The sequence below is a fragment of the Camelus bactrianus genome, chromosome 19, assembly GCF_048773025.1.
Source record: "Camelus bactrianus isolate YW-2024 breed Bactrian camel chromosome 19, ASM4877302v1, whole genome shotgun sequence".
Taxonomy (NCBI): domain Eukaryota; kingdom Metazoa; phylum Chordata; class Mammalia; order Artiodactyla; family Camelidae; genus Camelus; species Camelus bactrianus.
Genome location: NC_133557.1, coordinates 11,346,559 through 11,589,387, shown reverse-complemented (window position 1 = coordinate 11,589,387; position 242,829 = coordinate 11,346,559). Strand labels below are relative to the sequence as shown.

At 39.8% G+C, this 242,829-nt stretch overlaps 3 protein-coding genes and 2 non-coding genes across 12 annotated transcripts; 4 read left to right on the top strand and 1 right to left on the bottom strand.

Moving 5' to 3' along the window:
* Window positions 1-296: 296 nt before the first annotated feature.
* CBFA2T2 (CBFA2/RUNX1 partner transcriptional co-repressor 2) lies at window positions 297-131,007 on the bottom strand. Of its 3 annotated transcripts, XM_074347145.1 has the most exons (12): window positions 130,802-131,001; window positions 44,131-44,247; window positions 38,611-38,754; window positions 36,844-37,085; window positions 28,822-28,911; window positions 26,040-26,221; window positions 24,879-25,132; window positions 22,200-22,285; window positions 20,806-21,001; window positions 11,124-11,192; window positions 8,590-8,780; window positions 297-5,056 (listed from the first exon to the last, which is right to left on the bottom strand). In XM_074347145.1, exons 3-12 carry the CDS (start codon window positions 38,726-38,728, stop codon window positions 4,757-4,759), a joined length of 1,728 nt encoding a protein of 575 aa, XP_074203246.1. In that variant the 5' UTR covers window positions 38,729-38,754; window positions 44,131-44,247; window positions 130,802-131,001; the 3' UTR covers window positions 297-4,756. The 3 variants fall into 3 exon arrangements, with proteins under 3 accessions (XP_074203246.1, XP_074203245.1, XP_074203244.1); XM_074347144.1 differs by lacking the exon at window positions 44,131-44,247 and having other exon boundaries at window positions 8,590-8,777; window positions 130,802-131,007; XM_074347143.1 differs by lacking the exon at window positions 44,131-44,247 and having other exon boundaries at window positions 130,802-131,006.
* LOC123618537 (U6 spliceosomal RNA) lies at window positions 42,692-42,798 on the top strand. The gene has a single exon (XR_006726969.1). It is a non-coding gene; the product is annotated as a U6 spliceosomal RNA (small nuclear RNA).
* Window positions 131,008-131,844: 837 nt separating the features above from the next.
* Window positions 131,845-131,947, top strand: LOC123618538 (U6 spliceosomal RNA). Its single transcript, XR_006726970.2, has one exon. It is a non-coding gene; the product is annotated as a U6 spliceosomal RNA (small nuclear RNA).
* A 29,221-nt stretch (window positions 131,948-161,168) lies between these two features.
* On the top strand, window positions 161,169-183,923 carry SNTA1 (syntrophin alpha 1). The gene is made up of 8 exons (XM_010960856.3): window positions 161,169-161,618; window positions 164,428-164,613; window positions 176,515-176,719; window positions 179,620-179,827; window positions 179,976-180,106; window positions 182,107-182,303; window positions 183,019-183,206; window positions 183,291-183,923. Exons 1-8 carry the CDS (start codon window positions 161,309-161,311, stop codon window positions 183,381-183,383), a joined length of 1,518 nt encoding a protein of 505 aa, XP_010959158.2. The 5' UTR covers window positions 161,169-161,308; the 3' UTR covers window positions 183,384-183,923.
* A 4,481-nt stretch (window positions 183,924-188,404) lies between these two features.
* Window positions 188,405-235,722, top strand: CDK5RAP1 (CDK5RAP1 mitochondrial tRNA methylthiotransferase). Of its 6 annotated transcripts, none has more exons than XR_012500602.1 (15): window positions 188,406-188,528; window positions 191,070-191,397; window positions 193,255-193,358; window positions 193,857-193,891; window positions 194,929-195,029; window positions 196,264-196,474; window positions 197,914-198,034; window positions 201,470-201,700; window positions 202,720-202,817; window positions 203,531-203,586; window positions 204,705-204,835; window positions 207,114-207,263; window positions 212,262-212,402; window positions 216,811-216,956; window positions 234,806-235,722. XR_012500602.1 is itself a non-coding variant. In XM_074347141.1 (14 exons), exons 2-14 carry the CDS (start codon window positions 191,118-191,120, stop codon window positions 216,889-216,891), a joined length of 1,740 nt encoding a protein of 579 aa, XP_074203242.1. In that variant the 5' UTR covers window positions 188,405-188,528; window positions 191,106-191,117; the 3' UTR covers window positions 216,892-235,722. The 6 variants fall into 6 exon arrangements, 4 of the variants coding, with proteins under 4 accessions (XP_074203242.1, XP_045376999.2, XP_045377000.2 ...); XR_012500601.1 differs by having other exon boundaries at window positions 233,896-235,722; XM_074347141.1 differs by having other exon boundaries at window positions 188,405-188,528; window positions 191,106-191,397; window positions 216,811-235,722.
* Window positions 235,723-242,829: the final 7,107 nt, after the last annotated feature.

The window sequence follows — 242,829 nt, the reverse complement described above, 5'->3', positions numbered from 1 at the left end:
GGTGAAGAGCTAACAAGGAGTTGGGAGTGTCCTTAAGCTGTTGATGGCACTTGACCGCAGGCCCCTCCCTGGAGGCTGGCTTCCCAGAGGTCCAGCAGCTGGAAACCACCTCCTTAGCAGCACCTCCTGCTTTCACTCCCCTGGGTGCCCTTACATCATAGCAAGAACCACGGGAGCCCCCTCTCACCGAAGATCGAGGAACAAGGCAAGGGGACGCAGAAGCCTGTTGGCAGGACGTGTTACACAAGCCTGTGTATGACCTTCCCTCCCAGTCTCATTCCAGCTTGAGTCAGAAAAGGAATATAGCCTTTTTATTGACTACTTTAAGTAGAACAAACTAAATACATATTTAACAGTTTTGGTTCCTTTATACAGTACATTAAATAAGTTATGCAGAGTTAAGTAACAAAAGTTCCTATCAGAGTAAAATGACAAAGCACAGAGGAACTGACTCTACTGCATCCTGTGGGTGGTTTCACATTCATCATTCCCGTTCAAAAACCAAAAACCACACTTGGAGGCTTAGTTTTGATTTATTTACATTATTGGCTTTTTTTTTTTTTAAACGAACGGAGCTTTTGTAGCCTCATCAGGAACTTGGAAAGCTGTGAAAGTAGACAGAAGGCCTCACAGCCAAACAGCACTTTCAACCATTCACCTAATGCTCACTGCCGCTCCTCTCTGCCAACTGTCCCTGCCGGCCACCAGCTGCATATGCCCTATTTGGTATAAGCATCAATGAGTGTACACTGGGCAGTTGCGGGCCTGACCAGATAGGGTAGCAGGGGAAGCTCCATCTCTGGGGCTGTGGGGGCCAAGTGGGGATGCAAGGTCCCCCCTCAGGCCTCCTACCCTTCTCCTGGCTCATGATGGAAAAGGTCGCCTGCACCATCATCTTTGGAATTGAGCACATCAATGCACGTGGGCAAAGAGGCAGGTAGTCAATGTTTTGGTTTCACAAGAACTACAGACACTCAAGAGTTGGAAGGGCCTCATTCAGTAGCTCACCTGGTACCCTGCCCCACTTCGGGCAGGACTCCTCCCGGACAGCTGGCAGCCTGGCCTATGCTGGAACAGTCCAGGTCCCTTGGCTTTTCTTACATTTGGTTCAAACATGCCACCACCCAGTTCTCTGTAAATGATTAAAAAAGAAAAATCTAAGAAAGTTGGCTTGGTCTACTGACCCAGGAGCCTGGAGAAAGCCTCCAAGCTGAGTTCTATTTTAAATGATTTATTCAATCAATAATGCCATCTGCAGTTTCCAGGACAAATGGCTACCTGGTCATCACTGATGCTTTCATCCTGAAGAACTCATGATCATACAATTCCAACTGTGCTGCTGAACCTTCAAACCCACTTGCTGAGATATCGTCTGGAACTACCCAGGACAAGGTCTACGCTTTGCAAGTAGGTGACAGCACTGGGGATCAATTCAACTTTGGGACAAGGCTGTACAAAGTAAAGTGTAGATTTTCTGTCTAGAAGGTGAAGATGCTCACGTTGACACCAAGAAGTGAGGAGCTCCTAGTGGACCAACTGGCCCAGATGTGCAAAGGTCATCCACACTGCAACCAATGCCAGGCATGGACCCATCCTGGGGAGATGTGTCCTGTCTCCCCAAGTTAGACTTAGATCCGTTGAGAGGCATACATGACTCAGTACTGTTCAAGAGAAGATCCACTCACTCTGTGAGCCCAGGGTCACATGACTGTCTGAGCAGATCTGCTCGAGTTCCATCCTGGGAGCTGCAAGGACACTCCCAAGTGGAGTGCTCACAGCTCATGAGGAGGGCTGCCTACTCCCGAGAAGGTGGAATTAACCTGAGTATTTTCACTGTTGGGTGGAGTCAGGCTTGGTGCAGGCAGTGGGGCCCCAAAGGACAATTGAAGACACAAGGATCCAGCCCTCAAGCTTCCCTCAGAACATTTAAAGACAGCTCCCATGTGGGCCACTTCTGGTCTTCTCTGATTCCTGCAACCATTCCTCACTGGGCAGAGGACAATGATGGCCCATCACTCGTCTGTGTCCCTCAGTGGGTGGTGCTGAGCACTGGCCTCACCCTCCAGATGGTCTCTGACAGGTGGACAGGTACAGGTCACATTTGCTTTTGGTTTCTAGGATAACACCAAAGAGCCTGTAACTGCCCTGACAATACCTTTAGTACCAGCACTAGGTCCTTTTTGTCCCCTCAGACTATAAAGGTTGGTCCTCTAAGCAGTCTGATTATATTATCTAAATTTAACTAGATGAGAGGGGGAAGCTTGTATTTGCACCCTCAACCTGGTAGCTACAGCAGTATCAGCCGACTCAGGAAACCAAGTGGAGAACCTAGACTCACCCCTGCCCCTTCAGCCTCCCCACCCTACAACAGTATCCCTTCCCCCAATCAGAGAGCTGGTGAATTTTAGAAAAGAGGGAGCTGGAGAAAGGGATTCTTTAGATTTAAACAGGAAGTCTTGGACAGATGCCCTAGCAACCTATGTGTGAAACTGACCAAGTTAATACAGCAGAAGTTTAGAGAAATGAACTACAGTGTGTAACACTGCCTAGATTTTCAGCTTGGCTTCTGGGTAGCTCATGAGCAAAGCGGTTTAGAATAGCATTACAGAAACTCTAAAAATCAAGCTGTCACTGGAACCACAGCCCACAACAGCCAGCTAGGACCTGCACACTAAACCTAAACCTTAACGGCAGAAGTTGATATTGAGCCTTGATGAATAGCAATTGGTTGGTTTTAGCTTTTTATTCCAACCAGAAAAAAACCTGAGCCACTCTGGCTAGTCCTGTGGCCACTGAAGACCTAGAGAACATGCCTAGGTGTTCCTCCAACTTGCCAGTGAAAAAGGGAGCTGAGGATAGAGCCAGTGGATACCACGAGACACCCTCTTGCTGCAACAGATTTATAGGCTCTGTGACCTCTCACGGCACATCCCACATGTCAGGGAAATGTAGGCAACTCCTGCCTGGGGTACTGATTTCATTCCTGTTAGGACACCCCAACTGCTGCAGCTTGAGTTTCACAATAAAGTAACTATTCTGTTATCCTTTCTCTTGGGGATACCTTACTTTATGCAATGGAAATCCAGGTATTTTAAAGTGTCTTGTTTCTTTTAAGAGAGAAAATCCTTGGGTAAGGTAAATTAGGAACTTAAAGTTCTTAAAGTAAGATACACCTATATTTAAGGACAATGCTACCTAAGCTGATACCTTACTGACAGCTTTCAATTCACTCTGGTCAATGCATATTAAATGGCCATCTAAAGCTGAGCTCTCAAGGGCCTGAAGGAGCAGGGCCAACCAACTTATACCAACCAATTCCTTGGAGCAAAAGGGGTGCTGGAGGCTTGGAGATAGAGATGGGGAGAGTCAGGGACCCTGGGCTCCCAACAAAACCGGACTAGCAGGGAAGAATATGTACTGCACTTCCTAACATTTTGAGCGGTGTATAGGTGATGTCCATCTTCATGGAGAGCCAAGTAAGCAGTTGGAAACTCCCTGAAGACAGGAAGAAAACTTGGTCAGGCTCTCAAGTGGTTGTCACGTTTCACAGAACTTTTCTTAGCTCAGAGAAGGTAGGTATCAATAAAACAGGAGAAGGGAAACTGAGACTGTATGCCCAATAATAAACTGACAGAGGACATATAACGACAAGTCTGAAGAATTCTTTCAGGTCCAGGAAGGCTGTTCAGAAGTGACCAGGCATTGACTGTAGAGGCAAGTCGCAGCCACACCACACCACACCCTATGGCCAACTGTGGCTTCAGAGGTGCCAGAGACCACGGGAAGAAGATCCACACAGTGATCTGGACATGTGTGGTCTGAAATAAAGGACACAGAAAAAGACGACTGTGCAAAGAGCCAAGCGGTGACAAAAGGTTCTGCATTTCCAAAAGATGATCCATTCGATAATTTGACGATACTAGTTTGGCCAACATGCTCAGAGAGAACAGACTATCCACAACTGAATTGCATTCTCCCTCAGACCAATCCATGCGCCGAAAACTATTTTCTGCATAAGCAAAATAAAGTAAGAGAGAAAAAAAATGGGTCCCAAATTAAAATAGCCAGCCAGGTTGGGAAATCTTATCCAAAATGATCTGTGATGCTTGGCAGAAGTTTTATTTTTTATTATGGGTGCTTTTACTGAAATGTTGACTTCTTTCCTGTGGTTTCTGAGAATCCTAAGTCTGAACAGCAGGGTTGAGGAAGGAGTCCTGAGTGCTGCGTTTTGCCTGCCCAAGTCCCCTTGGGACCAATCAGTGGCACCTGCTGAGGGTGGAAATGGGACTCAACGAGCTGTTCAGGGGCAAGAGGAGCCACTCTCTGTGAGAGGGAGGCCTCCACCATCGGAGGATGGGGAGTAGGAGACAGTGCATGAGGCGAGCTGCCTCCAGCCTGGCTGGGCACATTCCACAGTCTGTCGCCTCATGAGGCAGGAAGGGGAGCTGGTGGTCTATACTCAAAAGTGGCTGGCCATGCCAACTTCAGTTGGGAGAGGAACAAACCAAGAAGCCACGGAGGAGGCAGCTCCAGCCAGCTGTCTGTATGCACATGAATTCTCCCAAGGACACAGACGGGAAGCTGGGGCAAGCACACAGGAGAAGCTGGGGAGCAGTGTTTGCTGGGCTTGAAGTCTTCCTGCCTCTACTTCACTCCTTGGTGATGACCCAACAGCTACTTGCACTGGTTTAAACAGCCAGCCTCCATGCAGTGTTCTGTTGTGCTGTGAGGTCATCAGGGGAAGTGAGGCTGGGACTCAGAGTCCGTTTGTGTCGATGGCTGTCACAGAGGCAGGTGTTGAGGAGCGCGAGGTGGTTGCCGAGGTCTTGTCCAGGGCTGGGCTTGGTACGCTGCAGTCGGCGGACCGGGCTGAGGAGCCCCTCCCTCCCGGAAGCAGGGGCCGGCTCTGGCCGTGGGGGCTCTGGCCCTGCAGGTTCTGGCCACAGAGTCGGTGGTGCCGCTCCCAGTCCTTATGCTGGCAGAAGGAGCCGCAGTATCGTGCAATATTGCAGCCACTGCAGGTCTCGCTGGCTTTGCGGCCACAGTTCCAGCAGTTCTGCAAGACACAAGCAATGGTCAGGTGCTTGGATCTTGAGGGGCAGGCCTGTCACCACCTGTCAGTGAGGGGAGAGTGTGGGCTTTGGAGCTACCCAGACCCATGTTTTTCCGGCCTCTACTGCTATCCGCTTTCTGAGTTTCCCTCACCTGTACTACAGGAAAACTACCCAGGCTGACGGGATGGCGAGATGAGGGGTTTGTGAAGACGTGGGCACAGCATCACTGCAGGGCAGGCGTAAGTCCCACTTCCCGCAGAAGGAACCAAACTCATGTTGTGACTCCTATTTTAATCCTCAGTGACCAAACCAAATTCTGTCCCAGAGCTGCCTCATCATAGCTATCTATTCCAAGACACACAGGTGTTCAGATGTTGTCTTTCTTGCCCTTCCCAGTGGAGAAATTATCTTGATTGTGTTCACTGACAACACCTCATCTTTAAAAAAGTTACCTGCCAGGGAACTGGGGTGGGTGAACAGGAGTGTGGGAAGCTGTGCTACTTCCTCAATGCTCATTCTCCTTTCAGCGATGGGTCTCCCTGGAGGTGGGCTGGGGACCATGAGAATACTTCTGGCTTGCTTACAGGAGCCCCCTGCAACACCTCAGAACCCAGGGCCTCTCCCAGAGGGAAGCTGCCAGCTCCTCCTCGTGGCACTCTCCTCCCTGTAGGCTCCTGCGAGGCCTTCACTAGTGATGCCTGTGTTCTGCCTGAGGTCTCCACGACCCACTTACGGCAGTGGTGAAGTGAAGCTATCAGGAAAACAAGGGTTTCTTCTTAGGTGTCAGGAAGGACCTAATCAGCCAGCTACCCCTTCCCCCCAAGTTCTGCAGAATGACGAAGCCAGTCACGAGGTCATGGCCTGACCCTCAGGGAAGAAAGACCCCGTTCCCCAGTGAAATCAGGATACTTGCTCAAGTGTAAAACAACAGACAACAAGCTCTGAAAAGGACCCTGGGGTCACCTAACCCACTCTTGCATTGTATGGATGGGACAGAGGACCAGCAGGCAGGGGCTTGCCTGAGGTTATAAAATGATCATGCGGCTATGCAAAGCCTGGAACCGGGACCTCCTGCCTCTCCCATACCCAGTGTACAAGTTAGTTTCAAAGAGCATTAGAAAGGCCTGCAGATTCCCTTCTAACACAACAGATTTCTCAGGAAATACACTCTAGGGACTGCCCCAACCCTGCCAACACCAACTCTGGAGGACCAAAATAGCAGGCTGAAGTAATTCTTAGGATCTTTATAGATCCTCAAGTAAACTGCATTCCAGAGAATTTCATACTCTGGAGTCTGATAGGCTGACTGCAAACAATGCTTTGGCAGAACATTATTGCTTGTGGATAAGAACTCAGTTGCCTTCATGGGGCTGGTGTGGAAACATAGGCAGCTGAACGGGAGAACCTCTCCTCCCCTGCAAGAACATCTCAAACCAAGGCAGAGTATTAAACCACTGGTATTTTCACCCTGGCTACGGTTACATTTAAAATACTTATTTCATGATTAATGAGATACAATAAAACAAGATAAACAGCCTCCCACAGAGGCAAGATCATAGAAATGCAGGAACAATGTGGCTAGGGCCAGAGAAACCAGGGTGAAAAGGACACTTTACATTTCCTGGGAACTATCGCAACCCCCCCTGACCTTACTGTAAACCTGGCCCCAAGGAGAAATGATTACCATCTTATAATCAACTGGGAGCCCATTACATTTGCCAAGAAGTCCAGGCTGGGGAGAGAAGGTGCCCTGTGGCAGAGCTGAGACCTCTCACTTCATCCCTCCGCCTGAGGCATTCCAGAGGAGATGGCTGTTCTGCAAGAGCAGGAGCTGCCACAGCTTACAGAGGTATGTTGTTAATGTAACAACATCTTTTCCGTCTGCACGGCACACTGAGCTTCTACAACCGTTATCTAACCACATGGTCCTAAAAAGTGAGATGCCAGCAGGACAGAGGCTGCTACACACCCACTGTACAGAGACAGGAGACTGACTCACGAAGGGTGCCAGCATGAGGGGCAGCTGGCACTAGCACTCAGGATCTCCAACCTCCACTCCTGGGCTCCTTCTGCTATACAAACCACCTCTCACAGGATGAATGAAAAACTCTAGGGATACCTCTAGATGTCAAACAGAACTTTCTGGATGAAATGGAGGGAAACTAGCCCTCTTGGTTCAAAACAAACTTACCCAGAGCTTAGGCCCTGCTATCCCTCCCCTGTTGTGGAAGGAAAGTTTGCCGGAATGGATGCTGGTGTGTGCCTCACTTGCAGGCCACATTGTGCACTGTTTAAAATTCCAGCTCCTTTCAAGCACAGTGCAATAAATGGAGAGCTGGGATTTAAACCAGTCCAGATCCAGAACTCATGCTCTTAGTCAAAATGTTACATTCTTTCTTTGGAGAAAGGCATAAAGATAAACATAGACAAAAGGTAGGTGAATATGGACAAACGTAGATATTGATACGGATGGCTACAGATAAATAAATACACATAACACAAAAAATAGGAGGAGAGAAGGAAAGGGGAGAGTTAAAGGAACTATTTTCTCACAATTCAGCGTGGGAGTGCTACAGTAAGGAATTTTTCTACATCCTCTGTGATGTGGAAAAATTATATGATACTTAGGCATTTTCATCTTCACATTACTATGCTTAACACTACTATATTGAAAGACATCATTTAAAGAGGATGAGAAAACAAAATTTCTGTCATTTAAAAAACCAACAAAAAAAAACCCCTTAGTTCTTTATAACTTCAAAAGAATATCCCAAACAGTAGATGGGATCTACCTACTTATAGAAACAAGCTTGTTTCCAGGCTTAAAGTTTGTCTTAAAGCTGAAAAATAACCAAAATGAAAGTTAAAGGAAAAATTTCATTACATTCAAAAGGACTGTTATGTTTTTGTCATGTGCCTTTTCTTTTCAGTTCATTCATTTTTGTCCTTATCATGGTACAAGAGTGTCCTGTACAGAAGCATCACCGAGTCCGGGGCCCTAGTCAGTCTGGCAGGACTGCCCAGGCAGTCACTTCAGCCCCTAAAAGAACTATCCTGTTTATAAACAGATCAGATGCTGGAGGACCCTGCATCTCTTTTCTCCTGCACTCTGGCTTCAGTGATGTGGGATTATGTCAGTTAAATTCCCTGAGCCACAGTTTCCTCATTTGTAACGCTGGAATCCAATAATACCTACCTCATAGGGTCACTGTGAGGATCACAAAGACAATACACACACCTAGCTCTGTATCTGGCATACAGTAAGCCCACTCAGGCAATGGTCATCATTATCCTGCCAATCCACAAACTGTCTTTAGGGTGAGTTTTCAAAACTTAAACCAATATAATGAGTCAATATATACATAAGAATATAACATAATAATCGAGAAACAAACCTCTATGGTACCAAAAAAAAATTACAATCATCTAGTTCGAGAGCAGACTGTTGGGTCTTCTTGCCTAGCACTTAAGAAAGCACTGGGCTTGGTCACTCCAGCTGCCCCAGCCCCAGCCCCCAGGCTAACAGTGCTCTGACCTCTGTCGACTCTTCCTGCTCGTTTATGACGAGGAAGGCATCCTCTGCGGCCTGCCGTTTAACGTCCGCTATGGTCTGCTCCATCCGAGCTCTCTCTGTTGCGATCACTTCAAAGGCTTTTTGCTCTGCCTCAGCAACAGCTTTCTGTACTTCTGACATGGCCTGAATTTTCACCTTATTCACAGCTTCTTCTAGAAGAAAGTGACAGTAAAATCAACTGGCCGAGAAATTTTTTCCCTCCCACTCCACATCATTTCAAAGGGACAGAGGTGAAACAAGATGACTTTTCTAAAAATACACAGGGATGAACTTCTGATATAAGCATTCACTTTCATTCTTATCCTCACTTTTCATTCATGCAACCACCTGCTGGGTATGTAGATGGAGGTAGGCACTGTGCTAGGGGCTGAGGAGGCCTCAGTGACTAAGATGTAGTCCATAACTATGATCAAATACAAAGGTTGCTTAGGTGCCATGATACATGGTACAAATGACCAGGAGGCAGTTAGGTAGGTAGGACTGAACTCAGTAGAAAAACATGGGCTGAAGATATAAATTTGGGCAGGCTGATAGGAGCCCTAGGATTCCAGTGCCCTGTCCAGTCATCATTACCCCACTTAGTTCCTGATCAGTTCCTCCCATCACCACCATCCTGCTTGGTGTCCACAGGATATACACTCCAAATGACACATGCTATGCATCTGAGCCTCAGTCCTAAGTCCCAGTGTGAATGACCTCCCCTCCTGAGTCCACAAGACTGGACAACCCAGAAGCTCAAGGAAACTCCCTTATTGCTTGGCTCTTGCACACAGCCTAGGCTCAAAGGAGGTCTAAATACAGTGTTCTAGGCTGCAAACCTAGAACTTTCCATTCTATCATTCCAGCCTCACCCCAAAGGCCAAAGATGATGCCAAGCTGACTGGACACTGAACTCCAGACTTCCCTTACTCTTGGTGTCCACACAGGCCTACTGTGGCCCACCACCGCTACCCTTCATAGACTTCTTTTTAGTCACCAAGTAGGTGTTGAGTGTCTCTTATTGAGCCAACATAAAAATGCTCCAAAGTACATTTTATCCTTTCAGTTTAAGGATGAATCAATTAAGAATCACAATTTGGAAAACTACATTGCTGAATGTCATCTAAGGTCACAGACGGCAATGCAGCAGAGCAACGACTCAAATTTAGCTGGCCCACGCCGAAATCTGGCTCTTAATCATAATTAACCAAAGGCTCTCTCTCAAGTAGAAAGTCACCAGTTATCAAGGAGACCTTGCGCATGGTAATTTTTCACTCCACTTTTACAATTACTATCTTCATCTCTCACAGTTCTACTCTACTTCTTGGTAATATAATATACATTTCCCCATTTCCAATTGTAAAGATTTTTCCAAGCTCTATGTAGTTTTCCAAGTTATTTTTAATGGTAAGATAATATTCTGCTGTGGTGTCACGCTAAATTCATATCACCATTCATGGATATCTGAGCACTTCCCAGGTTGCCTCTCCCTTGCCCCAAGAAGACACTAAAACAGTGTCTTTTTACATATTGTTGCTTCTTTATAATTTGTGTTCCTAAATCTGGATCATTTCCTTTTAAAAGGAAAAATTCAAAAGCATGCAAGTGAGAAATGATTTCAAGAATTTCCACGCATTCACTGTTGGTAACATTTAATAATATAAATCTGATGAATTAGTGTCATTATTAACAGGGTGCTGTAAAATTGTGTCAATAATTATGTGTTAAAGACTTTGGGGGCTAATTGGTCAGGATTTCATTGCCTCAGTGAGAATAAACATTCTGCAGTATGGTTATTTGTATTTCTCATAATTTGTTCATATCTTTTGTCCATTTGATTGTATTATGGTCTTGATGCTCTTGAAAGACTCTTTATGAATGACAGGTCTTAACTTTTTTGTAGAAGAAAATTTTATCTTAGGAATAAGAAAACGAAAAACTGTATTCGACTACAAAAACTTCACTGAGAAAGGGAGGCAAGAAGGAAAAGAAGGTTAGTATTTGGATAAGGGTAATGCTGGGGATATGAGGTTAGTTTAATCCCTTATCTTACCATGACAGGCAGTTCCTACCCTCCCTTATTCTTGTAGAAGATGAGACCCACTAAGTAGAGTCCTGATGAAGGCAGAGACAGCAAAGGTGAAGGGAAGAGCAGAGGGACCCAAGAGCAGAATGAACCACATGTGGTAGTGTGAGAACACACAGAAGGCAGAAATGAATTAAGCTATATGCCCAGAAACAGGGCATATAAACAAGGAAGGAAGAGCCAGTTACTTAATGCCTCCCATTAGGAAGGGGATGAAAAGGACTAGATTATAGGGAGTCATTCCAAATTCTTGATCTGCAAAGTAACATGACTGGCAGACCAGAAGTTGGGACAAGCTGGAGGGGGAGAGGCAGGAGCTAGAGCTCTTTAAGGAGGAAATTAAGAAAAAAACCACCTCTCCCCCAAATATGTGCTCTATGCTCACATAAATCAGTGAGCACATGTGACCTATAAGCAGACAGACACATACCAGTTTTTTTCCAAAACTCCACAGGTACATATCCCGTTCCTGGCCGACTGTTGAATTCTCGCTGAGAATCTACAGAAGAGAGAGAAATAGCATAGGGTCAGAAGCTGTCTATAATTAGCATGTTTTAGTTTTAAGAAAAATTCATCACATATTTAATTCACCATTTAGAAAGGTTCAACCATATACATTCATTAAGTGCAAAAAAAAATTCTGACAAGGGATAAAATCAGATTATAAAATAGTATACTTAATTTTTAGATGCTCAGCATTGCTAATCATCAGAGAAATGTGAATCAAAACCACAATGAGATATCACTTCACACCTGTGAGAATGTTTCTCATCAAAAAGACCACAAATAACAAAGGTCAGTGAGGATTAGAGAAAAGGGAACCCTTGTACACTGCTGGTGGGAATGTAAATTGGTGCAGCCACTGTGGAAAACAGTATGGAGGTTCCTCAAAAGACTAAAACTTGAACTACCATGATCCAGCAGTTCCACATCTGGATATAATATCCAAAGAAAATGAATACATTAATTCAAAAAGATACATGTACTCTATTATGGCTTTTTTTGTACTCCATTGTTAACAGTAGCATTATTATAATACAATCCTCATTACAATACAGTTGCCAAGATAGGGAAGCAACCTAAATGTCTGTTAATAGATGAATGGATAAAGATGTGGTGCGCACGCGCACACACACGGGTATTACTCAGCCATAAACAATGAAATTTTGCTGTTTGCAACATGGATGGACTTGGAGGATATTAATGCTTAGTGAAATAAATCAGACAGAGAAAGACAAATAACCTGTGTTATCATTTATATATGGAATATAAAAAATACAACAAAGGAGTGACTATAACCAAAAAGAAACAGAGTCACAGATACAGATAACAAACTAGTGGTTTGTACCAATGGGGAGAGGATGGCAGGGGGGCAGGGGGATGGGGCAAGATGGGGGCAGAGGATTAAGAGGTATAAACTACTATGTATAAAATAATCTACAAGAATATCTTGTACAGCACAGGGAATATAGCCAGTATTTTTTAATGACTAAATAGAGTATGACTTTTCTTTTTACTTATCCCTCTGTGTCCTTTCTCCCCTCTATGAACATGAATATATTTTTAAAGTGCTTCCTAAAATATAAATATATAAATGTAACAATAGATATTTCTGTGTATATATGTGTATGTGATGTGTCTGTATCCAATTTAACTGTATCCATCATGCACATGTCTCTGGCACCTGCTCTGTAGATAGGCCATAGAATATGGCTTTTGCTTCTTGGCAACTCTGAATCCTTATAGGTGATTTAAGGGAGTTTCCTTTAAAATGTTTATAAACTTGAAATAAAAAAAAAGCAGCTAGAAAATAGTCTGATCTGGAACAGTGTACCCCAAATAGGTATCCCTGGGTGTTGCTGGTATAAGCATGGGATGGAGGGTGACTTATATATGTCTATTGTGATTGTAAGATACAATATTTTATAAGAGACATTTTCATTGCTTTAAAAAGTATGAAAACTAATTAAGGTAATTTGAGTTTGGTTTTTTTAACTTTTGTATTTTTTTTATAAGTCAGTTCCAGCAGACTTACTTATTTCCTTGTGCTTTGTTGAGGATAATCTGAAAAGTAGATTTTATGCTCTGAACACTCATCAACCCAAAGTGCAAAGAGGAACCAGAGGAACAGCCAGTGTGGCAAGGGAGGCCAGCCTGGCATGAAATGTTTGTCAGAGGAACTTTAAATGAGGAAAACCTGTAAGAAAGAGTTTGAATGTGCAGATAAGCTGTCATTAGTGTTAAATGACAGAAGAAACACTTGTTTACTTATGGACGTGGGGAAGCCATGACCAACAAGGAAAAGCCACTTTACTTCAGTTATCAAATTTGTACCTGCCCAGTCCTCAGTATTTTATTTCTCTGACAGATGTAAGAGGGGTGCGGTGGGGGATGCAAATGACCCTAAAGGAGCTTCTCAGCTTACTCAGGACATGCTTGGAAACTAGAGACATTTTCATGGTATTTCCAGAAGTCAATTTTTTTTCAGCTCGTTTACTAAGGAAATATAGTTTCAGAGGCTACTGTAACCAAAGGTCAGACAGAGAATGCAAACAAATGGATCAGAAATGGGGAACCAATGGTATTATGGTTCTGTAGGAGAGTGCTTTAGCTTTTAGAAGAAATAGAATGAAGCATTTAAAGATGAGTATCATGATGGTTTAGGGGGACTGTACCTATCTACCCACCTATAAAGAGATAGAGCAAATGTGGTAAAATGTGAATAACTGGTGAATCTAGCTACAGGGCGCACGAGTGTTCACTGCGCTATTCTTTTAGTATTTCTGTGTTTCAAAAACTTCAAAGCAAAACATTGGGAAAAATTATCTTTAAGTACTGGTATAGAAAACTCCTTAAGAACATACTAATTTGCTAATAAAGTGAGTCTAGGAAAGTAGGAGATAAAAAATGAAGTGCGGACAAGATTTTCACAATTTACATGTTTCTGTGCTGCTTGACATTTTTACAATGCAGTTTTTTAATTTAAAATTCCATTTAAAGAATAAAGAAATTAAAATAGCCAGCATAATGAAGTAGATCTAACATTACCAATACTAAAAAACATTGTAAAGCTATAATAGAGGGGAGGGTATAGCTCAAGTGGTAGAGTGCATGCTTAGCATGCACGAGGCCCTGGGTTCAATCCCCAGTACCTTCTCTAAAAAAATAAATAAATAAACCTAATTACTTCCCCTCCAAAAAATAAAATTAAATAAATTTAAAAAATAAAGCTATAATAATTAAAAGTTTGATATTATATTGGGAAGTAGTATGACATAATAGCTAAGAGTGCTGGTTCTGGAACAGAATACCCTACTTGCAATCTTGACTTAATAGCTGTAGGATCACTTTGGCCAAGTTTTAACTTATTTAAGCCTCTGTTTGCCATCTGTAAATGAATCTAATGTTAGTTCCTATATCTCAACAGGCAGTTTTGAAAACACATGTAGAAGGCTTCAGTTAGCACTGGCTGGAACATAGTTAAGAGCCCATATAAACTATAACTAAAAGTGGTAACTAATATTGTCAGAAGAAAATAGACTAAAGCAATTAACAAAATGTAACATCTGATAATTATTTCATTTTAATAGATAAAGAATGGGTATCAACTGATGGTAGGAAGAAAACCATTTGGAGAATTTTAAGTTAGATAGCTAACATGCAAACAGACAAAACTTGAATAGAATATAGATGAAATTTATTGTACCTGAGGTGGGAATCAAGGTCACGGAAAAACCATAAAGAAAATGATAGATTTGACCCCATTAAGTATTAGCTATCCCATCCATCAAAATAAACCAAGATAAAGTGAACAAAGATGCCTGTATCCACAACTGATTAATTTTACAGCTAAGGCTATATCCTAAAGGAAAAATCCTTACATACAAAGATTTAAAACACTGCATTATTCACTGGAAAACAAAAAACAAGCAAAAAATCTTAATGTTCAAGAACAGAAATGGCTTAAGGAAATTACAGCATATTTGTATGGTGGAATTACTGTAGAGTCATTAAAATTATGTTTATAAAATCTTTAATGATGTGAGAAACATGCTTAATATGAAGTTATGTTTTCAAAGAAATCCATACAAAGTTTTAATAAAGAATTCTCAGACATATTTCAAAACTCTTCAGTGTGGGATGAACCAGTAAATATGTTTCTGTATTTTCTACAAGGAGCCATACAGTTTGACTGTTTTCCAAAAAAGAAAAAACAAAAAGATACCTACCTCATGAAGTTGCTCTGAGGATTAAATGATAATGTACAAAGGAATAGTTCTCAACTCTGGGAGGCGAGGGCCCACCTCAGACAAATTAAATCATTACGTCTGAAGGTGGGGCCCGGGCATCAGGAGTTTTCCAAAGATTCTTAGATGGGTTCTAACGGCCATCCAGGGCTAATCACTGAAGAAAAGCATCTGGCTTAGAACCCAGTGTTCATGGCTAAGTTCTCCTAAACCACATTAGGAGCATCACCTCTCTGTAGGGCATATATATTTTCTGTTGTAACAATAGTAAAGTGTCCTTTTAAGCTGATTCTTTCGGTATTTGTACATCTTGATTTTTCAGTCGCAGGCATTACAGATTAGCCATTTCAGTAGAAATAATTTCCTTCTCTTTTAACCTTCTCCCACCTCACTACAGACACATTCACAGTTCCTTCCCCTAAACAGAGATATACTCAAATTCTGTCATATCAGTAGTACAATACTCAATGTAAATGCTAATCACAGCTGAGTCATGTGGTTCATATTCTAAGAATCTTTTTACCTTCCTGAACAAGTTTTTGTTTTTCTTTGAGCTAATAATTGCCTTGTTTATTCATGTGCTAAGTTTCTTACGTAATTATTTCTAATTCAGTCTCAAACTCTCCTCCTGTTGTGTAAGTATTTTATAAATTTCCTTTTCTTGAAGAAATCTCCAGCAAGCTTCTGGGCTATTCCAGCCTGAACTGTCCCACTACTGTTTGGGACCCTCCCAAACACCCCAGGGATTCCTGTCTTCTGTTTCTCAGTTGGATCCTGTTTTATTAATTCCAGGTCTCTCCACTTAATTATTTACTTCTCTGTGCTGGGGAATAGCCTACCCAATTGTGGCAGACATCATGATAAAGGGTAAGTGGAAGCTGTTTTTTTTTTTTTTTTTTTTTTTTTTTTTAATTGTGGGCTATTACTCTAACATTGTTTTAGTTGCATACAGAATTCTGGGTTAAAATAACTTTCCTTTAGTTGTCTTCTAACTTTCAACGATGCTAACTGGCAGTCTGTTTCTTCCATTGTGCCGTTTACTTGAGAGACTGGTTTAAGCTGGAATACTGTCTTTCAGTTCTGGATTAATTTAAAAAATTATTTCAATAACTATTTAATTTTCTCCTTCTGGTCACTGTTTCTGAAACTCATGATTTGGATACATGAGTTTGATGGATCCTCTAGTTTTCTTATCATTTTCTCCCTATGGATATTAACAACATATTTTTGAGGTTTTCTTTTCTCTGAGAAGCTGCTGTTAACCCCCATTTCTGTATATTTATTGTGGTCTCCACCTTTATTAGAGGTGGAGTCTAGTTTGGTCATACTAATGCAGGCCACTAAAAAGCTCCATGAAAGCCCTTGATTATGAGCTTAATTATACGCAGTTTTCCCAAACCTGCCTGATTATTGGACTCATAAAACATACATATTCAGATTCCTGGGTCCCTGAATTATAACCTCTAGGGAAAGGTGTGGAATGTGTATATCTAATAAATACTCAGGTGACTCCCATTCTCAGGAAAAACTGGGAAAAACTGATAGCTGAGTGAATTTCTTCCCTTAAAAAAAAAACTTTAATTGCAAAATATTAGATGCCAACAAGTTTATAAATAATATTAATGTACATTATAACGAAAATTATAAAGTGAACACCCATAAACCGCCAGATTAAGAAAGAGAACACTTCTCCACACAAAAACTACTAGAGCTGATTGAAGAATTCAGCAAGGTAGCAGGTTACAAAATTAACGTTCAAAAATCAGTTGCATTTCTTTACACAAATGATGAATCAACAGAAAAAGAAAGTAAAGAAACAATCCCCTTTAAAATAGCACCCAAAGTAATAAAATATCTGGGAATAAATCTAACCAAGGAGGTGAAAGAATTATACACAGAAAACTATAAACCACTGATGAAGGAAATTAAAGAAGACTTTAAAAAATGGAAAGATATTCCATGCTCTTGGATTGGAAGAATCAATATTGTTAAAATGGTCACACTGCCCAAAGCAATCTACAGATTTAATGCAATCCCTATCAAATTACCCAGGACATATTTCACAGAACTAGAACAAATCATAATAAAATTTATATGCAACCATCAAAGACCCAGAATTGCCAAAGCATTACTGAAGAGAAAGAAAGAGGCTGGAGAAATAACTCTCCCAGACTTCAGACAATACTATAGAGCTACAGTCATCAAGACAGCATGGTATTGGTACAAAAACAGACATATAGACCAATGGAACAGAATAGAGAGCCCAGAAATGAACCCACAAATTTTTGGTCAACTAATCTTCGACAACGGAGGCAAGAATATACAATGGAATAAAGACAGTCTCTTCAGCAAATGGTGTTGGGAAAACTGGACAGCAGCATGTAAAACAATGAAGCTAGAACACTCCCTTACCCCATATACAAAAATCAACTCAAAATGGATCAAAGACTTAAACATAAGACAAGATACAATAAACCTCCTAGAGGAAAACATAGGCAAAACATTATCTGACATACATTTCAAAAATTTTCTCCTAGAAGAAATAAAAGCAAGAATAAACAAATGGGACCTAATGAAACTTACAAGCTTCTGCACAGCAAAGGAAACCAGAAATAAAACAAGAAGACAACCTAAAGAATGGGAGAAAATTTTTGCAAATGAAACTGACAAAGGCTTGATCTCCACAATATACAAGCAGCTCATACGACTTAATAAGAAAAAAACAAACAACCCAATCCAAAAATGGGCAAAAGACCTAAACAAGCAATTCTCCAAGGAAGACATATAAATGATCAATAGGCACATGAAAAAATGCTCAATATCACTAATTATCAGAGAAATGCAAATCAAAACTACAATGAGGTATCACCTCACACCAGTCAGAATGGCCATCATTCAAAAATCCACAAATGACAAATGCTGGAGAGGCTGTGGAGAAAGGGGAACCCTCCTACACTGCTGGTGGGAATGCAGTTTGGTGCAGCCACTATGGAAAACAGTGTGGAGATTCCTCAAAAGACTAGGAATAGACTTACCGTATGACCCAGGAATCCCACTCCTGGGCTTGCATCCAGAAGGAACCCTACTTCAGGATGACACCTGCACCCCAATGTTCATAGCAGCACTATTTACAATAGCCAAAACATGGAAACAGCCTAAATGTCCATCAACAGGTGACTGGATAAAGAAGATGTGGTATATTTATACAATGGAATACTACTCAGCCATAAAAACCGACAACATAATGCCATTTGCAGCAACATGGATGCTCCTGGAGAATGTCATTCTAAGTGAAGTAAGCCAGAAAGAGAAAGAAAAATACCATATGAGATAGCTCATATGTGGAATCTAAAAAACAAAAACAAACAAACAAAAACAAAGCATAAATACAGGACAGAAATAGACTCATAGACAGAGAATACAGACTTGTGGTTGCCAGGGGGGTGGAGGGTGGGAAGGGATAGACTGGGATTTCAAAATTGTAGAATAGATAAACAAGATTACACTGTATAGCACAGGGAAATATACACAAAATGTTATGATAACTCACAGAGAAAAAAATGTGACAATGAGTGTGTATATGTCCATGAATGACTGAAAAATTGTGCTGAACACTGGATTTTGACACAACATTGTAAAATGATTATAAATCAATAAAAAATGTTAAAAAAAAAAAAAAAAAGAAAGAGAACACTTTTAGCAAGCTGAAATCCCCAAGAGGTAAGTAGTGGTAAGCCACACTAATGTTTACATGATGCCAGCCAGACTGTCCCAAGAGCCAATAAAGATTAGAGCTCAGTCTGCACTCTACTTCATCTACATCTTCCGTGCCACACCTCCAGAGAAACCATTCCCCTGGATTCTAATGATAATCATCTCCTTGTTTTTCCTTATGATTTTCACACTTATTTATGCATCCTCATTTAAAATACCAAAATACATCCCTCTTAGGCAGCCCTGAACAAAACTGGTTCCTGAAAATATTGTGAATCACACATTTTCAGAGGGAACCTATATCCCATTATTTTAAATGGGAAAAGTAATAATGTCATCCAAAGTCTATTCAATTTCTTGCCAAATCACCAAAATACATAAATACTAAATACTTAAATAACAATCCACCAGGGGTTTCTACATAATCTCAAACATTTAAAACACTAATTATCTAACTATTTAAAAGTCACTGGTGAGTATGTTTCTGTGCCATGCCCCAAAACACTGCCCAGTATAGGACAGCACTACTCAAAGTGCTGGTCTGCAAACTCTTACTAGCCCATGAAGCGATAAAGAGCTTATGCAGAATGCATGCAAAACAATTATGTCTCTCAATACACTGCTTAGTGTAGCAGACTCTTCCCACAGCAATGCAAACGGTGCCCAATACATCCCGGTGCAAGCTCCTCATATCATCACAGACCAGTAACAAGTAGTTTTTGGAGTAGTTTTGGTCCACAGTTTTGAGTAGCACACTTGTTTAGGATATTAATTATGATTTCCTTCTACACTGCATGTAAAAAACATATTATAAAAGAAACAGTGACATAAAAATACTAAATATGTATAATATGCATAAATAAAGATACTGAAAGATACTACCTGAGTCAGACAGACTGAGTGCCCTAAGAAACCTCAGAGAAGGAAACTGGGATCCATGAAGAGGCACACCTAGAGTGATGATGTAATTTACCATCCCAACTGTCCTCATTTTTGAGAGTGAGAGAGGTGCTGGTAATAGTTATGACAGGATAATAGGCTAGTCATCCTAGCTAAACCCTCAATGCAAAGCAACGTTTAAACAACACCAGCAAGACCTGTAGTCCTGGTTGGAGAAGAGCCAACTCATAGCCACAGCTTGCTCTGCACTCCACACCACCTCACCAGCATGCTAGCAAAGCTTTGATGGAAGGTATGTGATTTGGGTGGTGAACTTTGGGTAAGTTTCTGTGAGTCATAAGAGCGAGTATTTGTGAAGGTGAGGGATACCTGTGAATTAGCCTTAAGGTTCTTATGAAAGGAATTAAACTACAACTATAAGTAGTCCCTAATGTCCTGCTGTGCTAGGCATCCCACACAATGTTGCTAATCTATGGCTGCCTCAAGAGTCACTTCTCTGGGTGGGGTGCGGGAGTGGGACCCCTTGGTTACCAATGTCTTTGCCTCAAATTTTTGGGTAGTCTTTTTGAGACTAATGGCTGTCTTCTGTGGAACATACTAGGTCTGTCATAAGAAGAGATTCATTCTGCATGGTGAAAACTGGGAGCTTAAAGTGGGTGGGTGGGGAAAGAGTCTGATCACAGGTGGCCCCTCATTCAGCTGTGCCTTTGGATAGGGCACCTTTTCAGTTACTAGGTGAATGTCACGGAACATTTTTGGAGGATTAGCTGTGGTGTTCTGGATGTTTCCTGGCTTGAGAGAACAGTTGTTCATCTCTCTGCTGCTTTAGGGTGGGAAAACCCAGGTACAGGTAAAACTTTTTGTAGAAGGCCTCCAGGCAGAGTTTAATAAATGATATTTTTTCTGGATGGGGAGTGGGGAAAAGAGGAGAGAAGCTGAGGTAAACATTTGCAGGGCTACTGTGAGGAATGAATGCAGTGTACATGAGACTACCCGGTACATTCAGTCAGGCTGAATTTAACAACCAAACACTCTCTGATTACACAGTTGAAAAACAGAATGACAAGAGCTCTCATTCTACATAAGGAAGACACTTTCTTGAACATGTCAGATACAATGTTCTTGACATGTTTCATCATTTAGTCTTCATAATTCCCTGGGTCTTTCTAACTCCACAATCTAGCACCATCTTCCTTTGAAGTAAAATAGAAAAAGTCTCCCTTGACATCTTAAGTGAGACTTCCCCCTTACCATTGCTGAGAGAATCTGCGCTTCCAGGACTGTGCTGCCTGGACACCAGCTCACTCCCTGTTTTCCTCATCTCTGTGTTTTCATTATATCGTCGTTTCCAGTAGTTGAGTTCTTCACGATCTGATTCCTGACAGCGCCGTAGGACTGCCATGGAGCGCCTTGTTTTCTCTACCATTTCCATAATGCAGTTCAGGGCCTGGACCAGGTAGGAAGTCAGGCAGAGACATGGGATGAGGATATTCACACAATCAACATTGAAAATCAAGGACAGGTAAACAAAATATAAATAATAAAGGTTTATGAATCTGACAGATTTAGCAATACTAAGTTCATACTTGAAAGCCTTTCACACTGCTTCTCTTTAAATATATACACATAATTTTTTAAGTTTCAAAATAATACCCTTTGGATTCTTCATGGTTGAGGCAGCCAGCCTCATTATAATATAGCTCTTTAAAGACTATGTGAAACCACATTATATCTCTGCCTAAACATCTGATAAAGCTGAAGATTTATAAAAGAATGCAATCAGAGAAATTATGTTCAGAACAACATTACTCAGAAATGAAAAGTTACTGTATGCATATTTCAAGCAGGTACTCTATCTTCTCTTCCCTTTTTAGTGAGAGGGGAGATTCTCTCTTCCAATGGGGCAGAGAACTTGGGTTTACATTCTGTACCAGTGTACTAATTCTCACTGGCATTTGGAGAAGCTCCATCTATTTAACACTTCCTATATACTAGGCCGTGTGATAAGCATTACAGCCCTCCTGTGAATTCAAATAATATAGCATTTTTTTGAAAAGGTAAAAATAGCTTAAAACATTTAATTTCTAAATAAATCAAACTGTTAATAGTAGTAGTCACAAAATATGGTTAATACAGAAACCTACATTTATGTCTTTAAAAAAATATAAATTGTATTTTACCTCAAAACACAAATTAACTCATTTAAAGAATCTGCAGCGGTCAAAATCATGAATTTTAAACAACTTCAGAATAAAATAACCTTAAATACTTTATACTGCCTTATATCTAAAAATTGCATTTTTTAAGATATAAAAATTAAGACTAAAAATGATAAAGCAACTTGCCCATTGCACAGAGGTAGTAAGTGGCAAAGCTGGGACCTAAAATTCATAAACCTGTATTTTTAATTATTGTACTACATGGCTTCACTTGGTTATGACCTGAAGTGATTATCCCACCACAAAGATTTGGGATTTATTACTCTTAGCTCCCTAGCTGTGGGAGTAGTAGATAAGTCAGCTTTTATTGCAAAGACATGTAGCTCTGGTTAAGTTCACTTCAAGCATACAGATTCTTACAATCAGTAATACTAAGAACTATAAGTAATCAATAGTTAGGAAAATTATACACTATAAGATTCTTACATGATCAAGATGTTTCCATTCATCAGCCCATTCCCTTTCTGTCAAACGGTGGTCCACCAACTCATCCTGATAGCCTCCATTTAGACCTATTAGAAATTAGATTAAATTTGAAGACAGAGGGAATACAGTAAACAGAATTCTACCAAGTAAACACACATTCATACCAGCTATGCGCACACTACTAAGGCAATGATTCAAAATGACATAAAACCACAAAATGACATACATCAACAAGAAATCACTACTCAAAATATATTAAAAACTCCTACAAATCAATTATGAAAGACACACAACCCAAAAGAAAAACAGGTAAGAGAAATAAACAGGTAAGTCACAGACAAAAAAGTATATATGATCCACAAACATGAATACTCAAACTTATAAACAGTTATACAGTATAAGTGAAATCTTCACTAAGATAGCATTTCACATCTATATATTGGAAAAAATTTAATTGTAAATCACACAAAAGGTTGGCAAGGCTGTGGCACAATGCAAATGCTTAACCACTGCAAATAGAGCAGGTACTGTCCGAGACATGGAAACAACTCAGTATTACCAAAATACTATTTGTGCACGGTTTTGATATACATTATTGGAATCTGCATAAATACAACGACTGTATGAATCAAGGGTATGCTGAATTATCCACTATTTTGAAAAATTATGTCACATATGGCAACACTATCCATAGTAACACATCATTAATGTAACACATCTGTTATCAGTCTGAATTCATTCAGGTATTGTATTCATAGTGACTATATTTGTGCAGGAATCTACTTATTTCACCATATCTTCTTGTGTAGTCATGCCTGAGCACTAATATATTATAAAATATTTTCTTATATATTATACATTAGAATATTTATCCTAAAATTATGGGACTAAGGTAGGCTATAGTACCCATAAATTTCATTTTAGGAGAGTAAAGATGGGGGAGAATGTTATAATTTATTTGTTGAAAAGTGGTAGGGTGGGAAATGATTTGGTAAGAACCACTGTATTAGGGCATATGTTATCAAAAGAGGACTGGGGAAAATTAAGTAATCTAGAATGAGCCTGGAAGACAAATGGTTGACTGTAAAATAAACCACCAAAGTAGACAATTAAAGGTCTTTCAAGCAGAACACTTCAAGATGAAAAAACTTTCTAAAATTGTTGAGGGGGGCAGGGTGTAGCTCAGTGAGAGAGCACATGCTTAGCATGCACGAGGTCCCAGGTTCAACCCCCAGTACCTTCCTTTAAAAAAAAAAAAAAGAAAGAAAAAGAAAAGAAAATTGTTAGAAATACAAGAAAATCTGGCCAAAATGCAGTTATAGCTAGTTTTTAGCATACTTCTCTCTCAGAAAATGACAGATCCAAATCAGCAAAAAAAATGTGTGTTAAGAATAGAAGAAGTCAATAGCAAGTCTAGTTTTTAACATAAAAAGAGAGACAAAGAAAAGTGAGCCATACAGAACAGCTGCTAAGGGAGACATCACAGCATACTAGGAATGTACCCAACTTCCAGGCATCAGACAACTGGGGTCACAATCTCATCTCTGCCACTTTCTAGCTATGTGATTCTGGCCACAGTTCTGTCTCTCATGTGTAAAGAGGGGTAACAGCTCCATGTGAGGATTAAATGAGATAATGTACGTACACCACAGTCTAAGTACTGAAGTACTTCAAATTCAGTAAATGTTGGCAGCTGAGAACACTGTTGCTGTCACGGCCCTCACCATACAGCTACCACTGCATAAAGCCAGGGCCATAATGTGGTCCAAGCTGCTGAAAGATGCTAGTGAGATGTTTTGTAATTTTTTACTCCATAGGGAATCTAATAATAGAAATTGTAGGGGCAACCCTGGAAACTAGCAGCCCTTTGGTTCTCTGCTCTGACACATCTCAGCACCCAAACTCCAAAGAACCTTCTGCAGTAAACTTTTATGAGTACATGACAGAGCTCTGTTCAAAACTCATCTTGGGTGAAGTTTGTTAGGGGCCTTTTTGTTTCTTTCCAAATTTAATGGTGGCTGAGGACGCATGTGCCAGGCATTCCAAATGTGACAATGACCAAAGCACAGGAGGTGGTGGTCTCTCCATTTCAGAAATGAATAACTGGGGGCACAGAGAGCCTTACTTGTGTAAGATCACATAGCTAGTTAGGGTGCAGAGCCAAGATTTAAATTTAGATATGCCTCACCCCTGACCTAAACATCTCACTTTCACCTCCAAGACCATGTTTCACATCTCTCTTGCTTAATTTTAAAAACGTTTTATTCTGGAGTTAAACTCAGATTTATAGAAACATTTCAGGAATAGTACAAAGAATTCTCATTTACTCTTTACCCAAACTTCCTAAATGTGAATATTTTTTATCTCATTTCCTTTTAATTCTCTACTTTATTTCTGAACCATATCAGAATAAGTGATATCCCTTTATTCTTAAATACTTCATTGTGTATTTCCTAAAATTTGCTTTACCACTTTTGATCATATAATGATAATAGCAATAAGGTATGAAGCGAGATCAATTTCAAACAAGAACACTTAGAATTCTAATATTCTTAATATTGTTTTATTTTATCAGTAGGAAAAAGCAATGCTGACACTACTTTGTTTTATCGCTGAGTGGAAAAGAAATGCATGGATTCAATCTGAATTTGTCATTACCATGCTGCTTATGCCACTTACTAAGATTGTGGTGTCTATCACGAACTTCTCGATGTTCTAGCATCTTGTTGGGTTCACGATACAGGTGAGAAGTTGCAATATCTTCTAAGGTGTAGTGCTGAAGAGGCGGAGGAGTAGGATGGAATTGGCCCCCAGGATTCATGAGGGGCACATTGAGGGCAGGACTGTGCCGGGGAGCTGGGCTAATGGTACACACTCTCTTGGCAGGAGGCTCAGGAGGAATTGTATCTCTTTCAAAGCTGCTCTCTTCCCTCCTGTAGAAGAATTGGAAATACATATCTGAGCCCATCAACAAGTGCTCATGTAAACATTTCCTGAGCACCTACTTGGTGCTAAGTCTTGTGCGATGCACTTTCACAAAAAGGAAGATAAGAAAAGGTATAACATGAGGCCTGAACTAAATGTCTTCAGGGGCCAGGCAGATAATGGAAATTGCTGATTTATCCCAGCATGAAAAGAGAGGTCAAATTCATCCATAACCAAGCAGAAACATCTCAACCTCATGAAGCAAAGGAGAAACTTAAGGAGATGACAGCATTTTCTTATGTGATAGGAATATGGAGGATTATGGGTTCAAATACATTTAGGAATGTTTCAAGGTCAAATCTGCTACTGTGGAGGTCAGTGATTGGAAACAAACAATTCTCCACATGGAAGAAAAAGGCTTACATAATTAACACACTTGTGAATTTGTAGGATTTTTTACATTTGCTTCAACTGTAAGAAATTTTCCGCTGTTGTTAAAATGTTGTTTCCTTGACAAACCATAGTAAATAGTCGTAGACACTTGTAGATAAATTTCCAGAATAAATTAAATTAATTTCAATCTTCAAAGTAAAGCTGATTCATTAACTGTTATACTTTTAAAGACTTCACATATCAGGAAAAAAAATGCCTTGAGCAGATTGTATTTCTTATGGTTCTGGAGCAGGGGACCCATAGAATGTTCTAGAGCAGAATTTATCAGCAGGGGTATTCAGTCATCTGAAGAGTTGAGAAGCATTCTGCTGCCTGATGGGACAATGCAAAACTAATCTTGGAAATTCTGAATCCATACTTCAATATAACCACAGTAATCAAGTTCTCTTTCTTTCACAAGCAAAGGGGAAAGCTCAGAGCAGTTCCAGAAAAGCAAGGACAATAAAGCTCTTCTCTGCTCACCTCTCCGGACTGGGCCTCTTTCCATTTCCATGCACCTCCATGAGCAGCTCAGAAGAGTCAGCAGGGGATGCAATACTCGTGTTGAGCAGAAGGTGTTCGTGCTGAGCCAGGTACTGGGATGGGGTTTGCTTGGCGGCCCGAGCGCAGTGCAGCAGTTCTCGCTGCAGAAGAGGCAGGTTGGCCTTGAAAAGAAAAGGCAGGGGCTGGAAGGCAGCTGCCCCAGTGTTGGGCCCAACACAACCAGGCTCAGCACCTCAAAAGGCATTCACAAACAAGATGACACAGAAGTCCTTCTCTCTCTGTCAATCTAATTTTCATATGCATCTCTGAATAAAGTGAGATCTATTATACTGAACTTCAATTACTGTTAACTTGTCTCTTACCCCCACAAGATGTAAATCCTCTTAAGGAAGAGACTTTTTTATTCACCTCTGTGGCCTAGTACAGCTCAATAAAGGTTTGTTGTGCATAATAATTTAAAAACTTAGGCATTTTTGAAGACTTTGGTCAAAGAAAATTAGTACTGCCTACATGGGAGTAGGAGGACTTTACTCTTTATCATTGTAAGTCCTGGTTTCTCTCTTCTGAATCCTAACCCATTTCTGATAGCACTACTCAACCTTGCCTTCATGTGCTCTACGAGAGTTGCCATGAATTCTGGAAACAGTGATTATTCTGGGTTGGTTGGAACATGGGGTTTTTAAAAAAGCAGTGGGAGTGATGGAAATTAAGACATCAAGCCTAAGACTAGACGAGGATTTGAGGATACACTGAGAAACCATGGACAGAATGTATTTCTTATCATGGTACTCTAGTTGAGAACATTTCCTTATTTTGTAAAAAGATAATTATGTACTGATTATTTTTCCTTCTCTTCAAACTCAGAAAATCTTTAATAGGACAAATAATACAAAAAACCTTGACACCTTTAAACTTAACTATAAGTCCTTCATATTTAAAACATACCTTTTCATATTAATTTTATTAAAAAAAGAATATTCCCCCAAATTTAAAAATAATTTAGACTGAGTCCATTAGTAAGTCCTCATCCCAAGGGAAACAGATGAGCAAGTGAAAGGAGAGTTTAATACATGCAAGTAGTCATCCTTTCACCAACAGTTAATTTAGCAGGCACCATAATTAGTGACTGTTTTAAAGCAGAAATAAATTGACAAAAACCCAAATGTTAGCCAAAAAGCTGCCATAACAACCTACCTCATGCTGTTTTCTAAAATAACAAGAGTTAAGAATAGGGAATTTGATGATATAAAACACTTTTAAAGTCTGTTCTATAACCTCAATCTTGCAGCAACTGTAAAAACTTAAAAAAAATAGCATGTCAGATCTATACATTCGTGACATACGTACGCCCTTTGGTGAATTTTTAAAATGCTAATCATTTCTTATTAACAGAAATTTCCCAACTCTCTCTTTAATCTGGAATCCTGGGGGAAATAATTATCTATTGGATCTGACATACAGAAAAGAGACCAAGATAGAACACACAGTTGTTTCAAGGCTGGAAAAGGTTATCTCAGACTGCTCTGAAAGGCTGAGCATGAATGCCATCAGAACAGTGCCACAACACAGGCCAAACACCCAAGATCTATGCACTTTCCTGCATGTCTGCAATATTCTAACTTTAAAAGTTTTTAAAAACCAGAATCAGTACTTCAATAAGATGACCATCTTTTGTTTTGAACACCACACAAACTTTATTTGCATATCCATGTCAGCTATTTCTGAACATGTACCAATGAAGACAAGGCCTTTTCTCTCAGGCCTGTTACTGAAGTATCAATTAACACAAATTCAAGTCAAACTTACATACTGTTCACAAGTAATTCTTAGCTCCTATTTTAGTATGATCATCACAGGGGAAAAAAAAACCCTTTTCCTGAGAAGAATGACCCATTTTTTGATGCTATTCCATTTTCTTAGGAAATGAAAGTAAAGTAAAAGAAGGTAAAAGGGGCATATTTATTTGATCAGATATTTTAGGCTTGTAAATCAAGAGACAAAGTTGCAGATATTATGTGATACTCATAAAAAAAGAGAGAAAGTTTTTTTTTTTTTAAACAAGTCTACTACTAGTGAAAGAATGGAATTCATATGTCCGGGGTGGATTGAGGATAACATTTAGCTTAACTGGGATTCAAAGTTAGTGTTCCTTATTACTAAGTCAATCACAGGTGTTCATCTGTAAAAATGATTCTTCTCTCCAGGGCCTTTGCAAAACTATGTGGTAGGCTGGATTTGGGTCATAGGTTTCCAAACTATGCCTGGTCTAGAATATACTGTGTCTGACTCTAGTCTTTCATTAGCTTTGAGCTATTACAACTCTGCAAGTTATGGATAACCAATAGCAATGCAAAAAAACAAAACAAAACAAAAAAAACTTGTTATCTTTGGACAAGCACAAAATTACATACAGATTCTTTACTCCCTGGCCACAATCAAAAGATTATGTCCAGTCACTTCCTCTGCTAAAAGCCCAACTTCCATGACATGCACACACCTCCACCCCACTCTGTTGCCTCCTTACTGCTCCTTCTGTGTGTCACCAGCAGTCTCTGCATACAGACCACAACTCAAGGCTTTTGCAATTGTCATCTCATCAAGCATAAGGCTTATCCACAAACTGCACTCGTATTTCAAATAAAATAAAGATATGGAAATGTGGCAAGCTGCCCTGATTTAGATCACAGAACATGGGTCAGTAACAGATCTTGGAGAAATGTTGAAAATAAATTACATTTAGTAGTTATCTCATAAATATTACCTTGAGGAATGGAATAACAAAAGGACGAAGAGGAAAGTTTGTAGCCTCTTGGAGCTTGCAGTGAAATTCTTCAATCGTTACTGTTGAATTCTGAAAAGATAAATAACATCGTTCAACTTCTAAAACTGGATACTATCCTCCTAACATAAATCTGATAGTGCTGAACCCTTTGAAATTAAAAGGAAAAGGATAATTCCAAGAGTGCTACTGTGAACTCAGATCCCTCTCAAAGGTTAACCAAATTGTTTCCTTTATGAAAGAAATTCAGCCTCCTTGATTTTCTTCTCTATTACCCCAAATCTAATAAATTCCCCTCCATGCTCAGCAGTCTGGGCTGCAGAATGCGGCACTGCTTTCCTTTCATGAAGAGAGGCACTCAGGTTCCTTGTAATGAGGGGTTCATCAGAAGTCAGCTCCAGTAGAGGTAACCAAGCTTGCAATGTTTCCAGTTGAAGAGATCCCAAATCAGTACAGGATATTAACTGAAAGACTCAACAACTCAGAGCCTCATTTCTTCAGAAGTTCATTTCTTCTACTGCCTACCTCCTAGAATCAGTTCCTCATATCTTCTAAGTTGGAAGTGAAAAAAAAATAAAAGGTCTCTTCTACCCTCAAATGGTTTGTTTGCAAATCAAGCACCTCCAAATGGGCAGACTTCTACTGGTAAGATTTTGTTATTACCAGGAAAAGCATTAGCACTTCCTCTGTATTTTTTCAAGTCGTCCTTTAAACTAGGTTTCTCCACTCCTCTGCTAAGGAGAATACCAATACAAGTATTTTCTTCAAAGTTCACAAAATATTTTTATTTCAATTCCCTAAAACATAGTATAATAATAAGTTAAAAACAAAACTGAGCATAAATCTGAATTCCTGCTTACCTGAAAGAATGGCCAGTTCTAGAATTTTTTTAATAAAATCATCAAGTGTTCAAAGATGTAACATGTACCACACAAATTATTCATCAGCACAATATTGCTTCTTAACAAAAGAAATGTTTGAAAACATGTAAGTCCAACAGGAAACTGCATTAAAAATTTTAATACATCATACGTCAGAACACTTAAGGGAAGGGGGGACAGATTTGTATGCATTAGTGAGGAAAGGTGTCTGTAATATACTAAGTGAAAAACCAGAAACAGCAGTGTATTTTTCAATAATCCATTCATGAAAATAACACACATTTATATAGTATTTTAAGTGTCTGGAAGGACAATTACAATAGCAGTTACTTCTGGATGTGAAATAATGTTGGGTGGTTCCAAATATTTCATGTTAATATTCAGTAAAAACTAAAATATTTCCCTTTAGGAAAAAAGGGTTTATTGAATTTAACCGTGTTAAATGAAAATTTTTGAACAGTTTACTTCATTTCATAACAAAGAAAATTCTTTTAAACCTTGAGTGCTTGTTTTAAGTACACGACATGTATACAGTGCAACCAAATCTACTGACAATCAGGAATAAAAATTAAGTATAAGAGAATGATATTCCTTCCCTATTACAGTGAATGCACTTACGCCTCAAACAGTAAATACAAATAGATTAGATCTATAAGAAGACTATGAATGACTAAGTTTCTTCTGGATGGACAAAGAAGAGAAAAGATGACCTGTGTGGCACAGAGAAATAATGATTTAAGCCAGAGAAACCGACTCAGGGCTATATATACTACAGATGCACGGCAATCCTCTCTCTAAGAGGGAAGATAAACCACTGTTCTGTTATCCTTCCCTCTCGTTCAATTATTTAATAAAAAAGAGTATAGTTGTTTGTTTCCTAACTCACAGTCTAGTGGGAAAACTGACAAGTAAGCTACTCATTACAGTATGATCACAGTACATGTGTGCTGGACACCACTGGCATGCAGAGAAGACATGTCTGAATCAGACTTAGGGGGAAAAGGAAGGCTTAACAGAAGTGTCATCTGAAGAACTCAAAGGCAGCCTTGAGAAAGATGCTTCTGAGGAAAAGAGAATGTGAGAATGCAAAATATTAAAGGAATCTGTTCTCTGGATCCCAGGGGCAACACCTATAGTGGTTTTAGAAGACAGTGTGTATAGACAGGCCACCAAACTCAAAGTTTATTTTTTAAAATTTTGAGATAATCATAGGAAGTTGCAAAAATAGCACAGATAGGTTCCTCTGTATCCTGCACCAAGGTTCCCCCAATGTTTACATTTTGTATAACTATAGTGCAATATCAAAACTAGGAAACCTACATTGGTAAAATGTGTGTATAGTTCTATGCCTATTTTATGGCATGTGTACATCCATGTAATCATAATTGCAATCAAGATACAGAAATGTAGAAACCTTATCTGCCTTTATCTTTCCCAGTTTATAATTGTCTTAAATATATACTGACAACCATTACAATGTTGTAATTTTTGCTTCAACTACCAAATATAATTTAGAAAACTCAAGAAGCAAAGTCTATTGTATTTACCTATATTTTTACTCTTTCTATTTTTCTTCCATCTATCTTATTATTTCATGATTCTTTCTTTTATCATTCCTTTCTGTTTCAAGAACTCCCTTTAGACATTCTTTCAGAGTATGTCTGCTGGAGATAAATTCTCTTAGTTTTACTTCATCTGAGAATATTTTGATCCTTCTACCCTTTATTCCAGAAGGGTATTTTTGATAGATATAAAATTCTGGGTTGACAATCTTTTCTCCCAGCAGTTGAAAAATATGCCACTTCCTTCTGGCCTCCATGGATACTGATGAGAAATCTACTGTCACCAGAATTAACCCCTTAGGAGTAAGATGTTTCTTTCGCTGCTTTCAATATTTTTTGTCCTTTTGTGAGGGAGTGGGTCTTATTTGAGGTCTGCTCAGCTTTTATGAATCTGTAGGTTTGGGTCTTTTGCCAAATTCTGGAAATTTTCAGCCATCATTTTAGCCCCATACTCTTCTACTGTGACTTCGGTCTTCTCCTATAATCTTTCAAATCCCTGATGTTCCATTCATGTTTTTCTCTCATTTTCTCTATGTTGTTAAGATTGGGTAGTTTTTTCTATCATTCTGCCTTCAAGTTCACGGATCCGTCCTCTGTCCTCTCCAGTCTATTGCTGATTCCGTCACTGAGTTTTTAACTTCATTACTGTATTTCTTCATCTGTGTTGATAATTGCTCACTGAAGCAGTTTTATGATGGCTCCTTCAAAAGCCCTGTCACATAATTCAAACATCTGGGTCAGTTCAGTGATGTCTGTTAGTTACCTTTCTCATTCCACTCAACATGATCAGGGCTTGGTATGATAAGTGATGTTCCATCATATCCTGGACATTTTGGGTTCTGTGTTAAGACTCCAGATCTTATCTATGTCTTCTGTTACTGAAGCATTCTCCACATGGTGCCATTGGGAAGAGAAGAACTTTGATTCTCAGATAGGGTATGATACTAGGCTCCCCACTCAACCTCTGCTGATATAAAGAGGGAAGGAGGGGTTCATTACTGCTGGGGAGGGGTGAGAGCTCAGGCTTCCTCTGATGGGAGGAGGAAGGGTGCCCATTATCTCATTTTTTTTCTGAGGTATTTGGTTGCAGGGTGGTCTGTGTCTAAAAGTTTTCTGTTTTGCTTGATTGCTCCTTTCCTAGTCCTTCAGCTAAAAAGAGGCCTTTTTTTGGGGGGGGGGGTGCTTATTAGTATTTCCAGGTTACTAATTTCTCTAGACCACAGTACAAGATATATGATGAAAGCACAAAACCAAGGGAACTCACTGCTATGTACTTCCTTGTGTCTCAAGGTCACTAATCAACCTGCCCTTTTCTCTCCATTTTTGAGTCTTCTTATTTTTGTTTTATATATAACATCCATTGTTTTTTCCTATATTTGTCAGGAAGAAAAGGAAGACGTATACCTTGCTGTTACACCTCTGAACCAGACTTGATATTTAATGACTATATCATATTCCATTAAACCAATGTACTGTCATTTACTCAAGCTTTAAAAAACATTTAGCTGATTCAGGTTTTTTTTGGCATTATAAATAATGTTGAACTGATAGTCTTGGTGCACACTTATTATTTTCATAGTATGAAATTTCAAGGAGAGATACTGGTAGGTCAAAGGTACTGTCCAGCTTAAGGTACCAAACTATCTGCCAGAATGTGTATTCTCCAAATAAGTAGGTGGAGTACAAAACATTTAGCTTTATCGTGCAGTGGAAATTGCCATGCTTGCTCCCTGGACTACCAATACCTTACCTCTTATACACCAAAAACATGAAATGCACACAGGTGAACTGAACTCCAGCTACCTAACAGTGTGGCCTTTTCTTTGCTAATGAAGCCTCTTCCACATGGAATGACTGTTTTAACTATTCCTTTCATAAATATAAGACCAAATAAGGTTATCATAAATAGGAAAATAAAACAATCTAAACAATCAACAAGATGAAAGGAGGGAGGGAGGGAGGAAGAGGAAGGAAGGGAAGGAAGGAGGAAAGAAGGAAGAGAAAGAGAACAGAGTGCTAAGATCAAATCTAATACATATAAGACAATCATTTTATCTATGAATAATGGCAGTTTTACTGATCCTTCTCCAATCCTTGTATCTCAGTTACTAGGCTATTATGTTCAGGATCAAACTGAAAAGACATCCTTACCTGGTTCCTAATATAGAGGGTAAGCTTTTGAAATTTCACTATTAAGCATGAGGCTTGCTATAGATTTTGCATTTATAAATACAACTGTCATCAGATTAAGGTAGTTTCTGCTATAATTGGTTTGCTAAGTGTTCACTTTTTTCCTGCACTGCTCCAAATATATTTATAGTTTCAATATCAATTGCTATAGACTGTATGTTTTTGTTACTCCTCAAAATTCATATGTAAAAACCTCATTTCCAATATATTGATATTTGGAAGTAAGGCCTTTAGTAGGTACTAGGTCATGAGAGCAGAGAGCTTCCTTGCCTCTTCTGCCTTGTGAGGACACGCTGAGATGGCCATCTATGAACCAGGAAGTGAGTTCTCAACAGGCACTGAATCTGCTGGCATCTTGATCCTGGACTTATCAGCCTTCAGAACTGTGAGAGCTGAATATTTGTTGTTTATAAGCCACCCTGTTGGTATTCTGTTATATGAGTCTGAAAAGACTAAGATGCTGATCTTAATGAAAATCCCAGTATGTGGGAGTATACATTGGTATAACACTTGGGAAAACCATTTGACCTTATGTACTAAATACACACACAGACACACACACACACCAAAGAAATCACAGTTCCACTGTTCAGTGCAATGCTTGCACACATGTACTATGTATAAAAGTGCTCAGAGCAACATTATTTGCAATGGCCCCAGTATAGAAAAGCATTCACAGCTAGTCTAGAAAAGCCTGCATACATGGTTGGGCCATTGACTGGTGTCTAAGTCAACTGACAATTTTCTGCTCTGATTTAAACTTTCCCTAACTGGAAAGGTAAATGCACCAAGAGTCCATTAACAGATGAATAGATAAGCAAAATGGTGTGTGTGTGTGTAATGAAACAGTATTCATCCTTAAAATGGCAGAAGTGTTGGAGGGAGGGGAAAAAAAGGTAGAAAATTGTGACACATGCTACGACATGGATGAGCCTTGAGGACCTTATGCTAAGTGAAATAAATCAGACATAAAAAGACACATGCTGTGTGATTCCACTAACATGAAGTACCTAGATTATTCAAGTAGAATGGTGGTTGACAGAAGCTGGGGAAAGGTAGCAATGGGGAATCATTGTTCAATGCAGAGTTTCAGTTTTGCAACATGAAGAGTTCTAGAGATGGATGGTAGTGATAGTTGCACAATAATGAATACACTTAATACCACTGAATTGTACATTTAAAAATGGTTAAGATGGTAAGTTTTATGCTATATGTATTTTACCACCTCCTCATGATCTCACAATTTTAAAAATTTGGGGGAAAAAAAGAAAGAAATGTTAACATAAGCACAGCCATTTAAAAGGGACAACTGGCTAACATCTATATATACTTTCACAGCTAGAAAAAGACTTTTTTTTGAAATGTGTTTCTGCCACTTTTTTTTTTTTAACTCTTGAGATGAAGCAGATTCTACTTAAAGTAATTTGCTGCTGGAACTGGCATAACATTCTGATGTCTACTTTGTTTCCAATTATGTTCCAACTCATTGTGACATTTAAAGCCAATTTTATTAGTCTAGATCCAGTAAAAGTTTTCCACAGTAGTCTAAAATTTGACCAGTAAACAGTTCCCCACCCCTTCCCAAAATAAAAACAAAAAACTTTCCCTAACAGATGAAGGTGCTGTTTTTGCAAACTCATTTATGCTAAACACTGATTTTCCTTCTAGGAGTTGGGAATTTCAGGAGGTACTAGGCAGAGTGTTTATGTGACCAGACCCCAGTAAAAATCTTGGGCACTGAGTCTCCAACATGGTTCCCTGGGCAGAAACATCACACATATGTTGCTATATTTTCACTGCGGGGGGAAGAGTGCACTCTGCGTGATCATTCATAGAGAGGAAAGAGCATAAGAAAGCCTACATGTGGATTCTTCCAGACCCTAACTTTGTCTCTCTCCTTTCCGATCTAGCTGTGTATCTTTATTACACCTCTCTATTAAATCTTAGCTGTGAGCACAACTATAGTGCCAAGTCCTGAGAATTGTAGCAATCTCAAAAAATGGCGGTGGTGTTGGGGTTCCCTGATTCTGCCTCAAAATGCAAACAACTCAAATGACCATCAAAAAGTATAAATTGTGGTATATTCCTATAATAAAATATTACAGAGCAATTAAAATAAACCACCTATAGCTATATAAAACAACAGGGACAGAATCTTAAATGATGAAGAAGTCATTTATTGCATCTTGTCTTGTATGAAAGTGGCTTCTTCCACACAATACTGAGTAATCTTTTAAAACAGCAGTTAGTAAACTTTTTAGTCTCAGGATCCCTCTAATTTATGTAGGTTACATCTGGTGATAATCACTAGCTCAGAAATTAAAGCTGAGAATTTAAAAAATATTTATTACTAGTCCATTTCAAAACAACTATATTTTCCCCTAAAATATAGTAAGGAGAATGGCACTGTTTGTACAGTTTTGCAAATCTCTTTGATATCTAGCTAAATAAAAAGCAGCTGGGTTCTCCTATCTGCTTCTGCATTGCAACATCCTATGTTATGTAGCCTCTAGAAAATTCCACTGTATACTCACGAGAAAATAAGACTGAAAGGGCAAGTAACATCTTAGTATTATTATGAAAAGAATTCTGACCTCCTGGACTTCCTGAAAGGGCCTTGGGGAACCCCAGGGGTCCCTCATTATACTTTGAGAACTGCAAGGTGAAAGTTTAGTGCTGTGATTCATCTTTATCACATACGCTAGGAGCACAGTATGCTTTTAGTTTAGGTAGTGTTTCAGGAATTCAATTTACAAACATTAAAAACTGGTAGCTCACATACACTGAGAGTCAAACCCTACCCAGGTGTCAATGTCAGAAAATCACTCTCATACTATGGGTTTACCACAATTAATATAGAAAGAAAAATTATGTGTACCTTGAAAATCCTAAAGAAATATATTTGCATGAGAAGCTAAAGAATGTAATCCCTTTGATACTATTTATTCAGATGACAAAACTTGTAATTTTATAAATTATTATTTTGAAAATTAAGCCATTTCTCTTTTCTCTCTGGTTTGGAAACAATGCACCAGGCACTGAATATATTAAGTAACAAAACCTTGCATTAACTTACTTGAACCTCTGCGGGCTTTTTGAAACTCAGTTTTAAGACAAGGCTGCTTACTGGAATTAAATCAATACCATGAGAATCAATAAGGTAAACATTATAGATTTTGTTTCTTTGATAAACATTATTCACAACTGAAATCCATGATTCTACAGTAGTATGCAAATTAAGCTAATCTAGACTGTAGAATTTGCCACATTTATACAAGTTTGGGAATGAGAAGGAGTATGTACAACTTCTTTGCTGGCTTCAGTTCTGAGCCACATACTCAAGCAGCTTTCAATAGTGATACTGTACTTACCACCAGTGCTAGAACAAGAGTCCGCACCTTCTCCCCAATCTCAGGTGAGATGTCATTGCCAAACTGCTGCAGAGTGGTGAGGAAGCGTTTCAACTTGCTGAGCTGCCGAGCACCACAAGTGGCTGGCAATTGTTGATTTGTCAGTGCAGATGATGTGGAAGAGGCAGGACCATTGCTGAATCTCTGTGGTGGTGATGGGGCACCGTTCAGGGTAGGAGGAGAATGGTTGATGCCATTGCTTACTGAAAGAAAGACTCGGTTTAAGTGCAAAACATAAGGATCTTTGTTAATTTTTTCTTGTCTGCACTCTCCTTCATTTATTCATTTAAATTTTGTAAAGCACATGTTAAAGGAGTATATGACACTGTTTCAATTCTCAACAAGACTGCTACATAGTGAGACAGACTGACAGGTAAAAAATGGTAACAGAATAACACAGAAGTGTTAAAAAAAGAAGAGTATGAGTGCTAGAAGAGCACAGAGAAGGGACAACTAACTCTACAGATGCCAAGGGCAGGGATAAGTAGTTTTAAGACTTCCTGCAATGAGTACTGCATGAGTTAAGTCTGGGAGAGTAAGTATTTCCATGCCCATCTTTTATGTAACAGCTCCTTCTCAACCTCAGGTTACCAAAGAAGCTAAGTGTTAATTAGAATATAGCATGTGAACAAGATAATCTGAAAGCAGAGAGTTATATTAATGTGAGAAATGCTTTTTAGGCTATAGGTTTAATAATCTATTCCTGCTATGAGATATATATTCATGTCCATCAAAATCAGTTTCTCCCTGCCTTGACAGTGCCAAATTCTTGGTCATTCAATAAAGCATTTTCTAGGTATTATATGGGACATTTCCATCCTATATTTCTCCTCAAATTACAATACATATGATTAATTACAGTTTTCCTATTTTCCCATTGTTCTAAACACTCATTTCTTGTAGTTTTAATTTGGAACACAACTCTAGAGCTATGTTCTTATAGGTATTAAGTAAAAATCCCTTTCTTCACTGAACAATGAAATAAAATTACCTAGTGCCTAAGTGTTAATAGATTTTTGCTTAATCATACTCAGGCTTAAAAATTTAAGTAAAACTGGGTCTAAAAACATATCACCTGTACTAAGAAGCATTCTTTGACAGACTCTGCTTCTCCTAGTAGATTTAATAACTTTTCTCTGTGCTGCCTATGTACATGCTCCCATTATTTCACTTACCAAATTATACTTACTTCTTTCTGTATTTGCACTGCCTTGAAAGACTGTCTATTTCTTGATAAACACTTACACATCTGTGTATGCCATAAATTAAGCTTTTATGAACTCTGCCACAAACAAAAATTTTAAAAACTTAGCTGGCAAAGTTTTAAAAACTATTAAAAACTTTTTTTTCAAACTTTTAAAGATTTTTTCAAATTCAGTAGTAGTTCAATAATTTTATGAAACTTACTTTTTGACTCCTATAAATCAATATAATAATTTAAAATTATTTTGGAGCCAAAGAAATTAAAATAGCTGCTTGCAAGCCAAAGCATATGAAAGCAAAATATTTAGACTAAATTTCCAAATATCTAAATTAGCTAAGTACTACTCTCAGAGGGAAAAAGCAACTTATAAAAGGAAAGAACTAGATATGTGTGTGTATGTATATAAATATCTATCTTAATAGCCATTTTGAAAATGTTGAGTAGTATATGTAGAAGGCTTAATGGCATTCACTTAGATCCAAAGTCACTCTGAACCACAAGCCCAAGTAATTAAGAGGACTTACATGCTGTAGGAGTGAATGACACTGGCCTGGGTCCTCCAGGATTTATTGGTGGGAGAGGTGGCATGGTGGGAGGTGAGGATCTTGACTGTATCTTCACTTCCACAGGCGACCCAGGCATTGCTGGAACCCTTTTCTCAGGACCAACTGTAAAGAATGGAAGGAATGGGAATCAGAATTTTCTATAAGATGATAAAAAGTGACAACAATTTGAAATACCAATATATTTTCCTAGAGGATTGAGAAGTTAAAAAGATGCTTACTTAGTATAATAGGCTAAATGGTAGCCCCCAAAATATGTTCACCTCTTAATACCTTAAACTGTGAATATTTCTTTATTTGGAAAATGGGTCCTTGAAGATGTAATTAAGTTAAAGAACTTGAGAGGATGAGATCATCCTGGATTATCTAGGTGGTTTCTAAATCTAATATAAATGATGTTCTTATAAGAAGAGGAGAAAAGACAGAGACATATACCCAGAGGAAGACTACGTGAAGACATACACAGCCTCACCCAGTGAACACCATGTAACAACAGAGGCAAAGACTGGAGTGGTGCCATCTATAAGCCAAGGAATATCAAGGATTGTCAGCAACCACCTAAAACTAGGAGACAGGTATAGAACAGATTGCTCCACTGAGGCCCCAAGAAGTAATCAACCCTGATGATACCTTGAACTGTGAGAGAATAGTATTGTCTGAAGCCACCCAGTCTAGGGCACTTTGTTAAGGCAATCCTAGGAAACTAACAAGGCAGCAAGTTCAGGAGTCAATAGTGAGGACAGTGGTTGAGAAAGGAAGAAATCATGTTATAAATCCAGCTTACCTCAACTGCGTTCTTTCTTTACTTCCTATAAATTAACTAAAGTAGTGGGGGAGTGGGGAGAAGGCTAATGTGGTACTGTCCAGATTACTGAGCATCAAGTGCACGGCATGGAAAATCAGCTGTATATAAATTACTATAAATGATGAAATAACAAATGTGTATATAAATCAATAATTCTAAGTAATAAAAAAGAAGTGAAGTCAGTATCTCTGATAGCAGGAACGTCACTTATGATGTATAGTGTCCAAAAAAAAGAAAAGTACACTGACCAATTTTCATTAAATTTTATCTTGTTAAAAAAAACAAAACCAAAAACAGAAAGAAATGAGAGCTTATTCTAAACTAAAGCACAGGGTACTTCATCCTTCATCTATGGGGACAATTCATAACAAGCAGTGTTTTAACACCAGATAGCAACAAATTCCAGAGAGATTAGATAGATTAAATTTAATGACATTAAAATTAGGTCTGAGCTAATATGGGTAAGACATGAAAATGAAGAATAATACTCCAATATCTTCAAAAACTTATTTTTTCCCAATAAAGGGAACTTATTACCTTCTTGGTTAATCATAGGGCCAAGGCTACCATAATCACATTTAAATTGAGCTATATTCGTCTATATTCCAAACTTTTCACTTAAGTACCATGTATTTACTCTCCAATAGCTGCTGATTTCGATTTAAAGTACAAGACATGGAGCCCAAAGGTTCAAATGAGAATGTTAAAGCAAAGTTTTCTTTCACTGAGATCACAGCGATAAACAGAATACATATAAAAGCATTCCTGACGCTGGCAACAAGGCACATCTTTGCACATTCAAGGGCACCTTCTAATGAGGAAAATATCCCCAAATATTATTTGTATGCTTCATTCAGTTTGCAGTGGTCATATTTGGGGAAGAGATATAATGAATATAGAAAGTCAGTCAAGGAAGCAGTGCCCCCAAGTTACAAATCCCCTGACAAAAACATGCAGCTCTCTGAGAGTCATGGGGGCAACACTCTGCTAGCCCTTCCCATCTCTCTGGTCCAGGACATTTTCTTTGTAAAATTGATGGCCGTCCTGTCTGATTAGTGGACTAATTAGCTATTGCGTTTGCCTTTTTTTTCTTGACAGTGCTTTCTCAATGCCCTTCAAAGAACAGTTGACTTGTTTCCAGCTCTTCCATCTGGGGCCCAGCTTTCTGCAGGGTGAGGGGAGAAAGGAAGGAAGGAACTGACAGTTGTCTCACACTGTTATGTGTTGTATACAGTGTGCAACAACCTGGAGGGAGCCTTTCTTCAGACCACCTGCCTTTACAGCAAGGGCGCCAAAGGCCTGAGGAGGGCTTAACAGTGAGATGTGTTTTAACACTCAGCACTTGGCAGAGTGAAAAACTCAGAGCAGCCCAACTGCAGAATGAACACTGAATTACATTCCAACTGAAAGCTTGGATATTGGGCAAAATCCAGACTCCAGAGCACTGTTTACAGATAAAAACTACTCATCTCTTATTCACGTCACTACTCACAAACCTGCAACACTAGTGTTATTCCTCATGTTTCAAGCAACAACACTGTCTAGTAGGAAAAGCACGCGTACAGAGACTGAGAGGTTTGGTGTGAATCCTCATTCTATTACTAACAACCCACGTGACTTTTACCAAATCACTTCACCTTTCTGGGCCTCATTTTCAACATATATAAAATGAGAGATAGTAAGACCTACCTGGCAGGAAAGATGTGAGGATTATAGATAATACCTAATACCTTAAAAAAGGTACTCAAGAAACAACAACGATGATTAGAAAACTATGAAGACTAGTGTCAAGTCCTGATTTCATAACTAGCCTCATGCCTATGTCCAAGTGAATATTAGCATTTGCTCCTCATGGAAAATGGGTATACTATCAACAATCCATGTGACTTCAGAGACATTGCACAGAATGATCCAAGAATTAAGAGTTGCAAAAATACCAAGTACAATATAAGGTGGTATATTTGTTGGAAGCTGAGTGGCAGGAATGCACATCATGGTGTGAAAGCTCTAGCCTGCTTTATAACCTGACAAATTCAGCAGCTGCTCAGATGGTGGATAAGAAGTACACTCCATAACAAGCATTTTAACCCTGCTTGGTGGCCAATGCATGCCTTAATGTCATCATATTTACAGTGACTTCATTTCTGAATTTTTATAAAACTGATGTTTTATAAAACATTTAGTTGAATCCCTTGAAAGAACCATATTTTAAGCTCTTTTCAATTCCAGAGAACCTTAGATAAAGTTCAAGGAGAAGAAATTTCTTTTTCTTAAGAGTGACTTGTGCCCATAAACACCACAGCTCCAACCATCAAAGAGATGAATACAGTCCTAGAAAATTAAAATAACTCTTAGTTTTATCCAAAAGGTTCAACTTGATTCAAAATATAGACTCTAAGGTACAAAGTAACTGATAATTTACTCTAAGAGTCTGTGCTTTCGTTATTTTCAATATTTGGAAAATAGGGAAATATGGCCACATGCATTTTCAAAATCGCTGATGCTTCAAAGCCTGACTACATAAAGATAAAGCCAAACAACTTGAGCTAAAAAAGAGGAGGAAACATGGAAAACAATGTCAGGATGATGATTTTACCTCTTCATTGTATATAATTTGCTAAGGATGTCATGCAAATAGAAAACCAAAGAAAGAGAACAAAATAATAAAAAGTTCTCCATGTGAGAGGAGTGCTATTTTTTCCTACATAGGAATTTGAAGAATCAAACATGAAACTAAAGAGTAGAATTATTCTGTAGCACTAAAAGAAGTAATACTAAAGACAAACATAAACATCCCAGACAAGCGCTACCTGAGAAGAATCCTGCATAATAAATTGCTCACAAATGAGGGTATTTACAAATTATAAACCGCTTTTTCTTTACAGTTTTTAAAAAATTACTTTGAGGTTGACAAAGGAACAATAAATAGAAGAAGTATAAATATGAGAAGAAAAATGCAGTTATGTGAGGGGAAGGGCACCCACAAGCAACTGGAAAGAAAGGAAACTCTCAGGGCTGCAAGGGGGAAGAATGTTTAGGTGAAAGAAGGAGAACTTGATGTGAAGGATGCTCTATCACTTATTTGTTGTGTGACTATGGTTTTCTTCATCTGTCCCTGGGGGTAACACTTGTAATACAGGGTTACTGTGAGGGGAACCATAACCTATGTAATAATAGCTGGTAAACACAGCAGACACTCTTACACATTTACTTCAATCAGATTAAAAATCTACTAGAGTGCTCATTTCAGCAGCACATATACTAAAATTGGAATGATACAGAGAAGATTAGCATAGCCTCTGTGTAAGGATGACATGCAAATTCAGGAAGCATTCCATATTAAAAAAAAAAAAAACTACCAGAATTAATAATTTTATTTGGCCACTGAGATGTTTATCTATGCTGAGCTCTAGGTATAAGAAGGTAGAAAGTCAAGCACTCCTGATTATCATCCCTGAGGAAAATTAGCTGAATATATAAATCTGTCAGATGCATAGTACAGGAACACTGATCATTCCAAACAGGTTGACCAAGGAAGCCATTACCATCTGTTTCTTTAAAACAAATCAAACTAAGAAACAATTGTGACAGTTTAAAGAATTATTTTGTGGGACAGAAGCAAAGGTAGATAGTTCTCTTCTGTATATATATAAACATACATTTATATCATTCAAAAGTCAATGCTATAAAAAGAAATACTCCCTGCTCTTGTCCCTACATACCCCATCTCATAGGCAACCATTTTAATCTGTTTCTTGTGTATCTATCCATTTTTCCTCTGGGAACAAATGAGCAAATATATTACCCCACCCCTATTTATACAGAGGCAGCATAGTTACATTGAACTGAGTATCCCCAATAATGGCATTTCTGTAGCCCTGCCTTTTGCAATGCATCAGGAAATGGGTCTATCTCCCTATCCCCTGAATCTGGCCAGGCCCTCTGATTTGCTTTGGACAATATAATGTGATAGAAATGACAGAGTACCAGTTCTACACCTGTCTTGGAACCTTTAACCTGCCATGAAAGCAAATCCAGACTAGTTTCCTGGAGGATGAGGCCACATGGAGCAGAAATGAGCTGTATCAGCATACAAGGCCAGCTGATCCCCAAACATGTGAAAGCCTAACCTAATGAGTCTGATCTGCAGTTAGCTGATTGCAGACATATGAATGAGTGAGCACAACTAAGAGCAAGAGAATTTCCTGACTCACAGACTCATAAGCAAAAATAAATAAATAAAAAGCTTATTGTTTTAGGCCACTAAGTTTTAACATGGTTTGTTATATAGCAGTAGACCAATAGGTAACTGATCTATACCACATACAAACTGTACTGCTCCTTGGTTTTTTGTTTCATTTTATAATTTCACAGTATATCCTGAAATTTTTAATTCCACAACCCTGTTTTTTTTTTTTTTGATAGATGCATGATATTCCATCATGGGGGTGTACCACAGTTTCATTTAAACAATCCTCTATTGATAAATAATTGCATTGTTTCCAATCATTTGTAGCTGAATTTTGAGGCTCTCTAGATCCCATGCTACTGATTGCCCTGTATTTGCCAGGCTTTGGGAAAGAGATAAAAGAAGACAGGGTCCTGAGTTATGGGAAAGACAGATAAATTTAAATGTGTACAAAATACTAAGAAAGTAAAATAGAAGCATTACTTACTTATGAAAGCCAGGGAAGTCTTTATAAACCATTAAGTAGTTTACGGGGAAGGCTACATGGGCTTTCCAGGCAGCACATAAGGACAAAAGCATGAAGGATATAGTTTGAACAGTGCCCCTAAAGTTGGGATGAGAACCAAGAAAAAAATCAGGAAAAAGGTTTTCTTGACCATTTTCTCTTTAACCATTGCCAAGCATAGGTAAATGTTCTAAATGTGTAACTATAAGATGAGAAGCATTTCCAAAACTAACTATTTTAATCTGCTAAAGATAGAGGAAAGAACATCAAAATTACTGTTGCACTTATAGCCTTATAAGGCTGGCTAAACGGATGATGGGCATAGTATATGCTTAAGCATGAGCATTTCCCATCCTTGTAGCTCTGCCACAAACCTGACAACTCATGCAACTTTCTAATAACATGCAGGCTTCATATGCAGAAATAGCCAGCAATAAGTTTATAATGACAGATAAGTTATTATTCAACAAAAACTGAGGCATAAGAACTCATGTAAAGAAATTGCAAGAAAATATTTTACAAGGGACCCTGAAGACAGAACTCAAAACAACATGAATGCTTTACCATATACTAACAACAGGGATTGAAAAAACAAATTTTTCCATTCCACATTCATAAATACACTGGAAAATTAATTTATCTAACACATTTCTACAGCTCACGGATCAGCAGCAAGCTTTTTCTACAAAGGGCAAGATAGTTAAGTATTTTGGCATTTTGGACCATATGGTCTCTGTCACAACTATTCAACTCTGCTGTGGTGGCACATTAGACAATACAAAAAGGAATGGGCTGTGTTCCAACAAAACTTTATTTGCAGACAAGCAATGGGTGCCATAGTTCGCCAATCTCTGCTATGGTTGATTTAAAAACTGGAAACATTCAGATGTCTAATTCTTACTTTTTTATTTCTATGCCTATAAAATCTTTTTCACAGCATCCACTGAAGTGGTTCATCTGAGTAACATTTTTATTTTCTTAAGATTAGGTATAAAGAGACCTTTACTTATTGATCTCCAAGGAAAATAACATAGAAAAATTATTTTAAAAACAGAAAAAAATTACATAAAGAGCACATTAAACACAGAACACTAACAACATGAAGTCAGAGCTGAGGAGTTGTAAAAATGAGGCTATTTATCTGATGTTCTTCCAAAAATCAGAGAAACTTAAGAACTTCAAAGATGACCAGCATACCTTTGAAGGACCATTTGTTTCATGATTATGCTAATTTCCTCCTTAGTCATTCCTCTTTTCTCTATCTTCTACCAGTGCAATCTGACACCAGATATAGAGATACCCAAAACATATAAATAACTCTAAAAACTTGATAGTAACAAACAACACAATTTAAAGAATGTGCAAAAAAGATTTAAAGAGACAATTCCCAAAAGAAGATATACAAACTGCCAATAAAGACATAAAAAGATGCATGACATACTAGCCATCAAAGAAGCACAAATTGTAACACATCTACAAGAAGGAACACACTACTGATATATGATGCATCCAACACCATGGATGATTACCAGAAGTACTAGACCAAGTGAAAAATGCCAGACACAACAAAACTACATACTGTATTATCCTATTTATATGAAATTTTAGACAAGACAAAATTAGTGACAAAAAGCAGATCGGTGCCTGGGACTGATGTGAAGAAACTGAATACAAAGGAGGACATTAGGTGGCATGATAAATCTTTTTATGGTGATGGAAGTATTTCATATCTGATTGTAATGGCACTAACACACTATATATACATTGCTAAAACTCAAATTGTATATATTAAATGGGTGAACTTTATTATACATAAATTATACCACAACAAGGCTGAGAAAATTAGCAAACCAAATCCAATAATGTATTTTTTTAAAATCACAATCATGTAAAGTTTATCCAAGAATGTAAGTATAACTTAGTGTTAGAAAATTCAGTAATTCGCCATATTAACAGATTTTTTTAAAAGACCTTAAAATTACCTCTATAATTACAGAAAAGCATTTGATAAAACCCAACTTCCACTCATGAATATGAATAAAACTAGAAATAGAAGATCAATTCCTTAACTTGATAAAGGGTCGCCTCTAAATACCCATATACTTATTGGTGAAATATTATAAGCAATGCCCTTCCACTCTGAAAGATAAAGATGTCCAGTATTAATGCTTGTATTCAACTTCTACTCAAGAGACAAGCCATAGCAGCATGATAGTTAATCAACCCTAATGGATAGAAGGATTGGAAAGAAAAAACTATCATTTTGTACACAGTGGATGACTTTCTATATAGTATCAAGAGACTCTACCACCCATTATTAGAATTAACATGCAGGTTCAGCAACGTTACTAGATAAAAGTCCTACATTTTAAAAATTAATTTCATTCCTATACACCAGAAAATAAACAATAATTTCAAAAGGATATGACTATACAACAAAAATTAAACCACCTAGGAATAAATCTAACACAAGATACATAAAGCCTTTATAAAGCATATAAGTAGACTGAAAGTCATAAAAGGAGACTTACATAATTGGAAAGATCTATCATGCTGATGGATGGGAAGACTTACTACCACTAACTATTTTCTCTTTATTTTAATGATAAATTCAAAGCAATTCTTATCACATGCCAGCAAGACTTTTGGTGTAACTTGAAGAGCAATTACTACAATTTATGTGTAAGAGAAACAGGTTAAATGTACAGCAACAGAGAACACACAACTAAACTGTGGCATATTCTTAAGTGAAACAGTCAATACTATTAAAATAATTTAATGAAACTAGAGCTATATGTATCAAAAGGATAAACAATGTAGCAATATTGGGTAAAAAGGGTATGTTGCAGGAAAAATATGGGTAGTACAATACTTTCATAAAGTCTAAAACCATTAAAAAATTTACATATGATAAAGAATTTATTTACATATGATATATTTACACATGTAAATGTAGTAAAATATTTTTTCAAAGCAAGAAAATAATAAACATCAAATTCAGGATAATGACTACTGCAAAGGGAAGAAAAGGAACGGATCAGGCACAGTTAAATTGTAGTTCAAATGTTTCACTTCAAAAGATCTGAAGTAAATTTTAAGATAAAACATTAAAATTTGACAAAGCTAAGAGTGACAAAGCACATGAGTGTTTGTTATACTGTGCTTTTTTCTTATTTTGTCTACTTGAAATACTTCTTAAGAAATGGGGAAAATGGTCATAACGCAGGAAGAAACTACTTACAAGGCTGTTATAGTGGGAGATGATTGTGGACTGGGAGAGGAGTAGCAATGGGAATTGAAAAAGGGGGTAGATTTCAAAAATATTTAGAGTTAGAATAAATAGGATTTGTTGATTGATTACATACAGTAAATAAGTTAGGGAACAACTGGAATTATTGGCCAAGGTAGAGGCCACCAGAGGGAGGATGAATATGTCAGAGGGGAGAAATGATGAGTTCAGTATTGGCCATACTGCTTTCATGATGCCTCTGAGATAGCCAATTGGAGGTTCCTAAGTGATAAATTAAAAAGTTTAGAGTTGAATAGTCTGGTCTAGAATTGGGAGTTACCAGTATAAAAATGAGGAAATTATGGCTATGAGAAGTTGAAAAAAAAAAAGATGTGATGTTTGAAAATAAAACTAAATTAAATTATGCCTGCTGATTTTTATTCTATTAACTTTCACTTCATTTTCAGTATTGATTAAGAATAGCTAGTGACTGGAGATGCTGCTTCAGGGAAGATCCCCAGTGTTCAGTATTACGTGCTGCAAATAATAAACCCTTCCTTCTTGGGTGGGAGGGTATAGTTAGTGACTATTATACACTACATGTATGTTTGCACATTAGTAGTTTATTCAGATCTTCTTCAAGCTGTTAATCAGTTTCTTTGGATTAGTGATATAGTAATAGATTTACAACATGTTTACAAGCTCCTCACGTTCACCATTTCCCACATTCTGCAAATAATCCATATTGTTTCACATAACATTCTCTTTGCATTTCTCTTTTCTTTTCAGTTCCCAGTTCTGGACAGCCAGGCTGAGTCACCCATGTCCATCTCCTGTCTAGCAAAGCCCTTTCAGAACAATACCATTCACAGGAAAAACACAAACAGGACAACAAAGGAGGACAGAAAAAAGAACATGGTAAGAAAGGTGTTACTTTGGGGTCGGGAGGGGGGTGAGGGGAAAGAGTGAATAGCTTAGTGGTATAGTGCAAGCTTGGTGTGCACCAGGTCCTGGGGTCAATTCCCAGTGCCTCTGTGGGGAGGAGGTGGGGAGAAAGGTGTTACTTTCCTAGAATGGAATATGAAAAAGGGTACAGTTGCTTTTTATGGAACTGTTTTTTTTGTTGTTGTTGTTATGTTAGTTTGGCTGCTGGAAGAAAGTATCACAGACTGTGTAGGTTAAATAACAGAAATTAATTTTCTCACAATTCTGGAAGCTAGAAGTCTGAGAGGTGTTGTCAGGGTTGGTTTCTTCTGAAACATCTTTCTTTGGCTTGTAAGTAGTTGTCTTCTCCCCATGTCTTCACACAGTCCTCCCTCTGAAGATATCTGTGTCTGGGTTCTCTTATAAGGAGACCAGTCGTACTGGATTAGGACCAACCCTAACGACCTCATTTTAACTTAATTACCTCCTTAAAGACCCTACCTCAGAATTCAGTCACATTCTGGGGTATTGAGTGGTTAGAGGACTTTAACATATGAATTTTCAGGGGACACAAATCAGCCCTATAATAGTGGATGTAGGGAGAGATGAAGGAAACAATTAAGTTAAGGAGGTTGAGCAGGTTTTCCTGAATTGAATTTTAGTAGTCTCTCATTCACTCACTTGAAAATAACTGAATGCCAATAAGGTATCCTACTGCTAAGGATAGAGCAATACATAAAAGAAGACAGAGATCAAGGAACAATTCGGAGTTTTTTAGCCTGAGCAAGTGGAAGGACAGAGATGCTATTTACCCGGAAAAGGGAAAATGTGACAGGAGGTGTAGTTTGAGACCAAGACTAAGTTTGAAATGCCCAGGAGATATTCAAATTGGGATGCTCAATAGGCAGCTGGATATAAAAGTCTGGAGATGAGGCCTGTGGTGGGAAAGTCTGAGCTCGTGACTAAATGTTGTCAAATGATGATATATAGACGCTATTTTTTTTATTAAAATTTTTTTTTGTTTTTTTGGGGGGAGAGGTAATTAGGTCTGTTTGTTTGTTTGATGGCAGTACTGGGGATTGAACCCAGGCCCTTGTGCATACTAGGCACACACTCTACCACTGAACTGTACCCTCCCCACTGTAGATGCTATTTAAAGCTCGATATATCAGAGGAAGTGAGCATAGAGTAGAGGTTCAAGGACTGATCCTTAGGTACTCCAATTTTGAGGGATCATGGAATATGAGAAGAAACTAAAAAAGGAGACTGAAAACGAGCAGCACTATGTCAAGTTATTATGCGGTACACCTTAAACAGAGCTGTATGTCAATTATATCTCAATAAAACTGAAAAGAAAATTAAGTAAAAAAGAAAGAAAATGAGCAGCCAGGGAAATGGGGAAAAAACAGAAGTCAAGTAAAGAGCATATCTGCCAAGCTATAGGCAATGTGATTTTCAAAATTAGATATACAAATATTCATATAGGAATACATTCTAGCTGTCTAGGTTATTATAGGGATTAGACCTATGATTAAGAAAATACCTTTAAAACCAATTATTTTAAAACTTTGGCTTTTGTCAAAGCATCAACAAACAAGAACACAATTATAAAGAAGGTTAGAACAAATATTATTTGTAGCAAAGGATACAGAAGCATTTAAGAGACTACGCATAGACTTCACTCTAGAACTTAAATTGGAACAAGTCGGGCACAAAGGCTAAAGAGCTTTAGGCCAGATAAAAAAGTTAATACATAATTTTCCTTCTCCCAATTTAAGACTGTATCTTAGCTGAAACAGAATATATAATAAATATGAAAAAGATAGTTTGCAGCAAAAGGTAAGAAAAGGACTGTCTGACAAAAGGAATAAATTCCAAACCAGCTGGAGATTTAAGTCCTTGAAGAGTCAAAGGCAGGCTATTACAGAATAAAGAAGACTGGCATGAAACAAGATGTGACTGAATCCTGATTGTTCTGCTAATTTATCAGCTGTGGTACCTTGGACAAGTCACTCCAGAGCCCTGCTTTCCTCATCTGTAACATGGAAGGAAGGGAGGTGTTTGAAAGGCCAATAAAATAACAATTAAAGTGCTCTGTCACACTATTCTATTGTAAGATATTATTAGACAGCTATCCATCAGGAATGTATTAACAATCATTACATCACTTTATGTCGAAAGTAACTAAAGGGTCTCTTCAAATGCTAATGATTTTGATATTTAAAGATACGTTGTAATTGCCTGCCAATATCAAAACCCTGTTGATAACCTTAATGTAAGTTAAAAGCAGCAGCAACACAGCTGACTTCATAATGTAAATAGGGAAAAGTAAAATACGGATTGCTGCTTCCCAGCTCCAACAAGTGTTTATTTGGAATAATACAGTTATCTATTCCAACTGTACACCATCTGTTTCAAGTCTCCATCAAGTTAATATTTCTCACATGAACAGAATGACTTAAAATTATATTTGATTAGCATGTTGCCTTGCCATGGGGGGTACCCCTATCACAATCGAAACCTCAACCTCAACACTGTGCAACAATTACTGTTCTGGCCAAACACATGCAAAGTCAGGTAACTCAGAGGGTTGAGACTATCAGAGAATAAGCTAACTCCAAACTTCTTGGTCAAATAAAATCCTTCCTACATTTTTTTTTTTCCTGTAGACAGGGAGAAATGATAATTTTCTCACACAGCTAGTTAATGGCTTTCCTAAAATTCAAACCCAGTGGCGTCTCTTGTTCCACTTACTGATGCATCTGTGCTACAATTTCTTTGGGACACAGATCCTTCTAGAATACAGCAGTAAATCCCGACAGCTCAACTCTAAAACATATCAAAATATATTACTTTTCCCATCTCCACAGTTATACTTTAGCTGAAGCTACTGCCAACTGTCACCTGTACTACTATAACTGCCTAACTAATATTTCTGCTTCTGCTTTTGTCCCTTCCAATCCATTCTCCATATAACAGCCAAAGTGCTGATTTTTCAGATCTTGTCACAGAGCTATTTAAATTCCTCTAATGGCTGCCCAGTGCTCTTACAATAAAATACAAACTCTTCACCTTGGCTTAAATGCAATGATCTACTCAAATGTTTTCTCACTGTGGTCTGGGAACCCTTCAGGGTTCTGGAGGGTCAAAGCAATTTTAATTAAAAAAAAAATAGGTTATCTGCCTTCTTTAATCTTACTCCTTTATGAGTGTACAGTGGCTTTTACCAGTGACTACATGGTAAGTGATACCATAAGAGACTCAATGCAGAGCAGACATGAGAATCCAGTTATCTTCCACTCCAGTCATTAGAGAGATTTTCAAAACTGCTAACAGAGCCACTCTTGTATTACTTTAAAAATATTTTCAAACGACAGCAGCATGTAAATCAATGAAGCTAGAATACTCCCTTACACCATACACAAAAATAAACTCAAAATGGATCAAAGACTTAAACATAAGACAAGATACAATAAATCTCCTAGAAGAAAATACAGGCAAAACATTATCTGACATACATCTCAAAAATGTTCTCCTAGGGCAATCTACCCAAGCAATAGAAATAAAAGCAAGAATAAACAAATGGGACCTAATTAAACTTACAAGCTTCTGCACAGCAAAGGAAACTGTAAGTAAAACAAAAAGACAACCTACAGAATGGGAGAAAATTTTTGCAAATGAAACCGACAAAGGCTTGATCTCCACAATATATAAGCAGCTCATACAACTTAATAAGAAAAAAACAAACAACCCAATCCAAAAATGGGCAAAAGACCTAAACAAGCAATTCTCCAAGGAAGAAATACAAATGATCAATAGGCACATGAAAAAATGCTCAATATCACTAATTATCAGAGAAATGCAAATCAAAACTACAATGAGGTATCACCTCACATCAGTCAGAGTGGCCATCATTTAAAAGTCCACAAATGACAAATGCTGGAGGAGCTGTGGAGAAAAGGGAACCCTCCTTCACTGCTGGTGGGAATGCAGTTTGGTGCAGCCACTGTGGAAAACAGTATGGAGACTCCTCAAAAGACTAGGAATAGACTTACCGTATGACCCAGGAATCCCGCTCCTGAGCATATATCCAGAAGGAACCCTACTTCAAAAAGACACCTGCACCCCAATGTTTATAGCAGCAATATTTACAATAGCCAAGACATGGAAACAGACTAAATGTCCATCAACAGATGACCGGATGAAGAAGAGGTGGTATATCTATACAATGGAATACTATTCAGCCATAAAAACCGACAACATAACACCATTTGTAGCAACCTGGATATTGCCATTCTAAGTGAAGCCAGAAAGAGAAAGAAAAATACCATATGAGATCGCTTATATGTCGAATCTTAAAAACAAAACAAAACAAAACATAAATACAAAACAGAAACAGATTCATAGACACAGAATACAAACTTGTGGTTGCCAAGGGGGCGGAGGGTGGGAAGGGACAGACTGGGATTTCAAAATGTAGAATAGATAAACAAGATTATACTGTATAGTACAGGGAAATATATACAAGATCCTGTGGTAGCTCACAGCGAAAAAAAATGTGACAATGAATATATGTATGTTCATGTATAACTGAAAAATTGTGCTCTACACTGGAATTTGACACAACATTGTAAAATGAGTATAACTCAATAAAAAAATGTTAAAACAAAAAACACCGCAAAGCTTTCCTAATTCTGTATTTGGTAACATAACATGTCTGGGTTAAAAGAGATAATGTAAAACATGAAAGTCATGTTTCAGATGCTTGTTTTTGCTAACAAAAACTTCACTTTAAGTTAAACATACATTCTGACAATTCAGATCATACATAATAACTTTTTGGGTACAAGGAAGAAGAAATTATTTGACATCACAAATCTGATAAATTTGTCTATTCATTTCCTTACAGATAATAGGTCTCCAAGCTTAGATTTTCTGCCATTGCACTTTTTAGAGTACACTTTTATTGAAATCCAAAATACACACAGAAAAGACTGTAAACTATTATGCGCAGAAATAGATTAATTTTAATAAAATAACCCTATCAATTTAATCAGCATTCAGATCAAGAAATAGAATAGCAGGACCCAGGAGGACTCATACTTCTTCCCACCATCACTACCGCCCCCACCCCCAGGCATTACTCATTCTGCCTTTGAAACCATGTACCTCTTCTACACTCTTTGCACATAATATAAATGGACTCATACAATATGTACTATTTTTACCTGATTTGCTCAACATTGTGATTTTGAGACTCATGTATTTTGTTAGTATAGTGTGCATTTTTACTGCTGAATAATATTCTCTTGTATGATATACCACTATTTATCCATTTGTGGTTGATTTTGAGTTGTTTCTAATTTTAACCATTTTGAACACTATTTTCATGAATATTCTTGCATATATCTTTCAGAAAGTTTATGTACATCCCATTCAGATATTGCCACAATAACATTGTATAATGAACTGACACAAATCACTTTTTTATGTGATAAAAAACATTGACTTTACTCTCAAAAATTTTTTTTTCATAAAAATGTTATTTATATTAAGACATAATGGGAATTAATGTTTTAAAAATCTTATTTTAAATTCTGATGGGAACGTGTGTGTGCGCAAGCACATGCGTGTTATCTCCCATAAAAAAAAAAATGTTCTTTGGGGTTCTTAGCAATTTTTAAAGTGCAAAGAGATCCTGAAACCAAGAGTTTGAGAACTGCTGACATAGCCCAAGCATATCTCTCTATCTCATCCCCTACCTGTCCTGTCCTCATTATGCATTAGCTTTGCTGACCCTGTTTCTACTTCCCAAATACAAGAACTTTCACTTTAGTGACTTCGCTCAGGCTATTCCCTTGGCCCTTGTTTATTCTGCTTGACTGATACCCACCTTTGGGGAAATAAAGGCTTTGTCTATTTCTCTACCATACTCTGAATGCCTAAAGTAGGCAACACCAAATCACAATGTGTCCAAAATGACACAACCTTCAAGCTTTGCTGGACTTAAATTACCTTCTCTTTCACACCTCCCCACTTTCAATGAGCCAACACGACCTTTTCACTTCTACCTCTTCATACTCATCTTCAACCCTCTCTCTACTGTCAAGAGCCTTAGATTAGTCCCTCATTTGTCTAACTGGATCTTCTCTGGGATTCAACCTATTCTGCACTTTCCTACCAGGTACACATTTTAACAAGAATTCCCATTCTATGTTGTTATTTTTTCCCTCAAACTGACCTTCATGGTTCACAGTCCCTAAACTCTGATACTCACTAGCATCCATTCTCATGAACAGTTCTATATCCCAATTAGGAGGTTCTCCTCTAAGTCATGGTCATTCTGTCTCCATTTTCTAGAACTCCTTCCCCCTTCCCTAGATGCATTAAAATCTTTCACAATGTTTCTGTTCCAAATTGTTGGTCCTGTTTTCACTATCTGTCACCATGTTAGGACACCACCAAGCAAGAGTTAACAACTGTTAGTTGATGAAAAGGGAGAAAAAGACATAAAAGGTAATTATGCCCATTCAGTCTGTTGAAGCATGATGTTAACACAGCACAAGTATAAGCAAGTTATGCTTATTCTAACTCTAGGCCACAGACTGTCCTATCAATCTTAAAAATTCACACTTTATTTGACACTAGGGAGATAAAGTAAGTATGAAGATAGAGCTATATAAATCTATTAATACCACCTTAAAAAAATTACTCCTCAAAAATATGTGTACATCACACATATAATGAAGATAGTATACTGTTATATAAGTCATGAATCTATTAATTGTGTTAACTATAAAGAAGCTGAATATCCATGTTTTTAGATTGATGGGGAATATCACAGACTAGTGCAGACAACAGATTTTTTGTTCATATAACTCTCTCCTCCAAAAGCCCTTCCATCCCAAAGATGCTGTATTTATCTAGGTCCATCCTCCCCCAAATATACACAGCTGTTACTCTTACAGATTGAAAAGTATTAAATTTTAAAACGCTGTCAACTTTTGCTATTTTAATTATATTCTATTAAGTAAAAATGCTTGCCCAATACAAAGGCATATGTGCCCAGTTTCATCTTTCAAATAGTAAGGTAACTACCAAGTTAACTGGGACTTAAATTTTTTTTTCTAAATTACATTACCATGCTCAATTAACTTAGATATACAAATATTTTTCTTTTCTGTACATATTTATTCTTCAAACATTAAAAAGAGCTTTCCAATGTTAGGACTCCACTTGGTTCCATGCCCCTCAATATCTGAAAAATTGATTCCCATATTCCCCTAGTCTGAAGAATAGCCAGCCAGTCTATTAGTTTCTGCCTTGGGGTAGATTACCACAAAAAACAGAACCGCAGACCTGGGAATACCAGAGACCAAAGATCAAGCTTTCTTCCAAGATGGAAAGCCCCTGGACAACCTTCCTGACTGGCTGACATCCAGCTTCTTTTAGGGAACTTTGAGCATTTTATAAACAAGGAAACTGAGACTGCAGGAAGAACTATTCCTACCAAGAGCTAGAAAAGTAGCAGAGCCTCAATTTGAATCCTGATCTGTCTAAAAAATCCAGAGACCTTGTTTTTTCTATCACTGTTTATCACATCCCTAACATTAGCAAGCATAGCACCTGCCATTGCTGGATAACTAAGAAGTGGTTCTTGGCAATGGTCACTAACTGATAATGGTCTGTCTTCTGGAGTTTTACTAATGTGAAATATTTGAAGAAAACTATCTCATCACAACTAATCAAAAGACAAGTGCTTATGCAAACCCACCACACCTCATATTCCTGCTGCACATAGAGAAGCCAAGAGAAAAGTGAAGCTACATGTGTTTGAGTCAATCTGGTTTCTAGTAGTTTATTTATTAAATTTTCTTTCTGGAGAAGTAAATACTTTAAAACAATCACAAAAACAAACTAGCTGAGAGTTTGATGGTTCCTTTAACTATTTTCTGGAAGTTCTTTGTGGGCAGGACAATGGGATTACAGACAATTTTGAGTTTATGAGCAGAAGTCCCCCTAAGTCATGTCAAAATATGCACTGAATTTTGGTTATTAGAGAAAGCTTCTGGTGAATCCACGTGTAAGGCAATGATTCTTTCTATAACATTATAAAACTTAACACAAATTCACATATTTTCTAAGTGTAGGTGTTTGCATAGGATTTCATAACACAGGGCTGTGTTGCCCAATTATGGTAGCCATTTAGCCACATATGGCTAATGAGCACTTGACTAATGTGGCTAATGATGTAGACTGAGATGTGCTGTAAATAAAACCATGCCAAGGTTAAAAGTTTTAGTACTAAAAAAAAGAATGTAAAATATCTCAACTGTTTTTATAATGAGTATAGGTTAAAATGATCTTTTAGACATATTACATATATCATTATAAGTAATTTCAAGTTTTCTTTTTTTAATAAAGCTACTGGAAAATTTTACATATTTGGCCCCCCATTTGTACATTATATTTCGATTGGACAGCTCTGATGTAGGAATATAACAGTGATAGGAAAAACAAGGTCTCTGGATTCAGAAAGATTAGGGTTCAAACTGAGGCCTGCTACTTTTCCAGCTCTTTGATAGTAGAAATTGTTCCTCCTGAAAAGTCTCATTTTTCTTGTTTATAAAATGCAATCCATACTGTCCAGCTACCAGGGCTGCTGTTGACAATCAAATGAAGTAAAAATAGAAAAATCTAGTACAAAATCCATGCCACAGAAACAAATATATATATATATATATTATATATATATATTTTGTTTCAAGAGAAATCTGGACAATGATGACCTCACACTGTTTGAGCTGAGCAATTAAGGTAGGATAGTTTGGTTTATACTTTTTCAGAATGCAAGCTCAAAATAAAGAGAATTCACATAACCAACCATCTTACGGGCCAAAATTGTTGCAAATGTAATAAGATACATATGTAAACAAGATGCTTTATTACAATGTATCTGGGGGAAGTGGTATCAGATTAATATTCCCACAATGGATAAAGACTACAGGAAGTGTTTCCTCAGCCTCCTTGTGCTCTTTGTGCCTAGGCGTTTGACCCCCAACCCTGAAGTTCTATGTCAAGATTCATTCACTTGTGCATTCCCACAGTCTCAAACTGTTCTCTGGCGTTCTGTGCCATCTTTAAGTTTCAGCTCTAATTTAAGTCATATGTTTTTGCATTTACACCCTTAAAGTTTCCATCAACCACAAACTTGCTTTCTACTTGTTTTTATTAGAAATAGGTCATCAATTTAATCAAAAGCTTTTTTATGAGGGGAAGGGATCTATTTACAGAAATAGTTATTTTCCCCCATTTAAGCTCCTTAATGTTGAACCATCCCTGCATTATGGAATCACCTTGTTTTCATTAGGGTGCATTACTTAAAATTTTTTTTTTATTTTTGGGGGGGAATTAGTTATGTATGTATGTATGCATGTATTTATTTAACAGAGACACTGGGGAATGAACCCAGGACCTTGTGCATGCTAGGCACGTGCTCTACCACGGAGCTATACCCTCCCCTCGGGTGCATTACTCTTAAATACAGTGTTGTTCTTTGTAATAACCCAAGGAATAATGAAAAAGATAATGCAATTTAAGTCTTTCAAATAAATAAGCTAGAAATGAAGGAGCAAGAAAGAAATGAGCTGAATGGTAATGGTAATTTTAAATATATATATATATTTGTTATTTACAACTAGATTTCTATTCTAATTACAGACAATACTTCAAAATGTCCACTTTCTTCTATAAATTAATCATTTAAATTAACATAAGCAAAGCCAAAACAGAGACTAACAATGCATATTTTAAATTAAAATATCAACAAAAACTAGGGTAGGGGTATAGCTCAGTGGTAAAGTGCTTGCTTAGCATGCTTGAGGTCCTGGGTTCAATTCCCAGTACTTCCATTAGAAAAAAGTACATAAATAAAAATAAAAATTAAATTAAAAATGTATCAACAAAAAAATAATAGTTGAGTCTATATATCTACATTGAATTATTAATTTCAATCTTCCCCTCTCAATGGGAAGACTCACTAATTCACTCTAAATTCATAACTTCATCACTATCAAAATTTCTAATGTAATTTAAACAATGTGAATGAAACAACATTTGGAACAAATGGTCCAGATGTGAGCATCTGCCTCTCATTTGGCTTGGAACAGAAATGTGAGTTAAGATTAATGGCTTTAAATGCCAACACAGCCCAGACATAACAAGTTAAAATGAAATACATGTAAAATGATTCAACTTTTGGTCTTGGAAATATCCAAGATGTTTTCCATACAGTTCCACTTCAGAGAATGTAATTAAAACTAATTTCAATCAACAAAGGCAAAGAGTGTTACATTTTAGTAGTGAAGTTGAGATTTAGGCAGAGACAATTCCAGGAGACTCTCCTATATCCTACTTTTAGAAAGCTAGTAATCAAGTACATAGCTTCCAAACTAGGACAATCCTCAATTTCTGTGCCCTAATTATGCATCTTCTAAGGGAAAAAAAAAATTAAGAGTCATAATACATACCTCCATGGGGACAGGACCTTTTCCTGATTCAGAGCTGCCTTTCTATTTTTCCTTCCCTATATGAGTCCCTTTGGCAAAGTACTTTCGGTTTTAGAAACTATTGAGTATGAATGATCTTAAGATTTTATCTATTTTGAATTCATGCCCATTGCAAGAATCTGCTATAGAATACAAATGACTTTCATGAATCCAGTCCCTGCTTAAAACTTTCAGAGAAAGATATAAGCAGGTTCCATTGCTTTGGACAAAGAACCAACGTCAATAGGAACCTCAGCTTACTCATTTCTAAAATAAGGGATAAAAATAATAATTAATTGCAATGTTGATAGGACTACATAAGCATACACTAACAGTCCTTCTGCACACTGTAAAGTATTATATCCATTAATTAGCTACCTTTTTAGGGTAGTGGGGCAAATGAACAAATAGAGACTGATATGCAAAGAAGGACAAAAGGACTAAACCTATATTTCAATAATTGACCATGAAAAGTAATCATGCTTTTCTATCTTTAAGCTTTTCTTCTAAAGTAACTTCCAATTTGCCATGGCCAAGATTTTAATATCAGTTTCTCCACATTTTTCAGCCAGTCCTCTATCACTCTGCCAAAGCATAGCAAAACAGGATAGTGAATTTTGGGAAGAAATATTGATGTATTTCCAGTTCAAACTGTAAGGCTCTCTGGATTATCATATATGCTTGTAAACTTCCATTAGTTCCAGTATCCTATTACTAATGTACTAGGAAGAAGCAGCACAGAAATAAACATATTTCAAAGTACCACTATTCAGTTACTGGGGTTAAAAAATGCTTTCTCTGCCAGAAAAATGTTCATACCATTTGACTATGTGACCTCACTCCTGGAAATTTGTTCTGAAGAAAATAATTCAAGGGGAAAAGCAATTTATACCACAGAGGAATGGTTAATTAAATGGTGGAACTGCATGTCAATGTGAACTGTGAAGGCATTAAAAATTATAATTATGAAGATTATTCAACACTTGGGAAAACACATATAATACAAAACTATGTTGAGGGAAAGCCTCCTATAAAAATTATATACGCAGTATGATTACAATTATTTATTAAAAAGTAGTTACATATGGTCACAGTATGGAAAGGAACATGAAAATGAAATAGAGGATATGGTGGTGATAACAGGTAAATACCAATTTACTTGAATCCTTTGGGAACACTGCTTTTAAAATATTTTCATTTGCCCTCTCACTAGATTTTCTTTTCGAGAGAAGAATTATAAGACACCCACTGGGCTGCCAAGCATTCCCCACATGTTAAGTCTTCCTTTTCACAAAAGCAGTATGATCTAGTTACAGTGACCTCATTTTTGAAACCAAAATTTGGGAAGTAGTTAAGGTCAGGGAACAATGTGACAGATTATTTGAAATAGGAAGCATGACAGAAAAACCAAGATTCAAAGTCAGAAGCCCTAGATCCCAGTCCTTCTCCAACTGAGCCTCAAAGATGGGTAAAAACATGCTCTTGATTTAGACCAACCACCTGAGGTTATAACCCCAGTCTCTTTGTTGCATGACCAAAGACATGTCAGTTAACCTGTCAAAACCTCACTGTGAGTTTACAAGATACCATTTTTTTTGTGTAAACAGTAAACGTTTAAACAAATAAGCACCCCTAAAACAGTGGTTTAATATCTGTGTAAAATAAGCAATTAAGTCTGCCTCTCTCTCTTAACCTGTTTTGTCATCAAGGAACAAAGTTAATTCTGTTCTAAACTACAATATCATTTTATAAAACATACCACCATCATCATCATCCACTATTATTGTTGTTACTAGTCCTACTTACTGCTCCTACCTTTCTTGGAACCAGCTGAAGAGGCTGGCTAGAGTTTATCTAATGGGCTGAGGAGAAATCTAATCCAAAAACGCTACTTAAACCCAATGACAAGGATTAACAGTATGCAACCAAGAAAGGAAAATAGTGAGTTCACAACTAAATACATGGTATGACTGGTCAGAGAGGGGGTGCAGGAAAGTGCTTCCAGCATTCTGAGACAGTTGCCCTGTGGAGGTCAAAGTACTGGAAATGAATGCATACTATAGCAGAGCTCCCTGCAGAAAGAATACATCTGATGAAACAGTTTCAAAATGTTTTGCTGATAGAGACTTGGTCACCACCTAAATCCAAACAAGGTGACTTAGAGCTTAAATAAAACCAACCAACATCCCTCTATGATTTATTACTTAAATTCAACAAATAATTCATTCTCAATTGTATATAATTTTATCCTTTTTAGAAACAAGGTAATTATAAAATAGTTACTATTATTTACTTAATATAAAATACTAATACTTCATATAAACATACTGAACTCAAAAAGAAACATCCTAAAATGTCATCAAATATTATATTCAAATTATTGGTTCATAAAAATAGTTACATCTCCCCAAATAAGGTTTACAAAATTAGCTGAAGAACTTTAAACTAGAAACCCATAAAGACAGTCTGTCCAGACAAAGAAAATGAGACCTAGACAAGATTATGGGGCTTGGGCTCTGGCCCTGGGAAAAGGCCCACTACCATGTGGCTAGAACAACTTCACAGTAATGACTAAACCTGAAACAAGCTATTTCTCAAATTGGTACAACAGTGTTCTTGTATAAAGGATTGGAAAATGGCAACACAATCTAATGGAAATAATAGTATATGATGAAAACAATGAAGATTCTAGGTCTACTTCTCCACTGAAATAATGACAACACAGAAAGGCCCTGATGTAATATAAAGAGAAAGAGCGGGTTATATAATATATTCATGGAAACAACATTTTAAAAGTATACACATTCATAGGCAAAAGTGGAAGAAAATATAGAAAAAGAAGTTGTTTTTTAATAAAAAGTAGTGCTGCCATTTCTAAAGCAAGAAGTTGCCATGATGATTCATCTTACCGATTATCACTAAAAGGCTAACATGACCCAAGCACAGTACTAATTGCTCAAATGCAAAAGTGAAGCTGCAATTCCAACCCTCAAGGAGTCCCTGGTGTATCTGGGTGAAAAGAGTTAAAGGAGGGAACCTCAAGTAGAATGGGAGTGGGGACACACACAAAATGGAAGATTTAGCTGAATCTTATAAAAACAATCAAATCATATTGTATTATCATCTAAGATCTTGTTTTGACTCATGGTAACCATTGAGGATAAGCTAAAAATGAAGACTCTTGTCCACCAAATAAAGAGTATATCCATATATATTAATGTTTCTGCAACCAAATCCAGGGGTGTCTACATACAGGTCACAAATTACAAGTGTCCCCTCTAGAGACTTCACTCAGCCTACCTTCCTAACATACATCTTAGTTCAATTTGAAAATTTTAAGACTAACTTTTCATTCTGTGTTTGAGAACAGGGAACAGATGGCCCACACAACATAAACTCTCCCAAGAACTAATTTTTACCAATCACATGTGGTTAAAACCCAGATTTATACCTACAGATTAGTGCAAAAGAAACCCTCATAATGACTTGACAATTATTCAGTGTGACAGCTGTTTGTACCACTACCAAATGTGAGTTTTAAAACATAGGCTAACACCCCTGGTTCCTCTAGATTAAAACAAAACGAAAACCAAAATTAAAGCAAAACAAACAACAACAACAAAAAAACCCAAAAACAAAGAACCTAAGCTACAATACCAATCACAAGTATAGAGCAAGTCTTTGTTAAAAAAAAAAAATTTTAGAAGGTGAATAATACTTAGAAACTACAAGCTGACAAAGAAAATCACAGACATATATCTATGCTGTATACTATAGCTTCAGGATATATTTTCATTAAAAAACAAAACCAAAAAAACAGTAATGTTATCTGTATGCTAGAGATAAGTCCTACCCAAATGGCAAGAAATAATCACCTCCTTGGGTAATTTTTATTTTATTTTATTTTTTTCTTGGGGGCGGTGGTAATTAGGTTTATTTATTCATGTTTTTTAGAGGAGGTGCTGGGGATTGAACCCAAGACCTCATGCATGCTAGGCACGTGCTCTACCATTTGAGCTATACCCTCTGCCTCTTGGGTGATATTTTTGATGCTTCTATCAGCTTTTGAATAATAAAGAAAGAACATCAAAAAAACTTCTGTTCACATCACAAGGCCCCAAATGCATAACTGTTTATTTTTGTTTCAGAAGAGGCCAGTCTCTCCTTCTTGGGTGGGAAGCCCCTTGAGTGTTGGGGCCATGTCTGTCTTTATCACTGCTGTATTCCCAGTGCCAAGTCCAGTGGCCAGAACACAGTACACACTTGCTTCTTATTTAAATTTTTGTTGTTGTTAAGTCAACTCAGGCATTTCTTAGTAGGTTATACAGAATAATTGCATTTTCCTAATAATGAGACTTTCAGATTAAAACAATCAGCATGGGAAGTTAGGACCAGAACTTCAACTTTGATTTAAATCCAAATAAAAACAAAGTAAATGTCAGCTTTGCTTATAATGGGAGATAACCCAAAGTACTCTTTTATTTTAAAGTAATTTGTTCCATGCTTTTATATTTTAAACACAGAAGAGCTTATACTCTGTGACAGTATTACTCTGCAACTTTTTGCATTTTTATATTCTCAATTTTGTAAAAGTTTTAGAAATTCAAGAATATCTCTGCATTAAAAAACAAATGGATAGACACCACAAAGTTAGTTACATGATAATGTTAAGGATATAGAATAGTGAAAGCAATCTCAAAATAGAAGAACAAGGTTAGAAGATAAACTAATCAACGGCGAGTGGTTTTTAGTGAAGATGCCAAATCAATTCAATGGGGAAAAAGCCTTTTTAACAAATATTGCTGGAACTTGATAGCCAAGCAGAAAAAAATTAATCTCAATCTGATGTTACTCCATTCACAAACATGAATTCAAAATGGATTGTAGACTAATACCCAGGATCACAAAGTTTCAAGAAAAAGAATAGGAAAATATTTTCATGACCTTGTGGTAAGCAAAGAATCCTTGGGCAGGTCACAAAAAGGGCACAAACTATAATTTTTTAAAATTGATATATTAGCTTTTATGAAAATTAAGGGTATTTGTTTATCAAAAGATGCCATTAAAATAATGGATAGATGGGCCATAGACAAGAAAAATTATTCAAAACTCATATATCTAACAAGGGACTCATATCTAGAATGTATATAGAACTCTGACAAATAAACATTGAAAACACAAATAACTTTTGACACTGAGATTTGAACAGACATTGTTCAAATGGAAAAGATTAATATATTTTCACAAGGGGAGATACAGCAATGTCCATTGCATACATGTGGTCAACATCATTAATCATCAAGGAAATGCACATTAAAATCACAATGAACTACCAACACAAACTCGCTAAAATTGTTAAAATAAAAAAAACAAAACGTTAAGGAGGATGTGGAGCATATGGAACTCGTAAATTGCCGGTAGGAGTGTAAAATGGTACAAATCACTTTGGACTGCTAAAGAGCTATTTAGCAGTTTCCTATAAAGTTAAACATACATCTACCCAATGATTGAATAATTCCACCCTAAGAGGAATTAAAATGTATGTTCACAAAAATTACATGAATATTTATAGCAGCCCAAGATTGGAAACAACCCAAATGTCCATCAACAGGTGAACAGATAAACTGAGGTATATCCAAACAATGGATTACTGCAACATTAAAACAAATGATCCAAGTGCGGAGGGTATAACTCAGTGGTTGAGTGCACACCTACATGCACAAGGTCCTGGGTTCAATCCCAGTACAGCCATTAAAAAATAAATAAATAAATAAACCTAATTACCGCCCCCAAATTTAAAAAAAAAAACAAAACATTGATTCATGAAATTACACGTATGAAGCTCAAAATCAGAAAAGCCAGACACTGTATGATTCCATTACATGAAATGGAAATACAAGAGGAGAAATGAGATATTGGTTACAGTAGGTAAGTAGAAAAATTTCTGGTAAATTAAACTGTTCTAAATTTTGTTAAAGACAAATTTATTAAAGACACATTCTAAATTTTGTTAAAGACTATGGTTACACAAGAGTAGACAATTACTAAAAACGCAATGGTTTGAAAACACTATCTCCACATTTTATTTTAATTCTGTATTTTAAAAAAATCCAGTGTGGAAGGAGGGTATAGATCAAGTGGTAGAGTGCATGCTTAGCATGCACAAAGTCCTGGGTTCAATCCCCAGTACTGCCTCTAAAAATAAATAAATAAATAAATAAAATTACCTCTCCCAACAACAACAACAACAACTAAAAAAAAAAAAAAAAAAATCCAGTGCAAAAGGATTTCACCACCTCTTCCACCGCCCCCCTCTAAGGGCAGTTTCTGCAACAGATGTTATGATTTCTTCTTGGTGTGTGGAAATCACTCAGGCTATCACTGTGCATCAGGTCTCTGTACAATAGCTATGAAGGAGTCTTCTTTCAGATCTTCTATACATAGCCAGTTTGCGCCATCCTAGAGATTTCCTGCAGCATTTCATCCTGAAGAGTGAGCTTGATAATCAGATCAGCACTCTTGCATCCTGACTAACCAGCATTCACTTCTAATCAATAACAGATGTGGGAATGGTGCCAAGGTGGGCCTTATGCCAAAGTAACATTTTTTCTCCTATTCAAGAGCAAATATCCTTCTTTAAGCTCCAAGTTATCCAAACAGAGTGAATGACATCTGGAAATACACTAAAACGCCATGTGTTTGGCCCCTCTGGATGATAGCTGTAGGCACTGCAAGCAGAGAGTTGCTGTGCCAGCCTCATGCTACACTGCAGAGTATAGCAACTCCATGACCTTGCAATGAGAAAGTGCTAAAAGCTCAAAGAAAAAGTAACAAATAGGTGCAAGGAGAAGTTCATTTAATAAAATTTCCCTCATTATGGTTTTCACAAATAAATAGAAATTGTTTATCTTATTACCATATTCAGCTGAGGCCCCAATTCTCTATTTTTTCATAGACTGGACTCCTAAATTCTTTACCACATTTCTGGGATCTATTTTAAAAAAACTAACATCCCCCAAGGAAACGAATACTTTAAGTAAATTCAATCATATAAATTGCCTTAGAAAATACTACAAAATTTTTGACATGGCAAACACCAAAGAATTCAGCTATAAAGGAAAAAAGTGAATGGAATGGGGGAGACACCATTTATTTTTGGTCTTAGGTTGTTGTTTCTGCAACTGTTTGTATTATTCTTATATTAACTTGTGATATTTTGATGTTATTTATATTATGCAACCATCTATTTTATTCTAACAATGACTAAAAAGGAACCAGTTGATAACTAAGGAAAACTGATTTAAAAGCCTTCCTTTAGATGCCTATGAACACCATATACCTTTTCTTAATTAATACTAGTAAGGAATCATCTTTCCATTTACTCAATATTTGAGTTGGGTAAGACTTTCATGCTGGGAAAGGTAAGTCAGAAAGCAACTGTAATAATAATAGCTACCATTACTCTCTCTTTCCATCTATTCATTTGTAAATAATAACATTATATTTATTTATCATGTGCAAAGAATGGTACTAAGCATTCTATAAATATTTCATTTACACAGCCACACCAAAACAATGGGAAATACCATCATCATTACCACTTTACTCAACCAGAAACTAAGACTCAGGGAAATTAAATTATGCTCAGTGTCATATAGTTAAGAAATGACAGCTCTGCTGAACTCCAGAGCCCATAATTATAGCAAAAGAAATATAAATTGAACAACGCTGAAAGAATGAATTATTAAAGACTCAACGAGGTTTGTACACTGCAACAAAGAATTTAATAAAAGAAAAGAAATGACCATGGATCATAGCAGAGACTTCATATTCCTCTACAGTTGCTTTCTTCACAAATATATGAAGGTATATATGTATAGCATCTATAGCAAAAGTGGGACCTGGCAAAGTTAGAAGATTGCAAAGTAAAAGCTATTATGTAGGAATCCATTTATGTCCTCAACCCATTTATGTCCTCAGAGAGTCTTCCAACAAAGCAGGCCCACTCTGTCAAATGAAAGGGCTTAGGAAGAAAAAAATAAATGTTTCTTCATAATTTTGAAAATGTTGGCTTCACACCAAGATCATCATTTTCTTCTCAACACAGCTTCTCAAAATTAACAATCCAGTAAGTTCTTTCTTTGACTATTTCCCAAAATCCTCGTACCTTTAGAAAATTGGTAAATATTACATATAGGCATAAATATAAAGGGTCAACAGCCATCACTGCTTGTTGAAATGACTATTTGAATAACGACACTCTAAAACATAACCAGGTATTCTACTGCATTTTTCAAGAGAGGCTGAAGGATAGAACAGATCAAAACCAACTAGAAAATAAAATCTCTTTGGCAAACGTTTCAGTGACGCAATTAGCACCTAACTCAATTCATCTGTTAAGATAGCTCAATCTTATTTTGGCATTAAACTAAAATTGGTATAAGGAAGATGGAATAAACATGGCAATAAATGAATTGGGAGAACTACCAACTATGGAATCTAATGGACAATTCCATTCAATACAGAATATTAAGTCCTAGAGACATTCTTATAAGTCTTATGTATCACTATATAACCAAACTGTAAGTTTGGAATAGTTTAACTTGCATCTTCCTCCAAACACTCTAATTCTTCACCAAGTGTAAGCAGAAATATGAATATGCTGTAGCATAAGGCTACAGATGCAGCTTGCAGATGTCAGGCTGTTAGCTCTGTGATCAGCAACCATGTTGTCTGCCTTGCTGGCTCCCTCCTGGTCAGTGCCTTATCAGTCAGCACTATGGCTGTGCCCACAGGACTAAGAGAGGTTCTTCCTGTTGGACAGCACCCTTTGTAATCAAGCAAAGAAAAAAACATCTGGGAACTGACAGTCATTATAGAAATTTCCCTTCACGATTCTACATTCTTGCCTCTTAATGACCACCCCTGGAAAACAAAATGCTTATGTGATGATGATGATGTTTCAGTTTTCTTCTCCATAAAAATAAAATACCACCACCTGTTTTAAATTTCCTACCCCTGGGGGGCTGTTATGAGGATGAAAAGCTCTGAAAATTAACAACGCAAATATAAGGCTGTATAATAGTGAGGACTGAATCCAAATAACATAAATGGAAGGTAGATGGGCATTTTGGCAGGGCAAATAACCATGTCTACCATCAGAAGAAACTTCTAAGTTCCAAAATCCACTTCTTATACATTAAGAGTAGGGCGATCTCTGCAGAAATTAAACAAGCATAAACTCTATAAAACAGGCTGTCCCCTCTCCCTAAATTGCCCTGTCTTCCCTGTCTCAGGTACTTTGGAAATTCCTACTTTAAGGTCCACTTCAAACCTCACCTCTTCATTAGCCCTCCTAGATATCCTCAATTGCACCTTGCCAGAATTAAACTCTCCCATACCTGCATTCTCACAGCCCCTTATAAACATGTACCAGGTCATTTGTCATACTGTACCATAATGTAATTTGTTTCTTCTGTGCCTGTCTCTCTCCACTAGCCCACGTGAGTTCCCTGAGCTCTTCTTTTTCATAACCACAGCACCTACCTAGCATATCTGACATATAGTTCAGACTGTAACTCTTTCCTAATTCCAGTTAACTAACCAAAATGCAGTACAGAACAGTTCCTATACCCTTTCTATTAAGGCAGAACTTCCCAAGCTGTGTGTCAAGGAACACTGGAAAGGTGTGAATGATTATGAGTATACTGAGATATTGGTTTACTCAGCCTGGGATGGACAATCAGAATTTGTAAATTTCTCCGTGGGCCATGATGTGAAAAGGTTAGAAAGCACTACATAAACCCGTATTAAGGATTTAATTTTTTTAAAATACTAAATAATCCTACAAGTAGGGTTAAACACTACACAAAATGGTGGCATCAACTGAGGTACCAAGAAAAAAATACAATGACTAGAATAATTGCTTCACATACTGTTCACTAGAAAATAAATGTTTCAGAACATTGGCATCAGGTAAAGCATTATATCCTGAAAGGGAAAAACAACACAGCCACCTCGGATAGCAGTCAGTCTGTGCAAACACCATATGGCCTGCTAATTTAATCAAAAAGAACCCTAGAATTTACTTTTTCATCCTGCAGATAAAAATGAAAATAAAGTTGCTAGAAATATTTTAGAAATTATTTTGCCACCCCCAAATGTCTAACAAAATACATACAGTACCCGAGCTTATTCAACTTTTTAAACCTCCCTTTGAAAGCACAAAACCCTTTATAGGCCACATTAAAAACAACTGATTCGCTCAGTCTTTTCATTTTCATTTGAATTTTAAAACCAGTCATTACTGTGCGTCATCTTCCCACTCCCTGCCAAGTTCAAATCCTCTGGCCCTGTCTACTCCACCTACAACAGACAAAATTCAGACTTTTCACCAGCTCTTGCCTAGATTACAGTTAATTATCTCAAAATGGTGTTCTTGTCTTTAAGATTGCCCCTTTGAAATTCACCTTTTGCCCAGAAGCCTCCATCAAAAATGCCAAACAAGTCACACTTTCCTGCTTTAAAAAAAAAATTCAAGAGTCTTAATCCTACATTCTCTAAGGACAGTCTATGCTCCTAATCATAGCATAGGATATATTGTATAACCTAGACAATAACTACCTCTCCAATCTTAATATTCTCCACTTTTGACCTCGTAGTTTATGAGGACTCTTCTCTCCACCTTCTCCAGGTTAACTTTTATTCATACATGAAGGAATGACCTGGGTATCACTTCTCATGGCACACCTTTCCCATTCACTATGCACTATGCTAGGATAAAAGGTTCTCCTACGTGTGTGTTCTTTAACCAGATGATGAGAACAAGGTAAAAACCCAGGGGTTTTCCTTTTTGTTTTAGCTAAAAATTTAGTGCAGGACCTGACAATTTAATTCCACTTAGGATCCTTCTCCAAATTCCTTGGCTCTCAATCCTCCTTCTTTTTAATCTTATTGTGTGCCACCTCAAAACCCATTTGGATATAGATGAATGTCAAAGCAAAAAGACCTTGCAAATTGTTTTTAGAGAAGAGTGTATTTTTGTTATTAAATTACTCCCCTACTATTTATGAATGTTTCACATACACCAAGACGTATACTTCTATAAGCCTTGCTCCAAATACTTTAGCCTCTCATTTGGTGATTCTGTCTATGCTCAAAAAGATGAATGTAACATCACAGGTAGAGCCAAGACTGTACCCCATTAACAGATACACATTGCTATGTAAACAACAAGGTTCTACTGTATAGCACAGACATATTCATTATTTTGTAATAACCCCATAATGGAAAAGAATCTGAAATATATATATATATAAATATTTATATATATATAAAACTGACTAACTTTGCTGCAGAAACTAACATAACATTGTAAATCAACTATACTCCAATAAAAAAATAGAAAAGATTGTACCCCATAAGGAACTGTCACCGTCAAGCTTCATAAGAATATGAACTTAAATGGTGAGAGGCATAATGTGCCACATAAAAGTGCTGGACCTTTTATATTGATTATCTCTTTGCATTCTCAAAATCACTTGTTCAGTGGAGACCCCTCCTTAACTATCCTTTATATATCCTCCTCAACTTAACCTGGATCTTCTTAAATCCTTTCCCTTTTTCCTTAGCACTTCTCATTTTGTAACATATATACAAACATTTTAAATATAAATGAAACACTTTTAGACTATAAATATATTACTTATTAAACATCTTTACTATTTGTCTCTCCCAGTAGAATTTAATCTCTACGAGGGCAGAGTCTTTGCTTTACTCACTGATAGAACTCCAATGCCTAGAACAGTGCCTGACACACAATGGATACTTAATATTTAAATGAATGGATGAATAACAATGAGGGAAATGTGACAATTATTTAAAAGCACTCTTCTCCCTCCCTATTCCATCAATAAGTTTGGAAAACTCAACTTAACACCAAAACATATCAAAATCATCTCCTTTCTGTCACCTACAGCCATGAACATACTCCAAACATCATCTTTTACTTTTGATCTTGCTGCTTTCAGCCATGACCCCATATAACTGCTCTTTATTATAGGAAGAGTGATCTTTAGAAAATATAAATAGATCACATTACTACCCCATTGATAACCCTTCACACTTAAGAATAAATTCCAAATTCCTCACCTTGGCTTATGAAGCTCTACAGGCGCTGTCTGTCTTCTTTCACCTTATCATCATTTACTCTATTCTCTTATATCATCTACTACACTACAACTATACTGACTATTTTTTTCTTTCTTTGAATATATCAAGCTCATTCCCACCATAAGACCTCTGGCATAAGGCTTTTTACTCTGTCTGAAACATTCTTTGATCTGGTATCTTCAAGGCTACTTGTTATCGTCATTCAGACAACAGCTCAGGTTGCCTCTTAAGACAGCCCTAAACTGACCATTCACTATCATACCCTCTTTTCTTGTTAATGGTATCTATTGCCCAGTACTCTTGCATTAAATGTTTAAAAACATTTCTTAAAAAATGATCTCAAACTTGTAAGAACAGTACAAAGAATTCCCTTGATAGCATTCACCCAAATTCACTAATTCACTGATCTACTTCTCTTTTATCATTATCTACCTACCCGTCCACTCACTCTACCTACTGACTTACATTTTTGCCTAAACCACTTGAGAGTAAGATCTCATACCCTCTTACCCTTAAGTATTTCAGTGTGCAATTGCCAAGAGCTAGGATATTCGCTTATATAACCCAGTACAATTACCAAAACAATTAACATTAATACTATACCACTAATCTACAGACCTTATTCTAAAATTTACCCAGAAAAGCAAAACTGAGGCATCTCCTAGGACCATGACTAACTGGAAAAGGTGGTCACTTTAATGTATAATGGAATACTATTCAGCCATAAAAACTATTGATACATGCAACAACATGGATGAGTCTCAAATGTATTATGCTAAGTGAAAAAAGCCAGACGAAAAAGGCTACATACTGTATGATTCCATTATATGACACTATGGAAAAGGCAAAACTATAGGGACAGAGAACAGATAATTGTTTGCCAGGAGCTGGGATGAGGGGGTAGGGTAGGATGGACTGGCACAAGGGATCTTTTGAGGGGTGATGGAAATGTTCTATATCTTGACTGTGGTGGTGGCTACATGATTGTGTTTGTCAGAATTCATAAAACTGTACATCTAAAGGGGTGAATTTTACTGTATATAAATTATACCTCAATTAATTTAACTTTTAGAGATCACAAGATCCAGTTTTTTTTCTTAAAGCATATTTGTAAAAGAATTAAATAAAATTTCTAGAAAGGAAGTGCCCAGTATATATTTTGAAGAGCATATCAGACAGAATTAAAAAATGAAGGAGTACTAGAAGATAGAGCTAAGAAAATCACCTAGAATGCAGTACAAATACAAAGTAAAAAATACAAAAGAAAGGTTAGGAAATATGGAGAATAGTGTAAGAGGGTCCAACCTACATCTAAGACAAATCTAGAAAGAGAAAAAAGAGCAAATGAGAGGGGTGAAAGGAGACACTATTCAAAGAGATCACAGACAAGAATTTTCCAGAACTGAAGATCTGTATCCTCAGATTAAAGGAACACACTAAGTCCTGGGCACCAAATACATCCATAATTTACCTTGTCACAGTATAACTTCAGAACACCAAAGCCAAAGAAGAAAATCTTGAGAGCAAACAGAGAGGAAAAATAGAACCAACAAAGAACAAAAACCAACTTGACCAGAAGCAGATTTTGCATCTCTGGAAAAACGTAAATCACCATTCCCAAGTGCCGATGGAAAATAACTACTAGCCTTTATCATCTAACTCAATCGGCCATCATTCAAGTGAAAGTGAAATAAAGATATTTTCAGACTAACAAAAAGTTTACCACTCACAGACTGTTTCTTTACAAACTATTAACAGAGGTACTTTGGCAGGAAGAAAAATTAACCTAGAAGGAAAAATTGTAATGATGAAATATGAGCAGATAATTGACATATATGTTGGTAAACCTAAATTAATATTAGCTATAAAAATAATAACAGTAATTTTCTTACGACTAGGGCTGAGTGTAAAACACAAAATGAAAATAAAATCCTAGACAACAGTAATGTATTGAGAACAGCAGATGTCGCTGAATTTGAAGAGTTCTAAGATCTGCTTTAAAAAAAAAAAAAAGATGGATATGTGGATTAATGTTTTAGATTTTAAGTATACATATTAAAATTTTAAAAATAACCATCACAATAATGGAAATGTAACATCCAAACAAAAATACAGAAAACATTTTTCAGTCTCCAAGGGAAAAAGGAAAGAACGGAACTAAAAGGAAGATTAAAAAACCCTAAAATTATACTAGTAAGTTCAAATATGGTAGTAACCCATTCAATATAAATAGACTAAGTTACCACATAAAAGAATAGATTGAATTCAAACAAACAAAATCCATGTATTTGACATTCACAAGACTCATGTCTATAATGATATTGAAAGGTTAAGAAAAAATGAGGCCAATCCTATTGTTTGAGAGGTTCCCCGGGCCTAGCAAAAGGACCAAGTTTTCAGAGCCCTGAAAACAAGGGATAACACCCCAAAATTTGAACTCATTTTCCACTCTACCTTCACTGGCCAAGCAGCTACCAAGATCAAAGGCCACATGTCCCGATACTGGCAAACAAATGCAGCATTGCCTCACAAACTGCTTCTCTGAGGACCCACCAGTGTATTTGGGGAGAAGCTTTGAGAACAAGTCAAAGAGTGCTGTTCTGTGAGACTGGAGAGATTCCATGAAAGAATCTGGATGTTATGAAGGAGGCAATGGTTCAGTAACAGGAAATGGCTTCTGAGATGAATAGGAAGCTGGAGAAACAGGCGAAGAAACGCTTAGAAAAGGAAGAGAAATGGCTGGCTGCAATTGCCTTGGCATCTTCAGAAAACAGCAGTAGTACGCAGTAAAAGTATGAGGAGACAAATAAAAGACCCAAAAAGGCCCCAGGAGGTTCCTCAGGAGAATGGAACGGAACGGAAGACCCATCTGCCTCTTTCTCCAAACCCAAGAAAAAGAAATCTTTTTCAAGGAGGAGCTGGTTAGGACTGATCTTGAAGAGACAGCTGACAGTGGAAGTCTTCCCAAGAGGAAGAAATCTTTCCCCAGTTTTCAAAATTCATTAGGAAAACATAATAATCCTGAAGAAAATATGTATCCAACAGTAAGGGTTCAAAAACAAAATTTTGACAGAATTGCAAGAGTAATGGAAAAGAAAAATCACAGTGGAAAGTACTAACATATTTTTCTTAAATTGACAAAATTGGAAAATTACTATAGCTATAGATTATTTGAAGAATACAATCAGTAAGTCTGACATATTTGGAAGTGTTCATTAGGTAAAATGAGATGATTCTGGAGCTCAATTAGCATGTACCATTTAAAGATATAATTTGGGAGTCAACAGCATATAATATGGGTAAAGGCCCAGGAAGATGAGACTGCAGAATGCAGTTAAAGGGTATTAAGTAATCACCCCCAAAAGAGCAGAAAATATGGAGTATGGAATATCCTCTAATGTCTATCCTCACATTCACCCACTATTTTCATTTGTCCAGTTAAGTGTATTTGTGTATGCAAAATGTAAGAAAATAGAATAACGTGGCACATTAAAAAGAAACAAACCAAAAAAGTTAAAGGAACTTCAAAAATTTATACTAAAGTGTTTAAAATTGACTCTCAAAACCAAAATTCCCAAGACAAATCACAGGTTCTCCTGTCTCTCTTCCAGACATAGTTCTAAAAGATTAGGTGTTAGAGATTCCCTTGGCTGGAAAGACAGGGAAACACCTTAACTTTATTCAGTTTTCAAAATAAAGAGATCAATTACACCAAGTCTGATATCCTCTTCCTATTTTAGACATTACTGAAGAGTAAGGCCAGGAAAGAAGTGAGGCAAGTGAGGTGTCTTTAGGGCCCAAAATTTAAGTGTGGGGCCAACCCTGGGAATGAGTGCCTCAAATTTTTTGCCTAGGTATCTCATTTGCCTCAACCCCAATCCCAGTCCTACTGAAGAATCTCTACCATAAATATGATCTGGGCAATCAAAGTACACGTGACCATTTGCCATGCTTCTCTACTTGGGGCAACAGAAGATTACTGCTTTTGAAAACACAGTTCCCATTCAAAAACAAATAAAGCTATTATCAGCTTCATCATGCCGTTAGCCCTGGGAATGGTATAGGATAACTTATCTCATTAAAATGGATGAACAGGAAATTTGTCTCACACTAGAATGCAAATTCCTTTTCCTATGACAAGAACCTTCTTTCTCTTCAGACAGGCTACTGAAGGAAAACCTTGGTTCTTCATGAGTACCAAAAAGAAAAACTAAGACTTTAAGACCATAATAACCATAGCAGTATCACGCTTATAATCAGTCCCAACTTTTACTAGTGCCAAACTTCAAATGAGAGCACACTTAGTTTGGAGTCAGAAGACTCAGTTTCAAATCTCAACTCTCCCCTTTTAATCTCTCTAATCTTCCATTTCTTCACTGCTTAAACGAGGGACTAATTTAAAAGATCTCTAAAGACTTCAAAAATGAGAAAGCCTAACCCATTCTAAATGTAATCACATAGCTTTACTTGGAGGCTAGCTTGCCTTCAAAGGAGCTGTCAGGTAAAATGTTGGCTGCCAGGGGCTCTTCAAATTCTAGGACCTTTAAAACTCCAAATCCCAGAAGAGAAAGGAAAAGGAAAAGGAAAAAGGAAGAAACACAAAAGGACATTTTCCTAACAGAAATGGCCTCAAGTTCCATAATTATTTAAAAGCACCACGTAGCTAAATTTGAAATATTAAAACCATTACTTTATATATCAGAATTATTAAATAACTTAATTTGAAATATTGTAAACTCAAGATTTTTACTTTAAGACTAGGCTGGCATAGCTAAATATTCAGCAGTCAAACTACTTTAGTCAATTACCTTCCTTTGATTTTTCCAAGCTATTTACTTGTACAAGCTACCAGGACCAGATTTTGTTCACAGATAAGGATAGGGACTTTGTCAAGATAACAATCAGGAGTCACTAACAATTTTGATTTCAGGTTTTAAGCCTGGGATTACAATCTTGATTTAGACCAATAAGCAAAACAGGACACCTGAATTTGTTTACTGATGAAGAAAGAAAAGTCTAGGACACCAACTTCCTCACTCTGGTATGTACTGTAATAAATAAACTGGAACAACCATTTGTGCAAACATAGAAAGCAAATAACAAAATAATGCAAAATTAGAGAACTTAACTAATTCTAATCGCATGCAGTTTTCCCAGAAAACCTATTATCATCTTTGACTAGGCCTCTTTACTAACATACTGACCACACCAGTTAAATTTAATAAACCAAAAAGCAAATGACCAAAATTTTTGTGTCCCCCACCTCCACCCTAGGGGCCTACTAAGGCCATGGTTTGCTTGAATGTTATGGGTGTGGTGTGAAATATTTAAAGCAATGACTAAAATTTTCCATAAAAGCCCATCCAAAGTCTAAAAGCTTTACTACTCAGGAATAGATTCATTTAAAAGATTTACTATTCCACTATGACACTCTGGTTTTTTTATATTTAATATTTAGGTAGGAGGTGGTAAAGGGGGAGAAAGAGGGTATAATTAGTTTTGCTTGTAAAACGTTCATCACAGTTGTAGTGCCAACTGAGCTATACAGCCTATTGGGGGTCTAATAGATTTCAGGGTATTACACTTTGAGTAATAGAGGTGGGGGTTGTGGTGGAAATCAATAAATGGCTACTACTTCTTTGCACAGACCCATATGGAAGTAATCAAGCGCAAGGGTGGCAGCTGGGGCCAATAACAGTCACCTGCAGTTGAGGGACATGGGGGTTTCAGATGGGTTTTTAATGCTAATTTCCTAAAGAAACAATGAGCTAGAAAGAGCAGAGTAACAGACGAGGCCGGATGAAGAGAGACCAGCCAGAACAATGGCTGCACCTGGTGCTGGGAGCGGAGGGACAGAGCCGGCACGCGCCCGCCGGCAGCAGAGGGCACATCTGTCACCCTCAAAGCAGCCCATCCCCCAGCTCTTCCAGCAGGGTAAGTAATGCAAGGTCCCTAAACATTAACAGCTTGCCACACAGCAACAGGTTTGAGTTTTAAGGCTGCTTCATTCTCTACACGCACCCTTCTTCCATGACTAAGAATTAGTTAAGGAAGCAGGGTTGGTTCGCTGCCAGTTTGAGGAGAGGCTTATTGAAAATATACAAGAAATTGTGTTTGGAATGTTAGGGGAGAATAAGAAAAATCACATGGAAAGATAAATCTTATAGAGTATCTATGCAGTGAGTACCATGCTTGTTACTTTCTAACTTAATTCTTAGAATCCACAACAACAGCTATTTTCACTCCCATTTTACAGGTGACAAAACTGGGGATTAGAAGTAAAGGTTAAATTAGCTCATGGTTACACAACCTAATGCCAAATCCTACATACAATCTTTTCACTGCCTTTCCTCCACCTGTCCTAACTACCATAACCAAATGAAAATACATGTTCTATTTATTTCAGAACTCCAGCTATGAGAAGCAACTGCAGATATATTCTATACAGAACTGCACCCCATCTTGCCAGACATCTCTAACAAGCTGCTCAGGATTGAATGATAACAGGATTTCCACTAGCTGTTACTTTAAACAAAGCACAAAGAGTTGCTTTTGCAGGTTTTGGCATACATTAGAAAAGTAAATCCATATGCATTTTAAGTTTTCCAGCATAAATATGACGCCACATAGGTCTTAAAAGTTTAACACTGTTTGGAAAGCCCATCAACCAGTGAGAATATAAAAACCAGTTACAGTGGGTTGTTCTTCTGCAAGACATAGCCACCACTAATGCCTGTATATACTGACCTGAACTTGGAGGGAAAATTAAATAACCCACATAGTCCATCACAGTAGAAACCTTTTAGAGTTCCCAGTATAAATCACAAGTTTAAAAGGGGGGTAGGGGAGTATATCTGCATATAATTATCTCAGAAGCAAACAAGTACTCTTGGATTTGAAAAGGTAGCAAGAACAGCTAGGCATAATTGAAAACATAGTAGAAATTAACACTGTGTAGCTATGTATCTAACAAGGGCTGATTTAAGGCACTGGGATCTAATGGAAAATAAAATTTTCCATCTACCCACTATGCTTCTTCCAAAACCGAGGAGTCCAAATCCTTCCTGTCCTTCTAAGATCTAATAAAATGCCATCTCTTCCTGAAGGTTCTCTGGGTGCCTAAACTGGCAGTAATTTCCAGGACTCAGTCAATCTGTGCGTTCATGTGCTTTTTATCTCTCCAAGACTTTTTATCCCTTACCATATTATCACACACAATGGGCAATGAAAACCTGTTTGTAAAAATCAATGTGCTGGAAATTCAATACAATTTCAGTCAAAGCTCAGCCACCAATCAGGGTATTAAATTTTGGGCCAGGCAGACTTTTAACCACTCTACTACCCTTCCCTCAACTTTCCTTATCTGTAAAATAGCACAATTGACTTGATTATCCTTAAGATCCTTTTCAATCCTAACATTTTCTACAGGTTATTACTGGGGTCTTATGAGCACTTCTAGCCCTGAGTGGCCTTTAAAAAAATTGGTCAATAAATTGATCCAACTAATCTTTCAGATCCACTTGAATTCTTCCAGTTTTATTTAAAATATGTTCATTTAAACTTAAAGCACTCTTTCTTGATGTTCCAAAAATGCAATTTAAATGTCATTATCTTCACCTCTGGTTTATTGACATTATTGTATTATATACCTTCAGTCCAACATGGCCCCTTGCTGTGAAAAATACTTGGTTGGGTCATTCCTGGAAGCCACATTATGAGGTATCCTCTTTTCATGGTAGGAAAGCTTCTCAAAAGCTCTGAGTCTTCAGAAAGTACTATGATTTTCTCCAGTATTCAAATCAAAGATATATTGGTATTGCCTCAATAATTAGCAACTATTCTCCTGAACTGTGTGGTCCCAGGAGGATTCAACCACCTATATTTGCAGTCAGGGGATCTCCACACACTAAAGAGCATGCTATCATTTTTTATGCTTCTTGAAACTCTAGCATCAAAAGTATTTCTGGTATGGACATACAGCAGTATACAAAGCCCTTTTTTAGGCCCTTCACAGTAGATCCCAACCTACACTACACTTCAGCGTTAAGTCTTTTTCTCCCCACTCAACCTAGGAACAGTGTCTCCTAGGGTACAATGAAGAGTGCTTGCTCACTGAAAGAGTACCATGTAAATTCAATATAAACACTGTACCTCTCAAATATTCAGACAAGTCCCCAAAGATTCTGAATACTGCACCTATCAAAACAGAAACTTGAAAATTCTTACTAAATCATTTAGTGAGTTGGATTTAAGAGAATACTCATATAAAATGTTTATTTAAAAAGTCTCCCCCCACTTCAAGAAATCTGACTACAAAACTGAAGAAAATGAATAGTATTGTACCGTCCTCTTAAAACAATTACCCAACTGACATAATGAAGGATGAAGAATTTTAAAGAACACAAGTGTTTTTAAAAGTTTCCATTTGAGAACTAGAAGAATTTAAGGAAAAAACTACAATTTAAACAATGTTGTCACAAGGTAGTATTAATTCAGTACCTCACTCCCTATTTGTTGACTTTTTCAAAGTTCTGTCCTGATATAATAAAACAGGCTTATTTGCAATTACAATACTTAGAATACTTTCCAAATCATCTGTAATCATAGTGAGGCTTAACAAAGATAGCATATAACATTTATAACAGATACAAATGATATGGGAGGTAGGTACAGTGAGAGGAAGGTATCCTGAAAACTAGAGTAATAGATAAGAGCTATTCTTAGCCCAAAAGTTTGAAGTTAATGCAGAGGGTTTAGGAACCTATTGCAGCCAAACTGATGAACATCTAGAAAGTTCTGAAACTAACTTGTAAGCCTTCTGTGTATCAGACAAATTTTGCCACTAATGACATAAGGCAGGAACTGCACAAAACAGAGACTCAGATAAGTAGCTTGCTTGAGATTAGAGAACTAGTGAATAATGGCTGTACAGTATGTGTAATTCTGAACCCATGCTCTTCTCATAGCTGTCTGGATTTGGGGGCCTGGAAAACACAAACACAATGTACAGAAATAGCAAAAACCTAAATTATGCATCACAAACTAACAAGGACTGCAGAACACAGCTATGTGCACGTGAATTTACTGCATCACAAAACTACTCCAAACTCATAATTCGAGTCAGTTTTCTTCATGTTACTTATTTTGCATGTAGGAAGTAAACAGAAGAAAACAGCATAGGAGTTAGATGTAATAAAGAAAAAAAGAGCTAAATACATTAAAATTAAAATATCTTTTAGTTGTAATTCACCCAAATATATTGAAAAAAAAGTGACAATAAGAAAGAGTATTTTATGAGCCATCTTTTTAACACTGCCTATTTGTAACATGAATACTAAAGGAGAAAAAAATTCCCTTAAAACATTGAAAGACTCAGTGCAGAAAACCTTAAAGAAATATTTGAGATTACCTTCCTAGCCATAGAATTCATACGTTACATCTGATTAAAGTTTCCATTCAATTAAAAGCATGGCATTCAAATATAAAGGTGGTAACTGAAAACTGATACAGAAATATTAACAAAATGAAGCATCAAAACAACACTGAGTAGCTAATGGCTTAACTCATATCAAACATCAAAAAACATTCATCTCATCATAATCTGAAATAAATAAAAAGCTTTGAAAGCCAGATAACTGCCCACTTTATCCCCTAAAACTAAATTAAAATGTACTTACCCCAAATGCCCAGATTATAATAATCCAGATTCTTAAAATATACCAAATTTATTTGAAATAGATATATAAAAGCTCCTCTTTTTCTCTCCCCAATCTTCAAAGCCCAATCTGAGACCAGCCTTCCTCCTTCTTTCATTAGCTGGACATGTGTCAGCTCTCTCACATCTGCGATTTCTCACTGACTAGAGCTGCCTGTCCCATTCCAGGGAAACACAGATGGATCCCAGATGGGAAGGTCCTGCCAAACAGACCAGCTCTTCACCTTGCCAGAATCCCCAGATACAGTCAGTCTCTCTGTCTCTCTCTTTTTCTTCCTCCCTCCTGCTCCTTTCTCCCTCCACTACCCTTCCAACCCTCCCTGTTACCAGGGCTCTTTGCCAGCTGATGTCACTAAGTACACACCTCCCAGTGGCTCCTGGCCAATCTGACATTAACTTGTTAAATACGTGTAATTTGTTTATGGCTGACAATAACAGCAAGGATATTGTGCAAAACCTATCTGTGCAAGTCCCTAGTGGAATAACATGTAGAGACACACACAGACACAGACTCATATCTTTGGGAACATTCAAATGTTAACATTTACTATTTAAAGTCCTATATACTGTCTGGTTTCTGCTATTGTTTAATAGCTTCTGCTCTTTAAGCCAGTTTAAAAATCCTGTATATGACAAATTCCTTTTTAAAATGAATTATTAAAAATGAACATTAATTGGATGAAAAATTTAAAGCTGCAAATTAATCTGGGTAATATTAACAGAAATATATGTAAATGATTCACACAAGCTGCCTCTCAGATCCAGACTTGGTAGCACTGCAAAACTAGCACGTGATTAAAATAAGACAATGCAGGCAACATGGTTCTGATGCTGTAAAGATTCTAAATGAAAGACAGGGACATAATGCAAAAAAACTGTTTTAAAACAAGGCAAATATGAATGTGAGAAATAACAGAATGTTTAACATCAAAAGAGCTGCTAACGCAAGTTTCAACAATGAAGAGCCAAAATAAAAAACCTATTTAGAAATATAACAATGAGAACCCAGAAAGGAGGACTGAACTGTTCAAGATCAGGGTTTAATCACTTATACCTCCAAATACTTAGCATATAATAGCTGCTCAGTTTACTTCTTCTTGCTGAATGAAAACTGATCATTGAAAACTGATACTGTACTATAGTTACACAAGACATTACCACTGGAGTAAACTGGGCTAAAGGTCCACTCACTGGACCTCCTTTATATTTTTGCAACTTCCTGCGAATCTATATTTTAAAATAAAAAGTTAAAAGTGGGAGATGAGTGTTTGGCCGCTTCCTAGGTCACATTACATGGACACATATCCTGCATTAAAATCTGCGTGAACACAGATTAGGAATGAAAGATCATTCATACACATAATCAAACAGGTGTGGCTGTAATTCACTAAACTCTTAACCTTCTATCATACTTGGGATATTTGGAATCTGTAAGCAATTTTTCTGTCGTGGCAATTTTTGGCAAATAAGAAGGACTATTTCTGTCAAGACAAATTACTGACTAGGTTTCAGGTTTTTCTTTCAACCCAGTGGTGGTGGTAATAGTAACAGCAGCAGGCTGAGTGCTTACTATGGGTGCTCACTAAGTGTCAGAGATTGTTCTGTCTGAATCCCTCACAAAGACCCTATATTACAGGGCCTCTAAGTATTATCATTATCTCAATGTTATAGCTAAGGAAAGTAAGGCACAAAGAGTTACATAACATGCGTTATTTAACCCACAGGGCTAGTTAATGTCAACACCAAGTAGTCGGGATTCACAGCCAGAGCACTATACTCTATTGTCTAGTAGGAAAATGAATCAAAAGATGCTACTAGCTGTCCTGGATCACAGACTCTGGGAGAAGCCAGCCACCAGGTCATAAAGACTCAAGCAGCTTTAAGAAGACGTCCATATGATGAAGGACTGAAGTTTTTTTTGTCAATGCCAGCATCAACTTGTTCACATACCTAACCACTACCATCCTTCTAAACTGCCTTGGAATTCTGACCGACCAAAGTACATGAGAGAATAAATATTTATTCTTATTTTAAAAAGGAAAAAAAAAGGGTCACTTGAAGCACCCTGATTGTGGGTCCTAAATACCACTCCCCCCTAAAAGGAAACAGGGTACTTTAGAAAAATAGTTGACTCCAGGTATGGGGCAGGAAATGTACAAAACTTGTTATATCAGAAAGCAATTAAGCTATCGAAGACTTCTGGAGTTGTGTCCAAGGGACTTAGGAGCCAACCTGAAGAGGTTTCTGCTAACTAAAATGGGATAATTTGGGCATCAATTAAAAAAAAAAAAAACTGCAATGGACTGAAACACAGCAAAATATTTAAATTCATGACTTGATAATGGTTATTTTGTTCACCTTTTGGAGAATACTGGGGAACCAATTCATTATTCTGAAACTAGTGAATCAAGCATTTTACGTTCCTATATGAACTGTACCTATAGGTAAACAAATAGTTGGCGAAAACCGATCCCTACTGAAATAACCTAACTAAAATGAAAAAATTATATATAGGCATATTTCATTTTATTGCACTTTGTAGGTATTACTTTTTTGTATAAATTGAATGATTGTGGCAATCCTGCATTGTCAGGTGATAATTAACATTTTTAGCAATTAACTATTTTTAATGAAGATATATACATTGTCTTTTAGACACACTGCTATTATACACTTTAACAGACTACCATGTAATATAAACATATGCACTGAAAAACCAAAAAATTTGTGTGACTTGCTTTATTGCAATAATCACTTCATTGCAATGGTCTGGAACTGAACCCACAACATCTCTAATGTATGCCAGTACTTACAATTATTTTGCAAATCCCTACTGAAAAAAATTAATCTAGGTAATGTATCAATTGCCACTAGTACAAGATGAGAGACGTGGACATTAATGTGCCTCTCTAATGGAAGGATACCACCACCTATGAAGCATTCTTGACAAACAAAGTAAATCTGAATCTGATTGAACCTCTAGGACTTTGAGAGAATACAGGAACACATTAATGACAGCATGGGAGTGCAATTAGCAAAGTCCAGAGTGTGAGAAAATCTACAGGGAAAACAACCCAGATTTGTAGGAAAAAAGGTGAGACAGAGGAAGGGAGTAGAAGGAGAACCTACAAACTAAAAGAGAAATAAAAGACTTAAATGCAATATGTGGACTTTATCTGGATTCTGATTTGAACAAACCAACTGTAAAAAAATAACTTTTGAGACAACTGTGAAATTTTTAAGACTCAGTACATATTTCATTATACTAAGGAATTATTCTAAACGTAAAAAAAAAAAACTTTAAAGTATAATATTTGTAATTACATTTTAAAGAAAAGTCCTTATCTTTTACGAGATACAAACAGAAATGTTTATATAAGTTTATATGCTTCAAGAGGAGCTGAGGTGCTGATTATTGCAGGAGGGTGTTTATGTACCTAAGGGTCCATTTTTAGGTGTGTTTGATATTTTCCATAATACAAAGTAAAAAAACAAAACAAAACAGTGATTTATTTAAACAGTGTGCCTAACAAATTATGGGTAAAGTTGGCTGATTGGCTGGGACAGTTTTATAAGTAACTACAACAAAATGAATTAAATTCTGACATGAGGTTTAATATGGTACCAACATATTCATTTATCTCACTGATCACATCATGAGCTGATGCACCGTCAACTTTTAAAAACAAAGGATGACAGTGCAATCTATCAGAAATCGTGAACACAACTGTGAAGCTGGTTGCTTTATAATAGTCTCTGTAAAGGGGTTGATTTAAAAAAAAATTTAATGTCCTCCTATAGGAAAATTAGAATATACCCCTGGATGATACATTTGAATTGTAGGTATCAATATGAACTCACGGTTTTTATATTATATATTTTTACAGTAAAAATACATAGACATTGAAATACACACACAAACATTCATACACATACTTCCTAGCTGTTTGCTGAGAGGATCTAGAAGCAATGACACTTTGTAGCAATGAACACATCTTATACCCAGATCCTGATTTCTAAACCACATTTTCTACTAAAACCAGGGCTCTTTGGAGAAATGGCTGATTCACAGTGGATACAAAATAAGCACACGACATCCTGTACAAGAAAGTAAAAGACTACTCAGAAATGATGGCAACAGGTCAAAAAGGTACTATGCCAGCTAGAAGGTGCTGCCATAGTCAACTGTGGAACAATTTAAGAATCAAATTAAATGCCAATAATGGATTAAAGCATATGTGAAATAAAGATTAGATTTTAAAATCAATCAATCAATAAGGAAGAAAAGAAAGCTACTCCTCCTAGAAGATGCCAACTTGAAAATACAGAAAGAATGATGGAAGTAGAAAAACGCACAACAGTAGACTAGTGAATAGAAAGTTGATGAAAGACAAGATATTTACTTATTGTCTCAAAATATATCCTACAAGCTACTTATTGATCACAAAGAGGAAAACAGTAACTTTGTAGTGGAGTAACGTGGCAGACACCCACTTAAACAAAATGAAAAATGTTAATATTGGGACAAACGGATGACATGCGCCTCCCTATGAAACATTACTTTTAGAGCATTCCAGCCCAAAATCCATAATCCAAATCTAATCATAAGGAAACATCAGACAATTGGGGGACATTCTGTACTCTTCAAAACTGCAAGGTCAAGGAAGACTGAAAAGATGGAAAAGAAAGAAGAAAGAAGAAAGAGGGATGAACAAAGGGAAGGAGGGAAGAAGGGAAAAAGTTGAAAAAAAAAAAAAGAGAGACAGCAGCAGGCTTAAAGAACTGTTTCAGAATAAAAAAAGATTAAAGAGATATGACAATTAACTACAGTGTGTGATCCTGAATTGGACTAGATGGGACTGGGGTACAGGAGCTATAAAGGGCATTATTGGGATAACTGATAAAATCCGAATAGAATCTATGAATTAATAGTATCAATATTAAATTTCCTGATTTTGATAATGTGGCTACGTAAAAGACGCATTTGTTTTTAGGAAATACACATTTAAGTATTTAGGGGCAAAAAAGGCATACTTCCACTTAAGTCTCAGAGTAGTTAAAAAAAATTATATAGACATAACACACACAATGATAAAGCAAATGGTGCAAAATGTAAACAACTGGTGAACAAAAGTTCCTTCTATGATTCTTGCAACTTACTGTAAGTTTTCTATTATATCAAATAAGCACATATCAAAAAGAAAAAAGTCCCCATTCACAACAAAACAGTTTGAAAACTCCCTTGTGGATATTAACTAAATATGTGCAGCAGCCCATGGACTTCTAATGAAGATGCTCATGACAGTCTCTCCTTTGGTTTCTTGCTCTAATGATCACTACTGCCATGATGGTGCTGAACATTAAGTTATTTTAAATTGTTGTTTTTGGTCATATAATGTTCATGAATTCATACCTATAATGGACCACTGCTAAAAGACAAAGTATGAGAAACTTATACATAAAGTAAATAACATAAAATTAAATACAAATTAATGACAAGCATAAAGATGATTCTACAAATATGGTTGATATCCAGACCTCTTGAGTTGGATCCATCACATCAAATCTCTCACTCGGCACATAAAGATGACTCTAGACATTTAAACAATGTCAAAAAATAACAAATTAATAAACACTGATGCTTATAGTCAACATGCTTCTCATTGTAGACAATCCTTCCTTGTATATTTGGAATCTTCCTTAATTTGTCATTTAAAAACAAAAACAATATTATTTCATTTCAAGCATGAGGTTATAAAAAGATTTTTAAATTTAACACATTATAAAATTTTAATCTACACTTTACCCCAAAACCTTTTTATTTTAAAATTAATATAAAGAATCATGTTTCCCTTAAACAGAAATGTAAAGTTAAAAAGTACAAGTGTACCTGTCAAATTGGCAAAAACAAAAACATATAATACTATTAAATAATAAGGAAATATAATAATCTTAAAGATTATATTTTGAGTGAAAAGTTATTTTAACATCAGTCTACAAAAAAAATCACCTCTTTAAAATCTACTATACAAAAATGAAATCATCATCAAAAAAAAAAAAAAAAAACCCTTACGGAAAGTTTGCAAGATTGCACAATGAGAGAAATTTCAAGTCCAACAAAATGATTATTTACGGCATTAGGACATGATTATTTACAGCAGGGCTCCACAAACTATGGCCTGATTGCAGTTTTGCTAAATAAAATTACACTAAAACAGTATGATGCCCATTCCTTTACATATTGTTAAACTATAGTTGCTTTCCCATGACAACAGCAGACAGAATTCAGACAGAGCTCTTCTAGCCCACAAAGCCAAAAATGTTTAGTGTAATCTGGCCCTTCACAAAAAACTACATTGAATGCTGATTTATAGCAATCGAGTAGCTCTAGGAAGACTCAAACACACCTACTGTGGGTCAGGCATTATGCTAAGTATTGGAGAGCTAACAGCAAACAAAAATATAGTCTCTGTCAACAAAGAGCTTTCAGTCTGTTGGAGAGAAAAGTAATCTAATTATCATACAAATAAAATATAATAAATAATAAATGTTACACAGGAAAAAAACACAAGAAAAAGATTAAAAGAACTATGGGTCTCCCATCAGGGTGGAGTGAGGATTCTCTGATGAAGTGAGTACTTAAAAGATAAGAAGTGAACTGGGCTTCTTTTAAAAAAGATGAAGAGTATTTCAAGTATTTCAGGTAAAGGGAGAGAATGTATGAGAAGAGGCATGCATGGCTAGTTTGAAGAAGTGGAAGGAGGCCGGGGTAACTAGACAGCATTAAACACGTAAAAGGAAGATGAAGTTGAGTGACAAGTAAGGGGACAGATCACACAGAGCTTTGTTGGATGTAGTAGGAAGACAACATAGGCCAATTTGTCTCTGCTTCTACATGTCAGATAATCTTGTAAACTCTCCAAAGACAAAGGCTGTCTCACTCACCTTCAGTTCCTTGGGGCTTGACAATAAATGTTTACAGTTTAAAATACATGGCTGATCAGAATATGGAGTGTCTTCCTTTGTAGGACATTTACAGCAGATATTTTAAGAGACACAATTTTCTCTAATTCAATAGAAAGAGCCTCAAGTAACTTCCAATTCAGCTACTAAGTGTATTATCTAAATCATTAACCTTCTCCATCTGTCCAATCAGAGGACAGGACTAGGTGTTACGGGAGGTCCCCTACAACTCGTTTCCTGTTTGAACTTCTTTGTTTCTTTGTCTTGTTTAAACTGATCTTTCGATTAGTCTAGTAACAACATCATTAAGTTAAATAACCTGAAAATAAGAGAGGTGTGGGGCTCTCCAGAAACAAGATATTCTAACTTTCCTATTTATGTGACTATGCATAGATAGATTCCTGTTGTATTAGTTATTAAAGACTTCATAATTTGCTGATTATTTGCTTTATATACTTAACATTACAAAGCTTGGAAGAATTTTGTGTCAACTTGAGAAAAACAGAAGCAATCAAATTCACAAGTGATCTTGAAAACAAAACTGAAAAACAATTCTCTTGATGTTTGAGTCATCAACCCTTATGGGACACAAGTCAGACTGCAGCAGCTGTGTGTGTGGATCATCACTTTAAATCAAGAATTCAATTTAATTCTGATAGTAGATTTTTAAAAGTTGATGGATCAGAAGAACAGAAAATAAATGAAGTAGGAATTTTCATCTCCTGGAATAAACCAACACATAACCCTGTATTTTAAGGCATGAGGAACATATCCAGTTATTCTACTCAAATCAGACTACCAACTGATTTTCTTCACTATCAACACTTCAAACAAGCTCTTCTCTACACATTTTAAAGACTTATCTCACACACACACACACACACACACACAAATCTCAAGAGCTTTCCCTTTAGGAGAGATGATTCTCAAACCAAGCAGAGTTGAAAATGGGCCCCTCCTAGAGTGCTGATCATGTAGATCAGCACATAATACAACAACAGTACTTAAGATCTTCAGTTATTTGTTGACTTGAGTCTCTTACTATTCTCTGAGGGTAAGGGGATGTCTTGATCAACATACTCAATGTTTATTTGTTAGATAAATAAATTGAAATATCCTGTTTGCTTCAAAAATAATTTAACAGGATTGAACCACAGAACACTAACTTTAGAGAGAATTTAATCCAATTCATTTAAGAAAAATATCTGGAGCAAGCTCTAACTGGAGAAGATACATGTATCCCAATGTTCACAGTAGCACTATTTACAATAGCCAAGACATGAAAGCAACCTAAATGCCCATCAACAGATGACTGGATAAATAAGTTGTGGTGTATACACACACAGACACAGACACAGACACAGACACAGACACAGACACAGACACACACACACACACACACACTCTCTCTGGAATACTACTCAGCCATAAAAAAGAATAAAATAATGCCATTTGCAGCAGCATGGATGGACCTAGACACTGTCATTCTAAGTGAAGCCAGAAAGAGAAAGAAAAATACCATATGACATCACTTATATGTGGAATCTAAAAAAAAAAAAAGACGAACTTACTTACAAAACAGAAAGACTCACAGACATAGTAAACAAACTTATTGTTACCAGTGTGGGGGGATGGGATGGGAAGGGATACACTGGAGCTCAACATTTGCAGATACTAACTGCAAGTCTCATACTGTACAGCACAGGGAACTGTATTCAGTATCTTGTAGTAACTTATGGTGATAAAGCATATGAAAATGAATATATGTATGTTCATGTATGACTGAAGCATTATGCTGTAAACCAGAAATTGACATAACACTGTAAACTGACTATACCTCAATTATATATATATATATATATAAAATTATAAACTGATCATACTTCAATAAAAAATTTTAAATTTAAAAAATAGGGGAGGGGAGGAGAAGTCTGAAAAGTTGGATTAAATTCCTATAAAATATGATGTATTCAAATCAAATTGTGTTCTCTTCAAGAATTTTTATAGGAAAGCTACTGGTTTCTGAAATGTTAAAAACTTTTAATAATTTCAAGACTACTTGCTATAACTTTTAAAAATTACTAGCCTAAACCTGGTTTTGCCAAACACTGTGACCAGTTTTGCTACCCCTGTCCTGACCCAAATAAGAAGGTAGAGCATTACACTTACCAAGTTATTAGGACCTACAGCTCTATCTTTCAGAAGGCTTTACATGAATAACAAAATTGAATATACAAATTCTTGTCAGGTTTTAAGTCAGGTATTTATTGAATTCTATTTTATAAATTTAAAAACAAACAAGTTTGGTGTCTTTGATATGCCTAAAATCATAATATGAATCTTAACTAACAAAGCCAGTCTCCTGCTGGCCTCAAGCTCTCAGAACACCTGAATTAAATAAGCTGAAAGCAACCATCTAAGTAAATGCCATCTGCAGAGATGTGCTATACTTGGGCTACTCCTTTCAAATGGTGGGAAGAATCCCAACATTTAAAAATGTTTACATACCACAAAATTTATCTATTTTAAACATAACGATTCAACGATTTTTTAGTAAATGTATAGAGCTGTACAACCATCACCACAACTCCATTTTAGAACACTTCAACTGCCCCTGAAGATCACTTACGTCCCTTTACAGAAATTCCCATTTACACTCACAGTCCCAGGCAACCACTAATCTGTTCACTTTGCCCCAATAAATTAACCATTCCTGGATGTTTCACATAAATGGAATCATAATATGTTGTCTTTTGTATCTGACTTCTGTAACTTAGTACAATGCTTCTGAGGTTCATCTATGTATCAGTATTCATTCCTTTTTACTGCTGAGGTAGTATTCTACTCAGCATCTGATGGATGTATCACAATGTTTATTCATCAGCTGATGGACATTTGGATTGTTTCCAATTTTTGGCTGCTGGGAACAATCAAGTACAAGTTTAAAATGGTTGTGGTTTGTTTTTTTTTCTTAACAATTTTGCCAAGTTTTATGTGCAAAAATATGGGAAGAAGGGATCTGCCAAGCTCCTTACTCCATCATTCAGGAAGTTTCATCCTAAACTAGGTTTTATTTTTTTTTAATGGTAATTTCTCTTGATTATTTTAAGAAGATTATGCTCTTACCAGAAGTTGGCCTGATTTTGATGTCATGTTTAAAAAATATTTTTTTAATGTATGCTCTTCAAGTATTCTCACAGTTTCATTTTTAGTCCATTTTAAGACCAAATAGAATTTGGTATTTACAGAAAATGAAGTTAAAAAGCCTAAAATATGAATTTTAGTAAGATAAACATACCTACTGCTAAACCCTGTCTATTACTATCTAGAGGAAACTAAAGTCTAAAGACCACACAAGTAGTTAAGGAGACCAAAACTCCCAGTTCTTAAGGTAAAAGTGAACATACAGGTAAAGATTAAAACTCACAACAGGCCTAGCACTTACACAACAACCAGAATCATCCAGAGTTGCTACTATCCTTGTAAATTTCCCACTTTATATACGGGGATTATTTCTTATTTTTTATTCTTCGGGAAAGTGTTTCTGGTTTTATATCAAACGTTAGTGGGAAAATAGTCACTTAGAGAAGTTTTTTACATCTAGTTTTGAAATTCCTTCATTCAAATGTGGGAGTGACTATACAAATTTTTATATTCATCTAAGTTAACTTTCTGCCAAGTAGTCTTTTTATTTCCTGTCTTTTGACAGCTTAGGAAACATGAGACATAAGAAAAATTAAATCATTCAATATTTCAAGCACATAATCAACATCTCTGTTGGAGACACAAAAACTAAGGTTAATAACAGTTTCCTACTTTTATAAAATAACTATAGAATCTAGAAATAAATATATAATTCAAACATCCTTCTGGAAAACCCGACAAATTCTTCAATTCATTCTATTTATTCATCTGCATTTTCACAGAAAATTTTACTTTAGCCACATTCCCTGAAAATTCACTTAACAAAGCCTGGTATTTCATACTTTTAACAAATTCTGGTTTTGAAATCAAACAAAACAGAGAGGCAATGTAAACTTATTTTTCTGTCCTATTACAAGTGGTAAACTTTTAATAGCAAAGAAAATATACTGAAAACAGGCCATGGTGAGCTAAAGTAATTTTTCAGAGTAAACAAATAGAAATTCAAAGTTCACATCAACTGAAAATTCCTTTTCCTTTAGTTTTTAGGGTATGGCTGCTAAGGCCAGGTTTTATAACCTTCACTATTTCTCCTGATTTTTAAAGTATAAAAACCATTAAAATAGAAATGTTTGTTCTATTATGAAATCAATACAAGTATTCAGGAAAAAGAAAAAGTGTCTAAGTTACTAACAGACAAGATATATTAGTAGTCCCATTGAAGTTTTATGTACAAGTAAATACCTCCTCTTCCAGATAAACAATTTAAGAGAGAGAAAATTCAGTCTTACTATTCCCAATTATTATTAAGTGTCTACCACATGATAGGCTTACACAGAAGACATAGGCCTTTGTAGGACATTTAACAAAATCGCTTCCTACGTTATGCTTTCATTATTTAAATTGGCACATAGATTACGTTAACAGATTTATTTATTGACTAAGTCTAATCACATTTCCTCAGTTGGCATCAATATGATATCTACTATTTATGTTTGCTTCAACACTGGATATTTGTTCAAAAGTCTTCCATATTTGATTTCTACCACAGAATTTTGTATTTAAATGAAACAGGGTTTTTTATGGTTGACTACAAAAAGATAAAGAAATAACCCTAATGAGAGTTAAAATCATTTGGTTTGTGAATCCTCTTTATAAGCCAAAGAATTTGCTTTTTATTGTAAGGAAATGGAACATTATGTAATTAAGTGTTCCACAGCAATGATTTAAGATCCAAAGTGACCTAATAGTATTTTTCAAAAACTGGTCATGTGGCTTTTCTGGCATATGGCTTTTCTATTTTGTTTTGTAGTTTGCATTTGATTCAAAACGCAACTCAAGATAGCATTCTTTTAAACAAATACTGCTTACCACAGTTTTAATGCCTGTAATTTCACAAAGATTTTGAATTGCACATAGTTGAGCCAAACCAAAAGAAAAGAAGAAAAACATGGGTAACTTCATTTGGAGAAAGCAAACCACAAACTGTAAACTGCATGAGAGTAGGGACCACATATATACCTTGCTTCCTATTCTGTTCATTTATTTATTCATTCAGCAAGTTTTCATTGAACATCTACCATGTGCCTGACAATGTTCTAGACAATGGAAATACATCAATAAACAAAACAGACAAAAATCCCTGTGCCCTTTGGAACTTAAATTCTAGGAAGGGGAAACAGACAATAAACAGAGTAAGTAACTAAAACATATATGTTATTTAAAATATATATATATATTAAAAGGTGATAAGCTGGTAAAGGGGTGCAATTTAAAATAGGGAAGCCTGGTTGGCCTCATTAAGAAGAGAAGTGAAGAAATTAACTACAGGATAGGTGGACAAAAAGCAGTCTAGGTAAAGGTCCTTACACAAGACAGGGACTAGAGTATTTAAAAGGAACTGCAAGAAGATCTGCATGGCTAGAGCTGGGACGTTAATAGGGTATGATTTTAGAGGTCAAGGAGGTTGAGGTAGGAGGCCAGATCATAGAAAATCATTTTTAAAACTTGGTATTATTTTGAGTAAAATGGGAGTCATTAACATGGTTGTAAGCAGAGAATTCACAAGATCCGACTAAACTGGAACACTCTGCCTACTATGTTCAAAACAGATGAAGGGGCAAGAATGCAAGCAGGGAAAACAACTAGCATGCCAACTCCAATAAGCCAGGTCAGAGATGTTGGTGGTTGGACCAGAATGGGAGAAGTGAAGTTAAGATACTATTCAGATTCTGTATATATTCTCGAGGTGAAGCAAACATGATCTCCTGAGTTGATGTGTTAATGAATTAAAAAAAAGTCAAGGACAACTCCAAGGTTTTTGGTTAAAGGCTAGGTAACTAAAGAAAAAACAGACAAATTGGACTTCATAAAAAATTTAAAATTCTGTACATCAAAAGACTATCCCAGAGTAAAAAGACAACCCACAGCATGAGAAAAAATATTTGCAAATCATATATGTGGTAAGGGATTAATATCCAGAGTACATATGTAGAACTCGTAGCACTCAACAACAACAAAATGACACAATTCAAAATTGGACCTGAATAAAATTTCTCCACAGATATACAAAATTCTTGTGCACTGTTGGTGGGAACATAAAATGGTACTATGTAGAACAGTAAAGTTTCCTTAAAAAGTTTAAGTAATTAATCCATGGTAAGAGAATCACCAAATGACCCAGCAATTAATTCCACTTTGGGATGTATACCCCCCAAAAATTGAAAGCAGGGTCTTAAAGAGATTATGTATATCCCATGTTCACAGTAGCATTATTCACAATAGCCAAAAAACCTGGAAGCAACCCAAGTATCCACTGACAGATAAATGGCTAAACAAAATGTGGTGTATACATACAATGGAATACTACTCAGCCTTAAAAAGGAAATTCTGAGATATGATATAAGATGGGTGAACCTTGAGGACATTATGCTAAGAGAAATAAGCCAGTCACAAAAAGACAAATACTGTATGATTCCACTTATATGAAGTACTTAGAGTAGTCAAAAATCATAGAGACAGAAAGCATAATTGTGGTTGCCAGTGGCTGGGGGTGGGGGGCAGAGAGAATGGAGAGTTATTGTTTAAAAGGTATAGAGTTTCAGTTTACAAGATGCGGATGGATGGTGGTGATGGCTGTATGATAATGTGTATATATTTAATACCACTGAACTTAAAAATGATTAAGATGGTAAATTTAATGTTATATGTATATTAAATATGAGACAGGAAGGAAGGGGGCAGGACAGCCATTAAAGGAGTGACACAGCATTTAGTAGCACCAAGATGGTGGAAAAGTCAACTCCAATAAACCTGGAGGCAGGAGATCTGACCTCCAGTGGACCTTGAGATTCATTATACACACTGTAAAGTACTAGCATGGTGAATGACATACCCACAGGTGCCATGACAGTTCTGAAACTAACCATGAAAGTTCAAAGACAGGGCAGTGGCCCAATTCCTAGGAATCCCGGGCCCTTCCCCAAAATAGTTGGAATAATCCTCTCACTTGTTAGCATATAAAAACTAGCAACAAAGCTCCTTGCTCTCTCTTGCCTTCTGAGACAGCCCACACTCTGTCTATGGAGTGTACATCTCTCTAAATCTACCTTTACTTAACTATGGCTCACTCTCGAATTGTTTCCTGTGTGAGGCCAAGTGCCCTCACTCGGCGGGGCACATCCCAGGGACTCAACTGAGACAGGCACACAGCCATTCTCTTGTGCCCCATTTTCCTGTATCAAATACACACGCAAAAACAGTCTAGGGTAACTCCAAGGTTTTTGGTTAAAGGGTGGGGAAGACTGAAGGAAGACATGGTTTGAGGAGGAAGATTAGAAGTTTGGATTTCAACATTTTTCAGTTTGAGATATTTATTAGATATTCAAGGGGACAAAGCAATCAAGAGTTCTGGGAAGGGATCTGGGCTAGAGATATAAATCTGGGATTTGTCAGCAGAGTATTTAAAGCCATGAGATTTCATGATTTCATGAAGGGAATAAGTATAAAGACAAGGGATTCAAGTACCAAACCCTGGGTATTGGGGAGCCCATAAAGAGATTAAAAAAAAAAGGAACCATCAAAAGAAACAGAAGATACAGCCACCCAGTGAGACAGGAGGACAAACAACAGAGTGTGGTGGTGCTCTAGAAACCAAATGAATAGTGTTTCAAGAAGAGTGATCAACTGGGTCAGTTGCTCTAGTAAGATGAGAACTAAGAACTGATTACTGGATATCCTCACCTCCTAGGAAAGTCAGACAGGCACTCATCACAATAAATATGAATATACAAAGCAAAATATTATATTTAACCATTTCAAATTCTAATACTTATCCTGAAAATGCACTGTTGAAAATGCATCAAACTAAATATGTACTAATGAAAGATCAACTTTGTCAAATTCGTAATTCTTTTACAAAGAAAAATTTGGGTTCTAAATTTTCAGATTATCACAATTAAAATTGGGAATTATCAATGCTTTAACATTTGGCTACCATAACACTAGAGCTATCATCTACTTGATAACAATGGAAACCTTTCAATGATGAACAAAGAGAAAGAGCAGTGGTCAGGGAATCAGTACCTCATCTGACACTCACTTACCTTTCTGGACCTCCATTTTTTCCATCTGAAAAATGTATCTTCCTATACTCTCTCTTAAAATGTCCTGTTCCTCTGATCAAATTCCAAAACATCTTCGGGTTTAGTTCCGGTAACCTTCTCCTTGGAGACTTCTCAGGTTCTCCAGTCCCTCCCCAGGTTCCCCTGCTTCACTGAACTCCAAATCATTTACTTTTACTATATTTATACAGACTATTTATTTGGTCCCACATAACATATTGCCATATGTGTTCTCTTAGCTATTTTGTGTGTTTGTCTTAAGCACCTGCACTACACTAGAAAATCTTAAGTATATACTTGTTTTGTTTTCCAGGAACTACAATATTTAATACAGCAATGTATCAATAGAAATTAATAATTTAATGGGGCAAATTAAGAATTTTAGTAAGAGCAGGGAGGGTATAGCTGAGGGGTAGAGTGCATGCGTGAGATCCTGGGTTCAATTCCCAGTACCTCCATTAAAATAAATTAATAAATAAACCTAATTACCTCCTCCTCAAACAACAACAAGTAAGAATCAGTATGAAAGATTTCTTCTGTTAGTTCCTACAAAGACTGAAAGTATTGCTTTCTGTAAGACAGCCATGCTACAGTTTATTTTTAAAAGACATACAGGATTAAAGACAAAATTTTAATGTACATACGTCTACAATTAACTTTTTGCATAGGATAACTGAGAGACTAATCAGAAATTTAAAAAATAAGATCAATGGGCACCTTACACTGAGGGCACAAAGAGTTCATATAATTCACAAAAATCTACAGAATATTAGGGAGCCAGGAACAAAATAAATCTAATACTTGACAGGTTTTAAGATCACCTCTCCTAGCAGACATATCAAGGAGTATTGGATTTGACTGACCATGGATTTAGTTACTCATCCACAGATGATACTATGCTCTCTGAAGAGCAAGATAAGGTACTGGGCTAGATGTTGTAAACCATATGGACCCCTAGTCTACCCACCTAAACTATCCTGAAGAGCTAGTTAATATACATGTTCCCATATCATACCCAATGAATAAGAATGGGGAAGAGGGATCCAGAAATCCAAACTGTAACAAGTTCTCAAGATGATTCTTCTATACACTAACATTTGAGAAAATATGTTGCTAAGAGATGCAAAGATAATTAAGGTCAAGTCCTAGCCTTCAAAATGACTATAATATAGTAGAGGATAAATACACACATAATATTAGAATAATCTGAGATATAAAGTAAACAGTATCAAATATGACAAGAAAAGTCTTTCCCCAATAAGCAAAGAACAAGAAATGCTTCACAAAGATGGAAGGTTTCTGAGTTCAGATGAATGGGGAAAAGTGCACCTATAACCTAGGGAAATGGAAAGAACTAAGACAAGGGAGGAAAAAAAGAGTTGCATACAGAGAGCATATCAAATCAAAGTGGTTGGGCAAAAGCATACACTGGATTGTATAGGCCATACTGTCTACTATAGTCAAGCCACTGCTTGAGCAGTGAGCAGGAACTTCAGGAACTCATCTTCAGTCTTAGGAAGCCCTAGACCTAAGGTTAACTGAGCCCTGCTTCTCTTCCTTGCTCAGCTATCAATTATGTCCTTTCACATACCTGCTGTATAATCTAAGAATGATGACCAATCTCTAGCCAATAGAGATGGGACAGGTGTATGGATTTCCATTCACATTCCACACCAAAATCATGAGTCTAACTTTGGCCTAAACTGCTTCTAACCACTTGACCTCTCAACAACCACATGACTCTGCCACCTTTAACATCCTCAGTGCTGGGCCTCATTCCTGACTTCAACCCATCACCAAAATTTAAGATACTTGTCATTAAAGAGATACCTAATCAAGTTCTTTGTGGTACCATGGGGAAGGCTAGGTGTCAACTGGTGACCAGTTCCAGAACTCAAGATCTCCTTGCTGCCAGTAAATCACTTTCCAGTGTCCCGCAATGCATCTTAAACTCTAGCTCATAGCAATGCTCAAATTGCTCTATTCACTTTATTAGAGCCAAAGACATTAAGCTAGTACCTTTTACTTGCACAACTCTAGGTGTTACTCTTCACATTACAGTCTATGTGAAAAGCACCCTAGAGCACAACTCCAGAATATAATGTAAATGGTGATCACTAGTTACTGGCTAGCCAGTGAGGTGTTTCAAGAAGTATTTTGGATATCAAGATTTTATTAAAATACTGTTTACACAAGGCAATAAGGAAAGGTCTAGCAGCTTAAAATGATTATTGTGGATATTTAGCATGACAAAAGTATCATTTCTGGTTTTGAAGCCTCTTATTTTTATTGTAATTTAACAATATTAAATAGCCCAATAAATCTTTTTCTGATTAGCATGATCTTACAAGTTCTTCATGGAACCTGTAAAGTCTTAAGCTGTTTTTCCAATAGCATGTGTTAAATGGGCTGTTCCTCCATGCATACTAATAAGAGTATCATTTTTAATCAATCTATCTATCTATTCACACACATTCATACATATACACAACCCTTGAAGAAGTACTGAACAGTCTACTTCAGCTCAATGTGATTTTTTTTAATGTTTATAAAGTGGTATAGAGAGAAAAATTGGTTTAGCTACCCAAACTTCCATTCTGTTGCATGAATGACCCTTTTGGTGGACAAAATCAAAATTAAAAAAGAAAAAAGTTAATTACTACTCTTTTAAAGCTACATTTAATCAGAATAAAATATTTCTTCTACCACTCCCATTAAGCATTCACTCACTCATAGCTCAAGTTAGCGCCAGGCTAAATATTTACTGACTACCCACATTGTGTTCCAGGCACAGAGTTAGGATTACTATGCTCTTTCTTTTAATCCTCACAACATATTGTGAGGACCTTCTTGTGATAATTCTCTTCCTACAGATGAGCACACAGTACCCAGAGGTTAAGGACCTTGCTCAAGATTACATAGATATTAAATGGCAAAGCAGGGATTCAAACCAAATCTCTCAATCGCAACTCTGATTCTCACCCCTCCCTACCTCTCCATCTATTATTTTGGGTAGGAAATGGACTAGGATAAGTCAGACCAGTGAGTATAGATGTCAATTATTAGCAGGAAGGAAAAGATCCCAACGTGGAAGGATAAATAAGTTAGAACTTAATTTAAGTGATACCTAGGAATCTCAATATGGCCTTGAACAGAATGAAACCAGTGTTTTCTGAAGACAGGTGTTCATAGTCACAAGCAAGACAGATGTTGAGAGAAGAATGTCTGGTATTAGAGCAACTTGCCATTAAGTGATACAAAAAATAAAATTAAAAAAAATATATATGATAATGGCTAGGACCAAAAAGATAGCAAGAGGGAATGAGGGAATGGAAAAGGACAGACTCTCTGAGATAGTGACAACATAGAAAATTCTGGTAATAAGTTAATAAGTAAAATAAGTGATAACTGGAAAGAAGTAAAACTGTCTTTAGTTGCAGATGGTGGAGATAATCCAATGGAATCTACAAAAAAGGCTATTAAAATAAGTTAATTTATTTAGCAAAGTTGCAAGATCAATATACAAAAACCAATTATTTATGCAGTGTAGCAATAGGTAATCAAAAGTTGAACTTTAAAAAAACAATTACAATGGCATCAAAATTTTTGAAATACTTAAGAGAAAGATTTGACAAAGATGTACAAGACCTATACTTTAAAACTTCAAAACATTGCTAAGAAAAAATAATTAGGACCTAAATAAATGAAGAGATAGACTATGTTCACAAATGGGAAGATTCAATATTGTTAACTTGTCAATTCTCCCCAACCCTGCATTCAAAAATTCAATGTGGTCCCATGCTTTTTTTGTACAAATTGACACACTGATTCTAAAAATGATTTGGAAATACTAAGGACCTAGAACAGCCAAACAACTTTGAAAAAGAAGAGTACATTTGGAGGACTAATATTACCTGATTTTAAGTTATGGTAAATCTAATCATGCGGAAGAGGCACAAAGACAAGCATATCAATAGAACAGAGTCCAGAAATAGACCCACACGGATATGTACAACTGATTTTTGACAAAAGTATAAAGGCAATCCAATGGAGAAAAAATAGTCTTTCCAAAAACTGCTACTAGAACAGACTACCTATTGATTACAAAAAATTGAACTTTGATGTATACTGCGCACCATAGGAAAAATGAGCTAAAAATGGATAATAGACCTAAATGTAAAACCAAAAACTATACAACTCCTAGAAGAAAAGTATAAAAGAAAATCTTTGTGACCTGGGTTAATCAAATATTTCTTAGATATAAGAAAAGCACAGCCCAGCCCATAAAAGAAAAAAATTGATAAATTATACCTCAAAGAAAATTTTAAGCTTCTATTAAAACACTAAGAGAATAAAAATAGAAGTCGCACACTGGGAGAATATACCTGCAAATCATATATCTGATAAAGGACTTATACCCAGAATATACAAAGAACTCTCAAAAGTCAGTAATAAGAATATAAACAACTCAATTTGTTTAAATGGGTAAAAGATTTAAACAGACAATTCACCACAGAAGATATACAGATGGCAAATGAGCACTTTAAATTATTCTGGAAAAATAGTTTGGCAGTTTCTTAAATAGTTATACATCTACGATATGATCTAGCCACGCCACTCCTATGTATTTTCAAAGGTAGCCTTATTTGTAATAACCAAAAACTGGAAACAACTCAAGCATATTAAGCGGTGAATAAATAAACAAATATGACATATCCAGACAAAGAAACACTACAACAATAAAAAGGAATGAACTACTGATACATACAACAATATCTTAAAATAGTTACGCTGAATGAAAGAAGCTAAACAAAGGGAGAAAGAAGGAGGGGAGGAACAGATTCAGTATGATTTCATTTATATAGAGTATATGTAAAATTCTAGAAAATGCAAACTAACCTATAGTGACTAAAAGCAGATGAGTGTTTGTTTGGAGATGGAGCAGGGGAGTGTGAAAGGGAGGTATTACAAAGGCGCACAAAGTAGCTTCTGGGAGTGATTGATATGTTCACTATCTTGATAGTTCCAGCTGTATATCCATGATAAAACTTACCAAACTGTACACTTTAAATATGTATAGTTTACTGTGTGTCCATTATACCTCAATTTCTTAAAAAGTAAAAGAGCAAAACAAGGTATATGTAAGGAAAACAAGTGATAAAACTTTAAGAAGAGTCGGGAAGAAGCACTGTTTGTTCAGAAGGGAGTGAGCAGACCCCTAAGGATTCCATGCAGTTTGAAATAGCTCGGTATGAGAAGACAGTGAAACAAGCCAAACATATCTGAAGGCAGTGAGAAACATAAATCTGAAACACAAAGAAGAATCATTCCTTGAGAAACACCAGAAAACAGCACAAGGCAGAAGAAGGTGCCGGGTTAGCTCAATACCTCATTAATCTATAACACATTATTTATGGTGCATTCCTCTTGACCTGTCAGCTTTTCAAAATCAAAAGTCAGCCTGCTCTCCTGGCTTACCTCACTGATAAATACAACTGAAAACAAGAGATCCAGACAAAGCCCACATCCTTTTACAGGTCCTGTCCAGACAATCAAACTTGGCTTGGCTTGCTTTGAATGGTATTTCTCAAAAGAATCTAACACACCTTGTATAATTCATCTTAGTAAGCATTCAAGGAGACACACAGTTTAGCAAAAACAAAAACAAAAACAAAAAAACCTGAAATTGACTTATATTTCTAAATTGCTTAAAGCAGGAAGGAAAAGCTCATCCAAAATATATCTTGTATTAGAAATGTAACAAAAATGTCATATTCTAAATAGCCCTATTAGAAAAGAGCTAATAGATTGCTTACATTGCTATCTGGATCAGAGATCTAGTCCCCACGCCATGCCTCACCCTTCTGCAGTGAACACAAAAGCCGCCTTCTCAATAAAGCCTTCCAAAGTCATCTCTTCACTGTGCTCCCTTGTTAGAATTAATTGCACTCATAACTATATTTGAACAACAGCACTTAGTTCCTTAAGCTACCAGAGGTCAAATACTGTCCTACTCATCCGTGTTCCACATACAGGAGGTGCTGAAACAGGGAAAAGAGGAGTTTGATGGCATAAGACCAAAGGTGATTAAGACCTAAAGAGGCCTGGAGACCAAACCCAAGGCTCACCAGAGTTCTTTCTGATATCCCTTCATTAAATGTGGTAACTGCAGCTTACTAGGGTTGAGGGGATAGATACGTGGGGATCCACTACATTCTTCTGTCTACTTTGTATATGTTCAAAAGTCTGTCCAATAAATTGTTAAAATAATAATAAAGGGTATGTAAAGATATGATCAAACCCTTTTTGCTCTTACTTTCCTACCTTTGAACTTTTCTTTCCTTTTTCCTTTAAACTTGATCTTTGCCAGCCTCCCCCACTTTGTTGTCAACAGGTCCACTGGGTCATTAGCCATTTAACAAATGGTGGTTTGGAGGATAAAAGACAGACCCTTTGCACAGGCAGTGGAATTCCAAATGCTAGACTCTTGGCTCCACAATGTCTGATTTAGAAGAACTGCTGGGAACTATTAGTTTAGCTCGCCCACCCAGGCGCATATGAAGACTCCTAGAGTTCCTTTTACACAACTCCCATATGCCTCTCATTTATGCCTACACAATTTTGTGACTGTGTGCTTTCACTTAGCACAGAAACAGATCAGACCCACTGTGACCACAGAAATTATTAGAAAGGTCCAAGGATGAAGAATCCAGAATGAAGCAGTTTCAAATGTGGAATTGAAGGAGATTGGAATTTTTTTTTAGTGGGGGAATAATCCAATAAAAATGTATTTTCAAAATCCCCAAACACAAAATCAGAAGGATATGCAGTATCAGTATGTGAGATACATTCTAGCCTAAATTAGAGCACTTGCCATTTTGTGTGCCCTTGCTAATATTCTCCCCTATACCGGGAACTGTGGCCTAGGTCATATCTGAATCTCTATTATCATTAAAAACAACTTTTAAAAAATATTACTGCTTTCTTCTTTCTTGATGTAAAGATGTTGGGAGTAATCTTATGTCTGGCTTTTGTTGTTGTTTTTCTTAACTCACAAAGAGAAAACAGTAAAGGGGAGAGAGATGGGAAGATGTCCTACAGAAATTTAACTATAGCTTAAAGAGGAATGGACTGTTACTAAAAGAATATGTATGTGAGAGAAATACCTTAGTGTGAAAATAACTAGGCCATGGGGCAATGCACCAGCCAACTGGTGGCACCATGAGCCCAGGTATGGATATACCTTGGTATTGGATGGAACAGACCGATTAAGTTGATTCTTGGATATATTTGCCCAAGAGAGTGGACACATTAAGGAAGATTGAACATAGATGTATACACAACTCTGCAAAAAGGTGTAGAGAAGTTTAAGAGGACACTTAAAAGTTACACCCTAATTCCACACACAAGAATTGGGGGCAGAAATATAACTTACACTTAAGTCAAAGGTTGATAATAAAGGCCTCATCTGGGATCCTGACTCAAAAATGGAAAAGCAACCAACTGAACAAATCAAGCTAGTCAAAAAAATCTGGATTCCAATCATGGTCTGCTCTTTGAAAGCCATCCTTCAAGGCCTGATTCAGACGACATTTGCCAGATGCAACCTTTACTGATCATCTCCTTTATCCCATATGTTCTCATCTTAACCTGTCTCACTTAATTACCTGAGTGCACAGGCCATACCCTTCTCACAAGGTAGCAGGTTTCTTATGATCTGGAAATGTTACCTTCGGTAGAATTCCTAGCTCTCTATCTTTCATGAAAAATATGCTAAATATATTTTGTTTGGTTTTTAAAATCTGGACAAATCACAACATCACAAACTCATAGGAATACAATTTAAATAACCAGAAAGCACACTTTTATAAAACATACAAATTAAATGGTGTATAATTGTATATGGAGATAAAGGAGAACAATTTTAATAAGGCTTCTGGATTTAGCAAAGTTTACCAAATATACATACAGAAAGCTAACTCAGGTCCCACAAGTCTTCTAATGTAGCCGAAGACTTGAACAAAAAAAGTTGCTTACTGCCAACTGATCTTATAAATTAGGAAACACTGGAATGATCATACTCAGATCATGATAAGGGAAGAGACCTGCTTCATTCAAGTGTAGAGATGTGCATCATTGAAATGCACACTTGCACTCACTTGAGTATGTAGTTTTGTGGCCCAGTTCTTACCCTAAATATTGCAATGCAAGCTAGATGAGTTAAGATGTGGAAACAGGAGAACTTTCTAGGCCTTCCAACCACAAAGAAGTAGACTGGGATAAATTCCTCTCAAAATGGTATTCAGAGAACAGTCCTCCTTCCCATGGAAATATGGCTTTTTTTTTTTTTTTTTTTTTTTTGCGGGGTGGGGAAGGTAATTTGGTTTATTTATTTACTTTTTAAGTGGAGGTACTAGGGACTGAACCCACGACCTCACCACTGGGCTATACCCTCCCACCCCAATGTGAAATTTTAATTTCACCTTACAGAAAAAAGGTAGAAGTGCCCATAGTAATCTAGCAATATCCTACAAGAAGCTAATTTATAATTCTGAATTTAGGTTGCTGACAATTTAAAACTTTTAGTTTTGCCATAAAATTAATTTACTCATCAAACAGATGTTTTGGTTTCATTAAAAAAACAAAAAGCTATCTTCTGGCAAAAACTAGAAATTTCTCCAAAGAAGGTATGTGAATGGACAATAAGCACATGAAAAGATGTTCAATATGTTTAGCCATTAGGGAAAGGCAAATCAAAACCACAATGTGATACCACTTCCAATCCACTAGATGGCTATAATAAAAAAGACAGATAACAACAAGTATTGGGGAGGATGTGGAGAAAATGGAATCCAAGTATACCGCTGATGGGTATGTAAAGTAGTCAGCGCTCTTCCAAAGTGATCTGTCAGTTCCTCAAAAGGTTAAACACAGAATTACCATGTAATTCAGCAATTTCACTCCGAGGTATATACCCAAGAGAACTGAAAACAGATATCCATATAAAAACTTATACACAAATGTTTGTAGCAGCATTATTCATAATAGGCAGAAAAGTTGAAACAAGCCAAATACTCCACCAACTGATAATCGTTTAAGTAAAAATGTGGCATAGCAGATTCCTGTTATTCACGGCAGTCATGTTCCATAAAGCTGCCACAAACACTGAATTAGCAAATACTAAACCACTGCTCCTAGGGGGAAATACATACAGGGTTAGGTTCCTTCAAGCCTCTGGTCACAACATCTCCATAAATGCACCAATACATAGCCTTGTTTTATGTGTTTCTGTTTAAAGACATTTTATTTAATATACATTTTTAACATTGAACTCTCTGCCAATAGCAATACAACTCATGCCTGAACACGTATACTCTCCTTAAGGCACATCACAGCCTTCTTTTGCTTAGGAACACTAGGCAGCACTTCAGTGCTACAGTTGGGGACCATTTTAAACAGTAAAATCACCAACAAAAAGCAGGAAAAGGTGAAAAACAAGGCATTAAATAGACCACAAAAAGAATTCGTTTACAGTATAAGAGATGAAGCAACAAGGCAGAGGGTGACCTTGTTCAACTTGAGCCAGAATGTGAGTGTTGGGCAACTCAAAATTTTCACTGCTCTGCTCACGTCCACAAACTACCACCTCGTACTGATTTTAGGATACGTAAATTTTAGCAAGTGGTCTGATTAGCAAATACAGAACCTATGAATAATGAGGATTGACAGTGTTACCACACACAATGAATATATTCAGTCACAAAAAGGAATGAAGTGGTGATAATGCACTACAACGTGGATAAACCTCAAAAATATTACACTAAGAAGTCAATCACGAAAGGCTGACAGTCACAAAATACTGTATTTTTCCCCAGTTTTAGATATTGACAATTAATTCAGAAAAGAGTTACAATGCAAGTTAAACAGAGAATGTTTCTTACACTTTATATGAAATGCCCAGACAGGCAAATCCAGAGACCGAAAGTAGAGCAGGGGATTGGGAAGGGGAAGATGCAGAGTGATTGTTAATGGGTATGGGGTTTCTTTTAGGGATGTTGAAATTGTCCTGGTATCAGTGGCACTGGTTGCACAACCTTGTATATATACTAAAATCCATTAAATTGTATGCTTTAAAAGAGTAGAGAATGTGAATTATATCTCTGAATTATATTATAAAGCTGTTTATTAGAAAACCCTCCCCACTATTTTCTACATTATTTCCTGACTTATGCATAGCAGTCCTACTTATGAGGTTAGTATCAAAAAATTTTTTGTGCCTTATCATACTACACTATTACCCAAGTATAACTTAACCAGTTCATTTCTAGCAGAACAAGCACAAAGTTAGCTCTCCTCTAAGTTCACACTTTTCTCCTATTAAGATCCATCCTTCCACAATGAAAGTATTTAAAAAAAAAAAATCCATCCTTGTTTTTTTGGGGGGTGGGGGGTGGTAATTAGGTTTATTTCTTTACTTATTCATTTAAACAGAGATACTGGGGATTGAACTCAGGACCTTGTGCATGCTAGGCATGCGCTCTACCACTGAGCTATATACCCTCCCTCCGATTCTTATTTTTTTAGTGTGTAACTGAACATTTGGGTAAGGAAGAAAAAAAAACTTAAAAGTAAATTTGCAACAAAATTATTTTTTTTGAAAATGAGAACATTTGTACTCCCTTCTAAACAAGTTCCAGAAGAAAACAACAACAAAGAGAAACGTTATGATTCAAGAAAACTCCTGAAAACTCCTTCGTTATTCGAAAACCATACCCATGTGGATGGTTACATAAGCAACGGAGTGAGGAACCCACTTCTCTGTTCAAACCCTCAGATTCTGAATTCCAATAACATTTCAAGGATCCAAAAGTCACAATATTATGAAAAAGAGAACAAAAAAAAAAGAACTTTAAAAAGTTGTCTAAAGGTCACCTAGTCTACCTATGTTCCACAGCCTTCTTTCCTTCCCAACCAAGAATTCAGCCCATGTGACTCATGGCAAGACAATTTGATTTTCTTAGTAAAAGATCTCACTCGAGGTTTATTAGGAAATATCCTAATTTTTATTAAATGCCAACTATGTGCCAGGCACTGAATTACCCAAAATTCTCTGAATCAAAGTTTAAAATACCTGTATATACTTTAGTGGCCTTAAAACTGAAGTCTGTCGGAAAACCTACCTTAGACAAGTGGTAACTGTAAAAATCAAAAAACAAGGAAGGAAGGGAAGGAAAGGAAGGAAGGGAAGGAAAGGAAGGAAGGGAGGAAGCAGCAAACTTCTCCATACCTCCCTCTTGCATCATTTTACATCTCTTTTCTTGCTTTATTTTTCTTCAAAGCATTTTGTCTCCACCTGCAGCTTTAGTGTATTTTTGTTGTTTGTATTTGGCAGTCTCTTCACTAGACTGTGAGCCCTATACGAGCAAAACCCTCATTTTGATCATTGCTCTATCTCTAGTACCTAAAATTGAACCTGGCACATGGGAAGCACTCAATAAATACTTGTTGAATGAATAAATTACACTTATGAAGGAAGTCAAATACTCAGATGTTTTTCTCTGGCTTCCTTGCAAAATAACTTTTATAGAACTTCACTTTATCCTTGCACATAAAAGGCAGAAATAAGAATCATGCACTATGCTTCCCCCATTTTCTTTAAAATTCTTAAAAATCCATTGTTGTTCAAGTCTCCTAAAGGCCAATGTAATGAATTCATCTTAGAGTTTAGTGTCAGGAAGATAAGCCGGTATGGTGCCCTTGCTTGGAAAAGGAAAGCTGTACATACAACCCGTAGTTTTCATACTGGTTCCTACTTTGCCTTCCTTGCTTGGAACCTCATCAGCTTCGTATTTATTGTGCTTTTGCACAGGTTGATATAATTTCCCTTTATCACTCACTCTACTACTTGATTCTTACTCTGCTACTTGATTCTTCTTAAGAAGAGTGCAAATATTCAAAAAATGTAAAGCTCCCATCCAGGTATGAATCTCATTTTTAAAATGCTCCTGGAAAATGAGAATCATCTTAGTTCATTATAAAGTTTACAGTTTAACCCAATACATCTCAAACATTAATGTACATATGAACCACGTGGGGAAATCATATTAAAATACAAATCTGGTAGGTCTGTGCCATAGCCCGAGAGTCTGCATTTTCAACATGCTCTCAGTGACAATGGTGCTGCTAGTCCCAGAATGTACAATGTGTATCTACTTTCCTCATGGCTAAGGTAAATTTCATGCTGCCTGCCCTTTCTTGTCTAATTCTAAAATGAGGAGGTATACAGTCAGCCAACTTCTGCAAAACAACCCTTAAAGGCTTATCAATCCACTGTGCTTTCCCTTCATCAGGCACAGCTTCTTAAACCTTTACAGCTGAGTTTCTTTTTCTTTATCACATTTAGGGATCTTCTTTGAACCCTTGAATGCTGTTCACATGTCTCTCTTAAACTGAGGTGCATAAATAGGAAGTTAAACCTTAAGTAGGATAGAGCAAACTCCTAGATTCCTTCATGCAGCCCAGAGGTATAATGACTGTTTCTGAAACAACACTGTAATACAGGTTCACTTTTACTTTGTAGTCCCGGATGAGCTGAATTTATGTACATAACTGGTTGTTCCCTATGTTCAATTGGCTCATTCACTTTGCTATTTCTTTGTAAAATATCACTGGATTTGATCCACTTTTTCAGAATTAAAGTTACTTTGAATTTTAACCCAATTCTCCAAGGAAGCAGGCCCTGGTACTGGGGAATTATTTTCTCTGGGCCTTAGTTTTCTCATCTGTGAAATAGGGACGAGGGTTGTGAATGCTCTCTTGTCTCTCTTCCAAGGATCTATGACTCGAGTCTTTATTTCCCTTTTATTCTTCAGTGCATGAGATTTATGACATTTTGCTCTATTTTGCCTAATGAAAAGCCCTTTTTGCTTACTTCCCAGTTCTCCAGAGAGAGAAGCCTGCATAAACTATATATAGATATTACTATATTTAACTATCCTTACAAAGAACTCTCTTAGAAAAGTTAATGAGATGGAAACATCCTTAAGCAACCAAAAACAAAAATCGAAACTGAACTAAAAAATAAACCCTTAAATTATTTTTCTCAATGCCAATCCAAAAAAAAAAAAAAAAAAAAAAAAACCCAAAAACCCAAGCAGCCAAATGTACACATTTTTGTTCACTTTTGTTGCTGTTGTACTCCTGACCAGAGTCAACACCTGTGCACAGGTAAAAGATGTGCTCAGGTGTACGTGACTAGAGAGAGCCGTAGCCAAGGAAAAGCAATCTATTAGCTCTTCTCCTAAGTCTCACCAGCTGTGTTTTCCTGATGACACAGAATCTGTCCACCTGCTCCCACAGATGATACAGCTGCAGTTAAAGTAAAACACCTGGTTCTGTACATCCATTCCATGCAGTTTGCTGGAACAATCCCAGTTGCAGATCAGGGAAGCCCAGATCAGCATTTTTATCTTATTGCCCAAATTAAGACTAACATCATTCTTAACCAAAAGATGTTAAAATATGCCTTTCACCTCCAAAACAGAAATACAACAATGTTAAAGAAGTTACAATAATGATGTCAAAGAACTGTTATAAAGTGTGACAATCATAGATTATAAACTTGGTTATCATTAACCACTTCCCAGACTACTTAATTTAGAACACTGATAGGAAGATAATCTTAGTAAAATGAGCTCATTATCCCCCAGCATTCAGTGCTTCATATTAAGAACGGTAATGTCATATAAACTACTATACAAAATAAACAAGCTTGTAATAACCTATAATGAAAAAGAATATATATATATAACTGAATCACTATGCTGTACACCAGAAACTAACACATTATAAATCAACTATATTTCAATAAAAAAGATATCCTAAAAAAGAAAAAGAATGGTAGTGTCAATATCAGCAAACGTGCTGAATGAATGAATAATGCTAAATAAACAGCATGTGAGAAATGAGAATTTCTTCCTAGTTTTATACTTAAGAAACTTTACAACTGAGAAAATTTTTTTATTCTCCCCATGGGACCTTAAATTAACTTAACCTCTACTTAAATCCTCAAAGGAATTTTCTCCCCATTAAGGAAGATTCATCAATATTGGTAAACTAAACCAGTGATTATTTCCTGAACAAATAAACAAAAACACTCATGAGGTAATAAATGATTTTATGTCATACTCCATAGTCTGAATGTTGAAATTTACACAATTTAGGATATTCTGATAGCTTATGGAGAAAATGATATGAAATAGTAGAAATTAGGGATATCCCAAGAATGTATCAAACTACAGATATGAGAGCTTAGTTACCAAAAGACAACACAGCATTATCTGGCATATAAAGTGAAAGAAAATCAAAGCAAAGATATATTCCTTGAGCAAAAAATAAAATCAAACATCAGTCCTTCCTCCTCCCTACTGCAGTCAGCATTAACTAATCTCTATCCCTAATACTTTCTCAGACATCTCCATTTATCACTTTTACCACAAAGTATCCTATATCAAAATAATTTTTCCTCCCTGTAATGCTTTCTCCATCTAGATTTAAGATGGTCTTTGTCATGTTTAGCCAACTCTAAGGCAGTGTTTTTCAAAGTAGTCTTTAGAACACATAAAAGAGAATTAGTTAAGAAGCTTGGTGAAAATGCAGATTCCTGGACCCTACCTCAAACTACAGAATTTAAATTTCTGGGAGATGAAGTCCCAGAAGCTGCATTCATACCAAAGTGTACACCACATATAGTTATTTTCCCCTTCTTAATCATTATTTTAATAAGTCTACATTTACCAGTTACTTGACATTAATTCACCTTCATTACTCTGGAATTCTGAGACATACACAAACAAATTTCTGTTTGGCCTGTCCTGTCTCCAGCAAGAGCCTACTTCAGTACCTCCCCAATATGTCTACCTAGTCCAATGACTATCCCAGAGAAGGTCTTATGCAAATATTAACAGCATGAGAATTTAAAGAGTACCTAATTAAAAGTTAGAGATTGAAAGCAAAACGCATAATCTGTCATATGTATTAGTTTACACTAGTGAAAATAATCACCAAAATATCTTTATGGCATTACTGAACTGAAAACTGACAAGGCTTCTATGACTTAGGCCTGGAGAGTCTGATACACCTGAAGCTTTTCTTCCTCTATGTCATCAATAGCAGAAAGAACCTATTTTCATTTCCAGCACAGTTCTGTCTAGTTATAGGCTCATCAATTTCTTTTTCTTCTATCAGACACATGGAGAAACAACATCTCCTACAGCCACAGGTAATAAGCGTATCTGCAAAACCCAACTGCTCCAAAATGGACAACCTTGCACTTTCTGAGAAAAGGGAAAGGATTTGAATGGTTCTTGGCAGCCTCTTAGAATAGCCAATCATATATCTGCCTTTTTGACAGAGCATTTGGAAAGTTCTCTGAAATGAAAGGTGTGATCACTTTAAACGCATCTCACTACTAGCATGGAACAAATCAATACTGAATGTTGCTGTCGTTCATAAAATCTGTTCCAAGATACTTAAAACAACAGAAGAGATAAATGTCTTTGCTCTTGTTTAAAGCAAAGATCTGGCATAGCAGTTTTCTGGACTTCTCATCTGACCAGAAATTATAGGCTCTGCAAAATATTATGTACAGTATGAGTCCATTTACAAAAAAACCCACTATACTGTTGTGTATTACAAGATGTGTGTAAAGGTATACAAAAGTCTGGAAATACACACAAACTTTCAGTAATGAGGTGAAAGGGAATTCTTACTTTTCACTATAATTTGCTATAAAATTTTTTACAAGAATGTCTTATATTACTTTTGTAAAATATTTTTCAAAATTTACAGTGTCGGGGAGAGGGTATAGCTCAAATGGTAGAGCGCATGCTTAGCATGCATAAGGTTCTGGGTTCAATCCCCAGTACCTCCTCTGAAAATAAATAAACCTTATCACCTCCCCCTCACCAAAATAAAATGGTTAAATAATAGAATAATTAAATAAATAAATAAATAAATAAATAAATAAAAAGTTACAGTGTCTATACAAAACAGTACATAATAAATTATCATTGATTCAGCATAGCAGAGAAATGGAACATGGTAGCTGACAGTCTATATAGTGCTATGGAGTTAGGACTTGACTTCAGATCTTGTCTCTGCTATCGTAAACAGACGGACATGCCCTGAGTGAGTCAATTCATTATCCATGCAGCCTCTGTTTCATCAACTGTAAAATAAAGATGGTAATGGTACAATTCACAGCCTGTTGTGAGCAATGAATAAAGTAATCTATACGAAATCCCCATGTAAACTATTATCTTTAAAATTAGGTATATATTACAAATATGCTATAAAAATACAATGTGAAACACTATGTGGTTAAAGCTTTCCTTTAGATAATTCACCATGTACTTAATAGTCATACAGAGCTTCTAAGGTCATTATGGCAATAATCATTTTCTACAGAATAACACATTAGAAACTATGGTAGACTACATTAAATCTACACAAAGTCTGGTAAATTTTAGTCATACATCTTTCAAAGAAGTACCCAGGAACTTTCTCAATAAATTCCTAATATTCTACTTCCTTATCAAATAGCTCTCACAAAAACAGAAGTATGCGTAATCTAAATTTCAAATGATGAGCTGTGCAAGTGTTCATAAAGAGAATTTATCTGATCTCTCTACATCATTCCAAAGGCCATGTTAGGTCCAACCTCTATTTTCATTCACCACGTTATTTATATAGCTTACTGCCTACTCAATATCCCTAGTTGGATATTTAATGGACATCTCATATACAAAACGTCCCGTATCAAATTCTAGGTTCCCCATGCTAGCCCAAACCTACCTGAGGGCTTCTATCCTCTCCCTAGTTTCTCAAATCAAGTAAATAAGCAATTTAAGTCAATAACTTTAGAGTCATCCTTGACACACAACCCCCGAAAGCCAACCACTGGGGCAAATCCTATAGGCTACACCTTCAAAATATCCTGAATCCAACTATTTCTCCTTATCTCCACCATTAACGTTCTGATCCAAACCACCACCTCTCTGAGCCCACAGCAAAAAAAAAAAAAAAAAAAAAAAGCAGCAGGTGAGAGGTGGGCTTCCGAAGTAGTTCTATTTCTTGATCCAGATAGCAGTTACACAAAATTACGATCATTTTGTGAAAATTCATTGAGCTATACATTTAAGATTTATGAATTTTTTGTTTAATATCATAAAGATACGAAGTTTACCAAAAAGAAAAAAAAATACAGGGAAAAAGAAACACTATTAAGTTATCTTCCAAACAGCTACTATGCCAATAGTCCGTTTATCTTTTAAACATCCTTCTATTAAAAGCTGTAAGTTATTATTTCCACTTAAAATATAATTCAAGATTAAGTGATTAGCTAAAGTCGCATCTTCCGTCATCTATAAACTGGAATCAAGTGTTGGGAAAAATCAACCTAAAGATCCTCTCTCACTATGCAATACTGTCTAACTAGATACAAGACCCCTACTTAAATGAGAAAAATTTACTCGTTATTGACAGATCTTTCTCCAAAGCTTTCTTTTTATAAAACATCATCATCAGGGTAAATCTGATAAAAATATTAATTTTGTGGGATCAAAATCAGTCTGTTACATTCTAATATTTAACTGACATGGGACTGTCTGCCTGTTTTCACATGTAAGTAGGACTGATCTGGCAAATGAATAAAAATACAAACAGATCTTTTCCTTAAACTTGTGCTCTACACACAGTCAAATTCTCACACAATAAGTTAACTCTTCAGCAGCCTCCAAGCTAAAAGCTGGAGTCAACCAATTAAGCCCTAACGGGATCCCAATTTCCTATTTCTCATAGCAGATCCCTATAAGTTTATAATAAACGCCTCTAAGTTTATACATCCTTTTCAACCATCCAAATAATCCTATCACACTTAGTTCTAAATCTACATATATGAAGATGTGCTATAATCAAAGAAGCTTTGATTACTGCACATTACAGCTTTCACTGCCACAACCAACATGTGCTTTAAAAAACTGGAGAATTTCGGGGGGAAGGTAATAAATAGCTCAGTAGTAGAGTGCATGCTTAGCATACACAAGGTCCTGGGTTCAATCCCGAGTACCTCCATCAAAAAAATTAAAAAATAAGTAAATCTAATTACCTCCCCACCCCACAAAAAATAATAAAATAATAAACTTTTTAAATTAGAGAGTTTAAAATGCTAATGATAGCCTTAATTAGAAAAGATGACTGATAAATAAATTTGACCCAATTGTTGTTTTCAAACTTTGCATATCCTAATAATCTGCATAGTTACCCTGCTCACCTGTAGCTACCAAAAGGAACAAACAAGCAATTGTTAAAGGTTGTCAGATACCATGTATGGTGTGGTATAATCTGGTCTGAGAATCCTGAGCTTCCTCAGGATTGATTCTCTTTTAATTTATGGAATCACAGACTGAGGGAATGAGAAGGAACTCAGAGATCCTGTATCTTTTAACTCTCCTTTACTTATAACATTCCTTTGCCTCAACAAAAATCTGCATACCCACTATGTGTACATTAAGTGCTCAAAATGAGTTTTAAAACATAGGGGCAGCAAGAGCAGGATAGCTAATCATGGTCCATGTTTTTGTGCTGATAAAAAGCAGTTTCATAAAAATAAGAAGAAAGTTGACTTTCTATTAACACAGGTGCAAAGCTCATAAGACAAGAGACTGAAGCAAAATATTATATATATATTATATATATATATATATAAAAAACTGAATAAGGCCAGAATTAGTTCATCAGGAAAAGCTGATAGCAAATTGACAATATGAGTTAGTAATGTTCACTGCCAAAACATACCAGAGGTGAGCAGTCTTTACAGGATAGCAAAGTTCTATCTCAATTCTTCCTTCATACTAGATGGCAGATAAAAGAATGTACTTGTACCAGTCTCACTGGACATAAATTGGTTCAAACAATAGCTCTTAACGGGGCAGAAACGTGACAGAATCATCTGAGAGGCTATTTCAAAAACATACCGGACCTCTTCCCCCCAAACATATCATAATATGGGTGTCACACTGATATTCTAATAATTCCCTCAAATATTTCTGACTGCATACCACTAATCCACCAATCCTGAGGAAAACTAGTTTTCCAGTTGTCTGGAACCAGAGGTTTAAAACAATAGAAAGCTTACCTGGAAATTGTATAGTTAGGTTAGGAGAGCTGTTTAACGGAAAAAAAAAAAAAACCAGCTAAATTGTTGTACATTTTATTTCCTAGTCTTCAAAACTGCGAGTAAAAAAAAATTTGAGAAAGGTTTAGCAATATCTATTGAATTCCTGAAATTCTGAATTATAATAATTCTTCTACTTCCTTAACTTGATTCTTTCTGAGTTATGTATACCATTCATTAAAATACTTAGAAGTCTTACTGAGTGGGTTAGACCTCTATTTCATGCTAATGGTAAGCCATCAGCAGTACTATGAGAACACAAGCATCTACACAAGGCAATTCTTCCAGCGAGGCTTTTTATAAGCTGATAATTCAGTAAGTCTACAGTACTAGGCAAAATATCACCGTTTCTGGAGTCAGTACAATAGGTGACTCCTCAATGTATCTATACTAGGGACGAATTCTTTAGCCTAACATTCAAAGTTTCCCACAGCTCTGCCTCAACCTGCCTTTAGTATTGCTTTGCTAAGTATATCCTACACTTTCCAGCCTCGATGCCTTTGCTTATTCCAAGAGTCAGTAACTAAGGCCATCCTCCATCCCAACCCTGTGCAAACCTTGCCCATGACCTGTTTCAGTAAGGGTTATGGGCTAACAGCTTTTCTATTTCTAAAGAGCTGTTTTTAAAAAAAAAAGGAGGAGATGTGACACAGACCACATGTGTTCCAAAAAGCCTAAAACATTTACTATTAGGCTCTTTATAGAAAAAGTTTGTCTACTCCTGTCTTATTCCAATCTCAAGATCTGAAATAATTTCCTTTATCCCATTTCTCCAACCCAAGATGTACTCATCCACCAAAACGCAACTATTGTTCAGTGAAGCCTTTCTTACTACCTTTAAGGAGCTAAACTCTTCCTCTTTTAAACCTATCTCCTCTATCTCCTAACTTAGCACACTGTATCACTTTTAGTTTCCAAACCCAAATTTGAGACACATGGTCTGACAAACCTACTGCATTAACCTAATTATTTCACTGCTTCCTGTTTTGCCCCTTCAAATCCATCTTCATAGGGCCACCAGAGTGCTCTATTTAGAACACAATTTTAACTATGTCATTCCTTCATCCTTTCTATTCCCCTCCATTAGCTATAGAATAAAACCCAGCACAAACCTGGCCCTTGCCTTGTTCTCTAGCCTCATCTCCTGCCATTCTTGACCCAGCACTTTATACTTCAATAACATACCTTTTAGTTCCCCCAAAACTTAGTCCAGTCTTAACTTCCCCTATCTCCTAACCCTTCTTTACTTGGGTCACACATTTTGCCAGTAGAAGTATAAAAATTGATATACTATCTCTGGAGAGTAATTTGACAACATCTATCAAAATTACACAAGTTGAACCCCTTGCCCAAGCAATTTTACTTCCAGGAATTTAGCCTACAGATTCATGAAATTACATTTTTTACAAAGCTATGCAGCATTGTTTCTAACAGCAAAAGAATGACATGTAAATGTCAGTGTGGACTGTAGAAAAGAAAGTATTATGCATCCATTCAATGAAATACAATGCAAAAAGTTATTTTATCCATGATATTATATGGCCCACAGGAATATATCTGAAAGGATACAGTAGAAACTGGTAATGCTAGTTGCCTCCAAGGAGGGGAAAGTATAGCTGGAGCACAGAGGTAAGAGGGACTATACACTAAATAACCCTGTACTTTTAAAATGTTGAACTATGTGGAGGAAGGGTAGTAGCTCAGTGACAGTGCATGCTTAGCATGCATGAGGTCCTAGATACAATCCTTAGCACCTCCATTAAAAAAAAAAAAAAGACTCTTAAATGTTGAGTTATATAAATATATTGCCAGTCCAAAAATTAATTTTTAAAAAAGCTGTTAGGAAAAACAGATTTGGTTCAAGACACACATCATTTTTTTTTCTAAGAAACCTTTTTTGAAACACTTCCATACATACATGCACATGCATTACATCAGATGCCTACCCTTGGTGGTTCTTACCATGCTTTTATCACTGCTTATCTTTTGGTATTAAAACATCAATCTATCTCTCCCCACTACTGGACTGCATTTAAACTTCTTCAGGATCTTATAACTCCCTTTATATACCCCAGCATCCAGGACTAGGGGCTCAATAGATGTTTGTGAAAGTAAATGAGTATTTGAAATTAAGACTACCTTAGAAAATCCATGATGTTTAGTCATTATAATAACTCATTATCATCAATTCATGAAGTTTGATTATATAAAAAGGTTCCTGATAATTCATGATAGTCCAACTTTTATATAATTAGCTGTCTATCTGTTTTTCCAGTAGAATATAAATATTGGGCCCCTCAAATAAATGATTTATTAAACTCAACTACCAGAGTAAAAAGAACCAAGAGACTGAAGTGGCAAGTGAACCAAAATAATCCACCGAAAAAGAAAGGGATAATCAGGAATTACATAAAGATACCAGGAACTGATTTTAGGATCTCCGATTACTATTTAAAAACTATGGTTTTAATGGAAACTCTCCTTATTTACCAAATCATTCTTCAGAGTCCCACAGCCACAAAATTAGCATGGACTATTTAGAGACCTGCAGAAAGCTCACAGCAAGCCAAGTGTTGATGTCCATAGCTGCGGCTCAGTGGCTCAGTGGCTGAGGCATGTTTGGCATCCCACCTCCTTCCCAAGAAATTCATGGCCTCCACTGATTGAACCAGAATCTTTGCTTTACCATTTCCTAATACAATTCTTCCCAACAGTATCAATTACATGGGGGAAAGATGGACAATCACTGCCCAAACTTAATTAAAACCCAGTTGTTAAGGCTTCCCTTACAAGAGCAATCAACAAAATGTTAGGACACAGAACACTCTGTGTAGCTGTTTTAATGTTTTCAATTAAAACTCACAGTGCAAAAAAAACCCCAAGAAGTGCTAAGTGTCACGGGGCTGCCAAGGTGGTTAAGATTCAGTCCCTGTCCTCAAAGATCTTCCAGCTTACATTGCTTGTGAGCTGGAGGTGAAAGGAAGTACTGAGATGATATTCATGTTCTCACTCATTACACTTCTAACTAAAGAGAAACAGAATGCACCCTCACAGCTCCAGCTCCCCAAAACCACACTCCTGCATACTAGTTGTGTGACAGTGAGCAAATCATCTGACTTCTGAACCTTACGTGAAATAAAAGGATGAGACTACTACTACCTAACTCACTTGACTGCTGTAAAAATTAGATAATGTGTGAAAATTATTCTGATATGTAAATGGTGGTTGCTATTATTTCTATTAATGATATGTAAATAAGAAATGACTGTACTTACAAACGATAAATGCTGGAGAGGGTGTGGAGAAAAGGGAATCACACTGTTGGTAGAAGTATAGACTGGTGCAGCCACTGTGGAGGACAGTATGGAGGTTCCTTCAAAAACTAAAAATAGATTTACCATGTGATCCAGCAATCCCACTTCTGGGCATATACCCAGAGAAAAATATAATTCAAAAAGACACATATGCCCCAATGTTCACAGCAGCACTGTTTAGAATGGCCAAGACATGGAAGTGACCCAAGCGTCCATCAACAGATGACTGGATAGGGAAGATGTGGTGTATACACACACACATGTGCGTGCGCGTACATGCACACAATGGAATATTACTCAGCCATAAAAAATAATGAAATAATGCCATTTGCAGCAACATGGATAGATCTGGAGATCATCATTGTAAGTGAAGTGGGCCAGAAAGAGAAAGAAAAATGACATATGGTATCACTTATATGTGGAATCTAAAAAAAAAAAAAAGACACAGGAGAACTACTTATTATTTATAACTTAGATGACTGATTTCTTGAACATGGGTAAGCATACCTGACTGTCCTTTATTGACTGGATTACTGCATGATACTTATTTTGTGGTTGGCTTTATTCCTTTGATAACTACATAAGTCTAAAAAGCTAAAGCTCTAAACTGTTCTTAGAAACAATGATCAGTACATATATGTAAAAGTAAAAGAAATATGTGCAATATATTGTATATATGTATTTACGTGCAATATATTGTATATGTGCAGTTAAATTGTCACAATTCTACCCAATAAAAGTGAAACCTGGAAAAAAAAAATGACTGCACTGATTCCAAAAGAAGACAAATAGAACAGAGAATATGTCTTTCACAAGTAGAAACTGGAAATCAAAATTCATTTCACCAGCTACACTATTTCCTTAACAGTTAATTCCAAAACAAAACAAAATGAAACAACCAAAGAGCAAATGGAATTACTGGTGAAATGCAAAATGGTACAATGCAGCCACTTGGGAAAACACTTTCGGGTTTCTCAAAAAGTTAAAATTACCATAGAATCCAGCAATCCAACTCCTAAGTATTTACCCAAGAGAAACAAAAACTTATGTTCATAAAAGACCTGAACATAAATGTTTAGAACTTTATTCATAATCATCAAAACAGGAAAGGAAACAACCCAAATGTCCATAAACTGGTAAACAAATTTTTAAAAAATCATGGAACATACAGTGGAATGCTACTCAGCAATAAAAGGGAATTATAGATACATACAACATGGATGACTCTCAAATTACAATAAGTGAAAGACAGCAGATACAAAGGCATAAAAATTGTATGGTTCCATTTTATAGGACATAGAAAAGGTAAAAACTAGACAGAAAAAAAAAATTAGAGGGACAAAACCCAGTATAGTAGTTGCCAGGGGCTGCTAAATGAGGGGAAAGGGGCATGAGGGAACTTCTGGGGATGACAGAAATAATGCACATCTTGATTGGTGTGATTACAAATGTACACATTTGTCAAAACTCATAGAACAGTACTCTTAAAAAGAGTAAATTTTATTGTGTGTAAATTATAGCTCAAAAAACCTAGCTAAAAAAGAAACTACTCCATTTACAGATCTGGGGGAAAAAAGGAATACTTAATTATTACAATATTTATGCTCTATTTGGTTCAGTATTTGTTTAAGAAATTTTAACTAAACTGCCTAACAACTGCTGGGTTAAACCTCTCTGTGGAGGTTTTACCAGAGATGCCATGTTTTCAGAGAAAGCATTCTCTCTCTTCAATCAGTATTAGAGAAGACTGTTACTAACATCAGAAGGCAGGGTGCTTCTCTTTTCTGAAGAATCAGTATTATTTTGACAGTGCTCACTCCAGTAGTCACCATTACTTGACTTTAATTCATCATCATCTACTCCCTTTCTTCTGTTCTCCTCATATACCAAAACGTCAAAAAAGGCAACCTACAGTTCTGGCCTACAAATATATCTAAGAAACCAGCACACCAAAATTCCTTCTTTGGAGTTTCAAAGGCAAATTACTCAGTAGCAAATCACTCCGCCTTTTTACATGAAAAAAATTAAAAATGTTCACTATGTGTCAAAACCAAAAGTCAGCAGCTATAAATTACTAGAATCATATAAAATTTTAAAACTATTCACCCAGGGTAAAGAAGACACTCCATGGCTGAGAGTCAATTAAATGCATTTGCAAAAGGTGAAGAGAAAACAGATTTATTTAAAATTAAGAATTTCAAGTTATTCTGAAATTCTGTCAAGACAGAAGCACCAAGAAAAAAAGAAACCACACAAAATATTTTTTCACCTATGTCTGGATTTATATGATAAATCTGATCTTAAAAGTACACATGAAAAAAAAGTACACATCAAATTTCTTAAGTTGAACTGCATCTTAAATCACTGAGGAGCTACCCCAAAGTAACTTTTAAATACAATACACTGACCATATACCCTCAGAATAAAGACAAAACACAAACAAATAAAACACACACACACACACACACACACACACACAAACTGCAAACAGGTTTACTAACTGAACTCCGGGTGGTAGGAATTTCACAGTAACATAGGTCAGTAATTCTGGAGCTATTTCCTGTATATTCTAGGATTGGGCAAATAAGTTAATATATTGTGGATTATGTGAGTTGGATTGACAATCCCTAGGTAAGACAAAGGACTTACAAATACAAAAAGGATAAAGGCTAAATTAGTATGAACATATAGTTTTGTTTTGGTTTTTGTTTGGTTTTTTTTGGAGGGTAGGTAATCAGGTTTATTTATTTACTTATTTTTTAATGGAGGTACTGGGAATTGATCCCAGTACCTAAGTATACACTCTACCACTGAGCTATATACCCTCCCCATCTTGAACATAGAATTTTGAAACTGAGTTCCCTTACGGAGTTTATGATTAATCTCTCTATACAAAACTGTACTCCTTTCTTATCCCCTCTGACCTCAATCCTAACTGAACACTAATCAACTAGATTCAGATGACTAAAATTGCTGTTACCGATAACATCATTAATGTACTAAAGTTGCTATTATAGACATCATCATTAACATACATACTCAGGTTATTACTCCAGGGCAAGATGAGCTAACAGATCCCCAAGCCATGAACCACTTTGGCCAGAGAATCATAAACCAGAGACATCCTGACTTCCAAAACTACGATTAAGAAGTGTCACCGAAATGTCACAAGAAGATGATTAGCCCCAGCTTCTTTGTTCTTCCCCTTTTTAAAAAAAAACCCTAACTCAAAGACCAAGTGGGATTGGATCTGAGGATTGTCTCACTCCCTTGCTTGGCACCCCGCAGTAAATCCTTACTTTACTGCAAACTCCTACTGTCAGAGTCTGGCTTTCTGTGCTGCAGGCACAGGAGCCCCTGGCTCAGTTTCAGTTTTTATTATATGTAGATTAAAAAAAGAAATAAATTTAGATATATATGTGTGTTTGTGTGTGTGTGTGTGTATATATATATATATATATATATATATATATATATATACACACACACATGTACATATCTATATACACATTTCTTAGCTCTGCCCATTAAGAGGATCTAGAAGCAATGACATCCCATAGCAATGAGCAAACACAGCAGCCAGATCTTGATTTCAAAGTAATTTTCTCCACTAACAAGAATTAGGAGAGAAGTATCTTGGAGAAATGGCTGATTCCAAAGGTCACATAGGAAGACAAGGCAGGATATATTTTTTTGTGCCAGAAAGTAAGGAAGTGGGTCAAGAATGTTGGAACTTGTCAAAAGCTAGCTTGAAGGGGTTCCCATTGGCCAAATCTGGGACAATGTGAACACCACAATAAATAATAATGGTAACAATGGTGGGGGAGGCTGTAGCTCAGTGGTAGAATGCATGCCTAGCATGCACAAGGTTCTGGGTTCAATCCCCATTACCTCCATTAAAATAAAAATAAAACTAGTAACTCCCCCCACTCCAAAAGAATGATGGTAACATTATAACCTACTGAATAAAATAAGAATCCATATTAATATATATAAATAAGGGTAAGGAAATTCTGCAGCAGAGTAGTAACTAATAAGCAAAGAAGAACTGATAGATCACAGTACAACTCTCATAGTAATAACTGACTCAGGCAAACATCATCATGCTACAACTAGTAGGTAAAAGTTTGACAAAAACTAGATATTTACATCAACTCAGTATCTCCCATAACATTACTAATTTAAAAAGAAAATATTAAAACTCTAGTGGAAAAACCTGACAGACCACCCCAAACAAGTGATCAAAGTTAACATCACCAGGACTGAACAAATGGACATTGTGTGCCTCCTGATAGAATGCAATGAGGACATGATACCACTTTGTGATATTTCTGTCAAAATGCACAATCTGAATCTATTTATAAGGAAGACAAATTCAAACTGAGGGATATACTACAAAATAAATGGCCTATACCATTCAAAACAGACAAGGTTATGAAAGATTGAAGCATTCTTCCAAACTGAGACTAAAGACTGGATAACTAAATTAAACATGTGATCCTGGACTGGATCCTAGACTAGAAAAAAAATTTTTTTCCCTATAAAGAACATTACTGGAACAAATGGCAAAATTTGAATAAAGTCAGTATATTAGATAATAATATTATACCAAGTCTGTATTTCCTGATTTTGATAAATATATTGTTGTGGTTACATAAGAGAATGTCCTAGTTTATTGGAAATATACAGTAAGTTATTTAGGGTAAAGAGGTATCACATCTGTAACTTACTCTAAAATAGTTAAGAAAAGTAATATGCATATATAAAGAGAAAAAACATAGAAAATAAAGTGAAATGTTGACATTTGGGGAATCAAGGTAAATGTATGCGCATACAGGAATTTTAACAATACTTTTGAAACTTTTTCCTAAATTTGAAACTGTGTCAAAATACAGAAGTTTGGAAAAAAAAAGAAAAAGGAGTAAAAAAAAAAAAAAAGGTGTTTTTTTCAATAATGCAAATCACCATCCTTGAATATGTTTGTTTTTCTAACATAGTGTCATGCAATATATTTAAGAAGAGATGAGTATAGTTTAAACCACTTAGCCAGACCAACCTACCAAAGGGAAATTAAGGAGGAGCTTATGAAAACTAGAATTGCTGAGTTCTAAGCAACTCTAAGCAGCTAGTGAATGAATGCCTGAGGAGCTAAGACCATCATCACCTTTTCCCCCATCTCTCCCTCACCACTCAGAACCTTCCTCTCCTAAGCCACCTCTACCTTTAATCTCAGCCATAAAGATCTTGCTTTCTGCCTGCCTCCTCCCCAGAAGGTTGACTCTACTTCTCTAGAAGGAAACAAAATGAAAGACATAATCACTTTCTCAATATTAAAGACAAAAAAAACTGCCACATTTTTGGTGGAGAAAAATGTCACTGGTATTTCAGCTTTTACTGAAGGGAGGAGAGGATGGGTAGTGGTAAGGAGACAGTAACTAGCCAAAAACTGTATGTGAATTGGAGGAAACAGTGATTTTGATTAGTGTTGCTCTAGAGTTATAAGGTAAAAATGAATAAATCCGTGCTGTTTGAATGTCTGTTCTTATGCAGCTTTGAAAAATTAAAAGCAGACAGAACCTCTGCATAGAGATGGCTAAGTTCGCAAAGGAATAAGGGAAACATCTGTAAGAGTGGAAAAGGTCAAAGTAGTGTATCAAGGGAGCTATGCTATGCCTGGCACTAACATTTCACTTGAGCTGCTGGAGAGGTCAGATTACATTACATATTTGTCGCCATCAGTTAATTTAATAGAAAGGTTTAGCCAACTCCAAAGCTATCAATTCAGACAGAAGATACCTAGCTCTGAATTATTTGGAATTTTACTTTGATTTCTGCATTTAATTACAGCAATACAAAATAGAGGGGCAGGGAAGAAGGTATAGCTCAAGTAGAAGAGCACCTGCTTAGCACGCACGAGTTTCTGGGTTCAATCCCCAGTACCTCCTCTAAAAATAAATAAATAAACCTAATTACCTCCCCCCCACCAAAAAACACAAAAACAAAATAGAGGGGCAGAATCATATTTTAAAGAGCTACATTCCAAAGTAAAGGTTCACTGCATAGTCCATATACTATATTTGATGATCCATATTTGACAGCTCCTCACAGAGCCATGCAAAATTAGCACAGACATTTCTTGGGCTTTTGATGTTCATTGCCATCATCTGCTTCACTGCTAAAATCAGGAAACATATGGGATGAATTGGTAAAGGCTGCTGAGAATTTCTGCTGCCTTTTTGTTTTGTTTTGTTTAATTCATCACTAAGGCCAATTCAGGATACCTCTGAACAAGACCAAGACCTAATACAGCAGTCTTTAAATTATATCCATTCCTAGGACACTTTTTAATAAGAAAAATGTCAGGAAAAAAAAGTTGTTGAAGAAAGATGATGGGAAATCTAGTATCTTCAGGGAGCACTGGGATTCTTTGGAACACATGTCTAAAAACCTCTAATCTAGTTAGTAAAAAGCAGCCATGTGACAGAGAGTAAAAAACAGTGGGTTTTGGACTCATATCTCAATGTACAATGAATGAAATCAATATCAGGATTGAGTGTGAATAGTGTATCTGCTACTGATTAACTGTGTGACCTAGGGGAATTAATTTAACTTCTCTGAGCCTTATTTCTTCATCTGTAAAACAGAGATGCTAACTCCCTCTCAAGGCTGTTCTAAGAACTACGTAAGATGAAATATGTTAAAAGTGCCCAGTAGAAAATCTAAGCGAAGATTTAAAAAAAAAAAAAAAGAATTCAACTGGATTGACAGATTCCATTGACATATCTGCTATAGACTCATTTCACAAGTTTAATTTACGATACCCGAGCCAGCCCTATAATTTCAGATAGCCTGAAGGCCTTTGAGGGGCCAGAGACAGAAACCAGAGACAAAGGCAAAAGCTACTTAACCAGAGACAGGCTCTGTCACGTGTACATACACTAGCTCATATTACACACGGGTCCAGTCAGTACAGCACTAGTGAGGCCCCTCTTCTTTGTAATCTCACTAAAACAGAAACAGTAACTAGGGGAAAGAGTCTCCCTCATTAGCCTTCAAACTTCCAAATTTAAGTGATCACTTTCTATAACATGAGGTTCAAAACAATACTCGAAAACTAAGGACTGAGGATAAAACCAGCAGGTGAGAAGTCTTACTTTCCCACTTCTTTCCTCCTGTTTTCCTTACCCTGGAAGAGGTATGAACTTGGTGAAATAATTTATCTTTATCCTAGTGCTGCATTCATTCACTGTACGCTATCATTTAAACCATCCTTTCTGTCTAAAAGCTTTCATTAAATTCAAATAACTGATGATAAAGTTTGTATTTGCATATCCCACACAACAGGCTTAATACTCAAGAACAAGCTTAAAGTCAATTTCTCTGTGTATTTTAAAAATTTATCTGTATGTATGGAAGCCAAAAGGTTACAAGCCAGCATAAATGTACTCAAAAGTCTGAGATGAAGATAAAAATCATTGCAAGTGCCCAAGACATGATTCAATTAAATAAGTCCCAATTCTCGAAATCAAAGTCAACAATCTTCAAAACAACCAAAATCAAAGGATAACTCTGTTCCTAATAGGAAAACTTACACCCAATTCTATACAAAAAACCTTCAGCTCATTTCACTGAACTTTGCCTTGAGGCGGGGGTGGGGGGACAAACAGAACATGGGGCAACAAAGGTTCTGAACATCCTCCCCTCAAAAAGGCTAGAAACAAACAGTTCTGTAGTACAGCAGTATTTAGATATCTTATCTGAACTAACCCTTCCCTTATTTTATTTTTTAGGGGGGGGGTGCTACGTTTGTTTGTTTGTTTATTTATTTTAAATGGAGATACTGGGTATTGAACCCAGGACCTCATGCATGCTAAGCACACACTCTATCACTGAGCTATACCCTCTGCTCCCCATCCCCTTATTTCAAATAAGTTAACTTAAGGTTAAGAACTCAGGCTTTGCAGTCAAAGATCTAGTTTTTAATCTGGGCTTGGTCATTTATTAGGTCTATGACATCTGAGTCAATTTCCTAATTTGTAAAATGAGGATATACACCTACCTAAAAGAGTGGAGGATTAAAAGGCTAAAGGTAACTATAATGCTTGGCATGGTATCTGGCCCAAAATAAACATTCAGTATTAGTCATTATTATTATTATTAGGCAGGAGTTACCTACATTTATAGATTAAACAAACAAACTACTGAGTCTCAGGGGTTGAATTAACTTCCCAGTAGAACAGGCCTCAAACCCAAAGTCTGCCTCCAAATTCTGCTTTTTCCATTATGCCAAACAACCTGCCTCATGTACATCCTTACCTTTTTAAACAGGCTACTAACTGCAATTTAATTAGTCTTGAGTGTGGTCACAGATTACAGGTGTTTTTAATCTTACTCTGCTTTTTTTTCTTATCCAATAGTTTTGGGGTGAAAATGAATAAATATATCAGTGTGGCATAGTAGGTAAGGACCACAGGAAAGGGTGAGACCCTATCTTTGCCAGTATGCTTACGTGGGGTAGCCCCTCTCCTCTCTGATTTGTTGCTTTTAAATCTGCTATGAGTTGGGCTCAAATACTTTGTTAAAGGTACATGCAGAATATGAGTAAGCTTTGAGAGAAAGTTTGAGGAGTTATCCTGTTAACAAAGTATACAAGCTTCGATCATAGTCACGGTCCCAGCAAGAAAGATAGCATACTCCAGTAAGGACAAATGAAGGAGGGTTTAATAAGGCGACTACAAAGAAGGGTGTGCCAGGGTATAAGATAATCATAAAGGATAGTTGTAGTATCCAGAGGAACAAAGGAAATACAAACTTTCCAAACACAGAAGGAGCAAGTCATGTAGAAAGGACCACCTTTAGAGGAACAGCAATCTTCAATCAAGGGACACAGTGAGCCAGAGACAACACCCATAGGAAAGGAGCAGGGTAATTAAATTCTGTAATCTCAGATGGGAAGGAACCCCTTTGATATAGTCTATGTAAGTCAGCTTCCCAGGCCATAGAACAAGGTGGGAAAGGATGGAGTGGACCTAGAGAAGAAAATGGAAGGCAGCTAATTCAACCTCAGAGAAGTCATTCCAGGTGTACTTTCACATCTCTTTGTCATCCTAATGGGTTAAGTGCCAGATAAGGAAAGAGTTACTGAACATGACAATTCTCATCCCTTTTGGATAGTAATGCTCAGGGCTTATCTACCATAAAATATTTGTGCGTGGGTTTTTCACTAATAAGTATGGTCATTTATCATTCCATTTATAACTATTCAGAATTATTTGATGGTCCAAGGATTTATATACCTTTCTCCATACTTATGGACTTCTCACTTCCCTTGCTACACAAAATAAAAATCACAATAATGCAGATACTATCATAACCCTCAAAGAGCTTATACTTAGGAGTTTACATTCTTAGATAACTAAGAAGGCAGAATGAGTGCCACCAGAAAGGAAAGAGCTATTGTGCTATGAAAAGTTCTAGAACAGGCTTCCTTGCCATCTGGCCCCTGCCAGGCACAACTCCAGCCAGAACTCAACAAGGTATCCAAGCTTCAATCACGTTCCCTGCAGGTACAGATTTGGAGAACTACTCACCAAGCCCTCGAAGGCATCCCAGTTTCCACTCTACACCCTCAGCCAACAAGGTCCACGCCTCATCCTCCTGGTAAAAGCCCCTCTCCTTCTCAGGCCTGGTTCAAATGTCACCTCCTTACCTAAACCTTACTTGGACTCTCAAAGAACAATTAGTATGCCTACTCTGCAGTCCCAAAAGCCATTACTTTGAGCACTTAAAGCACTTTACCATTATCCATATATTTGTGCAGTACCCCTACTAAACCGTGAGATTCTAAGTCATCTTTGTATCCTCAGCCACTAACAGCACCCAAAATAGTGTCAACCCCAGTATAACTTCTCTACATATATTAACATATACATTATATTAATATATTCATATCAATCATCACAATAAAACTGCAAATGAAATAGAACTCTCATCATCTCAATAGATGAGAAAAATAAAGTGAACAGGAAGGTTAAATAACATGCCAGAAGTCTCAAAGATAGTAAGCACTGGACCCCAAGATTTCAACCTAGGCACAATTCCAGAACTGAATTTCAACAGACCTCATGGGTTGAGGGGAAGGTCCCACAAGGCCAATGGTCTCCACTCCAGGGAGTATAGTTATTATTCACACACCGGGGTGTGGGAAAACAATACTGGGAACTTCTACTTGTATTTGTTTTAACTCATCCTTTGGTAAAATGTCTATCTTCGCACTTGTTATAAAATGTATATAATAGACAGTACAGTCAACACTGTAACTATAATTTAAAACAAACATTCAGATAATGTGTGTGCATATTTACTGACAGAAAGAACACTAAAACCATTTGAGGCCACTGCTCTAGACTACTTCCCCTGGGGACTCTAAGCTCCTGCGTTCTCTCTGCCTAGCACTTCAGCCAATCAAGATGGTAGGTAAGCTTCTAGAGGCCAGAGCCTGCTCTTATGCATCTTTGGAAGCCCTACATCAGCACATGGCCTGGTGCTTAGTAGATGGTCAATGTTGGCTCTAACTATATCATGAGAATCTCACTGAAAAAGTCCTCTCAACATTTTAATGTAACTTACTGTAATGCTTCCAGGTTAAGAGCAGAAGTATAATAAGAACATTGCCTAGGTATGTAATATAGAATTCTCTTAGGAATACTACCAATCAATCAATAAACAAACAAATCTTAGTTACAGTACAGAACCAAAAACTGTACTTTAGGGCCTATTTTAAACTGAAAACTGCACAGAAGAGATTTGGACATTAAAAAATTTAAGTTCAATAAAAGGTCCTTTCACTATACAGATGACGTACCTTTGTCAGACCTAAAGGGTCATCTCTGTCTGCCCCTCTTTAGTAAGAAGCTCCAAAAGGAATGGATCAAACTACCAAAAGCAGCAACTGCAGACTTGACTATGAAGAGGCATTAGCTGGAAGCATCTACTTTCCATTTCTTCAATCCAACATTTAATGGGTGCCAAACAAAAAAGAGAGGCTGGGTAAAGCCTCCCTTTTATATGCTGAAGAACGTGGGCTCTGAGGTTAGATCCATAGGGATCCTTCTGTTCTTCAGTTTCATTCTCTGCAAAATGGGCATACGTATTAACTACTTAACTCTTACCTACATTGTCACCAGGATTAAATGAGAGAAAACTTAAAAAATGGATTTATCTGTTTTTCCATTCACCAATGTCTCTCCCTCCCCTCCCCCCCAACTAAATTCAAAGCTTGGAGTTTGGTCTATCTAGTTTGTTGCTATATTACCTGGGCCAAAATAGTACTTTTTACTTAATAGATGATTTAATAAATATTAACTGAATAGAATGCAAAATGTCTGCTGCTCAAAAAATGTTGGCTATCATTGCTATTGTGACGAGAAACAATTAAAATCTTATCGTTGTTAAGACACCCACCACTCCCCCAAGGATCTCACAATTCTAGTAGGAACAGAAGACAAATGCTGAAAAGGAGAAATGTAGGTAAGAAAAACTATCGGATCATAAAAGAGGACTAACCGAAGGCAAAATTAAAATCTTAAACAAATTCGAGCTTTTCCGAGTGAGGTTCACCCTAGGACGAGATTTTTTAGCGATTACAATAATGGCAGTTTTCTCGCTTGTGTATATACCAGAGTCCGCGCCAAGCCTTCTATTTGGCCTCACAAAACCCAGAACCAGGATGGAGAGATGCTGGAGATGCTCTTCACACCCCCATTTTGCAGAATGGGGAAATGGGGCTCGGAGAGACCCAAGGTCACAGCCTGTAAATGAGGGAGCCAAGATGTGAACCCAGGCAGTCCGACCCCTGAGCCTCCAATCAACAGGCCCGTCAGAGTGGCCATCCTCACCTCCTCCACCAGACGCCACACACCTCTCGAAATTGGGCGTGTGTAATGTTTCCCCAGGAGCCGGACTTAGTAGCCCCGGCGCCAGGAGAACAAAACAATCCTTGTCCGCGGGCAAGTTCTGTGGACGCCAGCCCGGCGAGGACTCCGAGGCCGCAGTCCCCGCAATATCGCTCACACCTTGAGCTCCGAGCCCTCCAGAGGTGCAGCAAGCGCTGGGGCGGCCTCGGGAGCACGGGAAGGCCCAGCCCGCCGCGTGACCTTGGATTCGCCGCCCTTCTTGGGGCCTCAGTTTACCACCCCGGCCTCGCGCTGGGGGCCTCTCGGGAGCTCGCGCCTGTGGAGCTACAGGCCCCTCACACGCCCCCCTCAGCTGCCCGCCTTCCCGCCCCGCTTACGCTGGAAGGCGGCCGCTCCAGGGACGCCCACCATCGCCGAGCGCCGCAGCCGCGCGCCTGTGCCTCCACCCGCGGCCCGGGTTCCTCGCCGGCGCCGCCGCGGGACCTGTAGCCGCCAAGCTCGCCAACCTCAGGGCCGCCGCAGCTGCCGCAGCCACCGCCACCGCTAGGCCGCGCGCCGCGCCGCCCCGCCCCCCAGTTGGCCCCGCCCGCCGGGCACGCCCCCGCCGCGCGCTCTCGCCCGCACGACCGACGCACGCGGAAGGGCCCCAAGACCAGCTCCCGCTAAACCCCGCCCACTGACCTGCCCCGCCCCTTCCGCGCGAACCTACCACCCTATCCTGGCCCATCCTGCTTCTCAGTCCCGCCCCTCCGGCGTCACGCGCGCTCGTCACGTACACGGCCCATTCTAGGCGCAGGGCTTCCAGCTGTGGCCAGGGCAGCGGCCAAGGCCCAGAGGCGGAGCCCTAGTGGGCGGAGCTTAGAGGGAGGGGACAACGCCTTACCTGAGTTCTCCAGGTTATCTGGTCGCCTTTGCGCATGTCATTGGGCAAGTTACTTCCACTTTTTGGCCTACAGTGTTACAATTGTCTAAAATGTCATCACCGTAACATTGATAAATCATTATCAATATCATTATTATTATTGGGCTATTTTTATACACTCCATCCAGTCAATCCTCACTTTGAGGGAAAGAGGTATTAGTCTTTTCCCTTTTTTTACACATGCGGAATGGTCTTTCCCAACAACCAGCTTGTCCACTGGTTATTGTTAGCAAAAAGCAAAGATGAGATTAGAACCTAGGAACTTCTGACCCAGTACTTTGAGGTACTCCGAACTATTCTGCCTTTCAAAGTCTCAAAACCAGGGATTAAAAAAAAATAGGGATTAAAATTAAAACATAACATTAAAATTAAAACATAAAACTCCTCTAGGTACAAAGATACCATAAACAATTTTTTTTTAACTTTGCTTGTCTTTGACAAGTAAGACTGGGATACAGTATTTGCAACATATTCAGCAAAGAATCAGTATTTAAGCATTTGCTTTGGCAGCACATATACTAAAATTGGAACAATACAGAGAAGATTAACAAGGCCCCTGCGCAAGGATGACACGCAAATTCGTGGAGTGTTCCATATTAAAAAAAAAAAATCAGTATTCAAAATAAATGACTCCTAGAAATCAGTAAGAAAAATAATATAATTTAGTAGAAAAATGGACAGAGAGAATGAATAAACATTACACAGAACAGAAATCTAAATGGCTAAAAAAGATTTTTAAAGGATGCTCAATCTCCCTTATAATCAGGAAAACACCAAGTGAGTTGCCATTATTTCATGCATTAGATTGGAAATTCCACCTGTGTGTCTCCATGCTAAAGAAATTCTTGCTTAAGTGCACAAAATGGTGCATAAGAAGGAAGCTTATGTCAAAATTATTTATAAGAACAAAAACTGGAATTGGTTTGAATGCCTTTTGTGGAGAACTAGTGAAATAGACTATAGAAAATAATTTGCAACATTTAAAAAGTAGGTGGATCTACTGTAGTAAGAGAAGGTTGCCAAGACATAATTGTTAACTAAAAAAACAAATTTGAGTTTCATGCTTGATTCTTTTGCTTTACTTCCAAGTTTTGGATAATTGGATAATTTTTCTTAACACCTACACACTATGTACACTCTAAAATTGTGCTAAATCTAAACCCAAATGCTTAGAGCAAGACAAACTGGATATAAATTATGGCTCCATGCTTACCAGCTATATAGACTTGGACAAGTCATTTTACCTTTCTGAGCTTTGGCAAGTGGCTCATTATAGTACCTAGTTCACAAGATGGTTGCATGAAAAGCACAGTACTTGGTACATTTTGAAAATGTTATTATTATATGCACTTTCTTTTTTTGTTAATCTCTTTTCTCACCCAGTATCCTCCTAGCTTCTGCCCTTCATGCCTGGAAGTTGTTAGTACACAGCAGGTGCTCAAAAAATTCTTGTTGATGAATTCTATTATCATTTGAATCCAGTTATATACTGCCTTGCCTTCTCTCAGCACTTAGCTATCTGGGATATAATGACTGTGCAACACTTTTATTTTTATTTTTTAAAATAGCCTTAGACTCTTTTTAAAAAATACTTATTTATTTTACATTGTCTTTTTTGGGGAGGGGAGGAAGGGAACTAGGTTTATTTTTATTTATTTTACTTTTTTTTAATTAATGGCGGTACTGGGGATTGAACCCAGGACCTCGTGCACGCTAAGCACTCACTCTACTTCTGAGCTATACCCTCTCCCCTTGAGCAACACCTTAAATATTTTTATAATGCAGACATTTAAGAAATTCTTGCTGAATTCAGTCTGGAAGGAAGTAAGAAGGGATACTAATTGACATGCCCAAGATCACGTACTATGAAGTGGTTGCCCAGTCAAAGAGGCTGCACATATAATGTTTTGCCACAACACTATGTTCAGGCCAATAAGCATGAATTCATTCATTACATATTTAGTGAGAAACTAGCCTGTTACTCAATGGTTCTCGAAGAAGGCTGCTATCAAAATCATATGAAGCAAGAAACTTATTTAAAAACACATATTCTCACAGGCCCTGATGATCTGGAAGGCCCTAGGCCTGGAACAGCAAAGGCCACCCTTTAAACATAGAGGAAAAGGGAAATGCCTTTCCCTTCTTCTTGAAGACTTGTTGTGCTTTGTCAAGTCAGACCTGACTTACTTCTACGGCAGCATCTCCATCACTCTCACGCTGGCCAGACAGAACTTAAGACCAGTGTGTACCAGGGCTCTGAGCCTCATCTTTGGGACACATATTCCTCTTTCCACACAACCAACACCCTCTTCACTCCTACATACTCTTCATGTATTCATCTCATCTGGTACTTCCTCAGAGAAGCCCTCTCTAACCCTCCAGACTTGTCAGTCTTCCAAATGTCCACTCCTATACCACATACCTCTTCTTCACGACACAGAACCCATAGTGTCATTTGGCATTTATTTTCCCCATTCTTGGATTACTGTCTTTCTCTATAGACCTCAAGCTCCATAAAAATTTTCTTTTTATTGTTCACCACTATATTTGCAGTGCCTGGAACAGAGGTGGCACTCCATAAATATCTGTTAAATAAATAGGGGATGTATTAAAGTGAAGATAGACACAGGAATCTGTCAGAGTGCAAATAAGAGTCTTTCTAGTTGGCTAGAAAGCCAACACTCCACACAACAGGAGAATACACATTCTTTTCAAATGGACAAAAACATTCACCAAGATAGACCATATTATGTCAAAAGTCAAAACTTAACAAATTAAAAAAAAATTGGAATCATACAAATTATGTTTTCTGATAGAATGGAATCAAACTAGAAATTCATAACAAAAAAGATATCTGGAAAATCTCCAATTACCTGGAAACTAAGTAATACATTACTTCTAAATAATCAATGGGTCAAAGAAGTCATAGGAAAATTAGTAAATATTTTGAATTGAATGGAAATGAAAATACATCATATCAAATCTTCTGGGATACAGCTAAAGGAGTATTTAGATAGAAATTTATAATAGCAAATGCTTATATTTCAAAAGAAGAAAGGTGTCAAGTCAATGATCTAACCCTCTACTTAAGGAACTAGAAAAATAAAAGCAAATTAAATCCAAGGCAAGCTGGTGGAAATAATAAAGATAAAAGCAGACCTCAACTTTTTTCCTAATACTTTTTGTGGGGAAGGTAATTAGGTTTAATTATTTATTTATTTTTAGAGGAAGTACTGGGAATTGAACCTAGGACCTTGTGTATGCTAAGCATGTGCTCTACCACTTGAGCGATACCCTCCTCCAGACCTCAGTTAAAGTGAGAAAAGAACAGAGAAAATCAATGAAACCAAAAGTTTTTAGTTCCTTGACAGGACAAATAAAATTGAGAAACCACTAACAAGACTAATGTTGAAAAAAAGAGATGCAAAATGTGTCAATATTAAGAATGAAAGAGAACATTACCACAGATCCTACAGATAGTGAAAGAATAATAAAGAATTATCACAATTTTATGCCCATAAACTTGACAACTTAGGTAAGATTGACTGATTCCTTAAAAGATCTAAACTACTACTAAATCTCACTCAAAAAGTTGGTGATCTGAAGAGTTCAATATTAATTAAAGAAATTAAATTTGTAGTTAAAAATCTTCTAACAAAGAAAACTCCAGACTCAAAAGGCTTCACTGGCTAATTTACCAAATACTTAAGAAGAGATAATACAAGTTTTACACAATGTCTTGTGTAAAAACAAAAGAGGAGGAAACATTTTCAACTCATTTTATCAGGCCAGGATTACCCTTATAGCAAAACCACAAAAAGAAGAGAAAACCAATATTTAGAACCAATAGACCAATATTTCTTATGAAGACATAAGCAAAAATCCTCAACAAAATATTAACAAATTATATTCAACAATATATGAAAAGGATAATATGTCAGTGTAAAAATGGAATTATCTTGGAATGCAAAACTGGTTTAAAAACTTATATTTACATAAAAACTTGTACTTGGCCATTCATAGCAGCTTAATTCAAAATTACCAAAAACTGGAAATAATCTAAATGTCTCTCAATGAATGAATGGATAAAGAAACTGTGGTACATCCACCATACAAACAAACATTATTCAGCAAATAAAAGGGGACACATTTCTGATACCCACAACACAAATGAATTTCAAAGAAACCAGACTCTGAAGGCTACATATTCGATTATTTCACTTATAGAATTTTTTTAAATACAAAATTATTTGAACAGAAAACTGTTGCCAGACACTTACAGTAGGGATGAATTTAAAAGGGCGAGATATCACCTCACATCAGTCAGAATGGCCATCATTCAAAAATCCACAAACAATGCTGGAGAGGCTGTGGAGAAAAGGGAACTCTCCTACGCTGCTGGTGGGAATGTAGCTTGGTTCAACCATCATGGAAAACAGTATGGAGATTCCTCAAAAAACTAAAAATGGACTTACTGTATGATCCAACAATCCCACTCCTGAGCATGTATCCAGAGGAAACCTTAATTCAAAAAGACATATGGACCCCAATGTTCATAGCAGCACTATTTACAATAGCCAAGACATGGAAACAACCTAAATGTCCATTGACAGAGGACTGGATAAAGAAGTTGTGGTATATTTATACAATGGAATACTACTAGGCCTCAAAAAACAGTAAAACAATGTCATTTGCAGCAACATGGATGGCCCTGGAGAATGTTATTTTAAGCGAAGTAAGCCAGAAGGAGAAAGAAAAATACCGTATGATATCACTCATATGTGGAATCTGAAAAAAAAAAAGACAAATGAACATATATATAAAACAGAAACAGATTCACAGACATAGAAAAGAAACTTATGGTTACCAGGGCGGGGAGGGTGGTGGGAAGGGATAAATTGGGAGTTCGAGATTTGCAGATACTGACTGGTATACATAAAACAGATAAACAAGTTTATACTGTATAGCACAGGGAACTATATCCGATATCTTGTAGCAGCTTAAGGTGAAAAAGAATATGAAAATAAATATATGTATATTCATGTATGACTGAAGCAATGTGCTATATACCAGAAATTGATACAACATTGTAAACTGACTATACTTCAATTTAAAAAATAAAAATAAAAATAAAATAAAAGGGCATAGGGAGGAGGAGAAAGTATATATCAGTGGTAGAGTGTGTGTCTAGCATGCACAAGGGCCTGAGTTCAACCCCTAGTACCTCCATTAAAGATAAATAAAAACCTAATTACTATCCCCCCCAAAAATAAAAAAAATAAAAGGGTATGGGGAAATTCTGGGGTTGATGAAACTATTCTGTATCTTGATTGTCATGATGACAACATGATTATATGCATTTGTCAAAACTGACAGAACTGTACAAGTTTAAAAGTGAATCTAAAAGTGAAAAAAATTTAAGTATAATATAAATATATAGCAAAATGCCCAAATCTCAAGCACACAGCTCAGTGAATTGTTTCAGGTTTAACACCCTGTCACCTCCACTCATATCAAGATAAGGCTCATTTTCTACCACCCTAGAAGGCTCTGTAATGGCCCTCTTCAGTCAATACCACACCCCAAGGTCATCACTATTCCTACTTCTATCACTACAGCTATATGATTGTTTTTTATTTAACCGCTTTATTGAGATATGATTCATATGCCATATATTCATCCATTTAAAGTGTACAATTCAGTGGTTTTAGTATATTTACAGAGTTGTGCAACCATCACCAGAATCTAACTTTAGAACATTTTCATCACCCCAGAGAGAAACTTCATACTCATTAGCAGTTACTCCCATCCTGCAGTCTCCAGCTCTTATGGTTGCTCTTTTAAAAATCAACTTATTGAGTTATACTTTATGTACAACGAATCACATCAATTTAAAGGGCCCAATTTGATGAATTTTGACAGTTGTGTATATCTGTGAATTCACCAGCACTATCAAGATATAGAACATTTTCATCACCCCTATGTGATTTCTTCCTGTTCCTTTGCAATCATCCTTCCATCTGTACCTGATCTGCTTTCTATCACTATGGATTACCTTTCATTTTCTAGAATTGCATGTAAATGGACTCATTCAGCCTGTACTCTCCTGTCTGGCTTCTTTCACCCAGCATTATGACTTTGAGATTCATCTATGTTGTATCTATCAGCAATTTACCTTCCTTTATATCGCCAGGTAATACTCCATGGTTTGAGATACACCACACTCTACTGCTTTGGGAAAGAAAACTTTCTTGCTGAAGACCTGTGTTGGAAGCAGGCCTGGCTTCGAACATAAAGCTTTCTCAAATTCTGTTGATTTTCAGATACAGAGAAAATCAATTAGTTTCCACAGGTTCACCACTTTTTCTATTTCTTTATTATTCTTGCTTAGTTCACAGTGGGGTGTGTATGTGTGTTGAAGGTGTGGGAGACAGGCCTTCTTGGAACAGATCAGAGCCACAAAGCATCAGCCAGTATCCTTTGGTTACCTAAGGCCTACAGGGTCAGGGACACTAACGTTTAAGAGTCAGAAACAGGGCCAAGTGCCATAATATATATATATATATATTTTTTTTTAATTCCTTTGTGTGCGTGTGGGGGGGGGTAATTAGGTTTATTTATTTATTTATTTATTTATTTTTAAAATGGAAGTACTGGAGATTGAACCCAGGACCTCATGCATGCTAAGCATGCGCTCTACCATTTGAGCTATACCCTCCCCCTTCAAGTGCCTTATATTTGAACTCAGCTTGCAATGGCTCCATTTTCCAGCCAAAGGAACTGACGCTCAGAGAGGTTAAGAGACTTAGCATAAAGTTAGTCCGAGTTCAGAAGCTTAGTCTCAGGTGACAATTGAATTCTGACATTCTCTACGCAAGCCTCTAAAGGAGTTAGAGACTCAAACAACCTGAGGAAATTGCTTGGGATTCTGGCTGTTTCTTGTCCAAACCAAGTGGATTGTTTTTCTTTAACTAGTGACAAGGAGGATAAAGATGGGTGGCAGGCAGAACTGCTTGCTGCCTGCCATCTGCCCTGGCCATGCCCTTCCGCTAATGTAGGATAAACACCAGGCCTGGCCAGATGACAGTCAGTGAGGGGAAGCGATTTAAGGGTATATGAGCCTTGTTGGGTAAACAGGAGCCTGCAATGCCCATGGCACTTTAGAAAGCCTATCTGCACCAGAGGAATATTTGGAATGACTGGGACTTTTCTAATAAGCAAGACTTTTTCTCCATGGGAGGCTGGAGCCCAAGAACTCCCAGAGGGAGAGCTAAACAAGTTGAGTTCTATTATTAAAATTCATTCCTGTCTATGACTGAGAGGAATGTGGACAAACTCATTGTGAGGAATTTGTATAAAGTAACATGATTAAGAATAAGAGGAAAATTACTCTTAACACTGAGAAATAAATTATTCTCACCATGTTACAGTATATCCTTCTCAATCTTTTTCTACTCATGGGCTTATTTACATAATTGAGACCATATTGTTAATGCATTTCTGCATCTCTCCTTTTTTCACTATTACACATATCAGCATTTTTCATGTCACCAAAAATAATTCAAATCATTTTAATGTATAGTCTCATTGTACTTTTGGTAGAATCTGGTGCGACTATTCATTAAGGGCTGTTTTTTAGCTTTTCTATTACAAATTATGCCTTATTGAACATCACATTGCATCAGTCTTTCCTATTTTCTGATTCTTAAAATGGATTTTTCAGAATGGAATTTTTGGATCAAATAATAGCAACATTTTTCGTTTTACCAAATCAGTTTTCCACCAGTAGTGGTTAAGCATGCTCATGGCAAGACATCTAACAATGAGTATTAAAATTATTTTTCAACATTTCCAAATTTATTGATGAAAATACAGCATATTGCTAATGGCCAATATTGCTCCCTGATGGGTAAATTAATGAGACCTGGAAGTGCCCACCAGAAGTGGATGCCACCCCAAAACTGTGCACCCCCTGACCTGCAGGCAATGAGACAGAGGCTTGCTCCTCTCAACTCCCACAGCCAATCATCATCCCATTGATTTCACCTTAAATGCCCCTGAGTCCGTGCCTTCCTCCTCATACTCACTTCCACTGTCCAGGGTGAGGTTCTCATCACTTCTTTATTTATTTTGTTCTCTTTTTAGACATTTTATCATGAAATATGTCATACCTGCAGAAATGAACACTGCCTATTGTAACATTCTCCTAATTGGCTTCCCTGCCAGTAAGGTTCTTCCTTCACTAACTGTCCTCTGAGCTAGATCTTATTATAGCTCATCTCTGATCTAGTTTCCTACTCACTGTCTAGCCTCCTGTATATCCTCACTGGCTCCTTACTGCCTGACATAAACTATTCAAACTCATCATTGTATTTAGGGCTGTGCACATTCTAACCTTGCTTACCCTCAGTTCTGCCTGCCCTGCCTTCCCCTCCAGCCACACAGAAATACTTCACAAGAGCTGCATTGAGTGCTTCCTAAATGTATGTACTAGTGCACAGCTTAGCTAACTGTCCTGCTAGGTTGAGTGCTGTCATGTTATCCCTTTTAATAGATGAGAAGACTGAGGTTCACAAGGTTGAGTGATTTGTTCCTATACACACAGCCTGTGAGTCACTGATTCCAGAATGCCTGTTTGCACCTCAGGTCACCATACTCGGTTTTCTCTAGTTAACACTGTCCTCCAGGCTTTTGCCCAAACTGGGGTTTCTTTAGGCCTACAGATGAATAAGCCTTAAAGTCCTGTCTAACTTTGTCATGTTTCTCCAGGTACCCTGATCCCTCCAGACAATGCAGTGTACTGAACACAGACCTCATAACTGTGCCTGGAACACAGTTTTAAACCCTCCATATAGGCTGTGAGTTCTTTAGGGACAGGGATCTTTACTTGTTTTTTGGCTGGTCTTTGGGTCCAGGAGAGTGACTGGTAAGAAAGTGCTCAGAAGACCTAAATAGACATTTCTCCAGAGAAGACACACAGATGGTCAATAAGCACATGACAAGATGCTCAACATCACAAATTATTAGAGAAATGCAAATCAAAACTACAATGAGGTATCACCTCACACCGGTCAGAATAAACATCATTAAAAAGCCTACAAATATTTGATAAATGCTGCAGAGAGTGGGGAGAAACAGGAACACTCCTAAACTGTTATGGGAATGTAAGTTGGTGCAGCCACTAAGGAAAACAGTATGGAGATTCCTTAAAAAACTAAAAATAGAGTCACCATGTAATCCAGCAATCCCACTCCTGAGCATGTATCTGGAGAAAACTATAATTTGAAAAAAGACATGCTTCCTATGTTCATAGCAGCACTATTTACAATGGCCAAGACAGAAGCAACCTAAATGTCCATCAACAGATGAATGAATAAAGATGTGGTGTATATTGTAAGTGAAAAATATTGCATATCAGTAAACAAAGGATGTTGCAGCCATCAGGCCATCCTGGTGAGCCCTGAGGGAACTCAGGATGGAAGTAGGATGCCTGCTATCAAGCCATCAGCAACTGCAGCCACCCTCAATGGTGCACCCTGAGACTCAGGATGTGGAAGCACAGGATACTGGCCCTAGATAGCTATGGTGCATATAAAGGAATGATTTCAATGAACCCAGACTCTTGCATCTTCTTGTACATAGAAAAGCCCTATCTATATTCCTTAACTTGAGATATCTGGTTGTCTTTAATTAATTAATTTTTTATTGAACTATAGTTGATTTACAAAGTTTTGTTAGTTTCTTTAATGAATAGTAATCTTTTGATGTTCTGACTACCTGGTTTTTGTTACAAAAACTCCCATATATCCTGGCTCCTCCCTTGCCTCTTTGAAGCAGTCCCTTAGAGCTGAGAGGCTGTCTCCCAGGCTTGAAGTCCTCAAAAATTCTGCCAAATAAAACGTAGTTCTCAACCTTTGGATTGTGCATTTCTTTAGTCAACAATATATACAATGGAATATTATTTAGCCATAAAAAGGATGAAATAATGCCATTTGCAGCAACATGGATGGACCTAGAGATTATCATACTAAGTGAAGTAAGTTAGACAGAGAAAGACAAGTATCACATGACATCACTTATATGTGGAAGCTAAAAAATGATACAAATGAAAGTATTATAAAACAGAAATAAGACACACAGACATAGAAAACAAACCATGGTTACCAAAGAGGAAAGGGGAGGGATAAATTAGGAGTTTAGGATTAACAGATACACAGTTCTGGGGGTGGTGACACTCTGATTCTCAGTCTGGGTGCTCACAGACACAGGGGTGTGCTCAGCTTGAGAAAATTCACCGTTATGATTTTTTTGTGCTCTATATATTTTCCTCAATTAAAAATCAAAAACAAAAAATAACAAAAACCTCCAAGACTAATCAATATGCCTAAAATAAAATTCAAACGTCCAAACAGAACCTACAAAATCTTATGTGTGGCCCCTCCCTCTTACCTCTTCTTTACCTGCCCCACCTGCAGAGCTTCTCAGACCTCCCTCCACCAACCATGCTCCTCTTTCAGCTGGTTCGGGCTGCTGGGAAAGAGAGTGACCTGAGTAGGGAGGGCTGGGCTGCTATTTGGAGACTCTTGGGAAGGGAAGTCACAGCCTGGGGCAATGGAACGCATATAAAAGGTTTCAAGGATACCCAAGAGGGTTCTGATTTGTGCATTTTTTTCTCCTTTAAACAATTGGCCACAAGCCATACCAAAAGAAAGGAGAAATCCAGGGATTAGAGCTTCCTCTGAGAATGTGTAAAAGACTCATCTATTGAGAGCTGCCTACTGCAGAGCAGAGGGTCGCAGACATTCTGCCTATGCAACTGAGTCCCCCAGGGTCAGTCTGAATCCGGTTTCCAACCACTCCCTGACTGTCAATTCTTATTGTAGGTGAAGGAGTGGTACAAGAGACACACTTTAAGACTGTTACTAATTTGGGGCAAGTCTTTTGCCTCTGAGCCTCATTTCCCCATCTGCAAAGTCAGATAATAAGGATAATAACAGTACCTGCCTTCGGGGCTATGGCTATTAGATGAGATAACCATATTAGGTGCTTAGCATGGTTCTTAGCACAGACCCTGTGCCTCTTTCTTTCCTTCACTGAACACCTACTATGTGCCAGGCACTGTACAGAGCAGTGAAGACAGACAAATCCCTGCCCCATGAAGCTGCCTTATAAGGGGATGCTGACAAGAGGCTGACAGCAAGTAAATAAATAGCTGCTATGTTAGATACCCTAAGGAAAAATGAAGACAAAGGTGGTGTGGTGTGGTGGGGTGGGGTGGGATGGAGGTGGGATGGCAGTGAGACTGCTGTTTTATATAAGGTAACAAAGAAAGTCTAATTCAAATAGGCTATTTATATTCCTGAGACCTGAGAAGATAAGAGAACTGCCAGAAGCTGTGTGAGGAAAGAATGGCTCCTGGTGGAGGGTAGCAGGGGCATAGGCTCTGAGGCAGGAGCATACATGGCACAGAAGAGACATCAGTACGTGGCTGGGCAAAGGGACCAGGACCAGATAAATGGGACCCAGTAGGCCACAATAAGGAATTAGACTTTGTTCTGAGTGATTTCAGAGCCACTAGACAGTTTGGACAGAGGAGTGGTCTTCATGCCTCTGGGGTGATGAGTATATTGGGGTAGGCAAAGGTGGGAAGCTGCCAGAGGGAGACAATGGTGGCTTGGACCAGGCTGGTGACAAGCAGTGGGGATGGTGAGAAGGGGTTGGATTCAAGATATATTTTGAAGATGGAGCCAATAGGATTTGCTGATGGCTCCTTCGTAGGTACAGGAAAGAGAAGAGTCAAGGATGATTTGAAGTTTTTGGGTGGGACAGCTGGAAGGATGGGGCTGCCATTCCCTGAGATGTGCGATTAACAGACACATCCTGGGGGGCAAAAGGAAATTTCAGGTTTAGGGATGTTGACTTCGAGATGTCAATGGACAGTCATAAACATGCATTTCTTGCTGTGGTTGTTAAACTCCAGAGGTGAGGCGGGACCACAGCGATGCACATAGTTCGAAATAGTCTGAACGGAACCTATCTAGGCCTTTCAGGCTCTGGTGCAGATGAGCCTTGGCATTTTGAGAGGTTGCTAATCTTTCCCTCCCCTCCACTCTGGGCCTCCCATCTGGTGCACCTTCCCCAGGTGTCAGCTGTGCTGGAAACTGCTCATCCCAGGCTGAGATATGTTGTGTGACCTTAAACCGCCTCTGGGAGATGGTGACCCACATCCGGGCTGTGGAGGCTCCTGCCGGAACCTGAGACAGAGCTGGGTGCAGCTGTTTGCTTTACCACAGGGACAATTGCGCCCACCCCCTTGGTGCCCCAGGGCACAGCTCCACACCTGTTATCCTCCCTCCTGCCCAGGTGCAGAGAACAAAAGAACACCCACTCACCAAGGTCCTTACCTTGATGGGGGTGGGGAGAAAGACCACAGAACCCTATTCAGGAAAAGGAGAAAATCTCAGGTCAGTTAGAGGGTTGGAATCAACACAATCTAACACAATCTTTGAGAATGGGGATAGATGATACCTGTGCTGTTTAGGATGACGGCCACCAAAACATGTGGCTATTGAGCGCTTAAAATATGGCTGGTGCAGCTAAGGATCTAAAGTTCCAATTTAACTTAATTGTAATTAATTTTAATTTAAATAACCACACACTAGGTATGTGTCTTACCTTATAAGACAGCGCAGCCTTTAATGGTTGGCTCTGGAGGACATGAGGATGCTAATATGTTTAAATAATTACAGCTGTCATCTGTTGAGCACACACTTTGTGCCAGGTATATTGTGTTCACTTCCCACAACCACTCTATAAGAAAGGTGTTACCGTCCTCATTTTACAGGTAAGGAAACTGAGGATCAGATCAGAGTAGCCAAGGTCCCAGAATAAGGAAGTGCTGAAGGCTGAAAGGGAACACCCAAAGTCACCTTTCAAAACCCATCACATATAAAATAAACCCGAGAATCCTGCTGGCTTTGCAGCAGTCTAGCTTCTACAAATGAATGGGGTGTGCAGATTGCTAAAGGGATGCAAATCAGCCCATGATTTGGGGGACAAAAGCTCAGACCCTCTGGTCACATCCTGACTCTAGGCTGCGGGAGGGCTGGGGTGGAGGCTGAGTGACAAGGAGGGACGGGGAGGAGGGAGTGTTGGGTGGGGGTGGGGTGGGCCAGCTGGTGTCGGGACCCACGACATCAGCTGGCTGGCGGGCCGTCGGGCTCAGACAATGAGTGGAGGGCTCTGACCAGGCCCTCCTCCCTGCACACCCGGCCCTCTCCCCGCACCCCCTCCAGCTGCCGTGGGCACCTTCTCTGTCTCAGAAGAAGCCTGCAGGGAGCAGGAGAGCCTGGGAAGCCAGTGGAGGATCCTGGGGAGGTCTGTCTCCAGTGACCTAGGGTGGGTGGAGGCGGGGGTGAAGGTCCAAGGAGGTTAAGAGCTTCTATGGGTGCCAGACTTTGTTCTGCAGGGTTTGCATACGTCCTTCCATTTGTCCATCCCAAAGTCCCCCCTGGTAATTATGACAATCATTATTAACTACAGCCACCCAGTGGCTTACACTCAGCCCTCCTGGCTGGAGTTGAAGGTTTTATCACAGTTAATCCTCAGGATCGCCTTGGGAACCAGGGACTTTTATTATTGCTCTTTTCCAAACGTTGAGCTGGAGGCTCAGAGCAGTTGAGTGACTTGCCCTACATTGGTGATTTAGACAGAAAACATCCCTTCTTCACCTCATCTCCCACCCTTACTTTCTACTTAAAGCTTTATTTTGGAGTTTTGCACATTATAATCCTTGCCTATTTGCTGTTTTGTTCTGTTTACGACGTGTTTACAACTTTTCACTGTTGAAAAAACCAAAGTAAGTAAGAATGTTGCTTGTGACACATGAGACTTTATAATAAGTTTATAAATTTTAGCGCCCAATTTAAGTTTTTTGAAACACATCCATGCTTATTGTTTACATATTGTTTATGACTGATTGCTACAACAGCAGACAGTGTTTTACTATCTGTTCATTTACAGAAGTTTGGCCATTCCTATTCTACCCCTTAACCTTGGACATGGCTCCAGAAGGAGGCTGGGAACCCAAATTCCAGTCCCCTATGGGTCTTTCTCCCTCTGTCATTCCCTGACCTTTAACAACTATTGACCTGAGCCTGTCTGTTTCCATTCTGCCAGCAAGAGTGTGATGAGGTGTTCATACATTCATTTCACAGATAGCACCTACTGTGTGCCGGGCACTAGTCTAGGCATGAGGTACAAAGCAGATGTGGTCTTTATCTGTGGATATCAATCAAACAATCACCCAGCATGTCTCTAAATACAAATAGTACAGTATAGAGTGCTGTTGAAGAGCATTTGACAGGTGAGTCAAGTTAATCTGGCCATCAGGGAGAGCTTCCTGGAGATGATAGTAACATTTAAGGTCTGAAAAATTAGTAGATTCCAGATCTTAGAATATCCTCTTTTAGACTCATCCCTCTCTCCTCTTCATTTCAATTCCCTTCCCTCTCCTAGAAGCCTAGATCTTGACTTAGATGAGACCCCTGTCTTAGGGAGAGAGACTCAACTAGGGAAAGGAGAGGCATTCTCTTCTCCATAGTGAATTGAAGCATTAAGTGAGATGTAGCTTGATGGAGGAGGTAGGTGGATAAATGGGCACTCCTTTTAAAAATCATTGTATAATAACTATATCATAATTAAAACAGTTTATTCATTCTGCAGTTTATTCATTTATAAACATTTAACAAATATTTATTGAGCTTCCACCGTGTACCAGGCACTGTTCTAGGCACTGGGGAATCCTGTAGTGAACAAGACATAAAAATCCAGGCTCTGGTGGAGCTTCTTACATTCTATTACAGGGAGCAGCAAGTAATGTATTTGATATGTTAACTGGAATCACCACCATGGAGAAAAACAAAGCTGGAGCAGGTGGCAGACAATTTGAAATAAGGAGGTCAAGGGAGGCCTCCCTGAGAAGGTGACAGTTTGAGCAGAGGGCTGAGTGATCTGCATTGGTATCTGGGGGAAGCATGCATTACTGGAACACTAAGCATGAAATTTGAATCAATGGCATTCTCAAGTCATGAAATTCTAAGTAATAGAATTCTGGGGCCATGGAATGTCAATCAATACCTCTCTAGTGCCATAAAATTCTAATCAATAGAATTCTCCGGTTGTGAAATTCTAACAGAACTCTGAAGCCATGAAATTCTAATCAATCTGGAAACTTTCCTGCAAAAGCAGCTGGGGAAGGGGATGGGCAAAAATCTCAGTGATCAGTGGGAGTTAACCAGGTGAAGGGAAGACGAATGCCCAGGAGGAGGGGACGGATAACATGTACAAGGGTCCTGTGGCAGGAGGGTGGAGAGCTTGGGATCTGGAACCTGCCCCTCATCCAGCCATTCAATTGGTAGGACAACCTATTGCAAAAGAAACCATTTCTCCACCTTTGAGTGGTAACACCAGAGTTTCAACAGCAGAGAGGCTGGTAAAAATAACAAGCCCAGAGGTACAACTGGGCTGAGCTAGGCCCTAATTCCAGTTCTACCTCAAATCAGGCCTGTGGCCTCTGTAGCCCTTTCCCTACTGCATTGAAAGAGAGGACCCTGGAGTGACTGTATCTGGGGTCACTCCCACCTCTCCCCATTATGGGTATTAGTATTACACGGTATTATGTAAGACTCCTTTTTCTCCACATACTCCCTATTTATTATTCATTGCTCTATCCAGTATTGTTTTTTTCTATTGAAGTATATTTGATTTACAATGTGTTAGTTTTGGGTAAACAGCAAAGTGATTCAGTTATATATATATATATATTCTTTTTCAGATTCTTTTCCATTATAGGTTATTATAAGATATTGAATATAGTTATTATAAGATACTGAATATACACCTACTCTGCAGTAGGTCTTTGTTGTTTATCTATTTTATATATAGTAGTGTGTATATGTTAATCCCAAAGTCCCAATTTATCCTTCCCCCAATATTATTATTAATAATAGCAATGACTGCCATTGACCTTGTCAGCCATAAAACTAAGTGACCTAGAATCACTGCTGCTCAAATTGCGCGTAGTGTTAGTCCCTAAACTGATTGTTACTACAAAATAAGGAAGAAAGTCTAAAAACTTTTATTTGACATTGCTGTGACATCCAAGCACGTGATTGTTTTTTGAATAATTCATTTTAATTGTATTTTACAAAAGTATCAGTCCACAGTGGATTGGAAACAGTAAACTGGTCCCTTATCACAGATAGTGGGGACCAGTGTTTGAGCTCTACCCATATTATCCCTTTTAAACTTACAACAACCCTTGTGCAGCTGGTACTTTTATTATTTCCATTCTATAGTTGAAGAAACTGAGGCTCAGAGAATTTGCATGCACACACTGCCCAAAGCCACATAGCAAGTGGCAGAAGAGGATTCCAGGTCCGTCAGAATCAGAAAGCAGAACTGGATTACCTTTCTGCTCCTTCACTGCCTCTACCTCTCTGCCTCCACTGCCATCTGGTTCAGTGCCTTCACCATAACCTGTTCACTTTAACCTGCTGGGTACCCACCTCTCTCCTTCCCTGACTCCTGAGTGATGGCTGCAGCAAAAAGACCTGCCTGGTCACATTCCTGTGCTTATACCCTTCAATGCCTTCCCTCCCCAACATCTAGATCAGTGCTCTCCAGTATAAATCTCTGAGATGACAGAGGTGTCTGCACTTGTCCGGTACGGTAGACAGGTGTGGCTATTGAGCACTTGAAATGTGTTGCTAATGCAACAGCGGAACTGACATTTTAATTTTACTTAATTACAAATAAGTACACGTGGCTAATGGTGACTGTATTGCATAGTGTAGATCTAGGGAGAAAAAGTCTAAACTTCAGACAGCGTTTAAGGCTGTGTTTTGGATCAGGAACTTACTGATTGACCTCTGGTGTAACAATCACAGAGTGAGGGCTTTGGAGTCTGACAGACCTGGATGCAAATTTGTGCCCACTAACCAGCGGCATTGGACATTTACTTAACCTCTCTATGCCTCCAAGTCCTTATCTGTGAAATGGGACCAAGACGATTTCCTACCTGTTTGGCGTAATTAGATTTCACTTACAGTTCTTACTGCTTCCCCTCTGCACCAGACTACAAAACCTACCTACTGACTTTCTAGCCAAATTTCTTTCTTTGCACAAACACCTGACCATTTGTTACTTCCTTTATTCTGGAAATGGAATAACTACTGCTCCATTTTCCTGGGTGACAGAATTGGGGCTCAGAGAGGTTAAGTGACTTGTTCAATGCTGCACAGAACTAACTCCTGGATCATGGGCTTGGGTCTCACCTGCCCTCCTTCAACTTTGGAAATGTTTCCTTTCTCTCTTTCTTTCTCTCTTTCTTTCTCTTTCTTTCTCTTTCTTTCTTTCTTTCCCTCTTTCTTTCCCTCTTTCCCTCTTTCTTTCCCTCTTTCTTTCCCTCTTTCTTTCTTTCTTTCTTTCTTTCTTTCTTTCTTTCTTTCTTTCTTTCTTTCTTTCTTTCTTTCTTTCTTTCTGATACAGAAAAGCAGACAAGATGTTTTGCATTAAAGTACTTGCATTAAAAAAAAAAAGCCCACTTAACACACCCATTAAGGATGGCTGTTATCAAAACACAGAGGATAACAAGTGCTGATGAGGATGTGGATTTAAAAGCATTTGTGCACTGCTGATGGGAATGAAAAATGGTGTGGCTGCTATGGAAAATGGTATGGTAATTTCTTAAAAAATTCAACATAGAATTTCCATATGATATAGCAATTTCACCTCTAGGTACTTACTCAAAAGAACTAAAAGCAGAATCTCAAACAGATATTTGTACACCCATGTTCATAGCAGCATCATTCAGAATAGTGAAAATGTGGAAGCAAGCTAAGTGTCCATGGATGGATGAATGGACAAGCAAAATGTGGTGTATACACAGGATGGAATAATATTCAGCCTTAAAAAGGAAGGAAATTCTAGCACATGCTACAACTTGATGAATCTTGAAGACATCATGCTAAGTGAAATAAGCCAGTCACAAAAAGAGAACTGTTGCATGATTTCATTTGAATTGAGAGTACTCAAATTCACAGAGGCAGGAAGTAGAATGGTGGTTGCCAGGCACTGAGGGAAAGGGACAGAGGGAGTTACTATTGAATAGACATGAAGTCTCAGTTTTGAAAGATGAGAAAGTTCTGCAGATGGATGGTGGTGATGAACAGCGTGAATAAACTTAAGTCACAGAACTGTACACTCAAAAATGGTAAAACTGGTAAATTTCATATTATGTGTATTTTACTAGACTTAAAAAAATAAGCTTGTGGCCAATAGACATTAAAAAAAAAAAGCAATTTAAGGAAATTAAAAAAAAAAATCACCTGGGTACCTATTCTCCCAAATAATTAAATTGAACTACAATTTTAGTCATGTTTCCTCAAATCTTTTTTGTTTTCCTTTTTCACAGAAGTGATAAGACATTACTGTTCATAAATGCCTTGAATTTTGGATTTCCACAAACACAGGCATATTTTTATACCTGTACTTGTTTTTATATGAGTCTATCCTAAAATCATACAAAATATTGTTTGTGTGTTTTTAAATGTTACCTAGTTCTTCATATTTTTTTCTCACATCTTTCTGCAACTTGAATTTTCACTTAACCTTATATTTGCAGGATCCATCCATTTCTAGTTCATTCTTTTTACCTGCTGTGAAGTTTTCTGTCATATAAATAGATCACATTTTGTCTATGGTCAACTCCTCCAGAAAGACAACCAGGAAAAACTGTTGATTAAGCAAAGCTGAGTTTATGAAATTTGCTATAGCAAATGGAAACAGTATCTCACGGAGTCTTAGCAGTGCCTCAAAAGGGCGTGATCAGGGAAGTATATTTCTAGGGTTGAGGGGGTAGTTGGGGCTCAAGTGTGAGTCTTTTAAAGCAGAAAACTGATCAAAATTGGCAGAGTTTGTGACATAATAGTTTAGAGTTGGTAGACACCTGAGAAGAGGCTCTTAGAAACTTTGACAAGTGAACTGTTGTCTGATAAGAGAGCTGTTTGCCAAGGTGAGCAAATTGTTTGCCCAAACAAATTGGTTTGCAAGAATTTCCTGAGGCAAATAGCAAAGTTATTTCTTGGTTGACAGTCTTATCTTTCAGGGCAAGAATTTCCTGGAACAGTCTAGTCACGTGGATGTAGGGGGGTCTCAGTTCTTAGACCCAATAGTTGAGTAACAGTGAGGAAAATGGTCTAGGTTCTTCTGTTTATCCAGTCCCCTATTGATAGGCATTTATTACCAATGTTCAGCCATCATATGGGGTGCTGCAATGACATCCTGAGCACATGGATGAGAGTTTCTCTGGAGTCCTCACCTAGAAGAGGATTGCTAGGTAGCGAACAATACGAGCACTTGCAATTTTCCTAGGGTCTGCATCCTTTCTAGCCCACCTCCCTGACTGCCAGAAGAGGAAAAATCTCCCTCGAAGGCCACCAGAGCAGACGGCAGAAACTGCCAGGGCTTTGCCCACACTGGCTGCCTGCCCACCTGCCCACCCTCCCTCGTTCTGGCAGATTAACAGTGACCTGTGACCCTGACAGGCTGGCCACACTCCTGGCCAATTTCAGCCTGTCGAAAGGAGTCCCCAGGGGTAGTCAGGGCTCGGGGATATGTTGGCCAGATGGGCCTGGGAGGTCTTGGATTGGCTTATCCCAGGAGGCAGAGCAGGTGGGCAGCCCCCAGCACCCCCACCCCCATTTTCCCCATCATGCATCACTGGGTTGGAGCTGGAACCAGATGGTGGGGATGGGGCAGCCTTGCAGCTTCGGGTCTGACAAAGGATCCTCTGTACTGGCCCCCCCCACCCTGACCAGCTTGGCTAGTCTAGTCTCTGGCTGCTCAGTCACTCTCAGCCTTGGCCAGCCTTGCCCTGGGCAGCCTTTCCACCGAAACTTTCCCTTCCCCCATTCTATTTGTGGAGGAAGTTTCCCAAGTAATGTTCCTGGAGAGCCTTGTCCTTGGAAACCCACTTACCATCCACCTGAGGGTGGGCAGGTTATGACCAAGGCAGTAGAGTCCTGAGGTTGAAACAAGTCACGGATTCAAATACACGAAAAATTTCAAGTGCATTGGGCCATGTAGGGATTGTGGCAAACTGATGCCTGACACTCAGCAAGCCCTCATCCATGGTCCCTTTGATTACTAAAGATGTGGATGCTGAAGCCTACAGAGGAAGGTGCTTGTAGCAGAGTCTCAGTTAGGAGAATAGGCTGGGGAGTCTGGCCTGCCTGGAATTAATTCCAGATCTGCTACTGAGAGTGAGTCTTGGGCAGATCACCTAAGCTCTCATTGCTCATCTAAAATGGGGCTAATTGAATTTTTATCACAGAGAAGAGCCCTGGGGGAGAGGGAAATAATGCAAGGAAAGCAGCTGGTACAGAGTTAGCCCTCAATACATATGAACTAAATCTTCTTATTGTCCTGGAATCTAGAAAGAGGTTGCAGGTGCTGCTAGAGACATGAAAGCCTTGGGGTGGGGAGAGGAGGAGGATCCCAGGCATCTGGAGTTAACTGATTCAGGTCTGGTGCCCTCCCCAAGGACTCCCCCAGTTATAATTGTGTGACTTTCCTCTTGGCTGTGACTCAGTTTCCTTATCTGTAAAATGGGTTAAAGGACAGCAGTTCCCTCATAGGAGGCTGTAAGGCTTAAGTAAGTTTACTGGAGAGTTTATGAATCATACAAAATAAGTATTCCTTATTATTGGGAAGTGAGGAGTCACCTCTGATTCCTCATCCAGGATAGGCTTTGGAGGGTCTTCAAGTCAGATCTGTCCCAGGTGTAGCTAAGGGGAGGAAGGGGGAAGCCTGCCCCAGGTGGTCAAGAGCCCTGGGTTCCCTTCTTGGTGCCACTTCTATTTTGCTGGGTGACTCTAGGCCTCTGGAGAGTGGATGGTTTGGCCTTGGCTGTTTCTCATGAGTCTGTGGTTCCAAGATACTCTGTGATGTGGGCCAGGGCTTGAGTGGGGAGAGTGGTGGGCAGGGAGGTGAACAGGGCTGAGCAGCAGGGCTGCTCCAGGAATCCCTCTCTGCACACAGGGTCTGGACATGTTTCAACTGGCTCCTTGATGCCAAGTGAAGTCTATTAATACCAAAGTAATGAGGTAATTACTATGATTTGGAAAAATTACTAGTGAATGCTTTTGAGGGAATTTCAGACCAGAGAGGAGGGTGAATGAAACATCTGTGAGGAAAGGGATGAAGGGTTGTTCTGGATACAGCATGAGGGTGGGTGAGCTCTGAGCCCGGGGGGCTCCCTCCAGTTTGGGACTCCTCCTGGAGTGAGTGATTAGGAGGGGTAAGGGGAAAGCTCTGTGTGTGTGTGTGAGTGGGGGTCAGAGAGGAAACAGAGGGTGGGATTTCAGGCCCTACAATCACCCTAGCAGATGCCAGGGTGAAGAACAAACCTTGGAACCAGAGGCCAAGCCCCTTTCATCTCCCAGCCTGCAACCTCCGACCCTCCTTGAATGATCTCCACTCTCAAGTCACCCCAGCTTTGAGGCCTCCAGTCTGGAAAAGAGTTAGCTGGAAGACTCCTGAATCAGAGAGTCTGAGAAGAATTCAGAAGCAGAGATTGTTAAAGAGTAATTCTTGGACCACAGGATCATCATCACCTGGGAACTTGCTGAAAATGCAAATTAGGCTACTGCAGACCCACAGAATCATAAACTCTGGATTTATTAATTGCCCAGCAACCTGTGATTTAACAAGCTCCTAATAGAAGCGTGAAACAGGCTGGGCCAGGCCTGAGAAATTGAGAAAGGAGATGGCTTTGAGAGGCTTTTAGGAGGTTGATTCCAATGGAACTGATGCCAGGGTGAATGTGGAAGACAGCGTGATAGTAGTAGTCATAGTAATAATAATAACAACAACAATAATATTAACAGTAACTGAACATGTCTTGTGCACTTACTCTGTCAGACACTGTGTTAAGCACTTTCTAAGTGTTATCTTCATTTAACCCTCACAAAACCCCTAATAGGTAGTTACTATTATGATCCTAACTTTTTGGATAGGAAACTGGAGAAGAGAGAGGCCAAATGCCCAAGGCCATGTGGTAGGCAGGTGGCGGAGCCGGTCTTCAGATGCTGGGTTTTTGCTTCTTCTCTACTTTGGTAAATCTGAGGAGGAGTTTGGTGACCAAAGCAAGCAATAAGGACTGCTCAGAGGAGAAGAACCTTTAAGGGGGATTAACACTGTTTTAAAATTTACTGAGCACTTACCGTGTGCATTTGCTATGTAGTGTCACTTTAAATGTCTCTCTGATCTCTAGGTACTGCAGCTATCCCCATTTTACAGATGATACAATTGAGACTCAGAGAGACAAGGTCACCTGCCCAAGGTCATATACTGAGGGGCATAACAAAAATTTAAAGCAAGGCAGCAGGAATTTGAAACCCTGGCTCTTAATCCAAATAGACTTGGTGGGGACCTGCTCCCACACAGGGATGCTCTCCTGGTTCCTGCCAATCTGGGATATCAAGAGCCAGGGTTGAGGCCAAATCTGCCTGACCCCTAAACTGGTTCTCTTTCCGGGTCTGTGAGGATTGGAAATGTGGAGATGGGATGAGTTCAGTAAACGGTGACTGGTATAATATGGTAACCATAATCATTATTATTATTATCACCATCTATGAAGTGGATGTGTAATCCTCACATGAGGAAGGGAAGAAAGTGCTTCAGAAGTGGCAATTGCAAGGATGCCAGCTTCCTACCCCATTCTAGATTCCTATCTTTCTTCTGCCGGAGCTGTGTGGCCAGCCGGCCTGGGACCCTGCAGCCCTGGCTCTCTGCTGCCCTCTGCTGGCACCTGTCAGATGAGGCACTAGGATATGGACTCCATATGACCCCACTAGCAACCTGACTCCGGCTCATTGACAGTGGTTTTTTTGTGAGTGACAAATACTAGGCTGGGGAGACAGGGCTGGTGAGGCTCTCTAGGGCCTCCCTCATAAACTAGTCTCCTTGCTTCCAATCCATCCCCCAACCTCACACTGTCCATATTCTATTACATTCATAACATAAATAAACATAAATCAGTCAACAGTTTAATGGATTAGATACACTGAACAACTCTTTTGCTCAAAAAAAATCTAAACGTGCTGGGTAAAATCTAAAAATGCATTACTGAGCTGCTGAGAATGAAAGGGATGTGGCAAAACCTATTTTGATACATGAGTATTTCTGTAACATCTGAGTCATCCAACTTATGTAAATAAAGGGGATGATAAACTCCTTAAGGCTCGCTACATGTAAACCTCAAACGTGATTGAACAAGAGTTATTTTATCATCCATTTCGAATCTTCTCTATCATATCTGAGGACATGAATCAGGTTAAGACAGTGAAATCTTTGTTCTGAAAATTGTAAATCTTTCTTTCATTGTAATAAAACTGGGGCTATATAAATACACAGTTTTACTGAGATACAATTTATATACCATAAAGTTCACTCTTTAAGTATACAATTCAATGGTTTTTAGTATATTTACAGAGTTGTGTGACCATCACCCATAGTCTAATTAGATTCTCATTTTACATTTTCATTACATTAAAAACTTTCTTTTTTTTTTTGCAAGGGAGAGGTAATTAGGTTTATTTATTTATTTAGTTTTTCAATAGAGGTACTGGAGATTGAACCCAGGACCTTGTGCATGCTAAGCATGCACTCTACCATTTGAGCTACATCCTCTCCCCTTATAGTTGATTTCTAGTCTCATAACTTTGTGATTGGCAAAGATGCTTGTATGATTTCAACATTCTTAAATTTACCAAGGTTTGTTTTGTGGCCTAGCATGTGCTCTATCCTGGAGAATGTTCCATGTGCACTTGAAAAGAATGTGTATTCTGCTGCTTTTGGGTAGAATGCTCTATAACTATTAATGAAGTCCATTTGGTCTAATGTGTTATTTTAGGCCTATGTTTCCTCCCCAGCCCCACTAAACAAAATTTGCTGAATAACTGAAAGTAAGAAGGAAAGAATTCCAGTGGTGGATGGCATTCTTTTAAGTAGAAACAGAATCCTTTTCTGCTATTCATCACCAAACATTACTGGAATTTTACCATTTACCAGGTCTTGTGCTGGGGCTTTAGTGGTGGGCAATACTGTGCCTGACCCCCTAACAGAGGGAGATTACTGAGCCTGCCTAAAGGGATGAATTGCTAGGCTTAGCCCATCTCCCAGACCATCCCCCTAACTCACCTTTCAGGGACCTAAACTCCTATTATGCTCCCTCAGGACCTATGCATTCATTCACTCACTCATCCAGTTAACAGGTATTTATTGAGCATCTACTTTGTGCCACGCAGTATGCTAGCTTCTGGGGTTCAAGCAATAAACCAGATAGAGTTCCTGCCCTCAAGAAGTGCCCAGTCTGTTGGGAAGACAGGTGATAATCAAGTAAAAAAACATGAAATGTGAAGTACAAATTGTGATGAGTCCTGTGAAGGAAATGAGTAGGATGGTTGTGGGAGATTATTAGGCATTCTCTCAGCTTTCATGTGAACAGGCATTTTAAGGAGGCAGCCTTAAGTCCCTGGTACAGACACAGCAAGATTAAAAAGTGTGAGTTTCTGCTCTCTGCCTTGGCTTGAATAGTGGAGAGAGGCCTCTTCACTGGAATGGATTACCTTGTGGGAGGTGAGGTCTCTGTTACTGGAGGCATTTCAGCATGGGCTAGAGGGGGAGCTCTCAGGGATGTGATAAAGAAGCTTCTTTCTTGAGGTGGGGTGGGGGAATTGGATTTGGTGACATTTGATGGGTTCCTCTCCTAAATGCCAAGATTTTTGAATGCTAACATTCCTTTATTCTAAATTCCATAAGCCTCCAGTTTGAATTCTCTAAACATTCTGAGAATTTGGTTTTAACTAAGATCCCAGGGCAGCCCACAAAGGGCCAAAGCTTTAGAGCCAAGAGTAACCTGGTTCATATTCAGGCTCTGTCATTTTATTAGCTGTATGACCTTGGACAAATCACTTTCCCACTCTGAGCCTTGGTTTCCTCCCCTGCAGAATGGAGATGATATGCCTGCCTCACAAGGCTGCAAGGAAGATTAAAAGGTGGTGTGTAATGGAAGCACTTGGTTTGGTTTCCATCCCATAATACACTACAGAGTCTTAGACTTTAGAAACCTCCCACCCTTTACTAAGATCCCAGCCTTTGCCTGGGTGCATTATGGTTTCCCACTGAGCGATGAGCTCTGGTGCCAGATTTCCTGGGCTTAGTACTTCATGTCTCTGTGCCTCAGTTTCCTCATCTGCCTAATAGGAATAAAAAGAGGACCTACTCCCTAGGATTGTCTTGAAGGTTAAATGAGATGATCCATGGAAAACAGTTACGTTAATCAGTTGGTCATGTAACTCTCATTATTACTGCCATCACTGGGTCTGGGAGGCCAGGAGTGTAGGAATCTTGGCTACCTGCCTTGGAGCCTGAGTGTAGGAGCCTCTCTGTCTGACCAGGGACTCAGACTCTTGGTCCAAGGACTTGAGCCTGCAGGGACTTCAGTGGGAATTTGAGACTGGTGAGCTGATCAGCTCCTCTCCCTCCTTCCTTTTCCATTCCCTCTCTCTTATCCCTTGGGAATGAACTGGTTTCCTCTGCAAGCTCTGGCCTGGGGTTTGGTGGGGAGCCAGGGCTGTAAGCATGTGCCCGGAAGGGCAATTTCTGAGCCACAGCAGAGAGGCATCAGCTGATCACAGTGGAGGGATAGAACATTCCTCCAGCTACAGGGCTCTTGGGGGTGAACTGACAGGGACATAGCTGATTAGCATTGCCCATACTGTGTGATCATGTGACACACACACATACTCTCTCTCACAGATACACACATAAAATATACATACACATACTCACATGTCTACACACACACACAAACACATCTACACACACACACACACATCACTGTTTTCTCTGGCCCTACCTCCTTTTTCCTTCTCTGCTAACCTCTTATTCTGCACACATCACCCTCTCCTTCCTCCCTTTCCATTATAACCGTAGAAAACAGTCCCCCAGGGGAGGGACTCTCTCAGAGCTCTTTCTCACCAAGCTTGTCTGGGGCTCATTAAGTCTTTTTTAAGCAGGGCAGTACGTGGGGGGACTTTTAAGGGTCTGGCCTCAGGCTTTGGTCTTGGGAAAGGAGTCTCATCTCTCCTCTGGTCTTTTGCCTCCTTTCTAATTCCCCCACCTCTCTTCTCCAGCTTCATTCTGAAGCTTCCAAATGCCAAGTGAAATGTAGTTCTCATTTATCAGAAAAGTTTACCCTCAATTTTCTCAGGTTGCTCTACAATCTTAAAGCACAGTCATACTTTAAAAATATCAATGCCCATACATAATGCTGTATTTCCTTCTTTCTTACTTTCATCATTTCTTCCTTCATTTCTCACTTTGTCTCTCTCTTTCTTTCATATATTTATTGAGTGTCATGTATATGTCAGACCTTGGGTTGGTTAGTTTGTTTCCTTTACTTGTGCCTTCTGTTTTGATATTTATCACTCTAAATTAAAGCTGTTTGATTGATGTCTTTTTTCCAAGGTAATTACAACTCTTGTTTTTTGAATGTACAGGAATTGTGTTAAGCCGTTTACTAATATCATTTTATTTATTCCTCATAATTATCCCAGGGATAGTAATGTTGATATTCCCCTATTTTATATATCATAAAATGGAAGCTTAGGGGTTAAATAAGTCACCCAGGACCAAAGAGATAGAAAGTGGCACAGTGTTATATGTCAATTATATCTCAATAAAATTGGGAAAAAAGGTGTAGTAGGAATTTGAACTTAGAAAAAAGAATCCAAACTTGTGCTCCAAAGCATCCTGGGATCCTGCCTCCCAGTGGGCTGTATGTCCTGTGAGGTGAGACCTTGTCTATTTTTTTTCCAGCTACCTATTTGCAACTATCTGGTTTACACACTTACCACTGTGTCTGGCACATGATGGATATTTAATAAATCTTGTTAAATGGATGAATGAATTGTAAACTCATTCCTTGTTGCTATTTTGGCTGCAGAAAGGAGGACTAGGAAGGATATGGGCTTGGAAGTCAGATAGACCCAGGTTAAAATAGAAGTCTGTTCTTACTAGTGCTTTGCCTCACTTTCCTCATCTATAAAATGGGCATAATATACAGACTGTAAGATTTATGTGAAGTTTAAATTACAATGTATATAAATCAGCCAGCTCATGTGACAATGTATGGCAGAGTAAATGACATCTATGTATTAAATGTACATGTGTATATAATACATATATATTCTGTATGTGGACCCAGTGGGTTTTCAATGGTGTAGAGCCATTCCCTTATTGTTGGACACTTGAGTTAGTCTCTAATTATTTGCAAACATAAGTTTGCTGTGGACAACTTGTATAGGTACCTGTTTTCTTGTGAGTTTTTTTCCTCTTGATGGTATGGTGGGTTCTACCTGAAGATGCAGGGAATCTATACATTGATGTGACCTTGACTATTTACTTCCCAACACATCCCAGGTAGGAGTAGAAGATGGAGACAAGGGGCAGATGTGAGGGCTGATTGAGGTGTGCAGTGGTGAGATTTTTCTGATAACAATCACATGTGTGTATTTGGCAGCTGTCTAGCAGAGTGGGTCAGTGCCCAGACATTGGTATCAAACAAATCCCAGCTCTGTCCTACCCACAAATGTGTCACCTGGGCCAATGAGACTTTCTAGATCCAAGTTTTCCCTTCTGTATAATGGGAGTGTTCTTAGCCATAGCTGCTCCACAAGGTTACTATAAAGTTGAAATAACACATGAAAATGCTCAGGTCTAGGCCCAGCCAATAGTAAGCATTCAATAAATAAAAGTGATTATATTGATTGCAGAAGAATCACAGTTCGCAATACGTTTTCCCAGTGATTTAATCCTGACACCACCCCTGTGAGGTAGGGGTTACTATGACCCCTTTTCACAGATGAGGACATTAAGGTCTAGAGAACTGAAGTGCCAGGACCAAGGTCGATACGGAGCAAATAGTGTTTGAGCAGGGATCAGAAACCAGGTCTCCAGAGACCCTGATCCAGAGCCCTAACTTCCAGCCCTCTTCCCTCACACCAGGAATTCTGGGTTCTTCTCTGGCCAGGTCTCTCAGCGTGAAACTTCAGGCTTTTCTGTATTTGACTGTTAACAACAGAATCTCTTAAACTCTCTTCTAGTTTCGAACTGGGGACAGTGATCACCCTTTCCCCAAGCCCTAAACAGCCAACGCTGAACTCATTCTCAGTGGGCGGGGCCTGCCAGCGTTAGAAGCCACGCCCCACGCTAAGCCACCCCCCACAGACCAAAGCTCCAGCCCCACAGTGGGAAACCACCGTGTTTCCATCCGAATCTCCTCCACTAGCAACCCGCCTGCGAAGTCCCTCCCTGCTCGATGTCTACCTCTTAAACTCAAGTCCTGTCTCTGGAGTCATGCTCTCCACCATATGCAGCCTCACCCCAATACTCGAAGCCTTGCACCAGATTCATGGTTCTGTCTCTTTCTCTCTCTTTTTTTAAAATTGAAGTATAGTTGATTTACAATGTTGTGTTAGTTTCAGGTGTACAGCAAAGCAATTCAGTTAACTTACATATATATTCTTTTTCAGATTTTTTCCATTATAGGTTATAAGGAGATATTGAATATAGTTCCCTGTGCTTTAACAGTAGGTCCTTGTTGTTTATCTATTTTATATATAGTTGTATGTATCTGTTAATGCCAAACTCCTAATTTATGCCTCTTCCCCCTTTCCCTTTGGTAACCATAAATTTGTTTTCTTTGTCTGTGAGTCTATTTCTTATTTGTAAATAAATTCATTTATATTGTTTTTTAGATTCCACATAAGTGATATCATCTGACATTTGTCTCTGTATGACTTACTTCATTTAGTATGGATGAAGTAGGTCCTTCCATGTTGCTGCAAATGGCATTATTTCATTCTTTTTTATGGCTGAGAAGTATTCCATTGTATATATATATATACCACATCTTCTTTATCCATTCATCTCTCTATGGACATTTGAGTTGCTTCCATGTCTTGGCTATTGTAAGTAGTGCTGCTATGACCATTTGGGGTGCATATATCTTTTGAATTAATAGTTTTCATCTTTTCCAGATATATGCCTAGGAGTGGGATTGCTGGATCCTATGGTAACACTCTCTTTAGTTTTTAAAGGAATCTTTATACTGTTCTCCACAATAGCTGCACCAATTTACATTCCCACCAACAGTGTAGGAGAGTTCCTTTTTCTCCACACCCTCTCCAGCACTTATTTGTAGACTTTTTGATGATGACCATTCTGACAGGTGTTAGCTGATACCTCATCGTAGTTTTGATTTGCATTTCTCTAACAATTAGCGATATTGAGTATCTTTTCACGTGCCTACTGTCCATCTGTATGTCTTCTTTGGAGAAATGTCTATTCAGGTCTTCTGCTCATTTTTTGATTGGGTTGTTTGTTTGATATTTCTTGTGCTCCCACGTTGGTAAACTATGGTTCCTGGCACTCTACTGCCATACCCAGTGCAGTCTCCTCCACAGAATCTTAGGACTGTCCCTGACACGAGGCCCCGCCCCTGATGGCCCCGCCCAGCTCCCCACCACGCCTACTCCTTGCATTAACTCGTGGCCGCCCCCTTACGACCCCACCCCCATGTAGTTTCACACTATTTCCTTGGGGTCCTGGGCCTCTCCCCAGCCCCACTCCAGCTTGCTTGTGGCCCCTCCCCTCACCGTTAGCCACACCCCTACATAGTCCCGCCCCTCGAGGCTCCACCCCCAGCGGCCGGGGGTAGGGTGGCGGCTGGCCCAGCCCGGCCCCCGCTGCCCTCGGCCCTGGGCGCTGGGTCGGAGCCGGCTGGGCACAGCGGGGCAGGGCGAGCGCTCGGTCCGGGGGCTCTGAGGCGAAGATGGCGTCAGGCAGGCGCGCCCCGCGCACCGGGCTGCTGGAACTGCGCGCCGGGGAGGGCTCGGGGGCCGGCGGCGAGGGGTGGCAGCGGGTGCTGCTGAGTCTAGCGGAGGACGTGCTGACTGTGAGCCCCGCCGACGGCGAGCCCGGCCCCGAGCCTGGCGCCCAGCGGGAGCCAGAGCCCGCGCAGCTCAACGGCGCCGCTGAACCGGGCGCCGCGCCCCCGCAGCTGCCTGAGGCGCTGCTGCTCCAGAGGCGCCGCGTAACCGTGCGCAAGGCCGACGCGGGCGGGCTGGGCATCAGCATCAAAGGTGGGCGCGGGGGCACCCAGGGCATGGGTCGTGGTGTCTGTGGGACTGCCGAGGGCGTAGGGGTTTCAGGGGCTGGCAGCGCGTACTGAGGACGTGGAGTTGGAGGACTTCTGTCGAGGGTAAGGAGATCTGCGAGAATAGAGGGAAACGAAGGCATCTGGAGCACCATGGTCGGAGAGGGTTTTGAGAATCAGAGGTCGCAGTTGGAAGGCACAGGTGTGGAGGGTGTTGGGGGCGCACCAAGGACACGTGGGTGGGGAGTTCTGTGTGGAGGCTAAGAGACCTGAGACTGGTTCCCTCTCAGAGGTTGCATGGACACCAAGGACAAGAGGACTCCGAGGAGAGCAAAGGTTGGAGAAAGGGGAATGAGGCCTGGGTCGCTGCTTGGGCTGGGAAGTGGAAGTCTTCAAGACACAGCCAAGGTGGGAGGGAGGGGTAACACTTGGAGTCAGGAGCACAGGGAGGGGGGCATTGGAAAGGTAGGTGAAGGTACTGGCTGGGCTCATAGGCAGGAAGCCAGGAAGGGCCTAGAAATCAGAGGACCCAGGAAGGCTGTGTACCTAGGTGAAGAGCTCTGACAGTTGGGTTTGAGTTTCCTGATTTGACCATTTACACCTTGAAAAGGATTGAGAGGGACTCTCAGCCCCCAATACTGACAGCTTTCTTTAGGGGGGTACAACCCAGACTATGTTTCAGTCCAGGATCTGCTGTGTGAACTTAGACCTAAGTCATTTCCCTCTGGACCCCAGTTTCTTTAACTATACAATGAGGGTAATAATAGTGTTGGGATATTTCTATGAATACAGGAGTCCGAAGTACTCACCCTGCCAACACATAGTAGGTACCTGGTTAAGTTTTGCTGTTCAATGACAGGAAAATGGAGGCCAGGAGAAACTCCCAAAGTAACTAACCATAGTGCTAAATGGTTCACCATTCCTACCCACCTACTTCTCAGGCTCTGAGCTCCCGGAAGAGCCTTGGGAAAGGGTGGTGTCAGTCCTCATATTACCCTGGATGTGCACTGTTCCCTTGCTCTGGTGCTGGCTCTGTTCCTGGTGCTTCCAGACGCTTTGGTCTCAGTGAGGGGCCGGGGATGGTGGTGACTTGGCTACTACCACTGTGTGCCAAGTACTGTGCTCAGTACTTTAGGCTCATGATCCATTTCATCTTGGCAACAAGTGGTAAAAGGTAGGAAGCATACATAATCCTCATTTTGCAGGTGAAGAAACTGAGTCTTAGAAAAGTAAAATGACTTTCCCAGGGTCACGCAGTGAGTAAGTGGCAGAGCTGGGATGTTAACCTCAATTATCAGGCTGCTAGAGAGTACCCAGGAGTGTCATTTCTCCCCTTTGAAGGGCAAACTCCCATGCAGCCAACCAAAGAGATCTAAAAGTGGGAAATAGGAAAACCAGGGAGTAGGCGCCAGTTTTGCCCTCAAACTCCAGCATGGGCTAGGCCAACAGATCAATCTAGAAACTAGATCCTCAGTGTGTCAAAGCAGGAAGAAATTTAGAGTTCATATAGAGTTCCATTTTGCAGATGGACAAACTGAGGCTTGGAGAGAAGGGTCTAAGGTCACATAATGTGACTCCCTAGCTTCATGCTTCCAGATTGGGGTGAAGGTACTTCTAGGAGTTATCAGAGGAAATACTAGCTCCATTCAGTTCTTCACGTATGGAGACTATGCTCCTATTGCCATGTTGATCTTTCCTCTAGGGTCTAGCCCAGCCCAAGGCAGCCAGGAATGATCATAGATTCAAAATGAACTGAAGTCCCTACTTTCAGGTGGAGGAGGGCAGATATAAATAGAAACCCCTTCCTTTCCTAGGCCCCAAGCTCTGTGCGGTGCAATGAGCAAACTGTTGGACCTGTGCGGGGGTCAGAAGGGGCATTCCTGTCCTACTATGGCCACCAATTTCTTGTGTGACCTCGGAATTATGACCTCCTCTCTGGGCCATTAGCACCTCATCTTTGGACCAGTAGTGTGATAGCTGAGGGTCTGACCTATAGTCTACCACAGAGTTAAAGGTGTTGGTTCTGGATCCAGGAGACTGAGGTTTAAATACCGGCTTGGCCACTAACCAGCTGGGTGACCCTGGGCAAGGGGCTTCTCTCCACACTTCAGTTTTCCTGCTAGGAATCTGAGCATGTGGTTGGGGTGTTGTAAGGATGCAATGAGACAAGATTGAGAGCATTTAGCATGGTGCCTGGCACTTGATATGTGGAACTAATGTGAACTGTTATTACTGTTTCTTATTTTAAAAGGACATTCAAGAGGTTAGCAATAAAGCAATTCAATAATGTATCAAAAATGTATCAGAGACACAGTTCAGATAGGCTTTTGGAATCTCTAGACTTTAAGGCCTTGGTTTTTAGCCTGGGTTCTAGGTTGTAAAGCTTTCTGATTGCTAAAGAGATCCTTTGAAGCTGTAGCAATAGCTGACTTCTATCTTTGTTGCAGGTTGGAAGCTATCAATGGGCTTTCCCACTGTGGGAAAATTGCTTAAAATCCAAATATTTAAGAAAAGGTTATTGAAGCATCTTGTAAATTATAAATACTGCTGAACTCCCAAAGCGTTTAACCAGAAGATCCATTATAACATTATAAATTTAAAAAATGACATAAGTATTATTAGTGTCCCAAGCTCCTAAGACTCCTTTCTGAGATTCTCTTTACTGTCTACCCCTTCTTTCCCAGTGCTGGGCTGGTCCCCGCAGGAGGCCTTCAGAAATAATTTTGCTTCCTAGATATGTCTCCCAAGTGTTGGAGTGTCTGCCTCAGTTTCTTCCTCTTTCTGTGCCTGTGCAGGGGGCCGAGAGAACAAGATGCCTATTCTCATTTCCAAGATCTTCAAGGGCCTGGCAGCTGACCAGACAGAGTCCCTCTTTGTGGGGGATGCCATCCTGTCTGTGAATGGGGAAGACCTTTCCTCTGCCACCCATGATGAGGCTGTACAAGTCCTGAAGAAGACAGGCAAAGAGGTGGTGCTGGAGGGTAAGCATTGAGGACCCCAGGGATGTTCAGTTCTTCCTTACCTCCCCCAAGTCTCAAGCAGTGGGGGCTGAGAGGTGGGCAGGGTTGAAAATAAAAACAAAACTTGGGGATCTGCCTTGAGACCATGTGGGGTTGGTGGGGGAAGAACTGGCACAGAGCCAGATAGATCTGATTTTCATTTCCTTTCTCCCACTTCCTAGCTCTGTGGCTTTGGACAAGTCACTTCATTTCCCTGAGCTTTAGTTTTCTCATCTGTAAAGCAGGGATGTAACTTCTGCCTTGCTGGGTTGTGGAAATAGGACAAAAGGTCCACGGCAGGGGCTTTTGGTCCACAGTAGGATTTGCCACCCAGTGAATGACTCACGGGAAGAGCGGGGCAGGGACTGGGGAAGGGGAGGCTAAGATTCTTTCCTGGGAAACTGAGAGGGCTCTCAACTCTAGGCTCTCCTCCCACCCAGGTGTCCTAGAACCTGCTTTGGGAGAAGACTGACCTTTATGTGGCAGAACATCAGGTACTTCCAGCTAGGATCAGAGATTTTTTTTTTGACGGGGGTGTGGAGGTGAAACTTGGTGGTTCCCCTCCACTGTCCCCTCTCTGTATGGTCTTGGATGAGACCTTTATCTTCTCTGGACCTCAGTTTCCCATCGATCATGATAGTCTCTTGCTGGGATTGTCCCATATCTGCCTTTTGCCATGTCTCTCAGGAGGTTTCTGCTTTGCTCAGCCCTTTCCTCAAACTCCACTCTGTCAGTTCCGGAAGCTGTGGGGGCCTGAGGAATGTGTCTTTGGCTCATGGCCCAGAACAGGCACAGGGAGGTGGCGGAGGCTGATGGAGAATGCCATGGCCAGTGAAGCTGCTGAGCTGAGTCCCAAGCCCAGATCCTGATAGACTGCCTTTGTTTCCCCAAAGAGGTCTCCAAGAGGCCACAGAAACCAACACACTCTGGGTGATCTTTGGCATTCTTGTGCCCTGACCTCAGTTCTCTCTCAGTTTTGTTTTATTTTATTTTTATATTTTATTATCTATTTAAATGTATTGTGTCTATTTAAATGCTACTATTGCATTTTAAAAATACTTAAAGCTGACTCTGCAGTATTGGTCCCTAAAAGCTTAAGTATATCAATCATATTTTAACAGCAAAGTTAAATAATGAGATCACACATCAATGATATGGATATAAGAAACGTTTCCTCCCATGTGTCTCATTGCCTTGATATGTCTAGCCAGTAATGCAGTTTGAAGCAGCTGAAATTTATTAAAATGACATATTTTGGTTAACTTGAAAAGCTTTTAGTTTATGCTGTTTGAAAGTTTAGTCCATAGATGGTAACATCTCTACCATAGACACACTTATAATCCACACTGAGGTCCCTCTCACCTCCTCATCTTTAGGTTGAGAATGCCGCTATCTGGGTTAGCAGTGTGGATCATTCTGAGAAGGTAGCATCTCTGAGTGTTAGATATTTGAAGCATCTCCTGATTTAGAAGCTAATACTCAAGCCTTCTGTCTAACTCATTCATTCCATTCCTTCCTCACTAAGCAGGAAACATTTCCAGGGACCTACTATGTACCTGGTGTGCCAAAACTTGGGTCAGAAGCTAAACCAGACCTAGGCCCTTTCCTGAAGGAGCTCATCACTGGGTGGGGAAGATAAAATATAAATACTTTCTCTTCCACACAAACTACTTAAAAGTCAGTGTCTAAAATCCCGTCTGCTCTGTAATGAATCTGGCCTTGGGTAAGAGCCTTGTCTTCTCTGGGCCTCAGTTTCCATATCTGCTGGGGTTAGACTAGATCAAAGATGACTAATAGCTTTCATTCTGAGCATCAGCTTCCCTAGTGGCTACTGGGAATTCCATATTAGAAAGATTAGGAGGCCTTATCTGGACTCAGCAGAAAGTAGCTGGAACTGATTAGCAATGTCTATTGCAGATAGAGTAGGGAAGAGTAGTAACATGTGTACCATCCCAGGACTGATGGTCTTGAGCACTCATAGGAGATTCTTCATAGAGCAAGACCTTTCCTTGGCAAACCTTGCCCCAGGTTTCTGGGTGGAGCCTCACCTGCCTCTTGCCCAGCATAGGATTTGGCACACAATAGGCACTCTCTAAATGCTAGCAACTCTCCCCCTGTCCCAGCATTTATATAAAATTGGTATTATTTCCTCCTTAAATGTTTGGTAGCATTCTGCAGGGAAGCTACCTTTATAGAAAGTTTTTCAAACTGTGATTTTAATGTCTTTAATAGGGTAATTTATATGATCTTTTTTTCTTGAGTGAACTTTAGTAGTTTATGTCTTTCAAGGAATTTGTCCATTTCATCTAAGTTGTCAAATTTCATGGCATAAAGTTGTTTATAATCTTCCTGTTGTTTTCGTCTCTCTTAGATGAGAGCCCTTTCCTGCTGTCTTTCTCCCTCCTCCCTTTATACTGCTCTACTCAGTGGCTTCAAGGGGACTCTCAGTCTCATGGGGCAGATGGCTAAGCAAACCTACCAGATCCCTGACCTGTCATAGGTGCTGCGGTGGAGTCTGCCCAGGGATTGGAGGAGGCAGTGGTCACCTCTCTCTGGGTGGTCAGGAAAGGCCTCCTGGAGGAGGAGATGCTGGCACTTTATGAACAATAAGCAGATGTGGGTCGCATTCCAGGATGGGGAGCCAGGTGAGCAAAATAATGGAGCTGTGAAATGACTGGACTTACCTGGGGAATTGCCTGGGAAATAATTCAGCTTTATCTGTGCCCAGGGTGTGAGGAAGTGAGTGGAGAAAGAGGAGGCTACTCAGACTGACAGATCCTGCAGGACCTTGACTTTTAGACTTAAGGAGCTTGGACTTTCTCTGGAAGGAATCAGAGAGCCATTAAAGAGCTTTCAGCAGTGATGCACATGGTCAGCTCTGGGCTTTAGCTGCATCAACCTGGTTTGGTTTGGAAAAAGATGAAAGTAGATACAGAAGGGCAGCAAGGAGGCTGGGGCTGTGAACAGGAGGGAGAAGGGGGTGGGTCAACCTAAGCAGGCTTGGATAAAAGGAAGAGTCTGGAGGTTGGCCTTCTTATTAGTTTTTCCCAGCTTTTTATTAGTTGAAGTCTCTCAAGCTGCTCTCCCACAGGCTTGTGGAAAGAGGTAATTCCACCCATGGCAGCAAAGGGGTTGGGGTGGGCCCTGCTGTCAACTATCTTTGAACTGCAGGGGTGATCTGAGAAGCCTGGAGGATGTGAGGAAGCTAGGATGCTGGGTTGTGGCTGATCCTTGAGATTTAGGGGAGTTTGTGGAGACTGGGCAACTGCCCTAGTCTGGAGCCAGAGCTCCTGGAAGCCTCTCTGGGCCTAGGTTCCCTGCTAGACCTCAATCACTGGTCACATTGTTCATGCCTCTCCCCACTCCCACCCCCCATCCTACTTCTAAGGTCACCTCCAAGGGGCCACAGAAGGGTGGCCTGTCCTTTGGTTGTGAGTTTGGCAGGGCAGCCGGGCATCTTTCCAAAGGCCTGCGCTTGATGTGTACAGAATTCCCTGAGAACATCATAGAAGGAAAGATGTCACTGGCAAACTGCGGTTCCCAGCCTGAATCCTGCTTCCCTGGCCTACGTCAGGGTCTCAGCGGGGCCTCAGCAACCCCTGCCTGTCTCCTGGACCTTTCCCTCTGTGAATTCAGGGGTTTTCACAAATGTCTTGAGCCTCTTCTTGGCCACAGGAATGTGTTTGTGACCAGAATCTGGGCCCAAGCTGGCCGCCAACACGCTTCTGACTGCTGCTTAGAGAGGCCCATTTTGTGTGCAGATCTGGAGCCTGGGCCAGCCTGGGCCCTTGGAGACCAGGCCTGGGGGGAAGGGGAGGGACAGCCAAATGCCCCCCACCCTCAGTGTGGCTGGCAAGATAGGGGCAGCAGGGAACCTGTGATGCATTAAAAAATAATACTAAAGGACAGCAAAAATGAATAAAGTCAAGTTTAGTGCTTTGTACAAAGTGGAAAAGGTCTCACATAAAGATCAGGCTTTTAAAAGATACAGGCATAGAGTAATAAGTACATAAAGACACGGAGAGTAATAGGAATTGCTATAATCTCTGTTTTACAGACAAGATCACCAAGGTTTATTGAGAATAAATAATTTTATTCAAGTCATACAACTAATAAATTGGCAGGCTCAGAATTCAAACCTAAAAGAAAAAAAAAGAATTCAAACCTAGGTCTCTCCAATTGTAGAGGCCACTATCGCCTCTGCCTTGGATAATATCTACCTCACATGATTGTTTGCAAGATTAAAAAATAATGTAGGTAACGTGCCAAGGCCAGTGCGCATAAGTAGGTACTCAGTTTTTTATTTGCTATTTATAAGGATGAAACAATGCATTTGAAGTGCATGGCACGATGTCTTCCACATAGTAAGCATTCAATAAATGTCAACCTTTATCATCATCACGTCAACAGCATTGGTGTTTTCTCCAGTAAAATTGAAGGTCTCTGAGGACAGGAATCATGTGTAGTTTATCTCAGAGCCCCAGGCCTGGCACCATGCCCAGATCACATTACATGTTGGTGAGTTTGGGGAGAGTGATCACTAGGGGACATCTCTGACCCTTCCTACTTTGCCTTTAACCTCATCAATTGCAGTTGACTTTTGTCAATGTTTAAGATGGGGCTTAAGGCTCAAGCAGGGCTTGACTGACTCCTGACAGTTTCCATTATGAGTCCTCAGAACTCCAAGGCCCAGTGCCTGCTGGCTCATCCCCTGGGAGATGGACACTGCCAGGTGTCCTGTTGGAAATTTGGCTCAGTACATCACCACCGTCAAAAGTGGATATTATTAATGGATGCAGCTAATTTGAGTCCACCCTATTCAGCTTAGTCGAGGGATGCTGTGCCTCAGAGATGCCTGAAGGACTCCTGACCTGAAACAGAGATGTGAATGGAGCCCCTGTCCAGTCCTCCCATGGCTGCAAAGACCTGTTGTTCTAATTATTATTCTCAAGAAAACATTAATTTGTGTGCACACGCACACAGGGCTTTGGGCCATGTGATCCCCCACAGACAAAACTTGGCTTAATCCAGCCCTGGTGTGTTCCCCAGATCTTTGATTAAAATGCTTGTGGGGCTCTGGAGGCAGGTTTTGGCCTCGATTAGCTATGTGAAGCTGGCTGCTGATGGAGGTGGAGGAAATAATAATGATAATGAGGAGAATGTTAATAATAGTGATGATGTCTGCTGTTTATTAGCACCTGCAATGTGTTAGACACTGTGCTAAGTAAGTGTCTTCCACATGTTATCTCACTGAACTCTCAAAACCACCTCTATAATTCAAGGTAAATTGTTCATCCATTGTACAGATGAGAACACTGAAACTCAGAGAGGTGAAGCCACTTGCTGGAGGTCACACAGTGGCAGAGATGGAATTTGAGGTCAGATCTGTCAGATGTCAAAACCCATGTTCTTAAATATACATACTGCACTGCAAGTCATGTCATCCCTATGAGACTCAGTTTATTCAGTTTATTCACCTGTTAAATAGGACATGGACTGGTCCCATTGAGTTGGTGTGATTAGGTAAAGATGTGTTAGTAAGATTTGAGCTTTGATGCTTGGTATATAGTAGGCACTCAATAAGTGCTTCTTTCTCCCATTGCTAAGATCCAAGTAGGTATCCTGAGTTGATGAAAGCTTTATCTTTGGATCCTGGCTAAGATGGTTTGGAATGTGGTGATGTATTTTTGAAAAATGAACTAGAGTTTTAACAAATGTAAAAAATAATATAAGCTTATAAAAAAACCACAAAGGAGTAGAAAGCAATGATCTTCTCATAGAGATAACCACTGTTACTATTTTCGCACATTTCCAGAGAAAAATTTCCATGTTTGTTTTTAGCATTAAACAAATTGAGGACATCTTTCCGGTTCAGCACATGTAGCTCTGTTTCATTCCTTTTAACCTGCATAATATCCCATTATTGGGATTCATACATTGAGCAAATATTTACTGAGCCCCTGCTCTGTGCCAGGACTAGATGTAGGCACTAGGGATATAGCTGTGAACAAGACTGAGCAGTCTGCCAGTCAGAAACATCCTGTTTTTGGCAGGCCCTATTCATGGAATTCAAGTTATTCCTAGCCTCAAGCACCACAGACAATGGGGCCATGACCCCTCTGTGCACCTGTGAACATTTATTTGAAGCGGGATTCCTGCAAAGGGTATTGCAAGGTCAAAGCGTTCATGGACCTTTAGGACCTTGATGGACGGTGTTTCCTACACAGCACAAGGGTGTGAAAGGTGAGATTTTTATGTTCCAGAGTGTGGCATTCCGGGCAGTGCTGCTGCAGGACTTGCCAGTGGCTGGGAACTATTTATAGTGCATTATTGCTGGACCAACAGAACCTTAAAGGTCATCCTTTCCAGAGCCTGTTGCAATGCCAAGTCCTCTGCACACCATCCTGGGTGGGCAGGTGGGCAGCCTGGATTTAAATCCTCACAATATCTTACTCAGAGAGCTGGTGTATTAGTGCCCATTATATGGGCAAGGAAACTGAGGCTCAGAGAGACCTTGGGACTTGCCAATGCCAGATAGTAAGCGACAGAACCTGGTTTGAAATCTTTGTCACCACTTTTTGTACCCATCCCCTTATATTATCATACTAGGAATAGCAGCAGAAATAATAACCACACTACTATTTATTGAAGACTTAGTCTTTGCCAGGCAGGGCAAAGCACTTTACAAGTATTGACTCTCAAAATGCTGGAGGTAGATATATTTAACTCCCATTATGAAGATGAAGAAATAGAGCATTACGGAAGTCAAGTCATTTGTCTAAGCTCACGGAGCAAGGAAGTTAAATGTAAGCCTGCCTCATTCTAGAGCTGAATTCAATGTTGTGTCCAGGCTTAGAAGCCCCAGGCCTGTTAATATTCATTCATTTAACCCATTTCTTGTTTACTGATTACCTGGTATATGTCAGGATTATTCTAGAAGCTGGGGATACCCTAGTAAACAAGTAAACAGGTCCCTGCCCTCACAGAACTGACATTTTGGTTAGAGCAGAGAGACTGTAGACTAAGAAGCAAATGGATATATCATGTAATTTCAGGCAGGGGCAAGTAAGTGACCACCCACTGAACAGACAAGAGACAGCTTGAGCTTAGAGGACAGGCTTCAGCCAAGACTCAAAGCCAAGATATTCAGTCACAAACATTTACTGAGCACTGGGATAAGTCCTGGGGATACTGTGCTGAGCCAAAACAGATGTATTCTCTTCTCTCTGCAACACATATGTTCCCTCCCAATTGTCCTGGGCCAGGCGAAAGGTCCTGCTTTGTCTCTGTTCCTTGTGTTTCTAGTGGAATCTATTCCTGGCTCCTCGAGGCCAGGGCTGGCTTCTCTCCTTGGCAGAGTTGGGAATCGGGGCCTCTGGAAGAGGCAGGGTGTCCTGTGTGTGTGTCTGTCTCAGCTTCCCTGAAGAGGAAGGGTCCACGTATCATTGCTTTACCAGGTTCCTGGGCCAGGGGTTTGGCTGGGGAGGGTGTGGACACCTGCTGAGCCTGTCCTTGGAGTCTCAAGAATGCTGGCCACAAGGCCATGGTCTTGCCCTCAGCTCTGCAGGCCACCACCCTTGGGCAGCCCCACCCTGCCTGCTCGGGTGACTCAGGCAGAAATCATAGCAGGGAGGAGGCCTCAGAGCTGGGCTATTTATGGCCAGACTCTGGGGCCCCCAGGTCCCCACCCCTACTCTGGGGCAAGCTGATTGGTTTGTGAAATCCAAGCCCCATTTTGGACACCAGCTGGTGTGCTGTCCATTTATAGCACGTTCCTGTGGGAAAGGAGGAGGATCCACATATGGGACGGCCTGGGTGCGCAGGGCCTCTTGTAGTTTCTCTGGCTTCAAAGTTGACAAGTTCATCTGAGTGCGGAGCACAGGAGATTCCTGCTGGATTCGGAGGATACAGAACTGAGTCTGTCAAGGTTGCTGCCCACACAGTGCCCTCAGCCTGGTGGCATACACAGAGTCCCACACAGACACATAGAAGACTGGGGTCCAGGGGCCTGCAGAGGTGATGGGCATGGAGGATCCTGAGTGGGCGTCTGGGAAGGTTCCCTCGAGGGGCAATGTCTGCGCTGAGCCGGGAACGCCTGGGCTGTGGCGCCTTCTCCCTTCTGCTGAACGAACCTGTCCTGTCCTGGCGTTTATTTCTCCATTCACAGGACACTGACTCTGGTGTCAAATCAAACCCCATTTCTGTCCTCTGGGAGCTCCCATTTTGGTGAGAGAGACAGCCCTAACACACAAAATCACAACAGAGTTCTAAGGCTGGGCAGAACCTGTGTCACATGTTTTATATAATTTCATGTAATTTTGGCATCTCTGTAAGGTTGACATTGTTCCTCTTTCATTGACTGGCAGACTGAGGGCCAAAGAGGGAATTACTTTGTCCATGGTCATACAGCTAGACAGAACTGGAATTCAAATCTAGGAGTGCTTGTCTCTACACCATGTACTAAGGGCATTCTATGCAGAGGGAACTGCATTTTCAAAGGTGTTTGGAAGCTCCTGCAGCTTCTGAGAGCTCTGAGGAGGTTAGTATGATTGGATTAGAGGGTGAGATTAGGGCTATGGCAAGAGGTGAAGCCAGAGAGGAAGGCAGGGCCCAGGTCCTGGAGAACCTTGAGGTGGTGAAGGGTGCAGGGAGCCCGAGCAGGGCTTTGAGCAGGGAAGGGGTGCGGCTAGTTATAGTAGGGAGAAATATCAGTTGCATCCTGAGTGGAGGTGAGGGGGTAAGGAGTGGGGAGGTGGGTGGGTGCTGTATTGGTTAGGATGCTTTTGTCTGCAGGTAACAGGAACCCAGTTCACAGAGGTTTAAACATTGAAGAAAATGTGTTTTCTTCCAGAGTACCTAAAGTCAGCATAGCTCCAAGTGGATTAATTTAAGGCCTCAGCATCCTCAATGTGTGGACCCCAATCCTGTGGTCAAACTGACTGTCATTGCTCCAGGACCAACCACCCCTCCCAGCAACTTCTAAAGGCTGGAGGAGGGGAAGGGGAGGGAGCATACTTCGCTTCACAACTCACTGGACAAAATTGTATCATCTGCTCCTTTCTAAGCCAATCACAAGCAAGAGGGATGGAATGATCATGATTAGCTTTGACCAGTCAAGATTCTCCCCCTGGGTTGGGGAGAAGCCCAGCCTATAGGGCTCAGCGTGCTGTTAGCAAGGAGAAGAGGAGCGGGGGCAATGGTTTGGCTGTCAGATAAGCTGTCCCTCCTCCATTGCCCCTTGAGACATAGTCCTAGGGTAAGCCATTGTTGTAATGATGAGGATGAGTCATTTTTAGTCTTAGTTCCCAAACTTTAGACCTAGGTGTAATTCTCTCAAAAAAAAAAAAAAAAAAAAAAAAAAAAAACCAAAAAAAAAAACTAGCTCTTGTTTTCAACATAACTTCTCTTTCAACCCCAATAGGGTTTGTGACTCCCTCTCACTTTCATCCCTGTTTGCCTCGGATCCTATCTGAGCATCAAGGGCAGTCTTCTGGGATAGAAATAGTTTCTTAACTGGTTCTTCCAGGAAGCTGGGCCAAGAACTGCTTCCCTACCCCTTCCTGGCCTGTCCACTCACAGGTAGAGCATACTGACTGGCCTTGACTGCAGATATTAGATGGCTGGTGAGCCAGATGGCCAAGGGGGTAGGGGTGGCTGAGAGGAGAGGAAGGGAGGCTGCCCAAGGGCATAGGCATCCTTCACTAGGGCAGCAAAGGGGACAGCCTGGCTGAGGGAAGAGAGACCAGTGCTTGGGCAAGTCTTTTAACCACCTTGACATACACACTGTCTTCCTAGTAGCTCATTTTAGAGACAGGAGACTGCTGCTCATCAGAATTGGGAACAATCCAGATGCCAGGACAGATGTGGCAGACGCTGTTGGTTGCCTGCCTACCAACCATTTCCCCTTCTTCCATGCTAACAGAGCCTGATTTAATTGGGTGGGAATATGCTTAGCCCCAAAGGCTGAATTGTGATTGGTTTAAATCAGTCATGACTATTCCCTCGTACTAATTATTGTTCTAGAAGAGGGTATGCAGCCTAGTCAGGCCAATGAGATATAAGGCTTCATGGAAATATTTACATTTCTGATAAAAGGGGAGGTGTGAGAAAACAGTCCTTTTTCTGCCTGTCTCTTCCCTTCCTGCTTTGGGTTTTGTCATGTAAGGAACGGCTGGCTTGAGCCTGTGGCAGCCATCCTGTGGTCATGAGGGCAATTTCAAGAGAATGGCAGAGAGGCCTACCCAGAATGCAGTGTCATGGAGCCACTGAACCAATCTTGAAATTGTTTTCCTCTAGACTTCTTGTTACAGGAAATCATAAATGTCTTTATTGCTTAAGGCTGTATTATCATATGTTCTATTATTTGTGGCCAAACTCAACTAACTGATAGAGCAAGAATGACCAAATGTTTTATTACCAATCAGCCTTAATTGATTGGTAATGACTGCTGTAGAACACTATGATTGATTGGTGAAGTCTTCCTTGAGTAAGGGATAGAGAAGTGGTAGTGCAACACCTGGAACTTAGTAGGTGCTCAAGAAAACTGACTTTTGTCTATGAATCTCTATTCCCATCAAGCTCTTTTCATATCAACCCTGTCATCATGTTGCATTTTTCTTCTAGCTGCTTTTGTCAGTGAGATCTGCCTTTTCTGGAAAGGTATGGGATCCAGGCTCCACTCAAGACTCTTTTGGTTGCAAATATCATAACTCCTGTTGGGATGGCAGACTGGCTTTCTAGAGGAGGAATATCAGATACCGGAACATTAGCGGGTGCCGGGCAGGGCTCTCCCACTGTTTCTCAACATGCATCTCCATTAATTATCTCATTGTTTTTTAACATGTATTTCTTCTTAAAAATCATCTCACTTTATTTTTGTTTTTTTGGTGGGGGGATTTGATTGATTGATTGATTGATTGATTGATTTAATGAAGGTACTGGGGATTGAATCCAGGACCTCATACATGGTAAGCACACACTCTACCACTGAGTTATACCCTCCCCTCCATTAATTATTTCTCCCTACAAACCAGCTCTCTCCTCTTCTCTGTCCTCAAAGCAGAAGCTGGTTGCCCCCATAGCATTCAGGTTTATTCAAGACACCGGTCTAGGATCCCTCAACAGTTTCAATTTGAGTAGTTTAGTTTGGGTTGGTATTGACCCCTGGTCCAGATAGCATAGCCAGGAGGGCAGGGTCACATATTAGAGCATGACTTTATGGGTCAGTTGGGTAGAGGAAGTGAATAAAAATCTCAGTTCCTCATTTGTGCTAGCCACATTCCAAGTGCTCACTAGCCACATGTGGCTAGTGGCTACTGTATTAGATGGTGTATATAGAGAACATTTTCTTAATCACTGAAAGCTTTGTTGGACAAAGTTATTCTAAGAGGAGTCCACTATACTCACTCAGTGATGATTGGTTAGAGCTAAGAGGGCCCCTAGACATCTACATTGGCCAGGGTACAAGCCATACTCCTGTAACCAGACCGCTATAACATATTGTGGCTCAAATATTAGAAGCTCCTTGCTTTCTTAGGTAACATGTCAGGTCTGACATGGAATCTCCAAAGCCTCAGCATCCATTTATTTCTGTTTTATTGGCCAGTCTTCTAAAGCGTGGCTCATGTTCTCCTGGTCAAGATGTTGCCTCTCCAGTCTGTGTTCCAGCCAGCTCAACCCTGTCAGAGGAAAAGATGGGGAAAGGGAGGATATGTCCCTTTCATTAGTGGGCAGAATTTGGTACCTGTCAGAGATTATAGTCTAGAGGAGGATAGTGATAGTGGATTCTTCATAAATTAAACTCTTAATGAATTAATGACAATTGTGATGTGTGCTGCATGGGAGCCCATGTCACATTGGTAACTGCTGACCTGTCCCCTTCAGTCAAATACATGAAGGAGGTCTCACCATATTTCAAGAACTCTGCCAGCAGGACCTCGGTTGGCTGGGACTCGCCTCCTGCCTCACCCCTTCAGCGACAGTCTTCCTCCCCTGGCCCCCCACCCCAGGACCTCAGTGATGCCAAACGCGTGTCCTTGAAGATGGCATATGTCTCAAGGAGGTGCACTCCCACTGACCCAGAGACCAGGTAAGCCTAGCACAGGGGGCAGCTCAGACAGACATGCCCTCGTGTTAGGTGGTGGGACCAAAGGAACGATTCCCCTGTGTTGCAAGTGACGAGCACCATGCCCAAATGTAGTAGGTGCTTAAGAAATGTTAGTTGAATGGATGCAAGAATGAAGTTACGGGGATGATGGTGTGCTTTGCTTCTCTCTTCCTTCTCTGGGCAGTTCACATCTGAGGAGGAACTTGATCTGCAGAGGATCCCTGGATTCTGGTCTTGATTCTCCTTGGACTAGTCCCTCTTCCTCATTGACCTTTAGATTCCCCTTTGTGAAATAGGGATATTGAACTCAGCGAACCCCTCCAGACTCTTCCAAGTTGGCTGAGGTTTTGAGCTGTCTGGTAACGTTCGTGTCAGGGCCATGGCAGGTTACCATCCATCCTTCATATCTGAGCAGCCCTTAACACTGATGGTAAAATTGATACCAGCACAATTTAACTCTCATAGCAACCCTATGCGCAAAGTCCTATGGTTTCACCCCCACTTTATACATGACGACAGAGAGAGGAAGTAACCTGCCTAAGATCACACAGCCAGGAAGTGCTGGAACTTGTCTCATTCCAGGTAGTCCTCTCTGCTTCAGTAGCTTCAGTGCTTGAGTGATGGTGGCGGTTGAATGGAATATATGTTGACCAGATGGGGTGTACAGTATTGGGTGGTGTATATATGGCATGGGCATAAAAGGCTTGTGCTGTGGGTCCTGGTTACCACTGAGGTTCAATGCCAGGCAAATGCCCAACATTGGCCTCAAGGGCTGATGAGTGTTCAGCATCCAAATCTCCTGGCCCTACATGATGCCCCAGCCCTAGACTGCCCCATGAGGCAAGAATTGGTGATTCACAGGTCACTTATAGGTGCTGCACTGAAGGGGCACTTTGTGTTGGGTGAAGGTGAGGTGATATTAGTCCTTCCTGAGAATCATAGAACCTTAGGTTAATCATAGTTCCCAGCCTAATCCCAAACAGCACCTGAAGCATGTGTGTACATGCATTTCTATGTGTGTGTATGTGTAGATGGCCAAGTGTTTGTATGTATATGGGAGCATCTGCATGGGCATGGTGTAGATTTGTGCATACATGTTTGCATGTGTTAGTGTTAATATTCGTGTGTGTTGATGCATGTGTGTACATGTGCATGAGCGGTGCACACATGTGCCACTGTATGTGTAACTTGAATATAACTGGGGTTCTATATCAGCACAAGAGGTGAAGCCAAAGGGATACACTCTGGGAACCAAATTACAGTGAAAAAGATTTCAAACGTTTACTTAGTGTTAGGATTACATTGGGCTGCAAGTATCAGAAACCCCACCAAGCAACGGCTTAAATAAATGAGTTAATTTTCCCACATGTTTCCTAAACAGCAGTCAGCTGTTTAGGCTGCTATTAATGCTCAAGAATGCCCCCAAGAAATCAGGCTTCCAGCTTCTTCCTCTGTCATCTTTTTTTTTTTTTTGTGGATTTTCGTCTTCTTGGAAGCAAGATGGTGGCTACACCTCCAAGTCTGTGGCCATATTCTAAACAGGAAGAAGGCAAAGGACAAAGGAGCTGTCCTCCTGGGATTTTGTTCTTTTGCTGCATAACAAGGCATCCTAAAATTTAGTGGCTTAGATAAATAAGCCACTAATACTAAACTGTTAAAAATAAGAGTTCATTATTTCTCACAATTCTGTAATCTGGGCTGGCTCAGCCTGCCAGTTCTTTTGTTCTATGTGGTATCTGCTGGGGCTGGAAGTCTAAGAAGGCTGCTTCACCGTCACGTCTGCTGCCTCAGTGGGGATGGTTGGAGGAGCTGGGGCTGGCTAAAGATTCCCTTCCCAAGTGGCCTTTCTCCATGGATGGCTTGTTCTTCCTCTCTGGGTAGTGGGCCTTAGGGTGGTTGGATTTCATGGTGGCTTGGGAATGCCAGAAGGCACTTCTGACACATTTTATTGTCAAACCAAGTCACCAGGTCAAGTAGAGGAGAAATAAGCTTCACCTCTAGATGAGAGAGGTGCACGGTGTGTACAGGGAGGGGTGGATTTGGTGGAGTCCATCTTTGGAAACTAACTACCATGGTTAGGGATGCTATACCTTTCATCTGGGAAAGGACACCCTCCCCCACAGACCCCTCTCTCTTCTTATTGGTTAGAACTGGGTCAAGGGCCAGCCCCAGCCGCGAGGGAGCTGTGTAGTAGAGGAAGGCGTAGGTGGAAGGGGTTGGAATGAATGTGTGAGAGCTGTCCCCCAGTTTCTGCCCTGCTTCATCGGTTACAGGAAAGCCAAAGGGGAGTGAAATTTTAATGCTTCACAAAATGTTTTTAAGTCCTCTCCCTGTCACTAACTCCTCCTGTGCTTCCCTGAAGCCCTCCCCCTATGCTGGCAAGCATGGCTTTTGGTCTCCTGTCCCTTCTCCCTTCTCCATTCCTCCAGTTCTTTTTACGTAGACGAACTCAGCCTACCAAGCCTTTCCAGTTTCTGTGTTTTTCTACCCTTGATTAGTGCATTACTTTGGTTCTGCACCACAGAAGAGAACCTGGGAGCAAGACAATCCTCCTTAGAAACCAGGAAAAAAGGGAAAAATCATGAATCCTCACACAGTGATTATTTTGGCCCCTACACCCATGTTTGAATGTGTGTGTGTATTTATGTGTATGTTCCCCTGTGTGTGTGTCTGAGTCTCTTATCCCTGGACCCCATGAGGCTCCAACAACTGTGGCTGGAGCCCCAGCAGCGTGTGATGCTATGGATTCCCTCATGGACATCCCTGTGGTTTCTTCTGGGTTTGCAATAGATGGGGTTTCTTGGGCCAGATTTGTGGGTTGGGCAGCTGCAGCCCAGTAGTCCAGTGGATAGGCCCCTCTTCCACCTCATTTGTGCCTGCAGGTATCTGGAGATCTGTTCAGCAGATGGCCAAGACACCCTCTTCCTGAGGGCCAAGGATGAGGCTAGTGCAAAATCATGGGCAGCTGCCATCCAAGCCCAGGTCAACACACTGATGCCCTGGGTCAAGGACGAGCTGCAGGCACTGCTGTCAGCCACCAGCGCAGCTGGGAGCCAGGACCTCAAGCAGATTGGCTGGCTGACGGAGCAGGTGCCTGCTGGGCTGGGGCTGCTTCTTCCCCCTCCTCCCCTCTCCCAGAGCTGACCCCAGTCCCATTGCCCCTCACTGTCCCACTCCACCCTGGCCCTCTGCCCTTTCCCCTCGTCGTCCCTCCTCACCACTGCTTTGCCCCCTGCAGCTGCCCAATGGGGGCACCGCACCCACCTTGGCCTTGCTGACTGAAAAGGAGCTGCTCCTCTACTGCTGTCTCCCCCAGACCCGTGAGGCCCTGAGCCGGCCGGCCCATACCGCCCCACTCATCACCACAAGGTATCGGCGGAAAGGCAGGAGTGTGTGTCCCACCAAGAGCTCGAGGGCTGATGTTCTAGACAGACCTCAGAAGCTGGGGATTCCAGTCCCATTCTGTCCTGAGTTGTTCCCCAGGTGATCTGAGGCAAGTCCGCCCTGTCTGGGCACTGGTTTCCTCATCTGTAAAGTGGGGGCTCAGAACGGAAGGATGTGAGTCCCATCAGTCACTTGTGCGTTGACACCTCCTCTGCCCAACCTTGAGCTGCGTGGCCCAGGTGCAGGGCTGATCCCCATAGTCTCTGTCCTCGGGGGGCACCCAGGCTAGTGTGGGAGACTGGCCCAGAAACAGCCTTCACAACGCAGGGTTGTAGGAACCATTTAACTCTACCTGGCCTGGTCAGGCAAGGCTTCAAGCAGAAGGTACCTTTTGAGCTAGACTTTGGCAGATGGGTAGAATTTTTGTATTTAAGAAAGGGTGGAAGAGCATCTCACACAGAGGGAACAACACAGTCAAAGGTACAGAGGCATGAAGGGCTACAGCATGTTCATGGAGCTATGAGTGTGCTGTAACCAGCATGTAGATTCTGTGCAGGAAATGGAGAGAAATGAGACAGGGCATGGGCAGAGCCTGATCTTACAGATCCCCTATTGCCTGGTTAAGGAATGTTAGCCTTATCTTAAGAGTTGTGGTGCAGTGGAAGTTTCAGCCTGACAGTGAGGTGGCTGGGGTTGTGTTTTAAACGCATCCCTGTGGCTGCCACATGGAACGTGCACTAGAGGAGGGGGATGGAAGCTGGGAGGCTGCTGCAGTTATTCCGGAGAGATGATGGAGGTGGGTGGAGGCAGCAGATGGAGGAGAAAGGCTGCATTTGCATTGGAAAACACATGGGTGGTAAAATTAACTGGGCTTAGTACTTGCCAGATGGGGAGAGTGAGGGAGGTGTCTGGGATGAATGGATGAAAAGGAGGTTTGGAGCTTGTGTCTGGGTGGGCGGTGGGATTGGTGGTGGGACTGGGGGTGGGAGTACAAAGGGAGGAGGTCAGAGAAAGATGCTGAGTTGAGTCCAAAGTGTGTGGAGGACAGGTAGGGAGCTTGGCTAGGAATCTTGAGGACTTGTGGGTCTGTGGCTTAGGGCTGGAAAGTGGGGGACTGGGTATCAGCAGCAGCTCCAAGGGGGAACCGAGGCTCCTGGAGAGTGTGTGGAGTAAGGAGCAAGAAGGACTAAGGGCCGGAACTCTGGGGTCTGCTGCCCAGAGAAGGGCAGTGAGCTGCCCAAGGTTACACAGCTCGTGGGAGTCAAGCTACAGGGTCTGGGCCCGTGTTGTCCGTGTCTCCTCACCCCAGGCTGGGCTTTGGCACATGTGTCAGGAGCCTGCTGCCTACCAGGGACAAGCAAGCCATGAATTGTCTGCCTAATCAAGTGCCTCATCAATTCAGGCCCCGAGTGTTTACTGAGCACCTCCTATATGCTAGGCATTGTTTCAGTTGCTGGGAATAGAGTAATGAACAAATTAGATAACAATTTGTACCGTAGGTGATAGTCTAGTGAAAATGACAGTCTAAAACCGACTGAAATAATAACAAATAATTACAATTTCTGGTACCATGATGAAAAGTAAGGCTAGTGGGTGACAGGGTGCTGTTTTAGACAGGGAGGTCAAAGAAGTCTTTTCAAAGGAAGAGGCCTTTGAGCAAAGGTCTAAAGGAAGTGAGGGAGTGAGCAGTGCAGATAACCAGGGAAGAGAGTGCTCGGCAGACGGAACAGCATGTGCAGAAGTGCTGAGGCAGGAGGGTTCTTGTTGTGTTTGAAGACACCAGTAGGGCTGGAGCTGAGGGGCTAAGGGGAGGGTGGCAGGAGATGGTCTCCTGTGAGTCAATCAGCGCCTGTCTGAAAGTTCTGTCCCCCCATTAAGTGGTGAAGGAGCCATAGGGTCCCTTCCCAGGTCACCAATCCTTTGGCCCAGAACTACTTCCCCACTGCCCAAGGCCTCATGCTTAGCCCTCTGCCCCCTGCCCCCAGGCTGGTGCACTCAGGCCCCTCCAAGGGCTCGGTGCCCTACGATGCAGAGCTTTCTTTTGCCCTGCGCACGGGCACGCGCCATGGTGTGGATACTCACCTGTTCAGCGTGGAGTCACCGCAGGAGCTGGCTGCCTGGACCCGCCAGCTGGTGGATGGCTGTCACCGGGCCGCTGAGGGTGTGCAGGAGGTGTCTACAGGTGGGCTAGGTGGATCTGGGAGTGCTTTTCTGGTAATGAGCCTCTCATCCCAGAGGCATTCAAGTTTCCTTCTCTAGGGTGCTTCAGGAGGGGGATAGAAAGTGGGATTTGGGGTCTCTGAGGGCCCTCTGTTTTGGACATGCAGGTGCCCTGGTAGGTAGTGAGACTCTTTTCCCGGGGGTTTCTTGTTCTGGCTTTGTGATTCCACTGATGAGGGTATAAGAGATGGCACTTGGAGTAGGATTGCCAGAAAAAATACAGGACACCCACTTAGATTTGAATTTCAGGCAAACAACATATAATGTTTTAGGATATGCATGTCCAAATTATCCATTGTTTATTGGAAATTCACACTTAACTGGGCAATTCTACATGTCTTTAGGTCTTCAAAGGCCACACTTGGTGGGTCTGCTGATACCTTTTTTAGTCAGTGGGCCTCCTGTCCGTGGCAGAGTTGATGCTCCCCCTTTCCACTTCTGGTACTGCGGGTAGTGATACTGGAAGTGGGGTATAGGTTTTCTGTATTTAGAGTGTGGGTATCTCTCTACAGGGTGGGTGTACAAATGGCACGACAGACAGTGAGCATCCCACCCACAGTGGTATGCAAGCCTCACTTTTGGAGCTGCCAGTGGGGGCTGGAGGAGGGCTTGTGGTCTCTGAGGTGCTGCTGCACCCATGCCCACGCATCCTCCCTGTGCCCACGTCCTCTCCGCAGCCTGCACGTGGAACGGCCGTCCCTGCAGCCTCTCCGTGCATATTGACAAAGGCTTCACACTGTGGGCGGCTGAGCCAGGTGCGGCCCGAGCTGTGCTGCTCCGACAGCCCTTTGAGAAGCTGCAGATGTCCTCGGATGATGGTGCCAGTCTCCTTTTCCTGGACTTCGGGGGTGCTGAAGGAGAGATTGTGAGTGGAAGGGGAAGGGGGCTATGCTCTTCTGGAGGCCAAGCTGGATGGGGCTCCTGACACTTCTCTTCATCCACCCTGCAGCAGCTGGACCTGCATTCGTGCCCCAAAACTATGGTCTTCATCATCCACTCCTTCCTCTCGGCCAAAGTCACCCGCCTGGGACTCTTGGCCTAGAGGTCGTCAGATGCATTAGCCCTGAAGAGGGGGTGTCCACGACGTGGTCTGACCTGGCCCTCCGCTGATGCCTGCTTACTGCTGGGCTGAGGGAAGGGAGAGGAAAGGAACAAGAATGCAGAGACACAGCCCCTGCGGGATGATGGGATAATCTTGGGGACTGGGACCCAGACTCAGGACACAGGGGATCCTGCTAGTGATGGGGTGGCCTCCCTGCTGCCCCCACCCCCACCAGTGCCTTTTGTGGATAGATATTTTGTGTACACAGAAGCCATTCCAAGCCTGGGACCTGCCCCTGTGGGGATCCTGACCTCCAGCCAACAACTGCCAGGCCTCCTAAGGGGCCCCAAAATCATCCCCAGTGGCCCCACCTCAAGCTGGATTCCCCTGGAGTCTGTGGCAAGAGAAAGAGGAGGAGCCTTTCTGTTCATTTCTCCCCTCAGCTCCACCACCTTGGAGCATCTGGTTTGTCTCTTCATCCTCTCCCTCTCCTCGTTACTCTTGGATAAATAAACAGCCTGTGAGCACATAGGCAGCCTGGCCCAGTGTCTGTGGTTTGTACCTTGTCCTGTGGGTCCTGTGGTGGCCCCTGCAGTCCCAAGATGGACCAGACCTAGGACTGGAGCCCCTTTCCTTGGAGAAAAGCAGACCTTTAACCACAGAGCCAGAAAAGAGTATATTGGTTATCTACTATTGCATAACAAATTACTCCCAAATTTGGCAGCTTAAATCAATGAACATTTATTAACTTTCAAGTTTTGCAGGTTAGGAATTTGAGAGTGGCTAAGCTGGGTTGTTCTTGTCTCAGGGTCTTTCATGAGGTTATAATCTAGCTGTCAGCTGGGGCTGCACTCATCTGAAGGCTTGGCTGGGTTAGAGGATCTGTTTCCAATATTTCTCACTCATGGCTGTTGGCAGGAAGCCCTAGTTCCCCACCACATGGGCCTAAGCATAGGGCTGCACACTTAGTGTGCTCAGGACAAGGGAGCTGTCTTCCCCAGAGTGAATGACACAGAAGAGAGAATCAAGAGGAGTCCACAGTGCCTCTTACTACCCAGTCTTGGGTGTCACATACTGTCACTTCTGCTCTATTCTATTCATTAGAAGTGAGTCACTAAGCCCAGCCCACACTTGAGGTTGAGGGGAGGGGAATTAGGCCCCACCTTTTGAAGAAAGTAATGTCAAAGAATTTGTGGACCTATTTTAAAACCATCATATAAAAAACAAACAAACAAACAAACAAACAAACAAACAACCATCATAGAGAGCCTCTGGCCCCTTTCCTGCAGAAAAGAGGATGCTTGGACTGTACTTCGTGGAATGTTTCTTTGGAAGCTGTACCATGCTGGCTGTAAGTGAGCCCTACTTGCTTGAGTTGTCCAATAGTAATGAGAGCTTTCATTTACAGAGTGCTTGCTATCTTCTGGGCACTGTGTATACATTTCCTCATTGGATCCTAGCCACAAACCTATGTGATAGGCATGGCAATCTTTATATCACAAGTGAGGAAACTGGGTCTCAGAGTGGGAGAGTGACTTGACCTAAGTCATACAGCTATGAAATATCTGAGCTTGGATTCCAACTAGGTCTTTTTGACTTCAGAGACCTTGTTTACCTTACAGACTTTCTGGCCCTGCCCTGTCCACTAGAAATATAGTGCAAGCCACATATGTAATTACCAATATTCCAGTAGCCACATTTAAGAAAGAAAGAAAAAAGGATGAAAACAATTTTAATAATATATTTTATTTAACTCAATAGATACAAAATGTTATCACTTCAACACATAATATAAAAATATATTAATGAAATGTTTTACATTCTTTTTCTCATACAAAGTCTTCAAAATCTGTATTTTATAGTACATCTCTATTCAGATGCCAAATTTTCCTTGGAAATCTTTGTATACAGATTTCATAAAATTTACAGTTGAAAAAAGTAGATTCACATAATCAAATAGTTCCAAAAGTACTAACGTTTTCTAATAACTTAATTGAGTATCAGTCTTTAAATTAAAATTAATTAGCATGGAATTAAACTAGTTCCTCATTCATGCTACCTGCATATCACATGCTCAGTAGCCAAATGTGGTTAGTGGCTATTGTATTAGACTAAGCAATTCTAATTCTAGGCTCCACATGAGGAAACTGAGGCCCATATGAAGTCACGTAACAAGCCAGAACCAGAGTTGGTTCTAGAAACCTGGGGAAATGCAGGAAAGCAGAGTTATTCCAGCTTTGTCCAACTCAATCTGCCCACACATCTGTCAATCCACTGTTCATCTGAGAAACATACAGGGCACACCTACTCTGTGCTAGTCCTTGGGGCCAGGAGCTGATTTTCTGGGAGCATGACTGACAGGTCCCCATGCACAGGGAAAAGAAATTCATCAGAAGCTCTCAGTCAAATGTGTGACTTTGATTGGGTAGATGCATGGCATGAAATACCAGAGAGGCCACCCCTTGACCTGCTGTGGAAGTGAGGGCAGGTTTCTCTCAGGAGGAGATCTGAAGCTGACGTCCATCCAAAGAAGCATGCTAAAAATTAGCTACTGCTGCAATAATGCTATGGACAAAACCAACCCCAATCTCAGTGACCACAGCAACAGGTGTTTATTTTCATGCTTCTGGGGCTGCACATTGACTGCAGTTTGACTGTTAGAAGCTGGACTTGACTGGGTGGCTTTGGTCCAGGCTGTGGGTTGGGCTCAGGTCTGCTCTGTTTGTTCCTTCTGGAGCTCAGGATGAAGGGGCATGAACTCCCAGGGCATGCTCTCCTCCTGGCAAGTCACTAGAGTTCAAAGATAAGCATGGTGCAAAGCACATTTACATTCCTTGCATTTTGTCCACATTCCATTGGCTAAAAGAAGTCAATTCACTGGACCTGACATTGGTGGGGAAGGTAGAGAGGAGGAATAATTGTTCAGTAGCAATTAAAACAGTCATCAACCAGCAGCAGTTAGTCAGGTGGGAGGGGGAATAGCATCCCAGATGACAGATTCCCAAGGTCGGGTGGAACAGGAGCCTTCCAAATGCCTGGGGATCTTTTTTTTTTTTTTTTTTTAATCATCACCTTCTTTGCCCAAGACACAGCACTGTTCAAGACTCTACAACATGGCAACTGAAAGGACTCTTGTAGTGGGAATGTGGTGGGCAATGGGGAGGGTGGTGGGAAATAGTCCCTAACCATCTGGGCCTGGTATGTGGGGTAGAATAGTAGGGATGTTGGAATGGCTGGTGTGCATAGCACCAGAGAACATCCCTCAGAACTAGCAAGGGGTAGCTCTGATATATTTTGACCTGCTGTCTCCTGCTCTGGCCACAAAGTGGGACACCTCCCTTTTGGGCTGCTCGGGGAAGGTACAGATTTGAAAGAGCACAGTTCTCAGAGGTCAAGAACCTGGGTTCAAATCCTGGCCCCTCCCTGACTTCCACACTGGAAGCCCTAACAGTGGCTTCCTTCCAGCTCTAGAATTCCTCTCTCCTGTGATTCTAATAGGACAAGACTGAGAGTGAAGAGGGAAGGGCCATGGTGAAACAGTAAGTAGGACCTGAAGCAGGGAACTGGTATGTCTCAAAGTACAGGGTTTGGGCTTGGGTCATCAGGGAGGGAGAAGGGGTTTTGTCTGCTCTTGGCAGGGTGGGTGGAAGGCTTCCCTCCTCAACATAACTTCCTATTGGGATGGAGGTGTGGCCTCCCACCATCACATTTAGGTTATCTGGAGAACCATAGTAAAAAACAAGAACCATAATACAATCCTTGGGCTGTGTTTGCCTTTGGATATTTGAATTGGTGCCTAGCAGTCATCTAAGGAGACAGTGTGAACTTTATTGTAGTGTGTCTCAAACTCCTGAAACCCGGGTTTGTTCCCATCATCCTTGCTGCCCCAAGATACCACACTGGTCCAGCACTCCACAATCTCTGGACAATTGCCACAGCCTCCTAAATATTGTCCTGATTTTGTCTCCCCACCCTCCCATCCAGAATGCAGTGAATTTTCCACACAGCAGCCACTTTATATGCAAAGAAACTAGAAGTCAGTAGGGGTGATTAATTTGGCTATGGCTGTCATAAGCAACAGAGCCTTGTTGCACTCAGGCAGTCTGACCCTGAATTAGTTAGTCAGTGGTAAGAAGAGGGCTTTGGGATCAGACTGGCCTGAGGGTGGATCCCAGTTCTGCCATATTTTAGTTGTGTGAGCTTCAACACAGGGCTACTTTCTGTAATTTCAGTTTTCTTGCCTGTAAAATGACTATTGTAATCGTTTCTGAGATTATGCTAGCCTGGACTAGAGTTGCAGCACCGGAAAATCGGAAAAACGGAAGGTGGACAGATTTGGGACATTCTGGAGTTAAGAAATGATGGGACCTGCTAACGGATTGCATGTGGAGATTGAAGGATAGTAAACAAAAATGATTCCTCAGTTTCTCCTAGCGCAAGTGGGAGGGTGCTCGGGTCATTATTGAGATGGGCCAGACTGGGAAGGCACAGGTTTTGGGTGAGGATGTGTACGTCAGAGATGGTCGTAAGACACCCAAAGGGAGATGTCACGTAGGCAGCGGAACTATGGGTCTGTAACTCGGGAGGAGAGGCCGGGGTCCATGTTGGAGACAGGAATCCGGAAGTCTTTATCCTATAGCGCAGCGCTGTCCAACAGAAATAGAATGTGAGCCACGTATATAATTAAAAATTTCCCAGTAGCCACATTAAAAAAGTAAAAAGAAACAGGTGAAGCTAACTTAAATAATATAATTATTTAACCCCATACATCTCAAATATTATCTGAACACGTTATCAATATGAAAATTTTCAGTGACGTCGTTTGCATTTTCTTCGACAGCTGGTGTGTATTTTACATTTAGAACACATTTCACTCACACTCCTCACATTTCAAGCGCTCAGTTGCCACACGCGGGTTAGGGGGTACCTTCTGGTTCAGCACAGCAGTGAAGGTTTTTCAAAGCCAAGCCCCTAGACCCACCCGGGCAGTACAGACGAAGCACTTCCGTCGGAACACCCGAGACGGAAGTTGCGGCGGAACGGAAGTTACGCGTGTGCGCGCGCAGCCGCGGAGGGCTGAGACGGGATCCCGGTTCGCTGAGAAGTGGTTCCGCTGCGGGACGCTCGGCCTTCTGGCTGCAGGAGGTGAGCGGCGCGTCTCGGGAGGAGGTGGCCTGCATCCTCGCCCACCAGCCACCTCTGGGGATGGAGCGGCGGCGGAGCCTGGGGAATGCGCGGTGTTCAAGGGGAGGATGGCGCGGTGGTTACGGCACTGACCCTGGAGTCACCCTGTCAGGGTTCGCACCCCAACCCCCGCTGCATACTTGTTTGTGACCTTGAACAAGTCACCCCCAACTCCGAGCCTTAGCTTTGTCACTTATGAAGTGAGGATGACAGTAGAACCTGCCTCACAGTTGCTGTGAAGGTTAAATACGGTAATCCATGGGAAGCGCTTAGCACCATGCCCGATACGTTATAACCATCCAGTAAAATCTTTGGGATGCTCTGTGTTTATTTATGTTGAGATGAGGCTGTTGTCTCATTGTTATTGTCGACTGTCAGTTAATGTAGGGCCTTACAGTGGCCCCTACGTTGTGTTATGCAAGTATTTTATTTGGAGTGTCACAGTTGGTCCTCACAGCAGACATAGAGATAGGTACTATAATAGGTACTCTTATCCCCGTTTTACACATGAGGAAATGGAAGCTCCTAGAACTTAAGAAGCTTCCAGGCACCCAAAGTTACCAGGCAAGACAGACTCTGACTCTAGGGTCTTAACCACAGTGCTCTATACCCACCATGAAAAAGGATGTGGGTTGAAAGTGTGCAGTTACTGAAAATTTATTTATTGTATGTCAAGTTAGATTTCAATATCTTTAATTCTCATAACACCTCTGAGAGGTAGGTACCATTTTTATACTTATTTTACAGAGGAGGAATTGATGGCTCAGGGACAGGAATTTGATTTGTCCAATGTCTCACAACAAGTAAGGGGCAGAAATGGGTGACTTTAAAGCTTACACTAAAAGTTCTCTGTCTCATGAAAGTAGGTTGTCTTTGCTCCCGCCTGAAGTGCTGGTAGCATGTACAGCAGGTGATAAGGTTGGAGAAGTAACAGGTCACACCTACTCATTTGACATGTATAATACCTGCCATGAGCCAGTTACTAGAATGGGAGATACTGAGAATGTAGAAATGAATGAAATTTGTTCCCTGCTTTCAGGGACCTCCCAGCTTATAAGGGATAAGTAGTAATTAACAGCAAAGTGTGATGAGTCTTGTGATAGAGAGTTAGAAAGAGGCTTTGAGAACCCAGAGGAGGACCCCAAGCTAGACTTTGGGGCTGATGGCCAGGAAGGGCTTTCAGGAGGAAGCAGAGACCTAAAAGTAGCATAGGAGTTGGTCAAGTCAGTTAAGAGAAGATAGTCAGAGAGAACAGCATGTGTAAAAGCCTAGAAGTTAGTGAAGATTAGTATAAAGATGTCTGATATGGCTGGAGTGAGGCAGTCAGGCTGGAGATGTGTGGTCCATTAAGAATATGTGGTGGAAATTATGTCTCCTTTTGTGCTTTGAGTCACCTAGTTTCCTTCCTAGGAGGCACCCACTGTTTCTTATGCATTCTAGAGATAATGTGTGCATTTTCAGGTATGTACTTGAGTATTCATGCCTTCTTTCCTCCACAGATTCATGTAGTGCCTAGTACAGGTAGTATAGCACTTTGCTACCTTTCTTTTGTCATGTATAGATTCAGCTTACTGTCTAAGAGTTCCATCTTATTTCATTGTATGGATGTACTATGACTTATTTAACTAGTCCCCTAATGATCTTTTCCACTTCTTTGCTATTAGAAACACTGCTGCATCACATATCCTTGGGTGTATGTTATTTTGCACATGTCGGAGAATATCTGTAGGATTAATACCTAGGAATGGAACTGCTTGGTCAAAGGGTTTGTGTGTTTGTAATTTTGATGGAAGGTGGCAAATTGCCCTCTGTAAAGGTTATGCTGTTTTCCATCCCCACAGCCATATGTGAGAGAGTGGGAAGTCTGAAGGCAGTAATTTGAAAGTCTTGGAGGGTGGAAGGAGTCACTGATCTTGCCCTCATGTTAGATACTTTCCTTTTGAAGGAACCCAAAGGAAGATGCCCTCAGCAAGTGGTTTTCACAGTATGGGGAGGCAGTGTAGCAAGGTGGCTAGGGCCACCGACTTTGCAGTAATACAGACCTGTGTTTGAATCCCAGCTTTGCTGCTTACTGGCTATGGGAGCTTAGGAAAGTCCCTCAGCCTCTCTGTGTCTATTTCCTCCTCTCAGTGGGGATAATAATAGTGTCTGTTGCCTGTGTTGCTCAGGATTGCTGTGAAAGTTTAAAGAGTTAATATTCTTAAAGTCCTTGGAACTGTTCTGGCATAAGGTGTTGCTTTGTTATTTTGTCAGGGCTTCTCATTTCATCTCTACTACACTTTTGTTTTGAAAACAGACTGCCTGGATTTGCATCTCATCTCTGGCACTCCTTTGTGTGATCTTTGGCAAATTGCTTCAGTTTTTTCACCTGTAAAATATCAAGGGTACCTTCTTTCTGGGTTTTTGTGAGGATTAAATGTATTAGTACACTTGAAGTGCTTAGAGCAGTGCCCTATACATAGTGTTCAATAAATGTTGGTGATGACTGTCATTCTTTTGTAGACTTTGGGCTGTTTTTGTGCCATGCACCCTTTACAGTGTGTCCTCCGCATGCAGAGATGTCAGAGGTGGGGGCCCTTGGCCTCCGTGTCCTGGGTGCTGCTCAGGACCTGCAGGGCACACAGTGGTCTCCCCAGTACTGCATGTTCCAGTCCAGAGAGGCAACAGGAGGATGGAGTTTGGAAAGATTTCAGCTCCAGGCTGGCCACTGGACCGACTTTTCAGCATTTTTTAAGAAATGCTTCAGTTCCTCAAGAGAAACCGTCTTCAGAAGTGGACGACCCACCCCCGTATCTCACAGTGGATGAACTTTCAGGAAGACAGAGAAAAGGTTGGTTTTACTTTTCTTCTCTTTAGGCTTCCTGCTTTGCTCCGTTCCAGCATCCATGGCCTGATTTTTACTGTTCTTTTATTACAGTCTTGGCTTTGGAGGGTTAACAGAGTGGGAAGGCTGCTAAGTTATGGCATCTTCAAACTCCACCAAGTAACAATAATATAAAGAATCTTTCAGTTTTGGTACATGCAACCGGGGGATAGAAGTCCTGGGGAGTCCTCTTTTTGTTTACCTTTGGAAACTCTATAATCACTGTTCTGATTTTTAGATTATCTTAAGTTATGAGGCAGGTTTCATGATTGGTGCTATAAAAATTCATTCTTTATGCTCAGTCAGAGGTTTTCTTAGAAACATAATGCAGTTATGCCTTTAAAAAACTTTGAAGAGACATTGAGACAACCAGACCTCTCCTCTTTTGCACTGTTTCAAAAAAAAAAAATCCCTTTATGATTCTTAATAATTTAGTTGCAGTCATATGGTTCAAATTATTTTGTAATGTGCTATTTTTTAACATTTTTTTTATTGAGTTATAGTCAGTTTACAATGTTGTGTCAATTTCTAGTGTAGCGCACAATTTTTCAGTTATACATGAGCATACATATATCCATTGTCGCATTCTTTTTCGCTGTGAGCTACCACAAGATCTTGTATATATTTCCCTGTGCTATACAGTGTAATCTTGTTTATCTACTCTACATATACCTGTCAGTATCTACCGATTTTGAACTTCTGTAATGTGCTATTTTTATTTAACATTCTTCCAAATACTACAGTCTTCATAATTGAATTTTAAAAAATTGGTGTAAAACATCATGTGCTATATACCATGATGTTTTCCAATTGTTGGACGTTAGGTTGTTTCAAAATTTTTTATGTTATAAATAACTCTGTAGTAAGTGTCACATATATATCTATACATATACACATATATAGATAGCTTTACTTCTTTAAAAAATTTTTTTCTAGAATAAATTTCTAGGAGTTGAATTGGTAAATCAAGCAGTCTGTATACCTTGTGACTCCTGCTAGGAACTTTGTGGTCCTTTATAATTTGTTGTTCCCTTCAATCTCCCTGACGTAAATTCGGTGTTTTCTTTTTTTAGACAAGGAAAGTGAGCCAAGGAAGTTTTAAGAAAATGTCCTAATTGTCGCTTTCTTTTTTTAAAAAATTACTGTTATTTTCCATTGGTTTTCATGTGATTGTCTTTCAACTTTTAACTCCATTTAGAATTTATTTTGGTCTGTGGATTACAGTGTGCTGGTGGGGGCAGGGAAGTTGATACAGGAATTCAGTTTGAAAGGACTTGCCAGAGTGTGAAATTAATGTTCTTAAAACTTTGTGCAAATGTGTTTTATGAAATTATAGCCGTGTTTGCTTTTGCTTAAGATGTTTGAAGTCACTGTAGGAAGTTGCCTCATTTTTATTTTGTGGTTTTCTGTACCCTCTGGCCACTGCTGCTACCCCTCGAGGCTGGAGAACCTCATTTTGAGAAGAGGAGCATAACATGTGGATTTAAATTATTTTCCCCCAGGTTGATAATCATTGCTGTCAGCTAGTCCTCCTTTTTCTAATTGTTTTTATAGCTATTCTGATTCTTAGATGCATGTTTTTCCCATATTTTAAATGACATGGCTTATAATTGGCGTGTGTATATAACATAGTATTTCTTTTGTTCTGAAAGGCTGTCATTAATTTGGGGGTATATCTGGCAACTGATGGTATCTTAGAATTGAGGCGACAGGGGACATGGTGGAAAACCAGTTGCCTCAGGTGTTTCTGGGGCATTTGGGAAGGAGACTGAGACATGTGCTCCCTTTCTGTCTGCTTACCATGCAATTGCCCTCTCAATGCAGTCTACCTTGAGACCTATGGCTGCCAGATGAATGTGAATGACACAGAGATAGCCTGGTCCATCTTACAGAAGAGTGGCTACCTGCGGACCAGTAACCTTCAAGAGGTATACACACGTGTCCTGTTTCCCCTGGTTGCCTGGGCCTGGACGAGATTCTGCATTTGTGTTGGTTCTTAGGTGGCATTTCAGGAGCAGGGTATGGCCTAGTGAGAGTGAGTTCCCTTGAGGAAAGTGTGTAGCATGGGACCGAGGTGAACTTCTGTTCCAGTTATTTTTGAAACTTTTATGGTGGTGCTCATCTTTAGGCAGAGAACTAGGTTAAAAATGGGCTGCGAGGAGGGGAATGGGGAGTTAGTGTTAATGGGCACAGGTTTTAGTTGGGGAAGATGAAGTAGTTCTGGAGGTTAATGGTGGTGATGGTTGCACAACAGTGTGAATGTACATAATGCTTCTGAACTGTACATTTAAAAATGGTCAGAATGGTGAATTTTATGTTATATGAGTTCTACCATAATTTAAAAGACAAAGGGCTGTGGGCAGTGATTCTACAAGGCTAATGTCACAGATAATTAATTTTCCTTTTTTTCCATGCTTTCCACTCAGGCTGATGTGATCCTCCTTGTCACGTGTTCTATCAGGTGGGAATTTGTTCTTTAACTAGAGAGTGAATATGTCTAACATAATAATGCCAGAGCCAACAGTGCCAGCCTGGTGCTACCTGTGGAGATGAGCCAGTGGATCTGCAGTTTTACAGCAGGAGAGATAGTGATGATAGAACTGGTCAGCATTTGCTGAGCACGTATTCTGTGTCAGGTCCTGTGCTGAGCGCTATGCGTGCACTAATTCTCACAACAACCCTATGAGGTAGGTGTTGTTATAAAACTCGCTTTATTGATGGGGAAACTGAGAGTGTCCTGAGTCACCCAACTTTCCCTAGAGTTTTTCTTGCAGCCAATGGCACATGTTTATGATGTAGCTCACATTGTAAGGGCTAGATGCAGTCAGTGGCTAGGGATGGAGTTCTTCTGAATGGAGATGGGGACATCCATCAGAAGTGAACATACCCTATTTATTACTTTGTTTCCGTGTACAAGGCACATTAGTGTTTTGTTTCTCCAGCTGGCTATACTATCAATTAATCCAGCATTTTTGTTCTGAGGGTCTCTGTTGTGAGACACTGGACTTGGTACTTAGGGAGATTCAGAAATGCACCCTTCTTCCAAGGAGCCTGGCTTTGAGGACTTTAGTCTGAGGTGGGAACTAAGACAGATGCACAAATAGCTCTTACATCTGGCAGAAAGCACTAGGTAAGAAATCAAACAGTCAAAAGGAGAAGTTGCTGGGTACAGAGAAAAATATAGTTAAAATGATAGGAGAACAAACTCTCCAACAGAGGAGAGTTGGGGAAGGCTTTGTGAAGTAGGTTGTTTTTGAGTTTGGCTTAAAGGCTTGTCAGGTTGTGGAAATGTGCAGGGAGGATTTGATTTTAGAAATGGTGAATTACAGCAGGTGGTGCTTCTTCAGTTCGCTCCCTGCCTATGTTCCCTAAGCCTCAAAGGTAGATATTCATTCAAAGGTTTGAAGGTTGGTTTTGTCTTCTTCTCATTGTCTTACTCTTTTATATTGCTTTGTAGTTTATTTTCAGATTCAGGTCTACCTCTTCTGATCTCTGTAGGGAAAAGGCTGAACAGACCATCTGGAATCGTTTACAACAGCTCAAAGTTCTGAAGTCAAAACGGCTCCGCTCCCGAGTGCCTCTGAAGATTGGGATTCTAGGTACCTGGTAATTTGCAGATTTTGTGAGTTTTGAGACTTGAACTCCATGTAGCTTTATATGCTAGAGTTTCCCTTAGAGGCTGGATTCCCAGTGGTGAAGAAATCATACATCCCATTCAACTCTTGTACTTCATGTCAGAGGCTGTAGGATTAAATGAAATAAAGTTCATAAAGGGCTTTTCTTAGTGCCTTGAAAGTAATAGGTACAAACCAATTAAATAACAACTCCCCATTCCTCCTTCACTTCAGTCCCTGGAAGCCACTATTCTGCTCTCTGCCTCTATGAATTTTAGGTACTACTCTAGGTACTTCATGTAAATGAAGTCACGCAGTATTTTTGTGGCTTTTTTCACTTAGCACAATGTCCTCAAGGTTCATCCAGGTTGTAGCGTGTGTCAGAATTGCCTTCCTTCTTAAGGCTGAATAATACTCCACTGTATTTATATACCACATCTATTGATAAGACACTTGACTTGCTTCTGCTTTTTGGCTATTGTGAATGATGCTGCTATAAGCATAGTTGCCCAACCAAGAATAGTTCTTAAACAAATGTTTTTAAAGGGTGTTTGTAATAAAATGGTCTTTTAAGTTCTATAGTCTTACTAATAGCAATGTTTTTTTGGTTATGAAAGAGATCAGCATAGATGGTTAACTCATTTCTTGTAGGTTTTAGTAAGTATTAATGGGCAACAAGAGGGGTATAGGGCATAAGTCTATTGTATATAAGTTTTATTTATTTTTAAAAAAACTAATTTTGTTTTTTTATAGGGGGGAGGTAATTAGGTTTTTTTCTTAAATGGAGGTACTAGGGATTGAACCCAGGACCTCCTATGTGCTAAGCATGTGCTCTACTACTGAGCTATACTTCCCTCCCCCCAAGTTTTATTTTAAATAATAAGTCCCTGATGCAAAATAGTTTTCATTTGTAGCACCAAGTGATTTTCAATTGAAAAAAGAGGTGGCTACATAAGTTTTTGGATGGTGGTTTAGTTTTTTTCCAGGCACTTAATTGAATTGCTCTAGAGCCCTTTTCTCATGGTTTTCTTGTATAGGAAGATACAGGTTCCAGAGCTATAAAAGTGTTGGGCAGATTTGAGGGATGATGCTAAACTCTTGGAGAAATTTTTGTGCTCTAGTCTCTGATCCACCTGGGGACGATGTGTCCTTGAGAAGAAGCCATGAGACGAGATGAATTTGGAAACAGATGCTTAGCTTGTTTCCTTTTCCCTCCCAGGCTGCATGGCTGAGAGATTAAAGGAAGAGATTCTCAACAGGGAGAAGATGGTGGATATTTTGGCTGGTCCAGATGCCTATCGGGACCTTCCTCGGCTGCTTGCTGTTGCCAAATCAGGCCAGCAAGCTGCCAACGTGCTGCTGTCTCTGGATGAGACCTATGCCGATGTCATGCCAGTCCAGATGAGCCCCAGTGCCACTTCTGCCTTTGTGTGAGTCCCTGACCAAGAGACAGGGAGTCAGCTTCTCCTTCTCACTTTTAAAGTAACATGTTAACTTTATTACATTGAGAAAAATTAATGCACATAGGAAAAAGTACAAAAGACAAAAAATGATGTAGTAAGACTCTTCTTATACCTGTCGTCTTCAGTCTCCAAGACTACCTCTCAGAGGCAGCCATGTTAGTAATTTCTTGCCTGATCCTTTCAGAAGTATTTTTTGCATTTGCATTCATCTACATAATGTGGAATCTTTCTTACCCTCCTTTCTACACTCTTATTTTTTCACTCAAGAAAGTATCTTGGGCTTTCCTGATCTTTTTTTTCTTCTTCCCCTGATCTTCTAATTTAAAAAAAAAAGATCTGGTGACAAAGTAGTTCATATTTGTTGAAGAATATGTGGAGAGATAGAAAAACATAAAGAAGAGAGTAAGAATTACCTATACTCCTACCTCCTAAGATAAACACTGTTATCATTTTGATGTATATCATTCTGTCCTTTCTTCTGCATGTGTGTGTATTTATAAAAATTGCCTCTTGGTGTATTGGTTTTACAGCCTTCTTTTATTTAAAATGATGGACATTTGTTATGTCATTAGACTTCCTGTAACAGAGATTGGCAAATAGACTTACAACCTTCTTTTATAAATAAAGTTTTATTGAAATACAGCCATGTCCACTTGTTTACAAATTATCTATGGCTCCTTTTGCCACTACAGTATCTGAATCAGAATTGAGTAGTTGTGAGGAGCATAAGTCTCTACTATGTGGTCTGCAAAGCCTCAAATATTTACTATCTGGTTTTTTGCAGAAAAAGTTCGCCAGCCTCTCATTTTAATGGCTATCTAATACTCTGTTGTTGGAATGCTTAATAAAAGTTAATAGCTAACATTTAATAGTTCTTCAGTGAACATCTTTGATACATACCTATCTATAATTATTTCCTTAAGATAAATTGAGGTTTTCATATACAGGATGCAAATAAAAGAGGGTGGTATAATTTAGATGCTTATGATTTGGGCCAGAAATGAGTAAGAAATGCAGAACCTTGTGTTTTAAATCCAAGGTCTCCACTCCTTATATGTGGTTTTAATACTATTTTTTCTGGTCTGGATTTTAAAAGTTCAAAATTGTATAAATATAAATAGTAGAAAGTCCAGGTGTCGTACATCTGCACCCCATTCCTTCACCTCAGGTTAACCATTATATCTACCATGTAGTCTGGTTTATATCCTGTGATTATCAGATAATAGTTTTTAACAATAAAAAATGTCTGCTTTATTGTTTTGTAGATCTTTAGATTGGTCCAATGTGAGCATGTTGCCAAGAGAATTCAGAGCCAAAGGATAATGCCAAGGGAGCTGTGACCTGCTCCTTGGGTTGGACCAAGTCATCCTACTCCTGTTACTAAGTTCTGGTGCTTTCCTCCCCAGGTCTATCATGAGAGGCTGTGACAACATGTGCAGCTACTGCATTGTACCTTTCACACGTGGCCGGGAGAGGAGTCGGCCTGTTGCCTCTATATTAGAGGAAGTGAGGAAGCTTTCTGAGCAGGTGAAAAATTCTCCAGGCTTTCTTACTGTGAGCATGTTTGTGGGAGGATGAGGACAACTTTTCTAGTCTTGCAGTCTGTGCTCTCTCTAAGCTATACAAGTTTAGAAAAATATCTGGCCAGAAAGAAATACCTAGGTATACCTCTTTGGTTTGCTGCCCACAAATTATAGGCAGATCCACTGAGATGTTTGCTTAGGAGGCAGCACAGTAGAATGGAGAGAGCATGAGTTTAGAATTAGATGATTGTGAGTCCTGGTTCCACCATTCTCTGGCTTGTTGCCCTGGCACAGGTCATTTAACTATCTTTTTTTTTCTTTTTTAACATTTTTTATTGATTTATAATCATTTTACAATGTTGTGTCAAATTTTTTTTTTTAATTGAAGTATAGTCAGTTTACAATGTTGTGTCAATTTCTGGTGTACAGCATAATGTTTCAGTCATACATATACATACATATTCCTTTTCATATTCTTTTTTGTTATAGGTTACTACAAGATATTGAATATAGTTTCCTGTGCTATACAGAAAGAACTTGTTATTTATGTATTTCTTATATAGTAGTTAATATTTGCAAATCTCAAACTCTCAGTTTGTCCCTTCCCACCCCCTTAACAAACCATAAGTTTGTTTTCTATGTCTGTGAGTCTGTATATGTTTTGTAAATAAGTTCATTTGTGTCTTTTTTTTTTTTTTTTTTTGACTGTCTTCTTCAAAACACTGTTTCCTGATCTGTGAAAAGAGGGTAAAATAATACCTTCTTTGCTGGGTTATTGGAAGGATTGTTATTGGAAGGATATACTAATTTAAATATTTTTAAACTACCCTGACACATAGTAAGTTTTCAGAGAATGATTTATCAGTTTGTGTATTCTAGGGTATTCCCAAATCTTTTGTTCATTTTATCACTGAGCCAGCTCACTAGTTGAGGGACAGAGGATTGGTCAGGATAGTGAGTCAGATCAGAGGCCAAAAGGAAGATACTGTCTGCCTTCCTCCTGTTGGGATCTGGTTCCTCAGTCTTTGAGGGGTTCTCTCTCTAACCCTAGACCCTAGTCTTCCAGCCCTGCAGAAGAGAACAGTAGGTGGGTTGTTGATAAAGTATTGTAAATTACAGCATGGCTTTTTACCCTTGAGTAATTATACATCCGTGAAAAATAAGGATATTTTCAATACCATTAATTCTAACAAGATTAACAAAAATTGCTAAATATCATCTCATCCTAATCCACCCATATTCACATTTTCCCAATTGTTCATTTTTTGCATTTGGTCGTTATGTCTTTTTATATGTGCGTGTATTTTACTTAGTTTTATACACTGCTTAAAAAAATATTTTTTTTTGTTTTGGAATAACTTTAAATTTACAGAAATGTTGCAAAGATGAAGTTACCTCTAATGTTAACATCTTAACATTGGTACATTTGTCAAAACTGAAAGATTAACGTTGGTACATTACTAGTAAGTAACTTTAGAGTTTATTCTGATTTTTGCCAGCTTCCCCACTGATGTCTTCTTTCTTTTTCAGAATCCAGTCCAGGATCCACATGCACTTAGTATGTTTTAAATTAACATTATGTCACAACTTATAAAAATAAATAGTCTTTATGAAGGCTAGAGTTAAGACAGTTAAATGCATTGCATGATCCTGGAGTGGATTCTGATCAGGGAGAAAAAAAGTTATAAAAAATGTTGTGATCTCACTGCCTAAGCAGTTTTGTATCCTCTCTATAATTGAGCATTTTCTCATGTCGTTAGCAGTGTTTAGCTTTATTTTTGTAGTTGTGGGGCCTTCTGTGGTATAGATGCACTGGAATTACTTGTAGGACAGCAGCTTTAAAATTTCTTTCAGTTCTTCCCCTGGTAAAATAGTGCTGTGTATATCTTTATGCATTAATTTTTGTCAGTCTTAATGGTTATATCCATAAGATAATTCCTAGACATGCCATTACTGAATAAAGACTAAAAAAAGTTATAATAAAGGACGTAGTGTGGACAGTTAGTAAGAATTTAATTTGTCGAATGTGGACTGGATAATAGTATTGTATCAGTATTTCTGATTTTGACAATTGCCCTGTGACTGTGTAAGAGAATGTTCTTATTTTTAGGAAATACATGCTAAAATATTTAGAGGTGAAAGAGTCTAATGCTTGTAACTTAGAAGTCTCAGAAAAATGTGTGCTTGCGTATGTGTGTGTAGAGAGAGAGCGTGTATATATGGTTGTGTGAATGTGAATGATAAACAAATGGGGCACAATGTTAACAGTCATTGAATCTGGGCAGAGAATATATGGGAGTTTTTTGTACCATTGTAGTTTTTCTGTAAGTTTGAAATTATGTCAAAGTAAAGTTACAAAAGATAGTCTTTATAGCAATCATTATTCTTTCTTTCTGAAATTTTATAATGCAAAATTTCAGATACAGACAAGTTGAAAGTCTAGTCCAATAAAGATGATTATTAACATTTTGTCATATGTTCTTTGTCTGCCTATCGCTATAGCTATATACATATATTTTTTTCTGAATCATCTGAAAGTAAGTGGTAGACATCAGGTCACTTAACCCTGTATACTTTAGTATGCATCTTCTCAGAATAAAGAGTTTTCCCCTCATAACCATAATATCATTATCACATGTAGAAAATTTAACAGTTAACTAATATCTAATATGTAACCCATCTTCAACTTTATAATTATCCAAAAACATCTTATTGCTGTTCTATTTTCAGAACAAGATCCAATCAAGATTTGTGTAGTTCCATTTGATTGTTATATTTCTTCAGTCTGTCTTAATCTAAAACAGTCCTTTCACTTTATTGTTGTTTGCTTTAAATGATGCATTAAACATGTCTGGATTTGTCTGATTGCTTCCTCATATTGTCATTTAAAATATTCCCCTGAATTCTGGTAACCTGAAACTTAGGTGTAAAAGCCTGTTTTGATTTAAGCTAAATATTTTTGGGAAGAATACTACCAGGTGATGATTATGTAACATTCAACTGACAGAATCGTGTCATAATTTGATTTGTGCTGTTATAAATTAACCATTATTATTGTTTTCTGAGGGGGAGGTAATTAGATTTCTTCATTGATTTCCGCTTCGAGGAGGTACCGGGGATTGAACCCGGGACCTCTTGGATGCTGAGCATGCGCTCTACCACTTGAGCTGTATCTTTCCCCCTAACCATTATTATTGAACATTGGATTTGCATCCAGGTGTTTTGCTATTCTAAAAAATACTTTGCAAATTTTTATATAAAGTTTTATCCTGAAGTTCAGTTCTTTAGACAAAATGCTCAAATATGAAATGATTGGGTTAATGACAGAACACATTTATGATGGCTCTTGGTAGGTTTAGCTAGTTTTAATTAGTGATTTGGCATGAAGATTCTAGACAACTTTTCAATTGTTTTCGATATACTTTTTTTCCTTTTTCAGGGCCTGAAAGAAGTGACACTCCTTGGTCAGAATGTTAATAGTTTTCGGGACACTTCAGAGGTCCAGTTCAACAATGCAGTGTCCACCAACCTCAGCCGTGGCTTTTCCAGCAACTATAAAACCAAGCAAGGGGGCCTTCGTTTTGCTCACCTTCTAGATCAGGTCTCCAGAATAGATCCTGAAATGAGGATCCGTTTTACCTCTCCCCACCCCAAGGATTTTCCTGATGAGGTGTGTATTGACAGTTTACTGTGTCAAACTGATATCAGTATCCGTAAGCATGCCAAAAGTTGGACCCAGTAGGAGTCAGCAGAGGCCTCTGCCCTCAGAGGATCAGGGGATCCTATGATATATTGCTGTATTGCCCTCTTGAATCTACTGGTCCTTTGGAAAGATTTAGAGTCCACCAAGTTGGGGGCAGGTATAGGACTGATATTAATGGGAGGTTAAGACCGCACGAGGTTAAGACCATACAAGGTTGTGTGGGAAGGACAGGTAGGGAGGTAATGTGATGCAATGGAAAACAGTCCAGACTTTGGCCTCAGACAGAGCTGAATTCAATCCTGGCTTTTCCACTGCTTTATTAGTAGGGGTGACCTTTTCAGCTAATCTTCTTTTGTAAAGTGGTTAGTAATCACCTCTTGCTTTGGGTTACTGGGAAATAGATATAATATGTGGAAGGTACTCAGCAAAGTGATTGGTATGGAGGATGTAGCTCACATGTGAAATTTTTTAGGGGAGGTTTTTTTGTTTTGGTAAAATGTCTGTCTTTTTGGCCCCACCCCTACTTTTCTCCCTCTGGATTATTTGTCTTCTTATTGAGTTGTGAAAGTTCTTTATATATTCTTGATACAAATCATTTGTCAATGTATTTTTTCAAGTATTTTCTCCTAGTTTCAGTTTCTTGGTGGGTGTCTTTTAAAGTGGCTAATTAGTTTGTTAAGCTAGATGAAACAAATGCCATTTTTCCTTTCTTGTCTGTGTCAGCACTACCCCTAAAAAGCCCCATAGCTCTCACCTCTGCTTACTTTCTTCTCTCTGAAAGCAGAGATGCCATGAGGTGAAGCGTCTGGGACAGACATTACATGGCTTTTGCAAAAGTAAAGAATTGGATAATTTGTGTGTTTGGTTTAAACAGCTTCTTAACTCTTGAAAATTAACCTCGGTGGAGAAACAGTGGGGATGATTTTCCTTTCTGCAAGATTCTTTGGTGATACTTTGATGATTTTTAATGTGTTCTGTTTGTTCAGGTTCTGCAGCTGATTCATGAGAGAGACAACATCTGTAAACAGATCCACCTACCAGCCCAGAGTGGAAGCAGCCGTGTATTGGAGGCTATGCGGAGGGGGTCAGACTTGCTTGGGGAGGGGCATCTCACACCTTTCCTTGTTTCCTTAAGGACCCAGCAGTGCCTAAGAACCTAGCATAGTATGTGGCACATAGTAGCGGCTCAGTAAATATTTATTCTATGAGTAAACCCATGGATATTGTAACTTGCTTTTGTTCACTCTATAAATATAGACTAAGGACTGGATCACTCATTTCGTTTGTTTAGCATGTTTTTTATTATGTACCTACTGTGTGACACACTGAGATTTTAATCCTTAAGCTTTTAACATTTATCAAGTTTTTTAGATCTTGGAATTTAAATGTAGCTCTCTGCACTCCTTTACTTTGGGAATAATCAGTATGCAGAGATAAGACTGAAAGGAAAATGTGACAAATGCAAGCTGTATGGAACTGGTGACTTGCCTTGTTTTCCACATTTGGCAAAGAGTTTTAGAGATCTTAAATGTTTAATCTGTCTTCATTTCTTAGTTAAATAAAAAGGGCTATTTAAAATAATTTATATTCTTGAATTAAGAATTTATAAGCTCTGGATTAGGTTACAGTACAGGATTTGGATTAAAAGGGCTCTTTTGGATACTTTAACCTAGTCCTGTACTGTCTTATGTGAATGAGAAGTGATTACATGTGGTAATTCATAGTGTTACCTTTATATAGCATTCATTTAAAGAAGGTTGATTCATTTAAGCTTGTTCTTTTTGTTCTTTATTGTAGATACTCAAGAGAAGCTTATGTGGAATTAGTTCATCATATCAGAGAGTCTATTCCAGGTACATTTAAGAAACATATTTTGTTGAGCCTGTTACTCTACCAGGGACCACAGTCTTCTTGGTCAGATACAGGCAGCACTGTGGAGTGCATCGTGTCACCTTTTACACTTCTTTTGCTCCTCTGCATTTTTCTCTTTCTCTTTATTCCTTTCTGATTTCTTAATGTCTTGGTCTTGGTAGAAATACTCAGAGGTGTGGATTAGCTTGTGTTCTCAAGGCTAAAGAGGTTCCTTTTCTATAGTTTTTGTGTTTATGAGCATATGGAAGAGACCTTGATTCTTCTTGTTAACTGGCAAAGGCATGGTCTCAATTAGTTCTAGTTTGGTTTTATGATTTTATTTTATGGTGGTACTGGTGACTGAACCTAGGACCTGGTGCATGCTAAGCACACGTTCTACCACTGAGCTGTACGCTCCCCCCAGTTCTGATTTGGGGGCAATTGATATTTTTAAAAATGTGTACTTAGAGGTAATTTCCTTTCCTATTATCATAACCTTTACTCCCTTTTCTCTTTTCCCTTCCTCCTAATAAAATTACTCTGTAGTCTTTTAGTTTAGATTTGTTGGCGGGGTCTACTTTTTTTTTTTTTTAAATGAATTTGTGATTATTGTAACTTGCATTGTGCACAGATACTTTCATGTGGATGGGGCAGGGTAGTGCTTGGGCTGCGGATTCCTCATCTATTACATGGAGTTAATAGTACTCACCTCCTTGGATTGTTGGGATAATTAAATAAAGTGTGTTAGAACAATTGTATTTAACTTCAAAAGTATATGTTTGTATGAGGTACTATAAGGTCTTCACCAGTAAAAACAGGACATAGTTGAAAAAAATGGGCTCCAACTATGTCCCTAAATCCAACATGTGAAGTGAAAAGTACCTTTTCTGGTGCTGAGGGGAATGTAGACTGAGAAGCCGGGCTCTGGCATGAGAACACTGTACATGAGCAGGCCTTTCCCCTCTTGTCCTATAATGACTTCTCTTTCACTTGCACATGGGTTGAGCAGCTCCAGGGGGGGCCTTACAGTTTCTGTCCCTCCTTCTGGGACCCACAAGTGCCAAAGGCCTCTGTTGAAGGTAAGCAGCAGTGACATGCTGTCCTTTGTTGTGCGTGACAGGTGTGAGCCTCAGCAGTGATTTCATTGCTGGCTTTTGTGGTGAGACGGAGGAAGATCACTTCCAGACCGTGTCTTTGCTTCAGGAAGTTCAGTACAACATGGGCTTCCTCTTTGCCTACAGCATGAGACAGGTGAGCCCTGGGATGGGGAGGAGCTACTTCTGTGCTGAGACTGGCATCATTCCTGAGCAGTTTCTGGTTGATTGCGGATTATTGGGAAGAAAAGAAAGCAGCAGCAAGGCGTCCTTGAGAAACCACAAGGGTCTTACCATTCATTTCTGTATTGTTTCTAATAAACCTGTCTACTTTTTTATACAATTTAGCAATTTGAGATGAAAAACAATTACTTGTGCCAATATTCCTCCTCAGTAGAAATTATGTTTAGGTTTTTTAGAGTTTGAATGTGGAAGGAGGGACACTGTTCTCTTTACAAGAAACCTGAAATCATTTATTAACATGTAGAACTTCTTTTTTGGCCTGCAGGTCTGCTTTGTTTTATAGAGGCCCCTCGTTGCCCTCCTCAGCTGTTTTTAATTTCCGGTTTTCTAGGCCAAGTGAACCCACTGATGTCCACTTTAGAGTTTCTCCTGTAACAGATTCCCAGGAAGACAAAGCAGAAGGGGATGAGGAAGGAGAGGGAGAGTAATGCATGTTTCCTTCAGAGATGGGGTAGTCCTGGGTGTCTGCCATTTTCTTGATGGTAGGGATGAATTTATATGGGTCACTTCTCATCCCCAGTCACCTCAGGAGCAGCTTGCCCTGTGTTTGGGCTGGAGGCTGAGGGACCTCTGTGGCCAGGGGACTCAGGAAAGCTGTCTGATGAATGATTGAACCATGACTGTCACTCAGCTGCCATCAACCAAGCAAATTCATGTCTTTTAAAGCCTACTGCCTGGTGTTCTGTAGGCAGTATAAGTGGGCTGATGTGTATATTTATGTCTCTTACAGAATTGTTTCAGGGAGAAAGCATCAGAGGAGCTGTTGTGTTCCAATTTGCTTCTTTTGCATGGTCATTACAAACATGCAAGAGATACTCCTTTTAATGCTAGAGTTGGGAAATGAGTTTTCAGCATGTGATGGAAACATATCCTATGGGCATTGAATATGATGTTTACTTTGGGATCTAATTCCTAGGTTAGGATTAAGATTATAGAGGCTTAGTCAAGTAGTGTAGTGGATGAGAACAAGCACTCAAATTGTGCCTCTCCCAGCTTACTATGTGATCTTGCTTTCTTCATCTGTGGAAGGGAATGACATTAGTACCAACCTTCATCAGGTTATTTTGAGGATTAAATAAGATAATATATATAAAGTACTTAAAATAGTGCTTTGTAATAGGTAAGTATGCAATAGAGGTAAGTTGTTGTTGTTAATAATAAGACGGAATAGTGTAAACCCTGTAAGAGAATCCCATTCTTCATTCTCTTCTGGATTTGGTATTTCCCTTAAAGGCAGATTGATTTGAATGTCCAGACTTTGGTGTATAGACTTTCCACTTTTGTCTAGCTTGGTGGTTCTCCGACTGTATATATTATGAGCTCATGTACATAAAGTTATATACACACATTTATATATATAAACGTGTGTGTGTATATATATTTATATATATTAACATGTATATACTCTGTGATTTTGGATGATTTAAAAGCTTTTCAAGGATAAATATCTTTTTTTTTTTTAACTAGGTAATACATGGTTATGGTATAAAATTCAAAATGTCAAAAGAGTATGTAGGGCAAAGTAGTTACTCTTTTTTCTTCCTAGGTTGCCCAGTTTTTCAGTTCCTTCCCTGAAGGCAGGTGCTCTTAGCAACTACTTCTGTAATCTTCCAGAGATATTTCATGTGTTTATAAATATGTTTATTTGTATTCTTTCTACACCAACATTATTATACATGTTGATCTGTATTTTGCTTATTTCTGTTAAGAGTATATTTTGGAGAGCAGTAATATCAGTAGATATAGAGCTATCTCATTCTTTTTCATAGCTGTGTTAATATTCCATCATGTGAATAAACCCTAATTTGTTTTACTGGTTACCTACTGATAAACATTTACTCTGCTTTGTATCTTGCGTCTTTATAAACAGGTGCTGAGTAACCTGGTGTATGATTTATTTAGTATATGTGTCCTATAGAAATACCAAGAACAGTTTTGAGTCTATAATTTTCATGTGCTAAATTTAAAATTTAATCCTTGCAAAAACATGACTCTACTGCATAGTTATCTTTTTCTCTTAGAAGGCTCCAGAGCTAGAGAACCCCTGTAGTGTGGCTTGAGTTCCTGTACATGTGTCTGTAACTTGCAAATCAGATAAGCATGTTCCTCTCTGTGCCTCAAGAATGGATTCTACAAGTTCTTGGTGACCTCCATCTCTCTCTCTCTCTCTCTTTTTTTTTTTTTTTAAATAGAAGACACGGGCATATCACAGACTGAAGGATGATATCCCGGAAGAGGTCAAGTTAAGGCGTTTGGAAGAACTTATCACTGTCTTCCGAGAAGAAGCAACAAAAGCCAACAAGGCTTTTGTGGGTTGTACCCAGCTGGTGCTGGTGGAGGGGGTGAGGCCATATGTATACATATATTTGTTTGTTTGTTTGTTTAGAGCATAGTGTGTCTCCTTTATTTAGATCTTTGATTTCTTTTAGCAGTTTTTGAATTTTTCAGCATAGACTCCTGTATGTGTTTTGTTAGATTTACACCCAAGTGTTTTATTCTGTTTTGTTTTTAGCTATTGTAGTTGCTGTTGTATTTTTAATTTTGAGTATCCATGTGTTCACTGTTACTGTATAGAAAGAATTGATTTTTGTAAGTTTATCTTGTATCCTGTGATCAATAGTTCTAGGAATATTTTGGGTAGATTCCTTGGGATTTTCTTTGTAAGTTATCATCACGTCATCTGTTTTTTCTTCTGGATGTTCCAGGGTTCCTTCTTTTATTGTTTCCTTTTTGCTTTGAGAACTTCCTTTAGACACTCTGGCAGCAGATTCTCTTTGTTTTCCTTCACCTTACAATGTCTTGATTTCTTCTTTGTTCCTGAAGCATATTTTTGTATTTAGTGGAAGAATTAGGGAAAAGTATTTCTACTCTGTCTTTCTGGAGGCAGTATCATATGTATATTTTTAGAACCAACTTTATTGTCCATTTTCAGTCCTTTTAAAAATCACACTTACTTAGAAATGTACTGCGCTTCAGGAAGTTTGTGGTTCTCTAGACTTCTGTGGTCAAGCCTGGGACCCTTGCCATCATTTAGAGCACTAAACACATAGGATAAGGGATGAGTTTGGGAACCTGACCTTCTGTAAAGCTGCATGCCTCAGCCACTGGAGTGGAGGGGAAAGAGGGAGAGACGGGGCTCTTCCTGTGACCCCTCACAAGTTGTGGTTTGAGAAAGAAGAGTCCTGCTCCATGACTTAGGATATGGCAGCATCAAAATCACTATTTCCTTGGTATTTGTGTTTCTTAGGGCTCTGGTTGTGAATAACAGTGGGAAATTTGTTCAAACCATTCAGCCTGAGCCAAAGAGAATTCTGTTTTGTATAAAACTTCAGGAGAGTCTTGTGGAGCCCGAGGGCAGGAATACTGCCAGGTGTCTGGAAGGGACTATACCCAGTCTGGGAAGCCCTGAGGCTCAGACTTTCTTCTCTCTTCCTCAGACCAGCTTTTCCTGATTCTTCATTTGTACGGCAGAGTACAGAAGCCCTGTAGTTTATGTGTCATGTTAGAGTTTCAGCTATTCATAGACCAAAGTTGTGTCTCTCAGCTCTAATTCAAATTTCCAGAAGAGGAAACCTGATCAACACAGCTTGGGGTAGGAATCTTCCTGTGTTCTGCTCCAGCAGGTACTAATGCTGAGCTGGTGAAATACCTCAAAGGTGTTTGTCTCACTAAATGTTTTGTTATTTAGAGTGTCAGCTGTGATTCTGCAGGTCTGTACGTGAATATGTCTATTAGTAATCCACATTTTATCTAGTAGGAATTAGTTTTGTTGTATTCCCAGCTCTCTTCATACAGAGTCTATTGCAGAATAGTGTACATGTCTTTTGACTGAATGGATAAGTACTCAAAGGTTAGTAATCTTTGCCCATGACTTCATCAGTCCCACAGAGAGCCCATGGTAATTGAATGAACCTTTTGATTTTGTTTTTTTAATGCATCCAGCATAAGCCAGTACTCACTTGGGGTTAGAGAATAAATGGATTTTTCAAGGCCAGCAGTTGAAATCTTTACTTTTTCTTAGAAGAAGCTTTCTTTCCTCTGGTCATGGCCAGTTAAAAAACACTGGGCTGCAGTATTCATAGTGGCAGAGAAGATGATGATGATAAGTCACATACACTGAGCATTTACTGTCTGCCAGGAACTATGTACTTATGGTCATCAGCACATTGAATCCCAGCAGTCCTTGGAGGGAATGCTGTTATTAGCCCTTTTTTGTAGATAGAGAAAGGAGATTCAGAGAAGTAGAATAACTTCCCCAAGGTCACACAGCTAGTGTAGCAAAGCCAGAATTTGACCCAGGTCTGTCTCATTCTGGAGTCTGTAAGCACCCCACCTTTTTTTTTTTTTCAAATTATGGAGAATCTAATAAAAAGATGTCGATATAGAGAGAATAGTATATGAATGCCCACATACCCATCAGTATACTCAACGGTCTTCAGTACAGTGTTGATTGTGGCTAATCTTGTTTAATCTCTACTGCTCCTGCTGAGTAGTTTTGAAGCAATTACAAGATACCATATTATTTTGTCAGTAAATATTTCAGTATATATCTTTAAAAGATAAGGATTCTTTTTTAAAAAAAACAGACATGCTATTATCATATTGGAAATAATTGACAATAGTTTTTTTTTTAAACTTCTTTCAGTTTATTCAAAATAAAAATACACATAGAACTATGAAAATGTAGGTTTCCTGTTTCCACCACATAAGGTGATGCTTCTGTTTAAAAGACTTGTTAATTGTTTTCCAAGTTTTTAAAGCTTATCTTAATCCCTCAATAAAGTGTACCTACATTTGCTTGGTGCTTGTTTCTCAAAGGAGCTCTCAGATGGGATGCTTGCTATATCTTGCACTTCCTCTCCTGAGGCAGTATGAGTTGGATCAGGACCATGATGGAATTCTCTGTGCAGTTTTCCAGAATGTAAGTCCAATATGAACTGTTTGAGTTTTCCAGGAATTTTGTTGGTCTTGGAGAGACCTGGGGAACACAGACACTAGTGGCAGACACATTGGGAAATATTCAACTGTGTGAACACCCCTGGCTGACATATTGGATCATTAGCCGACAAGTTTCTTAATATTACTAAATATCTAGTCAGTGTTCTACTTTCCCTGCTGGTCTTACAAATGTTCTTTTACAGTTGGTTTATTCAAATCATGAAATCTGAACACTCTTTTAAAAAATTTGTTGTAGAACAATCACAGACTAATGGAAAAGTTGCAGTATAGTACAAAGAACTTTTTTCTTTGAATCATTTGAGAATAAGTTGCTCACCTGATGCCCCCAGTTCCCCAAATACTGTACTGTATATCTTGTGCAAACAGGGACATTCTCTTTTGTAACTAGTGCAACCATCAGAATCAGAAAATTAATCTCCCTAGATTACTACCATCCAATCCTTAGACCCCATTTAAGTTTCTCCACTTGTCTCAGAACTGTCCTTTATAGGAAAAGGATCTGGTTCAGTATCACATGTTGCATTAGTTGTCATTTTATCACTGTTTTTTTAGAAATTTGGTGTACCTTGGCGTGGCTTTCTTTGTGTTTTGTTTGGGATCTGTTGAGGCTACTTAGTTTGTAGGTTTATTATTTTCCGAATTTGGAAATTTTTCATTTATTCTTCAGATATTTTTTTCTGTACTCCTCCTGCTTCTTGCCCCCCATCTCCACTGTTTCTCCTCTCCTCCAATCACCTATATGTCCAGCTGCTTACACTAATACTGTTCATTTTTTTTCCTATCTTTTTTTATATCTGTGCTTCATTTTGAATAGTTTCTATTTTTCTGTCTTCAGATTCATTCTCTTCTTTGGCAGTGTCTAATCTGCTTATTACCTATTGAATTAAAAATTTTAGGTATTTTTCATCTCTAAGATACATTTGGTTTTTTTTAAAAATCTACTTCTCTCCTGTGTTCTTGTTTTCTTTTGAAAGTTAGTTTTGTATTTAAACTTAATTATAATAGCTGTTTAATATATTTGTGATAATTCTGTCATTACTATCATTTCTAGGTCTGTTTTTATTGACTGACTTTTCTCTTGATTATGAGTCACATTTTTCTGTTTCTGGGCATGATTTTTGACTGGGATGTTGGACATTGTGATGTTTATTTTTGAGTGTCTGGGTTTTGCATTGGTCTTTGTTCTGATAGGTAGTTATGTTGCTTGCAGTTTAGTTTGATCCTTTCAGGTCTTGTTTTTAAGCTTTGTCAGAAAAGTTTTTTTATTCTAGGGATAGTTTAGCCTCAGTACTAAGGTGTGGCTCTTCTGGAGTTGCTACTGCATGTCCCAAGGAATCAGTGAGGACTATTTGGTGGTAGGTGAGATGGTTCCTAGCCCTGTGTGAGCTCTGGGAGCTGATCAGCTGATACTTCCCAGGTTCTTTCTTTGTGTGACTTCATGGTGTTTCACTCCACACAAGGATATGTTATTTTTTCAGCAAAGATTCAAGGGACCCCTACACACATTTCTGTAGCTCTTTTTCTGCTTAGCTCCCTCCTCTCTAGAACTTGCTCCACAATTTCTAGCTGTTTCAGACTCCTTGGACTTTGATCCATCTTTCCTCAATCCAGAGAGAACTACCATGCTCTGCCTTGAGAGTTCCTTCCCTGTGTTGCATTCTCTGGTCTAGCATGTGTCTTCTGGCAGAATGCAGGTGTGATTGGAGGGCCCATCTCACTTGTTTTCCCCCTCTTGAGGCTCATAGTTTTGCACAATCTGTTTTCCAGTACCTGAAAATAGGTGCTTCATATATTTTGTTCAGTTTTTGGTTATGTAAGGCCTGAGGATAAATTTGGTTTTTGTCACTTCCTCATAGCTGGAAGAGAAAGACCTGTGTATATTCTGGAAGGTAGTACCATTATACTGGTTTTATTATTCTGGCCCCATCTTATGCTTGTTGTGATAGAGACTCTGGCTTTGAGTCTACCTATTCATTGGGACAAAAAACTCAGGCCAGACAATGCTGGAACATTCCTGAGCGATTACTTTGAGACTGTGTAAAATGGGAATCAGTTTGCCAAGTATATCACTCATATGTCTTTGGCATCAGGCCTTTTGGAGGTCCATGGCTGTGGAAGGTAATTCTGTAATGATACTCATTGATTGAGTCATTTGTTAATATATTGTCAGCAAGCTTTATTGAGTTTCTGTTGTGTGCTGTGTATTGGTTGCCCTTGTTGGTGAAATAGCAGTAAAGCATTTAGTCTACAGTGATTCCTTTGATAAGGAATGCTCTATGGATCAGACCTATGGAGATCTGAGACATAGAAGACATAATTTCTATCCTCTAAGAACTGATGACTGTGACAGAGTCATAAACTCTCCTCTGTTCTTTCCACAGCTCAGTAAACGCTCTGCTACTGACCTGTGCGGCCGGAATGATGGAAACCTTAAGGTGATCTTTCCTGATGCAGAGATGGAGGATGTCACTAACTCTGGGCTCAGGGTCCGAGCTCAGCCTGGGGATTATGTGCTGGTGAAGGTAGGTGTCCTTTCGTGCTTTTGACTTGCACTGTGAAATGGGTGTTGGGTTGAATAATTTGGGGGAATGAAATTTTTCCTGGAGAAATTCTTTAGTAAAAATGTTTCTCAACCTGAGCTATGGAAGAGCACCTTGGATTAAATTTTAGACTGCTCCTGTCTAAGGCCGTCTTGTGTTTCTTCTCTTCTCTCCTGCCCTGAAAGGGTTCTTTCTGGGAATTTGGTGAGGTTGGAATACATTGGGGCAAGTAGTTTTCTGCTGCAGAGAGGCCAGGAAGTGTAAGTGATTTTAAGTGAGTTGTTGGTTCTTTCTGTCAGAGATCAGTATGCTTTTGAAGGTCTCTGATGCCCTTGACTTACATGTGCTCCAGTTTCCTGCATCCCTGCCCTGGACTAGCAGGTCCAGCTGAATGGCTGTCAGATTTTCCCCTTTTTCCTTTCCCCATTTCACTGGGGATATTCCTCCTTTCTTCCCTCCTTCCTGTGTTTCTTCCTTCTTCCTTTTCTTCTCACACTGCCACAGGTCTGCTATTTGCCATCTTCTTTTTTCCCTCATGTCCACTTTGCCCTGGAACCAGAGGCTGGCAGTACATGTACTGATGAGGTAGGCAGGATCAAGACTGCTTTTCCAACACTGAGCTCTGAGGCATCTGCAAAAGAGAGAGGTGGCGAGAGGGTGATTCTTCTGCTGCTGATGTTGTTCAGTATTATGTCCTCCCCCCTGTTCCTTAGTGCCTCACCCTCTGTGCTGCTTTCTGTCCTTGCTCTTACTGTCTTCTCTATCTTGAGTCATAGGAGCCATGGTTCATGGCATGCAGCTGAGTGATGCTGATTTCCCTGGCGTGTAACTTCTGTGGATTTGCTGGGAAATTTTGCCACCACTCAGAAATTTTCTGTTCTTTCCATCTGACCAAAACAATCAATTTGCAAGTTGGGGGCTTTAAGATTCCACTCATTCTGACCTTGTCCTGACTGGGGATTGTCTTACTTTGAGCATTACCTAGGGATTTCCTAAGTGGGGTAGTTCTTACTTGGCAGCAATGTGAATGATCTGGGTGCAATCTGTCATAGGCTTTTCAGTCTTCTCTCTCTTTCTCTTTTTCTCTTTCTTTCTTTCTTTGACACTGTCTTGTTTTATGAATGTTTGCTTGTTTGATTTTCAATTGCTTTCCCATACCTCTTCGATTCTCTTTCTATTATAGATAAGGGTAGCTAGAAAAGAAGGATGAGGTTGGAGGCTTGGGTTGTAGTGTTAGTATGATATTCTTTTGTGAAATGGAAAAATTCCATTTGTCAAGAAAGATAGGTTACTTGGGACCCTTTTTTTGTTGTTGTTGTTCCCAAGTGACATAAACTCCACAAATTTTAGTGGATTTAGTGGAAGGATCAAAATGAAGGAGAAGCTGTGAAACCAGCAGTCTGTTGGCTCTTTCTGTCTCTCATGTCTGCTATTCTCATCTTTCTCCACATAGAGTCTCTGGACTGTGCTAATACCATTTCCCCATAAATCTCACTTTCTTGTCTCCTTTTCTTCGGTGGTGCCTATTTGGCTAACCTCCAACCCTGGTGAAAGTGATTATCTGCTTACTCTGCATCTGCACCCAAGCAGCTGAACATTGCTGGGGAAGAGCACACAGTTAATCTGTATTACGTATATTAGGTCAGACGATGGTGTTTGAAAACTTAAAATACAGTGGCTTAAATAAGGTAGGACTTCTCTTTCTCGTAAAAATCCAGATGTGGAAGGTCTAGGACTATTGATTGTGATGGTTCCATGATCATCAGGGGTCTAGGCTCCTTCTGTCTTTTGCTTTGCTTTGTGTGGCCTCCATTCTCTAGGTCACCTCATGATTCAAGATGGCTATTCCAGCAATCATGTCCATATCCTAGCTAGCAGGAAGGAGGAAGAAGAAAGTGGAAAGGCATGCTCTCTTCCTTTCAGGACACTTCACAGAAGTTGCACACACTATTTCTGCCATAGTAACACACCACCAGGCTACAAAGAAGCTAAGAAGTGTGGTCTTCATTCTGAATGACAATGTGCCTAGTTAAAAATTGCCAGTTCTGTTACTAAGGAAGAAGAGAAACTGTTGGGACACAAGTAATGGTCTCTTCCACATAAGCCAACTGCACTCATTTCACATTCATGACTGTAAAACTCAAATGAGCACTCACTATGGCCCTGAAATGTTGATCTTACTGTATTTCCCTAGTAGGTTGACTTTTCCACTCTCACTCTCCCTAAATCTTCACTCACTTATCTAAATCGTAGTCTCAGCTGATGTCTTTGCCTCATATTTCATAGAGAAAATAGATACAGTCAGGTGAAATCTCATTGTCTCATTTTCACCAGCTCGCACCTCTGCCTCTCCATGCCATCTGTTCACATGGGACTGAGTAGGAAGCATCTGCGTCTTCTGCCATGCTGCTCTTTGTGCTTTTTTGCTTTTATCCCTTCACAGCCTCTCCAGATTTGCATTTATGTCCTTTCTCTCTTGCATTCTAAACTTAATGTGGCCAAAATAGAATGAATTCTTTCCAGTTTACTGCAATTTTCTTCTTTTAAAGCCTTCGCATCTCAGTAAATGGCACCACTCAGTTGTTCAAACCAAAAATATAGGAATCATCCTAGATACTCCCCATCGACAGTCCACCTGTTCAGCTCTACCTGTGGAATGTCTCTTGGACCTTTCCTTCTCTAAGCCATCATTTCTTGATTGGGCAATTACAGTAGCCTCTTCCTTGGTTTTCTGTTTCTGTATTTTAAAAATGAATTACTTTATTGAAGCATATCATAAATGTTGTAAATTGCTCACATTATAAGTGTATTACTTGATGAATCTCACAGTCACCCAGCCCACCTAACTACCACCTTAATTAAAAAAAATTTTTTTCAGAACCTCAGAAACCCCTCTCATGTTCCTACCAGTTACTCTTCTTCCCTACATCCTAATCTCTAGTACCATAGTTTAATTTTGCTTGTTCTTGATTGTTATAAAATTGAATCATACAGTGTAGATTTTTGATACATGGATATTGTGCAATTTATCCATGATTATATTTATCTGTATTATAAGACTGTGCCACAGTTTATGTATTGTTCTATTGAGGGCCATTTTGGTTGCTTCCAGTTTGGAGCTATTATGAATAGAATTGCTATGATTATGCCTATGCATGTGTTTTAATGCACATGTATATTAATTTCTGTTGGGTATATGGCTTGGAATTGCTGGGTAATAGGGTGTATATAATAGAAATAGCCAAAATGATTGTACCATTTTATACTCCCACCAACAGTACCTGAGAATTTCAGAGGCTTCTTATTCCTGCTTCCATTCTTGCCCTCCTGTAGTCTTTCTGACTACAGTGTGATCTTTCTAAATCAGGTCACTCACTCCTCTGCTTAAGCCTTCCAGTGGTTTCTCATTGGAGCCAGCATGAAATGCAGGGTATCCAAGGCCTTATATGATCTGTCCCAGCTACCTTTCCAACCTCATGTCCCTTCTGTTCTTTTTATTCTCTTTCTCTAGTCTTAGTGGCCTCCTTTTTGCCTCTCAGACCTAGTTTTGGTGTGAAGAACTTTGCACATGTTGTGTTATTTGAGAGACTGTTGATTTTTGCCTGGCTGCCTTCTTTTAGCCCTTCAGGTTCTCTTCAGATGTCACCTCCTAGAGAGGCCTTCTCTGGCCACTGTAGTGCTAAAAGCAGCTTCCCTCTGCCTTGCTCTTGTCAGTGTTTACGACATTAGCCCATTTTATCTTCATAGTGTTTTCAGTGCCTGAAATTATCTTTGTTTATACATTTATTGTCTGTCTTCTCCTGAAAGCTCCTTTGAAGGCAGGGAAAATACCTATGTTGTTCATCTTGGTATCTCCAGCACCTAGGGCAAGTCCTAGAACACAGTAAGCACTAAATAAATATTTACTAATGGACTGACATTCTCATGGTCAGAAATGAGGCCACTGGTAATTTTGGGGGTCACATGCTTCCAGCTCTCAATTAGAGAAAAAAGAGCCTTTGTCACCAAATTTTGGCCATAAATATCCTAGAGAAGGATTTCACTGGTACAGCCTGGATCACAGCTTATCTCTGGGATTAGGAGGGCAGCGTCTGTGATAGGCAGCTCACGCCTGGACCTTCAGGTTGGCCCTGGGGAGGAGCCATCTCCCAGGAGAAAAGGGAGAAGTGGCTGTCTGGGACTGACCATTTTGGACTTCTTAAATTATACCCAGTATCATAGCATCAGACATCTTTTCCTCCCAGGATTCAGGGCATACAGGAACCATGCAATCTCTGCTGGCCTGTCATCTCCATTAGATCCCTTTTGGTGGCTTCTCCTCTAGATGATTGACATTAAGTCCCTGTAGTTCAGTCCTGGTTACTGTGCCTTCTGACTGGTTTTCTTTCAGATCACCTCTGCCAGCTCTCAGACACTTAAAGGACATGTTCTCTGCAGGACCACTCTGAAGGACTCCTCAACATATTGCTGACCTGAGTGGTTGGCCTCAGTCCTTCCCAACAGGAAGGGAGATATGACTGGTCACTAATGAAAGAGGTAACAAAGCTTTGGAGATAAGCTACAAGTAGTGAAACAACTTTCTATGAAGTGGAAAATGCATCTCTTCACTGCTATGTGAACAGCTTTTGCAGTCATTAAATTTACCTAAACTAAAGGGGTCTTTTTATCTACTTTTACTTCATTTGTGCCTTGGTTAGCGTCTCTGAGATTTTCCTCATAGTTTCTGGGTTAAGTGTTTCCCAACCCAGTTTCTAATGTGGACACTGGAAAATCTCTCTGGCTTTCTCCCCTCAATCCTAAGAATTAGAGACTGAGGGGAGGGGAAGGTGGAGAGAGCCATTTGCTTAGGAAAAGTTGCTCTAGATTTTTCTTAACATTTTGGTTTGGTATCATTGACTCATCTCCTGCTTCCTCACTTTATTTTCGTATTTTACCTGAGAACTTCCCTCATGGACCTCTTTTTTAGTCTCTCAGTTTATTCTTTGCCTTCAGATTTGGTAGTACTTGGTGTTTTAGAAAACATTACCTACTAGTAGTCATTTATTAGCCCATTTACTACCAAAATTAGGTCATTCTGTGGGGATAATGAAAAAAAAAATCCAAAAGATGGTAGCATAGAATATTTGGAGTCTGAAGGACTCTGGTTCAAGTCCCTGCTTCATTGCTTCAGAGTTGTGTGAACTTTAGTAGTTACTTTATTCTTCTGTGCCTTGGTTGTCTCCTATGACATGGGGATAATAATAACACACTTACCTCCTGGAGTTCAGTGAGATTACACTTGTAGAGTTTAGTCAGTCTGTGGAACATAGTAAACTCTTGGCAAATGAGAGCAATTATTGAAAGATTTTGCTTCTAAAACAAGCTGCGTATATTAGTATATGCTGAGGCTTTTACTGTGTGTCTGGTCATATCTCCTTTGAGACTCCTTCCACTGACCTACGTGGCAACCTTTAGGAACCCCAAGCTAGCAACCTCTTCCTCACCTTCTGGTACAGCCCGGGAAGATTGACTTCTATGTTCAAGGTTCATCATCAACTCAAGAAATGCGTAATAGTTTAGTCATACATATACATACATATATTCATTTTTATATTCTTTTTCAATATAGGTTACTATAAGACATTGTTCGCTGTGCTATACGTATAAACTTTTTAAAAAAATTTTATATATTGTAGTTAGTATCTGCTAATTTAGTTTCAATAGAATTCAAAAACATGGCTCCTACAGGGTTCCATCCCATCTCTCTATGTTATTATTGTTCTAAAATACATCTGTATACATTGTGTGCTCCTCAACATAGACTTATAATTCTTGTTTTATGTAATTTACTTTTAAATCATACAGGGAAAAAAAGAGGAATTACTGTTAATTGTGAACAACTCACATTTGCACTCAGATTCAAGTAAAGGGAAACTAGGTTCCTCCTCTTAATGGAAAGTATCTGGGTTCTAGAAGAATATGTGGGATGGCAGATCCTGTTGGTGCCATCTTTGGAAACATAATCTGTTGCAGATGTCAGGAGAAAGAGCTGGTGATGAGTTGATGAGTTGAAAAAATAGAGAGGTCACTGTGGATGGAATGTTATGAGGGAGGGAGAGACTGATCTGATGTGAGATGAGATGGGAAAGGTTGACTTTAGGTAGATTGTCCAGAATCTTTGAGGCCTGATGGATTTTATTTACATACAGTGGGGAGGTATTGGGTAGTTTTTTATCTTTTATTTTTAATTTTCCCATACTGTAGACTTCCAGAGAAGTTGTATAGTGAGTATAAAGCATTCTCCTACACCCATCACACAGCATTCCCTGATGTTAACATTTTACATAGCTTCAGTGTACATTTGTCAGAGCTAGGAAATTAATATTGGCACATCCCTATTAACTAAATACAAAATTTATTCAGATTTCACCAGCTTTTTTAATGAGTGTATCTTTCTATTCCAGTATCCAGTCCAAGATACCACATTGTATTTAGTTGGCATGTCTCCTTAGTGTCTTGTGATCTGTGAAAGTTGCTCAGTCTTCCCTTGTTTTCCATGACCTTGACACTTTTGAAGAGTACTGGTCAGGAATTCTGTAGCATGTCTCTTAGTTTGGATTTTTTGGATATTTTCTTGTGATTAGTACCTTTCTCATCAAATTATACCAGAGCGTACATGATATGAACATCACCTGGTTAAGGTGCTGTTTTGCTTGTTTCTTCAATATAAAGTTGCTGTATTTCCTTTTCTATACTTTGACTCTTTGGAAGTGAGCCACTAAGTCCAGTCCACTGTAAAGGATAGTGGGAATTAAGCTCTACCTCCCAAAGTGGGGGTATTTAACATATTATTTGGGATCCTATAGGAAAAAATGCTTCTTTTCCTCTATTTATTTATCCCATCATTTACTTACGTCAGAATGGACCCATGGATGTTTACTTTATATTTTGATTTATACTCTGATATTTATTGTTTTTCTCAAATTGATCCCAATTTGCGCATTGGAACCTTTTTCAGATTGGCTTTTGTGCCCTTTTATTTTTCTTTCTTTTTATTAGTAATCTTGTTTCTTATTTTTAAATGAACTTTTAATTTTAGAACAGTTTTAGTTTTACAGAATGATTGCAGATAGTACAGAGAGTTTCTCTATACTCTACACCCAATTTTCCCTTATAATTGTAACATCTTAATTTATAGTTCTTTGTTACAATTAATAAATCAATAGTAATACATGATTTATTAAAGCCCATACTTTATGCAGATAGCTTCCGTTTTCCCCTTACCCATTTTTATTGTTCCAGGATCACATCTGGGACACTACATCACATTTAGTAGTCCTGTTTCCTTAGGCTCCTCTTGGTTGTGACCTTTTCTCAGATTCTCCTTGCTTTTGATGACCTTGACAGTTTTGACGAAAACTGGTCAGATATTTTATAGAGTGTCCCTCAGTTCGGATTTGCTTTGTTTTTCTCATGTTTAGACCGGGATTATGTGCTTTGGGCAGGAAGATCACAGAGGTAAAGTGCCATTCTCATCCCATCATAAGGGCCCATACTATTAATATGATTTATCACTGCGTTTGTTAACTTGGATCACCTGGCTTGAGGTAATGTTTGTAAGATTTCTTACAGTTGCTCGTTTTTCCCCTCTTTGTATACTATGCTTTTTGGAGGAAAGTCACTATGTACAGGAGAAACTTAAGGAGTGGGAGATTATGCCCTACCTCCCTACGGGTGAGTAGCTATGTAAATCATTTAGGATTCTTCTGCACAGGAAATTTGCCTGGTCTCACCCATATATTTATTGAATCATTTATTTATATTTGTATAGACTGGTGGATATTTACTTTATGCTTTGGGTTATAATCCAATACTGCTTTAATCATTTCATTGGTCAGATTATTTCAACTTTGGAAACTCAGTTGGTCCCTTATCCCTTTGACATACCTCCATCATGATGGGTTTTTTTGAGCACTTTCTTACTTGCATCTGAGATGTTCTAGGGTTATCTTTTATATTTCCTTTCCAGTCCTAGAATTAGCTGTTTCTCTAAAGCGCCTGCTTAGATGACTTTTATAAAGAATAGTATAGAAACCAACATTTGGATGCTAGGTATACTTGTTGCTAATGTGATTTGGGAGGTTTTTTTGTTTTTTAAATGGTGGTGGAGTTCACATAACATAAAATTAACCATTTTAAAGAAAACAATTTAGTGGCATTTAGTACATTGACAGTGTTGTGCAACTACCATCTCTGTCTAGTTCTAGACTGTTTCCATCACTCCAGAATAAAACCCCATACCCATTAAACAGTTCCTCCTCCTTACCTACTCCCTGCCGTCCTGACAGCCACCACTTTGCATTCTGTTTCTATGGATTTACCTGTTCTGAATATTTCATATAAACTGAATTGTACAATTTGTGATGTTTTGTGTCTGGCTTTATGTGTCTGAACATAATCTTTTCGAGGTTGATCCACATTGTAGCGTGTATCAGTACTTCATTCCTTTTTATGGCTGAAGAACATTCCATGTATATGTATACCACATTTGTTTATCCATTCATCCATAGATGAACAGTTGAGTTGTTTATACCTTTTGGCTACTGTGAACAGTGCTACCATGAACAATCATGTACAGAGTTTGTTTGAATGATTCAGTTCTTTGGGGCATATGCCTAGGAGTGGAATTACTGGCTCATATGTAAATTCTATGTTTAACTTTTTTAGGAACAGTCAACCTGTTTTCCACAGAGATTGAACCATTTTTACATTCATACCAGCAAGGTGCAAGGGTTCTGATTTCTCCGTATACTCAACCAATAGTTGGAAGTTTTTTAAGAGGAGAGTGGATCGTAGGTAGCAAGGGCAGAAGCAGGGAGACTAGTTGCCCTGGTGAATGATGGTGGTGACTTGGATCAGGATGTTGATGGAGAGCAGCAGACAGGTGGGAAAGGTATTCTTGAGGCAAAACAATAGGACTCAGTCTGTTGATGAGAGAAGAGTGATTCCCAGGTGTCTGGCTAGAAAAGCTGGGTGGATTGTACTGCCATTTACTGAAACGAGATTGACTTTGGAGTTGCTGGCCTGGGGAGAAATCAAGGGCTAAGGTTTGGACAAATGGCTGAAGGTAGTAGTGTAATGTGGCCTTCATTTTATGGGGTGTTGTCCCTTGCTCTGAGGCAAGCCCAGTCTCCGGCCCTGCTTTCCCTATCTGGTCTTTGTGTCTACAATCTGAGCTCTTTGGCTTCCAGAGCAGATAGTTATGCAGACACTGGTGCAGGGCAGAGGGTCTCTGCCTGGTATAGAGTTCACAGTTGTGTTTCTCAGCATCCCTCTTATATATTTTTCTGGGATTCTCTGCACTTGCTGACCTGACTTGGATTGGCTTTCCTCTCACAGCCACTCGACATGGCCTATAGTCCCTGAGCTGCCCGGTTTATGGTATTGTTGGGCTCTTATCTGCTCTGTTCCATTCAGCTTTTAGCCTTTGGACTGTGCTCCTCAGTGTTTAACACGTGATGATGGGGAAGTTGGATTTCGCCCCTGTGTGATTTTCATGTTGGGCCAACAGGCAGAAGAGAACATTTGGAATGTGGGAGAGGAGGGCAGAGATTCAGAAAGAAAAGTCTTAATCATTGTCATGATTGTTCCCTAGTGCACCAGATAAAGTAACCCTGGATTTTGTTGCCTCATCATTCATATTATTAATTTTTATGTCTCTAGTAAATAGTGCTTTTACTAGTCATAAACATACAACGAAACTCCTATTTATAGGAATTGGAGACAAGTGAGTCATTTTTTTTTTTTGCATGAAAACAGTTTAATTATTGGTGAGATGATTACAAAAGTGCCCTAAATCCCTGGATTCTTGCTTTTCTTGCATTTGTTAATTCAAGGTAATGTTGGTGAAGTTCCAAAGCATAGTTAACATATTGAGGACACTAATTCTACTTAGTTCCTTAATCAAAAAGATGTCGTTTCCACAGTATTTTGTAGAGAGGGTTTACAGGGTGCTTTTGCTTTCATGCCCTGGCTTCAGGTGCTGGGTTTAGTTTGCTGCCCGAAAATCCTTCTGTGGGGAGACAAAAGAGACAGCTAGTTATATTCTTAAATATATAAGCTGGCTGCAGGCAGAGGCTGAGCCAGCCAGTGTGCTCCATCCTCCTGATCACAACACTTGCTTCACGGATGGGGATATGGAACAAGTCAGGTCAGGGGTTATTTCTGGATGATTGTCATTTGAGTTATTCCAGAAAGAAATGGAGGGTGAAGTTCCTGGTAGTGGGGGGACCCCCAATGCAGAGCCAAAATAGAGCCCACCCAGAAGCAGTTAGAGCCAAGAAATGGATTCTTGTGTCTTCACTTGGGCCACTGCTGAAGCTAGCGCCATCCTTATAATTTTATTGTTGTTGCTTAAACCAGTTTTGGTTGAGCTTTCTTTCACTTGTAGCTGAAACACAATTGGTGTTCATCTGATCCAGTCCCTTAACTCCAGGCTGACTTGGGGGAGGCTAAGGGATGTGTCCAGGCAACTCATAGTTATGGAGCATAAGAGCAGAGGTAGAAAACTAACACTAAGGCAAATGCTGATTTTACCACACTCTAGTAATTGATTTGGCCACAGATACAGGGACTTTGGGGGGTTAAGTAAAAATAGGAATATCTAGTTTCTGAGGTTTGTACCAACATGAAAGAAGATACGTTCATGGCTGGGTTGCATACTCATTGTGCATATTTATCAAGAATGGAACATATGTGGGAGATGGAGGTTCTAAACTTCTTTACTCTCTCATCTATCTTCCTAGTTCCACCCCTCGTCTTTCACTGTTTTCCTAGTGATAAATTTACATAGAAATCCCATTCTTTAAACTGTTTTTCAGAAAGCAAGCTCTCTTTTCAGTTTTCTCTGGGTATAGGATTAGATAGATGGGAAGAAGGGGAAATTTGAGTTGGGGTAGCAGAGAAGGAGAGTCTCCAACAGTCACAAAGTGATGGTGTGGATGAGTCAGGCATATGTAGTGGGGATGTTTTCAGAGGAAAGATGGAGGCGTATTCAGGTAAGTGTGAGAGTCCTTGTGGGGACAATAGGCAGATTATTTGATTATGTACTATCCAGAGTGTCTCAGTGTTAGGACTTGTATGGTGACTAGGATGATAGGCAGCTAATCTGCCTGAGAAAGAGTGGAGAGACTAGGTAGAGCTGGTGGGGCAGCTCAGAACAGACTGTGATGCCAGGGCCCACTGGCCCTATCCATTACTCTGAAGACAAGCACAGAGTGGGCTTTAGTGCCAAAGGAAAATATTTGTATTTCTTTCTCTTACCGACTTAAGTACTTGAACCTTAGTATTGTTTAGAAGACTTGAGGTTATTCCTGGTGGAACATTCCATTGATTTAAATTTTCTGAAATAAAGAAGGAGCATCTTTTAAGTTGAAACAAACAACGATTAGGCTGGGTTGTTTTAGGCACAGTCAACTGGAGGATTATCTCTGGATAGTGTATGGCTGTAGGAGAAATCTCTCCCCTGCCCAGTCAATGCAGAGATTTGAGTTAAGACATAGCCTCTTCCAGTCTTTTGTGTGTGTCAGGATGAGTTCTCAAGGACCGTAGAACTGTTTATCTGATGGATATTATTATGTATTGATAGAGAATTAATACCCAAGAGATATGCTGGCATGTCTGGCCTCACTACCTTGAGAAACCAGAATAATTATGCCCTGCTGTTTTGATTTCATTTGCAATACATTGAATCCTGTACATTTCGTCGTAAATATATACAGATGTCATTTTGTATCATATCTCTTGATGGTCATAAAGGTTATGAACTCAGACCCTTTAATTTCTCAAACCCTAGTATCTGTGTGACTAGGTGACTTGGTCCATGGTTCCTCTAAGTGGCATGATACTGTTGTTATGAAAACACCTGGTGGGCTGGATTTCATTTGGACCTGTAGAAGAGACGTTTTGATTTGGTTTTCATATTTTGCCATCTCAAGATGCTAAAGTCCCTATCTAAAAACCAATGCTTTCTGGTCCAGATGGTGACCAGATCTGCTTGCTGCTGTGGTACACTTTGCAGAGTGGTTTCCCATCCTTGTACCTTTCTTGTGACACTGACTCCTGTAGTGTTCACATTATTGGTTCCACATACCAGTAATGGCAGGCAGTAATTTCTCCAGGACTGTAGATAACACATCTTGTACCTTGTTTTTCTGGAAGACATGGGAGGAGCATTTTTGTAGTACATCTACTAGTCCCCTAGCTAGTTCGCACATCGGCGGAAGTAGTCTTGGATGCTTCTGTACACGTGGGCTATTTTTTAGGTGGAAGAAGTCTGGAATTGGACAGGGCTATGTGGGGAGATGGATCTCAATCTATCCCTCAGGCCTCTTAATTCTTTGGGGATTTTCAAAGGCCCCTCAGTAGGTTTTGATGCCTTGGGTGTCTCCTTGACCAGTGTTTATTGGGTTCCTGTTATGTTCCAGACCTTGCTATTGGCACAGCAGTATAGCTGCGTGCCCCTAGGCCAAACAGGAATTCAGTCTTGGGGAGGATCAGTTGTTGCTGAATGTGCCTCCTTTGGATCCATTTCCAAGTCCATCCCTGATGTGGTCCTCCTTGCTGGTGCTCTGTTTACCTTTATTTTGCATTCCCCTCAACAAGCCTGTGATTCCATGCTGCCTACCTTTGCACATCTTGTTCCCTCTACCCAGTACACACTTTTGCTCACTGGTAAACTCCTGCTCCCCACTTTCAGGCTTAGTTCGGGCATCATTTACAGTGAACCCACAGTCTGCCTCCCAGTTCATGCTTTCTCCACTCTGTCTTCTTCATGCTCAGTTGGCAGCTGTTTGCATGAATGTCTGTTCCCTGTCAGGCAGGTAGTTACATGAGGTCAAGATTCATACCTTCTGTGCTCCTTCCCCTGCACAGACCTTGGCTTAACACATAGCTGCCTGGCACAGATGAGATGAAGCAACCCTGGGCTTGCAGCAACTCCCAGAGTCTACCTCTCGACTGACTCCCCGCTATCTCAGGGCAGACATAGGACATAGTGCACACAGAGTCGTAAGATTGTTCACCTCTGGGTGCCCATTGTGCGCCTCCACCCAATCTGTCCCTGTCCTCTCACTTAAACTAAAGGGTCCGTCCTGGAGTTTGGGACCTCAGCTATTTCATGCTGCAAATTTAGGGCCAGGCATGTAGTGATGCTCACTGAATATTTGTTGAATGAAGGTATCAACACGTGGAAGATCAAATGTCTTAAATGTGGGGGTAGTTGGTGAAGATTCTATAAGTTTCCATATCTCTTTCTGGAGCCTGGTCACTGGGTCCCACCCTCACTCTCCCTGCTGCCCTCCCTCCCTGGTGCGCCATGTGCTCGCTCTGTAGAGCATGGATTGAAAATGTCTGGTGGGAAGTGTGAGGTCACTGGAGTCTGGATATGCTTCTGAGAAGCTTCTGAGAAGCTCCCAAGAGCCGAGGCAGAGTTAGAATCTAGGTCATCTTTTCATCCTTCCAGTGGACCCCTAGAGTTCTTGGTGTATCAGACTCACTCAACACTACAAAAAGCACAGACTCTAGGCCTTCCTTCAGGTCACTGGCTGAGTGTAGGACTCCAGTAATGAGCTTGGGGGACTAAGCTTTAAGGGCTTCCCAGAGAGAACCTAGGTTTGGAGCCTGCAGTCCTGCTGCACATTGTGTCTGTGATCTAGTCTGTGTGACCTTTTCCTTTGCAGCGTCTCTGTTTCACCGAGTGCCTGGCTTTAAAATAATGTTTCACCTATCATAAATAAATGTTTTGAAAACCAAGTTGACTTACAGCCTCAGGGGGCATCACACTGTATTTAGAGCTGTCAGGAAACAAAATACAAGGAAAATTATTTTCAAATAAAAAATATTAGCCAATTCTTAAATAGAGTTTGGGTATTAGCTCCATTGCTTCTTAAAGTTACTTATAAAATGTTAAATACAGAAGAGAAATAGGAAGTTTAAGATAAAGAACCGCATGTGAGTAAAACTCCCATCTGATTTCCCTATAATTATCCAAGTACTTCCCGAGGGCCTTTCCGTTACTCTACTCATGTGGTTTGAATTGGGCTCTAGATATTGCTTCCTATCTGAGAAATGTCAAGAGGGATTTTGTAGCCATAGATAGTACCTCAGAATCCTGATGCCTGCTGTCAATTTGTCTTTTGAAATCTTGCCTTTATGGGAGATGATTATAGTCTGCATTAATATAAAACAAACATGCGTTAAAAAATAGTACCTTCACCAGGCTACTCAACAAACATGTCATATTGTGATATGACCAACAAGGTCACAGGTTAGGACTGGAGTGGAGATGACCTGGTCTCAGGAGACAACCTGTGTTTATTCCCCCCTCGAGGCTGAGCCCACCAGCCTGGTTGGTCTCCTCCCCGAGAGGCACAGCCAGGCACTCTGGCCCTCACGGTTTTGGTACTAGCGCCCCGTACAGAATACTCTTCTTTCCACGTGACCTTCCCTCCTGCTAGTTCTCCCTCACAACCCAATTCTGATTTGTTAGTCAGCACTCACCGTCTCCCCAGTGGCAAACTTCTCACCATTCTCTTCCACGTCAACCCAGTAAGTGCCTTCGATTTTGCTGCCTGGCTGGTGGATGTAGGCTATTTTGGTGATCTTTGCATCCAGGTTATTCATCTGTTGTAAAGAAGTCATCATTCAGAGTGTGGAGAGGAGGAAGGACTGAAGGACATTGCATTATGAGATATCCATGCAGTGTTTAGTTCATTTATTCAAGTGTTCATAGATCCTGTAGTATGTGTCGGTCACCTCACTGGGTCCTGGCACAGCTGACATGACCACACAGACAGTGTCTAATTCCAGACATTTCTCTTTATCTCATTTTCTTTCTCAGAAGGACAGTGGGATATGTAACACAGAAACACATTTTCTATTACTCCTTACCCAGTTTAAAGCCCCTTTCTTTCTATGCTCTTGTGGCAGATAGTTCTGCACTTGATAATTTGGAGAGACTCTGTTAAGGAAACATTGTGCATTGCTGAAATAGGGCCTGGCATATAGAAAGTACTCTTTGGTTAGTATTTTGTTGTAACTATTGCTACTATGCTTTCTACCACTTTGGGGGCTGGGAGCATACGAGTACCTCATATGTAGATAAACCCACTCCCCTGTGCGTGCTGTGACAATTAATAAGTTACTTCTCTCACTTTGGTCACCTGTAAAATGGGGTAAGAAACCCTACCTCCCAGTACTGTTGTGAGGATGAAATGACATCATGTAAAGGCACTTGGCCTTGTACCTGGCTCACAGAAGGCACTCAGAAAACATTTGTCCTCCTGTGCCGCCTGCTCTCTCCTTTTCCCCAATGTAAACAAGGATCCACTTTGATTTTGTTGCCTGGCTGGTGGATGTAGCCATTATGACCATTAAGGGAAAACATGTATCCCATAGCATTTCCTTATGTTTATCTCTGGAAGAATGTTCCAGAACCCACTTGATTTCTACCTTCTCATACTTAGAGGTTGGTAGACTAGACTTAAGCAAAGAGGAAAGTGGAGGAGCCATGTGGATGAAGCTTACCTTAACGGAGCTCTGCTTGGCACTTTGAGAGATGATTGCTTTGAGCATTTCGTGGGACAAAGTTAGGGAAACGCTGACATTTTTAGGATCTAGAGGAAGGAGACTTCCAGGCACAGGGGATGTATTTTGGCGGAAGTGGGCCTAGAGAGAGAACAACAGAAAACTTTCTGTATGTGAGGCTACCATCAGTTTTCAGTGTCGTGGGAGGCCCGGCTGTGATGTTGAGGAGTGAGGTGGCCCCATGTGAGCGCTGGAGTGGACGAGCATGAAGGCAAAGGGCAGCTGACCTCCCAGCCTCCATGGAGCAGACTGTGAGGAGTGGTGGGGTTTGTGGAGACAGGGGAGAGGAGCCCCTCACAAAGGAGGAAGCACTGCTTTCACCAGCTGATTAGCCCTGGACAGTGTGGCTCAGACCGTCAGTCCTCTGATTTTCCAAGAGAAGCCACACATCTTCATTTTTCAGGTGAATTCCCCCATTTAAGTGTTGCTTCAGGTAATGTGTGTGTGTGCATGTTTATACACAACTCACAGTTCCTGCCTTTCCTTACATGTTCTCCCAGTCTTAGAATGATCTCCTTGTCAAGCAAGCTCAAGGCTCATCTTGTCTGTGAAGGCTTTTTCATAGAATCCTGGCCTCCACTGAATAATTCCTCTTCCTTTCATATGTATTGTGCCCTCTGTTTGTAAAATGCAAATTCCACATGGCAGGGAGTTTGAAAAGTTCAGAGAAGTAGGAAGAAGGGAAAAGAGATTCTGGGTGACATCACTGGTATTTCTCTTTTTGTTTGCATACCTAATTTCACTTTTATTTTGCTTTTAAAAAATTAGCAGTACCATAGCACAGGGAACTATATTAAATTTCTTGAGCTGTAATGGAAAAGAATCTGAAAATATACATATACGTATATATATGTGTAACTGAATTGCTTTGCTGTACACCTGAAACTAGCATTGTAAATCAACAACACTTCAATAAAAAATAATTTTAAAAAAATTTGTTTAAAAAATTAACAGTACTTTAACTTTCATAAGCATTTTTGTGTATCATTATAATTTTTGAAAAATTTCTAGTCATTTCTTACTTTGCTCAGATATTTCCTTTTTGTTCTTTTCTAATTTTTTTCTTTCTCCATCATTAATACCTCTGTTTCTTTGTGCTTAAATATATATGTACTTAAGATATTTAGTATAGATGGATTCACAGAAGTGAGTCCAAAACCTTGCATCTCTTCATTACTCCTCATGGCCCAGGTCTGCATTCCCCAGGTGGTTAGGATGGGTGGGTGGGTGAGTCTGCACTTTTTGTCTTCTTATGTATTGTCTGTTGAGTGTCTAACCTGTGCTGGGCACGTCCTACTGGTCAAGAAGTGGTTGTCATCATTGAAATGCCTCACGGGGATTGTGCATTTGACTCTAATGGAAGTGAACACACGGCTGACCCCTGTGGCAGGCGCTCAGGTGTTAGGGTAGGAGCCTGGGAGATTCACCCCATGGTCAAGTTCTGGGCATCTGAGAAGGGATGAAGGCTGGATTGTCATGTATTTGGAGGGTACTTGGTGAGGTCAGGGATGTCTTCAGCCTTCCTGCAGAATTCATTGTAAGCACAAAGAATACTTACAGAGTAGAAGATTGAAAGACCTTCTGGAGAAGTCCTGACACTTTTAACGTGGTACTTGAACAAGCCAGTAGCTGCAGGTGAGAGGAAAAGAGCATGTAGAGGCCCCTGCAGTTCCCTGAGGGTGCTGTGCCCTGGGCTCTCTGCTGGGCTCTGCCCCCCAGATGGGAGACCAGCTTGGACCCTTTCCTCTCCCTCCATCCCAGGCAGAAAATTGGTGCCTAGTTGGCTTTTCCACACGTGTCCAGGAGGAGGCTATGGAGAGGAAGGTGATGCGACCGCATGGCACTGTCCCTGATGTGCCAGTTTCTCTGGGGGAAGGAAATGTCTTGCTTCCCAGGCCCTGTATTTCGTCTACTCTGGGACATGGGAAAAGTCAATAATTTCCTGCTTGGACTGTCTTGGCAGCTGTGGTCCTACTGTGTCCTGTTATCTTGGTTTCCTGGATATGTTAGGGGACATTGGAGGGAATTTCTGCTTCTCAGCCTCCTTGGTGTGCTCCTAGCTCAAATTCAACACTATGTACTTTGCAAACCAGTTGGGACCAGGAAGCTACCAGAGACTTCAGAGGGGCTCTTTGTCGTGCACCTCCTGGAGAATGAGTCACAGTGGTTCAGTGAAGCAGTAAGTTGCCACATTTTCTGCTTGGGTGCTTGGAGGTGCATGGTGTTGCAGTTCACAGCCCCATCCTCTCCTGCTGGCCACCTAATCGGACCCCAGAGGAGCCTTTGCCATCTCCCTCCGTTGACCTCGGCAACCCCAGGGAGGCCAGGTGTTTGTACTCACCATTCTTGCGTTCGTTGACATCACTGAGCTCAGTGTCACACAATTTTGATTCTTTAATCTGTTAAAGAACTTACCTGTTAGATTGGCCAAGGAAGTGCCACAGGCCTGTCCTCTTTACCCCACCTCCTATTTTCTTCCCCTATCCTCCTTCCCTTCTCTCTGTCCTATTTCCTGGCCTCCTTTTTGGCAGAACACCCCCCCACCCCACCCCCCCGCCAAATGAGGCATTGTCCTATCCTGCTGCCTTGGGTATTTGGGGCCAGAGAGGATGTTGCTTCCCCAGAATCAGGACTCCTGAAGGGCTGATGTCTCCTCTGAGTTTCTTCCAGCATCAGACCATATCTGTGGAAAGGGCTTCTTCCTGTGTCCTGTAATATGATGCAGGGTGGTGCCCTTCGTTTTCCCACTACTTACATTCTCTTTCATAGTTACTGTCAACAATGAACAAATGACATCATCCAAGGGCAGAGACACAGGCAGAGAATCTGTGACCCTGTGGAGATACATGTGGAGAGCCATGTCATTCTTGCATTTCTGGTTTTGCCTCCAAACTGGAGAAAACTCATTCATTGAGGAACCAACTGTAGTAATGTCCTGCTGTTTAATTTGTTCGCTGAGCCCTTTCACTTTCAGTTTTAGTCTTTAAGCAATATGCAAGGATACCAGGCATCTGACCCAGCAGTCCCATATGGAGGAATTTATCCTTCAGATACTGTGACATTGGTAAACAGACTTGTCTGGGCCCTTACTCACTGGAGTTGGGTACAAAAATTAATAATTTGAAAAGGCAACTATTCCTTTATAAGGAACTGTTAAGTTAATTATAGTACCTCTTCATAATGGAGTACTAGGCAGCCATAAAACATGAAGCTATTTATATACTGATGCAGACGATTCCAAGCAATTTTTAAAAATATGAACAGAGACCAGAAAAGTGTATACAATACCCTCCATTTCTGTGTGTGTACATAACACAGGTTTGCTGCATGTGCAAAAAATGTCTCTGAAAGCCAACAGAAAAGATGGGATCCATTGGTTATTACCAGGGAGGATAATTAGCCAGCTGGTATATCTGGGTGAGAGGGAGACTTTCACTATATGGCTTTTTGTATCTTTTGAATTTTTATCTAGGTGAATATTGCTTATGCAGAAAAATAGAACTAAGTATGAAAACTATGCTTAGCAGGGGGAATGCAGGCAGAGTGAGGGAAGGTTGCTCTCAGACATAGTGGGCCCTTCCCAAGCAGAGACCCCTCTCTGGGCCATCATTTATTGATCAAACCATTGGGTTGGCTGAGTGCATCTCTAAGGGTGGGGCCAGCAGGGATATTCTGGCACACAGGCTAGTTGATGCAGAAAAAGAGAAAAATGGTCTCACGTACACCTTCAGTAACTGCAGGCTCACTTTCTTGACCTCAATGTCCTTGTCCTGGACTTGGACGTTGACACATTGAGTATTGTATGTAGAAACTTTAATTTTCAGAGTTAAATCGCTGTTCACTTGAAATCCCAGTAGGCTGACTATGGGTCCTGCTAGGCTGTGGAGAACAAAATGCAGGTGAAACCAGCCCTGGTTACAGAATGTTGCTTGGCTAAACCAATAGGTATTTTGGGAATCATCCTCATGTATTTGTCTAAGTTTTTCAAGTGAGGGAAAGTTTGGTGCTTTCCAATGTGCATGCCCCAAGGTTGGCCATTCCTCCATACACAGGATTTAGAACCTGGCTCATGAGAGGCACTCAATAAACATTGTCAGAATCACTCTCCTAACCAACCTTCAAGGGTCTTCTTTTGTTGGGGCACCAGGCCGACTTGTGTCCAGGTTCACTCTTGTGCCCAGCATCATGGGAAAAACCCACCACATACCAGAGCCTGATCTTATTTGAGTCAGATATTTTGGAGAAGACAAATGGCTCTTCCTGACACTGCTAGCTGTAATGGTCACAAATGTGGGCTATGGAGACAAAATGCCTGTGTTCAAATCTTGTCACTGCTGTATTTCAGCTGAGTGACTTTGAGCAAGGCTTGGAACTGGTTTTGCTAGTTTAAACTGGTTTTCTAGTCTAGAAACAGGACTACTTTCCTGATTAAGTTTTTAAGAGGCTTCAGTGGGTTCAGAGAGCCTCAGTTATAAGGGCCTGGCTGGAGCTCGATCGGTGACAGGTATCAGTGCTGTGTGTTTTAGTCCAGAGAGTTGTCTTCTCCCTGGTGCGATTCTCTTGCCCGGCTCAGGTCTTCCTGTGTGCCCTGGGCCTACACTATTAACCTGTTCCTCCTCCAGGGATGTTGGACAGGGACCGCCTTTAGTCTTCCCTCTGTGCCCAGCACAGCATCTGGTACAGAGCAGAGTTTATTAACTATCCATTAGGTGGATGGATGGATGCGTGCATGTGTGCATGTTTAGATCTGTAGCTTCCTGAGGGCATTTTAAGCATCTTTATCCCCTGCAGCTGCCTAGGACAGTGTGCAGAATGGACTGATTCTCCTTGGGAAGTCCAGATTATTTGGAAGGTACATTTCCCATAAGAGCAGTGTCCATGTTGGTATGAAATGAATTCTCTGTAGTTTCTCTCTTCATTGCTGATCTGTAAAATTGTGCAGATTTCACATGGAAATCTGGATTTCTGGCTTTGTTTACACTATTTGAGAATGGGACTCCATGGTGTCATTCGTCACCTTGCTCCTCTGGGCTGGAGGAGGGGGCAGCTGTGCCTGGTGCCCCTTTTGCCCCATCCTCTGCCATCCTGCCTTACTCTTTGTGGTCTCTGTTTGGCCCTTGAACACTGGATCTAGTCTCTAGTCCATGCCATCCCAGTTGACTGATTTGGAAGCAGGCTCACCCTTTGCCACCTATGAAGGCAGTTGTCATAGCATGGACAAGGATCCCATCAGCTGTCATGGTCGACGTCATGTTCTCCACTGTCACTTTCTGAACCTCTAATCTGTAAAATGATAGCATCAAGTGTGTCAGTTGTGGCTCAGTGAATCAGTCTGGGTAGCAGAAGTACCTTTGAAGCAGGCAGTTAACAATCTACCAACCATCTATCCCCGGGACTCCCTAGCTCCCTTACCCGCCCAGTTTTTTTGTTTTTGTTTTTTTAAACAGTATGACAGCTCTGGCTCCTGGGACAGCTCCACAGACTCCGTTGCTACCCTCAAAAATGTGGCCTGATTCTTTAAGCTCAAGAAATCTTGATCATATTTCCCCCTGAAAGGGCAGCCTTTCAGCACAGAGTTAGAATATTGCTTCATGAAAACAATATTCCTTTCCATGGGATTGTTGGAGACTGAACATCAGTGTCTGCAGATAGTAGCTTTCTCCTTGTGCCAGGCATTAGGGTCAAGGAAGCACCTACCCTATCAAGAGATCTTCCACCTTAATATTTCCCTGCAGGCCCTTGAGTGCGTTGTTGCCGTCTTCTGGCACCACACTGCTCAGCGTGTCCGTGGTAAATTCTTTGAGCTTGTTGCCAGTCAAGAGACCAGTGTTGTTGACGGGTTCTTTTACAGGATTTTTCTCTGCAGCAATGAGTGGTAGACTGCCCAGAGCCTCTTGGCTCACGGACACCAGGCCACCAACAGCATCAGTAGCTTCTGAGACCAATGGCACTGGGAGCTTTGGGGACTGGTTGCTTCCCTTGCCCAGGAGACCACCAAGGCCACCATCTCCAAGGATACTGAGGGCTGAAGTGATGTCTAACAGAGACAGCACATCTAAGTTGGACACCGTGGATATCACTTCCCCCAGCACACCAGCCAGACTTACCTCCTCACACTTCAGCAGCTTCTCTATCTTCAGGGGCAGGATGGTGTTCAGATCTGAAAAGGGTCAAGAGACACGTTCCTGCTGTTGGCTGCCCATCTCTTCCAGCCAGTGGAACGTTTGCAGCTGGAGAGCCAGCACCTTGGAATTGTGGGGTCCATAGGCACTGTATATCATGCCTCCTGGAAATATCAATCCCTGCCTCTGCCTACCACAAGGTCGGTCTGCTGTTCCAGAAATATATCTGTCCCCTCTTAATAATTAACATTTATTGGCACCTGCCTGAAGCCAACCTGGTGTTGTGTTACTCTAAAGTGATTTGGGCATGGAAAGAAGGGACCTAGTTTAGCTTTTGAGCCTAGTAACCTAGGATATGTATAGTCTGGACTCTGCCCCTTGAAGACCAAGTAGCCTAGGGCAGGGTCTTCTGTTTCCTGAGCTCCAGTCTTGCCCCTGTCCAGGGGTGCATGATGGAACCTGCAGTGTGGGTCATTGGTTTCAGGACAAATGAGTGATGGCTGATTTTAAGTGCTGAGTGGGGCAGGAGGCAGCTAGGGAAGTGGTGGTGGAGCTGACAGATCTGAATCCCCTGTTCTCCATCCATGTGATTTCTATGCAAGTCCTTTTTCTTCTCTAGGCCTCATTTTTCTATTGTAGGTCATTGGGAGGTTCTGCTACCTTTGACAAGCTGCCCCTACTAGGATAACTCCTGCATCAGCTCTAATCCTCCTGCAGCATGGTTGTCATCAGGGGGAAGGAGGTGCTAACCACATCCTTGCCTCCACACTGGAGGTGAGCAGGGTGGGGAGAAGTGGAATCCTAGAAGATGGTGGGGAAGGGAAGGAGGGTCAGGAGCCAACTCGGAGAGCCGTGAAGTCTCATGAACCTCTGTGCCACTCTCGATGGCCTGAGGAAGGAACTTGGAAGAAGAGGTATTACAGCTGGATGGTGGTCACCTTGCCCACCTCAGTGAAGAAGTTGATTAGACAGAGGGACAACATTCCTGGCCCTGCAGAGTAGCAGGAGGAAGAAGTCGGCTAGTATCAGCCTGTGTTGAGTTGAGGAGCCATGGCATTTGGAGCCTTGCTGCTGCTTCCTGTGCCCAGGGCTCTGCACGCTGGAGAGCCTTTGCCTGTGATGTGGATACACCCCCATTCTAGTTCTATGCCCTAGAGAATCTCTTGTGCACATGCATCCAGAGAGCTGCATGATAGCGTTCAGATCAGCCTTGCTCATAGTAGCACAAAATTAAAAAAAAAAGGAAATGAAATAGATGCGTAAATCGTGGAGGACTCATCAGGTACAATAGTGCAGTAAAAGTGAATGGACAAGTCCCTTTATGATTGGATTACTTCATTCTGTTGATTCTTGTTTTGTGGTTGGCTTTATTCCTTTGATAACTATGTAAATTTAAAAAGCTAAAAGTCTAAACTGTTCTTAGAAACGGATCAGTACAATATGTAAACTAAGGAAAGTCCAGTATATTGTGTATTTGTATTTACATGCAGTATATTGTATATGTGCTGTCAAATTGTAACAATTCTACCCAATAAAACTGAAAAATGAAAAAAGAATGAATGGACAAGTCTTTCTCATTACAACATGGATTAATCACATCAGAAATATAAATTTGAGAAACAATGCAAGCAGTTCAACTTTAGAAGACTTTATAGCATGTAGTGCAAAGTTTGACATTGAGAAGGAATATCCACATGTCATACAATACAAGCAAATGGCAGGGGAAAAATAATCAGGCCAGAGGCCTCCTTAGGAGGGTTGGTAGGGAGAGGAATACAGCTCAGTGGAAGCCTAGGAGTCATCAGCCCTCTGGCTTGTTTTACTCCTTAATCTCAGTGGTGGGTACAAGGGTGTTGGATCTGGATCTGGATCTGGATCTCTCTCTCTCTCTCTCAAGGTTTTTGTATGTCTGACAATGAAATTAACAACCACCACCCCAGATTATTACTTGGTATACAGCTGTCATCTGTACTACTGTCTGAACTTTTCTATATATTTGAAGTATTTTGTAATAAGGCAAGATGGTGGGAAGAGCAGAGCATTTGTTCCTAAGAGACAGAGCAGTGGATGTGTGAGCTGTGGGGCTGGGCCCTGTAGTCACTAGGCAGGTGCTAAGTCCCCCTCTGTCACCTGTCCTGTCATCCTGGAATGTCGACCTAAGCCATGGCTACAGAAGGCCATTAAGTGGAGCTCTGAGGGCTTTTCTGCTGACTCCCAAAGGGAGTCACTTCTTCACCAAGGCTTGCAATTCCTGAGCTCTTCTGCTCTCAGATTGCTGGAGGACTGAGTTCCGCATCTCCCTGAGGAGGGACCTGAGACTCAGGGAGGGAATGAGAAGGGAGCTTGGAGATTGTGAATCTGGTCAAGGGATTTGGTGGTTTCCCATTTCCTGGCTCCTGGTCAACCAGGCTGTTGCTTTAAGCACCCATGGGTGTCTGGAATGAGTTCTGGAAGCCAGCAGTGAGAAGCTGTGAGATCTCCTGGCACAGTCTCCAGGTGATAAGAGTCACTTTAAGGGCAAGTAACCAGACAGGTTGCTAGTTCCAAGAGCTCCTTTCTCCAGGGTTGCTTTGACTACTGCTACCCCATGCGGAGACCACAGACCAGCGGTCCCAGCATCATCTTGTATCTTTTTAGGAAACTGAGTTCTCAGGCCACTACAGTCCTGCTGCATCAGAATGTCCATGAGTGGGGCCCAGGTAGCTGTTTTGGTAACAAGCTCCAGAGGTGATGCTGATACCACCTCCTGTCTGAGAACCACCTGTTCAGAAGGCCTAACTAGCCTTTGGGCTTGGAAATGAAAAGCATCTGTGAGCAAGTGGAAAGTCAAAGGTGTGCAAGCGGAACAGTTCTTACTTACAGTCACCGAGTCTGCTGTTAGACACGAAGTATCTGGCCACGGGTAGATTCTCGGCTCCTGAGGTCCCAGCTGGATGTTTTATTGGTGGAGAGCCTTTTGGAATTGAGCGGAATACGGGGATACTCGGGAGTGGCACCCTAACGGAGTTTAAGGGAGAACTCAGAGGGTATAGCAATAGGAAGTTTTCCCGGCAGTGAAGGTGGGTTCAGTAGGTCAAATGCTTCTGCCTGGACAGCTAGCATGATGGCCAAGGCCCACAGGGTCAGCATCTTGTGGCTGATGATCTGCAAAGGAGGGATTCGTCAGACACTACATTCTCATGGACTACAGGGCCACCAGAATGTTTGTTTTGGATGTTCTCATACAAGGGTCCTAGCTCTTGTAGGAGGCTGCCTTTCACATTGTCAGTGTTCTAGTCTGTATACTACATTCAAGGGACAGTGTTCCAGCACATGGCAGTCAATGTCTTGAGGAAGGGCCCCTTTTTCCTACATCTTTGTCAACTTTGCGCAAAGGTGTCTATAGGCCTTTGAGTACAGGACAAGCCCTGCCCAGTGGCCTTAACAGGATTCCACATCCTCCAGCCAGTCTTCCTGACTCAAACATTCTTGGAGTGGTCTGAGTCACCAAATGGAGAACTCAAGCTTTTTGAATGATCCAGCTGCAAGTATTGTCACTCCAGTGGTGTCAAGGTCTCTCCTTGATTTCAGACAGCTAATATATAGTACTGTCCTTGTTGGTGTGTGCTTGTCACGTGCCAGTCCTTTTGTGGAGTGTAAATGGACATCAGCTGCTCTAAACTCTACAATGCTGAGAGGGAAGGCCTGTGCCCTCATTTTTCAGTTGCTGAAACCTGTGGTACAGAGTGGGCAGTATACTCCCCTGTGCCCATTGTCTACCCTCAGCTGGTAGTTTTGTCTCGTCAGGACTAAACCATCTGACGAATCAGTCCCAGGCCTGTCACCCTCTACCCATTTGGTCATTGGGCTATCCTAGCATTTTAGCTCCATGTGTAGAGGCCAGAGCCATCTCCCTGTGAGTGAGGCCATCTTAGGGCTTCTCTATCTTTTTAAAGCCTATTCCCATGTTCCAGGAGGGCACTGGTTTGGTCCAGTGGTAGCATTGGCCAGTCCACACTATTATATTGGTGGCAGGCATAACATAGCAAGCTAACTTGTGTGTAGACTGAGTGATTGGGTTACCCTGTTCTTCCACTTCTGCCCCTCCTGTGTGCAGGGCATTGGGTGGTCCTACTGACCGTGGGGCACCTAGTATCTTCCTCTTGGCTGGGGTCAAGCAGCCATATCTGTTGCAAATGTGTAAGTTGTGTAAATCTTGTCTCTACTTCTTGGGATGTGTCCATGTGTATCTACTTATGGTCAAGGTTCATACTGGTCAAAGTGCTAAGCACTTACCTGCAACATCTCGTACAATCCTCCCAGCAAATCCAGACACTAGATAGGATTATCACCCTTTGCCACTGAGGGGCCTTAGTACTAATGAGAAGGCAGGGAGCTGGGTCTAGACTCAGGGCAGGAAAGCTGTTTGACTCTGACCTCAGCTGTGTGACCTGGTGGTCAGATTCCTGTGTTACAATGATTCTCTGTCTTTCTTTTGCTAATGTTTTGGGTAATGTGGGGATTGAGTCTTAGGGCATTTTCCCTCAGTGAAGCAAGTAGACTCTGGAGTTCCTCTCTTTGGATTTTTTCATCAATCAAGTTTTGTAAAATCGGGCTTGTTGATTTTTACTCTTGCCATGTGTAGGCATTGCCAAAGTCAAGCTGCCTGCCATCTACCACCACCATAGGAAGAGCCACCACTGCAGAAATGTTAGGAAGGGAGGAGGGTATAGCTCAGTGGTAGAGCACGTCCTTAGCATGCACATGGTCCTGGGTTCAATCCCCAGTACCTCCATTTAAAAAAAAAAAAGGAAAAGAAATGTTGGGAAGGACATAATGGGAAGCCAATGACAATCCTTCACATTGAATAAATTTGGTTTTTTAAAAAACTCATCACATCTTCATTATTTTTTCATTTTACCCTCATCTATGAGAAATGGGAATTAGTGTCTTAGGAGAAATAGAAATGTCCAATGAGGATAAACAAACAAAAAATGTCCTATGAGGAAAAAAATAATAAAATTCTGTGCCTGTGACTAACTTGATGAAAAATTGTTGGACATTGTTTTGAGTGGAACCCCTTGATAATCCTAGTAATAAATCTCCCATTTTTTAAAAGCAGTTGCATAACAGGTTGTTGTGAATGCCTACCATGCTAGGCAGAGTGCTGGGCTTTTCAGCAGGAAAGGGGCATGGCTAAAGAGATTCCAAATGCAAAACCCAAGTTATCTATCCTTTGATGAACTGTCCTATGCTTGGTTCCACCCCACAGTTTCAACCTTTTCTTTTGCCTATTTGTTAGGTGAGTTCTTACCTTGCCCAGTGTTGATGGTTCCGTGTTGACGGGTGAAAGTTTTCAGAAGCTACCTCTCCTCCAGCTCTTGCCTCCCAACTGTCAGAGGGGAAGCTACATCCCATTTTTATAGACCAGTGTCTCTCGGAAAAGTCATCAGACATGTAGGGACATAATCCAACTGTGCTGATAAGGGTGGCAAGACACAGGCTGACTTCCAAGATCAGCACCTCTAATGGTTTTGGTATTTGTCAATGTCTTTCTGAGAGATATTCAGGGTTCTTGGAATTCTTTTGGGGAGGATGGCAGGCCAAGTGTCTGTCCCTTTCTTATTTTAAACCTTCACAGGCCAGTTATCTTTGAGCCTTGTGGTTCCTGGGTGAATAGCAGAGTCGAGGGGTCTGTCATTGTGGCAAGTGCCAATCTGATGAGAGCCCTGTGTTGCCGGTGCCAGGCCCTGGGCATAGTCAGCACTCAGCACTGAGTGACAAGCCCCCCATCATCAGCCCATGAGTGACTGAGCAGGAAGAGCTTGGGCACTGGAGTTAGGAAGTTCCAGGTTCAGATCCTGGTGGGCCACTTGCCAGCTGTATCCCCCTTGCCAGTGACTTAATCTCTCTGAGCTTCCATCATCCTCTGTCATTTATTTCTTCCACAAGCTATCAGAGCTGCCAGGTGCTCTGGATATAGGGACTGGCAGAACCCAACACGGTCTCTGTTGGTGGAGAGCTTTCAATTTACTGAGGTTTACTGAGACCAACAGACGTTAATGAAGTACTTCAATGTGCACAGTCATTTACTGAGGGCCTAGTGATGAAAGGGTGTGCTCTGGTGGAAGGGACCTTAGTTCTGAGAGAATATGGGGTTCACAGGGGTCCTCCTTGTGGTGTGTTATGTGAGACTTGATGTCTGAAGGATGAGTAGGTGTCATTTGGGTGATTGTTGATGTGGAACAGCATCCAGGGAGAGGGAAAAGTGTTCACAGGCTCTGTGGTCAGTGCTTGGTGAGTTTGGGGCATTCACCTCCCCTAGGAATAGCTTGTTGGGAAGAGTAGAGGAGGCAGATAAAAAGCTTAGCACAAAAGTTGACACAAAATAAAACTCTTAATACATGAGTCTGGGTTAGGAATTCAGTTCAAATCTGCCTTCAGTAACTGGATTAGATGGTCCCTGTCTGTTGGGTTTCATCAGCACTCAAGCCACGTGAAATTCCCATGCACTCATCTATTATTCACTGCCCACGCTGGGCAGCACTTGTTCCCCATGACATACTCACCCCATCCCATGCTTCATGATGAAGGCTCTGGGTCCAACTGCACTGGGTAGAAGCATCATAGTGAGCCCTCTTCTGGAGATTCTCTGAGTGTATTAGCCTGTCAAGGCCCCTGAGAAGTCCCCCATAAAGGACCCTTGTGCTCTTGTTCATTCCTATTTTGCCACAAATACATATTGTACCAGGCACTGTTCCTGGAGGGGGTAGAGTGGTGTACACCCCGGACACGGTCCCAGCCCTAATGGAGCTGATGGTCTGGTGGGAGAGACTGACATTCCCCAACCTATCCCACAAATGAATGGATGATCATGGATCAAACTCCCAGGGAAAGGAAGTTGGTTCTGGGAGCTGCACTGGGTTTGGGTGGAGCCTCTGGAAAGTGCTCATGACAGTCACAGGCCTGGCCCTCCCCTATACTACCATTTCCGAGTTTAGAAGAACCTAGATGTCCTTGTAAACATCATTATCACCTGGTGGGGTTGTAAAAAGTTTTAATTCTTGGATCCTCCCTTCCCCAACTCTTTAATACTTTAATAAATAAGGGTTGAGGTGAAGAAATTTGCTTTGAAAAGCCTCCACAGGTGGTCCATGCAAGTGGCCCAGATGTGAGAACTACTAGTCTAGTCCATTCCACACCCTTGTTTTTGGCAGATGAGAACACTGAGTTCTAGAGAGAGGAGGTCATGTGCCTCAGGACACCAAGGAGTCCAACTGATTTAGGATTTGAACTCAAATCTTCTTACTAGATATAAAACTATCTCCCTGAAACCCACTTTTTCTTTTGCAGGGGAGAGCTGGGGAGATGGGATCTTTAGTGAGTTCTTTCCGATCCCTGAAGTAGTGTGACACTCTCAGTGACCCTTGGCATGTGTTCCTGCATACATTCATTCAGCAGATATCACCGAGCACTTTCTCTGTGCCAGTGACTTTGGGAGGCTGTGGGGATCAGGCAGGGGACAAGACACACAGGTACTCCACGGAGTTCACACCTTAGTGGGGGATCCTGATAATAGGTTGATTTCTGATAGTGATACGAAAACAAAGATGGTGGAGAGAGGGAGTGGGTTCCCTTTGGACAGGGTGTTGAGTAATGAATGACATTTTATCCCCAATGTGGGTGATATGAGGGATCCAGCCATGTAGACATCCGGGGGTTGGAAAGTACAAAGAATCTGGCGTGGACAAGAACTTGACTAGTTTAAGGGGTGGGAGGAAGGGAGCTTGGCTGAAGGTAGAAGAAACTCCCCTGAGAGGCAGGTATAGAGATTTCTTTCTGTTCTGGAAACCTGTGAAACAAGTATGAGCCTATGGCTTGAGACATCCTCAGTGCTACTCTGTGGTAGGGACTTTGTTTTCAGGGTGACTGGAGGGTGGGGATTTTAAGCATGGTTGTTAACATAGATTACTCAGCCCCCTTTCCTTTCCCTAACTGCCCAGGGGTGAGGCTTGGATGGTGTCGGTAGCCTGCTGTGGTGCTCATTTGTTTTCAGGATTGTCCAGTCTCTAGCCCAGGCTCCTCCTCCCCTGTTACCTCATTTAATGGCTCCCCAAATTCCAGAGCCTATTCTCTGGGTCTCAGGCTTTTTCTATATTTATCTGTTGAGTTCCTAGCACTCGGTGTTTCGTGATTTTGGATGTCCTGTCTGACCATGCTGTGATGTTACCGCAGCTTGGGGTGGAGATGATTCTGACTAACGGGATGGTTACTGCCTGGGGCGAGAAGTGAGGTGGAAAGTGGGGCTTGGGCTGGGTCCCTGCCTTCAGGTGGGCTCAGCATTTTGCTGCAGGGCCCTCTCCAACTGCCATGCAGTCCTCGCACTGTGAACCTCAGCTGCGGTGCCAGTGACCAAAGGCCCCATTTTGGGCTTTGCTGAAATGTCAGATGCATAGAACAAATGACAGTTGACCTTTTCTCAGAGGGCAGGGCTGAGGCAGAAGCTATTCACGATGATAACTAGAAGACAAAATCCAGCTGTCCTGGGTCTTATTTTTCTTGAACACCTGAGGGAAATGGAATGATCTTTTGGGTGGCATTTGTGACACCTGTTGGTGGGTGTGACCTTTGATGTCAGTGCCTCCAGTGGTTCTCTGGACCCAAAGAATGAACCCAGCCCTGGA

Coding starts and splice junctions, on each gene's coding strand:
- CDK5RAP1 (XM_010960857.3), top strand. CDS start 191,091: ATGCACCCTTTACAGTGTGTCCTCCGCATGCAGAGATGTCAGAGGTGG. Junction 191,398..193,254: donor TTCAGGAAGACAGAGAAAAG/GTTGGTTTTACT, acceptor CTCTCAATGCAG/TCTACCTTGAGACCTATGGC. Junction 212,403..216,810: donor GGGATTATGTGCTGGTGAAG/GTAGGTGTCCTT, acceptor GTTTTCTTTCAG/ATCACCTCTGCCAGCTCTCA.
- SNTA1 (XM_010960856.3), top strand. CDS start 161,309: ATGGCGTCAGGCAGGCGCGCCCCGCGCACCGGGCTGCTGGAACTGCGC. Junction 176,720..179,619: donor CCCACTGACCCAGAGACCAG/GTAAGCCTAGCA, acceptor TTGTGCCTGCAG/GTATCTGGAGATCTGTTCAG. Junction 179,828..179,975: donor TTGGCTGGCTGACGGAGCAG/GTGCCTGCTGGG, acceptor TGCCCCCTGCAG/CTGCCCAATGGGGGCACCGC.
- CBFA2T2 (XM_074347143.1), bottom strand. CDS start 130,835: ATGGTGGGCGTCCCTGGAGCGGCCGCCTTCCAGC. Junction 38,755..130,801: donor TGGAGCGGCCGCCTTCCAGC/GTAAGCGGGGCG, acceptor CATTCTTTACAG/TTGGTCCTGAGAAAAGGGTT. Junction 25,133..26,039: donor AAGAGGCCCAGTCCGGAGAG/GTGAGCAGAGAA, acceptor ATTCTTCTACAG/GAGGGAAGAGAGCAGCTTTG.